We start from the raw sequence: 238095 nt of genomic DNA, 5'->3' as shown, positions 1-238095 counted from the left end.
GGGGTCTGAGAAGGAGGATATTGTGACCTGGGGCAGGGTATCAGGGTGCAGCATCTGGGAGGGGTATGGATGCAGGAGAGAATTCTGGTCAGGGGGAGAAGAGCAGGAGAGGGTGCATGGTCTAGGAGTGGGGGGAGCGTCAGAGGCAGATTCTGGCCAGGAGGCACTTACCTAAGTAGCTCCGAGCCAGCAGCACTCTCAGGCAGGCTTCATCACCTGCCAGCAGCCCCAGATTGCTCAAAGCAGCTGGCTGTTGTGATTAGGAAGGGAAGCATTTACAAGATCAGTATTTTGCTAGCAGAGAAAAAAGTAAAAGGATCAGGAATGCAACTGTCATCTTTGTTTAATTTTATTACATGAAAGGTCAGAGATTTTTCAAACCCAAATGTCAGGGGCCCTTCCCAATCACTGGGGTTTTGAAGAGAGCTGCATGGCCCTTGAATAAAAGTAGGAAAAGCAGTCAGGACTGCCTGATATTTTCAGGCAAGTGTCCTTTGGGGACTCCTGGAGGTAAAGGGCTGTATTGGTGACCCAAAGACACCAGTGTTCAACAGAGTGTGTGCACAGGAAAGGACAGGTTCTGACAATCCCTACAACCAGAAAAAGAGTAATTAAATGTTTGCGTAAGTCAGCAATCTAAACATGATGTTTTTCTAAAGAACTAATGGTTGTTCTATATATATTCTTCTTCTGTGCTGATAACCATAGTATCTTTTAGTAGAGCAATAAACAGCATGACTAATAACAGTCATGTGTATATTTTACAGCTCCTGGATATTTCTCTTAGTCAACAAATCCTTTATTATTACTCAATTTGTGAAGCAGAAACCATAAGCAGTTAAACTCAACAGGCAGCTGTTTAAGAACTTCAGAGACAAATGCAGCCTGTATGGATAAGAGAAAAAGGCTATTTTGGACCTTCAACTTTCGAAATTATCCCAATACTCAGCAAAATAAAGGTTCCTATCTCTCAACTTTAGTCTCAAAACCAGCACTACACTTACTAGACTTATCTTTAAAGCATTATCCTCCTGCACTAAAACAATAGATTTTGTGCAAAGTATCTGTTCCCGACCCCAAAATATAACTAAAATATCAACCAAAAGCACTTCAAAGTAGCACATCTTCAGCACAAAATACATCCGTCATGCTGATGAAATTGCTTTTTGCACTTTTTCTACATCTTTATGGAATACAGGAAACTGTAACATTGACCGATGGGAGAGAAGGCTGGTAGCTCCTGAAGCATCGTTGGCATGTTTACATTTATGGAGTGAGCCAGGTGGGCAGCTCAGATAGTGGAACCACCTGAAAACATTTGGGAATGTTCTTGCATACCTTCTATCACATTCCTTCGCATTTTCAAATAGTCTGAGAGTGAAGCTATAAAAGAAGCTGTGGTTCATTCAGCTGCTTACATTGAAATTTCTCTAGAGCCCTGCTTCACAGAGCAGCACTTCCATTCCCTCAGAGAGCAGAACTGAGTATGCTAGCAACACCCTGTCCCTCAGGGGCCAGCCCTCTCAGCACCCTCCATGCTGCGTGTGTGTGCAGCCGGTGGGCTCCTCCTCTCTCCAGCCCAGTGTCCACCACCCGGAGCAGCTCCTGATGAGGCCATGTACAATCCCCGCAAGTAGCTCCCCGCACAGTGCAGCAATGTGCAAAGTAACAGGACAGTAGCTGAGTGGGAGCTGGAGGGTTGGGGGGACCTGAACTTTGTTTTTGGAGGGGACCACTAACCCCCTGCCTGTGCCTCACCCAGCTGCTCTCTATTATTCAGCATATTTGAACATCCAGTAACCTCCCAGTCCCATGGTTACCGGATTTGAAAGAGTTTACTGTACTTTAATTTGCATAAATATAATTGTCAGTTATTTAATTACACAATTTATATTTGGTTTTGTTGAGCGGCTTCATGGTAGATCTGAAGATCAAAAGACCTAGTTTTCAGAGGTATACATTGTGTCAGGAAATGCTCTTGGCCTTGGATGCTCATGTCAGATATTTGGCATGTCTCTATGAAGGCCACAGTACTTTGAGATGTTCCATCTGCAGCATCTTCACTCTAAGACCACATACAAAGCACCTGAACGTACTACAACAGAATGCAAGTTCTCTGGCTTCAAGAGGATTTAACAGTAATATTGCCCATATCAGCTGCTTTTAAAGGATCAGTGTCATGGGGTTGTTGGATAGTTCAACAAGTGGGGGTGGATTGGTCTGTGGAGGTACAGGTGGACACCAGCACAGGGTCATTTTGTGATAGCAGACTGCCTGCCTGTGGTAGTATCAGGAGCAGGATGGGTACTTGAAGCAGGAATGGGAGTAGTCTGGAAACACCACAAATTGGAGGGAGAGTGTTCCCAGCCCAAGTAATGTGGTTGGATAGACTGGATTGCTACTCTTCCTGTGGAATTAAATAGTTGTTTGAGTCACTAGCCCTCGTTCTCATTTATGGATTGGCTGCTGCAGCATGCCTGAAAGGTGAATCATCACTCCATCTGACTGGATGCAGGCTCTGGCTGAAGGTTTATCTGACAATCAAACTGAAAGATAAAAAGACTGCTGTTAGCTCAGAGTATAGTTAGCTCCAAGAAAATTATCTTCACAAGACTTCTATTTTCTGTTCTGACACTGAGATCTATGACTATGCACAGTTGATGTGGAAACCACCAATTCTGACATGAAAGTTCTAAATACTTCCTTGGCATTGGCCTCTGAGTGAAGAACTCAGCTGTAAGAAAAACCTTCAGATCCATCCACTTTGGTTTTGAAAAGCATAGCAGAAAATCAAAAAGCTCCTGTCAGCAGGACCAAATCATTCTGAAAAAAATTAATCAGATTTGGATCCATCAGCTTCACAATCTAAATTAAAACTAAGAATGTAATTCCCTATATAAATCTTCAAAGGCTGCATTGGAACTGAAGATAATTCAGGAACATATAGCACTTTCTTCATCACCAGTTCACTCTAGTCATTCTATTCCAAACTGTACCACTTAGCTTTGCAATTGAATTACATACTGGATCCACAGGACTCATCTAAAAGGGGACAGAGAGAACTCATTCAAATTATAATTCTCAGGTTTCCATTTTTGAAATATGAAAAACTTCAGATGAACTTTCTTGCTTTTCTCGAGACTTCTGTGTCTCTCCTGAAAATTCCTTTGAGCTCACCAAATAAACTGTTTTGCCTTTCACTGTCTGCATTTTCTGGGTCCCACTGTTTTTCCAGTCATATATTTCAGTTTGAAACCCTACCTCTACCCAACCTCCATCCCCCTTCCTTATTTAGAGATGCCTCTTCAAAGAGCATGTTAAAATCATATTTATCCATCCTGACAATAGGTGGGAACAATAGAAGAGATTTTAAAACAGTTCAGAATTCAGGCCTTCTGTTCGAGATATTTCCTGAAAGAAATGTGGAAGATTTAATCTGATATTGGATCTAAGGAAGTTCAACGCCATCAGGAAATCCTGTTTCTATATGCTAATGCCGGTGTTCATTGGATCTTTCTTTTCCATCTGTGACTGATTTGCATTTCTCTATATAATGGATTTTTATTTTCATATATTTAACAGACCAGAAGTACTTTATGGTGAGACAATACCATACAAAGTTTCCATACAAAATGCTTCCATTTGCTGTATCATCTGCCCCCACAAAGATTTTGTTGTTTTTATTGTTTTTGTTTTAACAAAGTAGTCCTCTGCAGTAGTGTCTCATATAAATGAGGGTATTTTCACTGAACCATGATCAGATAACAGGATCACATCATCATCACAGGATCTCTATAACAACATCACGTGATCCCTCTATGAGAGGTTAGGAGTCTTGACATATATGGAATAGTTCTTGCTTTGTCCTAATCAAATAACTCATTTCATGGGAGCAATTCCCAGTGCTCAGGCAGGGTTCTGTTTCTTACTAATAATAGAAGGTGGTCTGATAAAAGGTATTATCTCACCCATCTTATTTCACAAAAGAGGCTTCTCAGGCTTGCAACTTGCTAGAAGCAAACTTTAATGTTCTTTCTAGTGCTGACGGGCATAATGGCTTCAGACACCTGTCACACCATGTATTTGACTCAGGATGAAAGCTCTATAAGAATAACAAGTGGCAAATTACAGACAGTACAGACTATGTACTAAAAAGAAATTCTGGAGGAAACTGTGCCATATTTCACATGGTGGACTCAGAGTGCAAATTTCTAAAGGGAGTGTTGTGTGATCTTCCGTCTCCATCAGTAACATTTGCATCAGATTCTGCCAACAAGGGTTGGAGAGCACAATTTGACAGTCTAGCCATTTAAACACACTGGATCTTTGAAGAAACAGCATTCTAGACTTCAGAATCATCCATTTAGCTCTCAAGTCTTTTCTACCTCACATCTAGGAAAGAATGGAACAGGTTGCTGCAGACAATAGGATAGCAATATATTATCTTAAACAGGGAGGAGCACACTCTTTCCCACTGTTCAAAGCAATAGTTGAGTTATAGAACTGATGTATACAACAGATCGTTTACCCAATGGCCCTGAATTATGCTGGAAAAGACAATCTGGCAAATTAGCTAAACACATCTGCATGAATGTTCAATAAAGAAACTAATGACAGATGAGCTTTTCAGTCAAAGGAGATGTCTTTATTTACCATCAGATACAATACCAAGTGTCTCCATTTGTGTTTGTGAGAAGGTATGGACAGTCTCTTGATGTCAGATAGTTTTCTCCAGAATTGGGGAATGGACTTCTATAAACTTTCCATTAATTTGGAAGGTAGTAAGGAAAATAAAAAGCCAGATGAATCCAGACATCCTACAATTTTCAAAGGAGGTTTAAAGACTTCTTGCAGAGTTACCAGATTTGCTGCCTCAACAGAAGGGCAGGATTTACCACCCAGATTTCTACCACTGCACTTTACTGCCTAGGACAAAGTGGGACCAGACATGTAAAGTTTGCTCACCCCTGGGCTATGTAAGACTGTAATGGAAAAATCTTTCCCATTTGAAATGCAGCAGCTTATACTCAATTTTAACAAACTACCCCGCATCCAGTGTTCCCTCTAATTTCTTTCATCCACTGTGAATAGCTATGGGTGCTCTGCTAATCAGCTGGGTGGTACCTGAACCTTTCCTCGGCAGCCACCCAAGCTCTCAGCTTACATGGAACACTGCCTGCATCCCCTCTGTCTGTCTCCTAAACTCTGTTGACTAAAAAGTGCTGTAATTCCAAAAAAACTAAATTTGTGAAGTGGATACATGAAAAACCTGGGTCTGTTACAGGGGTCCTCAATATATATTGGGGTCAGGGACTGTAAAGTTACAACTTAAAACAAAATGCTGTATAGTGAGGAATTGCCCCACCATAAGAAATAATGTAAATAAAGGGGGATAGGAACCATAAGAGTGTAAATTTTGCCTGTGTGAGCATTTAAACCCTAACATACCACTTGCTTACTGTACCACACATTTAAAGCATTTTAAACATTGAAAGAAATGATCCTATCCCAAAATACACTTTAAAACCATTTTTATCCTATGTGCAGTGTTCTACTTGCCGTTACCATATACAAACGTAAAGCATTTCTAGCAACATTTAAAGAAATTATCCTAACCTAAAATATATTTTAAACCATTATTATCCTATGTGCAGTATGAGACAGAGGGTGCTGGGAGGGTATGCTAATTTTCTGTTTTCTAAGCAATGTAATGACTTAAGTGCAAGGCATGTTTATGTCATGTTCCTCAAAGTTTCAATGATGTAAGTGTGAAACAACTTATATCAGAGTGACTTAGGTTGAGGACTGGCTGTACTACCAATTCAATATATACGGGAGTATTTGATTAAATTACAACTTTTGGATCTGTATCCTCTTGAAGCCACCCTTGACATTTTCATTGGTAAGAAATCTCTCATTGTATGTAATATGGTTTAGAAATTGATGAAGGGTTTTGCTGATATGTATCCACAGGTAAAAGAATTAGTCCCATCAAGGGATTTTAGTTTAGTTCTCTGTTCCAATTGTCTATTAAAACTTCTTTTAATATAGCTATTGCACCTACTAGGCTAGTTAGTGAGCTGCATGCCTTCATTGCTGCAGGAAGTAAGAAAGTGGCCAGGAATTTAGATTTGCAGTTTAAGCAAATAATCCAGAATATATTCAATTAGTGGTAACAGAGTTTGATCCAGGTTTTCCATGTGTCACAAATTTAGTCAATTTTAAATTACAGCACATTTTAAAATCAACTGGGTTTGAAGGGTACGTGTGTGGGGAGATGCAGGATTGTTTAAGTACAACTTGGTGCACTTCAAATGAGAGATTTTTCCATTAAAGTCTCATAGCCAATACAGTCCATCTTTTACTATATTTCAAAAATGTATGAGTGTGCTTTGTCCTTTCTCCAAAGTAGTGTCTGAATTCCACATTAATCAAACGATAGAGGTACCAGTTTTCTTCTCTCAATCACAAGGGTGAATCAAGGTTGCTTACTTTAGATGCTAAGAGGATCCTCACCTATTGAGCAGAACTAAGGAATTTTGCATGTCCCTGAGAATTTCTTTATATCTTGTGCAGACTGTTGAAAGTCAAGCAGTCTCTTCACAAACAACATAAATTTGAATAAACATTTATACAGGGAAACTATATTTTGGCATCAAAACAAAAAAGCAGTCCAGTAGCACTTTAAAGACTAACAAAATAATTTATTAGGTGATGAGCTTTTGTGGGACAGACCCATTTCTTCAGATCCCAGCCATACCAAAACAGACTCAATATTTAAGGCACAGAGAACCAAAAACAGTAATCAAGGTTTGACTAGCATGGCTCTCTCTCTTTTACTATATTTTGGCATCTATTTCTCCTCTTCTTAGGGTTGCATCAATCCATTCTACTGCAACAATAGCTACCTTCACGGCATCCCTTACATATTTCCCAATCACTCAGAATTGTTACTTGGAGGTCAATAAATACATTCACTAAACATTACTCCTTTGAAAGAGTGTCTAGGGCAGATACTCAATTTCGTAGGGCAGTGCTTCTGTCCTTGTTTAATTATAATCTTGAGGTCCAACTCTTTATTGATGGGACAGTTTGCCAGATTATTTCATGACTATAATGAAGAGGACATTCAGACCGGATGTTTACTTACCCCTACCTAAAGTTCTTTTTAGATGGATTCTGCATATTTATACTCATGGGGTTGTGCCAGCCAGTTTAGTTTAGCTGGTGGAGTCTTCTAACAGCAATACCTGTGATCATGCATCTCTCCTATCATTTTCTTGAGGACAAGGGGACGTGGCACCTTCTGCATCCTCAGTTCCTTACATTGCTCCCTGAATCAAGATTAATATTTGAAGAAAGTCAGAAAGTGGCCAGGAATTTAAATAGGTGGTGTCCATCTCAAAGAACTCCAGTTCCAGCTAAGTAGTCTTTGTATGTGGTTAAGATTCTAGGGTTAGCTTTGGGGAGTTTAATGTCCTATTCTGCCACAGACTGACTGTGGATGAGCAAGTTGCTTAGGCCACACTCTACAACCATAAATTGTAGCACTTTACTATATAGCTACGTCTGCAATAGAGGGTTTTTGTCACCACAACCTGGGGAGTATCCAGATTCCCCAATTGACAGACTGCAGTACTTTTCCTGACAGTCTTATCCTGCTCCCCATGAAGCATAGCAGAAAGCCAGTCTGGATGTTCTGGGAGATCCTCTGTGGACAGATAGGCCTTCCAGGACCCTAGGCAACTCATCCAGTTGCCTTTGTCAGGAGAGCACCCAGGCAGTTTGGATGCTCTGTCAACAGAGCAGATTACTCTTGTGAACCACTGGGCAATTTGGCTGCTATCTATCTACAGAAGTTTTGTCAAAAGATATCTAACAACAAAAACTACTTTCAGCAATTCCTGTAATCTGTACACAGGCAACACTACAATTCCCTGCTGCTTCTCACCGTGGAGTTTGCTGTAGCTGTGCACAGATACACTATATTAATGTGGCTATTTTGTATGGGGTAAAACAATCGCCTACACTCTAAATTGTCTTTAAATCAGTTAGATGAATCTGCAGGAGGGCATGTGCAACATCCCACCGCAAGGTCCTTCACTCCTCCCGCCCCCCGTTGCTGCTGAGCCGCCGCGCAGCTGAAGTCCCACTTGTCACTGTGCCTGTGCCAGGGCAGCTTCACTAACGGCAGCGAAGCACCAGTTACCCCCATGCGAGCGGCGTACGAGACAGGACCGCAGTGACGGGCTAAGCGCTTGCAGGGGGCTCCGCGCCACCCCAGGCAGCGCAACATACGCAATGCCCGGCTGTTCCCGGCCAGGCAGCGGCTCCCCGCAGCCTCCGAGGTGCGCGAGGCGGCGGCGACGGCGCTGGGAGCGGCCCGGGGCGCAGAGCGGGGCAGTCCCTGAGCCGGGCTGACAGCTCGGCCCGGGCTCGCGGTGACTGCGCTCGGGCCCCGCCGCTGCGGTGAGTCCGGCCCCGCTGGGAGCTACGGCTCTGGGCAGGGTGATGTAACTGCCTGGGGGCTCGCCCCGCGGCCCCGGCCTCTGTAGGGGCTCCAGCCCGCGGAGCACGGCGAGAAAGGCGCCATTTTCTCCTCCCAAGCGGGGTGATCTGAGGTCAGGGAGCCGGGTCCCGCGGCGCAGGCGGAGAGTGCGTAGCCACTCCCGGCGCGGCGGGAGGGAGGCGCTAGAGTGGAGCCGTGGGCGGGTGCGCATGCCCAGCAGCGGCGAAAGAGACTCGGGCTCGGCCGCGGCTGCCTGGCGTGTGCAGACGCACGCGCACTGCGGCGGGGCTTAGCCGGTGTGGTGACGGCTGTTGCCGGTAGGCCCTGGCGGCGCATGCGTAGTGTCGGCAGCGAGGGAATCACAGGCCTGGCTGCTGCTGGAGGAGGACCCGGGCTGTCGGCGGGGTTGGGAGTGAGCGCAGGAAGCAGTTTCGCGCACTCCGAGCAGCCCGGGGCGGCCAGGCGGCGTGCGGAGCCGGGTAAGGGGCGCGCCGCTGGGACAGGCAGGGCCGTCTGTGGCCGGGCGGGGTCCCCCAGATCCCGGCGGGGGCTCGGGGAGCCATTAAAGTTTGACAGCCCTGGCGGGGTCCCGTCTCCAGGGCGGCGGGCGGGGGTAGCAGGGCAGCGGCTGCCCGAGGGGCCGGACGCAGCCGGGGGCCGGGGGTGCCCGTGGGGCCGGGCCGGGCAGGGGCTGTTTCATAAGGGACCCGCTAGGCCTTGTGACCCACTTTACTCCTGTCACAACTCCCAGCACGTTTGGAGCCCTGCCCGGCTGGCCCGGTGCCCGGCTGGGCCCCGCCCGCTGCCGCCTCTCGCCGCCCCCAGGCCGGGGGCGGGACCCTGCGCGCCGCCAGCTCCCCACCTGGCCGGCCGGGCTGCGCTGGGATCCGGCTTGTTTTCCTTCTCGCGGCGGGAGCCGTAGGCGGCGCTTCTTGCTGTCCGGGCTGCCGGGAGCGGCGCTCCCTGCCTGCAGCGCCCAGGCTCTCGGCCGGGCTCTCCGGGCTGCTCGAGTGCCTGCGCCGCTCTCCTCGGGGCACCCTGCCGGCTGGGTAGCCGAGCCTGTCAGCCGCTGCCCTAGCGCTGCGGGCACTCCTTGCCGCGGTACTCGGTGGACAATAAACCTGGGCGGCGGGCTGCTGGGGACAGCCCATGGCCGGTCTTGGGCAGGGCAGGGATGTTCGCAGTGTCACTGGTAAATGGAAATGAAATTCAGTGGCGGGAGAAGTTATATGACAAGTGACGTTTGCAACTCGTGGATCTAGTTGTGGACACCAATAACTAGAAGAAGAGCTAGTGGCCTGCGGGAAGGTTTATATACTGAACACGGTCCTTTCTGAGGGCCCCAAGGTAGCCACTTGCTTGGATCAGCTTGCAGGATCTATCTTTAAATCCCAAAATCATTCACGTAATTAGTATTTATAATATTTAATGCTCATGCAGCGATTTGAATATAGAAAAAATTGCTTAAATACTGCTAAATGCAGTGCCTTGTGTGGTGACAAATATCAGGAGGTAGCCATGTTAGCCTGTATCTTCAAGAACAAGAAGTTCTGTGGCACCTAGCAGACTTCTTGTTATTTTGCTTAAATACTGTTATAGCAGAGAGTTTCAAGTTAAAGTTCCAGTAAGAAACTAAAAATCTTCAGTAAAGGCATTTTACTTTATTTTTGTTTTACTGTAACACTTTTTCAGCATGGTGCCTAAGCAGTGTTTACTAAATAAATGAAACTATTAAAAGTGAAAATTATTCCCCAGTCCTGCAGGCCCTTACGTGCATGCTTAGCTTCCAGCATGTAAACAGCTTCACTAGTTTTAGTACAATGGGATGTAGACATACAATTAAGCATGTGCATTATAGAATTGGTACTTAAATTACTTGGCAATTCTCTCACCTTGGCAATTGAAACTCAGTGAAGTTTATAGTTCATTTCATTTTCAGATTCTCTGTGTGTACACGCATCCCTCATTTAACGAGTACTTTATTTATGAGTACTCGCTTAAACAAGGGATGCATTTACTGACCTTTTGTTCCCTGGACAGGTGAACTCTCCCAGCTAATACGAAACTTACCACCTCCCCGTGGCTCCAACCCACCGTAGCCTGACCCCCCCACAGACCCAAACTGCAGCAATTTAACCCCCCCCCGCCAACCCCCATACCTCGAACTGCCAACAGCTAAACCCCGTGCTAACCCCGTGCACCCAAAGTGCCGAAACTTAAACCTCCTGCTGGCCCCCGCACGCTTGAACTGCCACAACTTAAGCCTCCTGCTGACCACCGCATGCCTGAACCGCCTCAACTTGAACCACACCACCAGCACCCACACACCTGAACCGCTGCAACTTAAACCGCCCCCCCGCCAGCCCCCACACGCCTGAACTGCCTCAGCTTAAACCCTCCCACCGGCCTCCAAGTGCCCAAACTGCTGAAACCTAACACCCCCCGCCGGTGCCCCTACATCCAAACTGCTGAAACTTAAATCCCCCACCAGCCCATGCGCCCGAACTGCTTCAGCCTAACCCTGCTGACCCCTCAGACCAAAACTGTTGCAGACTTAACCCCCGCCCCGGCCTCACAGACCCAGCCTGCAGCAGCTTGAACCTCACTCCCTCTCCATCTTTTAACCCTCCCTCCCACTCATGTCCCCAGACTGCCCCCAGCCTTTAACCCCCCGCAACCCTAGGTTCACTTACCTTTCAAAAGCAGCACCATCTGCTGCCACTCTGAGCACTTGGAACCAATCAGAGACTGTTACACATATCTTCACAGGAATTTAGTGTCCCTCTTACAAGTTTTCACCTACCAGCAAAAGGTTAGGAACCAGTTGTGCTCGTATAGCGAGGGATGAGTGTACTTATTTGAGGTTTAAATACCACAAACAGAACATACTTATTTGAAGCCTGTTTTGATTTGAGATTTTTTTTGTTAAACAGATGAAACATTTTGTTTTCCTGAGCTCTTTTAGCATTATGGAGATTCCTGGAAAAATAATATATAGTATTTATTCTAAAATACCAGATGTTTTTGTTAAAATGTCAGTACAGGTTGAACCTTTTTAGCCCACAACACTCAGGTCTGGCAACATCCATGGTTCAGCATGATTTTAGTTAGCTGGATGTTCTCTTAGCATGGGTGTGGGCAAGTTTCCTGTGATCCCATGAAATTTGTTTGCAGCCTGGCTCTGAGGATTCTGTGCTGCTATTTAGCTCTAATTAACCCCTAAATGTCTTCTAAAAGCTTAGTAAGCAGTGAAAGTGTTGATAATACTGCTAGACATTATTGGCCTCCTATGGTGCTGCAAATTCTCTGGTTCAGCACAGATCAGGTCCCAAATGTGCCAGACTAGAGAGGTTCAACTTGTCTTGGACTTGGCCTTAAACTATTGAGAACCTTACAGATAAATAGCAGTCATGGATCACCTTAGAGAGTAACAGATTTATTAGGTCGTGAACTGTTACGGTTAAGATCCAGTTCTTCAGAGAAACCATAATGCTCCCTAATAGCACAATATTTTCCTGAAAAAATTGTTTTGATTTATTACAGAAAAGGATGAACAAAAAATGAATTTTTCAGGCTCGTGTTTAACAACCAGGCTCAAACATTATACAATTTCTTACTTTATTGCTAATTTCAACTTCTTTATGTGTAAAGGAGGATGAATGCTTTTCTTTTAAGATCTCTCATTTTATGTGCATTTGTGTTTCACTTTTTGTAAATTGTTGTATATTTTTAGAACTGCTTAAACTCCCTCTGGTGGTTAATTTAATATCTGTGTTCTAATAATTTAAGGCCGTCAAAGGGTAGTTAAATGAAACTTTGCAAGGCTGATCTCTGTGTATAGTGCCTCATTAACCTCCATATAAGGGTCCGCCCAGGAGTAATAAATTAACGGTAGAACTCATTTGGGAGATTCTATTGTTAATTGGTGATTATTGTAATTACAATGTTTGAGGCTCCAGTGATTGTGAGGATCTCCAGATTTCACCTGATCTAGCTGTCACATTTGGATGTCATGTGCTTGTTTCTGGATTTTTGTGAACCAAGATTCTTCTTTCTGGTTATATAGTACAGGTTGAAGCTCTCTAGTCCGTCACCCTCGGGACCTGACTGGTGCTGAACAACAGAATTTGCTGGACTGTGGGAGATCAATATTGTCTAGCAGCATTACCAACACTTACACTGCTTACTGAGCTTTTAGAACACATTTAGGGGTAAATTAGAGCTAGGTAACAACACAGAACACTGAGAGTCAGGACTGGTGGCTGTAAACAAACTTTGTGGGATCACAGACTAACTAAAATCATGCTGGAAGATGGACGTTACTGGACGAAAGAATGTCAAATAAGAGAGGTTTAACCTGTATTAATGTATATTTTTCTAATGTATAATTTTTTCATTTTGTTTTTTTTCCTTATATTCTGTGCTTAAATAAACAGAATGTTGATATTGCCGTGTGCCAGGGAATATCTTTGGAGAATTTGCGCATGCAAACTGAATAGAGCTTGTGTGTGCCCCTTCATTTCTAGTTTGATTCTAAAGCAAGGAGCATTGGTCTGTTAATAAATAAATAATTGAACTTTAATATTCTGAGCACGGCATCTAACAGTGAGAACAGATTTACTATCCCCATTCCTGAAACTGGAAATACCAAAGGCCAAAATTGTCTTTGCCAATAGGTTTTGTCCAAGCCAGGATGACCTATGGTTTTTTGTAATTTTTTAGGAGTATAAATGATATGGGCCACGATCCTATTTGTGACTGGATACTTGAACAAAATGTGAGACCCAATCCTTCATGAATCTTCTCCGCCCCCATATAAAACATTTTATACATGGCTCATTTAGGTTTTAAAGTATGTGTGAAGATTGGGTAATCAGTTCATTCAATGTATTCAAGATTTTTAGTGTCTCGAGACTTGGTCTGTTTTGTCACTTATTATACTACCAATGCTCTTGTTAAAGCTGACCATGCTCCTAAACATATGTTTTTAACCTCTTTCCTCCCCACCCTCTTGTGCATTCCCAAATAATATGTGAAGATTAAATACCTCTATGCATCACTTGTTAACGTTTCCCAGCCAAAATTGAAACTTTTTTGAAAACAAATACCTTTACTACTTCATTAGCTGTCATATTTTGGGAAGCCTTTGAAACCTTTACCAAAGGCCACAATCTCTTATTTACAAATAAATAGAGAGAACATAGAATTGATACTCTTGCAAAGGAAATTAAGGCCTTCGATGTAGACTACACTTCTAACACTTCTCCAAAGAACTCTTGCTTATCAGTCTCAGATATGAAATCAATAAACTTCTATCCCAAAAGGCTAGGTTTACTTTATTATTTTTGAAGCAAAACTACTGGGGATCTGGCAAGAGAGACTGCCTCAAGCAAAAGGTTAACATAAATAAGATTTCTGTTATTTGTAATGGCCATAATAAATTAAATGCATCAGTCAGATATTAATAAACAGTTTTATTCAAAACTATATTTAGCTGAATTGGGAATCAATAAAGATGCCCCAGATAAGCTTTTTTAGCGGATTGTCTCTCCAACAGATGTAACTTTCAGCCAGAAATTTTAGATGCCCATTTGGAAATTGCATATAGCTGACTCAGGTTATAAAAATGTGAAGGTCAGAGAAAGACTTCCGGTGCAGATGGGTTCCCTGTTAAATTTGACAAAAAGTTCTCTAAACTTTAACACCTAGATTACTGAATATGTTCAGTGAGAACAAGAATGAGCAAACTCTTTTGCCTAGTCTATGAGTAGCTGTAATTTCAGTTATTACTAAACCTGGGAAAGACCTTGAACTACGTAGTAATTATAGGGCAATTTTTGTAGTTGTGGTTGCTAGGATTTTTATTAAAGCTCTTGCTTTGGACAAAGTTCTCTGTCACATTCTACACACAGATCAGGTAGGCTCCCTTCATAACAGGCATAGTTCAGATAATATGTGTCAACTGATAATATTGCCATTTTGAAAGATTCTTAAAGAACACTGAGCTACTGTTTCTTTAGATGCTGTTAAAGTCTTAGTTCCGGGATATTGGGGAAATTTTTTTCATGTGTTAGCACAGTTTGGATTTGGTAAACAGTGTGTTGCTTGACTTAAGCTCTATACTTCAAATACCCTGGAAGTCAGGGTGTTATTTCCACCTCATTTCCCCTACAAAGGAGGATAAGATAAGGCTGTTACCTTTCTCCTCTTCTGTTGGATTTAGCTCTAGAACCTTTAGATATTGCCTTATGAGCAAAGAAAGATATGTGTTATTAGCGTGGCCCAAACAGAGTGAAAAATTGTATTCTATGCAGGTGATGAGCTTGTGTTTATATATCTGTTCCAGTTTATAGTTCTGAACCTTCTAATGACTGCTAAGAGGTGCCCAAACTCATTAGGATATAAAATTAATTGGGCTAAGTCAGATTTCTGTCTCAGAGAGAGAGAAACTAAAATGGATATCTGCAAAAATAAGGAGGAGCAGTGACAGGGTGCAGTCACAGAAGACCCCTTGGGATGTTCCTCAGTGTGCTGAGCAGGCCACTGACACTTGCCTTCTTGCTGTCTACCCTGTCCTGCTGAACCAGATCCTCTGGTCTCGCATAGCTGAGGCATGGAGTTGTAAGTAACTGACCACCTTCAGAGCAATGCATACACTGTGTATCCAAGCTCTGGGAAAGTGCCGTTCTCCAGCAGAGCACCAGGGAGCTCAACCCTCAGAATGGATCAAAACCAAAAATAAATCCATCTCTCTCTGAGCAAAAGATTTGCACAGTGAGAGCTCATTAGGTAAGCCTCCTTTGTTAGTGGAAGTCAGATCACAGTGAATTGCCAAATTAAAACAAATGAAAACACAAAGCTGCAGGTTAAACCTCTGTAATCCAGAACGCTGTCGCCCAGCAACATCCATAATCCGTCATGATTTCAGTTAGCCAGCTGACCAGTTATCAGGGGTGTGGTTAAGTTTCTGGTGGTCCCATAAAGTTTGTTTACAGCCACGAGTCCTGGCTTTCAGTGTTCTGGGCTGCTGTTTAGCTGTAATTTTACCCCTGAATGTCTTCTAAGGTCCCAGTAAGCATTGGAAGTGTTGGTAATGCTGCTATACAGTATTGACCTCCCATAGTCTGGCAAATTTTTTCAGGACCTGAGGGTATCAGATGAGCTCTAGTCCATGAAGAAACTAGTTACTTGTGACTTTTTAAACCTAATAATGTATAGCCTTTATATCAGGTAAAAACTCCAAGTTAGAAAACATCTTATGCTGACCTGGGTCTCCAGTAAACTGTAAACCACTTTTGTTCTCCTTAAGGTGTCAGGCAATTTCCAAGGCAGGCTGAAGACAAAGGAGATAAAAGATTCCTATTGCTTAAATAGGCTTTCACCAGGGTGGGAATCCCTTTTTTTAAAACCATCTCCCCACCCCCTCTGGAGAAAAATGAACTTCAAAATGGAGGCCTGTACCAGGTGATACGGTCACATGTCTTTCTAGACTAACCACCTCCCAGACCCACAGGACAAATACTCTTTTACAAGCCCATCTGGTTGATTGCTCAGTCATTAGGGTAGATAATGCAGTCCTTTGGGTTGTTCTAGGAGTATCAGTAATGGTTGTCATTAGCACCTTTAAACTATAAACAGGCATATGCTTCATATTTCCAACTGCACTTAAAAGAATGATACATGCACAAAAATGATACAGTAAACCACCGACTTATGCGTAGCTTGCGTTCTGGGCAACCATGTGTAAGTCTAGTTTCATGCAAGTCAGAAGAGCCGGGAAACTGACCGGTGGTGCTGTGCTGGTCAGTTTTGTGGCTCCTGGACTGGTGGGAAGCTACAAACAGAGTGGCAGCCTGGCTCCCAGCTTGCTGTACTGGCAGGGAACTGCGAACCAGGCAGCAGCCTGGCTCCCAGCTCCCCTCCTTTCAGGAGCTAACAAACTGACCAGTGCTGTTGCGCTGGTCAGTTTCCTGGCTCTTGAGACTTGTGGAGAGCCAGGAACCAGGCAGCAGTTTGGCTCCTGGTTCTTCTTCGCTTGTGGGAGCCAGGAGCCACCTGGTTCCTGTCTCCCCACCACTCACGATTTCAGCTCATGTTAATCCAGGTAACATGCAAGTCGAAATTGCGTAAATAGAGGTTTTACTATGTACAAATTCAGCAGATTATAATATCTGAGTTATGAGCATTTATATTATAACTTTATGTTAGTATTTATAACCTTAGAGATTAATTGATTTATTAGGGCATAAACTTTTGTGGGTAAACTCTATTCATCAGATGAATTGGAGTGGAAATTACAGAGGCAGGCGTGTCTATAAGAACGACAAAAGTAGTTCTTGTCAAATGTAGGACCAGTGTTACTGTGTCTAATGAAGTCAGTCTGGATGTGTCTGATTCACAGCATTTGTTGTGGAGATGTGACTATCAAGAAAAGGGAAGTTGCTTCTGTCATGTGTTAACAAGTTAAGATCCTTATTCAGTCCTAAATTGATTTGTATTAAATTTGCAAATGGACTCCAGTTCATCTGTCTTCCTTTTGTAATCTAGTTTTAAGCTCTTTTATAGAGGGATGGCTACTTTTAAATCTATTACCAAATGTCTGGGGGAGGTTTAAGTGTTCCCTTGCAGGTTTGTATGTGTGAACCTGTCCTGATGTCTGATTTGTGTCCACTTATTCTTTGGCTCAGAGACTGACTGGGTTTGGCTCGTATACTCAGCAGAGGGGCATGTATAAAGATATTGCTCAAGTGGCTAACTATTTGTGGAGATGGAGCTTAATGCTCACTTTTAGTATATTACTAAAATTGGTATACTGAACATCATGTTCTTCCGGGAATATTCTATGCCCTGAGCAATCTGTTTATTTCTACTTGTCAAATTCATTTAAGAAATTGAGTAATATTTTCTCATCATTCCTTGCGGTACAACTAAGAAACCTCGACTGCCTCTGAACAAATTACAGCTCCTCATATCTTCCCAATTTGGAAAAACTATCTTATCTCCTTTATTTATTTATTTATTTATTTATTTATTTTTTAAAGCCAGGCATCTTTGCCGCTTGGTGGATGTGACCACACAGACTCCACCCTGATTTAGATTGAAGGATAAGTGGTGTATCTTCTCCCCCTTTCAGATGTTGTCAGATAAATATGGATTTGATGGCTCCAGAGTTGTCCCAGTGATGGTTATTATAAAAGTTTGGTCAAACCTGGGGAAGAAATTCTGCTTCCCTACATTCCTCCTTGTAGAAGTGATCCTGTGGAACAATCTTATTCTAAAAATCAGTGGCAAAACTTCAATGGGGATGAGGCCAGTGATGAGCGGCCCAGGGCTGGGACAGAGGGTTGTGGTGCTAGTGCTCTGGGTTTGAGGGGTTTGGGCTCAGCAGGGAATTTCAGGCTCCAGGGTGGGGTGGGGGGGTGATGGTTTTGGAATACTGGAGTGGGAGACAGATTTGCCAGACTGTCTGTCTGTTTCCCCACTGGTTGTGGGAGCTTTAGGGCTTGGGGATTGGCATCTTTCTCTGCTGTAGCCCTGAACCCCTGCACACTATTTATTTTGGAGGAAGCTTCCTGGATTTACTGACTTTATGGAATACAATTCAGTCTAGTGTTAAAACAGCTGTAGAGCTGACACTGTGACTTATTGGTAAAAAGACACTTTCTCAGATATACTGGCCACAGAATAAGGTAATGGACCTCACACATCCTATTGGAAAAGTAACTTAGTGCCATATCGAGTGCTGCTGTATCAAGAATTTCTCGTATGAGGCCAGTCAAAGGACCGACCAGTTTGATGTTTCATGCTAAATTGGTGCCTAAATTTAGTTTTTGGATATATTCCTGAGACCTGGAGATTACCCTGTAACAAGGCAGCTTGGTTCCAGCCTGCAGCTTTTGTTGCTAAAGTATTAATCCTGCAAAAAATGGAAAAGTTGATTCTCTCTCACCACATGGTGATGCCTGCTCAGTGATACGGCTATGCCACAAAAAGGGAATGCCCAAATGTTTTAGAGCTCACTTTTGAGGTGACTTTTGAGAGGTCTATGATTATAGTGAGGGAATCATAGAGATTGGCATTTTGAGGCAGAGAATGAGAAAAAATGGGAAAGGAGATGTGTAGGTAAGTGCAGACCTTGGCAAGCAAGGATGAAGGAAGAGGGATTTGAAGGAGGAGAGCGAGGAGGCTTGACAGGAAGTGGGATGTCATTTCAGATGTAGGACACATCGTTGAATAACTTGGATGAGGAGAAGAAGCTACGCAGTGAGAAATGGAGAAGTGGTGCAAAAGCTGTTGACAGGAAAAAGGGCTAAGGGCTTGTGCACATTGTAGTGGTGCCAACCAACTAAGGTGTATATTCTAGCATGCATCAACATGTTGCATGCTCGTTGGCTTAATTGAGTCTTGCTAGCATGCACTAAAAGCTTATTTATGCATGTTCCACTGTACTGTTTGAAACCACTACATAACATGCATTAGGGGACCTTTTCTGTACATCAGCAGGGTCCGCATGCACCAATTACTGTGTGACACACCGGTGCATACTAGGATTTACATCCCGGCTGGTGTGCATTAATGCGTCATGTAGACAGGCCCTTGGAAGTGGGCTGAAGAGTTTGGCCTTCATTCAAAGGGATTTGTGGACATGCTGATATGGCCAGCATGGTAAGAGATTGGGCATAAGTTAGAAAGCATTAGGATTGTTTTGAGACTTTGGAAATTTCATATGAGGCAATAATAAAATAAATTCAAGAACAGTAAACTACTCAAACGAATATTCAGTTATAGCTTCAAATGTCAATTGTAAGTCTGTCTTCGTATCCATCTAATCATCCCCATGAGCCTGAGACCTTTTCCTAATGTGTCCTGCTCCGTGTGTATTTTAATGTTGTTAAATAATGGACATATACTTGCTTAAATATAAGTGATTCATATTTCTGTAAAATTACTGAATTACTACCAACTCCTCTTCTGTTATAGCTTCAGAGCTGGTTTCAATGAAATGGGGTTTTCAGTTGGTTTCAACTGCCACTTACACTTGTGTGTCACTTTCAATTGCTTTAATCTGAGAAGCAAATTTCTAGACATATGCCAAGGACCTTGATCTTGATTCTCTACTGGAGAGTGTCTCAACTGCAAAGGTTTACCTGCATAGCTCTTGTGGTAGCATTTGTGTCACAGTCCTCAGTAAACCCTCAGCTCCTGCCATATGCCCCAGAAATCATTGTCTTGGACCCAGGAAATTTTTTTGTGTTTGTTTTTTTAAGCACATGAGCATACCAGTGATGTTGTTAATGGACTTCTTAAAAAAGTTGACATTGGTCCTCTACTGTAAATAGAAGTTGTTGAAGTAGTAGTTGCTTTTTGGCTTTCATTTTTTCCCATTACTGGCAATGTGAGGGACTTGGTTTCAGAAGCGTTGGGCACCCACAGTTCCCTTTGACTTGTGCTGTAGTTTTGGGTGCTTCTGAAAAATCATAGGCTCATAAGTAGTGTCCAGTGTATAAAGATTAAAGATGAGATGCCAACTTGCTGGAATAGTGACAAAGAATCTTCTGTATGAGAGTAACTCAATAGCAATCTTAACACTTGTGTTTCCTGGATCAGTTTTACTCAAGCATGTAAGTGAGCTGTTTGAACTCTCAAAGGACATTAATTGCTCTGTGTATGTATTATCACCATTTTCCAGCTCATGGGTGGAGTGCCATCAAGAGCCTTATTCAGTCAGAGAATTGATGCTCTTGGAAACATCTTTGTAACGGGAGGTAGAAAGGGTTAAAAGATGTATTAGAGAATTACTCCAGAATGGAGAATTGTGGAATACATGAAAAACTCTTCTGAATCACTGCTAAGAGAGGTTAAGCATCTGTGCTTGAATAGTTATGATGGTACAGGAGGCAAAGAGGTTTTGCTTGTTGAGTTGTTTTCTTCATTTTAAAAATAAACTGTATGCTAGTCAAATATCAGTAGAGATTAGCGTTTTTAAAGTAATGAATATATTGGTGTAAGTTTATTTAAAACCTTTTCAAGACCTGAGTTATGTGGATGTGTAAATACAATTATTAAACTTGAGCTGCAGTATTAACCATAATAAACAGTAAGTAATAAGTAGCAACCAAAAATAATGATGTATTTATTAAATAGTCACTAAGCTTTTGAGGTTTTGGGAGCTCAGAACCAGCAATAACAACTTGATTAATTGCATTCTTCAATAACATTCTCATTAAATGAGGTGGATTAATTTTTGAAAAAATGCTTCTTTGGTCTTTGCCGCTGCTCTTTGTTAAGCACTTACAACAAACCAGAGGCTTCCAGCAGGGATTTCAGAAAATCTTGTCAGCATCATTGCAGTCACTTGAGCTAACTTCCGTTTTAAAGACTGCTTTTGTTTTGGAGGTTGTATTGAGATTTTTTTTGTTTTTGTTTTTTGGGTTTTTTTTGGCTGCAGCTGAATACTGTAAAATGACAAGGTGATAACTAGTCAGCAATTTGTAAAATTAATTATATTAGATCTAAAATATGTAAGTACAGTAAAGTCCGAAAGTACATGAATCCAGAGTACACAATCCCACTTTTACACGGCTGCCCTCGATTCATACTTAAGCTTGTGACTTGTACTTACATGCGATGCATGGGGTGAGAAGCGAGTGTACAGTAATCCCTCACTTTCCGCGGCTTCATGGTGTGTGAAACTCCTTTTTAATGTGAGTTTTTTGCACAATGTGAAGCTGCTGGGCGCTCGGCCTGCCAATTCACCCCTGTTAAACCCCCTGCCAGCTCACCTTTCCTGCCCCCATGGCCCCAGACCACCACCCCCATGCACTCCAACTCACCTCCCCTAGTGGGAGGCTCTAGTCACACACTCGGGGCTCCCCTCCAGTGCCCCCAACCCCAGGGCCGCCGCCGCTCACCCCTTCCCGCGTGGCTGGCTCAGTGCGTGTGGGACTCCAACCGCGCTGCTCAAGCACTCCACCCTGGTGCACTCCCGCTCAATACTCTCCCTCCACCCCGGCGCAGCCCCAGCTCACCCCCCCCGCACATGGGGCTCCAGCTTCAACTCGTGTGTGGGGTTCTGGTTCCCAGCCCCTGGTGCACTGCGCAGGGCTCCAACCCCCTCTTCCACTCAACCACCCTGCTCTGGTGCATCCCACCCTTGTGTGTGGGACTCCAGCTGTCAGCCATCCCCGGTGTGCACAGGGGCTCTAACCGCACTGCCAGCTCAACCCACCCTGCCCTAGCTCACTCCCATTCAGTCCACCCAGCACATGCTGGGCTGTTAGCCACCAGCACGCATGGGGCTCCAGCTGTCAGCCGCTCTAGGCACACGAGGCTCTACCCACCCCAGCTAACCCTCCTGCCCCAGTTCACTCCGTTCAACCCCCTTCAATTCCCCACAGCCCCAACTCACACCCACCAGTACAGCACGCACGGCTCCCAACTCCCAGCATGCACACATAAACCTGGCTTGTTTTTATCAGACTTCTTGGGGCAGATAATTTTGGTAGAAGTAGAATGCTAATTTACTGAGGCCCAGTCAATACAATAAACTTGGGTTTGTTCAAGTTACTTGTGTCTGCATTCAGATTTGTTCCTGGGTGACATCAGTATCATATTAGTGAGGTGGAGTAAAACCGCATCCACCAACGGTGCAGGTCCTGTTTTGGGAAATAGAGTGGGAGTGTAGAAATGGCCCTGCCCTGTCAATCTGTGTTCTCTCTGATTGAAACTGATGCATAGTTTTATGCTAAAATTTCCCAAAGTTGAAGTCTCAATGAACAGTTCTCATTTCAAGTTTCTATGGTTGACAGCAGCTGGACGACTGCCTTGGTCCCACAAGGCCTCAGTGACAGTGACCATTCTGCTCACAACTGTAAACTTAGCTACCCAAGGATCACAAAGACTAGAAGCCAGCTGCCTTCCCCTTTAAAAACCTGGTGTGTGTTTTTGAAATGTCATTTACTGGTTGATCTCTGAAGTGAGCACACCTACCAGCTGACCTATATGTGCACCTGACCAACTGTGAGTCCATGCATGTAGAGAGGTGATAGATTCACTTCTGGCAGAAGCAGCCAAGAAGGATTAGATCCCATGGGCCTGTGGGGGGAAGAAGTTGTGCAAGGAGAAACATGCAACAGCTGTGGAAATGTGCCCATCTGTGAGTGGATTGTTTGGAAGACAGGTAAAAGAGTATGACGTGGCTAAACAGCAGTGCTGCGTGAAAGTGAAGACACTTTGCTAGGGACACTACCTGGCAAGGAAAGCAGCAAGAAATCTTGTGACGAACCAAAGACCTGCTACTTTTATAATGAACTCCATGCCATACTTGGAGGTGACCCACCAACACCCTGCAGACTACTGTAGATACCTCACAGGAGCCTGACATGGAGACCCTGCTCTCAACAGAAAGGTGGAGGGAAAGGAAATGAGATGGGGACGCCAACCAGATTGTAAGCCAGGATTTCTACAGGTTTCTATCTAGTTTTGCCAGGCAAGTGTGCATGAGCCCACTGATTGAAAGAGAAGGGAGGTTGGGTAAGTGTGTACTGCATTTTTCCTTACAATGTTTTAAGTGTTTTTTCCTTCCTTCTCTCTCTACCATTTACAAATGGCACCTGTCCCACCCCAAAATTGGATACAAAAATATTGACCTTTTTCATTGTTTTACTGGTATACAGTGAGAAATCAAAAAGTTGGGAAGTAATTTTTGAAATAAATTCCTGAACAATACCATGGTAGGCCCATTTCATAATCCACATCAATTAATTGCCCTGAGCTCAAGTAGAGGAGAGTTGGCATCTGCTTTTTTGTGGGGGGTTGGTGAGGGGTCATGTGATGCACCTCGTTTATATGAGTAGGGATTGTCTTCCTGGATATTCTCAAAGGCACTTTCATGGAGATAGTCTGTCAGTCAGAAACCTTAGGGAGAGGATTGCAAAGGATGGCAGTCTTGTTTCTTTCTTCATGTTCAATGCTTTCCCATACCACCGTATGATGTATCTGGTTGGTGCCATCACAGCAAACAGATGAGCAGCATGTGGCTTCAGAATGCCAGTAAGCAGCTCAGTCGCCTGTGCTTTGTGACACTCAGGAGCAAGAGAGGCAAAATTCATTGTGAAGGGCAGAGGGAGGGAGGGGTCAGTAGTAGCCATATACTTATACCTGTGGGCTCCGATTTTATAGATGCACACAACAGAAAATTTTCCCCACCCTCTTCCATGTCAAGCCATATTCACTATGGTTGCAGTGTGAGAGTGGTGCTATTCTGTGGTGCTCTAAAGCATCAATAAGCGTGTCCCTTTAGAAGTGTTTATGGAAATGAGGGAAGGCTGTTAGGAAAAGATAAGTTTCAAATATGTTGTGATTCTAAATCTAATGGTGCATCTTGTCTTCTTATCAGCAAATATTGACCTGTACCTGTGAGTCTGCAGTGCGTCTGACCCAGAGGAAGAGGGAAAGGGATGGGGAGAACATGTTCCATGAGAGCCTACAAACCACTGTTGCACCATGTTGTGAACAAAGAACTTGGAATGCCAATAAGACTGAGAGGATGGAGGAGGGATGAGAATATCAGAAAGTAAAAGGCCTGGGAGGCCCAGCGAGACAAGGAACAGAAAAGATACTAGCTCATAATTGGTCTTCTCAGGCATAGAGCACAAATACTGCAGATCCTAGTTGACCTACAGGTCCAGAAGTTCCAGTCTCCTCAGCTTTTGTAGTTCTTGGAGAACTCTGTGGTGGTTGTTCCCAACATACGTAACGGCGCATAGCATCCATACCCCTACAAGTCCATGCCAAGGAGCAAGGGAAACCACAGCTTTGCATATGCTCACCTGTGAAAACTAGATTGGTGTATGCATGGACTGTTTAAACATTTACTTATATTTGTTTGCGTCCTTTTCAGTAGGAATTTTGTATGTGTTTGTGCTTTGATTTTGTGCACTCAGTTTTTGTACTCAATAAAACTGTATTTTTGGAGAATCAATATATTTTATTAGGTCACAGCAGATATTAGAAAACGCATAGTGGCACTCAAGTAATCAAACAGTATTTATAAATCATGCACAAGTCACACAATTTGTAACAGCAGGCAGACCCCCAAGCCCTGAAGTATTTATAATTTGCAACAGGCACAACAGAATAACTACCAGCAGACAAAATAAAAAAATACATTATTTAAATTCTAGAAGACAGGCACTACCTGAGACCAGCAAGAGAGAATGCTACTTTGGCTGACGGTGGAAATGAACTTTTAAGCATCTCTCAAACACATAGCTCCACATTGTGCTGTTCTAAATAGCCGTGAAATCTGGCTGTTAAAATTTAGCAAACAGACACTCCAACTAACCCCTCCTCCCTGGTGGGCATATTCTCCCACTTTGTCTCACATCAATTTTGCAGCACATAACATGCAGCTATAGGTTTTGTGATGTCTTTCTCAGTGAGATCTAATCTAGTGAGTAAGCAGTGCCAGTGACCCTTCCCAGTCTACTGAAAGCACAGTCTATAGTCATCTCCACGTATTCAGCTGGTAGCTGAATCTTTCTTAGGTACTATCCAAAAGGCTTCCTGAGCAAGGGATGGACAGGGCACCTAAGAATCACTACTGGCATTTCCACATCACCTCCAGCCACTCAGTAAATGGGCAAAAATGTAACTTACTGAAAAAATAAAAGCTTAGGTCTGATACTAGTTGCTGGTAGTCTAGTTGGGAAGTTTTCTGTATGCTTTGGGTGTTATGGTTTTTTTCCCCACACTTTTGCAGCAGGAGAGCATTTACTACTTCCCGGCCTGGTCTGCGCTGTGGGGTGCTGTTGATCTAATTCAGCCATGCTATTTGTGTAGCTGAAGTTGACATACTTACCGCAGCATTTTAGGAAGGAACAATCAGTTGCATAAATCCAAAAGTGGAAATGACTGCCTAGGAAGGAGTATTGTGGAAGGACACCTGGCGGTCATAGTGGATCACAAGCTAAATATGAGTCAGCAATGTAACACTTGCAAAAAAAAAAAAAAAGCAAACGTAATCCTGGGACATATTACCAGGAGTATTGTAAGCAAGACATGAGAAGTAATTTTTCTGCTCTACTCCATGCTGATTAGGCCTCAACTGGAGTACAGTACAACCTTGATTATCTGACCTCTGGTTATCCAACATTCTGTTTCATCTGACAAGGTCTGCCATGCTGTAACCCATCCTGTTCCCCAAGCCTGACTCTACCAGTGGGCCCTGGGGCAGCTGGACGCTGGCCCATCCCACAGCAGCTCACCCTGGCCAGCTGGCCCTCATGTTATTCAACATTTCTGGTTATCTGACTGTCAGTCTTTTTTTGTCAGATATATCAGGTTCTGTTGTATTATGTCTGATTCTGGGCGTGATGTTTCAGGGAAAGATGGGGAGAAATTGGAGGAGGTCCAGAGAAGAGCAACAAAAATGATTAAAGGTCTAGAAAACATGATCTATGAAAAAATTGGTTCTGTTTTGGAGAAGAGAAAACTAAGAGGGGACAAGGTAATAGTTTTCAAGTACCTGAAAGGAGGTTGTTACAAGGAGGATGGTGAAAAATAGTGGTTCTTAACATCTGAGGATAAGACAACAAGCAGTGGACTTAAATTGCAGTAAGGATGGTTAAGGTTGAACCTTAGGAAAATCTTCCTAACAGGGCAGATGAGCAGTGGAATGAATTGCTCTGGCAAGTTGTAGAATCTTCATCACTGTAGATTTTTAAGAGCAGGTTAGAGAAATACCTGTCAGGAGTGGTACAGATTAGGAGTGGCCAGCCTGTGGCTCTTTGAGCAAGTAAATGCAAATGCTGTCCGCCACTCTGCACGCACACCCTAGCGCTCGATGGGAGAAGTGTGTTGCGGCAGCACCAGTGAGTCGCTGGAATTGCGTTTGAGCGGGAGACTGGTGCCTGGCACTGGGGGAGTGAGAGAGCATTGAGTTAGAGTGCAGGGAGCTTGGGTTGCTTGGCTCTGGAGAGGGCATCGAATTAGAGTGGGGGGGAGCTGGGGGTGCCTGGCTCTGGGGAAGGGGAGAGGGTATTGAGCCACATGGATAGTTAGATATATGTATAGGTAGATTCTCTCTCTCTCTCACACTCACACTGACACATGCATGCGCACACACACGCAGTATAATACATGGTTTTTTGCACTCTATCCATGTGGCTTAGTCCCTAATTGGTTGGCCACCCCGGTCTAGATAGTATTTAGCCCTGTCATGAATGCAAGGGAGTGGTCTAGATGAACATTAAACATTGATTAAATTAAAAAATAAAAATAAACAAATAAGTTGAAACCGTATGAAATGCTGGTTAAATGTTATTGGGAAAGTACTAGCCTGAGAAAAAATTTATTCCAACTTTGTTAAAGTAGTGAAAACCTAATTCTCAGCAGGCATGAAACATGCATCTGATGACGTGGGTCTTTGTCCTTGAAAGTTTATGCTCCAAAATATCTGTTAGTCTATAAGGTGCCACAGAACTTCTTGTTGTTTTTGAAGATATAGACTAACTGGGCTACTCCTCTGATACTTTACAACCAAAGAATCACAGAATTGTAGAACTGGAACGGCGTTTTCTGGTCTCTTGGCTGCTTGTCAGCAGTTCTGAAGAAGAGTTGAAACAGAGAACCGTTCGTGTTCATGTGCAATCAAACCTCAGTTACGAGAGTGTTAGAAATGGAGGTTGTTTGTAACTGAGCAAAATCTTATAGGAACAGTAACTTCATGCAGTTTTAAAACTTTATCATATGCTACTTTCCTCTTTTTAGTAGTTCATATTTGAATCAGTACTGTATTATATTTGTTGTTGTTTTTTTGTTGTCTCCTCTGCTTCCTGATTGTGTAATTCTGGTTCTAAATCATGGTGTTTACTGGTCAGCTCTCAACTCTGAGGTTCTACTGTGCAGCAAAGTTCTGTATTGGGACTTGTGTTAATTATTGTCAAGATAATTTTAGTCACTAAAAGGCTAATGAGAAGAAAAACAAAATAGCCAAAATTTTATATGAAAAATAAATGACAAACTACTGTAGTAAAATTGTTGTCCATGTAGCGATCATTACATTTTCTTGCTACAATAAACTTGAGATCTTTATTCTCACACAGAAGATAGGTTTGGTGTTACTACATATTCCTTATGTTTCAGTGCAGTAAGCTGTTCTTTAAATTATTTCATTTAGTGTTCCTGCTACCGTAAAGTAATGTTTTTATACAAGTCTAAATGGTTTATTAAAGTGATCAATATTATATTAAATGTGTGTTTACTTACGTACACTCCTACCAAGTGCCTGTTTGTGGTTTCAAATGTTATTTAGGGTACTGAATTTTACTTTTAAGTTACTTAAAAGCTTACTATAAGCCAGATTGTTAATTTGCTTCTGTACTAACCCATTATGACTGCATGGATGTAAAAGAACAATTTTGCTTTATTTATTTCAGGGCTACTTTCAGGACTGTAGGTTTGAATGTTTAGATGATAGACCAGGGATCAGCAAACTCTCCAATGTGGAGTGCTGAAATTTGATCTTTTGACCTCTGTGTACAGTCTGAGTGTCGCTGATGCTTTTTAAAGGCACCAATAGTTCTTCTTAAAACAGCTTTATTAATAAATTAAATTAAAATGCAGAGCTTTATAGTTTAGGTGGTGGTTGGTAGCGTTAGCTGGGCTTTTGTTAATCCAAAGGCTTTTGAGCAAGCTCCTGGCTGCATGGAGGGAGGTGGGGCGGGGCTGAGCTGCCGCTTCATGTATCAATGAAAATTGGCTTTTGTGCACTCTTGGCACCTGTGTTGGGGTTACTGACCTGTGATGTAGAATGTAAAAGCTTTATTAGTCTGCATATACGTGTGAATATACATATATAAAGAGTACCACATTTCAACCTTTTTAATGAGATGGATGAACCTGAGATCCAGCAGTAATGCAATCACTATCTTCCACAGGGCATGGGGAAATGTATTTCTATACAGTTGAATGCTTAGTTATAATTATTGGGATGGCTGTGCTGGTTATACTGAGGAGGAAATAAATTAATTCACAGTGTTTGTATTAGAGTTGTGGCCTGGAATGAGTTAAGTATGCTGTAAAATAAAATGACCTAATTTTAGCCATCAGAGACATTTTGGTACACAGTGTTTGTTGATTTATTGATACACTGTTAGAGCCATTTAATATTGTAATCCAGTGGTTACTGTTTGTAGTATTTTGTAACTTCAGCTATCAAAAGGAGAAATGAATTTTAAATATAGTAATGACACTGTATTAAATTCTGCTTTAACTATATAGCTAATCACCTGTTAATAATAAAGGTGTAGTTACATTGTTAATTCATGTAGCCAAGTACTGCTAATTTTGGAGCAATAAGTCTCCAGGATCACCTATTGTTTGCTTAATGACCTTAAACTGTCACCAGAAGCCTGGATTTATACAAAGTTATTATGGACCTGATGCTTTTTTTAATCTCATATGTGCCTGGATGCTTGATGAGGAGAGCTGCCAGGTGCAAGATTGAGATCTGAGGATACAAATTTTCAGGATACTGCTTTGGAGTGTAGGGTCAGAATTCAAAATGATCTGGACAAACTGAAGATATGATCTGAGGAAAATAGGATGGCGTTTAATAAGGACAGATGCAAAATACTCCCCTTAGGAAAGAACAGTCAGTTTCACACACACAGAATGGGAAGAGACTATCTAGGAGGGTCTACTGCAGAAAGGGATCTAGGGATCATAGTGAATAACAAACTAAATGGAGACAACAGTGACACTGTTGCAAAAATAGCAAACATGATTCTGGGATGCATTAACAGGAATGTTGTGAGCAAAACACAAGAAGTCATTCTTCGGCTCTACTCAGCACTGATTAGACCTCAGTTGGAGTATTGTCTCTCTTTCTGGGAACCACATTTCAAGACAGATGTGGAGAAATTGGAGAAGGTCCAGAGAAGAGGACCAAGAATGAGTAAAGGCCTAGAGAGCATGAGTTATGAAGGAGAATTGAAAAAATTGGACTTATTTAGTTGAGAAAATAGAAGACTGAGAAGGGACAAGGAGGAGGGAGGAAAAATCATTCTCCTTGGCCTCTGAGGATAGGACAAGGAGCAATGGGCTTAAACTGCAGCAAGGGAGGTATAGGCTGGACATTAGGGAAAACTTCCTAACTGTCAAGGTAGTTAAACACTGGAATAAATTGCCTAGGAAGGTTGTAGAATCTCCATCAGTGGAGATATTTAAAAGCAGGTTAGATAGACATCTATTGGGGATGGTCTAGACGGTGTTTGGTCCTGCCAGGAGGGCAGGGGACTAGATTTGATGACCTCTTAAGGTCCCTTCCAGTTCTAGTGTTCTATGACTATGAAATTGAGATAAAAGTGACATTGACTTGATAACTCTGAACTGATTGTTGTAAGTACTGTTTTCATCTACATAGCTCATCAACTCTACTATGAAATCTGATCTCAAAACTGCTATGATACTGGTCTTTAACCAATATTTTTTCTTTTTTCTTGATAAATATTAGTTTAGTTTTTAAGAATTGGTTTTAAGCATGTGTTTGGGGTACAATCATAGAACAGTAGACCTGGAAGAGACCTAAAAAAGCCATGAAGTCCAGCCCCCTGCCCTAGACAGGACCAAACCCATCAGATCAGCCCCGCCAGGACTTTGTCAAGGCGAGACTTAACCACCTCCAGGGATGGAGACTCCACTACTTCCCTGGGTAGACCATTCCAATGCTTCACCACCCTCCTAGTGAAGAAGTTTTTCCTAATGTTCAACCTGGACCTTCCCAACCGCAACTTGAGATTATTATTCTGTGTTCTGCCATCTGTGACGACTGTGAACAGCATCTCTGCAGCCTGTTTGCAACCTCCCTTCAGTAAGGTGAAGGCTGTTATCAAGTCCCCCTTCAGTCTTCTCTTCTGCAGACTAAACAGTCCCAGTTCCCTCAACCTTTTTTCATAGGTCATCTGCTCCAGCCCCCTAATTACTTTGGTCACCCTCTCCAGTGTATCCACATCCTTCCTATAACTGGGGGCCCAGAACTGGACACGGTACTCCAGATGCTGCCTCACCAAAGCCTAATAAAGAGGAATAATCACTTCTCTGGATCTACTGGCAATGCTTCTCTTGATGCAACCTAATATGCCATTAGCCTTCTTGGCTACAATGGCACACTGTTGACTCCTGTCCAGCTTCTCATCCACTACAACTCCCAGGTCCTTTTCTGCAGAACTGCTACCGAGCCAGTTGGACCCCAGTCTGTAACAATGCTTGGGATTCTTCTGGCCCAGGTGCAGGACTCTGCACTTGTCGTTATCGAACCTCCATCAGATTTCTTGCAGCCCAGTCTTCCAATTTGTCTAAGTCACTCTGGACCCTATCCCTACCCTCCAGCATATCCACCTCTCCCCCTAGCTTAGTGTCATCCGCAGACTTGCTGAGGGTGCAGTCCAACCCCTCATCCAGGTGATTGATAAATATGTTGAACAGAACAGGACCCAGAACCAAATCTTGGGGCACTCCACTAGAAACCGACCACCATCCTGACATCGAGTTGTTGATTACTACGCACTGGGCCTGACCTTCTAGCCAGCTTTCTATCCATCTTACCGTCCATTTATCCAATCCACATTCCTTTAACTTGCTGACAAGAATATTGTGGGAGACCATATCAAAAGCTTTGCTAAAGTCAAGATAAATCACATCCATTGATTTTCCCCCCCCCCACCCCCCGCCATCCACAGAGCCAGTTATCTCGTTGTAGAAACTAATCAGATTGGTCAGGCATGACTTGCCCTTCATGAATCCATGCTGAATATTCCTGATCACTTTCCCCTCCCCCAAGTGCCTCAAAATGACTTCCTTCAGGAGCCCCTCCCTGATTTTTCCAGGGACTGATGTAAGACTGACCAGCCTATACTTCCCTGGATCATCCTTCTTCCCCTTTTTCAAAGATGGGCATTTGCTTTTTTCCAGTCATCCGGGATCTCTCCCGATCTCCAGGACTTTTCAAAGATAATGGCCAAGGGCTCGTCAACGATATATGCCAACTCCCTCAGAACCCTCGGATTAATTAGGTCCTGGCCCATGGATTTATGTACGTTTTTAGCTTTTTTAGATAACTCCTAACCTGTTCTTTCCCCACCAAAGGCTGTCCACCTTCATCTGAAATATCCATTGAAGTAAACAAAGTTTCTGATTGTTTGGGATTGGTAGAGCTTTCTTATGTGACTGATTGATTAAGCCTTCAGTGATCCTCATGTCATTTGACTTACGTGTTTGGGGTGCTGGCCTAAAGCTGGGTTGCTTTAACAAGAATGTGTTATTGTCCTCTGGGTAACCAGTAAGATATCACAGAAGCTTTTTTTGGTGCTGTCTTAGTAAATCTTAGTATTAGAATAGCCACCAGCTCTGAGGAGTGGCCCCCGCATTCTTTGCAGTTTGGTTCTAGTTGAGTAACCTCAACTGGCTCCCCTGGGACCCTGGTCAGACACAATTTTTTGGAGCTGCTGAGCCCACCACAGTGAAGAGGAAGTAAAATTAGTTCAGTGTGTGTATATACTGGGATGTAAGAACCAAAAGACCAGAGAAAATAGCTTCCAAATTCCTAATCAGGATTAAAGGAACAAAAGAAGAAACTGGTTTCAAATAATCTATCCTAGTGTATGGTACTTTTCCTAGTGTACTACTAAGGGAGGTTAGGAAGACACCAGACGAACTATTCTCATTATCTGTGTCACTCCACCGAGTGCCATATCTGTTCAAACCTAAGCTGGTGTACACCTAGCTAGATTGACAGAAGAATTCTTCTATTGATCTGTGAATCTCTGCGCAGGGAGCAGACTGCTTACAGTGGTGGAAGAACTTCTTCCATCGCTGTAGGAAGCATCAGCAATATGGTGCTGCAGCATGGCCTAAAATGCATGAAAATAATGTGGCCAGAGACTTGTGTTTTTATGGATGAACACGATCCCTGGAGGAGTTGTTCTTGGCTGTTTCCTTAACCAGGGTTTCCTCTGCATGATCTTTCTGCATGTTCAGCTCCGGCCTGCGTCAGTTACCTCAGTAGTGTGTGTTGTGCTGAAGTAAAAGGGCCAGAACAAATGTTTAAAATTGCAAAATTGGATAGTTTTCTTGATGATTTACCACTGCTCCTTGGCAAATGTACAGATTAAAAACAAAAAAAAAAAAATACACAGTTCGCACTAATGCTTTGTGGTTATAAAAAAAAAAAAAAAAAGCAGTTCTGTAGCTCCTTAAAGACTAACAGTATAATTTATTAGGTGATGAGCTTTCATGGGACAGACCCATTTCATCAGATCTGGAGAATCTTTGCGGTTAGCTATTTCACAGTGGCATAAAATTCAAAGGGAACGTCTTTTATTTAATGCAAATAAAATTTCAGCTATATCTGAATTTCTAACATTAAGATAGACTTGCTGCCAAGCTGTGTGGATGATTTTTGCACTTAAATTCATCAAATACAGAAGAAAAGTTTTGAAAGAATAAAACATTGTTATATTTCTCTTTGTTAAATGTATGCATAGTCTTTAGTTTGGGACCTGTTCCTTGAAGTTCTTTGTCTTTTTTGCAGTTGCTGCAACTGAAAGGGATAGTGGAGCCTGTACCTGAAGTTTGCAGGAAACTTTTGGAAAATTACTGAAGTGTTGTAAATCAGAATCACAGTTTAATCTGGTGAGTCTCAATGGACATTTTGATTATCCTGACTGTATAAGGAGTATAAAGTGTTACACATGCTTTGGGATTTAGTCTTATAATTTACAACATTGAGACAAGAATCTATCATTTAACCACAAAAATCTTGTGATTTAATATAAAGGGATTTAATTCATTCCTTCTCTGCTAGATTTGTGTAGAGTATTTCTTCCATAGTTTAGCAAGAGCACAGAATAAAGTTGTCCTATTGGTTTCACGCTAGTGCTTCTATTCCCAGTAGTACCAATGGGGGGAACTGCTCTAGAATCCCTCCTAAAATATGGAGTACCCTCTAGTTCTATGCTCCACTCAGAGTACAAGGGTTTAAGTCAAGTAAGTTTTAGTCCTATGCTAAGCTGAAATCCCTGCATACTTTTATTTTAATTTACTTTGAATATATTTAGTGTTAGATTTTGAGACTAATTTATGGGACTGAATTTACCAAGACTAAAGAGAAACTTATTTACCTCAATGTGAGATGTTGGTATGAGCTCATAAGACTGTCATTCCTTTTTCTTCGTTTTGTTGCTCCAGTCAATGAATTATAAATTAAAATTGAAAAGATCTCTGATGCCTTAGCTGAATGTACCTGAAAAATTGTCAGTTTTTTTGCTGCCAGCATATGTCTCAGAGCTTTTTTTTTTTTTTTTTTTTTTTTTTTAAAAAAAAAAAAGGGAGATAGGGTGCATGGGTGTGTGTGTGCGTGTGCAAAAAAGTAGCAGTAAAGAAAATGGTTTGCATGGGAATTAAGAAGGGTCATCATATTTAGTGAAGTAAAGTGACAGAAAATGTGAAAAGACTGAGGAATGAAGATGCTGGAAGGTTGAGGGCAAAGATAAATGGCTGCAGTAGTAGTAGTGAGTATCCTAAATTTCTTGCCTAATATTTTTTTTCTTGCAGCAGTTTTCTGAAATAGCCTATCTCAGAGGGGCAGGCACAGCAATTGTGTGCTAGCCACCAGAGTATCATATACTAAAGTAAAGTTATCTCCACCATCTACAATACCTAATTTTCTTTGAAATACATGCTTAAAAAAGCAGCAATGACTATCTCAGTACACTCTTTTGCTGTGTCTACACTAGCGAGATCTTTTGGACTAGCAGGGGCTCCTTTGAATGATCCTGCAGAGTGTCTACACACAAAATGCATCTTTTTGAAAGGAATTCAAAAGAACGCAGCAATTCTTTTGGAGGCCCTCTTCGTCTACCAGATGAGGAAGAACACCTCTTTCCAAAAGACTGTATGTTTTGGACTGAGAGGGGGTGTGGGGTGGGTGAGTGTAGAGCCAGTTGAAGATGTCCCTGTGGCATCTGCAAGGCCCTGAAGATATATTTTGGGCGGGGTGGAGGTCTGGGGTCTGCGGCTGCAGAGCCAGTTGAAGAGGGCCTCATGGCATCTGCAAGGCCCCGCAAGTCTTAGCTGCTGTGGGGGGGAAATCCCCCCTGGATGGCAGCAAGCTCCTGAAAATCTTTCCTGCCCTTGGAGACCTCATTGTGCTAAAGCCAGGACATGGTGCTGCCTGGCAGCATGGTCCACACTGCACAGCAGGCACATCCTTTTACAGGGTCGGGGGCTAGCCAAGTGATGTGGTTGGGCATGGGAAAGACCCCAACTGCGTGGCCTCTGTGAGGGGGGGCGGTTCCTGCCATATGTAAAGCGCAGAAAAGTAGTTTCTTGGCCTCTCATACAAGCACAACCCCCCAGCAGCCTAGCTGTCATGTGAGGCAGTGGAGCGTGGGCTGGTGCCAGCACAGTGGAGGAAAAAGTGCTCAGCTAGCTGAGGCAGAGACAGAACCATAGCTGAACTAATAGCAAAGAAAGAAGTTTCTCAGCCTCTCACACAAGCACGACCCCACAGTCTTGGGCTTCCTGTTACCTGATTCCTGTGCACCTGGAGAGTAGTGGAGATAGAAACAGACAGAGTGGAGCATGTGGGGCATTGTGGGATACATATGGAACACCTCTGGAGGCTAGTGAATCCAATTCAAAGGCATGGTGCTTCCACACTGGCCTTTATTTGAACTTTTAAATTCGAACGTGACACCCAGACGGTTCTGATGATATCGATATTAGTGCTCCCTAATAGTGTTTACAATGAAGACAGTGATGTTTTAATATCGAGCTAACTGCCTTAAATTCAAATTTATCTCATAGTGTAGACACAGACCAAATTATTGCAGCAACCCCACCCCCACCATACTTGAGGCATTACATACTTGAAACTTCAGCATAAAGGAATAAGGGGGTGGTAGTTCCTGTATGAGTAACTCTGAGAGGCCATTATTAATTTTACTTACAGTTTTGGTATATTATTTTCTGGTCTAAAACCAAGAAACATTGTCGTTGTCTTTAAAATATGACATATATTTTCAGTCTAGAAGAAAAAAATTGAGACATTATTTAATTGATTTACATGCATTTTAAAGGTACCCATTACTATGGTATCAGGGCACACTGTGCATGGCTTCAAATCAAGTTAAGGTTTTCCAATATTAGGTACTGGAATAAAACACCCAGCCTTCTGCAGTTTAACTTAAAACCAGAACATTTAAAGAGATGACTAGTCAGTGGTCCCATAGCTTGCTATCTCTGTAATGCCTGGTGAAAGAGACATCTTGCAAATTGTTGTGGCCGCGGTTTTGCTTTAAATACATTTCCCATGGGAACAAATTCCTGATGTGGAAACTTGCACTGGAGCAATTTACAAGGGGGTTAAATAAAATTCAGAATATAATGTTCAGCTGTCCTGTCCCAATTGTAATAATTTTCACTTTTGTTTTGTGAAATCAGGAGGGGGCATGCTCTTGTTTGAGCCTTGCAGGTGCCAGAGAATCAAATTTTCTGCTCTTTAAGTTGTTTAATTAGGCCTGTTCCTGCAGAAAGTAGTGTATTGGGAAGGAAATGGAAGAATCCAATGACAGCCACCAGAGTTTTAGAAAAGAAAGGGTTTTCATTTTCTTTTCTTTTGTTTTGTTTTTGTTTTTTAAGTAGTAAGCGATAACTGGGCAAACACAGAAGTGTATTATAGAGTTACAGGGTTTTCGCTTCCCTAACTATACTGTAAATGTAGGTTTCCTGGAGTGTAGTTGGAAGTTACGTTTACGCTATGAGACGAATTCAGTTTTTGATAAATTTGATTTTTTTGACCTCATTCTTTTGAATTTGAATTTGTATCCACAAACCTTCTTGAAATTCGACCCATCGTTTTTCCATGTAAAGTTTCTGCATCCCCAGTGCTCTATGCAAGTTCAACAGTGTGAGCATTGCGTTGTGGGTACCTATCCCACAATGCCTTAGCCCCAGTTTCTTGTGGGTGTTTCATGTTAGAATCCCAGAATGCAAAGCACTGTCCCAGAAATCAAGAGTACCCAGTAACAGAATACGGACCTTCCCAAACCCACCTGGGTTGCCTGTGCCACTCATCCTTTGCGGATATTGGCCTAGTGGCCGGCAGCTGTCCTGTCAGCCTTGTGCCCCTCGCACAGTTCCGACAGACATGCATCTGGACCTTTTCTGCTTGCAGGCTTGGGTGCTGCAGAATTCAAATTGTAATTCAATCAAAAATTCATGGGCTTCCTGTGACCTTGTTCCTGCACATGTGGATGGAGAGCAGTGGAGAAGGACGTGGCCATACATGGAGGTTCACCGCATAGCTTTGTGAGATACATATGGGACACTTCTGGAAGCTAGTAAATTTGAATTAAAGACATGGCGCTTCCACACTAGTCTTTATTTGAAATTTGACATTAGAAATTGACACTATATCCATCCAGTAAATCGACATTTTATTATTGGTATAAGGGCTCACTAATGCAAGCTAATGGTATTTACAGTGAAGACAGTGACATTTGTATATCAAGCTAACTCCTTTAAATTCGATTTTTATCTCATAGTGTAGAGGCAGCCACAGTTCTCTCTTCCCCCTGCCCCCAGTCCTTCAGTTGATTGGAATGGTGTGAGGCTGTCTTGGATACTGCTACTTTGGATACCTTAATGTCCATGTCCCATTCAGGTGAGGCCAAATGCATTGTCTCTGGCTCTGTGGTAATAAAAAATGTTTGAGATGCAGCATTACACAGTGTAGCAGCTGTCAGAGAAAGGCAGAGTTAGCCCATCCAGGAGAAGGGCTGAGTTGCTGAAAGACATCCTTTTTTCCTTGCCCCCCACCCAACCTGAAGATTCGAGGAGGACTGATTCTAAAGAACTGAGGTTCTATAGAGATGATTTCCAGGGGCAGGGTGTTTATAAAAATGGAGTCTCGATTCAATTCCCTTTTCAAACTCTTTTAGGCTGAAGAGGAGTGCAAACTGTTCATGCTCTAAAAGCACTTAGGTAGGCACACCATTGTGTGTGACTGACCTGCATGCATAGAGTTAAGCATCAGATACAGTTTTAACAATATACAATCTTAGAGATAGCACGTTGATTTTAAAAACCTCAGCCACTGTAAAAAAAAAAAAAAAAAAAAAAAAAAAAAAAAAAAAAAAAAATCCCATTAACAGGCCTTTGTTTACATATGCTTGCATTTCCACAAATGGAATAATTAAGTCTTAGATCCCTTCAGTAGCACAGTCTAATTCTCTGCTTGAGTGATTCAAGGTGCATCTGCTCTATCATTCTGTTCTTGTAGAGTCCATTAGCTACATTTCAGGAATCTTACGAATTACGTTGCCAGAGTCATCCACTAGCCTTTGGATTTTATGCATCATTTCATCGTGTGTGTGTAGACCTTGGAGGTGTTTATGTAGATGAACACCATATATATATATTAAAATATTCAAAACTCAGACTGACCTGCTTCTGCATTGGCTCCTTATTGTGTTTAGAGTTCTGTTCAGGTGTGTGTCTTGATACTCACAGGCTTCTGAGATTGGCTCCAGTTACCTGATAGATGATTTCTCCCTCCACAAATATATGTTGTCCTGTTTGATTTGTTCCCTAAAATGATGAAATTATTAAACAGAGAAGAATCAATGGGGAACTGCTTACTTTCAGAGCTAAATACAAAACTCTCTTTTAAATCAATCTGGCTTTCCCTCAGTAGCTTTTTTTTTTAGTCCTCTTAGATCATTAGTAAAGTGCCTTATTGTATTAGGATTGGTGGTGTAGAGAATGGTAAGTGCTAAAATGTCAATGATCTGCCCCTGTTTTCAGACATACTTTCTAAACCTAACAAGTTGGAGAACTGAGACACATGCAGACATGCTGAATTTTGTTTGTTATGATCTTTCCTGGGTGAAATTCTTTGGCCTAATGTTCTGTAAAACTAAATGATTGCTTTTTATTTCTTTTTCCTGGCCTTAAAATCTATGGATTTTATGAAAAAAGCTGTTTGTTAAAACCAATGTCTCTGTATCTATATAATATTGTTTACAAAATAATGTTAAATAGTCACTGTCTCTTCAAAATATTTAGTGATATAGGAAAAACACTACATTGACTACCTTGGAAATATAAGTTCGTTGTCCGCACAACAGATACATAGGGTAGGTAGAAGAAGCACTGCAAGCTTCCCTATGCTACATCAGCAGTTTCTCAGTTCTGTCCTGAGGGGACTTGTGCTAGGAATGAAACAATTGCTGAACCTTCAGGCCTTGTTCATCTTTGAGCTCACTTCTGAGAATCAGTGGTACCAGTTTTGGTACCAGTTTTAGTACCAGTTGTGAGGGGTGCAGAACTCTACTGTGGTTACTAATTCCTTCCATACAGATATCTGACCTCACCCAAATATGGTAAAGACTTTCATTATAATCTTGGGCAGGATTCCAGCTGGTTCTTTAAAGACTCAGTATCTCATTTACTTTGGCCATGCAGGTATGTCTGCCGCCAAGTTGGAAGCGTGCCTCTTAGCCTGGGTAAACAGACACACTCTACCTCATTTAAAAATAGCAGCATGCACTTTGACACAGGTGGCAGCTGAGGCAAGTTGCCAAAGTACAAATCCATCCAACACTCTGAACCTGTACTCTGGTGGCTGGCCTGTACCACCGTCCATGCCACAATGTTGACATTGCTATTTTTACCCTGTTAGCTCAAGCAGAGTTGGCATGTCTCCATTTACCCAGGTTGGGAGGCATGTTTTGAATAGTTGTGTAGGTGTACCACTAATCACTCAACTGTCTACCTCTGCAGTTCAGCCTGGTGTGGTAGCAAGTGTTGTTGTCTGCTCTCATGATTTGGTGGAAGTCCCTCAGTGTAGTTTTTCTAAAAGCCCAAGGTGCTGAAATTGGGAGACTGCATGAAACTCTCAGATTTACTTAAAGTTTCTAGCCCTTATGATTTCAGGGAAGACTGTGACAATGGTACTTGAGTATATTCTAAAGGCTTCACATCTAGAAGGCAAATAAAAAAAACTAATATATTTTTTAAAATCTCATGATTTTTGGACTCTTTCACGACCTGTGAAATTTTTGGCGTGGCGGCCAGACTTTTCTGCTAGCTCTCACATGCACACTGTTTTCTGCTTATGGTTTTATTTTCAAAAACATGCCACCGTTTAACCTTGTTTCTTTCATTTAACCTTGCCCATGTTCAGTGACCCCTTTTTTGAAATAGTCAGAAGAGTTTTTTCCTCCTTTCTCCAAAGTCCCTCTTCAAAAATGCCTCTAACGTCCTTTTTACTGTACTCTTTTTAGCCATTGTGAAATGTGGCTCTCTACAGTTTAACCTCAGTGTATTATTTGCAATTGGAGATATCCTTCATGCACAGCTTGTACAGCTGTAAAATTTTCCTCATTTAGAGCTGTCAGAACTTGTGGAAGGGTTGGCAAAGCCTTATGCTCTGAGCAGTTTAAAAACATAGCGTTCATATTACAGTCTCTGTAATCTAGATTTCAACAGGTCCTTTGTGACTTAATGTTTACTCTTGTCAAACCGAACAAAACTGTTTAAATGTGAGATGAGAGTTTAACCACTTTATGAAAAAAGTAGGTCAATGGGCCAGCAGGTTAATAGGCCAGAGAAGAATGAGTGGGTTCACTGAGTCATGCTGTGTAGTTGTTTTTCTTCACTTGGCAGAAGCTCTGCTTTAATTTCGTGTTTTTTTTTTTTTTACCAATGTTTTTTTGTTTTTAACTAGTTAACTTCCAGCAGCAACCAGGAGAGGATCATTACCTTTAAATTAAACTAAAACGTACTACTAGCACTTTTTTAATTCCCTAAAAATAATAATTCTTAAGCCTTTAGCAAATAATACAGTTCAGTAGTTTTACAGGAATTCTGTGTTTAAGAGAAAATAATCTTTTTTTTTTTCCTCATAACCCAGAGTATATTATGGCTTTAAATGTAAGTCACTATAGTAAAAACTGCAGCAAATAGCGTCATACAATTGATTGTATGGTGAAAAAAAACATTCTGACAGTGTGGCCAATAGTTAAAGCAAACAAATTATGTATGGCAAGGGAGGAAAGGTGTGAGTTAGGTCACTCTGAAAAGAGATTCAAAGTGGCTTGGAGGGCCATTTTAGAGGGCAGGAACTGTAGTGGAGAATGCATTCAAACCGAAAATGATTGTATGAGGAGATTGAAAATCGGTAATGGCTGGATTAGTGTAGGTGAGTAGAGACTAGGTTTAGGAGGCAGGTTTGGAAGAAGTACTTTAAAAATACAGTGATTTTAGATTTTATTTTGGAAAGAGAAGGGGGAGCCAGTGGCAGTGTTTGAGGTGGATGAAGTGATGTGACTGATGAGTGAGCAGCATTCCGAATATTCTGGAGTCCAGAGAGCAGTGATTTGATGAAACCAGAGAGGAATTGAGGTAATCAGTTGGAAAAGGGATGTAGACGTGAATAAGACACAGTGGAGGAAATGGTGTAGACAGATGTTGTTTCAGGAATAACAGTAGATGGCTTTAGAGTACAGCCACACTTAACAGATTTTCTGGGGTCCAGTTTAGCGTGCCTGCTGAGGCTGCGCTAAATCGAACAAGCAGGGTTCCACTCTTGACCCTGGTACTCCTCACTGTTGCAAGGAGTAATGTAAGTCAATGGGAGAGTTTCTCCTGTCAATCTCCTGCTGTGGAGATGGTAGGAAAAATGGATTTATATGTTAACTCCAGCTATGGAATTTGTGTGGCTGGAGTTGCATATCTTAAATCCATTTTTTTCGCCATAGATTAGACCTGGCCTTAGAGACCTAGGTGGTGATGGAGATGGTGAGTTTGAGTCAAGGATGACTCCCTGGATGAAAGAGAGGAGTAAATAGGTTTTATTCTTAGTGAAGCCAGACAGATGAGGATTCAGAGTATTCCTCTTCTTGAAGAGAAGTGCTTCTGGTTTTGATACTTTTAGTTAAATATATGTGAGCGTATTTCTGTAATTTATCAGGTAGAATGTTACCTTTATAAATGAAGTATCGCAAGAGTACTTTACCAGAGTAAATGATGGTTATAAATACTGCATTTGAATACTCATGATGTGCGGAACTCCTGTCACTTCTAGTTACTCTAACTTTTCCTTTTTGATTTTTTACAGTGCACAGTTTCATGCTCTTCTGTAGAAGAGGATATATTTAAGCCCACATCCACCTGAATATCACGGTTTATCATCCCTAAAAGTATAAGAGGTAAATAAAGTATGGTTATAGTTATGAACTACAATGTTGTAATTTGACTCCTGTGATTTCATATTAACTACATTAGGGATCTGGTCCTGTTGTCATAGAAGTTATTGTACTTGATTCCAAAGCGGTATAGAGCTTTCTGTTCTCATAAGGCTTGATCTAAAGCCCATTTAAGTCACTGGGAGTCTCTTCATTGATTTCAGACCCATATCTCTCTGCTCTCGTTTCTGGCTGCTTTCCAGTTTTAGTCAGATCTGCTCCCTTTGTGGAACAGTAGCCTCAGGGCTGTTTCCCTGAGGATCTGGATCTTTGTTACTTACTGTGGCTTCCCTTCCCTATGACAGCCTTTATCAATCACCCTCTCTTTCACCTTTCATTTCCTGCCCTTTATAGGACCAAGCATAGTTCAGCCAGCTTCCTTAAATTGTCTGGACTGGGCTGTAGTGCTGTGACCCAAAGGAGATAGGACTGGTTCTGCTCACAGGGAGCAGGCATGATATTAAAACAAAAAAGCAGTCAATTAGCACTTCAAAGACTAACAAAATAATTAGGTGATGAGTTTTCGTGGGACAGACCCACTTCTTCCAATGTGAAGAATCTGAAGAAGTGGGTCCGTCCCATGAAAGCTGATCACCTAATAAAATATTTTGTTAGTCTTTAAAGTGCTACTTGACTGCTTTGTTGTTTTGGTAAAATGCAGACTAACATGGCTATCATTCTGTCACTAATCAGGCATGATGTTATAACGCTTTCTGCCTGTTCAGCTCTGAGATTAAAACTACTTTTTCAAACAAACACTCTCCTTCTCTGGCCCCTGTTTTTCCTTTACACAGTTCTATCTAGTGTCCCCTCTTTGGGCATTTACAAGACGTCTGTGAAGTTAGTAAAATCTGGATCCTGTCTCTTCAGTCTGAACACAGTCAGTCCAGCCATTGCCTCTATCTTGAGTATTCTAGGCATGTTCTCGGTGCCCAAATCCTCTGTTGAGCTCACCCCTTCTCGTAGGGTGAGAATTCAACTCCAAAATTCAACTGCCCCCGGCCGATTCAACAGCTACCCTGTAATATAAACACACCCTCTCAGAGCATTTCAGCTACAGGGGCATTCTGAGTCCACAGTGTACCTCTTCCGGGCCATGTGGTAGGTGGAATGCCTAAGAAATATAGGCAGATTTTACACAGGATTCTAAAACATCACTGCTCTTTTAGACCTCGAGAAATGAATTGATCTATTAAAAATAAACCCTATAAATATTTCCCTGTTTTATTACCACTCTGGAGTGTTCCTTAGGTTGTGGTCTAAGTTCTTTAGGGAAGTCCAAGAACCTTCTGCTGCTGCTCACTTGAGCCTCTCTCTTCCTCTTGCTCAGGCTGATGTCTCTGAGCTTGGTTGGTGCTGCAGCTAGCTCCCTTCTACCACCACTTTTGGGTTTTGAAACTTGACTGAGTCTTCTCATGCCCAACGCTTGTGTGGCTTCTAGAGCCTTTCCTTGGCCCACTGAACCTCTGTGGTTTTTAAAGGCAAGCTTAACACTTCACATTTTGTCCTGCATTTGGGAATGTTCTACTCTCTAAACACCAGCTTCGTGCAGAGGGATAGGAGAAAACTGGTTCTCCTGGCTTCAGCTAACCCTTTGTGCAAAAATGCACCCACCTGAATGCATGGTCATTGAGTGCTAATGACCCCTGACCTCCATTGTAGTGGGTTTTGGAGGGATATGACAGGTTTCATCAACAATAGTGGTAATCCCATACAAAGTTGTGCAATACAGTAGTTTTCATAGAACAACTTATGTCAATCAGAATTCAAAAGTGGTATGGAGAGGTTGCCTAAATTATCACATTCCCCATGTGGACTCCTCCTGAGGGTAGAAATAACAGTCTGGACCTATATATAGAATGCTTCCGCCGACGCACACAGGCAGAAATTGTGGAGAGACAGCATCATTTACCTCACAACCTCAATCGTGAGGAATGCAATGCCATCCACCGCCTCAGAAACAACCCTGACATTATAATCAAAGAGGCAGATAAAGGAGGAGCTACTGTCGTCATGAGCAGGTCTGACTACCGGAAGGAGGCTTCCAGACAACTCTCCAATACCAAATTTTACAGGCTACTTTCCTCAGATCCCACCGAGGAATACACTAAGAAACTACACCATCTGCTCAGGACACTCCCTACACAAGCACAAGAACAGATTTATACCAACACACCTCTAGAGCCCCGTCCGGAGCTATTCTACCTACTACCCAAGATCCACAAACCTGGAAATCCTGGACGCCCCATCATCTCGGGCATTGGCACTCTCACTGAAGGACTTTCTGGTTATGTGGACTCTCTCCTCAGACCCTATGCCACCCGCACTCCCAGCTATCTCCGAGAAACCACTGACTTCCTGAGAAAACTGCAATACATTGATGACCTACCAGAAAACACTATCCTAGCCACCATGGATGTAGAGGCTCTCTGTACCAACATCCCACACAAAGATGGAATAAATGCTGTCTGGAACAGTATCCCTGATGATGCTACAGCACATCTGATGGCTGAGCTCTGTAACTTTATCTGCACACACAATTATTTCAGATTTGGCGACGAGATATACCTTCAAATCAGCAGCACAGCTATGGGTACCCACATGGCCCCTCAATATGCCAATATTTTCATGGCTGACCTGGAACAGCACTTCCTTAGCTTTCGTCCACTAACACCCTGTCTCTACTTACGCTACATTGATGACATCTTCATCATCTGGACCCATGGGAAGGAGACTCTGGAGGAATTCCACGGGGACTTCAACAACTTTCACCCCAACATCAGCTTCAGCCTGGAACAGTCTACACAGGAGATCCACTTCCTGGACACCACGGTGCTAATACACGATGGCCACATCAATACCACCCTGTACCGGAAACCCACTGACCTCTACGCCTACCTTCATGCCTCCAGCTTCCATCCCAGACACACCACACGATCCATTGTCTACAGCCAAGCACTAAGATATAACCGCATTTGCTCCAACCCCTCCGACAGAGACAAACACCTACAGGATCTCTATCAAGCATTCTTGAAACTGCAATACCCACCTGAGGAAGTGAAAAAACAGATCAGCAGAGCCAGACGTGTGCCACAAAGCCTCTTACTACAGGACAAGCCCAAGAGAGAAACCAACAGAACACCACTAGCCATTACCTACAGTCCTCAGCTAAAACCTCTACAGCGTATCATCATGGATTTACAACCCATCCTGGACCATGATCCCCCACTTTCACAGGCCTTGGGAGGCAGACCAGTCCTTGCCCACAGACAACCTGCCAACCTGAAGCAAATCCTAACCAGCAACTATACACCGCACCACAGTCTCTCTAACTCAGGGACCCATCCATGCAACAAACCTCGTTGCCAGCTCTGCCCACATATCTACACGAGCAACACCATTACAGGACCTAACCAGATCAGCCACACCATCGTGGGTTCATTCAGCTGCACATCTACCAGTATAATTTATGCCATCATGTGCCAGCAATGCCCCTCTGCTATACACATCGGACAAACTGGACAGTCTCTACGTAAAAGAATAAACGCACACAAAACAGGTATCAGAAATGGCAATATACAAAAACCCATAGGAGAGCACTTCAATCTCCCAGGCCACACAGTAGCAGACTTAAAAGTAGCTATCCTACAGCAAAGAAATTTCAGGACCAGACTCCAAAGAGAAATTTCTGAGCTACAATTCATCTGCAAATTCAATGCCCTCAGCTCAGGCTTAAACAAAGACTGCGAATGGCTGGCTAAATACAGAAGCAGCTTCCCCTCCCTTGGTATTCACACCTCCAGATCAACTGCTGGTAGTAAGCCTCACCCTTGCTGACTGAGCTAACCTTGTTATCCCCACCCTTGCTCTGGCTTATTTATACCTGGCCCTGCAGATTTCCAAGACCAGCATCTGATGAAGTGAGTCTGTGCTCATGAAAGCTCATGCTGAAAACTTTTCTGTTATTCTATAAGGTGCCACAGGACCCTTCGTTGCTGTTACACATTCCCCAGCGGTTCCCAACCTTTTCCAAATGGGGACCTATTTTGACAATTCAGGAAGACTTGATGACCCAAGGCCGTTTAAAAATGGGTGGTGGTGGTGGTGAAACAGTGCCATAACTAGCTAAATTTGTGCCTCAGGCAAGAATATAAAATTGTGCCCCCTCATGTTTATATATTAATAGTTGTTCCTTAAAAAAGGGAAAATATGTCAATAAAATAATACTGTTCATTATTATAGTTAATCTGATTTGTGGTGGGGGAAAGACTCATCCTCAAACTGCTCCTCCCATCCGCTGGCTTAAACCCCACACTCTGAGGCTGGAGGGGCTGCGGGGAGTCATAAATGAAAAAAGGGAACACTGAGAAATCAGATACATAGAAGGGAAGAAGGGGCAAAAATTACTGCCAGAGACCATTAAGTGGCTTGCATAGGTTCACTACAAATATCAAAGATACAGAAGCGGTCTTTGTAACCTGTAAGGCAGGGGTGTCCAACTTTTTTTTCACTGGGGACCACATGGCAATTTTTTAAACGTTCTGGGGGCTGAACACAAAATGGCCCTAGGTGCTGCTGCTGCTGCCGCCGCTGACACCACCACCCCACCCCTGCCCCTGGCCTTAGGCTCGCCCCCCAGCAAGCCCAAACTGCCCTCAGCCTTAGAACCCCCCCAGCAGCCCCAAACTGCCCTCAGCCTTAGAACCCCCCCAGCAGCCCCAAACTGCCCCCAGTCGTAGAACTCCCCTGAAGCCCCAAATTACTCCTAGGCTTAAACCCCCCAGCAGCCTCAAATTGCCCCCAGTCTTAGCTCCCACCCCCAGCCTTAAACAGCCCCAGACTTAAACACTCACCTGCCCACCCCACAGCCTCTTCATTGGGGCTGCTAGGCTGGGTGGTTCCCCCAGCACACCTGCACCCAGCAGGTAACAGTTGTTAAAACCAATTAACTCAAGTGTTAAAGTTTTCAGCATGTAGGCATAAGATAGCTATCACTAGTAACAGAGATGACTGCCTGTGAGGGCAGCTATCTCTATTGATACGGGCAGTTATCTCTATTGATAGATAGCTGACGGAGGCGGCACTGTTAAGAAACTGCAAATGGCTTATTTAAGAGCCACATGCAGCTCAGAGCTGCCGAGCTGGCAACCTTTAACATATCTAATGGGTCACAACTGATAACTTGGGAATGCCTGCTCAAAGTGCTTGATCCTGCAGCATATAGTCAGGCAGATCAGTCCCTTGTGATTAGTAAATTAGGCCCTTGTTCCCACAATCAGATATACGAGGGTTGACACCTATGTGTTAGCATGGAATCCATGGGACTCCTCACAGACATTAGGTCTTCTGACATAGGCCCTGTGGGAGGCTTGAAAACTTAATCTTTCACAAATAATTTTGTCCTTTTGAAAACCAATGAAAGTACACTTTGTCTGTTCTATGGGAAGAAGAGAATACTACCTCAATATGTTTAATTCTTTATGTAACAGAAGCAAAATACAATTTGCATTTAAAAAATTTAGATATTTTTATCAATATCTGCAAAAATTATTTAGTGTCTGAAAAAAGTCTTATTTTGGCCTTCATTGAGCAAAATATTTGAACTGTGGAAACCTTCACACGCTGGCAATATTTTGATTGTAGTCTTTCATCCAGATTATTTATTCACATAACTATTTCTTTTTTAAAATTACTTTCAAATCAAGAAATGGTCATCAAAAATTGATTAATATAACTATAGGTATTACATTTCCCATGCTATTTACATAATATTTTAATGACTCGCCCATTTCTGTTGTTATTTCACATCACTAATATACCTAAATTACCCTCAAGGAAACTGTACATTTTAAAAAGCAATCATCTATTTAAATATTACTCCTTAGGTAAACCTTTGCATAAAGTTTACAAATACTGTGATTTTACTATATAGCTGCTTTATCACTGGTGAGGTAGGGCTGTTAAGCCCCTAGGAAGTAAGGGACTAAGGTGACTTGGCACTCCAGGTAAATCTCAGAACCCAGTACTCCAAGGCTGCATCTACACTGTCCCTCCCGTTCAGAAGGGGCATGTAAATGCATCAGATCAAAAATGCTAATGAGGTACTGATAGGACTTTTCAGTGCCTCATTTGCATAATGATGGTCACTAGCTGCGTTGAAAGTGCTGCTTTCAAAATGCAAAATAAATGCGTAGATGGGTACCTTCAAAAGGAAGCCCTGCTTCTGAAAGCACTCTTCTTCCTGAAAAAAATTGCTGTGGTTGTAAGTGGTGAAGGACAGGTAGAGCTTTGTCTCGGTTGTGTATTGATGGGATTTGAGTCCATGTGATTTGGCTAGTTTTCCCAGTGATTCCATGTGAATATTGAAAAGGACTGTGGAGGTGCTTGATCCTTGTGGAATCGTACAGGTGAAGGGTTTAGTGTTGGAGGCGGTCTCCCATCTTAGTCTTCAGGAGCTGCCTTCTGAGAAGGATTTGGACATTAGCACATTATTCTTGACTCTCCTATATTTCTCATTGTCGAGAGTGTGAGACATAGCAGAAAGGTCCCGGAGGATGAGAATAATTATGTTTTGATAATATGAGATCATCTACCAGTACCAGTACAGCAGTTTTCTCTCCTGCCCGTTTCTGGATCTGTCTTCCCCTTGGCTATCCTTCAGCGTCCTTTTTCCCTTGGGTGTTCTATTCCCTCCTCCTCTTTCTGCAATGAGCATGACTCGGTTTATATGGTCCCCAGAGCACTTCCTCTCCCAGCACATTCACACTGTCTCAGAAAATAAAGAGAACAGACAGAGGCAAAATAAATGTTAGAAGCACTTACTCTTGGGAGCCAGCAGAAGCTTCACAATTTGAGTGGGGAAAATAACATGTTCTATAAAAAGTAACATTTCTGTTTGTTTTCATTCTCATCCAGGCAGACGTACAAATGTCTACCACAAGACTAAAGTGTGACATGTTATGTTCTTTACCATAAGGACCCATAAAATGAGCTCCATTGCAGACAGGTATGTTATTAGATTATTTTTATTAAGTCATTTATAGGTAAACGTTTTCATAATGCATTCTTGTTTAAGATAAGCATGGAAGGACTCCCAAGTCAGACTTAAGTTCGGTGAGTTTTTGATTTTTGACAAAGTTAAAGTCTTTTAACTTCAGTTGTTTTTGTATAGCTATGTGACTATCGTGTGTGTGTGTGTGTGTGTGTGTGTACACACACATAACGTACATATACACACATACATGTGATGGCTACATAGCTATACAAAAACAACTGAAGTTTTTAGAGTGTGTGTGTGTGTGTGTGTGTGTGTGTAGAGAGAGATATATATATATATATATATATATATATAGTTTAAAAATGCATTACTTAAATGTTTTATATTTGGACCAACAGCTGCCTAACTGGAATTTTGTTTTGAAATTCATTTGTGTTCTTAGGATTTTGTTGTTGAAACGTGTCATCTGTGGACTTACTACAGAATCACTTCAGTTAGAGTTGGATTCATAGTAATCTATGGTCCTTTTTAGTTATAAAATTCTTTACTTTAAAGTTTTTAGAAAATGAAAAAATGTTTGCAAAAAGTGTAGAGAGCGTATTTCATTTGTTATAATCAGTGAGTCTATTGAGAAATTAGGTGCAGAATTTTCAAAAATGCCAAAATGACTTAGGTTCCCAGTCTCAAAAGTGACTAAGGCACTTAAGAAACTAAGTTTCATTGACTTTCAGTGAAACTTAGGCATTTAAAATCACTTTTGAAATGAGACTTAAGCATTTTTGAAAACCGTACTGTAGGACTTTCCTATACTACCTTATTAAGGAAAAGAAAAGACTAATCGTTCGCTTCATAACTGTATGTGCTTCCTCCTCCTCTTGTCAACTATGGATACTGTATTTTACAGTAGCAACAAATAATACCATTCTAGAGCTTGCATATGTCCATGATACTGTAGGGTGAGCATACATCCTATGTATGAGTGCCAGGGAGTTTTCCTTAGTGATTATCTGTAGGGGCATCCCAGCTCCTCATGCTTTGAATGGAGATGTGTAAAGGGATGTGCTGCCACATCCCTCCTTCTTTTCCTTCTTACCCTTGGGCCGTGTCTACGCTAGCCAAAAACTTCGAAATGGCCATGCAAATGGCCATTTCGAAGTTTACTAATGAAGTGCTGAAATGTGTATTCAGTGCCTCATTAGCATGCGGGCAGCCGCTTCGCTTCGAAATTGATGCGGCTTGCTGCCGTGTGGCTCGTTCAGACAGGGCTCCTTTTCAAAAGGACCCTGGCTACTTCGAAGTCCCCTTATTCCCATGAGCAGATAGGCAGGGTCCTTTCGAAAAGGAGCCCCGTCTGGATGAGCCACGCGGCGGCAAGCCACGTCAATTTTGAAGTGAAGCGGCCGCCCGCATGCTAATGAGACGCTGAATATGTATTTCAGCACTTCATTAGTAAACTTCGAAATGGCCATCTGCATGGCCATTTCGAAGTTTTTGGCTAGTGTAGACGTAGCCTTGGTGTAAGAGAGTTCTGTATTCTTCATGAGAGAACTTTTTCTGCTTTTATTCTTACTGGGGGTAATTCACCACTACATTTTTTCCACTTTCCCCTTCTCCTTTTCTTTTTAAATTTCCCAGTCATGTGGGCCCCCTTAACTGGGGCAGCCAAGTCCTCTGGGTTTCAAGTCTTGTTTGGGTTGCGAAAAGCCTGTATCTGTCAGTGAACCTTACTTGTGCTGCCTCAGGTGTTCGGATGAGGGCCACAAAAGAGGACAAGTGCTCTATTTGCAGTGATATAAAGACCACGGCAAAGAAATTGAGAGAGGAACACCTTCATTATATCCTTATGGAGGCTGCCCTCAGACCAGTTTCTTGAACCCTTGTGGTTGTTCAGTGGAAGATCTTTGACTCCTCCTTGCAGTGCTCTATTAGTTTTGCCTGGGAATAAGAGCTACAGGAGATTTCCATCATTGGGTCACTTGTCTCTGAGGCCAAAGACATTGGAGAAATTGTGGAGAAAGAAACACAAGAAGTCTGCATTAGACTCCTTGGAATTTTCTTGGTATTGACATGCATGTGACAAATCTTTGCCCATGAAAGTTTATGCTTCAAAAAGCCTGCTAGTCTATAAGGTGCCACAAGACTTTTTGTTTTTTGGAATCCATGATGCAGAATTCCTCCATTAGAAGGTCACTTCAGTATTGAAGATAGTGACATCTCTGATCGTGGTTTGGTGATATGTGCCAAAAATGCCAGAGGCCTGTGTGGTAGTGAGAGGTGTGTTATGCCTATCAGTGCCACTGTTGCCATTGGTTTGGGGCAGAGATTCTTTGTCAGCACCGGTGCAGGCTCTGAGATTGTCAGCTCTGGGCTATAATGTTAAGGTTACATCATCTAAGGGGCACAGGTACCATTAACTGGGAAGCCCTCTGTTTTCTGTAGTGTCACATTCCTGCCATAGGTCCAGCTCACAGTTGTTGAGGATGAGACCCAGTACAGTACCATTATGGCTCTTGGAATTCTCTGCTTCCTGTTCCGACTTCAGGATAGGTTTTTGAGTTTCTTACTATCAAAAATCCAAAGTGGCGTCCTGGTCCTTTTCTCTTGCTCATTAACTGTTCTGAGAAGAGTAGAACCAGGAACTGAGGTGGTTGGGCCAGTCACAGCTGGGGCCCATTACTATACCAGGCTCCTGGTTGACCTTACTGGTTACGCCCCACTGACTAGATCAACCTTGCAACTATCTCACAGAAACCCATCCCTTAGGAAAGACTCCTTTCTGACAGTATTAAGAGGCCTATGACAGTTAGTATCCATCAGCCTGCAGACTCTCCCTTACAGGATTTACCTCATCCTGCTTCAGACCCATAGCCTATAGGAGGGCATTTTCCCTTGCCTTCCCTTCATGCATGTTCATCCTCTGAGGAAGCCCTGATACTGGAATAATCTCTGATCCCAGATCATCATTAAGGTGCATGTTAAAGGAGCATGCCAGCTTGTTGAGGAGACTATCTACTATGTGAGTGGCCCTGTGCATCTGGCAATGACAGGAAAATAGTCCTGACTACAAAAGATGCCATTATGAAGGCTGTTGAAGACAACTATGGAAAAACCCTTCTTCCATTTCATGGTGGTGAAATTAATGAAATGTAAATACCAGGTTTCATCCCTGAGATTTGAGCAATTTAGTGGCAGGTCATCTCATTTCTCAATCAGCTCTGCAGGGTTCCTTCTGCCTGTCTGGAGACATCAGTGGGTTTCTGCGGACACAGAACAGATAAATGAGGCCCTTCCCTTTCAAGGCTGTCTTTGTTCTCATCCAGTACAGGTAAGTCTTTATGCACTCTTGAGAACTCTAGAGCAATTTTAATGTTTTTGGGCCTCGACACACCAGCTATGAAGAGGAGAAAATATCCTCAGTTCCACCCTAGATAAAAAGATCCCTTGCATTCATGCTGACCACTCCAAAAAAAAAAAAATCGAAGGTTTGAAATCGGGAAACCTCTGCCTTGTACTTACTCAGGTTCCTCATCCCAGCACCCACAGGCCGCAAAGCAGTCCAAGTGGTCACTGACAGCACCACAGCAGTGCTTTATGTGGACAAACACGGAGTGCCAAGTCAGACCGCTTCTGGCCGGAGGCAGATGAACTGTGGAATTTATACACATGAAGCTGAGTTGCTGGGCATCTCACTTGTCAAATGTCCTGGTGGATTTCCTGAGCAGATTCTTCAGTTGAGACCATGAGTCGTCTTGCAACACAGCCATTCTGACTTTGGAGCAGGGAGTTTTCTGATCTGTTTGCAACTTGGCAAACCAGGAAGTATCTCTATTTTTGTTCCACAGGAGGGCACAGCCCTCAATCAATCTCAGATGTTTTCCTGTTTCCATAGGATAAGGACCTGATGCATGTGTATACTCCAGATCTTCTGATTCTCAGCATTATTCTCAAGTTGAAACAAGACAGAATGATATTGCTCCAGCCTGCCCAAGGCAACCACGGTGTTGTGATTTATGCAAGCTGCTGTTGCCACTAACCACAACTATGGGAAGGTGTTGCACCCAGATCTTTGCATGTTGCACATCACAATATGGTTCATCGGTGGCCAAATACGGAATTCATCACTTAGTGTTCCCTGTAGCCTGAGCACTTGGGTGGCCACCCTGGAGAGATTCAGGTGCCACCCAGCTGATTAGCAGAGTGCCCCAGCCATCCACAACTGGCAGCATGTGTTCCTGTTGGTGGTGCGTATCTGCACATGCCTTCATGCACATAACAAAATTCTGTCTGTGGATATAACAAAGTTAGAGGGAACGCTGTTGGCGCTCCAGAATGTCCTTCTCCATAGCAGAAAGCCGTCTACAAGAACTGTTTGCCTGGGTCAGTGGAAGTGCTTCTCCATCTGGGCAGTCTCCTATGTGTTCCCAACTCAATCTAACATTCAACCAATTCTGTACTGTTTCTTACCTCTTCAGCAGTTGCGTTTCGCTCTCAGTTCCACGAGGGTACATCTCACCACTATCTCATTATGTCACTCTCAAATTAGTGGTAGAGCTGCTTTTATATATTCTATCACGCCCAGGTTCCTGAAAGGTCTAGATTGATTGTTCCCACTTATCTAGGAGCCAGTGCTAGTTTGGGATTTGAATTTTGTGTTACCTGCTCTTTTCTGGATCCTTCTTTTCAATCTTTATCTCCCTGCTCACTTCTACATATCAGATAAGGTAGTTTTCTTCTGACCACCAAAGTGACTGAGAGAGTACAGGAGTTAAATGCACTTGTCACTGACCTATCTTAATCCATTTTCTATGAATACAAGGCTCACCTTAGGCAGATGGCCTTCCCAAAGGTGTTATCTGCTTTCACTTCTACTCAGCTGGTTTGTTTCCAAAGACACACACTCGCAAAAATGAACAATGACTATTTGCTCTGAATGTGCACTGAGCACTGGCTTTTTATCTGGATAGGGCAAAGCGCTCGGGTTTCTTACCAGCTGTTCGCTCTGTGTAGCATATGTGAGCTTAACCAATTATAACACAGCAATTTTCAAAATGGATCACTAGCAGTATCACTCAGTTATGTTGCAAAATGTGTGAAGCCTCTGAACAGGTGACAGCATTTTCAACCAGAGCACATTCAGCCTCTGCAGATTTTGTGACGTATATCCATTTTGTGACTGTCTGAAAGTCAACAATGTGTTCTTCCATACATAGCTTCATCAGACAATACACGGTGGCCTGAGACAAGGGAAGATGCCAATGTAGGAAGAGTAGTCCTACAGTCACTCTTCCAAAGTGTCACTAGACCCTGCCTTTTGGGATTTGCTACTTGGGAATCATTTACGTCATAATGGATATATGCAAGAACTTGAAAAAAAGTTACCTTTTCATAACTTGTTCTTTGAAATGTGCTGCCTATGTCCATTCAGCATTATAGGATTATAGTCTACCATTTGGTTCCAGTGTGAAAGAACGGAAGGAGTTAAGGGTAGCCATACTCTCTAGACATTCTGCTCTGAACACGAGGAGCTGAGTAGATGTGGACAGTGGCCACCTCTATGGGCACTGCTAGGGAAAATTCTCCAGTATTAGTGCACAGAATATACACATACCTTACTTATACTGCAATAGATATTGCAACACACCTTGAAGAGCAATAGTTAGGAGATTGTGAATAACCATTTGTTTACTAGTGTTTACCATTCGTTATATCACAAATAACTTTTTACAGTGTGAGAGTCACAAATCAGAGCGAGAGAGAGAGATGAGTGCAAGGTAAGATTTCGAGGGAAAGTAATTTGATGTCTCAAAGGAAGGAAGAAAGTCACAGATTAATTTTCCTAACTCTCAGAAAAATTAAGGGGAGTCAAGAATTGGAAGACTCTACTAAGTGGACTTGGAAATTAGTAGAATAGAGGTAAGATGGAGAGAGTCAAAAATGGTGGCTTTGAAAACCTTAACCTGACTTCAAAATAAATACAGAAGAAGTGGTGTAAGGAATACAGTGCAGTATAGTCGTATCTAAGTGGAAGAGTATATTCTGACTTCTGATGTTTCGAGACTGAGTTAGGAACACCATAGAAAGAATCACAGTAGTTGAAATGAGGCATTGGGTAATTTTTAGAGTAATATTAAGAATATTTTTATAGCTATTTTGAAACTATATTGTAAAATAAAATAATGGAAAAGGGTTGTCAAATGGTTAAGTGATAAAAAGGAGGTTTACCAGTATGCTTACTGGTTAATTGTCCTTGCTGGTGAACTCCAGCAGTGGCCAGCTGTGCTGGGCCAGAGAGGCCCTGGCTGCGGAGGGGGTGACTTCATGACCACAAGGAGACCCCACAGACACAGCAGGAGTGCAGGACTGGTTAATCATTTAACATCCTTGTATTGGAATGAAATAAAGCACACTCCCCTTCCTTCTAATCTTAATAATGCATTACCCTACATGAAGGATGCTGTTTAAAAATAAAATATTATAATAACCCTGAAGTTAACAAAAAGACTTGAAAACAACCCACAAAGATCTTACAGCAGAAGTGGTGCTGTCCTCTCTTATGTTTGGAAGGACAGTAACAAAGTTACTGTTCAAAAAGATTGAAAACTAACACAGGATGTAGTAAGCTAAGTATGCAGAGAGATTTGTTTGTGATATATTAAACACTTGAAATATTCTGAAAATAACTTGAGGTAGATATCGGGAATGCCAGCTCTTTCAAAATACAGGGTTTTAGTGAACTATTGACTCTACAAGCAACAAATTAAAAAGCACTTGGATTCTTGGAAGCTGTTTGGGCTTATAAAATGTAGATCACAATAAAACAGTGCTCCTGTGTCTAGGATTAGTTGAACTATTGGATGAAGAGCTTTTATCGTTTGCCATTTTGCTTGTTCTTTCTCTTAGTGTTAGAAGTCTGTGAGAGACTGTTGTATCTAATATTGGTCTCTGTTTTCTCATGTAGAGATGATGGCAGTATTTTTGATGGGCTGGTGGAAGAAGATGACAAGGATAAAGCAAAAAGGTAGCCTTTTGAGTTGCCTAATGCTAAAATGTCCTATATTGAACTGCTTTGGTAAATTTATGTATATTAACAGAATAAAAATGTGATTGTTTGACCATACAATAAAACAGGACTTTCCTTAGTGTGTATTCATATATGCATTTATAATGTGGATGCTCTGCAGGTTTTGTCAACAAAACCCTCTAGTGTAGACCTAGCTTTTGACGTGTGGTTAAAGAACTCTTTGTGCCTCAAGTTCATTTGTGACTATCTGTGTATATGAAGACCCCCATTTCCAATAATTGGCAGATTGTGCCTTCCCTGTGACTATGGATGTCTTGCTTAGAGGATCTCTCTCAGACACAGCCTTCACTGTCATGATTCCAAGGGTATGTCTATACTGCATTTGGGAGGGAACCTCCCAGAACCCCACTCCTCACCCATGCTTGAGAGCCTGAGCAGTACTCTATAGATTAGAACCTCTTCCTGGATTACTAGCTTATGCCACTAATAAGTGTTGGGCTCTTGGGTTTCTTTCAGTGTGGTAAAAGAGTTTTGAGGCTCAAATTGACTTCATCTGGAACCTGAATTGTCGACACTCCTTCCTGCCTGTAGCTGGTTCAGAGAATGGCTGTGTCTTGGGTCCCACTGGATTTCTGCTCTGGCAGATGCTCCCTTGAAGGATGTGGGTACCCCCCGGCCCCAGTCTTCACCAATAGGCTTTAAGGCATACATGGGAAGCATCCCAGGATCCCAGGCATCACTGAAGTAGGCCCTTGATGGTTTGGAGAAGTTCTCAGTGACTAGAGTCAAGTACCTAGATTACACTGGTTCTCCCCTTCTTTCCCTGCTACTCACTTCAAGACAAGAAAGGAGGAGTGTAGGATGCTGAAAGTGACTTAGTTTCTGAAGTCTATTTAATATTCTTGTTCACTTGTCCCCTCTAATTTTCCCCGCCTCTGAGTGGAATGAATTTGGTTATGTGCACCAATATGGAGGTGGTATTTGACACATCACCTTCATATTGGTGTGCAAAAGAAAACTCATGTGGCCTGGGTGGGGCCAAGGGGTTTCTGAGTGTGGGAGTGGCTCAGGGCTAGGGTTAGAGAGCTGGGGTTCAGGAGCGTGAGGGTTTTGGCTGGAAGGGCAGGCTCTGGGAGGAGGCAGAATATGCAGCGAAGGGGTCTCTAGAGCTGGCCCACGGCATGAAAGCTCTGGGGCCAAGCCACTCTCGCCATGGTGAGGCAGTTCCAGAGACTGGGCTGCTTCAGTGGTGGGGGAATGCCAGAGAGACAACAGGAGAGACATAGAGCTGGGCCACCGAGGCCAGAGTTGCTTTGGAGCTGTGGGAGAAGTGCCTGGTTCAGGCTGTCTCTCCCCAGCCACAAGGCTGGAGGCTAGGCTAGGGGTAGAGCAGTCCTCCTGTCAGCCTTGCACGGGTGCCTTGAGTGCCTGTACAGTGCTAACTAGGTGACTGCACAGCCACGCGGCTTACAGGGAATTTAGGTGATCACGCACATAAGAGGACAGCGTAGTAGCCTCATTTTAAAATAAACTCTGAGGAATTTTTGTCCATGTCCCTAAGTCCTCCACATACTTACATCATATCCCCAAATGAATGGTTAAGTGTTTGGCTGCTAGTGTAACATTGAATTGATGGCTGCAGTTGCTACCATTGTCCAATTTTCTTCCATTTTAGTGTTAATCTGTAAGTAGCTGTTCATCGTTATATTCGCAAAATTTACATGATCAGTAATACACACCTCTGTAAGAGCTGGCTGCTCTAACTCATGTTCAAATGTGAAAATAGGATTAAAATCTGCCATCTGTGAAATACTATTATTATAGTTTACTTCTGTTTTTTATATCATGATTTCTGTTTTGTCTTTTTCAGGGTGTCTAGAAACAAGTCTGAAAAGAAACGTAGAGATCAGTTTAATGTTCTTATCAAAGAGCTTGGTTCCATGCTTCCGGGTAATGCCCGGAAGATGGATAAATCCACTGTACTGCAGAAAAGCATTGACTTTTTACGGAAGCACAAAGGTAATTTTGTGGTAAAACAGGACAGTTGAGAAACTGGAGTCTTTCAATTGGGTTTTGGACCAGGCATTTAATTCTCCCCAGTAACCCGCAAAACAGCCGCTCAGACCAAAGTTATGCTAGGGATATCTTTACAGATGAAGTATTTCCACATATATGGAACATGTGTAATCATACTCAATAAGTAACCAAGACAAGAGAGAGTAGTCTGATTAGATTAACATTGTATAAAGTGCACCAAAATTTTAGTTTATGTATTGTTAATTTTCCAAACTCTAAACGCTCCTGAAGCATCTCCACTCAATCTATGTATATGTCAATGTAGCACCAAAATAAATAAATAAGCACCAAATCCAAGAGCAATCCAAACCCAAAATTCAGGGCATTGAGTCTGAGTTTTGGGCCCAAATGTCCATGCCACAGTTTTTCAGTTCCACAGCATGAGCCAGAATCAGTCGACCCAGCCTCTGAGACGTGCTGCCCTGGTGTTTTAGATTGCTGTGGAGATGTGCCCGGTGCCTGTCTGGCAACGTCTACGCTATGGTGATCTTTTGAAAGAAGTTCTTCCAGAAGATCTCTTCCAAAAAATCATCTTTCGAAAGAGCGTAGCCACACACAAAAAAGAAGATTAAAAGATTGATCCGCTCTTCCGATAGTGTGTGTCTACACAGCCCCAGCTCTTTCAAAAGAACGGGCCAGGGATCAAAAAAATCCACTGTCATGAGGCCTGTTCCTTTGAAAAAAGGGCCCATGAAGTGCCTACACACCTTTTTTGAAAGAGGCTTTCAAAAGGAGGTGCTGTTCCTGATACCGGTGTAGAAGAGGGATTCCGGAAGAAGAGCTGTGTTCTTTTGATTTCGGATCAAAAGAGCGCATTTTGTGTGGACACGCTGCATGTTTTTTCGGAAAAGGGCTGTTTTTTCCCCAAAAACTTGCTAGTGTAGATGCAGCCTCTGTGTCCGTTTGGTTTATTCTCAAGATTATACTTTTTTAATCCCTTTCATATATAATAATTCAAAAGCTGCTACTTGGGCAGAATTCTGAAGGAAATGAGGGTTTTTATTTTTCATGTATCAGAGAGGTAGCCGAGTTAGTCTGTATCTTCAAAAACAACAAGAAGTCCTGTGGCACCTTATAGACCAACAGATATTTTGCAGCATAAGCTTTCGTGGGCAAAGACCACAAAGTCTATAAGGTGCCACAGGACTTATTGTTGTTTTTCACATAGTTTTAACTTCTTTGCTGGACTTTTGAGGTGCTAATGTATATTTCATGCTGCATAGTCAGTGGCCAGATTGGATCTAGAAATCTTTACTGTAGTATTTAGGGTAAGTCTCGTGGAACTTTGTATGCAGAAGTGTTCTTCAGGAGTTCTGGGAGAAGTGTGGGGGTTGTTTGTTGTTATTACCCTCACCATTTGCTACTAGATGTAAGAAGGCTATTTAGGGAGGCCTTTTGGAGCAAATATTTCTATCTGAGCACACTGAATATAAGCCCCTTTTCTACTCAGGGAGCATTAGTTCAGTATTCTGCCTGATTCCAGCAGTTTTTTCTTTCACCTGACCTGCTCACAGAAGATAAACCAAAATGTACTTCTGATTATACATGCTCATTATACTATATACTCTAAGTTACTTTCCAGACTCAGCAGCTGTGAGCTACTGCATGCTAGCCAAAAACAAGCAAACTGAAACAAAATAGTGACTGCTAGATAACACCAAGGGGATATGATGAAGAGAAATTGATTGGACAACTTCTAAGCAGAATATACCCTCTTTCCCAGGAGGAGATGAAGAAATGTAAATCTGCACATCATTTGGATTTTCAGTCTCACTCATTTGCATTCCCCTTCCAGGAAGAGAGTGCTGTGTAGACGCGGCTTACTATTCTTGGCTGTAGGGTTGCCTAAAACGCATTCATTTTTAAGAGCACTACATTTGCATCTCTTTTTTTAAAGTTCCTCTGAAGCTATCCACGTAAAACAAACTGTTCACTATTGTTCCTGAAATTTACACTGCTTGCAAATTACTATCATTTCGTTTTCCAGTGTTTATATTGAGTACACTTTAAGTGATTGGAAAATTGGGGCCACTTCATAATTGTGGCAACATGTGTCCATAGGAGTCTTTTGAATTAATGTGGCATCTGTTCTTGTGTTGCAAAGATTTGAACTCCAGTATAGGCATTCAGCTTATTGTATTTGTAAAGCCATTGTACTATGGAAACAAATTGACTTCATTATTATGTAATTGGAAGTTACTATATGCAGCTGAAACTCAGGGAATTTTAGTGTGCAGAATCAGAATTAGCAGAGTTGGCCAATATACAAGAGTTGTTATAGTCAGTCTTGAAGAGTGCCAAAAAATTGATCAGAACCTTTTGTTTATATTTCTCTTGGGGGAGGGGAGGGAAATGGTATCTGAAACAGTGCAGTGCCCCCAGCATGATGCAGCATTAGTCCAATAAGATCTTGAAGGGGCAGTGATAGTAATGATGTGATCAAATTCACCTCTGAAGCCGAGAGGTTTTTCTTGGAGTGCTCCTTACAAATTCTTATTCATCTTAACACTGTGTTATCTTGAGATCTGACAGTCATAGCACATGGTGATTTGACTGCAGCTGTGTAAATACAAGTTTCTGCTAGCATTGTTTTGCTACTGGCTAAGAGTAAATATTGTCATGCTTTGGGATAACTTTTTCTTCATCGGCCTTCCAGGAAGTGATGTGTGGACTGCAGAAAAAAATGGGAAAAAATGACTTTTTTCCTTCTTTAAATCACATCACATTAAAGAGCTTTTCCTTAATTCATATGAATTAGTGGTATACAATAATTGCTTCCCAGAGGAATGAATATTCCTATATATGTTTCTCATTACAGAAATCACTGCACAGTCAGATGCCAGTGAAATTCGACAGGACTGGAAACCTACATTCCTTAGTAACGAAGAGTTCACACAGTTAATGTTGGAGGTATGTTACTATTTCTTTCTTTGTGAAAAGAAAGAGTCTCCTTAACAAACCACCACTATGTGATGATAGAATCTTTTAACTTAACAGTATTCCTTTGCAAATCAATATATTTTAATTGCAAAAATATCCACCTAGAATCTTTAGTAGAATCTGTAAATAACCTTTGCAAATGTAATTTTAACTAACTGGACTGTAGGTACAAAAGTGTGCTATTAAGTTTATGAAAACTACTTCAAAGAGGAATAAAATATTTCAATGACTGAAAGGTAGAAATCATTTTTTAATAAGGCATAACTATTTATCTAGACAAAGACTAATTGTACCTTTGTGGCAAAATTAGCTTAGTTTTTTTTTATGCTTCAACTAAATGTTAGTTACCAAAACTGTTCAAAATGTTCTCCTCTTGATTGGAAACATGTCTATAACTTTTGAAAAGAGTATGCGTGATAAAAATATACTTTGTATCTGAAAATTACCCATAAAAAATCTGTTAAAAAGCAGATTATTAAGGTTGTAAAGTCAAGTGCTCAGCCGTTAAGAAAAGAATTAAGGTTACCTGTGTAACTTTAATTCAAGACATTGTGTATATGACATTATAATACCATCTTTAATTACATAATCACATACTATGTTTTGTCAATTAGCGAGCACTGCCTATTCTACACACTTTCACAAGCATATATTCAAGACTTTTTCCCCACCCTCTTCGGCTCTTCTACTGCATCTGCTGATAGGAATAAGGGGATTTCGAATTTCCTGGGGCCCTTTTGAAAAGGACCCCTATCTGGACGAGCCGCGCGGCAGCGAAAAGCAGCAATTTCAAAGAGCTGTGGCTGGCGGCAGCTAATGAGGTGCTGAATATGCATTTCAGCGCCTCATTAGTAATCTTTGAAATGGCCATTTGCGTGGCCGTTTCGAAGATTTGGGCTAATGTAGACATAACCCCTCAGGCACATATTTTTAGTGTGTAAGGATTGAAGTACTATCTGGTTGCTGCTGGAAGACTGAAGGTATCCTTTATGGTCTCCTATCAAAGCACTATCGCATGTGTGACAGGGTGCTGTCACAGAACACCCCTTGGGATTGTGCCACTGATGCCCCCCTCACAATCCCCCCGCCAACCTGCTCTCCAGAGTTTCACACCAACCTGTCTTGCTCAGCCAGATCCTCTTGTCTCCTTTAGACAAGGCACAGAGTTGGGGTTGACATCCTCTAGCAGAGCAATGCAGACACTGATTTACTTCATCTTGGCCACAGGACAAAGGAAAAGAAACTAACCCACAAAAGGGGATCAAAATCCCAAATCCATGTGTCTGTGTGCAGAAGTTTAGCATAGAGAAGGCTCATTAAGTAAGCCCCTTTTATTAATGAAAGGGGAATATGCACACTCGTGTGTCCCCCTAGGTAATGATGACTTAGACTGATCTTGAGCATAAACAAAAGTATTAAGCATAAACAGTAGGATTTAAGGGGCTTTCAGGGTAAATGAAGTTACTAAATTGAAATGAAAACAAAATGTATAGCTAGTTCTGACTTCCCTAAGCAATGTGCAGCACACAGATGCTTACTCTGAAGAGCTGTTCTCATGCCAGGTAAAATCTTCAGACCAGAACTGTTCTTTTCTCTCATTTGGGTCAACAGCCTTTCATAGTTCTTTGTTTCTTTTTAAGGTGTGTCAGGCAGATTCCAAAGCAGGCTGAAGACAAAGAATTAATAGCATCCCGTTGCTTAAATAGACTTTTCCATAAGGCAGGAAATTTTTGTTCTATAACATCTCTTCCCATGGAAAAACACTGGATCAAAACAGCTTTCAGTACGAGGTGATATGGTCACATATCTTTCTAGAACCAGTCACCTTTTATACTTCCAGGAGACAAAAGGCTGGTTTTAAGTTGTGAAGTTGATCGCACAGTCATTAGGGTTTGGGGCACAAGTAGCGGCTTTCATCAGCACATTTAAAACTATAAAGAGACTTATATTTCATTATTTAACTTCACATGAAAGAATGATACATGCACCAAAATAGAGTATACAGATCCAATAGATCGTAATACTAAAATTATTAGGCTCCATGAGGTATTTTGTCTAACACACCTGAGTTATGCGTGTTTATATCCATAAAGCAGAGGTAGAGCGGACTATCACAGCATGTGCTACTCGTTGGGAGACTCTGATTCATTTGCTGATATTTGGGGTATGTCTGAACAGACTGGCCTTTGGCCCAGCAAAGAGCAGCATTAGGTGCTTCTGAATCCCAAGAAGGCATTGGCCCCCCACCACTAGTGACTCTGCTCATCCTGTTCCCCTCTCTTCCTTCCTCTGCAGCATCCAGCAATCCTCTTTGTGTACAGAAAGTGGCACCCCTCTTGAGGCCAGCTGAGTGGGTGGACCTCACCTCTGAGCGTGGTGGGGCAGTTGAGGCAATGTGAGGAAACCAGGAAGAGGGCCCATCTCAGGGGATAACCACTCTTTCCCCTCTAGTCCTGAGCCCACTTGCTCCAACAGGTCCTGTCCTGTAGCCCTTGCCCACGCTGCCTACCCCTGCTCAGTAATACCAGTAGTGAGGCTTGGGTTGGGTTCTGGTAAAGGGGCAGTAAGTTCTGCAAACGCAAGTCATGGGCCCAGGACTGACATCTTAATCCACGGAAAGGGAGAAGGTTTCTAACATGTCAGCGGGTATTTCTAAACTTGCTTCCTCATACTGTCTGTTTCTGTTCCCCTTAAATGTTATCTTACCATGCAAAGATAAGGATTTCCACTGAAATCAATGGGACTGCTACTGTTCTTTTGGGTAGTCAGATACTGCCCAAAATAACAAGAGTGGTAGAATTCTGCTCTTAATTAGGAATGGTGGTGTTTACACAAATTTTAAAACACTATTTAATGTAGCCAGAGGTAAGTTTTATTAAAACCCATGGCTTCTCATTTCTTAATTTTAAACTCCTGTAGTGAATATATATATATTCAGAGTTTCTTTAGGAAGCATTAGAATTTTAAAGATTTTAATTATTGAAATCTGTCATTTCCTCCCCCTCCTTCTACCCTTCATCCTTTTCCTCTTCCCTCCCTCCAATTTACTGTATTATTATTTTGACCTTTCTTCAGTCTCCATTTTCCTTGTCATTCCATGTTATTTTTTTAAAGACTTGAATTCTAATAAACTCAGGACAGGAGAAGAGGGAACCAAACCTGACAAAAGCTAGATCTGTCTTCTAACAGAAGTTTTATAAATTATGGTAGGCTTTTTGAGAACAGAACATTGTGAAAAAAATTAGAATGGTAAAGCTGATATAGTACAAATGATAGTCAGTGGTCTCAGTGATGACACATGCTCTCATTGTTTTTAGAGTAAGTAAAATAAAGTTATTCTAGCCTTCAGTCTTATATAGATTTTTTTTGTCATGTGCATTGTGCAGTACTATGTTCCTTTTTCATTTAACTGTCCATTATGTTTAATTTCAGGCTCTTGATGGTTTTTTTTTAGCAATCATGACAGATGGAAGTATAATTTATGTGTCTGAAAGTGTAACTCCCTTACTTGAACATTTGCCAGTAAGTATGAACTGCTTCTAGTAAGATATCAGTTTGTCGATGTCTAGGTTTTGTTGTCTTCCGCCTCTCAAAACACTTGGAGCACAGACAATGTATGTTCTTTCCTGAAACCTCTGTTTTCCCTCTAAAACACCTCCCTCCGTGGTTACTTAATCTCCTCAGTTGGAAAAGTGGAGTACACGTTCTCCTCAGAGGCCACTGGTACTGTTATTCATTATTCATCATGTTTGGTACTCTTAAAACAACTCTCCACTTATTGTGTCATCCTGGTCACCTCCCAAACTCAGGACTCACCACGGACAAATATGAGGTTGCTGCTTGACTCGGTTGACACTTGTCTGTCTCAGGATCTGCATCTTATTCACCTTTATTTGTACTGTTAATCTCATTGATTTGGTTACTCTCTAGTCCATTCTAGAGTAGGCCTCACTTGGGAGAGTGACTCTTCTGCAAACCAAATGAATAGAATTTTAAAGCAAGAACAGTATTTACATAAAATTCTGAACTGATTATAAACCCAAAGGGGAAAAACAGTTGTCAGACTGAATCTGATAAATAAATATCTATAAAATGTATTCACACTGACTAGAAATTTCTTATCAATCATTCTGCAAGGCAAAAAAATTAACTTTGAATAAGTACTTGCCTTAAACCGAGAGGAAAGTAAATGACTCGGTATTTCAGATAAATAAAAATATTTCCTCAACTCCAAAAAGTTGATTCCAGAGCAACAACTTTCAAGTTAAAATTTTTATTTTTAAAACATATCTGTGGATGTTTTCTTTGGAAATTCTATTCCTGTATTTGTGTATATAAACAGTATAAATAGTACTTTATGTAAGTATATAGTACTTTATCTAAGAAGAGCTCTGTGAAGCTTGAAAGCTTGTACCTTCCAGCAAGGAAAGTGGTCCAATAAAAATAATACCTCACCTACTTTGCCTCACCTATGTTTTTGTTTTTCAAGATGAAGATTTTAAATCTTTGGTGCCACCAAAAGGCAAAACTCTGTACTGATATTTTAAATCAAGAGTACACAATTTGATTCAAGTACTACACAATTTGATTCAAGTACTTCACTATTTGAAATGATCAGATCCCAGGAAAAAAAACAGTAGGTTCTAATATGCTTTCACATATATGCGTCTGTGTTATGTTTACAGTAAAGGTTATTTCTTTTTCAAGGAGAGTCCTTGCTGATACTTCACTTCAGGTACACCTGTACCCTTGACTGGACATTTTTTGTACCAGTGCTTGCTGGACCCATTCATGAGTCCCACACATCCTCTTGTCCCATGCTGGCGCTATATGGTGCTGGGTGGTCCCTTCCAAGCTGCCTTTGGCCGGAGGTGGAGTCTGCTGTGTGATTGTTCACCCTAGCATTCTATGGTTAGTTACCATATAGTGTGTATATTTGTTGGAATAGCTGCTGCTTTTGTTTTTTTTTTCCTTTGACTAAGTAAATAATTTTAAAAGCATTTTAAAGTTAGATAGCAGGTAAAAGCTTTTCCCTTCTAGAGGTCATTTTTTTGTTACATTATTCAGAAATGCCAGGCTCTCCCGGATTAAAATGGTGCTTCTGCTGCTGTGAGGTGATCACCAGTCAGTGAATGGCATTCCCAGTGCCTCCATTGTTTGGGGGAGACACATATCCCCAGTAAACTCAAGGTCAGATTTAAACTTATGATGGGGAAGGAAGATCAGATCTGAGGCCAGAGGACCAACCTGTGAGGAGACCTTCTAGTACTGCTAGTGCCCTTACCACATCAAGGTCTTGATCGTTGGAAACCGCTAGAGATAGCACTAAGCACTAAGAGCTATAGCATTAAGTACAATCCTCCATAGAGATAGCCTTGCATGTGCCTCTAGGCAAGAAGATGTAAAGATTAAATTGCAAAGAAAATCTGTCAGTGCTCCATACAAAGACTGTAGAAACTTCAGGTCCCAAATGGCATTACATGGAAACTCCAAGAGATGCTAGTATTGCACAAGCAAAGAGAAATCTCTTCTTTAAAGTGGTGATGCTGTAGCCATGTTGGCTCCAGGTGAGCGCAGTAATATCTTTTATTGGACCTTTAGTTGGTGAGAGAGACAGGCTTTCAAGCTTAAACGGAGTTTTATTCTGTGCTGGGAAACTAACTCAAAGTGTGTCTGCTAAATGCACAATTTAAACCATTGTTTAGCATAAGTTGTTGATGCAGAGGCTGAATAGGCACACATTGGATTTATTATCCACTAACAACCCTGCCCTTTCCTGCCTGTGGTAGGAGGTGTGTTAGTAGGCAACTTTACCTTGTCTGGTCCCTCAAAACTGCTTGACAACTACTTATGCTAAACAATCTAGCAGTGACATTTTGTGCTAGTTCTCAGATTTGAAGAAGAGCTCTGTTTAAGATTGGGAGCTTGCTCTCTCACCAACAGAAGTTGATCCAATAAAAAAATATTACTGTACCTACCTTGTGTCTCAGTTATCTGTGAGTTGTGCCACGTTCAGGTGCCAGTACCCTGAGGAGCACCTGGTACTGGTAGCATGAAAATCAATGATATCAAGGCCTGTTTGGCTACCTACAGTGCTGATGGAATTAGATTCAGCTTATACCTATGCCAGACAGTCAGCACCAGTTGAATTGGTACTGAAGTCATCCTGCAAAAGTTCTTGCTTGACACCATCTTTGTTGTTGTCAATACCATAACTTAGGTACTCTAAAGATCTGCTAATATCTTCAGAACCGGAGTAGCCTCTGTTAATGAGTGGGCATGGAGTGGGGAGGTTGTTAATGTCAAAACTTTGTCATGGATCTCTCTAAGTAGAGTGCTATACTCTCCTCCAGCTACATTTCAAGTTGAATAGCTCTCTCTTCCATTGCAATGTACAGGAAATGGCTCTACGGACTCTCAAGTATTGGTGCAGGTTCTCTTGTCTAGTCTAGGACGCAGAATTCTCTTCCTACACTGATGCAATGAAGTAGGATGGACCTCAGTTAAAACCCAGATGGCAGGACCACAGATGGATGCTTCCAGCTGTGCCTTCTCACTGGCCTTGCTGGTACCCTTGGATGTTCTTTCAACAGCAATGTACAGTAAAGTCATACTATTAGAGGGAGCAGAAAAGGGCCCATAATCAATCTGCTCTATTATGTATGCCAGAGAAAGACCCTTTGAGGAGCAGGAAGCAATGGTGAGTATGAAGATGACTCCAATTACTAATATGTCCTCTTCATGACCTGATGAAGCTGTGATGTTTCCATTGCCCTCTATTGTATATGACTTCAGTTTCAAAAACTGATGAAGCAAATTGTAGACATCCTCTCCAATTTCTTTAAGTGGCTCAGGAGTCCAACAATAAACTCCTGGATATGCTGCACACTTTGACATCTACGAGGATCGCCAGTCCATTCAGAGTCCACCAAGACTATTTGGCAGTGTGGGAGCTGTGGTTTTCCAACCTGCGAAAGTGTTCATAAAAATATTACATCCCTGCCAGGGCATCAGAGTTTCAATTTTCTCATCCCAACTCCAGATTGCTTAGTAGTGGAAGCTGTTAATGAAAAAGGCAGACATCCCAGCTCAAAGTCCACCCTATGTAGTCCATAAGAGACTAGATCCTTTTGGTCGTAAACTGCACTTTTCAGCCACAGTTCCAAGTAGCAAACCATCAGGTGCTCCTGGCTAAATTCACCTAGTTACATTACAAATTTAATTTGTTTACTGAATACTTGCCAGAGGAACATCCTACCAGTTTAAGGCTATTGCAAAGGAAGACCAGTTCCTGACAAAGATATTAGATTGAGCCTTCTTGGATGCTGCAGATTTTTCATCATGGAATGGCCATGAGAAAAGCATCTTGGCTGCAGCTGTTGGTTTTCCCAAGAAAGGTCCAAAGTACCATTGATAACATACCTTCCTTTTGATGATGGCAAGCTCTTTGCAGTTTCTTTGTGGATACATCTCTCTATACTTTAAACGACTTAAGAGCCCTGCTGCTATCCTTAAGGATTTAGACTTTGAGCTGTGAGCTGTGTTCTTTATTAGATTTATCTGTGAAGACAGCCTTGTTGGTAGCTATCACTTCTGCCCAAACAGTTTGGGAATTGTGACCTTTAATGGCAGATCCCACATTTATGGTATTCATTAGAGACAAAGTGTCATTATGGGCCTATCCGAGATTTTTGCCTATGGTATCCTCATAAGTTCATATCAGTCAAACCATTAATCTCCCATTTTCCCCCAAAACAACAACATTGCACTGGTCAAAAAGCTATATTCCATACCCTGGATGTCAGATGGGCATGACTTTATCCTGAGAGGAAACCATTTAGAAGATCTCCTAGACTGTATGTATTCACTGTGGACAGAAGTGAGGGTTTGGTCATTTCTTTGAGGTTATCAGAATGACTCTGAATGTGTTCAAAATCTGTTATGACCCAACTCGCATTCAACCTCTTAGAGTGTAGCAATTGTTGGCCTTCTGTTTATGGTCTTTAATCAGCATGCTTTGGTTTCTATAATTAGATCAGACACTGCTATAGGCAAAGCAGTTCTCTTCTGTTTTGGGCTCTGCTCAAAATTTCCTGCCTCTTTTCGTGAAGCTATTGCTTGGAAGTCCTCTTGTGTGGAGCACCCATTAGGAACACTATCCAAAGGAGACATTACTCACCTTTTTTGAGTAACTGGAGTTCTTCAAGATGTGTCTTCTTTGGGTGCTCCACTGCCTGCCTTCCTTCCAGTGCTTCAGTGGGACTTTGACAGTGAGGGAGTTGAGAGTGATTCATCTGCACAGTCCCATGTACCTTTGGTGTGGGATATGAGGAACTGTGTGGCACATGCATGGTCTGAATGGGCAATGCTACCAAAAAACTTTCATCAAAGGCTGAGGGTGCAGGCAGAGCTGACGTGGAGCACCCACAGGAGGACACATGTCACAGTGTTCCAGTTAATGCATAAGATGAATAATCTCTCCAACAGTGTCAAAAACAGTGCAATCAAAAGGTGACCACTTATAAAATGGTATATTTTGTGCCTCAGAAGATGGTTTTGCTGACTCTCTGGTTTTCTGTTTTCTTTTTCTCATCCTTTTCTCATCCCTGACCTCTTAAATTGCTTGCATAAAGATGATGGGCTTTGAAAAGATGCCACCATGTCTTTCTTTAATAAAATATTTCTAAAATATTTTTTTCTTTTTCAGTCTGATCTTGTGGATCAGAGTGTATTTAATTTTATCCCAGAGGGGGAACATTCAGAGGTTTATAAAATACTGTCTACTCATCTGCTGGAAAGTGATTCATTGACCCAAGAATATTTAAAATGTAAGTTGTATTGTTAAAAATTCTGATAGATGTTGAAGTCTTATTATAGTCTTTTATATGAAAACTCCTTTTCAGAAGAAGTAAATGTATATGGGATTTCAGGGTGAAACTCGTATGTCTCAAAGGAAAAAAGATAACTCGTGTTCAGTTAATTCTCTGAAGTAAATCAACATTTTATTTTAAAATTCCAGTGACCAGAATAACACTGCATGTCATAAATGTTTCTAAAACAGGAAAAGTATTTGTTTATAATTTATTGTCACATAATCATAGCTGCTGGCAAGGATAAAGTCCTATTATATCATTTACCATTGGAATTGTACTTGCAGGCATTTCCCATTAGGCAGCTGTCCACGGAAACTTCCCTTAGTAAGAATTCCACTCTTCTGTAGATTCTTTGTAAATATTGAGAGTGAGTGCTGCTGAGCCTTCCCAAACCCATCTCCAATAGTTTTCTCTCCACTATGTTGGTTAATTCCATATGGGAAAAGTTATACCCATTTTTTATTCACTGCAACATTTATAGTAAATTCTTTATGAAATATTATGACTCGCAGTGGTGTTGTAACCATGTTGGTCCCCAGGTATGAGAGAGAAAGTTAGGTGAAGTAGTATCTTTCATTTAACTAACTTCTGTCAAGGGAATGTTCAAGATTTTGAACTGTAGCAACCTCTTCTTCTGGCCTAGCAAGGGAAATTAGAGTGTCTGAGTTGAATACAAGTTGGGACAGATTGCTAAGTATAATGGAAAGGGGATAAGGCATGTTGCAGGAAGCCACTTGAAAGGAAATCTGCAATTGTAGATTATATTGTTATGCAAAGGGGGGGTTGAAAAAGGTGATTGTGGTAACAGGCAGAAGGGTGTGATACACATTGTTGCAATGAGCTCTCTAAAATTAGTGTCCCTGTTGCACCCAGTTTTTGATGTCTAGCAGATATATGAATTTCAGTTCCCAGGCTCAGTTTTGCAGGTGCTATGCAGTGTAGTTGGGAGGATTTACTGCCATGGTGTCCTCACAGGTCTCTGGCTCCATTGATGGTGATAATCAGAAGGCTGCTTGCATGTGTGTTCAATGATGTGGGCCCAATGACCACAGCCAACCCTGAGAGGATCCCCAAGGACCACAGACCAGATAAGGATTGAAGGTGCCAGGCCAGGTTTATTGTTAGGCAAAGTACAGTTACAGTTCTCACAAGACGCTGCTGAACCACTGTGCATATCTTCTTGCCACAATGGAATGACTCAATCAGTGGGAAATTTCTATTGCTCCTTAGTTCATACAAAGGCAGTCCCCCCAAGACACCACTTTATACACAGGTACAGACAAATCACACCTCACTGCTGATGTATCAGGTTGCTACCCTCTTATCTAGTCGGGTTACCACCCATCACCCTGTACCTCAGTTTGATTAGATCATATCTAGCCATCATACTCTCATTTTAGATGCTTTCCTGAACCTGGGTCTATATCTCTGAGGAGTTGGTACCAAGGTCTTTTTTAATGAGCTGATGGTACCTTGTGATATCAACTTATGATCTGTACCAATTATTGTTCTACACCTGGGCCAATTACCAGTTAGTGGTTTGTACTCTCAGCCCTGTTTGTGCCAAGTTCTGTTGTCAGGGGCCTACCTCTTTTTCACAGTTTAGCTACGCTTTATGTTAGCCATGTTTGTCCATTGTTAGCTAGGCCTCAGATCAGGCCTGTGCTGCATGGGCTTAGGCCGTCATTTTATTACCTGCAGCGTTCGGCTGAAGATGGGTGTTAGGGTAACCAACTGTTCCATATTTGGGACACCAAAATGGCGTCCCTACTTATTTTTTTAAAAGGGACGAATTGTCCTGTATTTAGGCCTTCGGGGGCTGGGTGTGGGGAGTACCTGTGGCTGCCGCTTCCCTGGGGCTGGAGGGGTGGAGAGCACTGGGTCCCTGGGGCTTCGTGGAGCCAGGAGGAGCTGCCCCTCCTCTCCCCTCCCACTCACCCCCACATAGCTCCCTGTCCTGTATTTGGGACAGGGAGATATGGTCTTCCTAATGAGAATTGAAGATCAGATGGGAAGTAACTGCTTGGGAAAATTGTCTGCCCATAGGTGGTAATGGTACTTTTATAAGTACTGTTTTTCCGTGTGAATTCATAGGAGACCGTAGTGATACCTGGTTTCACCCACAAAGTTTTTATTGAGGCATTTGACGCACTAGATGAGGCACAGTATGTTGCAGTAACCATGTTTAGGACCCATGAATTTTGAAGGTTGTGTTGTGGGAGGTGTTGATCATTGTCAGAGTGATATATCTACATGTTTTATATCCTTTGTTCTTTCGATGTGGTGCTGGTTTGCAGTAGTATGAGCTGGTTTGTTGGGAGCCTGCTTCAAATTATGAGATTGGAAGGAATTATTTGAAGGTCAGGTTCAGGATATTGTTCCCATCAACTATAAATATATATTATAAATATATATATATATTTTATGGCACCCGTTATGGAGTCCCATGAGGGTGTGGGTAGGTGAGAGCTAAATGGGGGGTGGGGTGGGTCTGGTTGGTGTGTGTGTGTGTGTTTGGGGTTTTTTGCTCGGTTGAAGAAGGTTCTCTGGGAGGGATTTGGATGTCCCTTTCTCCATACTGTGATCTACTTCTCTGATGGTATATCCTTGTTTAACGAAGGTAGGTTTAAGTGTATTAAGCTGTGCATTCCATACTTCCTCTTCAGAGCAAGTTCTGTAGTATCTGAGTACCTGGCAGTAGATAACAATTTTTGGTGAGTCTGGGGTTGTGTCTAGATCTTTGGAGACATATGTAGTAATCTGTGGTTTCTTGTGGACAGCTATTTATAGGAGTCCATGTTGAATCTGATCCTGGTGTCCAGGAAGTTGATGTTGTATGGAAGTGTTCTAGAGATAGTTTGATCAATGGGTGGTTCTGGTTGAAAATGTAGAAATTTATGGGGGATTTAGGATCTTCTGTCCAGGGAATGAAAATACCATTGATGTATCTGTATCTCAGGAATATTGTTGGGTTTGTAGTGAATTTTTCCAGATATCCTTCTTCAAATGGCCCCATGAGAAGGGTGATATATTGGAGACCAATGTTAGCACCATCACTTTTCCCAAGGTGCTTGTTGTTAAATGTGAATCTGGCCTTATTGACATAGTCATATTTAAGGATTACAGCGCCTCCCTCTTCATCTGCTGGTTTGATGGCTGTCTAGCGGTTGCCCTTTTAGGGACAGTGTATCTGTCATTTTGGTGGTAGGATGACTGTGGTAATTGTACTGATTGTTGAGGATTTCATTGTATATTTTTCCATCACCCAATCAATATGATGATCCAGTGTTAGTTTCATTGAGGGAGGTTTAGGGGTGGTCCAGTCAAAAAAAATGTTTTTTGTTACGACGGTTAGTTGTTGTAGCTGTGAGTGGTGGTGCCTTTGTTGTTGAAATAATTCCTTGAGAAGACACTGGAGGAAGAAATCTTTCCTGAATCCCATCTTCTAGCCTTCAAAAACAACACTGCAACCTCATCAGAAGCAAGCCTCCTTCCCCTCCCGCCACAGACCAGGACACGTTAATGCAAAGCAGTGCCAGACCCTGTCAGAACAACTGATGCAAAACCTACAGATGTATCGCCACTTCTTTTACTATCAGTAGTTCCCATGACATGGTTTTTAAGATTCATGGGTGCTACACATGCCTGTCACAACTTGTGGTGTGTTCATCCAGCGCATCAAAGCCCCAATAACAACTGTTTGGGTGAAACAATCATTATGCTCTCAATAGTAACACTGATTTGTGGCTCATTAGAATAATTTGTGATACACTTACACCACACCCCTTATGTATTTAATCTAACCCTCAGCTTCACAATTATTTTTCAAGTGACTTCCTTGAGAATGCTTACCCATTATGCTTAACAATCTATCCCAACTTGTGTTTAGTTCAGAGATTCTGGTTTCCTCCCCTAAACCTGAAGAAGAGCTCTGTGTATTCCAGAAGGTTGTTACCTTCCAATAACAGAGGTTGGTTCAGTGACAGATAATCACTCATCTGTCTTGTCTCTTTTATATGAAATACGTATTTTAATTATTATTGCTATTCTCCAAATCTCTGATGCATGCATTCTTTCATAAGCTACCTTTTCATTTTATTGTTTCAGCAAAAAATCAACTAGAATTCTGTTGCCATATGCTGCGAGGAACAATAGATCCGAAGGAACCATCTACATATGAATATGTAAAATTTATAGGAAACTTCAAGTCTTTGAATAATGGTAAGACGTATTTCACTGTAACGTGGCCATAATTAAAGTCACTTTCCAAAGGCTTATAGATTAGGAATCATTTGTGAAAGTTTAATGACAATATTTTAAGTATTTTGGTGTTTATTTTGAAAGATACTAGGTCATGATACAGTTTGTACACTGTTGTTTATATTTAGCATTACAGAAAAATACTACTACTATATATTTGGTATTATATTCTGGACAGCAATAACATATGAGCAGATGAAAGTAAAATAAAAATAGTACACTGCAGCTTTCTAACTTCTTTCAATAAAGAGAGTTAATGTTTATAAAATACTTTAATAAACATTTTTCATCAGAAGAGACCTGGAGTAAAGAGAAATATAGGCCAGGGTGCTTAAGTGTCTAAATCTGTATTTAGGTATATTACTAATTAATTGTGATTTTGTTAGTTACTGAATACCTGCAGCTGTCATTGTCTTCCAGTGGGTTCAGAATTTGACCTCTCCACCTTAGTCTCAATCCTGGGCTTTAATTAACAATTATCTGCCATATAACACTCAGAACAAAATTTCAACACCTGGTATTTTGGCATATGGTATCCAGAGGAAAGGGGAATTTATTTCTTAGCTGCAGTGTTTTTTCTTCAGAATATGATTTCAGAAGAAGATAAATGATGAGGCTGCTTAAATTGCATAGGCTTTAAAGGAAATACATTACAAATATTTTGCATTTTGAAAACAATACAGGAGACAGAAAAGTCCCAAACCCCGTAGGACTTAGCAGATCTTCTTCAAGTGATTGCTCCTGTCAGTTCCAGTTAGGTATTTTCTGTCTGCGTGGTTTTCAGAAGAGTTTCCCTAGCTGCCACCTGTCAGGTCGGCTATGGAGTCCCCTGGAGTGGTGTTGGTATGGTGATCTATATATAGCCCTGCCAAGCCAGCCCATCCTCTCTTCCTCTTTACCACCTGATGACTGTTGTTGGACCTGTGGTTTGTTCTTTTCCCTAGCATTCTTTCTTTTGTTTATTTACTGTAGTTAGTCGTTTGCAGTTAGTTGTATTAGTTAATAGAATCTGGGGGGGGTGGGGGCAAAAGGGATTTCCCTCTCACCTGTCCCTTTTCTGAGACCTGGTCATGCCCAAGTCCCAGGGTTTCAAACTTTGCCGATCGTGTGCCTATGGCCAAGAGAAACCCCCAAAACTCCTGTCTTAGGTGTCTGGGCTCACCAGTCCGAATAGTGCAGGATCTGCAAGTGTCAAGCCTTACATGAGGAAGAAGCGGTACTTTACCTAAAACAATGCCTGATGGAGTCACCGCTCCATTCGCCACAAGCCAAGTCCTGGCACTAGGCCAGTGCCTTTCCTGCAGTCTTGGAAGTAACACTGAGGAGAAGACCTGGCTTGAGAACCGAAGGTTATGAGCCATATGTGCCAGGCTCACTCCCCAGCTAAGTGCAGTAAAACCTCTCAATGAGTGCTATTAGCCGCACAGCTTGCCTTGGCACCATCATCTCCAGCCCAGAGTGGTGCGGGCACTCACACTTCAGTACCTGGGCTGTCAAACTCCATGCAGCCTCAGGCTCTGAGCCCTATCCTTCTTGACTGTCGAAGGCTTGAGATGCATCTGATGAAGCGGGTCTTTGCCCACGAAAGCTTATGCTCCAAAATATCTGTTAGTCTATAAGGTGCCTCAGGACTTCATGGTGTTTTTGAAAACTGGGTGATGTTATCTCGAGCTGAGCGAAGCCTAGAAAAGAGAGCCTTACCTCGGGATTCAAGAGAAAAGGGGTACTGCAGTTACTTTTCTCGCAGCGTCACTGGGGGCTAAAAATGACAAAACCTGAGTAAAAAGTCAGAAATGTAGAACCATTTGCCAACAAGTACTCTAAAATAATCTGTCCAATTGCAATAGTTCATAGCTTTTGTTAGTTTCCTAAAGGCATCTGGTGTCCATTTAAGGAGATAGACTCTAACTTTAGTTGTCAGAGAAGTCCTTTGCTTGTTTTAATAATGTGGATATGACTAGTACTATTAAATCATATACCATGTGTATTTTTAAATATAACTTTGCTTATATTTCATAGTAAATGTATAGCATCTTATGTAGGTTAATGTTGTGAGGTTTGCCAATTTGATGCCTCCATGCTCGTTTTTGTAACTTAATGCTGTGTGTACAGTACCACTTAGGTTGATACAATTTGTGTTACTCCGGGGAGTAAGTATAAGTCACCTGCCTGAGCACCATAAATTACATGGACCTGAGTACAGGTGTAGACAGCACTGTCTGTGGCAGAGCTGTGCCTTCCAACGTAGCCACTGCTGCTCACTGGGGGTGGATTAATTAAATCAAAGGGAGAGCTCTCTCCCATTAGCCTAGAGCAGCTATGCTTAAGAGTTTACATCCATACCACTGTGCTGCTATCAGCTCTCCAATGTAGCCATAGCCTAACTTTTTCCCTTCTCCGTCTTTCCTCTCTCCCCTCATACTTCCTTCAGTCCCTAATTCAGCACACAACGGATATGAAGGAACTATACAGCGGTCCCATCGGCCTTCATACGAAGACAGAGTTTGCTTTGTAGCTACAGTTAGGTTAGCTACACCTCAGTTCATCAAGGTATGTTTGAAATTTTCATCAGCATAAGTAAAAACAAATGTTCACTACTCTTGGTAAATGCTTAAATGTGCTCCAATCATGAAACATTCAGTGTGAGTGATTGTACTGCTTTGGCTGTATTGCTACTGAAAGCAGTCATTAGCCATTTTATGTGAAATCGTACATTTTTGTCTTCAACATTTAACACAACATGAGTTGAAGTATTGAGCAACTTCATTTGAAATGTATGTGAATACTGAGTGTTTTGCAGAACTTACTGAATTCCCAATTTACCGTTAAAATGATTAAACTTTTGATTAGTACAGTATGTCTGCCAGGAGTTTCCTTTCTATAAGCAGAGTTGTAGAGGGACTTGTTCTATATATTATTTATTTGACTTACAAAGTAGTCTGTGTCACATATTTAAAAAGAGAAGTACAGCACTATTTTACTCAGCAAAATAGTGTGAAAGGTCACATTTTGATTCCTTTTGCATTGTGTATAATAAAGTATCCAAAAGTTAAGGTTTCTAATAAAAAGTGGTATGTTTTGTATGTCTTCTGATAATTTTGCTGCAATGTGATATTGGGTCAAATCCTTTAGGCCTTACATTTGATCTTAGCCAACTATTAGACATTCGCCAACTGACAGCCAGTTTTTTTCATTTATTCTAATGCTGATTGCCGGGGGAAAGAATTATTGTGTAAACATGAGACATTTTGCATAACTATTAATGCATGATGGAAGCTAGCTTTTAAGTCCAGAGTAGATTTTTTTTTTTATTGTACAGATTTTGCCAATTGCTGTCTGGTGCCATACCACCAGTTAAAATAACGACCAGTTTTATATGATTTATGGGTCAAGGACTGTGGAAGCAACTTTCGTAAAGAATTACAGTGGAACCTGGAAAACGAGTGGTTAACTTGTCCCGCATACAGAGTTCCCACAGTTTATTACGAGATGCATAGGATCAGTTGAGAGGACAGATGCACATTTACATACAAATCAGAGCAAGTAGTAGTATTCTTCAGTTACAAATAATAGAACTCTACAACTAAGTAGAAACAAACTTTCTGTCCAAAATAATTATAGACGTGGTTAATTCTTTCAGCTCTGAGTGTCATCAGTGTGAAGGACATTGTCAGAGAAGTATTTTGCAGTTCATTAAAGTTTGTAAAAGAATGCCAAAAGCCACTGATTTTTAGTTCATATTGCAGAGTCATGAGTATTGGGTTTGATTTTAACCTCACACCAGCATTCCTCATCAAAATCACTGAATTATGCCAGTTTTGAGCTAGTATTGCAATTGGTCTGGCTCAGAATGCTTCAAATACACATAAACAGTGAAACTACCCCTACAGGTAACTTTTAAAGATACCTTGTGTGTTTATCTGCCTCCTTTGGGTAAGTCTGAATTGCAGAGGAGCTTCTAGACCAGACTTGAGAGACTGTTTGTTTGTTTGTTTTTAGGAGATGTGTGCTGTTGAAGAACCTAATGAAGAATTCACATCTAGACATAGCTTAGAGTGGAAGTTCCTATTCTTGGATCACAGGTGCCATTCCTTATCAAAAAGTAGTACATATTAGTATTCTGTCTGTAATCTTTAGAATATAGTAACCAGCACTGACTATTCATAATTTGAGTTTGGATTTTATTTTGGAGTACATTTTGTAAATATGAACTAGAATGAGAAGATTTTATTTTTATATGTAAAATAAAGTAACATTAACTTCTGTGTTAATTAGGGCACCTCCAATAATAGGGTATTTACCCTTTGAAGTTCTGGGGACATCGGGCTACGATTACTATCATGTAGATGACCTAGAAAATCTGGCAAAATGTCATGAACACTGTAAGTAAATGTCAGAACTCTGCTACAACAAACATACTCAATTAGACAACTGTACATTATGTGAAAGTCTTGTTAATTATATTGAATTGTGTGAAGAGTGGGCAGGATATTTTCTGTAATCGTGTGTCAGTCAGGTGATAATTTGTATCAAGCCAACAGTTTTCTGCGGCAAAATGTTTATAGTTAATTTATATAAAGGAGCCTCAGGTGTGGTCTCATACCATAGCCATCTAATATGAAGAAATTACAAATTTGTGGCTGCTGTAGCTGAAAAAACTGTAATATAACTTATTGAAAACCCTTCCGTCCCAGTCTGTATAGTGTTTGGATCAGTAGATTCTCTTTTCCTTATCTTGATTTTAGTCATTGTCTTAATGTCCATCAGACTGAGGTGAAGACCTCTTAGTTTAGAGTTAGCAAATATATAAATAATTTGAATTACTAGTGCATCACAGAATTCACGTAACATGTGAAAGCAAAGAAGTCTTAATCTTTTTATCTTCTAGTAATGCAATACGGGAAAGGGAAGTCGTGTTATTACAGGTTCCTGACAAAGGGGCAGCAATGGATTTGGCTACAAACACATTACTATATTACTTATCATCAGTGGAATTCCAGGCCAGAATTTATTGTCTGTACACACACTGTAGTAAGGTAACAGTTGTTTTTTATTAATTTTACAGAAGCCCTCTTAATTGGCAACTGTATTGCTGATGTTTATAAAGCACTGTAAAGATTTAATAGTACCTCGCAAAGATAGTGTGAAGCCTCCTGAGTGTCTGTGTCCTTTATTTCATGAGCATAACAGCGTGTCTGAGGAGGTCACGCTTTAAGACATTATGGTAAACAGTGAGACAAGATATAACAAATGTGGTTTGTTCTTTTATAGTTATGCAGAAGTTCGAGCAGAAAGACGACGAGAACTTGGTATTGAAGAGTCTCTTCCAGAGATAGCTGCAAGCAAAGTGAGCATCCTAAATTTATTACATGGTGTCCCTGTGTATTACTGTGGTTGATTAGTTGGTTTTAATTCTGAAGGGAGGGCAGTTTTTGTCCTCTGCTGCTAGAGCTAGTTTGATGCGTTGTAACTATGAAATATTATCTCATACATAAGAAGGTATAGGAAAGATGATTGCTTCACAACAGACCACCTTGGAGTTCTTCTTTGTTTTTATGTTATGATGTGTGTTACAGTAGTGTATTGGGGCCTCTTTGTGTTAAAAGACTAATGCAGTCTCTCCCATCTGAAAAAACACAAGGAACAGATAAAGGAGGGGGAGGGGGGGAAATCTGCAGATGGAGACAGGAGTAGCCTCATCACATGGTTTCCACCTACCTCTCAGAAGCAGCAGAAGTCTGATTGGACTCTGAATGTGCTCTATGTGTTGGGCCTCGAGAGGGGTAAGTCAGGGACAGGCACACGTTGTGCTCCCATGGCAGTCTGGCAAATTTGCCAGGAGAAATCTGCTGTTTGTAGCACAACTATGTATTCCTGATCAGCTTCTCCAAAAAAGGAGCAGAGTATGCAGTGGTAGAAAGTGAATTTTATGTTCTTCTTCGAGTGGTCCCCGTGGGTGCTCCACAGTAGGTGTTGGGCTCGCCCTGGCGCCGCAGCTCGGAAATTCTTCAGCAGTCTCCGTCGGGTTGCGCATGCACCGATGCGCGTCGGCTCTTCGTGCGCTTACGGTCACGTGCCCAATCCGGTCCCCGCCAGTTCCTTCTCAACCACCAACGGCTGCAGACGGAATCCTCTCCAGCTCCAACGCCCGAGATAGATAAACACTATTTTACTCGTGTTAATAGTTATAATATTAATAGTTAGCAGTTATATAGTTATTATAGTGTTAGTTTACCCTGTTTATAGTTCGTTTTAGAAGTAAAGACTGTTTTAAGGATTGGAGTGGCCGCCTCCGGGCGGGCCCACTAGTTTTGTCAAGCCTTCAAAGGCCAACGGTTGCTATTGTTTGGCAAATAGACTGTTAAGTGTGCTGTTAACACTTAAGGGCTCAGACAGTTAAATTTTAACAATGTCGTCCCCCGGTTTTAAGAAGTGTGAATCTTGCCGGGAGGCCATGCCTGCTTCGGATGGCCAGAGCAGATGCATCCGGTGCCTAGGGGAGACCCACGTTCCCCAGAAGTGCTCCCATTGTTCTAAATTAACGAGTAGGGCTAGGAAAGATAGAGAGATGAGGTTGAAAGATAGAGAGATGAGGTTGAAAATGCTGCTCTTTGACAAAGCACTTCAACCTGCCTCATCAGAGAAGCCCCATAAGGAGGGCTCTTCAGGATTGCACAAGAGGAAGGCTGCCTTTTTGACCTCCTCTGTGCAGAAGAAGAGAAAAGCTTCTCCTGCTCGATCCCTGCCCATTACCTCTGGGAGCGGGACGAGCGAAACAAAGGGCCCGGGCACGCTGGCTTCTTCTGCTGGGAAAGCCGCGGCGCGTGTACCCGCCCAGGGGCCTACGGTTCCTAAGGAAATGGCACCGAGAGCCGTGCGGGCACTGGACAGACCAGCACCGGCTACTGCGGCACCGAGCATTTCGGCTCCGATGGCACCGGAGCAACGCTCGGCACGAAGCCCTACGGGGCCGAGCGAAGCACTCCGAGCGGCACCGGGGATGATGGCACCGGGAACGGGGGCAGCAGAAACTAGCATGGCACCTGCTACGGTGCCGAGCCCGCCGGCGCCGATAAGACCACCAGTGATGCCTGAAAGAGCAAAAGCTAAAGCAAAGACTCGGCACCGCAGTCCCTCCCCTGAGGTAATTGCGCTGCCATTATCGCTGCGATCCCCACCGGAGATTCGACGAGCAGCAACACCTTCAGCCTGCCACAGACGTCCATCTCCTTTTCTCCAAAGTCCATCTCATGAAGTTGCACGCTTCTCTCCATCATCTAGCAGAGACCCCTATGAGTATTCTCACAGAGGCTCTCCCCATACGTCGATGTCATCTCGACGGTCACGGCATTCGCTGCATCACCCTTACATCTTTGGGTCATGGTCCAGGTCCCCATCACCGGGTCCCTCTCCCTGTTGCTATGACTGCCACCATTATACGGGGCATCAACATAGGAGGTTGGCATCTCACCATAGATCTCCGTCTACTCCTCCTCAACGCCACAGTGCACAGCTTTCACATGGGGGAACACCGCAAGTTTCCCAATCAGAGGCTGGATCAAAAGATTTTGAGCCTCACCTCGAAGCTTCAAAAGGGCAACCATATCAATACAGCCAGGATCCCGAGGAATTGGAGGAAATATACCACAGTGATGCCTCCTCATCCTCTCCAGACGAAGCAGTGGTTCCTGGGGACATTTCCCCCCCAGATGACCTAAAACAATTTCAGGAGCTGTTCAAAAGGGTGGCTCAATCTCAGGACATTCAGGTGGCAGAAGTGCAGGAGAAGCACCACAAGCTTCTTAAAAACCTCAGGCCCCCGTCCTCTTCTAAAATAGCTATACCATTGGACGATGCAATCATGGAGGCAGACTAATATATGGCAGACTCCGGCTTCCGCTCCTCCTACCAACAAAAGGGCAGACAAAAAGTACTTTGTTCCTGCTAAAGGTATGGAATTCTTGTTTAGTCGTCCACAGCCAAATTCGCTAGTAGTCGAATCCTCTCAGCATAGATCCAAAACGTCCCAGTATAAATCCGGGGGACTGGACAAGGATATAAAGAAACTGGATCTCCTTGGTAGAAAGGCCTACTCATCATCTACCCTGTTGCTTCGCATGGCTAACTATGCTGCCCATTTGTCGAACCACAATTTTGACAACTACTCCGAACTTACCTCCCTCATGGACTTCTTCCCGGAGGATAAGAAGCCGATCCTTAAGGCAATTGTACAAGAAGGCTATGCGGCTTCTCGAGCAGGCGTCCAGATTGCATTAGATGTAGCGGACACAGCGGCCCGTGCCGTAGCCACTGCGGTTGTAATGTGCAGGGAGTCATGGCTTCACACCTCCGGCATTCCCAAGGAGCTACAAGTAAAAATAGCAGACCTTCCCTTTGACAAAATAAAATTATTTGCCGAATCAACCAACTAGTCTTACACTCTAGCAAAGACTCCAGAGCGACACTTCGGACTTTGGGGATATACACCCCACCATACAGAAGGAAGAAGTTTTATCCTCAACAACGCCGTTATGGTTACCAACCGCAACGTACCCACTTTCAATGGGGGTACGATCAGGGACGTCGTCAACAACCACATTACAAGGCCCCTAGACGTCGACCTCAACAAGGCAACGCCTCCTCAGGGCAAAATACAAGACAGCAGGTTTGACGGGTATGTCGAGGGTTGCGAAACCAAGACCGTATCTCAGTACCAATCTCAGTACATGTTCCATCACCGACTCAAGCCGTTCTACCCACAATGGAAAAACATCACTTCGGACAAGTGGGTATTGGAGATTGTAAACACAGGATACACGATCCCCTTCCAATCATTACCTCCACCAAATCCTCCCACCACACCCCTTCTGAGAGACCCCTCTTACCTACCGGAATTAAGGCGGGAGGTGGACCACCTCCTATTCATAGGGGCGGTGGAGAGAGTACCGGAGCAATTTCAAGGCAAAGGCTTCTACTCCAGGTACGTCCTGACAGAGAAGAAGACAAGAGGGTGGAGGCCCATTTTGGATCTACGGGCACTCAACCAATATCTTCGCAAACAGCGCTTCAAGATGACTACGATGGCTTCAATAATCACGGCACTGGACGACGGAGATTGGTTTGCAGCCCTCGACTTACAGGATGCGTATTTTCATATCGCAATTCATCCAGCGCACAGGCGCTTCCTCCGGTTTATTGTCGGCACAGATCATTTTCAGTACAGAGTCCTTCCATTCGGCCTCTCTTCAGCACCCAAAGTCTTCACCAAGACCTTAGCGGTTGTGTCAGCATACCTACACAAAGGCGTTTTCATCTTCCCGTACCTGGACGATTGCCTGCTAGAGGGAGCTTCCCAGGCAGAGGTATTATGGATGATACACATCACCACAAACACATTTACCTCACTGGGCCTCATTATCAACTTCTCAAAGTCAAAGACTGACCCCGCGCAAAATATAGAATTTATAGGGGCTCGGATAGACTCTGTCATGTCAAGGGTATATTTGCCCGATGCCCGTTTTCGTGCCATCGAGTCTCTAGTACAACTAATAACATACAGCCCCACTGTCTCAGTCCTAACGGCTTACAACTACTGGGGCATATGGCAACCACCATGTTTGTGGTGCAAAACGCCAGGCTGCACATGCGGGGATTGCAGCATTGGTTGGCAACCGTATACAAACCATCACTCCATACCGTTCACAAGATGGTGTCACTTACAACGAAGGCACGAAGGTCACTAACATGGTGGGTAGACCCCAATAATCTACTAACAGGGGGTGCCCTTCTGCCAACCACAAATTACTGTGTTCATTACAACAGATGCCTCCCATACGGGATGGGGGGCACACGTGGACAACAAAACCACTCAAGGTTTATGGTCCCCCGCAGAGAAGACACGGCACATAAACGTATTAGAACTCAGAGCAGTGTTCAATGCGTGCAGGCATTTTTGGAATTATCTGCGCAGAAAAATAGTCGGCGTAAATACCGACAACACCACCACCATGTTTTATATAAACCGGCAGGGGGGAGCCAGGTCTCGTACACTCTGTGCGGAAGCGGTCCGACTGTGGAACTGGTGCATTGCCAACAATATAACTATAAAAGCGTCATACTTACCGGGTGTCCACAACATCAAGGCGGACCAGCTCAGCAGACACTTTGCGCCCACACACGAGTGGCAGATCCATTCAGACCTGCTTCACCAAGTGTTCCGCAGATGGGGTTTTCCCCAAATCGACTTGTTCGCCATTCGCGACAACAAGAAATGTCCCCGATACTGCTTCAAACAGGCATGGGACACGGGTCTTTGGGGGATGCCTTCATGGTCCCATGGAAGGGCCCTCTACTTTATGTGTTCCCTCCCACAACACTTATACACAAGGTCTTGGAGAAGGCCAAAAGGGAGAGAGCACGCATGATACTCATAGTCCCAACCTGGGACCGGCAACAATGGTTCCCATTGCTTCTACGCATGGCACAGCATCGGCCGTTTCCCCTACCAACAGTACCGGACATTCTCGCACAGGCTCGGGGGTCAATACTGCACCCACACCCGCAAAGACTCCGGCTACAAGCATGGTTAATCCATGGCTTGGCGCCCTAAAGACTACACGCTCAGAGGGAGTGCAGCAAGTCCTTGATGTAGTCGGAGGACTTCCACCAGAAAGACTTATCAACACAAATGGTTGCGTTTTTCTGATTGGTGCTCTTCCAGGCAGCTGACACCCCGGGACGCCACTATACCTATGATTCTGGACTACCTGCTACAGCTCAAACAAAAGGGACTCTCTCTATCCTCTATAAAAGTTCATCTGGCGGCTATATCAGCTTTTCGGCATGAAGAGGATGGATCAACCATATTTGCCCATCCTGTTGTCTCACACTTCCTAAAGGGGTTGGTAAATCTGTACCCCCCTCGGAAACCAATACTGCCATCATGGAGTTTAGACCTAGTTTTACACACCCTCTTGGGACCACCCTTTGAACCATTGGCTACGGTCCCTCTTCGACTACTTACCATTAAAATAACCTTCCTCCTGGCAATCACATCAGCTCGCAGAGTGAGCGAGCTCGCAGCCGTAATGTCCACACCACCATGCACGATATTCTCAAAAGAGGTGGTGGTCTTACGTTTGCACCCAGCCTTCGTTCCAAAGGTCTCTTCAGATTTTCATATCAACGAACCAATAATGTTGCCCTCGTTCTATCCTAAGCCTCACAACTCGAGCGAAGAGGCACGGTTGCACTTACTGGACGTAAGAAGGGCACTGGCCTTCTACATCGATAGAACTAAACTTTTCCGGAAAACGGACAGACTCTTGGTGTCCATTGCATCCAGCTCAAAAGGGGAAGCGCTATCTTCGCAGAGGATTTCAAATCACATCGTGTCATGCATAAGACTGTGCTATGAGCTTTGCAAGATTCCTCTGCCAGTTCCGCCCAGGGCCCACTCCACTAGGGCGATGGCAGCGTCAACGGCCTTCTTCAAGGGAATCACGCTGAGAGACATCTGCAGAGCGGCGACGTGGTCTTCCTATGACACCTTCGCCAAGCACTACGCCATGCACAGGATGCTTGATGAGGATACACGTGTGTTGACAGCAGTCCTTTCATGGGCAAGCTGCGCATAAATCGGGTAGCCACCTCCTTTTTCGGTGGGGGTTTACTGCTGGGCAGTCACCTACTGTGGAGCACCCACGGGGACCACTCGAAGAAGAAAGAGAAGTTACTCACCTGTGTAGTAACGATGGTTCTTCGAGATGTGTCCCCGTGGGTGCTCCGCTACCCACCCGTTCCTCCCCACTTCGGAGCTCTGTTTCGTGTTTTTCAGAGACATCCGGAGCGGTTGATCAGGAACTGGCGGGGACCGGATCGCACACGTGACCGTAAGCGCGCGAAGAGCCGACACGCATCGGCGCATGCGTGACCCGACGGAGACTGCTGAAGAATTTCCGAGCTGCGGTGCCGGGGTGAGCCCGACACCTACTGTGGAGCACCCACGGGGACACATCTCTAAGAACCAGGTGAGTAACTTCTCTTTGCTGGAGGCAGAAGGAAGTCTTTGCAGTAGCACAGGACCCAGCAAATGCAGAATTTGCCTGCATATCTTTGAACTCTGGGTTTTCATGGCTTTGTCTCAGCTTTCTTTACATGGTACAACTTTTTCTGCAGACTTATGTGTCAGAGAGTTGATTGGCCCAGATGTTTGCTTAATTTGCTAAGCTGTGTTTGCCAACTGTGTTTGTGCTTACCCACCAAATAAAATCATCTTTATTTGCACCCCTTCAGAGTCAGGATTCTGGGTCTGAAAATCATATAAACACAGTCAGCCTTAAAGAAGCATTGGAAAGATTTGATCACAGTGGTACACCTTCTGCTTCTTCTAGGAGTTCAAGGAAATCGTCTCATACTGCAGTCTCAGATCCTTCATGTAAGTGCTAACCATTGAAATTGGAGTTGTTTTTTATGGGAGACTGGATCTGACCTTTTTGCCCTGTTTTATTGAAATACTGAATATTATTGAAAATATTTTATTAATATAAATATATCTAAATAAGCACTAACTTTAAAAATTTCCCCCTTAGTGCCTTAATTACAGTAGTGCTGCAGCCCAAGGGTACCAAGTTTATCCAGAGTTCTGTGTTTATATGTTGTCCAGTAGAGACCCACTTAAAACATCTGATATTGGTATGAAATAAAATTTTATTTTATGAGGCTTATGCAATTGATCAAAATGTACTTCTGAAAATTTTGCCTGAAGCATTCACTCAGGCAAAAACCCCTTTTTTTACTACTTAGTGCATGGAGTTACAGGATCAGGCTCATGATTAATATTATTAACAGTGTGTTTTCACCTTTACATTGATCATCAGCAGCAACACCAACAAAGATGACAGTGGACACTAGCACTCCTCCAAGACAAAACTTATCAGGTCATGAAAAGACTGCACCAAGGAGGTCATCGCTTAGTAGTCAGGTAAGGAGGAGAGAGTAGCTGTATAAAATCTATTTATTTCACTTGTAAATGAAAACATTTAACTCTATATCATAGACCCCCGACCCATGTGGGCATTGCATTCTTGTGCAATCCACGTAAGTCAAATTTCACGCAACTCGGGGGAGCCAGGAAACTGACCAGCGCAGCAGCACTGTCAGTTTCCTGTCTCCTGTGAGTGATGGGCAGCGGAGAGCCTGGCTCTGGGCTGCCTGCCATTCACAAGAGCCAGGAAACTGACCACTGCTGCGCTGGTCAGTTTCCTGTTCCTCTCTGGGCGGCAGCTGCTCCTGTCAGTGGCAAAAGCCTAGAGTCAGACTCTCAGCTGCTTCCACTGACAGGAGTGGGGAAACAGCAAGGGCAGCTCTGGTCAGTTTCCCAGCTCTGAAAGTGGAGGAGAGCAGGCCAGGCTGCCCTGCACTCACGGCAGCAAGGAAATGGACCGGGACTGCTGCCCTGGTCAGTTTGCCCGCTCCTGTCAGTTGAGGCCGCTGAGATCCTGACTCTCAGCTGCCCCCAATGACAGGAGCAGGGAAACTGACCAGGGCAGTGTATCTTGGGGGTCTATTGTACTAAACTACATGTTACCTTTTAAGCTTAGAATGTGAACTGGAAGTGAAAACATTTTCAGTCTGGCTACTTGATGCCAGGATCAAGGTTAGTTACCCAAGCAGTTACTTATGTGTTTAATTTTCCATGTCAAACGCAGTGTGACTGCTAACGTTCACTTACACAGTTAGGGCTCTACCAAGTTCAAGGTCCATTTCGGTAATTTCATGGTAACATGATTTTGAACAGTCAAATTCAGTTTCATATGTCTGTGTGGCATGTCATGGTGTTATAACCATGGATGTCCTGATGAAAAGGGAGGGGGCATGTTGGAGGAGATTGTGGGATTGCCACCCTTACTTCTGTGCTGCCTCTGGAAGGGGCACTGACTTCAGAGCCGGGCAGCAGCTGCCACCTGAGTACCTACCTCTAAACTGGTACTTTGCTCAGCAGAGGTGCAGAAATGAGGGTTACAAGGTATGGCGGGGTCATCACTTTTAGAGAGGACAGAGCCAGCCTTATGGGTGGGCACTCTGGTTCCCCCTTCTCTCTACCCCCAGCCAGCCCAACATCCCTTTATTGTCTTAGCAGTTTCAAGTATTAGTGAGGCTGAGAACTGGCAGGTTGAGGATGCCCCTACCAGGGTCTCCTATGATGTGCCAGTCTCCAGCTACTAGTTCTCTTGGGGCTGAGGAGGGATGGGACTCTTGCCATGCAGAGGCTGCTCTTGGGCTAGGTCAGACCCACCTCTAGGAGTGTGACACTCTTAGTTCTGCCTTTCCTTCAGATCTGGTCTCCACAGCTGCTGGCTGGGAGCTTCCTGCAGCCAGGGGAGATGACTGGAAGTGGTCTGACCCAACCTCAAGAGTAAGCCCGACGGGGAGAGGATCTACCAGTGTTTCCCAGTCAGCCAGGGCTAGCATCTGAAGCCTAGCACTTTGTAAGTGCTCCCCTTCCCTACAGTAGTCAGATTTCATGGCAGAGATCACAGGTTGTGGTCCATGATGCATTTTTCATAGCTGTAAATTTGTTCGGCCCTACATATAGTAAAGTGTGTGTGTCATTGGGTGTCCACCTCCCATAACCCCTTCAGGGGACCCTGAAATTGCCTCAGTGTCCTCCTTTCAGTGGGCTTCTTGAATAGCTCTCCAACACTTTTATCTGTTCATTCACATGCCTCCTTGAGGTCTGGTTTAATTAAATTAATGAACATTCAAAATAAAGTTCTCAAGTTCTTTCTTAAGTTTGTAAGTTACCATGTTTTCCAGTCACTTTCAGGCCTTTCTTACTTATTGCCTCAGTCCCCAATTTCCAGGTTTATTTGAAGCCTACTCGTTCCCAGCAAGCTCTGTACAACATTCTGCTCTCCCTGAGAATTCTTATCACCAGTTTCCTATTGCTTTTTTAAGCAAATCAGCTGATCTTTGCTCATGTGTTTCCGTACTAACTAGTGTTGACTGTCTCCAGATTTCTAGCCCTTGAAGGGCCAAGCCACTCTGTTACAAAATGCACACCTGTATTCAGGCTTGAGGCATAAATTTGTGCTTGCTTTCTCGTAAAAATTTTTAATATAGTAGGTATAACCAATCTAATAACAAAGTTACACAATAGTTTCATATAGTTCCTGAAATCCTGATACTGTTAGAAAATCCTATATGTGCCCTCTTTTGTGAGCTTTGAACTGACTGGGTTTGAGGTGGGTTTATTATTGGTTTTGAGATGATTTGAATAGAGGAATAAAAGGATGCTTCCAACTTAAAAATGTGTGAAAACAAACAAATATTTGACATATTACTAACAACACTTTTTGGATATTACTATTTTAAAATCCCCATTTCCCTTTTACTATTTATATTCTTTGTTTCTAACGTGTAACTTGAACTGAGATAACACACACAATCACTAATACCCACAAGTTCATAGCATTGTAGTATTTTAGTTTCTGATATCGCCAGGAACATTCACTTGCCTATAAACTGTTATCAGCTTGAAATAGTAAAATAAAAATAAATGTAAAAATAAAAAAGTAAAAATTGAAGTAAATGTAAAAAAGTTTCTGTTGGTCTTGTATTTTATGAAAGTGGGTTTTAACAAAATTAACTGTTGTGTCGTGTTGGAACTGAGTTTCTCTTACACCATTTAATTATGTTTAGGGCAAGACAGGTTCCATTGAATAATTATGGTATGTTTTTAAATTGTAGTCCTTAAATGCCCAGTCTGTTGGACAACCATTAGCACAGCCAATGATATCTCAGCCTGCAACTTTACAGATCCAAACAGGCATTCCCCAGGTATGGTTTAGATTTGTATATTTAATGACAGGCTCTTTTCAGTAACTAATTCCACTTATAATTATGGGCTTAATGACTTTCTCAATAACTGTACTTTGTGATGGAAGTGTAGTGTATGCAAAGTCATCTTTACTTGCATTCTCTTCTGCACATAATTAAAGTAAATGTCTCCCAGAACAAATGGAACAATTTTCCTATTTTTTTTTTAGCCAATTTGTTGGGTGCAAATAATTCTTGTTGCGGTTTATTTAGTACAAATTAACCTGATTTGCTGCTTGGTCCTTAAACGTCCAAATGACATAAATTGTCACTGTTCAAAATTAAAATCTCTATTGAAATCTGACCTAATTATAAAATCAGATTAATCTTGAATGTACGCTTTAGTGTGGTGGTGGGCAGCCTGTGCCCTGTTGGCTGAATGCAGCCCATTGGGGCTGCCAGATTCCATTGGCTTCTGTCCGTGTAGGTTTTTTTCGCCAACAGTGGGAGGGGAGGGCAAAGGAGGCAGTTGCTCTGGGGCTTGATGATTCAAAAGGGCCTGGGGCTGGCGGCCAGGTGCCCTGGGCCCTTTAAATTGCTGCTGGAGCACTGCGTGGCATGCTCCAGATGTTGCTCGTGGCTGGCTGCCCTCCAACCTCGCTTTTTCCATGTGAGGTCCCTGCCTGGGCCAGGCCTCCCCCTCCACTTTGCCCAGGTGCCCAGCAAGTCTGTCAGCTCCCTGTACCAAAACGACATACAAAAGCAAGGTCTTCTGAAGGGAGGTGTGTGCTGATTGCACACAACCTGGACTGTGAGAGCCATGCACGGCCTCTATACCCAACCAAAGCGCTGCTGTGCTTTAATCATCATACCTGCAAATTCTAGGCACCTAAGCACAGTTAGCAAAACTACCTATTCCAGGAAACGGTCTGGTTACAGCAATCTTGCCCTGCCCTGCCCTGCCCTGCCCTACCCTGCCTGCAGCCACAGCTCTGCTGCATTCCACCCCCCCCCAGGCTAGCTCTGTCCCCAGCTGCAGGTCTGCTCTGTACCCTGGTCTGCCCTAGCTCTGTCCTCATTCCACCTCTGTCCCCAGCCAAGCTCTGCCTCAAGCCCTAGCTCCTCTGCTACCTGCAGTTATGCCCCCACCATGCCAGACTTCTTTGGTGAGCCAGTTGGCTGGTAATGGAAGAGGCAGAGGCCTATTCCATTAATTGTAAAAGGGATGAAAGGAAAAGTTTTGGTACTCCTGTCCTAGAGATTATGGTAGATAATATTCCATAGCCTATTACTAGATAGGAATTGCTTCCCATTGCTACTGTGATGGGATGATTTACCTTTTGCTGATTTCTGATTCAAGCTCTTTTAACTATACATGGCTCTGCAGCCCATGTTCCAGTTTTCAGCCCAGTTGGGAGCCATGCAGCACCTAAAGGACCAGTTGGAGCAAAGAACACGAATGATAGAGGCAAATATTCACCGGCAGCAAGAAGAGTTGCGTAAGATTCAAGAACAGCTTCAAATGGTTCATGGTCAAGGGCTTCAGGTGAGATACAGTTGGATTAACACTGAGATTCTAGTTAAGGACATAAATGACTTTCTGTATGCTGAACTCCACAATCTAGTTAAAATGGGTAATATTGGAAAAGCCCTTCCTTAGAGATCATTGCTACAGATTGTCTATGTGCACAGAAAAAAGTATGTACAGTATTTGGATCTATCAGTTCTAAGACTTTTTCCCCATCATTGCTTTCATTTCAGTAAACTGCTGGAGATAATGGGAAAAGAAATGCAGTTTCCAATTAACACTGTTGTCTTTTTCAAAATTTTGTACAAATTATCTTTGCACTTCTCTTTAAATTAAATCTTAAGCTAAACATTTAGGGATCAAATTCTCTTCCCTCCAGAGTTACACTGCTGTTAAGTATTGAAGGGCGTTGATCCAGAACAAAAGTGGAGTAAGAAATAATTTTTAATTATGCATCATCCATTGCTTACAGGACACTTGTAAAGCCTCTGTTGCCTAAAATTAAACAGTTTTTCTGTCTTGAATTGTTTTCAAATTGTTTTAAGCCACCAGCCGCTTGTTTTAAAAGAACTAATTTGTGGATTTTCTTAAAGATGTTTTTGCAGCAATCAACTCCTGGAATAAACTTTGGTTCTGTGCAACTTACTTCTGGAAATTCTTCTAGCATTCAGCAGCTTGCACCAATAAACATGCAAGGTCAAGTTGTTCAGGCTAATCAGATTCAAGGTGGAATGAACACTGGGCATATTAGTACACAGCACATGATACAGCAACAGCCTTTGCAGAGTACAGCAACACAGGTAAAGTTTGTCATAAGTACCTGTGCTAGGTAATACCACATGGAACCAGAATTGAAACCTAGAACAGGCCTGCCTGATCCTGCAATGATTCTATATAGAGAGAATTTCCACTGAAGTCAATGGAAATTTTGAATGTTCAGGAAACAGGTTCATGTGCCACATATTTACGGATTAAATAGTGTTTTCTGTTTCAGGAAAAGGCTGAGATTTATACTCTTCTTACACCAGAAAAATTATCAAGTCTAAATGATGAGCAATGAATAACAACTAGCCCTTTTGAGCAGGGTTTAGCTAATCAGTCTTTCTTCACATGTGGCCTTTTTATTCAGCAGAGGAACATGTTTGTTAAAAATAGCAAAATATGACTGTAAAGCCATAGAGCTCAGTAAGAGACCTTAAGGGCAGGTGTAGTATGTGAGAATGCTTTAAGCTTATTTTTAACTCAGATTTCAAGTTAATGATGCCCCTTTAAAGTAATAATACTTTATCAGTAACATGCAACTTTATCTTTGGAACATTTGTCTTTGAATTTATAAAGAAATAGAACATTTTAGTCAAGAATCACTCCACCTTTAGCCCTAGCAAGCTGGAGATGTTTTCTGGAGCCCAAAGGATTTCCATCCCCTATCTATTCACATTGACAAGACCCAAGTTTTTTTCATTCCTCCTGTCCTCAAAACCCTGTTGTCATGGTGACCAGTGTTGCCTTCAGTCCAAGTAAAATGTCTTCACAGAGCTCACTAAAGCTGATTGATGCAAAATGATGTGCACTCTCTCTTCCCCAACTCCAACATTTCCAGGGACTGAGCACACTTACAACTGTAGGTCTGCCAGCTCCATCATTCCACCTCTCGTGCAGTTTTCCTAATGTTAAAAATATTTTGGAAGACGGGCTGGGAGTGAGGAACTCCTGCATCCCCCATCCTGGCAGAATACTCGCTGCGTGGCTGGGGATAAATCATTTAACTTTTGTTTGCTCATCTGTAAAAACTGGGTTAATGAGTAATAACTTGCAAAGGTGTCGTATGAGTGGATTAATTATTTTGTAAAGTGGTTTGAGTATAAAGCATATATAAGAACTTTTAGGAGGAGCAATAGTTAACTGTTAATGTAAAGCTTATTTCTTTATGCATGCAAAGCAAGCTGTGTTTTCTTTGTGTTTGACAGCAGTGGTTATTTTTACAGCTGTATTCAATTAGTTTTACATACTTTTCTTTCTTAGCATACGCAGCAAAATATACTTAGTGGGCACAATCAACAGACTTCTCTTACCAGTCAATCGCAGAATACACTTTCAGCCCCTTTATATAACACTATGGTGATTTCCCAGCCAACAACAGGAAATGTGGTCCAGATTCCATCTAGTTTACCACAAAACAATAACCAGAGTGCGGCAGTAACTACTTTCAGCCAGGACAGACAGATCAGGTAAATGTAAATGTGCAATGTTCATTCAGATGATTTTGCTAGAGCTCTGTGTGTGTTAGTAGACACCAGGTCTTATGGAAAAGGTGACAAAATTGAAACCAGCAATTTCATGCAGATTTATTTAGTGACATAAAACTGTGCACACGGTGTAGTCATGCATTCCAAATTTGCAAAGAGATGTCCCTGTGACTCCAGGAAAGCTTGTGTGTGGTGTTGAAGCACTGGAGGGGAGGTGGGCCTTTGAGAGCAATAAGTACCCATTGTATCTGAGTTTGTTTACTTTGTAGTGAGCAAAGGAAAAATTGGCTTATCTTGAATGACTGAGTGATAAACCCAGTCAAATCAGTGTACCAGAAACTTTTGTGTTTTTTTCTCAGACTAAGTTGATAGGAGCTTCTGATGTATTTTTCCTTTAACAGGTTTTCTCAAGGTCAGCAGCTTGTCACAAAATTAGTTACTGCCCCTGTAGCATGTGGAGCGGTAATGGTACCGAGCACTATGTTTATGGGGCAGGTGGTGACCGCCTACCCCACTTTTGCTGCGCAACAACCGCCGCCACAGGCATTATCAATAACGCAGCAGCAGCAGCAGCAACAGAGTCAACAAGAGCAGCAACAGCTCAGTACAATTCAGCAGTCAGCTCAAGCTCAGCTGGCACAGCACCCACAGCAGTTTTTACAGGTAATGCAGCACTGTTTAGAAATATGCCAAGTGGCACCAACTTTGATAGCAATGTAAGCAGGCTGGGCATAGACCACGAGTCAGGGGTCAGAGAACGTTGTTTAAATAAGCAGTCTTGTTAGTTTCAGAATTAGCTGTGTGCACTGGAGGAGTTCATGTCATAGAACTTATTTAAAGTCTGTTTCAGTCGTACTGCCAAGTTCGCAATTAAGAATTGCAATTTTAAAAAGACCTACGGGTCATCAGAGAGCACCAGGAATGGGACATAGAGAAAAGGAGAGAAACCGTGGGCACAGGGAAAATTGTTACCCTGGTCCACCTCCTCTTACTGCAGACATACTTGCCTGATTGCAGGGGCAGGCATCTCTTCATAAACATCTCACATTTCCTCCAGTTGCCATAGTGGCCCACAATGCAGCAAGGTATGAGAGCGGGCCCAGGAGGCTGCCTGCCAGCCTGTGTTTGGTTTTTTTTGTTTGGCTTTTTTTTTCCCCGCTTCTGTGTAACTGCCAAGAGCACAAGCTGCTTGTGCTACATGGACATACCAGAGAATGCCTGAGTGACAAGTAGCTTTTTCATGAGTGGGGAGAGAAGAGAGTGGATCAGAAGGGAGACGGGCAGGGAAGGAGGAACAGATTGAGAATAAAGAAAAGAGCAAAAATACCCACTAAAAATAAAAGAAATCCAAAAAAGACTGAAGAGGGAGAAAGCAGAGGTAGAATGGATTAATAAAATGAGAGAAAGTTGTTACCTTGCAGAGCTAGTGTGCTTGACTAGGGGTTTCAGGAATACCTAAAGAAGGGAACAAAGCCTATTAGAGGGTCAGTCTGCTACCAGAGAAATGTTAGGAACCATGGAGCTGGAGACATTAAACTACTTAGACCTGAAATTTTGTCTCATTTAAAAGGAAAATAATCCCTTACAACATCCTTAAATAGTTTGTCCACGTGCATGGGTAGCCCCTTGAAATAATGTGAAGATTGCAAATTAGGTTCTCGAAATACCAAATTAAATTTGCGCATCATTAGTGATATTCAGATCATTAGGGGTGTATGTTATAAAGCTTTCAATTACAGTTGCTGTACATCCCTGCCTCTTGCTATTGCCATAGTGCTCCTAGCCACTGTTATCACAGAGGTCCAGTAGCTGATTTGCATGTAGATGCTGATACTCTGTAGATAGGTCTTCTGCTCTGACTGCAGTTTCACTTTGTGCAATGGTAAGTGGAAGTAGTCTTGGTCCTTTTGATGTTTAACTTCATGTGAGCATTTTAAAATGTAATCAGACCTGCATTTTCTTAGTGTGGGCAGTAACTCCTTTTTCTGTATTCCTTTTTAGACATCCAGGCTACTTCATGGAAATCAATCAACTCAGCTTATTCTCTCTGCTGCCTTCCCACTACAACAAAGCACTTTTACGCAATCACACCATCAGCAGCACCAATCTCAGCAGCAGCAACTTTCACGACATAGAACTGACAGCATGAGTGATCCTTCCAAAGTTCAGCCACAGTAGCATGGGGATTCGCTTCTTCCAGAAGCAAAGAGCAGGGAGGGGCTACTTCATAAACAGTTGCACTGATGATATTAGAGGTAGAAGTCCAAGAGCTTTATTAAGTACAGTATTGAGGTCTGCTTCTAACTTCTGGGAATCTGTTTGTAGAAGAAACTACTACGGAATGTAGCTGAGGTACCTTAGGTACAAAACAGCAGACGATAATAGGGACATGGCTAATTTTGACAGTGTTTTAGTTGTCCCAATTTCTGTGTTCTAAAGGATGTGCTGCCACGTAATAACTTGTCCAGATCAAGTCTCAAACCTTCAGTGAACTGAAAGAGGGCACTAAAAATGTTGGTATTTTTAGCAGTCCTGTAAGTTTGTCAAGTGTGACCATCGACCTGTGGTTACTCGGGATAATACTACAAATACAGTCCAGAAGACAGTTAATTTTTTTCAGATGATTATGGGACAAGTAAATATTTTCAAAATGTTGTGTGGAATCAGATTCTGTATTGTACAGATGTTGTAAAATAATGTGTATATGTCTGGATAAAAGGAAAGAGAGCAAAAATATTTTATATGATGGTGCATGAAAATGTAATCTTGTTGTTTGTAGCTTTGAATATGTTTCCGTAAATTCTCACACCATGCTCAGACTAATATTTTTCATCTGTTTTTATCCTTTTGTTTACAACATGATGCATCATAATTTTCACCTTAAATGTGGGCACAAGTCTCTTGTTTGTGCTTTGTCTGCGATGTCATAGTTTGTTCAGTGAGGTATAGTGTGCTGGTTAGTGGATTTTTTGGGGGTTAAATTATTGATGAAACTGTTTGAACTGATGGTCATACGTCAAGGTTCAAGACATTCAGATATCAGAAATATCATCCATCATTTCACAATTGTTCATTATTTTTGATTGAAAAATAGGAATTTGCACTGCTTTATTGTGGATGGTTTGGAATTTTACTCCCCAAAGCTATCTTTTGATATAGATCATAGTTGGAAATATTTATGTAAAAGGCTTAAAAAAAAACTACATGAAAATAATTTTCAAGAATGTGTCAGTTATAGGAGTAATTTGCACAACAATCTATTTACACGTAATAACATTTTAGGCACTTTTTAACCACCTCTGTGGTGAGAATTGTAACTTGTTAAAATATGTTGGAATCTTTTTATTCTCCTTTTAAAAATTAGATCTTTCTTTAGTCTGAACTGATTCAGGGTCATTTTAAAACAAAAAATGAGAAACCCATAGTGCCTTGGTTTTAATTCAGGTGATAATGTTGAACATCTTGAATTATGTTGTCTTGAATCTGTTAGGATTTTACAATTTTGAAGTCTTAGTATAACAACCTCAACAAAAGATGTGTCTACTTCATAGCTATATCGCATTTGCATTCACATATACAAGTATTTTATCAATCGTCTGAGTAGAGATGCTGAGCATTTTTAAAAGGAGTGGCACCTCCCTCACACAGTAAAATGGAAACAGATATCTAACGATTTATCTGTAAAGTGTTCAGACAGGAGCAGTGCTCTTTAGTAATCTGATATTTTTAAATTAGATTTATTTAATTAGTAATTAAATAAATTACTTTTATTGATGGGAATTTAATGGGAAAACAGAGAGGGAGTTAGGACTGCATGTTTAACGCTCGATATTGACTTATAAGGGATAGCACTAAACTAAGACTTCAGAAGGCAACCTCACTTTATAAAGATAATAAAAAGTTCCAACAGAAATGATTTGCTATTTTTAAATGTTCAGTAGCTTTCTATGGTACTACTTCGTACAAACCACATCTGCAGAGCAAAATGAGTTAATACCAAGATAAACTATCAAAAGAGATTTGGTAGTTAAAAGAGAAAGTTAATTAAAATTAAGACTGAGGAGGGAATGTTTTTAGTCAAGAAGCTGATTTAAGTTAGCGTAGTAGGGAGGAGCTGCCTGAATGTAACCAAACTGGTGGAATATTAAATAATAGGAACAGTTTGATTGTATTATTGGGTGAAGAAACCTAAATAAACGCAGTGCTAAGTTAGTGAACGCTAGATGCATTTACCTTTTGAGGCTTCTTCCTAAAGTTAGACTTGGCCTCTCCACTTATCAGATTAGCCTCCACACCCCAAATCATAAAGCAGCAGGTCAACAGTGGATCCTGGGAGAATCACATTGGAAAAAGGAGGAGCACATAAAAAGCAAAGAACCAAAGAGAAGGGGATTGATTGGTTTCTGCTGCAGGAACCCGCTTGCAATAAAGAGCAGGAACAGGTACAAATACTAAACATATCCTGTATTTTTTCCATCTCTATGCTTTTTAAAGGGATCTCTGTCATTCCCTGTGCTAGTTCAATGGTCAGAAACATATTTTTTAAAACAAAAAGTAGTCAAGTAGCACTTTAAAGACTAGCAAAATAGTTTATTAGGTGCGCTTTCGTGGGACAGACCCACTTCTTCAGAAGAAGTGGGTCTGTCCCACGAAAGCGCACCTAATAAACTATTTTGCTAGTCTTTAAAGTGCTACTTGGCGGCTTTTTGTTTTGATAGTGTATAGACTAGCACGGCTTCCACTATATTTTTTTAAGTGTTAGAAAAGCAAAACTGCATTGACGTTTATCTTTATTTCAAATTGCCTTGCTAATCCTGCCATACCATTCCGCCTTTATCCAAAAGTTAAGCTCATTGACCAGAGGTCCATTCCATAAAAACTTTTAGTGGGAAATAGACCCATTAAAGAAAGACTTTCACCTAAGTACAATAAAATAGCACTAATGAAGAAAATTGGGAGAGCTTTAATATTACTCTTAGATGTATAATGTGATGGTAAAACCAGCTGATAAGCTGTAGTGTTGCAGCTACAGAAAATGGAGAGCATAACCAATAAATAGCTGAGTGTTTTATACATAAATTTCACTCAAGCCCCCTCTCTCAACAAGAAAAATAACACACACTGTGGTGTGCTGTTGAAGGTCAGACAATTTAAAACGCAGCCTAACCTAGGTGTGAGATTTTTTTTTTATTGACATACCTTATGGGAAAAGGACTAAGAGGAAATATTCTGTCCTTTGATCAAGAAGCTTTTCAATAAGCTCAGAGGGGGAAGCAATTCAGAAATGAAACTACACTTCACCTGCTGGCTGATAAAGAGAAAGGTCCAGGGGTGGGGGGCAAGGGGCAGTTATTAGATACATTTGAAAAGGTTCTGTCATGAATCAGGAAATGTTAAACGCAGAAAAGGCAGGCAGTATTTCACTGACTCTAATCAGTGTGGATGCTCTGTTTCTGTTTCACTGACTATTAAAGGATTTGTGTTCAAAAAAGGAGCATGCTTCTGCACCTATTAAAGTCAGTTGCAAAACTCCATCGACTTTACTGAGAAGAAAATGAGACCCAGTCTGTTTTCTCTTCTAATCAGTCTGCTGCTTCTGCCCAGCTTATTTGCAGGTGTGGCAAACCTGTTTGTGACATCCCAGTAGATATTACAGCAGCAAATGCTAGGATGTGTAATGTTACAGAATGACCCTGACGGGAGTGAGGATGTTAGCTAAGATGGAGAAAATGCTGTGTTATGGATAAATGCCTTGGTGACATGCAGTTAAGTAAAATATTATTCTGTATTTTCTTAAGAGTTTTGGTGAGAAAATTAGTAATTTTGCCTGGGTTGGGTGAGAACTCAAAGAAAAGCCTCAATTTCAGAAAGAAGAGAAATATAGCTATTTTTATATTATATTTAATATGTTATATTTGTATATAAATATGAAAAGATTATAGTAAGAATTCTCCATATGCCTTCCATTTTATCTAGACGTTTACCTCCTGGTGCGATGGCTCCAGTGTGTTACCATTTTTATAGGCATTATGCCTGCTGCCAACCAACATTAAACTTAATGATCCCATATCCTTACCGGAGATAGGCCCCAGCTCAGCAGTACGCCTAACTTGAAGCATGTAAGTTAGTCCAACGTAAGTCAATGCTGCCATACCTTGCTGAATAGGGCCCTTAGTTTTCAGCAGTGCCCATGCTGGCAATTTTTCATGGGAAAAGGAGAAACTCTTGCAAGACTCAAGTAGGGCTGGCTTTTTTTTTGTTTTTTTTTAAATGGTTTTTGAATAATGAGAAGCACTTTACTGAAAAGAACCATTTGGAAAACAGTTAATTTAGGCAATGAAACAGTTCAAAGGGAGCCCAAAGGAATCTGCATATAGAAAAATTGTCAAAAAGAAGCATTTCTAGAAAATGTTTCTGAAGGTGGTGATCCTTTGAGATGCTAAGTGCGAGATTAAACAGGCATCTACAATAGGTTGATTTTGTTTTAATATGGCCTTGGGAAAGGCTACAGCTACATAAATACTAGCTTCTTTTAGAGATTTCTTTGAAAGTTGCACAATTGCCTGAGAGAGGGAAATGATCAGGAGGCGTATTAGACTGTTCAATAATTCTAAACAGCCCTTGGGATTATAATTTGCATTAAAATATATGTAGAGGGTTTACGGATGTGGCCTTTAGTAGACTGTTGCAGTCACCAATTCTAGAATAACTAATATTCTTAGAGAGAGAACCAGATGCAGTTATGAGTGTTTTTAAATATCATGGCATCATGCAGTGTCAGCCCGTGCATGCTAGATTCATAAGTGTCTCCATTTGAAAGCATTCTTGAAGCAAGATACACACCAAGAAGGGCTGGGGAAATTTTATTATTTTTGGCTAAAAGGGAGAAAAAGACTGGCATAGTACTGAATCTTTTTTACTCAGCCCCAGTGGAAGAAGTTAAAAACAATTTGAAACTAATTGGGATAAAGAATTTTGTATGCTGTATATTTGAATGTTGAATGGCTCATAGTAAACAAGAGAGATTTTTAAATTAAATGTTTGTCCATGAGACCTTTTTTAATCTCCTGATTTTAACACTACATTCCTTGTTTGTTTTTTTCTTTAATAAACGAGTAATTTACAGGCTCTGTTTGCTTCATGCTTTGTCATCTGCATGGGTTTTGCCAGCATGGTATGCTATTATTCAGAGAAATTGTATCTATAAATAAAAAGACAAAAAAAAAACAAAAACAAAAACAAAACACTGTGTATGAACAAAATACTGTATTGCCTAATCTGGAGATCCCAGCCAACACTGAGGTGCTGCACTAATAGACAATCAAAATGGGTGACTATTTATGAGACTTTTGAGAATGGTCTTAAAAAGTAACTGCTTTGAAAGCAGCTGGGTTTTTTAACTGAGGAAAACTATTTATTTTAAAATATATCAATTGGATTAAATGTTGAGTTTTTAAGCAGTGTTGATATCACAGTGTCTTGGGTTTTGGTTTGGTTTTGTATTTTCTAACTGGCATTAGATTTGTATATGTAGAAATGGAGCACCGCTCATACTGACGTCAGGAAATGTAGATACGGTTCTCTGGTGTTCATGTGACCATTAATAACTGTCAATTTTTTAATTGAATAAATGTAACTCATTTGAAATTCTACTACTTGTAGCTTCTAAGGTTCTGGTAACTTTTTTTCTAATTTCACGTTTATATCCTAGAGGGTTACACGTTAAAGGTCTCTTAAATTCGAACAAATATAGCAAAGGCGCTTCCTTTTAATCTCTTCTATACCCAACACAGATACGGCAAATAGGATTGGGCTACATTAAAATTGTATATTGCACTTTTTCTTGCCCCTTTTCTGTATCGGTTCGTAAAATAATTGTCCTGACGGTTAGAAAGATGTCAGTGTTTCTTTTGTCTTGTGATGTTTTCAGCCCTCATGTAAAACAGATGGCAGTCTCTGTTTTAGTTAAAACAATCTGATGCTTTCAAAGAGTAGTATTACCTGCTCAGCCTATGCCCTTGGATATAGCTGTGTTTATTCTTCGTAATGCATAGGGGTAAAAAGAAGGCAGAATTTGATCTAATTTTTGTGTCTTTGTTACTTGAAACTGATCAAGGCTGTATTGTTTGAACATGTACTATTAGCAGCTAAAATGTTTTAATAATGAAGTGTAAACGTTTCACGTGTGCAGGTCATAATCTGATGCTGAGTACACATCAGGGCCTTCCTTATATCTGCATAAATAGGAGATCTGGGGCGGCATGTAATCTAATGCAGTGGTTTAATCAAACAGATTAGGTCAGGTCCTGTTCTCACACTAGAATAACTCCATTGACTTTTGGTTGGCTTTGATGGAATTACCCTGGAACGTGGAACTGAATCTGAAAGAGTGGGATTGCACTCTGTAACTGAAGATAATGGGAATATGGTAAATATGCTGAAAAGGTTTCTTCTTAAAAAAATTATCTGGGCAAACGATACCACTTATTAGGAGTGCAATTGTACTGATGCAATACCAATCTGCAGCTGTGGGTGTAAAGCAGATACCTGCAGATTTACAAGGTTCCAGATACAAAATTGGCATGTACATCCATATGTGTTTTAGTGCTGTGGCTCATCTTTGCAATGTGTGAAATTAATGTAGAACTAGCCGCATCAGTTCCGTAACTGGAAAAAACAAATCACCACCACAGGATGGTGTCTTGTTATAAAAAGACAATCAATTTATTTTCCCATAAATCTACCAAGCAGAAGAGCTGTTATTCAAACTTGCTGAAATAATTGAAGCAATGTTGTTCACTATCATTTCATTGTAGTTCACATTTGGGAACCAGCACTTCATTTAGACAAGACTCTCAACTGTTCAATATTTGTAAAGATTAAAAGTCCAGTTAACTCAGCTTTTTTTTTTGGTGGTGGGGGGGAGGGAGGCCTCAAATGGTTTGTGGGGAAAAAATGCTTCATTTTTGTAAATTTCCTACTCTTCACATCGAGTAGTTGCTGAAACATGAATAATTTTTCTCTTTTAATTACTGTGCTTTATACAGCTGGGTATGCACTGTTCTCTCCCCTACTGTCACTGCTGGTTCGGTTCTGGAATAGATCGGATCAAGGTAGTTAATTTGTGGAGAACTCATCCTAGTCTCATAGAGGAAACTAAAAAATGTGATACATGCTATATATAAATAATGACTTGAGTGAATGAAAAACTATTTTTCCTTTCCCAAGAACACAGATAGTGTTGAAAATGCTCTCTATGCTAGCCAGTTTCATAGCTGTCATTCACCACTGATTCTGGTGGGTAGCAGTGTTTAGAAGTGGTAATATAGACTGAGTTCTGGCATTTTGGTGGTGAAATGGGTTAGTGTAGGAAGGCCAAATAGAGCCCAGCACAAATACAAACTTTGTATCTGCATCAGCATCCATGATTGTAAAACTGAGCCGCAAATATCCACAGATGTGGATATAACGCAGATGCCCACCAATTTACAAGATTCTGGATAGAAAATTTGTAGCCACATCCATATCTGCAAAAATGAGCCATAGACATCCCGCCATCTACGCATATCCATGCAGATACCCACCGATAGCTGCAGATTTGCAGGGCTCTACCAATGACTTTAGTTTGTGCCTTCATGGCCCCAGACACATTGCGAATGACGGCACAGAACAGATTAAATTTCCCAGCATATCAACAGAGATTTTGGTTAGCATGAAACCTATGCAAGTTGAGTGGTCTAAGTCACAAAAGAACCAGTTTTACACCTTTACTCTGTGAAGCCAATGGGGCATAGCATGTGAATGTCTGAAGGATGGGATTACAATGGTTCTTTAATAGGAGGGGCTTCAGCTGGATTGATTACTGACATGAGTAAGGGTTTCAGGAACCAGGCCTCAACCGGCTGCTAAATCTAGCATAAGATCCACTTTGGACTAGACTGGGGGGGTACAGGTTAGTTTTCAGCTATAATCACAGGGCAGCTCAGGGAAACTTATGCAAGGGCAGTCTGTCTACACATCATTGGAAACTGTGCGGTCACTCTCACAATCACAAAATTTACATCTGAATGCCATTTAGTCATGTTTCAGATCTGTGTAAGCCCATTGCCAGGCTTTCTGGAATGTGTCCAACACATTTCTGTTGCTCTGTGTTTTAATAGTGTTGTAGATTGTATTTGTACTTTGTGTTGGCCTGGTTTCTACTGAAAACTTTACACTGGCAATGTATCAACTGATGTTCAAAAGTTGGAGACACCTTAATGCAGAGAAATTAAATGAGACAAAGAATTTTGTTTTACCAAGTTGTCTTTAATTATACTGATCTTTGTACAGCTTTAAAAAGATAAGCAAGTTTGTATTAATCCTTAATTCTTTTTCCCCTTTGAAATACAACTGATGTCTCCAGAATTATACTTCAAGCTAACAGTGCCAAGAAGCTTCAGTCTGAGTGTGGGTTATCTTCTTCCATTATTAAATCTTGGAAATAAAACGTACCTAATGTACATTTCCATGCGACTTACCTTTCACATTTGTTTTTGCCTTCACTGAAGCCTGTAGACATTGTTCACCACCTCAGCATTTTAGTAGAATGTTTTATGGGAAAATTAAGTGGGCTGCTTAGTTAGTGGTGCTGCTTCACTTTGGTTCACACTCAGTTGACCCCAATATTACATCTATACCTGTTTCTGAGGCGATCTTATTAACTTTTGTTTCTTAGAAACCTCTCCTCATTTATGTTCTTGAAGTAGCATTTATTATAAGCCAACACCAAGTTTATAGCTCATGCACAAAGTTCCAGAGGTTCTAGGTTGATTCCACCAACAGACCCTGCATTACAGGACAAATGGAACACCAAAGTTATCTCAAAGTGGGCTGCTGGGAAGCTTAATTTTCCACACATTGGTAGTGAGCATAGCTGCCTTCCAAGCTATTGATTCCCAGCCAATGAAGCCAGGCCCCTCAGGCCTTAAATGGAGTATTGTGTCCACTTCTGGGTGCCACGTTTCAGGAAAGATGTGGAGAAATTGGAGAAGGTTCAGAAAAGAGCAACAAATATATTAAAGGTTTAGAAAATATGACATATGGAAGATTGAAAGAACTGTGTTTGTTTAGTTTGGAAAAGACTGAAGGGACAAAACAGCTTTCAAGTACCTAAAAGGATATTATTACAAAGAGGAAGAAAAATTATTTCCCTTAGCATGTGATGACAGGACAAGAAGCAATGGGCTTAAATGGCAGCATGGAAGTTTTAGGTTGGACATTAGGCAAAACGCTGGAATAAATTGCCTTGGGTGGTTGTGGAATCTCCATCCCTGGAGATGTTTAAGAGCCGGTTTAACAAGCATCTGTCATGGATGATCTAGATGGTGCTTGGGCCTGCCATGAGTAAAGGGGACTGGACTTGCCCTCTCAAGGGCCCTACCAGTTCTAGTATGCTACGAGTCTATGATTTATGTGCCAGGCCCACAGGCCTTCTCCCATGCAGGTAACTGCTTATAAGAGCCATTCCATGAGGGAACCAGACTACAGAAATCTCATCTAGAACTCCATATTCGTATAATTGGCAGACAGAGGCAGAAGGCTGGACTAGTTAAAAGAAAACTTCACTTGCTCGTGCCTGGTGTTTCAGCTATCAATTGCCAAAGCCAAGAAACCAGCTTACTTGATATTATAGCTGCTTCTGGAGCCCCTCAATGGTACTCAGGATTTTGGCTACAGAGGAACCTTTGGGAGGGTCTTGTTTTCCATGCAAAGATGGTTCACTGCTTAGTTCCCACTGCTACAAACCTGGGTAAAAAGAGGAACTGGGTCCTTTTGGCTAAGGAGAACTACAACTGGCATTACTGAAACCTGTTGTGGTGACTCGTATGATTAAAATGTTAAAACCAGTTGTAACTGCTTATGAGGTAGCAGCCCGCCCACACCCTGACTCCAACTAACCAGGTTTAGAGTTAATGCAAGTGCAGCCTATGCTCCTACACCAATGCTCTAACAAAGCATGGGGGCCGGGGGGGGGGTGGTGGTGGTCACACAACCAGAGGAATTACTCCTTTAATCTAGGGCAAGAAACTATGGGGAAGTGGTTTCAATGAGGGGACTGGGGAATGGTTGGTGTATAAAAACCATTGACAAGTTTATAACAAGCTGTTGCATCTGCCCTTGGCCCTCAGGTTGGGTAACGATGAAATAATCCCTGTAAAGGATGCTTATCCAAGAACTTGCTCATGAATTGATTACATTCTGTGAGGGCTCTAAAGACCATCCCAAGCAGCCCTCTATATATGCTTAGGGGCGGGGGGGGGGTTTGGGAACTGTGCAAGAAGAGTTAGGCACAGCAGTTCTTACAGCTACAGCCTGCTGGGGCCTTAGGGAAGAAGGGAGTAGCAGCCTGCAACATTGCTCCTGTATGAACCCTGTTGGTGCTGGAGCTGCTACCAGCTGGGTTTGGGTCTGGCCCCCCTTCCACAGCCACCTGGAACACAACCCTGGAGAAGCAGGGAGCTGACGAGTTTCCCCACCTTCCCAGGGTGGGCCACATGATTCAGGCTGTAGGCATCAGTTTTGCTGTGGCAGGGCCACAGGCTCTGGCTACATAGCTGCTGGTGCCTGCCCTAGCTGCCCCTCACACAACTGCGGGCTCAGGCCCCAGCCCTTAGTGACTGGTAACAGGATTTCAGGTGCTGACCAGCTGATGTCATTCTGAAGGCCCCCTGGTGTCAACCCCCACCCCCCCCATCCATAGCCCCTAACTCCTGCTGCTGCTCTGAACCCCATCCAGGGGATTAAGCCCAAAGTGTGCTGGGGCTGAGTATGCTACTGTGAAAAATGAGCCTTGTCTGTTTGTAACCATCACATTTCACACCAGCCTTACTAGTTAGCACTGAGTGCATTGCAAGCACATAGCCACAGGTGCATATTTTTTGCAGCTACCCTAAGTGCTGCACTGATGACCCCCCCTGTGAGAATACCAAATATTTAGTCTTGCGGCTCTCTGCACCACACACCCTGGGGTGGGGGGGCAGCACACGCAGGGGCAAAGAAGGGATTAATGTCACTGCCCAGCCACATGTGCTACAGCTGTGCAGGTACAGTGATAGCACTTTACAGGAAGGGAGGTTCTGAGAAAGGGTTGTCAACAGGCAGCCAGCAACAGGGCAAAGCCACCTTTCTAAAGGCATTTAGGCACATTAGGTACTTCACTGAGAGATGCAAGGGAAAGGGCTGCTGGAGCGCTGGAGTTTCCATCATGAGTAGCCTGCTTCTGAAATCCGTTGCCCACACAAAGCCCCCATCCTTCTTCTCCATGAAACACTGCTGCATAGCCTATTGCCCAGGAAACAGGGTAATCGCTACCCCTGCAGCAAAGCTGCTTTCAAAGCCCAGTTCTGGCCCCTTTAGAACAGCTCTGCATCCCTCCCCTCTGCTGTTACCGAGTATTCACATACAAATGCCCCACTGCTAGCTCAGCTGTCATTTTGTGCAATGGCCCAGAGCTGTGGTCAGATCACAGTTCAGTAGACTGCTACTAGACCATGTGGGCACAGAAGCTAAGGAACAATCTGAAAGTCACATTTGGTTGAATGAGAGCTCACAGCTACTCCACTGTGGGGCAGCCTCAGGCCTTTTAAAGAGGCTTCAGGTACTTAGACCCTCAACTTCACCCTACACCTCTGTGCTAAAGTCAGGTGTTTGAGTAACACCACTTCTCAAGTAGCAACACAGATTGGGCGGCAGGCTCTAATGCAGCTTTTAGGAGCTAGGAGGCAAAAACCATCAATAGTTTGAGTCACTTTATTTCCATAACTTTCCACAGATGTTCAGAACAATGCTTCCTGTAAACTGTGTGCTTGTGTGGCCTCTCACGAGAGATTCAAATGAGACCCAGCTGATTAATAGACTGCCCCGCCTCATTTTTTGTTTCTACTGGCAAACATTTACACATACCTCCCTGCACACAGAAAAATTTATTCCACACAAGAATGGAAAAGAAATCCAGATGGAGTAGAAAGATTAGCAGAAACAGTGGTTCAGAACCCTTATGCAGTAAGCTATGCCAAATAAAATTTATGCCAAGGTTCAGTTTTCTGGAAAGCTGGACAGTGGTGTAAATACCCCCCTTTAACATTTGTTTTAGTGTATTTGTCCTTTATTCATTGTTCTACCAATCCTTCTAAGAGGCACTTTTCAGGGGTGCATGGTCGATAAAGGAACAGCTTTGAATAAGGATACAATGCTGCATGGGAAAGCTGCTGTTAGAGAGTTAAGGTACTGTTCCTTTTGTACATACACACTTCGAAGTAGTCTGCTACTGCATGGATCTCAGCTCACAACATTACATTACACCCCAGGTACCTGCTGTGAATTCAGAAGTCAACTCCCCCTTGTAAAAATGGCAGAGTGCTTACAAGTACATTTCAGTAACAAAACTGTGAAGTTGTTATGACAGCATCTTACTTTCACAGCCGTAATCAATGTGGCTGCCTTTTTCACAAATACCTGGCTAAAAGTGATCCTCTCCCTCAGTCCCTGAAAGCCTTGCTCTCTGCCAAAGGAATTAAATGAACCACTAAAAGAAATAAAGCTGAAAATAACTATTATGGAGATAGCACTGTTTTATGTATATTCTACTCCATTACACCATTGGAGAAAATATGGGCAAACAATCTGAAAGAAATGCATTATTGTTCAAGTTTGGGAATGCAGCACTGTCAAATATAATATACATCATAGTAATAAAATGGTCAATAAGTTTTTACCTTACTTCAAACAGGAACTGGTTAAGTAAAGAAATTCAGATCTAGACCGATTATTGAAAAGAGTTCATCGTGAGTCAGCCCTTTTGTTGACTTGATACCAAAACCCTTTGATTAAGATACCTTTTTAAACATGTTTCAGTCAGTGGCTCAGTCACTTGACGGCATGGGAGGTAACTTAGGCTACATGAGGGCATCCTGGAAGTGAAGTGTAAGAGTCAATTATATTCTCCCTAATATAAAATATCCCAATAGCCAATAACACAATAATGCCCATGGGCAGGATGGTTGCTTGCCAAATGAAATGGATAAGTTCTACAAACAGACAGCAGATCATGTGGAACAGAGAAAGGAAGCCTCATGTTTGTGGACGCAGATCTTCAAAACCCATCATCAGGTTCAGCAAGCAAAAAAGCCACTCAGTTCCTGTGAGGCACCCAACCACCAGCAAAATACACCTTGGAAATTGGACAGGAAGCAGATCTTCAAGGCACAGGGTCCATAAATGTGCCAAACTCACAACTCATTGCTACAGAAGTTGATTATCTCATTTTCAGTGCTCATTTAGCAATACCACCTGTACATTATATACAGCAACACTGAAGGGGAAGCTTGTTGTTGCCAACCCTTGTTCTTTCAAGACAATTGGAAAAAAAAAAAAAAGAACTTGTTAAAAACCAGATTCTGGGCTTATAAACAGTGCAGAGAATGCAAATGCCAAGAAAACAATGCCTCCTATGATTGTCACTGAAAGACAAGAAAAAAAAAGTTGGATGTTACACAGGAAAAATAGTTTTTTGCATGTTAAATGCACTTTTACCATGCCTGTTGGGACTCCATTTTCATGGACTTCCACTGCCAGCAGTTTAAGTAAACTCTGAACACAGAAGCTATTTCTGACTCATGCATTACCCTGCCAGGATATGTCCTTTGTTGTTCTACTGTCTAGGGGTGGGCAATAATTTTTGCTGGGAACCACTCCAAGGTTCTGGTAAGTGGTCAAGGGCCATGCTTTTCTATGGAGGGAGTGTGGGGTCTGGGAAAGAAGTTGAGTGCAGAAGGGAGCTCAGGGTAGAGGACAAGGGTGCAGGACAGGGTGAGTGGTCTGAGGGCAGTTTGGGTGAAGCAGTAGGTTGTAAGCTGGGGCAGGGGATTGGCCTGCAGGAGAGGATTCTGGCCTGGGGAGGAGTGTGGGGAGGAGCAGAGTCTGGGAGGGAGTTAGGGTGAGGTGTCAGAGGCAGGCTCTGGCCAGGAGGCACTTACCTAAACAGCTCCTGCTAGCAGCATTCTTGGGTAGCCCCCCCTGCCTGCCAGCAGCCCCAGCCCACTGGCTGTTCCATGTGGCTCTCTGCTCTCTGATGGTCAGCGGGGGAAGGCTGCCCTCACCCTCACCAAAATCTCTCACCTTCCACTGGCCAGTTTCAGGCCAACAGGAGGTGAGGGCAGCATGCAAAGCTCTCCCTGTGCCACAGAGAGCAGCCAGCTGCTTTGAGTGGCACTGATCCCTGCCACAGAGGCAGGTTGAGGGCTGGATTAAAAGGCTTTGTAGGCTGGACCTTTACCGACCCTATCTTCCCCACCCCGGTCTAACATCATGCTTGTAAAAAGTATACATTTTGATCCTTAAAATAAACTTGGTTTAAATTCTATTATATATTAACCAGAATAAAATACAGATGCTCCCCCAGAACTGAGCTCTTTTGGCTAACAAGAGTAATATAAAAATCCACCTTACACTACCTTAAGGCAAAGATGCAGACATAAAGAGCAAATGTTGATGAGTACTGCTAGCATAGCTCTCCAGGTTACCTGCACTGAACAGCTGACTTTAGAAACTCCACTTCCAGGGACCAGAGAAATTGTATCATGATGCTTCTCTGGCACATGTAAGTCACCACTTGCAGATAACATACTAGCAGCTCCTTGGCTAGCATGAACAGGGAACTATCCAAGTGTTCCAAGTAAACACTGTTTACTGAAATGTGTGCATTCTGTTGCTGCACACATGCATTTCATAATATGCCCTGTACGATTTCTAGGGGGCAAGAAAACTAAACTGATAATGCATCTGGAACAAACAATAGCCTGTGTCCAAGACAGGCATATCCCTGTTAGTCAAAATATTTTGTAAACACCCCGTGATGCCTCGCCGATATTTTGAAAAGAAGTTGCTCTCTCTGTATAGAGCAGCTCTAAAAAGATGTGATGCAACTGGGATTTTCTGACAGGCCTAACCCCTGCAGACCTGCTCCTTTGAAAGACCCAGTTTAAACTACTGGAGGGTGGAGGTTTGCCTGACAGTATATGTTGTGTTTCAAAGACACTTAAGATTTTCTTCTATCTCCACCCACCAAGGAGCTAAAATTTGTGCCTCATTATAACTTTCTTTTGAATGCTTGTTATCGGGATTCAGTATCCCCCGAAATGCAAATCACAGTAAGAAAAGACTGGCTACGTTACCAAACACAATTACAATTGAACTCCTGAACTAAGCTTCTCCATAGCACCACAAGCACAAAGTTGCAAGGAATGCATAATCTTAGTCTGGCTGGTTCTACGGGCAGTGGCACATAGGGTCTGAATAGCTAGCTACATGCTGCAGTGAAAATGAAGGCGGCATCCCCACTGTAGTTTAGAGCTCCATGTGTCGAGGACTGCCTCCCAGTTGCTGGAGTGCATGTGAAAATAGCGTAGGTGGGGGAGGCATGCTTAAATGAGCAGAGAAGTAGACAGCCATGCAGGGTACATACTACAGGCTCAAGCATGTTTTCACTCTGCTTGCCTACATCAGGCTTCACTATCTACAGTGCTATTTATTCCCTTTCTTGTGGGGAGAATAGGTGGTAAGCTTCATATGTATTCTACCTGCCAGTGGAAGGAGTGGGCATTATACATATATTTTGAGAGATGTCCTCTCTAGGAGGTGCCGTCACGTGAAAGGCAGAGGATCAAATCTTCACAGAAAGAGGATGAAGTGAGAAGTACTAAGAGCACTTTCAGAAATCTGATGGTTTTATAAGTGAGTTTAGCAGCCTTACAATCAAAGCATGGTAGGTTTAGCTTACTTTTTAAGCTCCTTTATATAATTCTTTAGCATTAAAAGCACATCCTTTAATTACACCCCAAGTATACATGCCATCGTTTTCATTCTGATGATCCCTGAAGTAAGCTACAGTTACATTAAGAATTTTTTTAGTTAGAATGAGATTTCACTTACCAGTCCTGACTGAGATTTTTTGTGCTATCATCCTTCCTCCAATAACTGCTAAGCCAGTGCACAGACAGTGTCCCACCGTTCCTCCCACCGCAACACCGTAGGGATCCTATGCAAACACACAAGATCAACATTAACACAGCTGAAAATCTACAGGGCTCAAACAGCAGTCTACCAGAAAAAAAAAATACACTTTCCTACTTTGCCCTGCCAAAGTAACCCTCAGGGAATATTGTCAAATAGGTTAGGAATTCTGCACGCTCAATAGCAGTTGTCTTCCATAACAATGTGAAATAGTCACAACAGAAAAAGACAATCAGGTAACTGAGGAGCTGCCTAACACGGCACATTTCCCCCATCTTTAAACGGTTTACCACAGACTTAGGATTCACTGTTAGCCCACCACTGAAAACCAGCCATCTTTAGTGATGAAGTCTGGCAGCTGGATAAAAACAAAGCAACACTACACAATTAGAAGTACACTCATTCAAAAGTTATGAAATGCGTAACTGAAATTCTAAAGAGTAACTCCTTGGTAGTCAGAGCACATTCTAGTTACCAGAAGGATTTTGTCCAGATTCCTGAGGCTAACGCACTTTCTCTGAAGAGACCACCCAAAGCACTATGAAATCAGAAGGGCTAAGATTGGCAATACGTACCAAATTTCAACCTAGATGGAAATTTACTTTAGTCTAGGTTTAGTGTCAATTGAAACTGTAGCATTATTGGATACGTAAATCCATTTGAAAACGCATCCAACATTTAAGTGGGTACCTAGGATTTATGTACAGACCCCTTTCCAAAATTGAAGGTGGTGTAACTTTTGTTAAAAGAAGTTACTACAAAGGTAACTAAAAAAATAAGACAATTACTCTGTTATACAGAACAAACCTGGCAGTAAGAGTTACACTCAGCTTCTAAGGTATAGTCTCCTGTCTTAGTTGGGATATAACAAACAATTTTAGGCTGTTTCAACACTAAAAGATGACAAAGAAATCTATAAAAGGCACAAACTTGGAGCTGGGTACCTGATTGTCATTAGTGCTTCTGAAAAAATCCCTTTAATTCTCCTCTAGCAAGGAAAGTTACTTGACTTTTCTTTCTCAATAGAAAGAAAAGAAAATGACGGTACTACTTCCCTACCAAAACCAAACAAGCATGGGGAGAGGGTGTTGCTAGAAAGCAGAGAGAAGAAAACGTATATACAGGGAAACAACAGACCCAGAAAGGGACTAAATTGAGACTGGCTGGGAAAGGAGACTGGGACTTGAACCAGTGAGGTTAAGGGGACAGAGAGGGAGAAATGAGCCTGGTTGGACAAGGACCCGGGAAAATGCAGAAAACAACTGATCAGACAAGGAGTCCAGAGGGGAGAAACAGGTACTGGCTATGCAAGGGAGAACTGGACTGGGATGAGGAGCCACAGAAACATAACAGACAAGACAGGGAAAGAATGGAAGGGAGAACACAAAAAGGGTGTCACAGAGAGAGGATATGAGCAATAAGGGACTGTGGCCTTCCCCCCGCCCCGCCATTTACAACAGGAATGGAACCCAGAATTCCTGAATCTCCCCAGTCCTCTGCTGTCAGTAAACCTGTGAAACCCTCTGACAAAATGTGCCTCCTATACAACTAGTTCTTGTTCCCAGAAGATGTCAACCTATACTGCTGTCCGTTATTCTGATGGCTCAAGTGGCGGAGGTGCATAGTATACAAAAGGTTCCTACCCTGATGATGACCCATGTGGGCATCAGTGTGATACTACATCACAAAACTTTTTTCCCCCATTTTTGTTTTTTAAAGTCAATTGGGGGGTTGAGGGGAAACACATTTACAACACATTAAGTTCTGGAGCTGAGGATTCAGGAGTTAAGACATCAAACTTCAGGTTGCCTGTGAGACATTAATTCCGCCTTCTAATGTGTATGTGTTATCATTATGTCACTAAACACAATCAATCTAACTATATGATCACATGCTACTTTTTCTACAGGAGAACTACCTATTCTTCTTCAAGTGTCCATTCCAAGCTGGGTGAGTGCGGGTACATGCCCAGTTGCCGGAAGCTTTTTGCCCTAGCCAGCAGCCATAGGGTCAGTGGCGCCAATATGGCGACCAATATATGTACCGCCCGACACCCCGCACCACCCAACACTCAGTTCCTTCTTGCCACACTGCTGGTTGGTTGTTGGAGCTCTTGCTTTCTCCTTTCTAATTAAGTAGCTAATAACCTGTTGCAGTGTAAATAGTTTTAGAGTTTAAATAGTTAGTCTTTAGATTCTTCACTAATAGCCAAGGCAGGGCTGTCAGTCTCCCTTGGCGCTGAGGAATGCCTGGCTCCCCAGGCTTTAAGATTCATACAAAGTGGGGAAAATGTATGCCCAAGAGCAACCCCTATTCAGCTTCTCTGATTTGCATAGGGGAAGGACACTTGCATGACCGCTGGTCAATTTGTAAGGCCTGTAAGCCCAGATCTTTACAAGATAGGGCCCAATACCTTAAAGTCCTGCTAATGGAGGCAGCTCTTAAACCTCAGGAATCCCCATCAGGAGCGCAGACTCCTCTGTGCAAAGTGCACCAGCACTGTCTACCATGGTGCCATCCAAGGACTCTCAGCACCATGAGCAGGCACAAGCACCGTCACCATCTCAGCACCATAGAGGTTAATCTCCAATAGTGAAGAAGAAGAGGTGGCATGAGAGGCATAGGTCGCCAATGTCCAAGCATGGCCGCATAAGTCCAAGGCTCCGGTGTGCACTGTCAAAGGGCAGAAGACACGCATACTGCAGCCAGTGTGGAGCAGGAGCCCACAGGCGCTGGACTTGCCCTCAACGCTGCAGGCATTTTGAGTGGCACAAGACCTTCTCCAAATGATGGTACCAGGTCCCTCCCCATTGGCAGAGGACTGGTGCCGTAGCATCGAGACTGAGCAGTCAGGACCTATGAACGTCACACCTGTGCCAACCCCTGTGCTCATGTTGATGCTGGCACCGACGCTGTACTCGGTGCCGAGCGCTCCAGTGCCAACCCATCAGGGAGCGACTGTGGGCCAGTTTCAGGTGCCTTTTGCTCTAGCACCACCACAGTCATCGGTGCGTTTGACTTCAGCGCCGACTCCAGTCACTGGCTTCTGAATTGGCATCAGAGTTGGATTCCTTATACTTGAGCTCTGGGCACAGTGGGAGCTCAAGAAGGTTGCGCCATAGCCATCGCAGGCACTGTAGTCATTCGGACGATTGGATTGGCCACCAGCTTCACGGGCGACACATCAATGGCCCCTCTGGACCCCGTGGGTGTTTCATGAAGCATGGAGACAGAGCGTGGGCATAACTTCAGTGATGCCAGGAGCTCTGCCAATCCCGCGTGCATCAAGGAGTGTTACAAGATTATGGGGGTTCCTCCCCCACCAGTTAGAGCACACGGCATGAGAGCACAGGCATCATCTGTGGCGTATTTGGCACAGGTGCCTATCCAGGACATCTGTAGGGCGGTCACCTGGTCCTCAATTCATAAGTTTGCAGCACATTACGCTTTGACACAGCATGCACGGGAAGACGCTGTGGTGGGAAGGGCTGTCCTGCAGCGTGTTTGGGACTCTGACCCCACCTTCTAGGCATTGGCTTGTGTTCACCCAACTTGGAATGGACATGAGCAATCACTCGAAGAAGGAAAGACACAGTTACCTGTTCTGTAACAGGTGTTCTTCAAGATGTGTTGCTCATGTTCATTCCAAAACCCTCCTGCCTTCCCCACTGTCGGAGTAGCTGGCAAGAAGGAACTGAGCTGGGGGCAGGGAGGGCAGTGCACATGGTTGCTGTATCGGCACCACTCCAGGAGACACCGCACCGACCCTAGGGTTACTAGCTAAGGCAAAAAGCTTCTGGCAGCTGGGTGGGCATCCACACACACCCAACTTGGAATGAAGATGAGCAACACATCTCAAAGAACACCAGTTACAGAACAGGTAACTATCTTTTTCACAGTACAGGAAAAACAGGATTCACTTAATGAGCAGCTACTCAACATTTTGTTTTGTCTTCACTGTTCAAATAACTACACACCATTTAAACCCAGGTCAGATGACAATTATTTTCTCATGAGCTTGTCTGTGGCAATCATTATGGAATCTGAGCCCTTCACAAACATTAATTGACTTGTCCTTGTAACACCCATGTGAGATGAGGAACTATGAAGCAGAGTTTAAAGTCAAAGTATCCACTAATTTGGGATCTCCAACTTGAGATGCCCCAAGACCTGATTTTTCAGAAAACTCAGCACTATACTGTGCTGTACGTATTCACAGCATAGCTCCCATTGACTTCATCAGTTGCAGTTTTGAGCAGTCAGAACTTATGCAAATCAGACAAGTGACCATCCGTGATAAGTTTTGTTTAGGCAACTTGCCCAGCATCACACAGGAAGTTTGTGGAAGAGGCAGGGAAAGAAATTTATTTTCCCAGGAAATCATTAAATTGCCTTAACCATGAGACCATCCTCTCTCTATTAGCAGTCCCTGCCTCATTCCTTATACATCTTCTGACTTCTGCAACAAATGAAGCCAGGATCCCAAATCAACAGCTTCCTCTACTACACGTGCTTGCAGGTCCTGGGAGTCTCAAATTGGACGCACACATTCATGGATACTTTTGATCTTAAACTTTCTAGCTCCTTGTCTCACATGAATACGGTAAATATACTGTTTGTGAAGTATCATCTGCAGGCCAGGTCCGTCCTGTAAACTGAATGACCAGGGTCCTGTGGAAAAATAGTATTTAAGTATATTACAACATACTATCATAATGCATACGCACAAAAAGACCAAACTCAAGTTGCACGTGCTTTGTTCTGGTATTTCCTACCTACCTACTGAATGCTAGACTGTGACAGAATGTTTCCATGCACAGTATATAATAGAAAAGAAAAAAAGCATTGTGTATGCATCTGGTTAGAAAAATACACCCCCCCATTTTTAAAAAGTCAGAAGCTTAAGTGAATTTCGCTTTTCACTGTCTTCCTGTCTTTAGCTGCACTGTTGATGTCAATAGATAGGAACAGTACTTCAATGCTTATTTTTCAGAGTAGTACATATTATAAAATAAATGCATTTTTGAAGTCAAAAAAAGTCAGGTTTTAATAGTTTTAAGGGTTGATCAAATACTTTCCTCTTTAAAGCTGTAGTAGTTTTAAGAGCCATATTTGTTTGGCAGAACATTTTCAAAAAAGGTTCTTAAATGATTGTCATGTTGTTCTATGCTATAACCACCTCCTATACTGTACAGCTGAAGAGAGAACAAGTTTTTTCCAGAGAGGTCACTTGCAATCTCAAACCATGCAGTAAATATAACTGAATCTTTAAAGAGTGACTGTAATGACAGTAACATTTCAGGTAACGAGGATGCACAGAAATAACCACACTGCCTTCAGACTCATGCCTCCACATGCTTCCATCATTAATAGGGTATATCTAATAAACCACAAAAAAGAAACAGAGCTTGATGTCTTGATGAAGGATATACCATCTGCTTTCTTCCTCAACTGCTGCCAATTATTTTTTTAAATGACAAAAGAACAGGGGTTGTTTTGTGTTGATCAGACTCACCTCTCTTGCTGCCAAGACTATTGTTGTCAATTGAGAGCGGTCACCCCATTCTGCTACAAATGTTAAAGTAAAAGCTTGAACAAATATAGGAGAAATAAAATGCAGCCACTTCTTCTGAGGTATATTTGTGCCTGTCCCTGTTTCCACATCTCCTGGTCCATTTAACAGCTTCGTTCTCTGGAACTGGAAACAAATAAGTTCATCAGAAGAACTGAAATATTATCCAAATAGCTCAGTGAAAATACTGCTTAGAAACGTAAGCCTAATTAATTTAACACCCAGGACAGTCAGTCTTGGAATGATAAACTTAGCTATTGAAAAGTTTAAAGTACTTCCTGCCATCAAGATTAGCTACAATTTATGTATCTAAATTTGCCCTCTTCCCTACAAGTTACTGTTTGCCTCAAAGCTATGGAACTGTACATTTAGGCAATCCAAATATGTAGCTCCTGCTACAAATGTGCGAAGTTGGCAAAAACATAAGACAAGCACTTTAGAGCAGGAAATGCAATTTTATTTTAGACAATATATACTGAATTGTTACGCTATTTTTAAAAATACTGAGAAGAACCTGACTGCATTATTATCATGCTAAACAATGGTGACTTGAGTTGGGAGGGGGATACAGTAAAAATAAGAATGCTAATAAATGAAATAAAACTAATGCTCCAGGGAAAAAGTAGTAACTGTATTCCTTACTTCTGCAGTATTTTGCTGAGCTTACGTTCACAAGGACACTTGCAGAAACACTAGCTTCAGTATTACTTTACCTAAACGTTATAAATAAAAGCACCAGCAATGGTAGATGTCAACATACTGGCTGATAAAGCCCCAGATGAAAGTGATACATATTTCAAGAGTGAATTCTGTGAAAAGGCAGTTCACTCCTCTTTCCCACCTCAAAATGAAGCCATATTGCAGAGAATTATAGCCAGCTGCTGGAACAGTCTCCAGAAAGAAGAGGGGGGTACTCTTATGTGGCCTCATGATGAGGAGAGGCATTTCTGCCTGTTTTACTGCTATTGTCAGCCACGCACTTGTTCAAACCCATTATCACACATATATACAGCTGAGCAACCCATACGCATGCTCTTCCTTCACTGTGCAACCTAACTGATCTAAGTGTTTCCTAATCATCACTTTGAGATATTTTATGACTTACTTCTTCATCTTTTCTCTTGATTTCCGCTTGAACTTCCTCCAGCTCCTCCTGACCCTCATCTGGGCTCATCTTCAAGCCTTCCCGAAGCATTCTGATGCCAAAAATTGCAAACAGTACAGTTGACACATAGTATGTGTACACTCGGGGGATAACTGTGGTGGCATACCCAAATAAAACTGGAAAAAAAAATTTTATGTTAAACTGTTAAATACATTGTATGTTAAATAATACCAGGATGACCCTGATTGTTACTGTTTGTAAATGCCGCATTGGGGGTACGTGAAATTGCTATGTGGCTGCCTTTGGAGCTGCTCTTACAGTGAGGGCAGTGCCAGCCTGGAATCCTAGAGATATCTAAAGCAACCTTCTCTCCTAAACTCTAGGTGCTTTTTCTACATACTGCACAGGAAAAGCACCACAGAACCTGGTCCGTATCTCATTTAAACCTGAATATCAGTGCATAAGTAAGAATCCAAGAGGGATCAATTCATATCAATATACATGTTATCTCTGAGTGCCCCATGTCTTCAGCTAATTAATGATATTATAAGAGCCCACTATTTTGAGAGGCACAAAATTTATATTAGAAGACACTACAAATAGCTAGTAGCTCTTAAAGTCATATAGTCTGCATACCTGTTGCATTAATTTTCACTTTGGTTAAGATTTAAAGTCAATAAATTAAACATGCATATGCGTCTGTACGAAATCAATGAATTCTGAGAAAGGCAGGAAAGAGCTCTAACCTGATAAGCATGTCATCAGTCCTAAGGCAAGCATGGCACCAGCCATTACAGTCAACCGATTATAACGCATTGCCATGATGGCTGCAATAAAGAAAGTCTTGTCCCCGAGCTCTGACACAATGATGACTGATATGGCAGCCACAAATGCATGAATAAACCCCAAATTAGTTTTATCAGCAGTGTCTTCACTGATCAGATGAATTGGAGCAACTGGAGTGGGCCACTTCTGTAAAAGTAAAAAAAAAAAATGATTGCTTAAGTTTGAACATTTAACTCCAAGGAAAATTCAGCTTTTGTTTTCTCCTACTGCAAACCATTATGGTCTAATACTTTTTATTAGAATATTTTCAAGCAGGATTGAGTTCTCTTTTTAACTACTTTCAATTACTATCATCTTCACTACTACTTACTGACATTAATCTGGGACTACAGAGATCAATCATGAACCCATGATACCCTGCTATTATTAATAAACTAATAATTTTGTACAGATTATATTACTTAGGTACAGCAATCACTATCACAGTAAATGGAAGGTACATTTTCAAATCACTGCATGAATGCAATTTACAATACATGGCTCTTTCTAATATTTTGGCAGATCAGTCAAGCAGTAACAGTTTCTGATTACTGTTATATCTTTTTGGTGACAAAACTCTTGATGGTGTTCACACTATAGTGAGACAAAAGTCACAAAAAGGCTGATTTTTGGTGACAAAAAATCTTCTACTGCCACAAGGGACTTTTTTCCTTCCCCCTCCATTTACTGTTGACAACCACGCAGTGTGTACCACAGGAGGCTTTTTTTAAAATTTTTTTCGGGTTGAGGGTGGGGGACATGTCTTTATTGCACTCAGGATGCTTCCCATAGTGCCCAAATAGCATCTGAACTCTGCTGGACTACAGGCAGGTAAACTGCAATCTGCTCCTCCCCCTTGCAAGCTCAGGGAAATTTAAATTCTACTTCCTGATGAATGGCTCAGCCTGGAGTGCTCTCATGGCAACTTTCCAGCTGACTATGGCTGGCTATTGCACCAAACACTTCCTGCATCGACCACCAAGGCGCTTTTGGATGTTATCAGTGTATGGGAAGAAGGGTCTATGCAATCCCAGCTGCGAATGACTCTGTAGAAACTGGGACATGCAGTCACATTTCTTTGAATTGTTCCGAAACCTAGAAAATTAATGTTGCAGAGACAAATAGTAGCGATACAGTGAACCCTCAAGATATGCACAACCAAGATACGCATGTCTTGGTTTAACATGACTGCTTCCCCTGACAGCAGCGGTTCCCTGTAGGGGTGGCAGCTGCAAATCAGGCTACTGGTCCTGACAGGAGTGGTTCTTCCTCACTCCTGTCAGTGACAGCAGCCTGACTCATGGCTGCCACACCTGGCAGCTACGAGTCAAGCTGCCACCCCAACAAAAGCAGTTTCCTGCTCCTTGGAGTGCCAGGGAGTCTGGTTCACAGTCTGGTTCCCAGCTCCCCAGTGCTTGCAGGACCCGGGAAACTGACCAGCTGGTCAGTTTACTGGGTCCCCCAAACGGCAAGGAGACGAGAGCTGGTGGGTTGGCCGGTCTCCCAGCTCCTGCAAGCCCTGGGGAGCTGGGAACGACGCTGTAGCCTGGTTCGCATCTCCCCTCAACTTGCATGAAAATTTGAGTTACGCAGGGGCTGCAAAAACGCAGCTCCCACATAATTCGAGAGTTTACTTGACAGTGTTAGATTCCCATTTCTGTATCCCAACTTGTTTCTTTTTTTTCAAACTCACGTATCTGATGAAGTGAGCTGCAACTCACGAAAGCTTATGCCATAATAAAAATATTAGTCTGTAAGGTGCCACAAAACTTCTTGTTGTTTTTTGCTGAAACAGACTAATATGGCTGCCTCTGAAACCTGTCGTGCCAGGCAAAGAAAAGTGAAGTTACCTAAAGAAGTTTGACTGTTACAACATTTAAATATGAATCCTAATTTTCAGAACAATTCAAAGATACTAAAACTAGTAATGTGTTCCAAGTGAAGGAAAAATGTGCTTTCCTTTTTTAAAATGTCAGGAAAACTTGAAGAAGTCAGTTTTAGTGGCATATAAACAAACACTGTCATTGTACTGTTGTCTTCCTTTTTGTGATCAAGTTTTGCGGTTCACTTTATCAAATGCCAAATTTCCTGCTTAATATTTCATATTTAGTAGACCACATTCTTGCAAATAACATTCTACCCTACATTTATTAGTTTTAAATTAAACAAATTTTATACAGATGTCAAAGACATCAAAATCAGTTGATTAGGCTATTGTATAATACCCAGTACTATAAATTAGGATATACTCACATACTAATCCAAAGGGCTGAAAGTGTCACAGAATTAGGAACGACATGTTCTAAAATGATCATCCTGAGCCTTTTTAAAAAAAATGAAACTTTTTTATTTTTATTTTTGAGGGGTAGGAAAGGACTTTTAAGAAGGGATTTTTCCACCTGCTATTTTATGCTTGGAAATAAAAGGAAGACCAACTCTGGTCTTAGTGGAAAATCTACTGAATATCTCAGAATTGTGTGTATTATCCCTCACGACTGAATCTCAGACATTCTAGACTCACTTCTTCAAAACACTAAATCAGTAACATTGCACAATATCAACAAGAGTTTTAACACTCTACTTAAACATCCCTTAGATTTTCCATTGCTTAACTTTCATACTCTTGGTTCTTGACTTCGGTAACATCATTTAACTGCCTCTGTAGTTACTAGTAAATCTTGTCTTTACTTATTTTCCTGAAAATTTATAAATGCTTCTGCCACTGTTGTACATCCACAGTTGGTAGCAACAGTGGGGGTGCTTCCTGAGACAGGTTGCCAGCAATTGCAAGTGTTTTTAATAGGGTGTCCTCTATCTGACAATCTGCCCTCTATCAGAAAATCTCTTTAGCAGGAAACACAGTTTTTAACAAAAAGCAAGGAGAAAAAAAAACACAAACTTTTACTGCCTTCTCATAAAGTAGCTACAACCCAATTTCCTGCCCCTCCCCGCAGCTTGCAGTCTCTTTTGTTGCACCCCAGGATCATCTATTGTTGAGTTCTATCTATCTGCCCACGACCTTATGAACACAGACTCAATATGCAAAAGAGCAGTTGTAGATCAACAGCTACACAAACAGAACATCGACATCGCTGCTCTCCAGGAAACCAGGCTGGCAGATGCTGTGTCAGTAAAAGAAAACAACTACACTTTTTTCTGGAAGGGCTTGAGTTCAGAGCAACACCTCCTCTGTGGAGTTGGATTTGCTGTTTGGAACAATCTGCTGAAATCTATCAATATGCCCAGAGCAGAAGCGGAACTTATAATATCCCTGAAGTTCCGCACCACGTCAGGATACGTCAACATCATCAGTGCTTATGCACCCACATTGGCGTCATGCGCTGAAGACAAGGACCACTTTTATTATAATCTTCAGAAAGTTATCTACTCCTTTCCAACGGGCGAACAACTGTACCTCCTTCGCAACTTCAACACTAGTGTTGGACACAACAATAAATCCTGGTCCGTCTGCCTCGGTTATCACAGTATTGGGAAAATGACCAAAAATGGTCAAAGTGTTCTTGAATTCTTGAGCTCTTAGAATCAGCTCTGCGTCACTAATACTTTCTTTAACTTGAAAGAGTGCCACACAGTTTCATAGTATCACTCCAGATCCAGTCACTGGCATCAACTTGACCTTCTACTGGTACACAGGAAACTTTTCAACACCGTCAAAATTGCACGCACATACCACAGAGCAGATTGTGACACTGATCACTCCCTGATCATCAGCAGAGTGAAAATCATCCCAAAGAAATTCTATAAGACAAAGAAATGCAATAAGCCAAAAATCAATACCTCAATAGCAGAGATGTGCTGAAATACTCTATCTTTGCAGATGATCTCACTTGCAAAATGGAACACAAACCTGACCAACAAACGGTTGATGAAACACGGTCCATGCTGAGAGATGCAATATACCAATGTGCCAAATCTGACTTTGGAACATTTAAATTCTCTAACAAAGACTGAATCTATGACAATGCTGACATTCTGAGGCCTCTTCTTGAAGAGAAGCACAAGGCACATCTGAACAACATAAAGAACCCATCTCAAAGCACAAGAGATCAACTTCGACACACAAGATCTGTTCTTCAGAGAGAATTCAGTCAGTGTCCGAACAAGTATTGGGCCGACCTATGTTCTAATATTCAAAAGGCATCTCTGATTCGGGCAACCTGAAAACCATGTTTGGTCCAAGTGCTTTCTTCAATTCATCATACATTACCAAAATCATCCCACTGAAGCATTTAAATGGACACATGATCACAGACAAAAATCTTCAGATGCCCAGATGAGTGGAACACTACTCAAACCTTTATTCCCACGAGCGTACAGTACAACCTGAATTTGACAACCTCATCTCAACCCTTTCAGAAATGTCTGAGCTAGATGCAAAGCCTATGGAGGAGGAACTTTCTCAAGGCATTCCGTTACTGAGCATCACGGGCAAAGCATTTGCCCGTGTCATTCTCAAACGCCTGCAAAAACTCACAGATCTAGTCTATCCAGAAACACAATGTAGCTTCAGGGCTGGCAGATCGACAATGGAGTTGATTTTCTCACTTCTACAACTACAGGAAAAAATGCAGAGAACAAGGAAAGCTGTTATTCATAGCATTTGTGGACTTAACGGCATTTGACACAGAGTCAGCAGCTCAGGACCATATAGAGTATTAAACAAGTTTGGCTGCCCACCAACCCTATGCAAGCTCATAACATCCTTTCACGAAAACATGAAAGCAACAGTACAATATGATGGATCTACATTGGAACCGTTTGCAATGAACAGCTGAGTCAAACAAGGGTGCGTTCTTGCCCCTACTTTCTTTGGCATATTCTTCTCAATTCTACTAAATTGCGCATTTCAAAACTCACACAGTGATGTATTTCTCAACACAAGATTAGATGGCTCTCTCTACAACCTGGCAAGACTCAAGGCCAAAACTAAGGTCAAGGAAGTCCTCATCAGGGAACTCCTCTTTGAAGACGATGCAGCTCTCATCACTCAGAATGAAGACACGCTACGGTCACTGATGGATTCTTTATCCAGAGCCTGCAAGTTGTTTTCCCTTGACATAAGCATGAAGAGAACAGTTGTATTCACTCAAGGTATATCTCAGCAACCCAATCTCAATTCTGGATAACAGCCCATTAGATAACAAAAAGTCTTGTCGCACCTTATAGACTAACAGATATTTTGGAGCATAAGCTTTTATCGTCAAAGACCCGCTTCATCAGATGCACGAGTGGAGGGGTCATTTCAGAAGGGTATTTAAAGAGTGGGATCCCAGTAAGAGGAAGGGCCAGAGCTGACAGCTTATGCTCCAAAATATCTGTTAGTTTATAAAGGTGCCACAAGACGACTTCTTGTTCTCGAAGCTACAGACTAACATGGCTACCTCTCCGATACTTTAGCCCATTAGATGTGGTTGAACAATTCTGTTACCTTGGATCTACTGTCACCACAAACTTATCCATGGATGAAGAACTGAACATCAGAATCGGGAAGGCAGCTGCTATTTTTGGCAGATTTAGGAAATGAGCACGGAACAATCCTAAACTGACAGTGAAAACAAAGATACTAATCTACCAGGCATGTGTATTGAATATCCTGATACATGGACCACCTTCTCAAACAAGGAGAAAAAACTGAACAGCTTCTGTCTTTGCTGCCTCCACAGAATTATGAATATCAACTGGCAAGATAAAATTTCAAATGCAGATGTCCTGTCAAGATCTGGCATACCCAGCCTCATAGTTAGCCTCAACAGCAGAAGACTATGACGGCTTGGTCATGTCAGAAGAATCGGTGATGAATGTCTTCCCCAAAAAAATCCTCTTCAGTAAACTGTCACGTGGATTGAGAACAAGAGGAATACCAAAGCTGAGATTCAAGGATACGTGCAAAAATGTCACAAAAAAAATTCAGCATCAGTCCAAAATCCTGGGAATCTACATCATCAGATCGAAATACCTGGCAACGAATGCTACAACAGGGGACATCATCCTTTGATAGCATATGTGCACACCATGCAAAAGAACTTCTCAGAAGGAAAAACTCTCAGACTCAAGAATTTGGAAACTGACATGCAGTTATTGCAATCAACTGTGCAAATCCAATATTGGACAGATAACCCATGAGAGAAGCTGCAGACTCAAACACTGCCCATAGATCCTCACCACTGCTGCTAGCCACCAGCTCTCGAGAAGAAAAGGAGACATATTCCATTAATGTGACCAGCTTCCCCCTCACATACCCCCACAGCTTCCGCTGCCTCCCCAGACCTCTGCTTCCTCTCCATTTGGCCTCTGCCAATCAGAATGTTCAGAGGCCCTGAGTCAAGCAGCAGGAGCAGCTGGCAAATTCCCAGCTCGGTAAGGTGGATGCACTGGTCCATGCAGACCATGTCACGCTGGCCCCCAGAAACCCTCCCGAGGTGCCAGCATGGAGCAAGTGCTGCTACTTGCAGTGGTGCAGGGCTGCCTGCAGTCTGGTGCCACTGCTGTCCATCAACACAGTGCAGTCTGGGGTCACCATCTCCCGCTCTATAGCAGCGCCAAGTTCAGTGGCCAGCAGCACAGCAAGGGCAATGCCTATAAGGTGGAGATGGTGATGCAGCTGAGCTCCAGGGGGCTTCCCTTTGAGACATATTCCGAGCACTGCTCCCTCTTAAGGGCACCCCTTGAGTCCCATCCCCTTCACGAACACCCCCACCACCAATTCCTTCCTGTGGTCCCCTCCCATGGGGGACAGGGCTAATTGCAGGGCCAAAAGTGGGGCCCAGAGTAAAAAGTGCTTAATCCTGCCTTAGCCTGTCAGGTCCACAGACAAATGAATATGAAGTCAACAATGGGAGTTGAAAACAAGGAGCTAAGTTAAACTTTACTGAAAGTAAGAAAAATGTTTACCAGTACCATATTTAGCCTTATTCAGACAGCTATAATGTCCAAAATACTAGACACTTGCTGAACATTGCCCTAACTTCTGCCCTCATGACAGTCTAATATAGAGTATTTAGGGAGAATTTCAGAGGCAGAAATGGGAGGTAGGTGCCTAGCTGCTGTGTGTGCCATGGAAAGTCTCCCGTCAGCAATAAATATTGACAAACTTAACAACTGATATCCCTGCACAGATGCAGGTGTTTCTTATGGATGGATTATGTTACAGAGGTGAAGTTATTCCTTTTTAGGCTCTAAGATTCCCATAAGAGTTGCTTTTAAAAAACCAAAACATTGCTGTTCAGACAAATGCAGATTATTAACCTATTTCTGAGAGCATTACTGTATAATCAGAACTTGATAAGTCTGCGAAAGGATAAGAGGACAGATGATTGTGATAACCCATGACCAGAAGTCTGGGTCTAAAGTGACTTCTCAGCTTTAGGTGAAATGTTCATCAGCTGTTGCAAACCTTTAGATAAAGGCCTCCTCTAGACTACCCAGCTTTTAGCAACACAGTGGTGTCACTAGAAGTTGGGCTGTTTGTTAGCATTTATGCCAACAAACTACTTCCAAAGTGGTGGAGGCGGGAGAGGCTTTCATTTTTTTTTTTTTTTTTAATATCTGTCATGGGGGAGGGGCTTAAGCACCTGCAAATGACAAAAGTTTTGTTGATCAACTGGCAGCGTATACAGAGTCAACGTAGTTGAAGCAGAAAGTTGACCTATTAGGTTAGGAATGCAGTCAAGACCATATTTCACCATTCATGTTTCGTCCATTAGCCCTTCTCCCAGTCTCTTCACCACAATCTACTTTGTTGAATCAGCTGGTCTCCTGCTGCAGTTTTGCCTTGATCCTTCCCTTCTGCTCTGCCTTTTAGCTTACACTGCTCATGTTCTCTCTGCTTCCCTCTTTCTTCTGCCCTCACAGCATCAAGTCTGAAAATACTAAGTCGTTATTACAGTTCCTAAAGCATAATAAGGTGGTAGCGTTGTAGTGGCGTTCCTGAACTGGGAACTCACTAAGGAGTACTGTGCTTAATTAACTGATATGTGATATTAATGATCCAGAAACACAGGCAGAAAAAACATGACACATTTCAATAATCAAAATATAAGATGCTAGTATTTTTACATGAATGACTTCCCCTTTCTTGTTCAGTTGGAAGCATTAAAGCTTGGCTTCAAGATACATGTCGGGATCTATTTAACAATACTACCCTTGGAAAGGTGAGCAAAAATTATTCTTGATTCAGAGGGGAATAAAAACCAGTTTTAATTCAGTTCGGTGCAGGAGGTATGAATTTGGAGATTGAAATTCCTCTCTATCCACTGGTGGACTCCCAACCACCCTCAATGGGAAGGCTGCAGAAAGACCAAGCAACTACAGCCTTCTTCGTGGCAATCAAGATTAATAACATGTTATTAGTTCAGCATAATATAAATCAAGGTTAACCTGGCAGTCCTACTCGGTAAGCACGTACAGATTAAAGCTGAGAAGCTGCAGAACCACCCTACGTGACTTAGGCGGGTCAGCAGGAGGGGGAGGCTCTAAGGCCACGCCAGTTTGAGACATCCGACAGCCCCCGCCTCCCGCCCGGACGGGGTGTCTACCCCCCGAAGGCACCCGCCCCGTGCCGGGAGCGGGACGACACGCGGCCCCGGCCAGCCCGGCCCTGACGCTGCTGTAGGGCTGCAGCCCCTGGTAGGGGGAGGGAAGGAACTGGGGACTCGTCACCTCACCTCGGCTCGGGCCGGCTCCAGTCCCTGCACCGCGGGCTGTGGCTGCTGCTGTTGTGGCGGCGCCGGCGGCTCCTTGTTCCTGCCGGTGTCTTCCTCCAGGGCGGCGCGCAGCCCGGCGGGCGCATCCAGGAGCAAGAGCAGCAGCAGGACCGCGGCGACGCGGCCGGTCGCTCGGCCCCCCGGCGCCTCGGGGCCCCGCCGGCAGGCCCCCGCCCCCATCCCGGCTTGGGACGCGCCGAGCAGTCCCGGCTCCACCCCGCAACGCAGACCTAACGGCACCCCGCCATGGTCACTCCCGGCCGAGGACGGGCCGAGCCCCGCAACGGTCCCCAGCACCCGCCGCCACCGAGTCCCACCGTGCGGGCGGACAGGAAGCGCTCGCACAGAAGCGCCAGCCTCCTCAGCGTGCGGAGCAACCGAACCCTGCCTCCGCGCCCCTGATTGGCTGCCGCTGCCGCCGCCGGCAAGACGTACGAGCCTGAGACGCCGCCACCGCCACCGCCAGCATGTTCGGCTGAGCCGCGCCGCTCTCCTTCTAGGCTAAGGGGAACTAGGCGCTGCCGGAGACATGCAACCTCGTGACACTCCGATGCTCCGCCCCCTTCCCCCAAAGCTTGCCTGGGACAGTTTGACGTGTCCTTTCTGGCCTGTTGCCCTGGCAACGCGCCTCCCCTCCCGCCTTACGGCCCGGGAGCGGCGGGGTCCCCGCCGTGAGTCACCCCAGTGGGCGGGCGGGCGGAGCGAGGAGGCTGCGGGGGAAGCTGCCTTCGTCGGGAGCGGTGGGAAGGGACCGAGAGCGCCCCGGTGCAGGCAGTTCATGGCCCCGCGGCAGGGGCTGCTCTACTCGGCCCGGCAGAGCTAACTCGGGGATGAGCCCACCGGCTTCCGAACCTGGGCTCCCAAGCACGAGCCCCCTTAGCATCAGCTTCTGGAGAAGGGGGGGCGGCTACTCGTCACTGTCTGCCCCTGATTGGGACCCTCGCTCGTCTTTCATTCGTTACCACACACACTGTTCCCCTGTTTGCTCGAGATCTGGGTACTGTATAAAAGAGACAGCAAAAAACACGAGGTCAGGCACAGCCCCTATGGATGAAACGAATCAGACAAGTCAGGGAGAAATGCCCACGCAGGAGACCATCGGTCACCCTAAAAAGCAGAATTGGTAGTGACCCCGGGGTGTTTACGGCTTTCACGGACGACGCTGCCTAATTTGAGTGCTTTAAAAGAAGGGAGTGTTTTTAGAAATGCATAAAGAAAAGCCGAAAATGCAGCCATCGGGGGCATGGAAGAATGGTTAGAAAACAAGTGGCTTGAGTGAAACATGAATTTCCTGAAGACGACATTTGGAATGCAGATGAAAGTAGAATTTATGTCGAGCTCTGTCCGATGGCACCTTTACCTTTAAATCTGACAATAAAAAAGGAGGAAAGAACTCGAGAGAATTACTGTTCTGTTCAGCTATTCCCAATTTATTTTGAGAAGGGTGCTTTTGAAACCGGGGCACCCTTTCAAAGGAACCCGAGCTACAAGACTACCTTTAGTTTGAAAACAGCATTTTCAACAGGCCGGTTGACTTATCATGCAAATGAGGCACTGAATATTCATATCAACCTCGTTTGCATTTTCAAACTGCCATAATTTACATGCCTTCTGCGAGACAGAGGTAGTGTAGCCACCATGGCCATGGTGTTTAAAAATGAGATTTGTTGTAGCTGCAACACTGCCCACAGATCTGATTGGATGACAGGGTAGCTACTGGGGGTAGGTTTTAGGTTTCTGCTTTCAAAGTCAGGGGGTTCCTTTTGAGAAGCCCCCATCTACACAGGTGGCAGCATTCCGAAAGCTGCACCTTCAAAGTGCGTGTGGCCACCATTATGCTAATTAGACACTGCATATTCATGTCCGTGTTTCAAAAGCATCTTCCAAAGTGCCTCATTAATATGTCCCCTCTGAAAGCAGGGGGCACATGTAGACACAGCTTTAAAGTCTAAATAATTTAATTATAATAAATGTCATGCTTCTAAACTGAATGAAAAAGCTAGTTTAAAACATGTCAGTTTAATCCATTCTTTGCAGTTCTGGATACAAGAATCAACCCTTATAAGAATCAAATTATCCAGGACAGATGTGCTTCCTATAAAAGGAGTGCATTGTGCCTTGGGACAGGTATGTTCTGATTTAATCATGTGCAACTGCACAACTGTTAAAACATCAAGGTGCTCACTTGGCCAGATTTGAAAACAATACAACAGGGAAAGGTATGGTACAATTCATGCATCAAATGAAGTCAATGTATAACCCTATAACATAATACTATAATGTAACATGTCTTACAGTTGGTCTCTATGCAGTATTAGAACTATTGAGTCCCCATGAATCTTTCCCTAAGATTTCTTTTTCAAAATTGATGATCATTAAGCTGAGAGACTATGTACTGTGTCTGCCTCAAAAGCCTTAGTGTTAGCCTTTGAGAGCTTTAGCACATTGAAACAGTTACCACACACCATTTCTTCCCTTCCATGAACTTACTAATAAAAGGTTATAGTCTGCAGGATTATGATGCACCCATTGAAAAAGCAGCTGGTGGTAATTTAGTCAAAAGGGCACACTTTGGAATTGGGAAATAATTTGAGTTTCCCATACCATGTGTTTACCCTGGCAAACAAATATTTTTGTTTTGTTTGAATTGCTGCATTGATACTTGACATATCAAACAAAATCCAAGTAAAAGGCCATTTTTTCCACAACTGCACAAACACTTGAACTACCTAAAGAAAGTTCACTATTGTAGGTGTTAATATGTTATTGAGGTGACAGAGTTCATAATCCCTCCCCAATTCAATTATACAGTAATCCCCTGGTATGCACGATTTCGATTTGTGCTTAACTCGCATTAACACAAATTAAGTGCAAATGGAAAGGGCTCCAGCACCTGGCTGCCCCAGCTGAGAGAAGCCCCACAGCAGTGACTGTCTGGCCACCCTGCTGTCCCCAGCTGGTGGAGCCTGGCAGGTAGACAGCCGGTGCAGCTCCACTACTTCTCCCTGCTGGGGAGAAACTGAGCTGCAGCAGCTGTCTGCCCACCTGACTCCCCCAGCTCGGGGAGCCCAGTGGTCAGAGGGCTGCGGCAGTGCTGTTTCCCCCAGCTGGGAGAAACTGCACCACTGTCTGTCTGCCCTGCTTTCCCAGCTGGCGAAGCTGGGGAGAAGCTGTGCCTGACTCCCACAAGCCCAGGGGAGTCAAGGGCCAGGCTATCGCCTGGTTCCCACCTACCTGCCCCCGACTTACACGAAATTTGAGTTATGCGAGGGTAGGTAGTAATGCAACCCTCACATAACTTGTGGGGACTACTGTATATTGTTTCAACTGATGCTGTGAAAGGACCAATATTTCATCAAAATTAATTATTAAAACACATGGAGATGTTCATCGCTCTTTTCTTTGTAAAAACATAATACTTCGTAAGTACTTAAATTTGTTGCATCACTCTTTTGTAAAATGTCTGTTGTAGAAAATAGCACACACACTGATGCTTCTCCATTAAAAATAATTTACTACAACAAAATATACTGTATACAAGCAATTTATTACATATAGTCAGATATCATACATATTGAAAAAGATGCACAAAAATAGAATTCTTATACCTGATCAGACCAGTTGATCAGTTATCTGATTCCGGCCAGTACCTGAGGCTGGTGCAAGAAAAGAATCCCTGAACCGGAGAATGAGGAATAACGTGTATCTGCCATTTAGAAGTAGGTCAATGTCCTATATAACTGTAAGTGTATTTACATGTATTATAATACTTTTTGGGGTGGGGAAAAATTTTTTTTCAACCTAATTAAACTGTAGATATTCTCCATGTCCGAGACACAGAGTAGAGCAGCTGCAATCCACCAGCTCTGCTCTTTTTAAATTCTTCCCTTTTTTCTCCCCACCTGCCTGCCCCCTGGTTATTTATAATAAAAGGCAGGGGCAGGTTGTAGGCATCTATGAATTTTTGTTTATTGTCAGTGACCAGTGTACCTCTATTTTTTTTCCATCTATGGGTAGAAAAAAAATTGTTATGTGCACCAAAGTGCACATAAGCACCATCAACAGAAACATGCTGCCCAGGGGTGACTGTGGGTGTTCTGCTTATCAGCTGGATGACACCTGAATCCTCCTGAGTAGCAGCCCTAGCACTCAGCTTACAGGGAATGCTGTCCGTGACCTGTCCCTGACTTTCTCTAAAAACAGAATCTTAACCTTATGGATGAGCTGTAGAAAATCTAATGTGATTGTCAGTAAGAGTTTGTAAGATTTATAGTTGGAAAATCTATCTTCCCTAAAAGCTAAGCAAATTTAAGTAGAATTGTGTGAGACAAAATGAATATGATACACCAGAAGGGCATTTGTATGGAAGCAACCCACTTAGAGCTCTGTTCTCCTCAGTTTGATAAAAGGATACAAGATAGGAGACTTCTCTTTTTCTAAGTTCATATAGCCCCCAACATAAGCAATTCTCACTCTACAGTTATGCACAAACTTAACAGAATAGGCTAACACAATTCTTTATATACTTTGCAGGGAATGCCTCAGAGTTCTACATGGTTTTCTGAGGCTGCCATAAAAATGCCAACATAACTGTCCATAGTAAAAGGAAACATGTTTTATGGATCACTAACTTTTATTGCCTAGAAAGTATTTTTATTTCTTCTACTAAGAAAGAGTGACAGTGGAATACCCATCCTTCCCATCAAAGAGGTTTCGCCAACTTTTATTGTATTTGGTATTTCTGAAAGATGCAACTTGAACAAATAAAAAAAATATATTAGCAAAAATGAAACCAAGTCATAGGTGGGAGGACCTTACCCTTATATACAAAATATCCTAACTTCCTCCCCAACATCTTGATATAATTTAATCCCACATGCACTCACCTCTAAAATTACCAACTGCTCTCACCTTATCAGCTGGAAAAAATTTAGAGGTAAAGCACTGTATCCCTAAACCACTCACTTCTTTGAACAGATGTAAAGGTAAGTGGCTGAGAGATGAGTATAGTTGTCTTTTTAAAATACTAGTTAAAAACATGAAATACAGTGGTTCCTCCCCACTTTGAGTGATATTATTTCCCTACATACATATGTTACACATAAAATACATGCAAACATTTTGGTTTGCTGCAAAGTTGCAAGGAAATTGTTTTAAATATGAATGTCAAATACACAAACGTTAAACATCAGCACAGCTTGCATTTTAACTGAGGTCTTTAATACCATGTACAGTTCAGGTTGTACATATGCAAGACACTTTCTAAAAGGTTCGTTTTGTATTACACATACTCCCAGACCCGCTGAGCAGGGGAGGAGGAAGAGGGAAGGCAAAGAGGACAGTTGCCCAAGGTCCTGCTGGTATTTTGGCAAGCTCCGATCCCTTTTGAAATGCCATGGCCTTGCTGTTGCACCTTTCTGCATGGCACTGAAGGAACGTGGAAGGGGAGGCTAGCACCACAATCCAAGCAACACAAAGGGCTGTCTGCCCTGGGCCCCCCTTCTTCCTGTGGCATGGAGCCAGACCACCCTCCCACCTTGCTCTGGGGCCCGCAGTATCTGTTGATCCTGCTGCACACTCCTGAGAACTTCAACCTTCCACTATCTTTTAGACAGATTTCATTAAAAGCATATTAAACAAAAATAAAGGTTCTAAAAAAGAAATGGTATAAATGCTTTTCGGTGGGTTGGGTAGCTGCTGAACTTAGTCACATAGAACTCATGGCACAGAACTGCAGCCAATGCCTGGCTAAACAACACATACATCACTACAATCCACCAGGTTAAGTTGTGAAATCCAAATGTTACGGCCATAGATATATATATTAAGAGTTCAGCAAAATAATGTGGGCAAGATACTCTTTCAAACCAGTCTCCAAAAGGAATGCTGTGGCTCAGGTTTACTACCTTTCCTGCAATTACAGAAATGAAAAAGTCAGTTGATGGAGCAAGTGTTAAAACAAGCATGGATTGAGTTAAAACCTGTGTGTAATTAAGGAGTAATGCTGAGCGTTTGCAGCTCCCACTCACTTCAATGGGATTTATGAGTGCGAAGCACTTCTGAAAAAGAACCCCCCATTTTTGTTATTTGCTTAAATATGGATTTAGGAGCCTAATTTTAGCCACTCACATCTGAAAATGGAGGCCTTAACTCAGTGATGGGCAACCTCGGCTAGCGAGTGGGCCACATCAGTGGCCCTCCTTCATGTCACTGGGCCACAAACTTGTAACCAAGACAATCTCCCACGATAGGATAGTTTTGCTAACTGTGTTTGCTTATCTAGAATTTGCATGGTGTGCCAACTGAACCGTACCAGCACTTTGACTGGCTACAGAGGGATCACACTACTTTCAAAATCAACAGTGCATGCAATCAGCACACCTTGCATGCCCTTGCTTTACATATGTGACGCTTTAATAATACCAGTAGAAAAAAAACTATGTGGACAGAAGCTAGTGTAATCTGGCAACCCTGCACATGGGGCACATGGATTCCAGTTCGGATGTCTCCCTTTGTAATCTGGTGTGTTGAAGTCTCTTTGTTTTAGGATACAGATACACATTAGCATTTGTTTAACTGAGTTTTTGGAAAATAAGAAGTGAAACGTCTCACCTGATTTATTTTTTCTAAGATTAGCTAGAATCACATGGCATCTGTGATGGTGAATAGAGGCCCAAATGTACATCACAATTCCTACAATGTGGTACCAGCAGATTTGCGTGCAGAGATCTTTTCCTGAATTAAACGAAAATAGTATACCTATAATACAAATTAGAAAAATGTCTTCATTAAATATTCACCAACACCATTTCAAAAAAGGTTGAGTCTTTGGCTATGGTTACACTGGCACAAAACTTCAAAACGGCCATGCAAATAGCCATTTAGAAGATTACTAATGAGGCGCTTAATATGCATTTCAGTGCCTCATTAGCATGCTGCCGGCCATGGCTATTCAAAATTGCTGCTTTTCACTGTAATCTTGGTGTAAGCAGCAGATAGGAATAAGGGGATTTCAAAGTTGGCAGGGTCATTTCTAAAGGGACCCCCATCTGGATGAGCTGTGAAGCAGCAAAAAGCAGCAATTTTGAAGAGCTGCGGCCAATAGCATGCTAATGAGGTGCTGAATATGCATTTTAGCGCTTCATTAGTAATCTTCTAAATGGCTATTTGCATGGCCATTTCAAAGTTTTGTGCTAGTGCAGACACAGCCTTTACGTATACATATCTTGCAGCTTTTCCCAATATACTCTCCTCTTCTTGAATACTTGGATAATGGTGAAAAGAGACTTCTAAACATAACTTGTGCAGAGGGCGAACCACGCCCTAGTTATGAATTGATGAAGGCCTTTACTCTTAACTACCTGCTACTGTAAATTATGAGAGGTGAGTTTGGGTTTTAATGAGTAGCTCTAGGAATAAGGAATGGTGCATATGACAAGCAGAAAGGGTCATCACTTTGTTCAAGCCTCTATAGTCTAACGTGTTTTTGACTGACAGCGTTTATAAAAATATATTCTGGTCACCCTGTTAGAAGATAGACCCATAGCTTATGTCAAGATATTACAGAATTGTGTTGCCTTATTTACACCAGCAATAAAAAGGTTTAGAACAGATTACTCAGATTTGTAAGAACTTTGCACTATGGATGGGCCCCAGGGCTTATGCCAATGAACCATCTCTGTGAAATGCCCTGATTAGGAAGGCAGAAAATGCATGCATACAGTACAACATTGTAAAGACTTTCTTTGCACCAAAATCATTCAGTGCTTAGTATCAGTGAAGAGGACAAAAGCTACCGCTAAAATAGCATGAAATGACAAGTTGCCAACCATGTCAGAAAAGTTAGGAGAAAAGCACACCAGGTAGTTTGGGCATTTTGGTTTATCAGATATAGGTGCAGCAGAGCAAACAACCAACCGCTCAACTGTAAGACTTAGCAAAGCATGTTGGCAAAACCAGAACACATTATTCAAAGAGCTACATGGAATTAGTGGATTCTTAATTGTCTTAAGTAGCAAACAGAAAGCAGACCACCTGATACTGGTAGGTGTTTGGAGGCAAAGAACTAAGCAGACAAAGGTGCTGGCCAAGACAGCATGGAGCTGGCTCATACTTAAAGAAAGGTCTATAGCAAAGAGACACATCAGCCCACAACAACCTCAGCTGTGCTGGCATCTAGTGGCAGGATCCTCATAAAGTGGAAGCCCTTCCTTGACAAAGACATGCTGTATTGGGCCTGGAAGTCTTAGAGACATGGTGAAATACTGCAAACGACATTGAGCAATAAAGCAAAACCACATGTAGAGCAGAACTAGGGTACATGCCACTGGCATGCAGGCCACCAATTACAGATTGATATTATGTGCTGGTTCGTAAGTCTGACTTTAAGTAAATACAGTAAGTACTTTTCTAGATCTCATCAGATACCTCTTATTTCACACACTCTTGATGGAATTTTCTTCAGCAGATAACAGCTAAAAAGGCATACTATTAATCTCTCGCTCACCGCCACTCCCATCCTCACCAAAGCATCTTGTGACATGAGAAACACAATAAGAAGAAGCTGCAACTACAGTTAGCAATAAAGCACCACTCACCATTGTTGACATTAGCTGGCACTTGACACAGCACAGTTAGGCCAACAATAACATAGTACACAAGTCCAAAGCAGTACTGTGCAATATGAAGGACACCACTGGAGAAAACACTGATGCAGAGGCACTCTATGAGCCTTCGAAAGCTGTGTAACCACAGGAGGATGAGAACAAGGAAGGCAGACAGGTGTTTGTCACCTACAAATCAAACACAAGTGACAATCTCAAAAACACTCTTCACAGACTGAGCTTCAAATTCCCTTAGAAAACAGTTTTCACTATAATTTAAATTTAAAATTACCCAGAGGGGCATCAGCTATTAAATCTGAACAACAGGAATAAGAGAAAAAAAATCATTGTCTATTTTCAAGATGACTGCCTTGAAAGATGAAAATTAAGTCTTTTTGGACAGAAAGGATGCTTCTCATTGTGCTGATGAGCACATTTAGCATGTCTTGTTATTGTTTCTAAAGAAACACAGACAACTTGAAGGATTTTAAATTTTTTTCAAATGTTTCTCTCCTCACTGGTGGTATGTGAAAGAGCCACACAAAATGAGGAAACAGACTACAGTGAAACTAAGTGCACACAAAATACCGTCCAATGCATGATGTAAACAAACTTTTTAAGAGAGATTTTTTAAATCACTTTCAGTTCCACAGAAAATCTCAAGTTTATCCAAAATGTGAAAACATTCATTAAAACTGGAATATTTATTTATTTTTTTATTCAGGCTATGACTTTTAACATTACATGATTTAGTGACAGTCATTTTAAGTGGAACCTGTAACAATTTTTAAGCAGAAGCTTCCCTCTACCTATTCCCATGCAGTTGACTGAATGTGCTAAAGGTGATTTATAAAGCAAAGCCCTCCTTTACGCTTTTATTGAATTTTGAATAAATAACATTTGGAGTACTTGCCCACGTCCTGGTTATGTGACGCTCCACCAAGAACACTGAGCAAATCCCGAAGCCATATTGGGAAAGGTCTTGCTAGGAACAACGCTTGAATAAGCAAGAGGAGCAGGTAGCCATTCCAGACCACAGAAATAATATAAAAGTGAAAAAACCACCTGTGGAAGAAAAAAGGAGCGGTATTAACCTTCTGGATTTTTTCAGTCTTTTCATTATTCTTCTCTTTGCTTCAGTCTTGTTATTCAGATCTATGGGGAAGGGCTCATTTTCAGTTGACCTAACCTCCTACAACAAGAGTTGACGGAGTCTTTTATGGAACTACCAGATGTCTACCACAGCCTCATTCTAACACTGTCTTTCTCAGTTACATGCTGCTCAGAACACTAATACCTCCTATTCACTATGATTTTAGAATCTTGAGATGGCTAGACAGGAAAACTAGAAGAAGGGTAAGTAGAGGCCATACAAAATAAGGCTTAAAATAAACAAACAAATAATACAAACCACTTAGCAATACATAAATGTGAAATGAAATTTTAAGACACAATGACATGTTTTAATACCCCAGCCATCGTGCCTGGCACATCTCCCGGCACATCAGCATGAGCATATGGACAGCAAAGTTGCAGCACTGGATAGCGCTGCCTCAAAGGCAGGCCTGAAAATCAGTAGATGTAAAACTAGAACTATGAGGGTCAACCACACCAAACAAGACAACATCACTTTAGGGGGAGAGACCCTCGAAGACGTCGAACAATTTACTTATCTTGGTCGTATTGTGAATAAAGATGGTGGCACTGACCTACACATCAAATCCAGGACAGGCAAAGCCACAGCAGCATTTCAAACTCTGTGGCCAGTATGGAGATCACACAACATCTCTGTTGAAACAAAAGCCGAGAATCTTCAATTCAAATGTAAGGTCTGTCCTGCTGTGTGCCTGTGAATCATGGCGCAGCACAAAGTCCTCAACACACAAACTGCAGACATTTTTGAATAGATGCCTGAGGTACATATTACAAATAAGATGGCAAGACAAAGTCACGAATGAACATCTGTGGACACGAACAGGCCAAGAGCCAGTGGGGATCCAAATAAAAAGGAGAAAATGGGGATGGCTGGGACATACTTTGAGGAAACCTCCATCCAGCATTGTTCAACATGCCCTAAAATGGAATCCTCAGGGGAAACGCAGCTGAGGAAGACCCCGAATAACATGGAAGCACAAGAACTGGGATATTCATGGGGACAGACTGAAGCCATTACCCAAGATAGAACCAGATGGAGGAGCCTTGTGGATGACCTATGCCCCACTTGGGGTTCACGGGTTTAACATCGTGCCTGGAATTATTTTCTGGATATTTCCACGCTGTTGACTCTAATAGCATTTTCAATTTTTTGACCTCTTCTATTCAAACAACTCAAAGCACAGAGAAATTACTACAGTTCTGAATTTGTCGTTTGTACAAAATCTCCCAGACACCATTACAGAGCTGGACAGTGTGACGTTTTTTCACCATTTCAATCCAGGAATCTTTAAACCTTCTTGCAGACCTATGGATTATTCATCTCTCTTGGTAGCTTCAAGACAAGGTAGGATGCCTTTTTGGAGCTGTAGATAAACAGGTTATTTGGCTCACTAATGGGAGGAAATGTAACAGCTTGTGCTACACAGTTGGTAATCCTAGATTAGTGGCGTACAACAGAAATGTAAGGATTGCCACAGTGCCCGCCTACCCCCCGCAGGCCGCCTTCCGCAGTTTTTACTAGTCTCAGCTGGCAACTTTAATTTCTCTGGACAGACAGGAGTCATCCAGGAGAGTATTGGGCTTGTATCCAATGCTGACACTATCATCTGGGTGCAGGGTATCAGCCTCTGATCATTTTCTCCACATCATTTTCTCTCACAGAGCAATCCAAAGTCACGCGCACAGATTCAGAGCTTCATTGCACACACAGGAAGCGTTTGTCCTCTTACAGCAGGTAGACCGAATAGGTACAGATTTAATTTATCTGAAAACATTCTTCTCAGTCCAGTTTCTGAACATAAGAATGGTCATACAGAGTCCATCTATCCCTGCATCCTGTCTTCCAATGGTGTCCAGAGGAATGACCAGAACAGGTAATCATCAAGTGATCCATCCCATCGCCCATTACCAGATTCTGACAAACAGCAGCTACGGACGCCATTGCTGGACCTATCCTCCATGAATTTGTCTAGCTCTTTTTTTTGATGTTAAAGTCCTGAGCTTCACAATATCCTCTGGCACGGAGTTCCACAGGTTGACTGTGCATTGTGCAAAGACCTCCTTTTTGTTTTAAACTTACTGCCTCTCCTTTTCATTTGGCGACACCTAGTTCTTGTGTTATGAGTAAATACCTCCTTATTTACTTCCTCCACACCACTCATGATTTTATAGACCTCTATTATATCCCCCTTTAGTTTTGCCTTTTCCAAGCTGAAAATTCCCAGTCTTATTATTCTCGCATTAAAACTCACTGTATTTCTCTAGCATAGTGGGAATGATTTTGAGGATGTGTTATCTAAAACTGTCTAGCAAGACAAGTAATGGCCTTCTCCACCATAATTTCTGAGTGCAATTAGCATACTTCAGTTATTCTTAAAATTTTCTGTAAGCTTAGAGGAAAATATATTTTTCATTGCCTGCACATGGCATGAATATATAGATTTACTGAAGCTTTATCATCTTACAACAAAAGAGATAAATCATGCATCAAAGTCATGGAACAAGCTACAGCTGGAATAGAAAAAAATGTATTCATAAATTCTTAAATGCGGGGCAGTGGAGTAAAGACATTCATCCCACGGTGCACACACACCCTATGGTGATCAAAACAGTCGATCCTCGGCAACATTAAAATCTATATGGCATAGCAGTGATCGCGCTATACTTATAGGGTGCGTCTCCATTAGCAAGTACATTCAAAATCCAGCTCAGAAGACCGAGTTCTTTCAAAAGAACCCATGGAGCGTCTACAGTCACACAGTGCTCTTTCAAAATTAACTTCGAAAGAACTCCCCCGTTCTTTCAAAGTTGGTCCTCCGTTCCCAGGATGGGAAGAGCGCCCTCCTTCGAAAGATAATTTTGAAAGAGGGCAAGTGTAGACACTCCGAGGCCTGCTCTTCCAAAAAAGGGAGTCCTACATGGTGGCAATCAGCTGACAGGCGGCAGCGCCACTCACAGCACAGACCAACCTCTATGGCCCCAATGTCCAGCCACGCTTAAGGATGCAGGCACTCTGAAGCCCTCGGGCAGCAGGGAGCCCACGCTGCTGCTCAGCCTGCTGCCAGCCACAACGCTTTGGGCAAAGCCTCAGCACCTCCGGCACCATGGCCAGCAACCAGGGCTCCTGCCCACCCCAGGGGCCATCCAGGGACCGGGAGAAGGCCTCCCAGGAGGGGAGCCAGGCACCCAAGCACCGGACCCCCTCCTGGACCAATGCCAAGCTCCAGGATCTCCTCACCCTGTGGGAAGACGAGGAGGTCCTGCATTAGATGGGGGTCCAGCACTGGAACGCTGCAGCATTCGAGCACCTGGCTAAGGGCCTCACTGGCCAGGGTCATCCCACCCGGACCCCAGACCAGGTGAGGTCCAAAGTTAAGAAGCTCCAGCAGGGCTACTGCCAGGCTCAGGACACAACCAGGTGGTCAGGGCAGAGCCCAACAGCTGCCCCTACTATCAAGAAATGGACCACCTCCTTAGGCCCAAGGAGGTGGGACCCCGTCTGTGGTCCTGGACACCGCCTACCGCCCCCGCCCTTGACCAAGCTGGAGGTGGAAGAGACGGAAACCAAGGGGAAGGAGCGACCGGAACCACCAGCCACCTGCAGGCACCCATCAAGGATCCTGGCCATCTGGCCTATCTAGCCTGGCCCCCTCCGACCGTGCCTTGCCTGAATTTCTGGACGCACCCACAGGTATGTGCCATGCACACCAGTAGCTGCAGGGAGGGGGTGTGCAGTCCTGCCTGGGGTGGCTGCAGCCCACGCACGGGGCCATCAGCCCCAGATGGCCCTGCTGCCCCAGTCTCAGCGGGCTGACGTGTGGCACTCAGCACCATGTGGGCTGGACAGTACCATGGGCTTCCAGGCCGCAGAGGGATGGAGGGAGGCAGAGGGGAACTAGCACTCCCACAACCCAGATGGGGAACCCCGGATGTGGTTCCTGCAAGGTCCCCGGGATGGGGTGGGGGATTCAAGGGGTCCCTCACTAGGACTAACGACCCATTCCTCTCCCCTTACGTCTCCACAGCTCCAGCAGCCGGACCAGCCCCACAATGGGCCCGGGGAGTCCAACCACAGAGGGCGAGGGGAGTAGCTCAGGCCCTGAATGGGGACAGGACGGGGCTGCCACCGCCACCAGAGAGGAGGAGGCGGTGGATGTGGCCACACCATGGGCCTGCAGGAGCTGACGGGCATGGTGCGGGAGTGGCTTGCCATAGACCAGCAGGCTTGGGACTGGGTGGCAGCCAACTTGGACTCCCTGACCCAGGCTGTGGTGGGCCACCTGGCCCCAGCCGCTGTTCCATCACGATTCACTCCTGCACCCACCCCCCTGTCGCCCCCCCACCATCCCCCATGTCCCCATCGCCTGCACATCTCCTCCTCTCCCGCCCAGCAGTTCTCCCCCATCCCAATCCCCCATCCCCAAGGAGACCGACCGCGAGGCCCTGCTCCCCCCGCCCCACCCCCGGGCCAGCCTCGTCTGCCTGACCCGCACCCTCCTGGCCAGGGACGACCAGCTGGAGGCTGAGCCCCCCCGCCCTCACTGTGCTGTGCCCAGCGTGGATGCGGGGACCGCGCCCAAGCAGAGCCCTTACCTCCCCATGCTGCTGGCCCCAGCCTAGCCCCGGTGGGGCCCCCGAACAAGGGGAGGAAGGGGCAGGCATGGGTGATGGGGATCCTGGCCATTGAGCCCCGTCGAGGGGTGAGGCCCCCCACCCCAAATGTGAACCCTCCTGCCCACCCAGGGCTGCTACACCCCCTGACAGGGTTCCCCCCAGCTCCCCATTCGTCCTCCTCCCTCCACCTGTAAATAGTTCCCCCAAGAATGGAGATGCACAGTTCTGTTACATAAGTAAATAGTTTACTGTTTTGTTCTATCCTGTGTCCCCTGTACATGTGTGGTGGTGGGTGTGCGTGGGTGTGCAGGGTGCAGGTGGTGTGTGTGTATGGGGGGGGTCACCGTGGCCCCTGTTCAAAAGCCTGGCACAGGGCCTCCCACACCTGCACCCCATCCTGCTGGGCCTGGCAGCACAGGGCAACAGGGGGCTGTTCATACCTGTACCCTGCCTCAGCGGCCCACCCCTGCATGTAGGGCTCGTGTTTCGCCTCCACCAAGTTATGCAGGGCGCAGGAGACCTCAACCACCACCAGGATGTTGGGGAGGCGCACCTCCAGCCTGGTGTGCATGCATCTAAAATATCCCTTAAGGCGGCCAAATGCCCGCTCCACTGTGTTCTGAGCCCAGTTCATCCTCTCATTAAAAAGTTCCTGGCTTGGCTGGGTGTGCCCCATGTATGGCTGCACGAGTCAGGCTGAGCTCACCATGATGCAGGGCGGCATCTTCATGTCCCCGATGGGGACCTGCTGCCAGGGGAGGAAGGTCCCCTCGGCCATGTGACGTCGTGGCTTTGAGTTCTGGAAGACACTCATGTCGTGTGCACAGCCGGACCAGCCCACTCAGATGTCCTGGAACCAGCCATTGGACTCGACCAGCGCCTGCAGGACCACCGAGTGGTAGCTCTTGCAATTCACAAAGGCCCTGCAGCTGTGCTCCGAGGCCCGGATGGCAATGTGGGTGTGTTATAATTATATGGGTTAGCCAGCAGTCTGGGAGTAAAAGGGTTAACCTCCTTAGCCAGGTGGGGTTGGCCTATAGAAATGTGGGTAAAAATTGAATTTTGGCTCCTCCCTCTTCTGTTCTCTGCTTTTTTTTTTTCTTTTCTTCTTCTTTCCAGCCATGAGGGAGAGAGAGACAGAATATCTCTCTCCAAAAACAGGCCCTCCACTCTTCTGTAAGTAGGGGAAAGTTTAAATAGAGCCGTTAGGCTTTATTATTTTATGGTTTGGGAAGTGGGATCTGATGTCTGTGCATTTTTTAAAAATGTTCTTTTACTCTCCTTGTAACTAAGTTCTAGGCCCATGGTGGAAACTCCCCAGGTGTTTTACTTTGTAACTCTTCCATCTAGTCGTGAGGCTTGCAACACAAATATTGTTGTAATAATAAAAGTTCTTTCTTTTTCTTTTTATTAACTTGGTATTAATTAATGTTTGTGTCCTGGTTTTTACTTCTGGGGCTAAGATTTCCCAAGTAGTCTCTCCCTGGTTTCCTTATTATTACTTGGGTGGTGGCAGCGAATTTTATCCCCAAAATCTATTTTTAGAATTTTTTGGGGGGAAGTTTATACCAAAACCTGGTAAATAATGTTTTGGAGGTACTTTTGCTGGCCCCCACTTCTGCATTTATCTTGCTAGAGTGGAGAAGAAGCCACGACATGGTGGCAGTGGTGTTAAGAATCCATAACAGGGTGCCATCCAGGGCCTTGAAGCAGTTTGGGAAGCCCAGCTCCTCGAAGCCCCAGATGGTGTCGTCCAGATCCCCAATGCGGACCAACTGCCACAAGAACACCTTGTTGATGGCCCAGATGACCTGCAGGGCATAGGGGGGTGCGCTCGTGAGCGTGGGGTGGGTGCAGCTTGCCTGCCCGTGCCCATCTCTGTCCCTGTCCCCAGTGTGCCTACCCATCCCCATCCCTGACCCATCCCTAGTGGGGGCTGCCCCCCCATTCTCCGACGCTGCCCCTTGCCAGGCTGCACCTCTGCTCCCCACATGCAGTTTAGGTGTGACATGGGCATGGCTTATCTCGTTGAGGACAGCCCCAACCGTGGCCTTGTTCACCCCGAACTGGTGGCCAATGGATTGGTGACTGTCCAGGGTGGCCAGCTTCCACAAGGTGATGGCCACCCTTTGCTGCAGTGGGAGAGCCGGCCTCAGGCGGGTGTCACGGTGCTGGAGGGCTGCAGCGAGCCAGTGAAACAGCTCCAGGAATGTCCCCTTGGTCATCCTGAAGTTCTGCAGCTACCAGTCATCACTCCAGTCCTCCAGCACCAGCCGGCCCCACCAGTCGCTACTTGTGGGGAAGCTCTACAAGTGGCAGATGACCTGGATCACTGGCTGGGGATCTTGCGCCCTGAGGATGGCGGCTATTGGGGTGGCCACCCGGAGCCACTGGAGCCGCAGTCAACTGTTAAGGATGTTTCACTAAAAACTGTTATTCAAAATGGAGTCCCCGTTGGGATCCATTTTACTATGGAGCCTGGAAAAATCACTGAGTCATCATCCCCCTCAGAAAGGGCGTGAACTAAAGGCGGAAAAAAAAAGGGCATCACGTGGTACAAATTGGCCTGGAGACAAGAAACTATAAGAGGAGGTGACCCAGCCTGCTTTGGGCTCTCTCTCTCTCCCTCTGCTGCCTGCCCAGCTCTGAGCTGAAGGACCGGAGGAGGAGGAGACACCCCTCCCTCCCCCAGTGGCTAGGGTGAAGCACTCTTCCTACGGAACAGGGAGTGTGGAGACCTTGTAGGCTGGGAGCCTTATTCAATTTTAATTTTAAGACTAAAACAAGGGAGCGTAGTGTCTACCCACATGCATACCATCATTTCTCTTAGGCATTGCTACACGCAGGACCACGAGTCAAGAATAGAAGGCAGAAAATAGAAGAGAAGAATCCCACCGGTTCGTGTACCTGGAAGAGAGCATCCAGGAGGCAGATTCCCTATTTACAACTATGACAACCAGAAGGTTTATTTAATTAATGCTTGTTTGTTAAATAAATCATTACTGTTTATTTTCTATATGTGAGGTGTCCAATACGCATGGTGACAGAAAAGTTAGGGGGTCCAGGCCTATAAAAGCAGAAACCTTCTCTGCATACTGTTCTCAGGGAACACCACAATGGAGGGGGGATGCTGCTTGGGGCCCAGGATGCCTCCTCTGCTCCTGCTCTGTGAATGCCTGGGGATGGGTCCTGGGCGTGTGCAAACCGAGGCCGGGGGAGGGGGGCCTTTAAAGGGATGGCGGGCAGCAGCCCCGGAAGGGCTCGTCTGCCATGCGACCCTGCCCATGGCACTTTCTGCCCCGTTCTTTTGAAAGAGTGCCCTGGTGTGTGTGAACGCTCTCTTTCAAAATTACTCTGGGGGCCTTTTGAAAGAACGGACCGAACCTTCGGTCCCTACTGGCGTGTGTGGACGTTACATTTTGAAAGGCCATCTTTTGATGTTCTGTTTCGAAAGATGTCCTTTCAAACCAGAGCTGTAGCGTAGACACACCCATAGGCGACATCTACACTACAGCGCCCTGTCGACAGAGTAGACAGTAACGTGCGTTGACAGGAACCCTGTCAATAGAAAACAGTCAAGTAACATAGTGTATAGACTAGCATGGCTCCTTCTCTGCTACTATCTGTCAATAGGGTGCACCCACACACAGAAGCAGATCGACAGAATGCTGACTTGAAGCTCTGCAAACAGGGCTGCCCGGTGAAGCGGAAGCCCTCTCTGTTTATGGAAATGTCTACACTGCACGGCACTTTTTGAGGGATAACGCTGTCAAGACAAAAGCAGCGTTCTGTTGAGACTCTGTCAACTGAAGGCTTTATGAGCGTAGATGCTCCTTGACTTCTGTCAACAGAAGGCCCCGTCTGTAGGCGGAACTCTCCAGAGTAGACACAGAACAGTGGGTTCAAGTCTATACACCTCTCCAGATAAAGAATGCACTGGCAGGCCCAGGTAACTTCTTGGCTGACGCCCATCCTGTGCTTTTGCAGGCTAGAACCAGTTCAGTCTCCGCTCCAGCTGCTGTCTTAGCATCTTTCATATCGAGACCTTAAAATTAGAATGAGTGATGCCAACTCTCCAGATTTTGAGAGGAGTCTCACGATGTTGCATGGGTTTTTAAAGATCCAGCTTCTGGAGTCATGGGATTACATTGTAACCTCAGATTTCTTTTTTTTTTTTTTTTTAAACCCTACATTTCAAATTCTCATGATTCCTGAGAAAAGCTGGAAACCGTTTTGAGCATACAATAAAGCCCAGAAACCAACCGATGACCCCAAAGAAACACAACCCAACATTAATCAAAACACAAACACATACAGCCGCGAGATTTTCAAAGCCAGTCTCCCGACTTTCCAAGGCCTGACTCATGATTTTTAAGCCGCTGACCTTGGCACCCCTGAGAACTGGCCCTGGATCCTGCAGACCGGGGCCGGGGAGCTGTTGTACCAGCACACCCCATTCACAGAGCTGAGCATTGCGGTGCACACGTCGGGCTCTGCATAGCCGGAGCCCGGGGTAAGAACCAATCCAGCAGAACCACTCCGCCCTAGAAGGAAGGGGAGAGTCCCTGCCGGAGCAGGCGGACGTCTATCGGCTAGGGAGGGGCCAGCAGAGCCGGCGCTCCCCAGGCAGGCAACCCCCACTCACCTCTTGGGCACATCGAAGAGCCGCAGCCAGGCTGCCCGCTGCCCGCTCTTGGTTTTCCCGTAGCGGATCAGATCCTGGAAGAGGTGGGAGCAGGCCCCCCCGCGCGAGGCCTGCAGCAGCAGCGCGACGAGGAAGCCGGCGGCCAGCAGCAGCCAGAGAGCGCAGACTACGGTCAGCATGGCTCGGGGTCCTCCCTGCGCACGAGCCAGCCACAGCCCGCGCCGCCCGGCGGCTCTGAGCACCGCCCCCTGTGCCCGCCCCAGCCGCGGGGCCGAGCGCGGGCCGGGGGCGGGGCTAGCGGTGGGGGAGCCCTGCCATGTCCCCGCCCTAGTGGGAGGTGCGAGGGGAGACGAGGATCCTCCCACCCCCTCACCGCTATTGTCAGCTGCGGGCCAGTGACCTGCTTGTGCACCCAGCGCCCGAGGCTTTCCCCTGTCCTCTCCCCCTGTGAGGGGGGCCCTGCTACACACAGCCACTGGTGTCTGCGGGGGAGGGGCTGTAGAGGAGCACCCCTTTAGCAATTACAGCTGGGGGCCGAGGGAGAGGGTGCAACTCCTGAGTGCTACCATCAGTCACCTCATGTCAGGGGTGCACAAAGTGGGGCGTGGGCCCCACCCCGGTAGCCTGAAATTTCCTGAGGCGAGTGCAGTACCATTGGCTGCTGGGTCTCAGGCTCATCTAGCTCATTAATGTTGAAATGTTACTATGTGTGTGTATTCACATGCATATACCAATTAATAAAGTTGTTGTATTCTACCTATGTATTTTCTTACATGTGGAAGGTTTTTTTTTATCCCCCACCCCATAGGAACATAACCAAAATTTCAGTTGGTTTGGATTACATTAGACAGGTTGGGAGGAGTAGGGCGCAGACTGCTAACTGGAAGGACAAAAAGTGGGGCCCGACATAAAAAGTGTGATCATCCTGAAACTATGCAAGTGTTTCTCACCCTTTTTTTTAATAAAGTGCCCCTTTCTCAAAAAAAAAATTAAATACCCCAGTACCCACAATTTTCAGATGTGCAATTTTTTTCTACCATTACAACACATTTGTTTAAACAACTTAATTTGAAGTTGGTGCGTGGAAGCAGGGAGGGATAGCTCTGTGGTTTGAGTATTGATCTGCTAAACTTGGGGTTATGAGCTCCATCATCCAGGCAGGCCTTTTAGGAATTGGCAGAAATACATGTCAGCAATAGTGTTTAGCCCTGCCAAAAAGGCAGGGGACTGAACTACATGACTTCCCAGGGTCCACTCCAGTTCTAGGAGATGTGTATCTCCATTTATGATTTATTAAGAAATTGCCTATAGGCAATAAACTTGCCATTGTACTTATGACTACAAAGATGATAAAAAAATTAGATGAACATAAAATAACTCCAATTACTTTATTCATACATATGTACATATTTTATGCAAACATCAATGGACAGTGATCCAAGAAATTACAGGAAAAATTATAATTAATGTGAAATTTGAGCTTGTTTGGATGAAATCAAATGTTCAAACCTAGGTTTCACACTGCTGAGGGCCACGACTAAATCACTGTTTCTCATATGGTTTCCTGCAAGCTACCTTCTTCCAAATCTGCACTTTTATTGTATTCACAAGGAATTGGTCCATTTAAAACCCTTTCCATTGCAATTATAAATACTAAACTAAAATTGTACAAATAGCAATTTTATCACTTGCTTCAGATAACAAGCATAATATTTCAAAGCCAGGCACTGCCAGCTCCCACTTTAACCCAATCCCCCTCCTCTCCTCCACAGCCAGCCAGCCCCAGCCCCCACCCACCCTCCACTTTAACCCAATACCTGCTCCTGCAGAGCCAAGCACACCCGCCCCCCGCTGCTGTATGCTGGTGTCTCACCAGAGCCACTGCTGCCACCATTGCCACTGCCATGCATTTCTACCTCCAAGTGCTAGAGAGGAATGCATGCGCAGAGTGGCACACAGCACTCTTGTGGCTCCAAGCAATTTATTGCTCAAAAAGCCGCATATGGCTCCAGCGCACGTACCCACCGAACTTCCCTTGTGTACTCCTAATGTACGCATACCACATGCTGAGAAACACTGTCCGATGGCACTGACCCTAGTGGGGCCATTCTGCTCCCTTGGCCTCTGCTCTCTCCCAGGCTTCGGTGTATCCTGTAAGGGACTTAGACACAACATTGCTGAAAAGGAAACAAGTGTCCTATAGGTTGACAAGGAAAGGCAGGTCTTGAGTCAGTTCCCACCTGCTTGCGCATTTGTGAGCAAACGGAGGAATGAGCTCCTCCACGCCTTAAAATCTATGCATTAGAAAAGGGGAGCAAATAAATGAAAACACCTCTAAGCCTCTTACACAGGAATCCTGGGGAATTAAAGGTACTTCCAAGACGACTTTAAAAATATGTTTCACTTCAGTATTAAAGGGACACGAACTATTTAAGTGTCATAATCATGATTTATTTTATCTAGTGCTGTGACATGTGCTATGGTCATCTATTATTATTATAAAAAAATTTCAATCTATTTACAGTTTGTTTTACGTTGTTGTGATGATCTGGACTTTATATACAGTTAACTGCATCGTTCCTTTTGCAAATTTAGTTATTTAGATTTTTGTTTCTCTGCCATAAAAAAGTACCAGTCCAGCATTCTGGATCCCTTGGCAATCATTTGAAACTTTACATATAAATAAACCTATCAGCTGCTCCAAGATCAAATCAGAAAATCCAGAAACACCATAAACTTAATAAAAAATAGCCCAGAGCATGGCAACCCTTCCCATCCCCTGCTACAGTGAGGGATAAAAGATAGTCTTTGTAGCATGCCTTGAAAATGAATGAAGCCAAGATGATAATGACTAAGAGAGAGAAATGGGGTTTGGAGGAGAATGTCCTGCTCACTTCCCCCATTCTTTTACACTAGTGAGGATTCAGCTCACATGGAAGCAAAGATTTTATTATATTATATTAAGTCTAAGGCATAATTTAGTAGCCTCGATGAAGGTATGTTGAATGGATTTTCAAACTTAGGAACAGCACACATGCAGAAGTTAATAGGTTAGCTAATGAATCCACAGGGAAACATGCAAATATTAGCATAATGTTTTGTAATATAGTGGAACAGTGGATTTTATTAACATCCGCAAAGCCATCCAAATCTTCCTAAAATCAGGAATCTTCTAATTAAGAGCTGCAGGAGAAAAGGGAACCAGCTTCACCAAGGTCAGGCAGTGCATTATGACCTGAAGCCAGATCCACATGCAGTTTTTGTTCCCATAGCACCACTCTGGTTAATGGTGTAATTGTTCACTAATATAGTTGTGCTACTACAATCCTTAGTTATACCATTGTTAAAATGTTGCAGCTTTTTCCTCTTTCTATATGGGATTAAGCTATACCGTTGTAAGCAATAGTGTATCAGCATAATGAGGTGCATACTAGGTAGGCCGAAATATCATATAGTACTTTGTTGTGCAAACAAGGCTTGTGCTTTATAAATAGATATAAGTACTTTGCTAAACTAGGGTGTAGTAGGTAATTCACCAGTGTTTTGTAGAGTCACACACCTACAACATTGTCAGACTTGCAGCATAAAATTTCTGGAGGCCATTTTAGACCATATCCACAGCAGGAAATTTTACTCCAAAATTTCTAGCAGTGCCCCTAGTTCAGCTATGCCAATGTTACCTGCTGCAGTTTTAACTGGTGTGACAGAAAAAATTATAGATGCTCCTGGATCCTTGAACCATTTATAGCACCAATGACCATATTTTGGTAACATTTGCTAGGCATAACTTTCTCTGCTAATTTATATACCAAAAGCTTAATTGGCATAGCTGCATAATGTGTTACAATAATCATCAGAGCTTGTACTCGTGTCCATGCAACTTTTTGCCACAACATTTATGAAGCTCCATCCAGTTAACTGTGAATTCAGGTTGAAGAATCATACATGAATGTGGACTCTATTAGGGCTAATTCCTGCTGTGATTCCTACCTGTTTGCTGTTGAAATACTGGAGTCTTGAGTCAAAAGTCTAAATTATGTTTGACTTTTTTGTCCTGTTGTTGGTGCTTCACAACGTCAATTCAAGTGATATTTACCTGTGTAAGATATAAAATAATTATGTAACATTTCCTTATCAGTTATTTTATATTGCTGGGGATAGAGAAAGGAGCTTTTTAGCTTGTTTTTCTAATTTAGGACCTGGTCCTACAAAGACACACATAATTAACTTTGACCACAGGCATAAAATTAAGTACATGGTAATTGGTACCAGAACAATGGTCTTATTCATGTTAACATTTGTATAATTCCTTTTATATTTTTACGAAGCTCTTAGATACTACTGTGATAACTGCTTTTTAAAGGCATAAGCTAGTGAGACAGTTACTGGTAGTTGCAATTTATTTTTAAAAAAATAATTATAAGGTTCTAGATCAGGTGTCAGCGACTCCCAGCATGGGTGCCAAGAGTGGCACCCAAGCCAAATTTTCATCAGCACACAAGGCAGGAGCACAGCCCCGTCCCTCCTCCCCCATGCAGTCGGGAGCCTGTGGATTAACAAAAGACCAGCTAATGCTACCAATCACCACCTAAACGGTAAAGCTCTGCATCTTTCTTTATTTGTTAATGATGCTGTTGTAAGTCGGACTATTAGTAACTTTAAAAACTACCAGTGGCACTTGGACCATACATAGAGGTCAAAAGGTCAAATTCTGGTACTCTGCCTCTGAAAGGTTGCTGACCCCTCTTCTAAATGATAGCTAATGGGGAGGGGGAGAGACTTCTACAGCAGATTATATTTGCGTGAACACACTTCCTGAGTTTAGATACCTAGCACAAACAGCGTTACTCTAAGTGAACAAACTTCAATTGATGTTGGGTTACAAATCACTTTACTACTGAGTGCAGGGATGTTGAAATGCTGTTTTCATGTTATTTCATTATTGTATGACTATAGGAAAGCAAGACCATGCTTAACCGGTCCCGAGTGAGGGAGTAACCCTCAGCTGAAAGGACCTTGTTAAATCAGGAGCTGGAATGCCAGAGTCCCGTGGAAGTAGAGATGCAGGTACAGGTGTTCCAGTCAGTATGTGTGGCTGGTTCCCATAAGAGTTCACTCTGGAGGGGTTTAACCCACCCAGGCCTCCACTGCAGTTCAAAGGAAGAGCTAAACAGACATCCTTAGGAGCCTTTTTGTTATGTTAAATATTCAATCTGAGCTGAAATCAGATCTGGTCAGACTGTTTTTCTGTCCTCCCTGCTAGAAGCTAAACTCCACTGAAAGCTGAAATCACTTGTGCTGGGTCAGTGTTTATACCCAGCCTGCAAGGAACTGAGAATTAATAAGAGACTGATGTTATGAGGTCACAGCAGAAGGCCAGGAAGCAGCATAAGTTAACTGACAGTTAGCTAGCGAATGAGTGGCCGGTTGAAGCAGAGAAAAGCAGCAGCAGGGTGACTGGTGGATACATGGGGTGGATGAGGAGGTGATTGACAGGCTCAGCCAGTGAGTGGCCAGCAGATTGGTTGGCAGAAGTTTGGTGAGCAAGTGCCCAAGCAGTGCAGTGAGCAAGGTTTCTCTCTATTGCCCTCCCACCCCAGGACGGGAGGCGAACTCTGGGTTTGCACTGACCAAGGACAGCAAACCCAGAGTGGAGTACAGAGGAAGGTCGGGCACATGAAGGGAGTTTTGAGTTGCTCTGCTTTAGAACCTGCGAATCCTCCCAAATACTTCTGATATGATACTTACAAGAAATTAGCCAACATAAATACCTAGACTAGGAGGCAACTGGAGTATTTTGATATTTAGTTATTAGCTTTTAAATACAGCAAATGTAAATCTTCAGGTCACAAGGGCCTGATGAAATGCATCATAGAATGCTCAAGGAGCTGATGGAGGAGGTATCAGAGTCACTAACTCTCATCTTTGAAAAGTCATGGAAGACAGGAGAGATTCCAAAAGACTAGAAAAGGGCAGATATAGTGCCCATCTATAAAAAAAAGGGAAACAAGGACCACCCAGGAAATCACAGACCAGTCAGTTTAATTTCCGTGCCAGGGCAGATAATGCAGCAAATAATTAACGAATCCATCTGCAAACATCTGGAGGATAATAAGGTGATAGGTAACAGTCAGCATGGATTTGTCAGGAATAAATCACATCAAATCAACCCCGTAGCTTTTTTGTTTCTTTTTTTTTTTGTTTCGTTTTGTTTTGTTTTTTGTTTTCGATAAGATAACAAGACTTGTGGCTAAAGGGGAAGTGGAAGGTATGGTATACCTTGACTTTAGTAAAGTGTTTGATACAGCACCGCGTGATCTTTTCTCAGTAAACTGCAGAAATGCAACATAGATAAGGCTACTATCATGTAGGTACATAACTGATTGGATGATCATTCACAGAGGGTAGTTATTGAAGGTTCACAATCAGGCTGGAAGGGAATAACAAGTGAGGTTCTGCAGGGATGAGTTTGGGGCCAGTTCTGTTCAATATTTTCATAAATGTTTAGATAATGGCCTAAAGAGTACACTTATCAAGTTTGCAGCTGATACCAAATTGTAAGGGTTTGCAACTGCTTTGGAGGATGGAGTCAGAGTTCAGAAAAGCTCTGGACAAACCGGAGAAATAGTCTAAGGCAAATAGGATGAAGTTCAATAAGGACAAAACCAAAATACTCCACTTAGGGAAGGACAATCCATTTCATACCTATAAAATGGGAAGGGACTCCCTAGCAAGGAGTACTGCAGAAAGGGATCTAGGGGTCATGGTGGACCACAAAGCTGAGTATGAGTCAACAGTGTGACACTATTGCCAAAAAAAGCAAACATGATTCTGGGATGCATTAACAGGAGTGTGCTGAGCACGACACAAGAAGTCATTCTTTTCTTCTGCTCTGCACTGAGTAGGCCTCAACTGGAGTACTGTGTCCAGTTCTGGGCCCCACATTTTAGGAAAGATGTGGAGAAATTAGAAAGGGTCAGAAGAAGAGTAACTAAAATGATTAAATGTCTAGAAAATCTTGTCTAATAAAACTAAGATTAAAAGAATTGGATTTGTTGAGTCAGGAAAAGAGAGAGCTGAGAAAGAACATGATATTAGTTTTCAACTGCCTAAAAGGGTGTTACAAAGAGGAGGGAGAAAAATTGTTCTCCTTAGCCTCTGAATATAGGACAAGACACAATGGGCTTAAATTGCAGCAAGGACGGTTTAGACTGGACAGTAGGAAAAATTTCCTGTCACAGTGGTTACTTACTGAAATAAATTGTCTAGGGTGGTTGTAGAATGTGCATCATTGGAAGTATTTAAGAACAGGTTAGATAAATATCTAACAGGGATGATATAGATGGTGCTTAGTCCTGCCATGAGGGCAGGGGACTGGACTTGATGACCTCTTGAGGTCCCTCACAGTTCTAGTATTCTATGATTCTATATGTCCGCTTGCTTCCCTGTACCCATCTTTGTATGGTGCTTGTCTTTTAGAACTGTAAACTCTTCAGGCAGAGACTGTGTCCACCTTTATTTCTCTGATCCTGCAAAGATTTAAGCAAATACATAATTTTATCTATGCAAGCAGGTCAATATGTGTGTAAGTCATGGTGTTTATTAAGCATGCAAAGTTATGGATCTCTTAGACTGTATCTAGACTAGCCCCCACCTTCAAAGGGGGCACCATAATTAGGTAATTTTGAGGAGTAAAGGGACTTTGAAGTAGCGTGGGCACTTCAAAGTACCTGTGACTGATCCGTGGCTTCACGCGGTTTCACACTTTGAAGTTGCTGTGGGAGAGATTTAGCCTCATGCAGTGCTGCATATGCACTGTATCACTTCATTAATCTCTCAACACCCTAATTACCATGCCCCCTTCGAAACTGGGGGCTAGTTCAGACACAGCCTTAGTGTATGCAAAATATGCCTCAGGTATTGTGTAACCAGACTCCATCACCAAATTGGTCTGCTGGTTGGATCATTAGCTTCTCCATCCTGGGGTGGGTGCTGACAGGTTGTGCGACAGGATGATCCATGCTTCGTTCCCCCTCTTTCCCCCATACTTATGGACTAACTTTGCAGGATCAGGGCCTGTGTTTATACAGCATTCAGCACAGCAGGATTTAGATTCCAATCAGGGCCTTAATATAAGTAGTTCTACCTTAATATAAATAATATATACAGTTAAAGAAAATCATGAGTTGATTTATAAAGTTTGTCATAAGTATAAGGAAAAATTCATAATTAGGCTATATGATTTTTTTTTGAATAATCTGTGGCAATGCCTGGTTGTTACTGAATTAAAATTAAGTAACTGGGTTTCACTCGTATTATGCTTTAATTTCATCATGGTCATTAAGTGCCTCAGGTGCAGATGCATGTCAACACTGAAGTCAGTGCTAGTTCCAATATATCAAATATGCTTCCTTTACAGAGTGGAAGAGGAAGTGTATACACCCCTTCCATAATAATGTATGTACATGATGTTGCCATTCTGTGCTTATGAATCAGATTCCAGTTCACAGGCTCTAAAAAATATGGGACAAATCTTTCTCCACCACCATGTAGAGATAGAAAGGGAACGGAACAAGTGTCCTGTTATGGTGTAGGGAGTCAACATGGTGGGGGAAGGAGTGAGGTGGGCATTTGTTTAAAGTTGTACTTTGTGGTGGTTCTGCCACATTGGTTTGTTCTGAGCCCTGGTAAAGCCAAAGGAAAATCTGACTGGATCTGTGACTGTGGATCTAATGTGGAAATCCCTCCCTGCCCTGCCATCAGCCAGGCCAAAGGCTGTGATGCAAAAACCTGGGGGGAACACTCCAAAACCGCATGGAGAACACCTGGACAACCTTTGTTTTCTTGGGCTTTCCATAGTGGCAGAGGTCTTGTCTTTTTCAATTTAAGATTAGTGACATCCTCTTAAGATTCCACAGACTGACATAAATGACAAAACAACCAAACGAACTAAAAACACTGCACTCCGGGGTTGACTTATCAGCCTCAGTTGGTGCAGCTGATGAAGGGGGGAAGAAAGATAGCCGTGCGAACATTACCAGGAGTGGGGCCAGCTGGGTGTCAGTTCAGTTCCTAGAACACCTTAAAGCAGACAAAGGGCTGCTTGAAGTTGCCCTGCCTGGTAACAGTCCCACAGTGGACAATTCTGCGAGTTGGAATTCACTAGATGTTGTCACACTCCAGCCCTGCCATTTTCCCAGGCTCTGTCTTCACTATTCCCTGTATGCCAGAGAAATCTCCAACGGGTCTGTTGGTCTGACCTTCTACCTGCGTCCTACTGTCAGAACCAAGTAGGGGGGTCAGAAGCCCAATCTCAGCAGTTACTTTCACCTTCAGTCTTTGTCAATAGGCTTTTGAAAAGGGCATTGCTATTGCAGTGGCGGGGAATTTTTCAAGGCAGAGGGGAATTTGTGGTGGATAGTTACAAACTGTAGTACTCTATGTTACAGCAAGAACAGGGATAGTAACAGAGAGAAAGCCATGCTAGTCTATATACTATCAAAACAAAAAAGGAGTCCAGTAGCACCGGACTGACAAAGTATCTGACAAAGTATCCAGTAGCAAGGATAAGGATATGCACCTTGTTATCACCTCTATAAATCTAGACAACTAAATTGAATTATAGCATCTCATTGTCAGCACTGTCAGTTTTGTACAGCAATAAGAACGTTTAGGAAATACTCCTTTAGAATTTCCTTTTAGATTCGAAGCTCTTTGTGTCAGGGATTCTGTTCTCTGCGTTTCACGTATAATTTAATCGTCAGTTGTGAACCCTGACTGCCCATAAAAGTTTTAAAACCTTTTATATAAAAGCCTACCTCTAGATGGCACCCAAACTCTTTGATTCCTAAAAAAACCAACCCATTCTCCTGAATTGCTTGTGGTTTCCTGGCTTGTAGTCAGCAAGTCTGAAATGTTGCTGACCACAATTGGACCAGAAGCTCCCCCTTCACAGATATTCCCCAAGTTAAATCTCTTGAATAGAATTGTAGAATCTACAGTTAACATTTCTAAGATTTTTAAAATTACAAGTGCTCATGACTAAGTATTATCGTTTCAGGGTTAGTATTTGCTACCAATTCCATAGCATTGTTCATAGTTTAAAGTGTGGGCCACGTAAGATTCACAGGCTTGCCACAAGCTATACCTGAATCTCAAAAGATTCTATATGAAAGTTTGCATGATTTTCTGAATGTATCTAAAGCCCATGGTCTAGAATTGGATGTGGGAGTCTCATGAGAACAAGCATTCACAGGTTGGAAATAATCCTATTTCCTAGAAGTCTGTGATGAGTCGATGCGCTACTCAAGTAAGTAAACATAGGCTGTGTAAGATCAGGTACTATAGTGCTGCTTTGCCAGCCACAGGCAGGCCAGGTGAGAAAGGGGGTTGCCTTGGGCCACTCACCTTCAGGGCTCCATGCTCCTGTTGAATATAACAAGAAGTCCTGTGGCACCTTATAGACTAACAGATATTTTGGAGCATAAGCTTTCGTGGGTAGATACCCATATCTGACGAAGTGAGTCTTTATGCACAAAAGCTTATGCTCCAAAATATCTGTTAGTCTATAAGGTGCCACAGGACTTCTTGTTGTTCTCGAAGATACAGACTAACATGGCTACCTCTCGGATACTATTGAATATAGCATCCACTGCCCACCAGTGGAGTCCCACTGTCTGCATGCTGCCTTGCCCACCCAGCCAGACCCCCACTGAGCCAGCTCTGACCACAGGGCAGGAATGGCCAAAGGGATTAAATAGTAGCAGAGAGATAGCCATGTTAGTCTATATACTATCAAAACAAAAAAGCAGTCCAGTAGCACTTTAAAGACTAACAAAATAGTTTATTAGGTGGTGAGCTTTCCTGGGATAGACCCACTTCTTCAGACCATAGCCGTACAAGAAGTGGGTCTAGCCCATGAAAGCTCACCACCTAATAAACTATTTTGTTAGTCTTTAAGGTGTTACTGGACTGCTTTTTTGTTTTCAAAGGGATTGAGTGAGAGTTGCAAAGAATCATGAGTTGCCTCCAATACAGGTGGGCACAGAAGTGTCCAATAGCAATAAAACTGGCCTGGACATTAGCAGGGAGAGTGTTGTAGGTCTATTTGATGAGACGCACATAAAAAATGCCATAGAGAAAGAGCTGAGACCTGGGAAAAGTGCAATGCTCCTGAACATCCCTGATGTTAGGCCTCAATTGTCTGTTGCTCTGATCAAAGGTCTGTGATGAATAGGGAGGGGAGGGCTTGCATAGGAGCTTTTCAACTACAGTCTTGCAGTTCAAAGGACGTTATCTTTGCCAGAAAAGCAAGCACAGTTTACTTTACCAGCCGCACTGGAGCTGGTTGATTTGCAATCTCTGGAGCTTCACAAACTTAACAGCTGCTGCTGCAAGATATGGTTTGATTTGATTTTAATATGGAGAATAGACTGCAGCCAAATAGCTTAAAGGCAGTTATATTGGCCAGAAGGACTTTCGTTTGCCAACCAACCCTGAAAAGACTTCCTAGTAAAATAACTGCAAACTGATTTCTTCCTGATTTTTGCAAGACACAGTTCCATTTGATTCCTGGAAACACTTATGGGCATGTTTAAAGCCAAGCGCGTGCTTCTGTGTTTGTAAAAATCAGTGCCTTAGCTGTTACAGCCAAGATTGGGCAATGTACTTAGTAAAGTAGTTCTTGTTTTACACTTTATTTTAAACATAATTATATGAAAACACAGTGTTGTCTGATTTCTGGGATGGGGGGAACCCTGAAAAATGTCTGGAACATATCAAGCTGCGCTATTGGGTTTTGGGGGTTACATGTTGCATACCAAACTATTCTGAATTAATATAAGATAGATAATACTGAAGGCTCTCAGCCATAAAAATATGAAGTATCCTGGCACAAAAGAATACGCTAAAGAATGTGAGAAACTTAAATGCACTTTCTGAAATTCCTGGATAACTAAATATCCATGAAGTTCATCTTAGAAAGTTTAAATGCTTGAAATAGCTGCCAGAGAGCATGAGATGAGTGAGCAACTATACCACTTTGTTCACAAGTTTCAATTGCTAGATTATTAGTTCAACTGCAAAATGAAATGATCCAAAAAATGTGCCACTTCAATACTACTTACAGTTGTTAAAATTACCTAAGTTTTAGAGATTTTTAAATGTTCTTCAACATGCAAGTCAATTTGTCCTTTATTTAGGACCAAGTTACAGTAATGCAGAAAAAGACGTGGATTTAATGGAGGCACTTTCAAGGTGGTTTAGATAAATGAAAAACATACAGCAAGTTAGTTTGTTGTGCTGTCCGTGGACAGGCTTGCAGGTGACACCAGTCAGCGTACATCAGATTTATACAGAATAGGAAGACTCGACCTCTTCGCTGACCCAGTAGATCTGGAATCTAGGACAGCTGATACTATCACATGAGGAATAAAAACAGCTTTATGACTCATGAGAGAGGGGAAAGTAAAGATGAAAGAACGCAAATCAAAATTAGCTAGCCTGAATTTATATGGTGTTGCAGTGAGCATGGACTGTTCAGGCCTTGCTTCAGCAAGATATTCCTCATGTTGTTGTGTACTGCGCCATGCTGCGAATTTGAGCTTTTAGTTTAGATCTCCCAAAAGACTACCCTTATCTTCAAACATTTGGGCTGTATCTATACTAGAGAGTTCTGTTGACATAACACGGGGAGCATCTACACACATAAAGCGTTCTGTCGACAGAGTCTCGACAGAACTCTGCATTTGTCTTGACAGGGTTATCCCTCAAAAATTTGAGGAATAACGCTTCTGTCAACAGAAGTGCAGTGTAGACAGTTCTGTTGACAGAGAGGGCTTCCTGTTCATCACACAGCCCTGTTTGAGGAGCTTCCCATCAGCGGTTCTGTCAACAGAACGGATTGCTCTGTTGATCTGCTTTTGTGTGTAGGTACGTTCAGTTGACAGAGTTTCTGTTGACACAACTCTGTTGACAGACATTGCTGTTGACAGATGCTTCTAGTGTAGATGTAGCCTTGAAAGGCAGGAAAAATCTCTAAATCTAACACCTCTGGGCTCCAAAGTAGAATTGTTTTAATCATTCAAGATGTACAAAATGGCTTAATGTGAAATAACTGTTATGAAAGTTATAATTGGGTGATTTGCTGTGATTAATTAAATAGCAGGTGGTGCTGTTCCATGGTAAACAAGCAGCCCTGTAGCACTTCAAAGACTAACAAATTTATTTATTAGGCAACGAGCTTTTGTGGGTAAGACCAGCTTCCACAGTAGTTACAGATACCTCACAAATGCCATCTTTTGTTCAGTGTTTGTACATCCCCTTTCACAATGGGTTCTGGCCCAGGACTACTGCTGATAGAAATGAGGGGATTTCGAAGTTGGCAGGGTCCTTTCAGAAAGGAGCCCTGTTTGGACGAGCTGCGCGGGAGCGAAAAGCGGCAATTTTGTAGCGCTGCGGCAGGCGGCATGCTAATGAGGCGCTGAATATGTATTTCAGCGCCTCATTAGTAGTCTTTGAAATGGCCATTTGCATGGCCATTTCAAAGATTTGGGCTAGTGTAGATGTAGCCAATAGTTGCATAAAGTAAAAAGTGGAGTAAATGAAAGTGTTAGGTACTCATGATTTATTTAGGTCAGTGGAGCAAATATTGATCTTTACAGAATCACTGAATAGAACTGCTGTGTGTTCTTAGTTTCTTAGTCACAGAGAGGTAGCCATGTTAGTCTGTAACTCCACAAAAACAAAAAAGCAGTCGTGTAGCACTTTGAAGACTAACAAAGTAATTTATTAGGGTATTTTCCAGATCTGAAGAAGTGGGTCTGCCCCATGAAAGCTCATCACCTAATAAATTATTTTGTAAGTCTTTAAAGTGCATCAGGACTGTTTTTATGTTCTTAGGCTCCTGTTGTTGGGAGACAGTTTGTATTTAGATTTGGTTTGGGAAGAAAACGCTTTTTCAGAAACTATTGCTATAACCTGTTGTTTGTAACAAAAGAATTTCAAGCATCAAAGGCTACCGTGTCCCACAGGAGAAAGGCCCATAGAAGTGGAAGCAGTTTAGGGTGGTTATTTTTAACATGGCTGTCAGCTGAAGGGTAAAAGGTACAGGTAAACTTGGCAGGCAACAAGAAAGATTATATTAAATGCTACAACCCTAAACTGGAGAAGGTTCAAAATCTCTTCAGGAAACAAAGGGCCTCTGTACATCTCTTCATACACTTCATGGAAAGGGATGGGATCAGTGGCCCTTAACTGCCCCTGCTGGGCCCTTCTAAATCAAATATGTACTGCAGTACTGGAAATCCTTTCATAAAGCTCATCTGTGTAACTCAAGGGGAATTCCAGATACACAGGGTATAACTCAACGGCAGCATGGTCCAGGTCATGGTGGGAGCAGTTCTGGCGGGGTGGGAGAGATGTGGAGGGCTCTTAAATGTAAGCCTGACACAGAATGTTTTGGTGCAGGGTATTGTCTAATAGTTCTGATACGCAGTTCAAGGATTGTCCCAACACAAAAAACACAGCAAAACCTGCTTTCGATCTGTGGAGAAAACATGTCACAGGAGCCAATATCTAGGCCCTCTGAAATTTCCTTTCTGGGTTGTTTTAGAATATTCTTTACCACAAAAAGGGTCTGTCTCATGTAGGTTCTACAATTAAAACTGCTTAACTTCAGAGCTTTCTTCTCCCGTGAAGGAGAGAGAATAAAACCCCAGGAGTATGAGGTGCCTTGATAGGGATGGATTTGAGCTGTGAACTTGGATCTGATCCAGAAGCAATGCTTTTCCTGTGGCAGTATGTAGCGGTATGGCATACTGGCACCTCTGCTAAAATAAATCAGTGTCCCCACCCGCGGCTGGGGATGCTGTGGCTCTGGCTGCCAGCAGGGCTGTGTGTACCAGCTCCTAGCCAAGGGGCTGCAGGGTCCTTCCCTGCCACCCCCCGCCCAGCCCCTGCTGAAGGTTAGTACCAGCACCTCTTTTTTTTTTTTTTTTTTTTTTAAAAAAAAGCACTGTCTGGGGGTTATTGTTCTGGCCTAACTCTACCAAGAAAAACATGAGGAACACGTTGAGAGTTGAGAGTGCATGTTCTCTTGTAGGACTCAGGGTGCATGTTTTCTTGTTGCATTGAATCCTTTGGGTGCATAGCTCTGAAGATCTTGGCTGCTGGGAAGGGAAGGCCCTTCTCACTTCAGACTCTGTATCAGAGGGATAGATGGGAATGCGAACCCACTGGTAAAGATCACCCCCAGATAACATGGCATAAGGGAAGTTCCACTGATGCAGGACTATGTTGCAGCTTACAGGATATTGAAAAGTCATCGACCATTGTAATAGATAGGCACCAACATAATCCTGTAGTATGGGTCAGAGCTTAATAGTTAAAGACAAGTAGTACTTAGAACCCATACAACCCATTTTGCACTTCCAGGTTTGTGAGCACAAATAATTGTGTATTCAGCTGATGTTATTTAGATAGCTAAGCTATCCAATCTACAGACACCGTCCTCTAGTGAGAGATCTAAATGATATCAGTTTCATACAATAGAATTTATGTGCAAAAAATAATTTATGCACATATGCTGATATATTGCTAAATATTAGGGCCACCTCTTTCAAACCAGCATGACTAAATTTAGATACCTACAACAGGCAGCTTGATACATTGCCTGATTTTCAGAGATGATTACCAGTTGTAGTTTCCAATGAAGTTAGTTGCAGTTGTGTCTTCTTATCACATCTGAAAATTAGACCACGATTAAAGTGTTTAAATATATATTTAGGTGCCTAAAATGTTAGTCTCCCTCTTTTCCTGGTGGAATTCTGTCACTGCACATGTGCAAATTTCATGTCTCTCAAAGATTTCTTTGTAGGAAAAATGAATTCTGATGGGGAAGCAAAGAGAAGCCTCAAGAATGGTCATGTGTCTGTTCCTGTGGGCACAGGCAAGTCAGTTTGGGTGCCTGGAGTAGCTGCTGGTAAATCACTCTGGTTGGGAGTGGTCTGGGAAGTCATACACGAGCAACAGAGAGGCTCCCTGTGACTCTCACTTGCTATTGCTTGGTATGGAGAAGGAGGGCATTGGTGTTTCTGGGGACATTGGCATGGGACAGGCTCTGTCTTCTTAGGCAGAACAGAATGTAGCAGCCTGCCTGCTTCGTGCATTGTTCCCATAGTCTTTGTGACTTCCTCCAAGAGTATAAAACAGGAGTAAAAAATTTTAAGCTTACTATATATTTCCAGTGTGCGGTACATGTCATTATGTCCTTAAAATGCTTATGGTGCTTTAGTGATCAGAACTGAGCTGAATTTTTGGACTGAAAAAAATTCTCAGCAAAATGTGCTCTATGCATTGTTTGTTACTGACCTATTGGCAGATGGTCAGTAGCCAATATAAACAGTGAGTTGATTCTCTAGCCCTTACTTTCTTATCAGTTTTCTATACTCAGTATATGGCTGTATATATTTGTTGACTTATAGCTAGAAATAAAGGGTTAAATGTAGCTACATTACTATTAAGTAATGAATTTGGGGATTTTCTGCAATTCTCCCCATTCCCATAATCTTCATTCATTGTATTGTAGTTTAAATAACCAAAATAATTGAAACTAGTGTAATTATATTGTATTATTTTGATAAAAATGCAGAATTGTCCAGAATTTAAAAATACTGTGCACAGAAAATTTTATTTTATTTTATTTTTTTGGCACAGAACTCCTTCCAAGAGTATCCAGATTTATTCTATAATATAATTATCCCCTCTCCTGCTCCTCCCCCACAAGTATAATCAATATCTTTTAAATTATCCAGGGTACATTAATACATGGACTTTGTTCATATATCCGTGACTAAAAGAAAACCTTTTATTTAATTACTAAATGCTGTTTTGCAGCACACTATCTCTCACTTACAAAAAGAACTATAAAAATCACTGTAGTTCATAAACATCAATGTATCAAACTGGGAAATGGTGGTTGTTTGAGCATTAAATTTGATGTACTGTTGGTTTATAAATAGACTGGAAAATGAATTCTTAAAAAGGTTAACTCATCCAGTGAAGTTTACTGAAGGTGGCTGTTGTTCAATACTTTTGTTTTCTTATTAATAGTTATTCTTATATTTATAAAACAAAGGACACAATATGTCCCCTGTCCTGTAGTTAATGCATAGGAATCTGTGCTAAGTATGTTGCAAAGAATATAACTACTGTCAATGCAGTTACTGTGTAGTCTCCATAGCAAAACATGATCCTGATGATATTTCAAGTCACACTTTCAGATAGACAATGCAGATATGAAGTTAGGCAATCCTGTTTCACCGGTGAGACTTTTCAAAAGGCCTTTAAAATACTTCTAAATGCGTGAGACCCTTTTCAAATGAATATGACTTGTTCTGCAGTTACTATCTGTCCCAATCCTGTTCCCATTGAAATCAGCAGGAGCTTTGCCATTGGCTTTAATGGGAACAGAATCAGGCCCACTGCAGAAGCTGATAACTTTCAATCCATTAGACATTATTTATTTCAGTAGATTCCTATCTTTCCTCTTGTATCTATTCAGTCTTGCATTTGCTTTCTCTTTATTTGATGCTCTGTGTCCATTTCACATACAACACTTTGTAACCTTTTGTGACTTGGGGTGCCTACGGAAGCCCTCATTGGAAATGCCAGGGTCAGGCAAGCTGCAAAGGAGAGAATTGATACTCCCAAGTCTGATGGGTAACCCCAACATTAAATTTCCCGACCAATCACAAACCGTGCTTGTGATTCCTGTCATGGTTATTGAGAAGCAAAAAAATTAAAAAAGAATCACACAGTCATGCAGCCCCCTTATTGCATTCCAGTTTTCTGGCTCCCAGTTGGCACCTAAATCCAGTGCAGTGAGAAGCTATTTTAAAACTCTGCTCTCATATCCAAAATGTTCTTTGGATCCCACAGGGCCAACCACATAACCAGGTGAATACAGGTATGGATCTTACCCAAAATAGCACACTGCCCGCCAATCATTTCACTTCCAAAACTAAAGGTTTATTATAAATTAAAAAAATAAAAGAATAAAAGGAGACACGTCAAGAGGTAAAGCCGTCACACACATCCAAAGACATCCATATATCAGAGTTTCTGCAGTATTGGTGAATTTGCTGACTTGTAAGTCCTTCAGGCACTTAGCTACAGCGTGGATGGGACATTCAAGGCTTTTGTTCAGGCTTCATTTGTAGAAAAGTTACTCCAGAGGTAAGAGAAGGGGTATTGAAGACAAAAAGCAGGACTGAAGACACAGTTCAGTGCCTTTTATAGTCTTTTGCCATGCACCTTGTATCTCCTTCCTTTGTTTCAAACACAAGCAGCCCCAGCACATGGCCTGGAAGCTTTAGAGTTCTCTCCATAGGCATGGCCCTACATACCTTGATGATTCATAAGGAGACTTGCATGGTTCCTTTTAATGGATTCATTGTTCAGTTGATGTCCATTGATAGGTCACCAAGCAGGCTCAATGCTGATGTTAGTCTGTCTGGGGGTGTTACCCACTAACACAGCACAAGTCTGGAAATACAGATATACTCTACATAGGGCCATATTTAATTCACAGTCTGTGTTGTCAATTTCACAGTCATAGGATTTTAAAAGTAACAAAGAGGAAGCCGTGCTAGTCTATGCACTATCAAAACAAAAAGCAGTCAAGTAGCACTTTAAAGACTAGCAAAATGGTTTATTAGGTGAGCTTTCGTGGGACAGACCCACTTCTTCAGACCATAGCCAGACCAGAACAGACTCAATATTTAAGTCACAGAGAACCAAAAACAGTAAGCAAGGAGGACAAATCAGGAAAAGATAATCAAGGTGAGCAATTCTATTAATGACCTAAAGGTATGTGTGTTACTGAAAAAGAACTTTCGCACCGTTCTTCAAAGGGAAGTAGCCGAGCTGGCTTTTATATTCAAATTTGGCACATTAACACACGGTTTAAATCGGGACAGGAACTTTCTGAGTCACTATAGGGGCTCGTCTGCATACTTGGCTTAATCTAATTCTTGATCTCCCCCGTCACCCTTCCACTCTCTGATTTGCTCACACTGATTACCTTTTTCTGATTTGTCCTCCTTGCTTACTGTTCTCGGGTCAGCTGGACAGTGGTGGCTGCTGGCCAGGAGCCCAGCTCTGAAGGCAAAACTGCCACCAGCAGCAGTGCAGAAGTAAGGATGGCATGGTATGGTACTGCCACCCTTCTGAGATGCTGCCTGTAGACCTGGGCCCTCAGTCAGCTGCTTCTCTCTGGCAGATGTAAGGATGGCATGCATCAACTGAACAATGAATCCATTGAAAATAACCATGGAAGACTTCTTATGACTTAGAAAGATACGTAGGGCCATGTCTATGGAGAGAACTCTAAGGCTTCCAGGGTACGTTCTGGGGCTGCTTGTGTTTGAAACAAAGGAAGGAAATACAAGCTGCAGAACAAAAGACTATAAAAGGCACTGCATCGTGTCTTCAGTCCTGATTCTTGTCTTCAATCCTCCATTTCTTATCTCTGGAATAACTTTTCCACTGCTGCTGGTGTGGCACTGCCTTGAGAGCTGGGTGTCTGTCCAACAGCCACTGGTTTCTGGCTGCCAAGCTCTGAAAACAGCACAGAAGAAAATAAGTAAGAAGTAATATTGTGACCTCCCTAAAATAACCTCATGAAGCTACCACTCTTCCCTGCTAAAGGAAAAAAAAAACCCTCCTTTTTGGGTTAGTACCTCCAATTCGAAAAACACTGGTCTCCCCCATGAAATCTCTATAGTATAGGATAAAAATGTACAAAAGACACAGATTTCATGGGAGAGGCTAGATTTCTTGGTATAGATGAATTTTTCATGGTTGTGAATTTGTGGGGCCTAACTACATGTATCTACAACCATATAATACATATATCCAAGATCACACTTGGCAAATCATAACATTTCCACAGATATTGTACATGCATCTCTGGCCAGATTCTTTGCAATTTTACCATACTGGTTTTCATAATATCCTAAAGTATCCCCCAGATCCTATACAGCACCACACCTTTGTTATTCTCCTTCTCCCACTTTTAAGCATTATTTTCTGCAGCTGATCATCAAATGTGCTGCAAACTGCAGCTCATACTCCAAGTCGTACTTCCCTTGTTGACACATGGTTCATTTTTTTTCTGCACCTTTTTTCTGACTCTTTGGTTAATTTTTGTTTCAGGCTGCTTTTTTTGGTTTGTTTTTGTAGTAGTATATTTTTTGCAAGAAAAAATGTCAATGTGCTTCCTGTCCGAAATTTTTTAGTAAATATTTATCAGGAAAGTGTTATGTTATGAAATATTTGTCAGAGGCTTAGAAATACTAATCCCCAAAGAGTTATGGTAAATATTGACTCCAAGCAAAAGAGAACACTCTCTGAGAGATACACGACACGTTTCAAGTGTCAGGGCACAGATAAGCTGAGATAGACTCTTACTTTGGAATTAAGTGGTAGTTGGTAGTTATGTGCTAGGGACCTGATCTCTACCTGTCCTTAGTGGATTTGATTAGAATACTCCTGTGATTAAGGGGTTAAGAGACTGGCCCCTGAGATTAGGCTACAAAATTAAGCGACAGATTCTCGGCTGGTGTAAATGGGCATAGCTGAAGTCAATGGGGCTATGCCAATTTAAATCAATTGAGAATCTGCCCCATGGTGTTTTTACTGTTTGAGAGCACAGTATGTAAGTGGTTATTTACCGTAAGAGATGATACCCACAGGAAATGAGTTTCTAAACATACCTTGTTTAGCATTCTTTTTGGCATCACCCTTAGCATGATGGATTATGGATCCCATGTGAATGCATCCAGAGTACCACTGTGTTTGTGTTTTTTAAAAATAAACACCTGATTTTCCACTCCTGAAAAGCCTCTTATACAGCCACGTACCATGCATTTTTCACTGGGTGCACGTGTGTAATTCACACTAGTTGATGAGTGAGATGGACATCTCAGCTGAAGGAGATAGACAGCCTTCAAAATTTACTATTCATCTTCAATCTCACCTTCTGGATTTATTTTTAAAAATGTTACAGTTTCCACTGGTACAAAATATTTCCCTGAATGTTGTAAGCCTGAAACACATTAGGAATGATGTATTTTACATAGCTTGATAGGAACATAACTATGAATCTTATGGTTTAGTACAAAAATTAAAAAAAGATTTAACAGTGATGATACAAATCAAAGGTCATATGTAAGTTAAACACATTTAAGGCCTTACCTAAAGGTTTGCAAAGGCAAGAAAAATAAATCATTATGAAGCAGTAGATCTGGTGGGGGGAATGCAAGGTCTCTGATAATAAATAATCTGGACCTTTGTGCTCAGATACTGAAAGGGGCTTCAGCTAACACCACATCTCACTTGCCAAACTTGAGCAGGACTCAGCAATGAAAGTGCCCTGGATAGCATTTAATAAATATCCATACTGTCCTGATTCAAAACAAAGGCTATATTCATCTAGAGTTGGCACAGTTACCTGCCAAAAAACAGTGAACAATGTTCTCCAAAATTATTATTTCTTCACTGTAATCACCAGATAGTTACAGTGCAACCCATGGAGATAACGTGATGTCTACCTTCAAAATAGGTTTTGAAAGACTGCGACAAGGGCAAATGAACTTAGATTTGCAGCCTGTTATGTTTGGATGTTAGAAGCAGTTTGTGTTCTCTTTGATTCCTTTTCTCCTTTTTTTCACATAAGGAATGGATAGTAACATAACTATGAAAAGTCAGAGCTCAGGCTGATTCACCAGCCTGGACTCACTTCATTATGCCTGGATGTGGCAGAAAGATTTTATCAGCATACAACATTACGTACTGTACCTTGTGGGCTATGACACAGGATGTACTGAGAATGGACTAGCAGCCTAAAGCTATGTTTATACTACAGATCTTACAGCAGTACAGCTGTGCCACTGTGAGGTGTCGTCTGCAGTCATTCTATGCTGACGAGAAAGAGCTTTGCCACCCACAGAACTAAACTACTCCCAACAAGTAGTGGTGGCTATGTTACTGGAAATCATCTCCTGATGATGTACCGCTGTCCACACTGGTACTTGTGTTGGTTGGGGAGTGGTTTTTCACATCCTCTCACAATGCTTTGCTAGTGACAAGCATCAAACACCTCCAGGCTCTGTGATTACTCAACAAAACAGTATGTGAAGACCCACATCCAGCTAGATTGCATGAATGCTCCCAGAGCTACTCCTGAACCACTCAGAGAATGGCTCCAGCCCAACTCCCTGCACCTGTCAGCCTGGTAATTCAGTAATATCCAATTTTGCACTGCTCAAGATGAACAATGCAAATTTATTAATTAGTTCACCGCTTCAGGAATGGAGAGTGGATATGCACCAGCCTTGGTAAAAAACCTAAGCAAATTTGTTGCACTTCACACAAACTCACTTGCAAAGATAAATAATAAAGCCAACGTATTGATTACAAAAGTTAGATTTTAAGTGACTGTTAAGTAATAGGCAAAAATAGAGTTAGTTACCAAAAGGAATAAAATATAAGCACGCAGTCTAAACGGCTAACAACTCAATAAAGCAGTTTTCCTCACCCTGCCAGATACAACTGTTCATAGTGCATAGGTTTCATTTTTGAAACCTGGGCCAGTCTTCTCTCTTGGAGGCTTCAGTCTTGTGTGTGTGTCCTGGTTTCTGGCAGCATAGGAAGGGGCAGGAGACAGGTGAAACATGGGGTTCCTGTGTTTTGTTTTATACAGTTAGTCCCTCTGCCTGGAGAACGCAAGTCCAGGCAGGTCTGATGTGCATTACTGAGTCCTCAGGTGAGGTTAAGCAATTCTCCTGGTGAGTTGTTGTGCAGGTGAGTGATTGAATTGTAGCTCCCTTACTGGTCAATGGCTCTCGATGGTTGTTTGACACCTGTTTGCATGTTGGTTTCTCACTTCGCTGTTATCTTTGGGGAGCTAATATCTGGCTGATTCCCCAACTTGCAGTATGTTTCAGTGAGAGCCATACAACACAATCTCATAACTTCATACACACTAAAGATACACATTGAGATAGAACAGTAGGTTTACGCAGTTCAAGACCTTTTCTGACACCTCACCAGGCAGGCTTTATCACAGTTCTATACAGGCAATATCACAGTTCTATACAGATGAAGAATATAGAGGTTACAGAGAACTACCCTAAGAGCTAGAATGTTCCAGTAAGTAGGACTGATAATCATTCTGGGCCAGTCTCCAGGCCCCTGCATAGGATGGGGCTGGCACCAAGAAGACCATGACTGAAACGCTCATTTTTACATTCTCAGGAACCCAAACCGTTCCAGTGGGGTTACGAGGCCATGGCTTTGTCCCCTCTGAATTGACGCATAGAGCTCTTTGGCCATACAGAGAGAAGCACTTAGCTCTTCACAGAGAAACAGTGTTGTATGTAGATGTAACACATTGTTCAGTGTGTGTTGTGTGTCCCTGTCAGTGCCCAGTTGATGAGGGCTATGGGTCTGTTACAACACTTAGCTGGAGAACCTGGCTTGTTAGCTCTAGGTGTAGAGGCCCAGAGCTTTGGAATGGAGAATCATCAATTCAACAGGTCGTGCCTCAGACAAGATGGCAGCCACCTCCATGTATGCTAGTGAGAGCAAGCTGGGATTGCGCCATTGGTGAGAAATGTAGCTCTTCACCAGTCCCCAAGCACGATACTAAGTGCCACAATGCACTCCTTCATCTAGCCTGTGATCACTACAATTTCAACAGGGAAATCCAGGCTGTGCAGGACATTCATAGGCCCTGATGTGATTTTGGATTTCACCTTCATGTCATTATATTTTGTCACACATGCCAATATACTGTCACAGGACCATAAGTGTGACTTTTCTGCAGGATAAGCAACTGCGGGTGAAAACCATAGGTAAGGACTTTCACTGTGCCAGTCAAAGTCAGCTACATTGCTTCTGATTTTGGCCACAATTTATTTGTACATCACCATTTAACAAGGGATTTAATACATACTCTGTTGCTTGGCTAGAGAGTGATGGATTTAAGCCTGTCCTCCACTGCTTTCCTAAAGTGGGCCCTTCATAGTATTTGTCAATATGATAGTTACAAGTGTGATTGTGGTTGGTGATGTCTGTGAGACACTCATTTGGCCAGCCCTTTGACTGATGGTTCCTGAATTTTGACTCAACAACTTGTGGACTTGTGGGAAAAACATACAACTCATCTTGTGGACAATGGCTTTTGTACAGTTCCTTCACCAGAGGGTGTTAGAAAAATATCTCCTCTACTAGCTGGGGCTTCATTATCAGAGAAGAAGATGAAAATTTCAGCACCTTGGAAGCTGCTCTGGGGCTAGATTTTTCAAACCGTTTAGCCCCCATTGAGATCAGTGAGCTCTTTTGAAAATCTGGACACTCACTTTGGGGGCTTACATGGGTGTTGTTGGGCACTCGGCCCTTTTGAAAACTGTGTGAAAGGCAACACACACATCTAATTTTCCATTTCTGAATTTCATCCTCTTGCACATTGGTTTAACCTTTCATACTACCGCTCATTCATCAGAATGGAGTAAACAGCATGCTTTGAAGTCCAATCATCCTACACCATTAGGAAAGCTGGGGTTCATTTCCAACTCTTAATAGTCAATTGATCAGCAGAGTTTTAGGGCAGCATGTTATAGGGCAAGGAACTCTCCCTTCATCTATTTTCACCACTTCTCAAAGTACCATACTAATAGACATTTTGCTTTGTTCACATTTTTCCTTTCATCTGCCCATTGGGGCTTGCTTTCCCATACATCTGAAGATTAAGCAAGTTGACTACATGAACAATGTCTGAAAAAAGAGGCTACTCTGGAGACAAATGAAAATGACACTTCAGTTGTTCTCTTCACAGTGTTTCTCAACCTTTTAAAATAAAGTACCCTTTTAAAAAATTGTAAGTATCCATACCTACAATTTTCAGACACGCAAGTTTTTTTTTCTACCATTGCAACACATTTGTTTAACCCACTTAATCGTAAGTGGTTGGTTGGAAGAAATTGCCTATAGGTAATAAACTTTCCATCAAACTTATGACTGTGCCAAAAGGATAAATAAAAAAAATAGATGAACATATAATAAGTCCAAATTATTATTTATGAAAAGGTTGAGAAACTGAGTTAATGTACCCTCTGGAAAAGCTCTGCATACCCCCAGGGGTACATGTACCCCTGGTTGAGACCCACTATTCTACAACCACTTAGTAACTTGTGTCTTAGAGCATTGTGCCATTACACATAACACATGTACTAATTCATCATATTATAGGGCTATTGAAGGGTCAGTAAGAATTAAAGTACCTTGAGCAACCTGTTTTTCCTGGAACTTTGTAACTTTTGTCATTACTTTAGTATACCGGCACGAGAACATTTGTGTTAATACTGCTTCTGTGGCAAGCTTGTCTGCTGTGAAAACAGGATCTGGCCCATTGTTATACAGGTATATAGACCTGAGTTTTAGTCATACTAAAGCACCTATATATCACTTTGGGGCTGTGTCTACACTACAGCATTCTATCAACAGAAGTCACTGTCGACAGATATTTCCCAACAGTACCTCTGTCGACAGAATGTATCCACAAGAGGGCCCGCCATTGTCAATGCCCTCTGTTGACAAAAGCCGTGTCTACACGTGCACGTTACTTCGAAGTAGCGGCACTAACTTCGAAATAGTGCCCGTCACGGCTACACGTGGCGAGTGCTATTTCGAAGTTGAAATCGACGTTAGGCGGCGAGACGTCGAAGCTGCTAACCCCATGAGGGGATAGGAATAGTGCCCTACTTCGACGTTCAACGTGTAGACAATCCGTGTAGACGATCCGCGTCCCGCAACATCAAAAGAGTGGGGTCCGCCATGGCGGCCATCAGCTGAGGGGTTGAGAGACGCTCTCTCTCCAGCCCCTGCGGGGCTCTATGGTCACCGTGTGCAGCAGCCCTTAGCCCAGGGCTTCTGGCTGCTGCTGCGGCAGCTGGGGATCCATGCTGCATGCACAGGGTCTGCAACCAGTTGTCGGCTCTGTGGATCTTGTGTTGTATACTGCAACTGTGTCTGGGAGGGGCCCTTTAAGGGAGCGGCTTGCTGTTGAGTCCGCCCTGTGACCCTGTCTGCAGCTGTTCCTGGCACCCTTATTTCGATGTGTGCTACTTTGGCGTGTAGACGTTCCCTCACAGCGCCTATTTCGATGTGGTGCTGCCCAACGTCGATGTTGAACGTCGACGTTGCCAGCCCTGGAGGATGTGTAGACGTTATTCATCGAAATAGACTATTTCGATGTCACTATATCGAAATAAGCTATTTCGATGTAGCATGCATGCGTAGACGTAGCCAAAGAGTGCCCAGACTGCCCAGCCCTCTGTCAACAGAACAGCCAACCGGAAGCTCTGCAAACAGGGCTGCCTGGTGAACCAGAAGCGCTCTCTGTTGACAGAGGGTCCCCTGGAGCATCTACAATATTTTTTTTTTGACAGAATCTGTCGACAGGGGGTGCTATGCCTCGAACGGTCACAACAGAAATCTGCTGAGAAAACCGCTGTGTCCTGTCGACAAATTCTCGACAGAACACATTTGTAGGGTAGACACTTCTTGTGTCTTGCTGAAAAAAGTCTGTGGTGTAGACACAGCCTGGTAGTGTAGAGGCACTTTAGTGTGAAAGAGACTTAGGCCACATAGTTGCAGTACGTTATTTTCATCACCTCCAATTTTAACTTAGTTTTTCCTGCTACAGAAAAACAAAACAAAACAAAACAAAACAAAACAAAACACATTTATAACTCAGAGAGACTGGGGCTACTTTGGGCCAGATCCTTAGCTGCCGTAAGTTAGCATATTTCCACTGACTCCAATGGAACTATGCTACTAGCTACTAGCTGAGGATCTGACCCAGTTAAGTTATTGCATCTATTTTTTTCTTGCTGAACTTTTGTCCTCCTTCTTTTCATGTCCAAAAAGTCTCTCTCTTAAAAAAAAAAAGTACACAGGAAATGTTTTGCTGGGAGAGGCAAGCAACTTAAGTCTGGAATTTTTATGTACACCACAAATCTCAATGTGTGGTTCAAGCTGATAGGGAATCTTGCCACACCTCTTTCTGTTTTCTTTCTAGACGTCTCAGAAATATCTGGTTTGGAACTTAGGTTTGTGTTGTAAAGAAAAAGAAATTCTAGACCCTGGAAACATGCAAAGATACATCACAGAAAGTGAACCCAGAAGGATTTCAGTTCTTTAAATACAAACTTTTAAATGTTTCCCAGTGAAACTAATTCTAATGCAAAAAAGCAAAACACAGCCAAATTTATTTAGTCAGCTTTAAAGGGGCTATTGAATGATGAGTGATACTGCATGTAAAAATTCAAAAGCTGCATTTTAAGACATAAATACACATTGTACAGATAGAGTCCATTACTGCCTTTCTGGCCCCATCAAAATCTCATTGATCCCAGTGGGAATTTTGCATGTGGGTAGATCTCAGGATGTAGCCTTTATGTAGCATTCCCAATAGTGGTTGGAGCAAATCTTCAAAAGTTTATATACACTGTGACTACATTGAGCTTGCACAACCAGAGCAGGTCAGGGATTTTTCCAATGGAATGTTTTGCTATTGGAAATCATCAGGTCATTGAAAGGAAAACATTTAATAGAAACATGTAGATGTCAACAAAATTTCAGTCTGAAAAAAAAATTGGACCAGATTATTGATTTTCCATTTCAAAATGACTTTTCTTTTCTTTTAAAATATATTTTCCAATACATAATTTTATAAGTAGTCAAAATAAGAATAAAATATTTTGATTTTAATCAAGACAAAATATTTTGATTGACACTGAACAATTGTTTTAACAATTTCTTCTCCCAGGAAAGCTAACATGATTTTGTTTTCATTAAAAATCATGGAAATGCCCATGAAATGGAAAATCTGGTTCTGATACAGTTTTAGATGCAGCTTCTGATCTATGCCTCTCACCTGGAATATGCATAGCCATTTTGATATGTGTGGATGACTACAACCCCCAACTTGTATTTGCACCTCAGAGGTTTTTCTTATTTAAGACAGTTGTGTTTGGGCCTGATTCAATGACTGTTAGTCAACAGAGGGACTCCAACTGTCTTCGGTAGGGTTTGGCTTAAATCCTATAGACACTTCTGAAATTTGGCCCTTGTTTTCCTGGCATTTAGGTTTGTGCTTTTGTTTGATGACAGCTGGAAATTGGAATTACAGGAAGTGAAGATTTATGTAAGGTGGCGTCTCAAATATTTTTGAAAAAATTCAGTCTAAGTCTGGCTTTTGTTATGTACATAGTCCCACAGAAGTGAATGAGACAACCCATCTGAATAAATTGAGCAGGATTTGGCCTCAGTTATTGTGACCAGGAAGCTTAGTGTAGTAATAACAGTATCTGGAGTCTTATACAAATTGGTCACTGATGTAGTCACATAGATTTTATCTAGGTCAATCTGAAACGATTATTTACCATGCGATAGTTATTTGGGGTCCTTTGTGAAATGGTGACGTACAATCACAAAACCACAGTCACAAGTGGCAGTAGTAGGCACTTTTACTGTAGGTGAGGTAGACAGACCAAGGATTTTGTGCCATGGAGACGGAATTATACTTTTAACCCCATTAGGATGTCTCTTCAGGTTAGGACTGAAGCCTTTTGGGACTGGCCAGGGGAGAATGCCCCTGACTGTGTAGTAACTGCTCTGTGGACAAGTAACATTATAATCTTTGAGACTGTGGGTCTGGTCTTTTCAAGAGCACTAAATTCACTTCAAAGAAATTCAGATTTCGATACTTCTGTAAACAGATTATCCTAAACCCTAAGAAATGAGATTGCCATGAAACAGTATGTAACTCTGAACCCCCACCTCTAGCCAATGCAAACCTGCAAGAGCATTACCTCATCTGAATGGTGATCCACTTAAAGCCTTAAAATGTCCATGGATCTGTAATTTTGTCATGCACACATAGTAAACATGTCTAAACATAGCTACTGGGAAAGTCTAAAAGTTAAGAGTTAAGATACTACAGTGTAAGAAGTTGTCTATTATCTACAGTACAATTAGGCTTAAGAAATATGTTTTCACAGACAAATTTAGTGTTCTGGCTAATAGATAACTATTAATTACATTTGTTATACTAAAGACTGCATAAAATAAACAGTTCATAAAATTTCATATTTTAATTCAGCACAACACAATTAATTGATTCAACAGCATAAGCAGAAACTGTTATGAAAATAAAACAGTAGAAACTTACTGATGTTCATTATTTTGTTAATAAACAAAGCATATATGTGATGCAATAACACTATTACAAAATAGGAATATTGCTAGTTACGATTTATTATGGAGCATTTAGATGTTTCCCACTTTAACAATGATTTCCCATTAACACTGTGATGTTGACAGAAAAAGACCAAAGAAACCCTTGTGACTTTGCCAGACTGTCATAACAAAATAAAGGCTTAACCTGTTTCTGAAGGATTGACTTTCAAGCAGGAAACTGAGTTATTTTGGAAACAGCTAATGACACTGTTATTATTTCTTCTGAGTGATAAGGTTGATGGATATATACCACTTGTATTTAGCTTAATCCTTTCTCACCCATGCTCTGGGTCCATCACTTACATTATAGCACTGATCAGCCAGTGGGATTTAATAGCCGTTAAAATGAAAATATAAATAAAACATTCTCTTGTTCTTCTATTTTGATATTTGACTTCATTGTGGGTGAACAACCTAACGCAAAATATTAATTTTTTATGACAGTAGGTAATATTTGCCTTTCCTATGCTGAGTCAATAGATAATGTGGGATTTTCCAAGGAGCATAGGGGAGTTAGGTATCCAACTCACTGAAATTCATTGGGATCTGGGTGCCTAAGTCTCTGAGGCACATTGGAAATTCTGGCCAAAGAAAACAAGTGAGATCTAATTCTGATCATTCTTATACAGCAGTATGTCACCACATAGCTAGTAGGACAATATGGGTTTGTGTAAGAAGTTAAAATTTTAAGAGTCAAATACAGACTTAAGAAAATATAAGAGAGAGAACCAATGGTAATGATTACATGTGTTCAGAGTTACAATTTATATGGCTGCCCATTCTGAAACTGAAGTTAGACCTACACCATGAGTTATTATTACCCAGAACATTGTGCTCTGATTAATGCACTGATTACAAAACACTACAATAATTGTTACTTGACCACCTTATATGCTTTTGTAAGATATATTTTAACAGATGGTAAAAAGGTTCTTGTTAAAGAGAAGAAACGTGCAGTAACAACATTTTACCAACACTTCTTGAAGGTCAAAAGGGCAGATAAACAACTTCCTGCAGCTGTGGCTACATCTGGCACACGACTGCTGCAGAAGGCGTGCTTTGGAAAGATAAACATATCAGGTTGTATCTACTTGGTCTCCTACGCTTTTGGATAAGGACTAGGGACTGAACTTGACCCTACAGCACCATCGGTAATTAATATAAAAACTTCTTTTACACTAATTAATCAAGAGTGGGCTGTGGTTGAGCATATTCAAAATCATCTGGCCCCAATGGTGTATTTTTCCTTGATGCTCTTCTGTCTGGCCATGATTTCATACTACTCCTATGCATTCCAGCCTTCTGGTGATCTTCTCATCTCCTGTGGATAGTTAACATCAGCTTTGCTCTGTCTCTATCAATGAGTCATTTTAGGGGTTCCAGGCCCAGAGTGCAGATATGAGCTGTGGATCTGAACTTTATTCTGCAGCTAGTCAGTAACCAGTCTGGTGACAGTTAATGAGACACTGGAGCAGACTTAACCAACTCACCAACTCTCCCATCTGGTTCCTGGGCTCACAAGCGTATCCATGTCCTTCAAACTGCAGCAGCAGAGACTGAAAAACAGAAGTGTCCTGTGGTGTATGGAGCAGCTGCTGTGTGAGGAGACCTGAACTGACCCTTCCCCATCACCGAGTCAATAGAAGCTGTGGTGATTGTTTTGGACTACAGTTTCAATTTGCATATCTTACATCTAACACACTGTGCTGGTGCTTGTTAATGAAAGTCTCAGACAATTGTTTTTTTTTCCAACCATTATGATATTGGTGTCTCTCTTCACACCAACTGATCCAGACTAAAAGGAAATGTATTTCTATTTATATATTATAAAAGTATTTAAAATATGCCCATTTACAATTCAAGACATATGTACAAACAACATTTGTTTCTATCACTTATCCCCACACCCTGCTGCCTACCCTTGCTGGCCCAGCCAGCGAATCCTGGGAAAGCAATGAACTTTGCAACATTTGATGATGGTTAATAAATTCTGGTTACGGTGGAACATTGGGGCGGCTGGTAGAGAGCACATTTCGGTCAAGAACTCTTCACTTAAATGTACTGCCACCAGGAGCATCCCATTTCAACCTGGAAATGATTAGCTCACAGGCCCCAGTTGGTCTGTCCTAGTTTTACAGCCATCTGGATGTGAGGCTGCAACACAGATAGGCATACCTGAACCAGCTTGCTAAACATAGCTGTGAAACCCTCCAAAGGGTCCTGGGTAGGCTTGTATTCAGGACGCTAACCTGTGCCATCACCTGTGCTGCTGCAGGTTCACTGTTGTTTTTAGCCAGCTTGTTCACAGATCCACAGACTCCAAGGCCAGATAGAACCAAGAGACCATCTAGTCTGTCCTCCTGTACAGAGCTTCCCTAAAATAGTTCCCAGAACTGATCTTTTAGAAGAAAACACCAAATCACGATTTAAAAATTGCCAGAGAGAAACGACCACGCCTGTTGGTGCAGTGTTCCAAGGCTGATTTCCCTAATTGTTGCCAATGTTATTTCCAGGCTGAATTTATCTTGCTCCAACTTCCAGTCCATGGATTATGTGACACTTGTCTTTGACAGACTGAAATGCACTCTAGCCCACGTATGGTTCCATATGCTGCTCCTGATTGCTGTGTAGCTGAGTGTTCCCTAAGATGACTAGGATTTATACAAGGGCTCAGCAATGGCCTTTACTAATCCATACTGATAGTTAGAATTGCCCCTGCACACAAATCAGGAGTCAGGACACTTAAGTAGCATGAGTCTTATAGGAAGCACCAAGACCACACAGGGTGAGCTGATGTTTCCAGTTGGTCTTCAGTAGCTTGAAGCAGAACCTATTGCTGCCATTTAATGGGCGGGGGGAATGTGAGGGAGGACAAAATCTGAAAAAAACCCCTCCTGATGTTCTTGCTGCCTGCAAGGTCAATCCAGCTGCTCAGGGCCACCAACTCTAAGTCCAAGAGCCTGATTTACCTGCTATTACAGCCAATGGCCAAACTGTGATTTGGGATCAAGCCCAAGTTTCTCATGATGTACCAATGAGAGGAAACTGCCTGGTGTGCAGGAGACTCATGAACATTAGAAAGGGCAAATAACAGCTATCATCATCTCCCCAAATACGTTAATTTACAAACTGAAATTTTTATAGCTTGGGCTCCTTGCAGTCATAATGGCTTGTGCAGGTCTCTTACACCAACTCTCTGAAGTCCTGTTCATGCTAGAGGCCTAGGCACCCTCCCAATTCAACCTCCATAAGACATACGCTGTAGCTTTTCAATAGTTTTTCTTTTTTCTAATTCCTTTTTTTTATTGACTTCCCACCAACATCCAGAATGAGCCGCATATTTCAAACACGCAGCTGTTAGGAAATGGCTCCCTACCAATAGCAATCAAGTAAAAGCATTCTGAATGGTGTCCCCTATCAGCCTTTCTTCTCTTTTCCTCTTCCGGCTAGATGCTGCCAGGGGCTCAGGGGTAGTGGTACCATGTGGACAGGACCAGTAAGTGCTGCACACAGTAAGGTACGCTGCAGGAGCAGGTCCCGAGGTGAGCCCACTGTAGAGATCTACTTGTACATGCATACCAGATAGCAGAGAGAGTCTGCCTGTATGCAACTCCACCGGAGCGTGCAGAGGGCAGAAGAGATCTGGTGATGGAGGTAGTCAGCATGTGGCACCACATTTCCTGTGAGCATGTTATCTGGGAGGTGGTGTATTGCCTGGAAGATGCTCCCTCCACCCTCCATATTCTGCTACTCCTACTCCATATGGATGTGTGTGGAGGCGGGAGGGGCAGGCCAAGAACTGCAGGGACCCACGAGCACCCTGGCATTGGACACTGGCAGCCCTGCTGGAGATTAAGGGTGGTCTGCCCATGATGGCCTGCCCTCAGTCAATTGGTCAGTGAGGCTGGACAATACCTCCCTCCCTGTGCTTTTGTTAAGCCATGTGCTCATCTAAGGTGTGTGCACCTTCCCTCATCAGGGCCTGGCCTCTGCCACGAGGTTGGGTTGTGCATCACGCCCTGATCTCCAGGGTGCTCAGTGCACTGGTGCAGGTTTCTGCATGCTCAGGGGTGTATGAGCTCCAAAAGACTGATCATTGACGACAATGGAAAAAAAGCATCATTAACGGCTCTGGGGTAAGACTGACCCCTAATTTCAGTTCCTCTTTATTTATGCACAGCTGTACATGGACAGTAGCATCGCAGGCTTTTGCACAATATGTTTGTTAAAGGATTGCAAAGACATGACCCCTGACTTGAGTTTATAATGTAAATCCTAGCTCCTGGAATCAGATCTTTGCGGGAAGATATTTACACCAATGTGAAGTTCACTCACATGGAGCTAGTTAGAGGCTTAGGGCCTAAGATGACAAGTGGATATAGGTGGTGTGGGAAGGAGAAGCAGATGCAATATATACAATATTCTCTCTGTCACATATATACACACACACGCACTTTTTTGTGTATCTGACAACTCAGTGTTATTGGGCCAGCTCCTCAGCTGGTAAAAATAAGTGTAGCTCCATCCACCTCAGTTGGTTTACAGTAGCTGAGGATCTGACTCATATTATGATTATTTTTACTAACAGACAACTTGCCAGATCTCTGTCTTCCCTTCAGTGTGGCCCTCATTAAGGGTTTCACTATGAATCCCACTGATATGAATGGAACTGAAAAATCTGGCCCTGTAAAATGAAAACTGTGCTCTGCCTAGTGAAATCAGGTCTTAACCTTTCGTTCAATGGCATTTTGCTGTTTAAAGACGTGCCTGTTTGTGTTCAACATGACAACTTTAGAATGCCAAAATTTCTGGGAATATTCTCATCAAGAGGTGACACCCTAATGATTTTTGGAGAAAATGAGAAAATACGTAATAAAGGGAAATGACATGGGTTCTCCTGGTCCATGATAGAGCCAGCAGCTTCTACCAAGTTTGCAATTGTCTGTAGATCAAAGAATCTTGATGCCAGCCAGTAACATCTTCCAATCAAGCAACATGCTCCATTTCAGCATTGCCCAACTTACTAGTATAGTTCAACATGTTGTCACCCTAAATAACTTACTTTGAAGACAAAACTTAGATAAATAAGAATGGCAGAGTGGGTGGTAGGAATTGGTGGACATGCAGAGCCTCTGGACCCTGGGGGGAAAGGGAGGACCCTGGTATGGAAGGGAGGAGGAAGGGGGGATACACAGAGCCTCTGGCAATTGCTGGGGGAGAAAGGCAGACAATGGGGTGTGGGCTTCAGGGAGTCCCTAAAATGAAGGATGATGAGATGGGAGCAAGCAAGAAACTAGTGGAGAGGAATGGAGGATTATAAGGAGCCCGGTGTGTGCTATGAGCTCAGCCCACAGTAGCAATACTTTGCAAACTTCTAGAGAGTTGTCTTTTGTGGCTCCGGTCAAATAGTGTCTGAATGCCTCCCAATAGTTCATGTATTTAGCGTCACAACACCCCTAGAGGTAGGAAGATACTCTCACCCCATTTTATGGATGCAGACTCTGGCATAGAAGGCCTGCGTGACTTTTCCAAGGTCACACAAGATGTCCATGATGGAGCAGGGCAGTGAACTCCAGGTCCCCACCTAGTGCCCACCCTTCCTTTCTATGCACAAGAAATTGGAAACTTGGACCACTTTCTCAGAGACCTCTGAACAGCTGTGGAATAATGACTACCATTAGCCACTACCAGTCTCAGTCAGCTGTGAACCAGAGCTGAAAGGCTTGGCACAGCATGACCAATTTTTGCCTTGACTTTGATCAAACTTCCTTTAACATTCTGGGGTAGAATTTTCAAAGTTGCCTACTGGCTGCCCAATTCCTATGAAAAAGAATGGGAAGTGGGTGTTCAAATTGTATGTGTCTTGGAAAATCTCAGCCCCAGTGGTTTGGTAGCGCTGTATCCTAGGGACTAGACTGATAGACGGACGTACAGCAGAAGCTGGCACAGGGTGGTACACACTTTGCATTCATAGCTCTCTGTACCAGCCTTGAGCTGTGGGAGGGATTCATTCTGAAGGAGAGCATTTTGCATTGCTCCTACACTGGAGGCAAGTGTAGGTGTGCAAAGGGGAGGTATGGGAGTGGAGGGTGTGTGTTGCTGACTGCCATGCCTGCTGTTCTCTAGGGGCTCCTTTTCCAGCCCAGCTGCTGACCCTGTGCACAGGGGCTCAGCCACCAGCCCTGGGTCCCACTTGGCTGCTGGCATTGCCACCAAACCCATCATGCTGGCTCCCACCTGGCTGCTAGGCCTGAGGTCATGTCCACTGGCCACATATGTGAGGTCCCCGCTGCCAGCCCCAGAGCTGAGAGGCTGTGAGGGGCATGGCCAAGTAACGGAGGGTGCTGCTCGGCACCCCTACTCCAAAAATTGTCCCCGTGTCACTGGAGGCAAGTTTCAGTGGTAGGCGTCCCATTGGCAGGAGTCACTCAGGCCGTCACAAATTCCCCTAGGTTGCTGCCTTTTTTGGACAGTGCTGGCTCTAAAGAGCCTTCTGGCAAAGGGGGGCTTGTGCCACTTTCTGCCACTGACACATAGACTACATTATGCTTTTAGGATTTGGAACCTGGGTTTATACTGGCTGAAGCTCTCATAGCTTTGGACTGAATTTACCCATACATATGCAGCCCACCAGTGGAGGGTGGGGGTGATGGGGATAGATGCCCTGGTGAGTCAGAGGCTGGGGCTCTGACTGACCCTGAAGCTGAAGGAGCAGTGGCAGCAGCTGGAGCCCGGGGGCCTTTAAATTGCTGTGTGGCTCTCAGAGCAGTGCTAAGGACTGGGAGGGCACACTGCACTCCAGTTAGCACAGAGGGCTAGCTGCCCTGGGCCCCACCCCTTCTGTCCTGGGCTCTGCTCCTTCTGCCCTGGGTCCCCCCCTTCTATGAGTGCAAAGCTGGGGTCCCCTTGCACTTTGCCTGGGGGCCCAGGGAGGCTGTGGGCACTGCTGTATGCATGTGTTTGAAATTTTCAAGGTAAACTCTGGAGAAGCAAAAACTGAAATCATCAGCTTACTTTCCAAACTGATTCACACCCCTGTTTTGTTGCAGGTCAGATTAAATCAGTGCTTTTTCACATCTTGGTTGTAATAATACCAGCTCAAATGCATCAGGAGTCCCTGTTGCAGCTGACACTGCAAAAGTAATTTGCTCTGGCTTATTTCCCTCCTACTTCCTGACTGATGAACACTGGAAGCCATACAGAGACTAACGTTTACATTGTGGTGTTCCGGCCAAATTGCTGACTGAACACTTTGCAAGATCACAGAAAGTTCCATATCTTCTGATTAGCATTTAGAGAACGTAGGCCACTGGGAGGCAACCACAGGAGACCAGTAGGCTGCCGGCCACAAGGGCTAAGAGAGGAAAGAGTCAATCAGTGGCTGATAAGACTTAGCAATGATAAATCACAAACACGACTCCAGGCTCAGAAATTCACAGCACAATCTGTCATTACATCCCCCGCTCTGATATCTGATCAGCTAGCCTTTTGCATTTTAAATGATCAGTTGGAGCATCAGTAAGAAACCAGGAGCTACTGTGCAGTGCCTGGCAATTGTAACAGTTAGCAGTGTGCAGATATAGCTACATCTAGAATTGGCTGAAGTTGGTCACAGCTGGAGGAACTGCGAACTCAGAAGTGTGTTAGCTCAGGGCTGCCAAGTCTTGCCAGAAAGAAGGAGCTTTTAAAACATAAGCTTCCCAGGTTTCCATTGAAACATACTGCAGAATACTTCTTCCAGGGGACCAGATAGCAAATATAGAAAATTGGGGAGGAAGTAGTGGTAACAGGCAACTATGTAAGACACAGTCTTGACTATTGGGATTGTCTCTATAATCAGGATGTCTCGTATCCTATCTTCATCCCAGCATGAAGACACTTTCAAAACTGCCTTAAAATCAAGAGGGAGCATTCCTCCAAATGGGTAAGACCTGACTTCCATTGTAGGAAATTCAGTCTGGGCCGGGGACTTGTACCTCTGTACAAATGCAGCATATGCAGCTGCCAAGTGTGTTTATAAATTCTGCCCTACAGATCTGTGAGAAAAGTGAAAACCATATAAGGGCCAATGTGTTTGGTAACACAGAAGAAGTAGTGTTGCAGAAGCCAGCTCTGCAATTTCTATTAGTGCCCTGGTTGTTATATTTTATCTGAAATAAACCTAAGAACTCAGCAATTAGAACTGATTGGATTTTTATGGACCAGTGTGGGGCTGTGATTATTAAAGGTCTGATTTTTGGCTCCCTTATTCCTGTCACCTATCTTACCTCTCTTATTACAAAGCAAGATATTTCACACATATCTTCACATATAGGTTTGACATACGCAATCAACCTGTGGAACTCTTTGCCAGAGGTTACCATGAAGGCCAAGGCTAAAACTGGTGGATTTAAAAAAGAACTATGTAATTTGATCAGGGATGGTGTTCTGAGCCTTCATTTGCCAAAAACTGGGAATTGGTGGCAGGAGAAGGATCACCTGTTATATTCATCGCCTCTGAGGCACCTGGAATCGGCCATTGTCAGAAGACAGGATACAGGGTCCTTTGGTCTGACCCAGTATGACCATTCTTATGTAATCACTGTAGGGTTACCATATTTGACCTTTCAAAAAAGAGGACACTGCTGAGCGGGAGTGTATCTGTATCAGTATCTGCCAACTCATGTTGTATTAATGTACTATATATATATACTCTAGCACATTAATACAACTTGAGTTGGTAGATACTGATACAGATATACTCCATCGCAGGAGTGTCCTCTCTTTTGAAAGGTCAGATGTGGTAATCCTGGTATTGTGAGCAAGGAGATCCTAACGGAGTGTTTTCCCTACTTATTGTACCCTAATCGTCCATCTCTTATTGTTGTGGACATACCACTCAGGTGCAATGCAGTTAAATCTGTGGTATAAGTCTGGCCTAGAAGAACTTCACCCTAGAAAAATCCCACGCTGTTTATGGGTAGATTGGGAGCCCCTTAGTCACACAGGTGATCAGACAAGGAATCCTAGTGCCTTGGGTGTCACCAGTGGGGAAGGGAGCTCTCTATTATGGTCTTAAAACACTATTTCCTCCTGAAAAATTCAAGGAAAGTGTTTTTAAAGCTCTGTGTTCCCAGGAGCGTAAAATCTGAGAAGTGCATAAAATGCTGCTTGGATATTGAGTCAATTTTGAATACTAGATGGCAAATTTTTAGAGGAAATAACAACATACTATTTATTTTTTCCTTAGCTTCTTCAGCTTTCACAAAATGCTTCACAGCTGGTTACAGATGGCAGACAACAGTCAATAGGTTCATGAACCAAATCATGCAGTGCTGTAGGACATAGTAAGAAATATTTTTATCCAAGAATATTAATGAATGTTTCAAACATCTGCTCATGTAATCCTTATAAAAGAAAAATGATCTTCAACATTAGGGCCTGATCCTATTCTCACTGAAGTATGTAAGAGTTAGACTGAGCCTTAGGTTTTTAATATGTATGGGATTTTGCACTGCAAATATATAAAACAATATGCAATGAAATAACAAGCCAGTCTCATCTCTGAAGGACTGGGTCCTGCAAGTCAGAGCTGAAAGTATTAAGCTTATAAGAAGCACAAGCAATTCTTACTACACACTATCCCTACATGTGATATATTTCTACACTTGAAGAATTATACTGTTTTGTATTAAATTCCCCAATCTGCATTTTAGGGGTATGCTGAGTATGGCATTTTTTTAAAAACTAGGACATTTGTATAATATTATTCTAACTGCTTTATCATACATATCACTGTATGGTAAGTTCAAAGCTGTAAAATTGCTTTGTACTTATACTTCTGTCACTGATTTTTTTTTAAAAAAAGAGTTCTTTTCTTTGTAGTCACCTAAAGGCCAACATTTGCATCGATGTGAGCATTTGCTGTGAGGGTGACACCAGAAAGTAGGAAGCCATTTATCTGGCTTCCTTATGGGTGGAAGCAAAAATTGACAAGACAATGCTGTTTGCAAAGCTCATGACTCTGGGTCAGATTTCCCCTCATTTATGCAATTAGTTCCACCAATCTCAATAGTACTATGATTTATGACATAACAAGAACTAAATTCTGCCCTGGTTTGCAATCCTAACCAGGGTGTAAATGATGTGATACCCAACATTTAAATTTTGCTATCTATACATAAAGAAAAAAATCCAGTGTGTTCTGCAAAAGAGACTCTTCTGAAACATTGTTGAAAACAACTGTCACGTCAGAGAGAATTTTCTTTATGTATGTAATAAAGAAAGAGAACCTCATCTCCCAAACATAACCCTGCAGTGTAGAATAGCATATTTATTTATTAGAGTAGTTGCTTCCTCTCACTTATACCTACTTATTAGTTAATAGGGATTTAGCTCTTTGTAACTTAGCAAACAATTTGTCTATACCTCCCAGAGACTCTGGCTGCATCTACACTAGCAAGTTCTTTTTTCAGAAAAGCCAGGCCTATTTTGAAAAAGCCCACAAAGCATCTGCACACAAAATTCACTCTTTGGATCTGAAATTGAAAGAACATTGTTCTTCTTCTAGCAGTCCTCTTCCTCTCCTAGATGACATCCTGGGGGCCCTTTTTTGAAAGAGTGCTCCTAATGACACTGGATTTTTGATCCCTGACCTGTTCTTTCAAAAGAATGGGGGCTGTGTGGGTGCTCTCTGTTGAAAGAGAGGATTAATCTTTCAATCTGTTTTTTTTAATGTGTGGACATGCTCTTTCAAAATAAGTTTTTTCAAAAGAGAGCTTCCGGAAGAACTTCTCTTGAAGGATTGCTGTACTGTAGATGTAGCCTCTGACACTGGGAAACTAATTTTTAGAGGATTTGTTATTTCCACTTTGTTATTACTCAGAAATGGTTTAAGAGGGAAAAGAAGGCAGAGCTTTCCTCTTCCACCCACCTTGGTGAACAGAAAGCCTCAGGAAACCCTCCAGGCACCAGCAGAACCTGTAATGAGGTACAAAGAACTGTTGTGTACAGTGTCTTCCAGGTGAACGACTATTTTAACATACTGAGACTCTGCCTACACGAAAAGATAAATTCAAATTTATTAATATCGATTTTGTAATTCTGGATTTTATAAGTTTGAATTTGACCATCCTCACCTCCCCATGTGCTCCTCACAAAGTTGACTTGTTGCTGCCACACTCAACTGGCAAATATTGACTGTTGCAGTAGTGCATTGTGGGAGCCTATCCCACAGTTTCCTCACCCCCATACCATCCTGGGCATGCTTGCTGGTCTTCAAGATCATCTTCCCCCATTCCATTTTCCTCATTGCTCTCCAGTAGTAAGCAAACATTCATTTTTCTCATTGGAAGGAAGGGAAAGTAGGGCATCCACAGAGATGGCAAAAAAGTTTACAGAAATGTCTTTCTTCTGTGGCTGAATTCTCAACTGGCCATCCACTGAGTGTCCGCGCTCCCGTGATGGCATTCTCTCCCTGGAAATAATATAGGGACCCGGACTGTATTCTCAAAGTTAGAAGCAAGAGGATAGAATAGTCTAGGAAAAAGAAAATTGACTTTCCTCTTCATTACACAGGCTTTGCCAACACGGGTAATGGCAGTAAAATATCTGTGAAAAGCTTGAAGAATGAGAAGATAGGAAAGGTTTAACAAAAAGAGAGTTGCTGAGGGGAGAGTCTTTGGCTTTCTGGTGCACTATAAGACGTCTGTGCAATGCCTGTGTTCTCAGCTGGCCATCCACTGAGTGGGCCCTCTCCCATCATCGGATCTGATCCCTGAAAATAATACAGGGGCCCGGACTGTATTCTCAAAATTAGAAGAAAGAGGACTGAAAAGTCTAGGAAATTTTTTTTGACTTTCCCCTTCACTACAAAGATATTGCCAACACAGGTGTCTGCAAGCTCCCTAAAAGATTTGTGTTGAGGTGTGTGGGGGGTGCTGTGGTCTGAGGCTGCGGAGCTGCTTGGAATGTTGAAGTAGCTGAAGTAATCCCCCCAGCTATCTTAGCCGTGGGGGGAAAATTTTCCCTGGTGGCAGCAAGCCCCAGTGGGCCCATGCTATGAGTGTGGGGGAGTTCAATGGGGGGGGCAGTTGAAGTGGTTCCCCCAACTATCTTAGCCACTGGGCGAGACTTCCCCCCAGCGTCTGCAAGCCCCAAATATCTTTCCCGCCCTTGAAGCCCTAAATGTGTGCAAACCAGGACATGGTGCTGCCTGGCAGCATGGTCAGCACCGAATGGCAGGCGCGTCCTTTTATTGGGTCAGGGGCTACCCACGTGATGTGGCTGAGCGTGGGAAAGACCCTGACTGCATGGCACCTGTGGGGGAAGGAGTGGGGTTTGCGCACAAATGGAAACCACTGAGAAGTTTCTGGACATCTTATGCAAGCATGACCCCCACAACAGCCTTGTTGCCACGTGGTGCAGGGGGGCAGGGGCTGGGGCTGGTCAGTACATGGGAAAACAACAAGTGTAGAGACCGAACCACGAACTCCCTGCCGGGACTATTTATAGGGGGTAGCTGCGCTCACAGCGCTAGTTACAAAGAAAGAGAGACATTTCTCAGGCTCTCATACAAACATGAGCCCACAGTCACAAGCTTGCTGCTCCCACTGGAAAATTCATGGTCTCCCTGTTACCTAATTCCTGCGCACCTGGAGAGCAGCAGCCCAGGCAGAGCACTGGGGAGCATTGTGGGTTACATGAAGAATGCCTTTAGAGGCTAATAAATTTGATTTTGAGATGTGGTGCTTCCACACGGGCCTTTAGTCAAACTTCTGAAATCAAGCATGACACTATACCTGTCAGGTAACTGTGATATCGTAATCTCAATATTAGTGCTCCCTAAATTGAGCTAATGGTATTTAAAGTGAAGACAATCACACAGTAATATCTAGCTAACTGTCTTAAATCCAAATTTATCTTGTAGTGTAGACACAGCCTGAGACTCAGGATATCTCTACACTACAGAGTTATTCCAGAATATCTTATTCTGTAGTTATTTATTCCAAAATAAATGCACCTATATTACAGGGAAGCCCCCACTCAAGAGCAAAACTTATTCTAAAATAGCATTTCCACACACACTAGAACCTATTTCCAGGGGCTCTAATCCAAAATACTGTGTCTAAACAGCAGCACTATTTCAGAATAAGCTACTCCAGAACAGCTTATTTCAAAATAGACCCTATTCCCTGTCTCCACAGCCCCTATTTTGAAATAACGATTGCATTGTGTAGACCCTCGCAATTTTATTTCAGAATACCAGCCACTATTCTGAAATAACTGCTGTGTAGATACACGCTCAGTGAGGTTCTTCTTCATTATGTTTATTAAGACTTATTTTAGTAAGAGGGGACCACACCACATGAGCTTGAATTTTGAAGAAGAAAGAAAATCTGTGCGTGGTAACTAAGGCTATGTCTACACAACAGCAATCTTTTGAAAGAAGTTTTTCCTGAAGATCTCTTCTGAAAAAAACTTTCAAAAGAGCATGGCCACACAAAAAAGCAGATCAAAAGATCAAGCTGCTCTTTTGATAGAGGGTCTCCACCACCCCTACTCTTTTGAAAGAACGGGCCAGAGATTGACAAATCTGGGGCCAGGAGGATGGCTTTTTTGAAAAAAGTGCCCATGGAGAATCTACACACCCTTTTTTTCAAAAGAAGCTTTTGAAAAGAGGTGCTTTTCCTGGTCCAGGAGCAGAACAGGGCTCCTGGAAGAAGAGTCATATTCTATTGATTTTAGATTGAAAGAGCGCATTTTGTGTGTAGACACTCTGTGTGTTTTTTGGAAAAGGGATGGATTTTCTGAAAGATCTTGCTAATGTAGACACGGCCTAAGTGGGCAAATTCAGGGCTTGGAGTCTTAGATTTGATTTTTAAAAACATGCTTTGTAGAGAAATAAATAATGTTATTTGTTTCCTGACCTCGTACACCAATACCATCTCTGTTGCAATTGAAAGGCCTACAGTGGCTTGTTTTTCTTGAAGAACTGAAGTGATTAATTAAGGAAAAATGTGTCCACAGGAATGAATTTTCTAAGGTATAATTTATGTTGTTTTTATTACACAGTGTTATACTTTGAAAAAAATCTATTGTTTTGTGTTATCATGAATTTCAATAGGACTTCCCTAAAGAAATGTACAATTGGCTCAATAAAAGGCTTCTCCTTTAAACCATTGCCATAGAAATAGCTGTAGATGAGATAAGATGGGGTGAAGAGGAAACAATAAAATGTGTCAAAAATGTACTGAAATGATTGTGCTGAGTTCATATTATTTTTTCATTTCCTTTTTTGCCCCCTCCTGTATTGTCATACCAAGACAAACCTTTATATTTTTGGCCAGATTAAGGGAGTTGCTTCAAAGCTCAGTAGGATTTTCATTTCTTCCATGCACTGTACCCACAGAAACCTGTTAGCGATGGCAAGCATTTTGTACAACAGAGTAATTCATCTTAATGATGTGGCATTTTGGGGACCAGGTATGGATACAATGCAAGAGCAAGTAGTGGCTGGCTGGGGCTAGACAGCACGGCATTCCTGGGAGGTTCTTGCTAATGACCAACCTCGAATCTGCAAATGGCTGCTCATTAGCATGGTCCCGTGGCTCATTAGCATAGCATTGCAGTTTTGAGGCTGCTTATTAGCATGGACCTCCCGGGAAAGCCGGGCTGTGTAAACCCAGCCTCTTACTGAGAGGGAGTGATCCTTGCTTCAGTAATCAGTATCATAGATGAACTGTATTCTTACCCTTTTGGCTCAGGTGTTTAGCCAGTCTTTGGGATCTTGTAGGAGGCTGTGTCCAAAAGGAGAAGAAAACTGATGATGAGGGTTGGTATTTCTTTGCTGCATCCTGCTTATTTCCAAAGCAAGTACACAGTGTTGTTTCAAGGGACTCAGGAGGAATTAAACAGCAGTTTCTTTGAGCAAAATTCAAAGGTTTTTTTCAGCCAGCACTTTGCCCAAAAGCTCTTTCACATAGGTTCCCCCCACCCAGGGTAAAAGTGCAAGAACTTTTCCTTGCTGCTTTCTCTGTCTGCATAGTCTCCTGCATAGAACCCTCTCAAATAAAACTCAGCCCCTTACATTTGCATCCAGTCCCCAGTCAAACCACTCAGGCTGAGTGGCCCATTTCCTACTCTAGCTTTACATGTGCCCTGTGACTCCTGCTTTCAGTTAGCTATTCCATAAACTTGCTTAATTTCTTCTTACATGAAACCTGAATGAAAGGCAGCTGTTGTTCCTGCAGCTTCACTGGCTGTTACCCACCCTCCCCTGCCCCACACCACCACCATTGTAACAATATTGTAGGAAAGCAGTTCTCAGACTCTGTGTTGGGACTCCAAAGTTGGTTGCAAGCTCATTTTGATAGGATCACCTGGGCTGGTGTTAGAGTGACTAGGGCCTGGAGCTGAAGCTGAAGCCTGGTCACACCACCCAGAGCTAAACCTGAAGCCTGAGCCACGCTCACATAGGGTTTATGGCTCATCTTCAGCCTGGGGTGGTGGGGTCAGGTTACAGACCCCCTGCCTGAGGATGAAGCCTTTTGGCTTTGATGCTTCTGCCAAAGGGCTGGTGGAGCTCAGGCTTCATCTTTGTGTTCCTCCCTACTTCTCTGAGGCAGCAGGGTTTGGTAGTATGCGCTCAGGATTCAGTCCCCCTCCCAGGGTCATGTAGTAATTTTTGTCGTCAGAAGGGGATCGCAGTGCAGTGAAGTCTGAGAGACCCTGGTGTAGGAAGTGCTGCTATAGTTAAGACAGCGGAAGAGTTTCTATTATAACCTATTATTTTGATATACTCATGACTTCCTCAAACGTTCACCTTTTGGGCTGAAATTTTCTATGCTTGGTTTCTGCTCAAAGGAGAATTTCTTCACACCCACGCCCCTTAAAGTTTAAACCCAAACACAAGTAATAACACCTGCAGCATAAATGTGAACACATGGCAAAATTCCTTGAGAGGTTTTTATGAGATATTGTTAGATATGCACCCAGGTGTACACACACACACACTCCAGCATAGCATTTACTCTTTGACTTTCTCCAGGGTAAAAAGCATTCTAGGCCTCCCTGTTGTATTTGAACTTGTGCCTTCTCCACTTAGAGCAATGACACCTTAATCACTTTACTGTGGTGGGCAGGAGTTTTAGCACCCTGTTATTAAAGTTGCCTGACACTTCCCACCAGAAGACTCTATATTCAGTGGTTCACAGCTTTGTTATACTTAATCATTTGGGCTGAATTGTTCATGCCACTTGTCTACCTCAGGCTAAGTGTTTTTGGAAAGTTTAAGCCCACATGGTTCAGCTCTTGTGTCTAGAGAAAATACACATTGTTCTGCAGTGTTAGAGACATTTTGGCAACCTTTTATATGAGAACCTCTAGTGCCTCCATGCTTTGGAGAAGAGCCTGGAAATTTGGCAGGAGGTGGCTGTTGGCCAGGAACATGCCTTTTTCTACCCCTGTGAAAATCCACCCAAATTTGTCCACATTAAAAGCCTTCAGAAAATCTTAGTTTGCACATGCTCAGTGGCTTCTTGGACCTTCTCTGCCAAAAATGCTAAAGAGTCCATCCCTGCTAAATATGCACTCACTAGTGCTAAGCAGACTGCGTACGCTCCAGCTCACCACGGCTCCTCTACCCGTGATGGGATTGCACATATGCCATCCCTACAGGGCTGGGCGCTAGAAGGAACAGTAGGAATCCTATCACACCTGTGCTCTCAGCGACCTTTGCTGGCACACAAGCGTTCTGGAGGAGGAAGTCCCCTCATATGCATGCAGAGAGGACAACAGGAAGCCAACTGAGTAGTGTGAGGAATGGGAGAAGCTTCAGAAAAGAACCTAGTAAAACTGGGACTTCAGAAAGGGAAAGAGAGAAGCTGTGACTAGAAGTTCAGGACTGGGGGAAGGGAAGCTGGCACTGGTTGGAGAAGGAGACTGGGACTCTTAGAGGTGGTAGTAGGGATGGCTGACATTGTGTGGGCAAGAAGGCTGGGGCTGGGAACTGGGGGCGTGGAGAAAGGCTAGGTGGACAAAGAAGCTTGCAACCTTAATACTTTCTTTTAACAGAGTTTTTTTTACATGTCTGTATAGTCAATCACATTACAGGGACATATTAGGGTTAACTGGGCCATTAACATGACAACGCTGTGCAGTCCTTTCTTCATAGAAAAAAAGATGCCAGAATTCAAGACCCAAACCGTGACCCCCCCCCAAACCAAAGTCTTAACTCCCCCTCCTGCAGCCCCAAACCACCCCCAGGCTTAACCCCCCGCCACACGCACTCCCAGCCCCTCTCCCTGCTCTAAATGAATTCCCTCCCCCTCCTGCAGAGCCAGGCACCTCCAGCACCAGGCAATCCCAGCCCGTCCCACCCCTGTAATTCAACCCAACTCACCAGAGCTGCTGATGGAGCTGGGGATGACGGTGTTGCCCGGGTCTGTGGGGCTGCGCTGGGCCTCTTGCGCCGGGCCGAGCTGCAGGTGCCACGCTGGACCCAAGCGCAGGTCCTGAGGCAGCACGTGCTGCGTCGGGTCACAGATGCTGGGGCAATGTTGGGCAGAAGGTATCACATGGCTCCCAGCTAGAGCCGCAGAAGCCACACCGGGGAAATGGGGACAGGAGCCGCCTCCTCCACTGCCACGGAGCGGCAGGAAGGGCACCATACGTGTGTGGCTCTTCTGAGATGCATTCACCACACCTCTCTGCCATATTGGAGAATGCAGCCGCCATATGTGGCTCGGAGCCGCCCAGCTACCTTCCAAAATGGCGGCACTGGGAAAAAAGGTGCCAGAACGCTGTGCTATGGCATTCTGGCAGAAGAAAGCCCAGGCCCTGAGCAAGATACAAAGTGAGCTGTACCATCAGAACATAAGGTCAGACCAAAGGTCCATCTAGCCCGGTATTCTGTCTTCCAACAGAGGCCAATGCCTGATGCTCCAACATTTAGGGGAAGCCTTCAGAGGCATTTTAATGTGGGTACAGTGGAAAAATGGGAGCAAACACATGCCTGTAATTAAGTGGCAGGCTGCAATTTTTATTAAGTTTAACCCAAGGAAGGGATGTTATCTGCCCATATCCCAGGCTCTCCTGTACCAGGCCTGGGAGATGGGCAGCTAATTGAGGGGTAGTATGGCTCCTTAGCCTAGAATCCATAACATGGGGTATGTTCTCCTCAGCCTTCCCTCCCACCCACCCACGCATCCGGGATTAGGCTGCCTGAGTCCTAGCATCCTCCTTTCCTGAAGGGGAACAGATGGTACAACAGCCAACAGGATGAGGACCTTGGGGTGTGAGGGCCACAAGTTCTGCCCTCAGCTCACAAAGCCCATGAGCTCCGACTGCTTCACACGAGCCCAAGACCTCTCACCAAAATCCCAGGTCATCTGCATCTGGGAACCTTCATTTTAGTATGGTAGTACAGGTAATAGTAACAATAAAAATAAATTATGACATTGTCCCCAAGTCAACTCAGCTGCTCTGGCTCCTGTAGTATGTGCCAAGCACATCCCTTTCTAAATCAGACTATCCCCTGCCCCGGGGACGAATAGAGAAGCCTTCTCCTCTTTCCCCTGGATTCCACGCTAAGCTAGAAGAGGAGGAGCACAATAGAGTTAACACCAACTTCATGTACAACAATTCTGGTGTGGAGCCCCACAGGGGAGAAATTATTCACAAAACCTAGCCATGCCCCTCACTTCACCGCTGTTCCTCCCAGTGCCTCAAGCCCTGTGAAGAGTTTAGTTTGGTGTTTGGGGGAAGGAAAAGAGAACTGGCACACAGAGATTTACTATTTATTTATTTGATCACAGTTAGACCACCTGATCACAAGATCAGGATGCAGGGAGAGGAGAATTTCTCATTGTGCTGTGGTATCACAAGAAAATGAATATTCCTTCTACAGAGTGTGCTTTTTTTCTATGTAAAGCACTTCTCTGCTCTTGGAAGATTCCTATTCTCAGCACTGAATGCAGCTTTACCTTTGAGATCTAATAATGCTGCTTTATTATTAGGTTCGAATGGCTTTTGCATCTGTGGGTGTGTGTGTGTTGCAAAAATGAAACTAGAAAAAGTATAAATAGGAAGGTGAAAGGTCATTGAAAGAAACAACTTTTTAAAAAAGCATGTTTTTCTTTCAGAAACTGCACTTTTGACTTGATCGCTCAAAGTTTAATTTCACTTGCTGGTGTATTAAGTAGCTTTGGTTTCACGGTCAAAGAGGGCTTCCTTTGGATGTGGCAGTGATATCAGAACAAGCCAAGGTACTGTCTGCAGCAACAACTTTTTTAAACAAAGCTTAAAAATGGTATCTAAGATACAAAATGTACTATGCCTAATAAGAGGGAGAAAATGGGAGTCCAACCAGAATATATGGTGAAGTATAACAAAGGTCAACTTATTTAAGAGGAAACAGAAAAAACAGGAAGGGAAATAAATTCACTTTCATTGGAAGAGAGGTGGAACGTCACCTGTAATCCTATCTTTTCTTCCTGTGTTTGTGTAACTAATAGATTCCATATAGGCAAACAGCCTAAGGGATACTGTTCTTTTAGGGTGTTTTTTGGTAAGCTTTTTTTCTGTTAAGTACACAACTTTAATGCTAAGTGAGTCCACCTTAGATGACCAGAAAGATTTCATCAAGCTGGGTGTCATCAGCAGATTTCCAAATCATGCAATGTGAAACCACAAAAGTCAGCGAGGTATTTTTAGCATTGGATCTTTGAGCATTAGCTTGTCATCAGTTTGATAACTGCAAATGTCAAATCATAGGCCACTTCTGACACCTGAGCTGAGCTTAATTGTTTCTCAGATTATGCCTGTAATATATCATTCCACATCCCTCACCTAGAGGCACACAGCCTTTCCCACAGTCTTAATGTCTGAATTATGGGTCAGCTGCATAAGACAGTGTAGCTCTATTGAAATCACTGGACCTATGGCGATTCACATAAGCTGGAGATCAGGCTGTGAGTTTCACAGGGACATTCCAGTGCATAGCATTCCATGAGGACATTTTTATATGCTCTAATGCTAGAAAGTACTTTTAAAAGTATGAGCAGTGACAGCCCAAGTAATGAGTCTGTCATAGGAATAACAGAAGCAAAGCAAACTGCTTATGAAAGGCTCTTCCACAAAGTCTGGGAACCCCCTCACTAATTTGATTGCTCTGTATATGTTGGCCAAGAAGTAGGGGGACTAATATTCAGAGCCTCTGGACAAATAGAAATTTCAGATTTTATCCTAAATTAAATTGTTCAAGTTCTCACAATGATATTGATTTACGTACTTTCCTGCCTCAACGGGAAGAGGTGAGGATGAATTAGGGTATGTTCATATGGTACTTAGAACAAAGATGGCTTAATATCTGAATATAAAGACTGAATGAAATCTTATTTAGGAACCTCCATTCAAAGGACTGTCAAAACTGAGTGTCTTCATTGATATGATCTTATATTAAGGGAGAAGAGAATTATACGGGTTGAACATCTCTAATCCAGCACCCTCAGGACCTGACTGGTGCTGGGTGAGACAATTTGCCACGCCATGGGAGGTCAATATTTTCTAGCACATTACCAACACTTCCACTGATTACTGAGCTCTTAGAAGACATTTAGGGGTAAATTAAAACTAAATAACAGCACAGAACACTGACAGCCGGGACTTGTGGCTGTAAACAAACTCGATAGGACCATGGAAAACTTGGCCACACTCATGATAAGTGGTCGTCCAGCTAACTAGAAACACGCTGGATTACAGATGTTGCCAGATGAGAGCATTCCAGACCCGAGAGGTTCAACCTGTATTCAGCATTTTCAGGGATATTCTCTAGGCTGGAGTTTTTAATACAGCAGGTTGCTTAAAAATGGGCAGGACTAATTGCATTACCGGTATTTATTATTATATACATTATATATCAAGAGTTAGTGTTCACAGCCACTTGTGTGTGGGTCTGCATATCCCAACAAGATCCTTCAGCTGCTAACAGAGCTGCAAAACAAGATGTTTGTCTCAGTAAGAGCAGGACCAAACCCTGTGTTTCCTGCGATACTAATTTTCCCTTTGTTGCGAAAAATGACTGGAAACTAGAGCAAAGGCAAACTGGGACTTCGTGAAGAAGGCCTCTGATCCCATTGTAAGCAACTGCTTCCCTTTTGTTAACAGCTTAGGATCAGGGTCTCGTCCCACAGTGTACGTATGTGCCCTGAAATCATGGCCCAAAATTCACTTTCCAGTTTGAAATGCAAGTAGAATGTATTAATGTGCTAATTTGTAACCCTGTTACATCTGCCAGAAATGTGTCCTTAGGTAACTTTAACCATTTCATAAGTTACTACCTTCAACTCTGTACCGTGGGACAAATTCTCTCTTAGTGAAACGTACTTGTTTTCAGTGGTATCCTGACTTCAGGAGGGCATGGCATAATAAAGGCCTACTTCATCCTTGCCCTCTTGCACCCACCAGTTACATGCCTTTCTTGCAGCCCCTTGATAACTTACATGACCTTAGATTCCATCACCTCTAGCTCCCAGCATGAAGTTCATACCTTCTTTTATGTCATGGCTAAATCTAGCTTACAGATTCATTGCATAGACAGTCTTGAACTGCATCCCTAGGCCTGGGAGAAGCACCATCATAACTTTAAAAAGAATCCGTCAGATTACGGCATTCTTCATTGGCTACCCAATAATAAAGTGATGATAGCAGGGCTTGGTATGATCATTAGAACTTGTTCCAGTTTCTGGAAGACCAGACCATTCAGAATCTTCTCCCTATGCCAGATAATTATTACAGGAATCAAGATGGTGCCTTACAGAATTAGCATCTTACCACAGCAGGAAGTTTGAGGTATTCTCAAGGAAGGAGGATTCCTTATAGGAGGATCTTCATTTTCACACTCCCCATCTCCACGATGAGGCATAACTTTAAATTCCAAGGAAGCTCTTAAATTCAGGTTCATCCTTCTCACTTGCTTTAAGAAGCTTTTGGATTTTTGCACTCTCCTTTTCATACTGTTCTGCAGTAAATTGTGAAGGTTTAAGCTGAGGTAACTTCTTCATTTCTGAGCAGTACTTTGGTAATCACCGTAGATGAATGATGTCTGCCAATCAAAATTTTTTGTTATATATTGTTTCTTTGTATTCATATTGTTTCTTTGTATTCATAAGTCATATTATATGTGTGTGTATTTATATGTATCATAGAATCATGGAATTCTAGGGCTGGAAGGGACCTCAGAAGGTCATATAGTCCAGGCCCACTGCCCAAAGCAGGATCAGCCCCAGCTAAATCATCCCAGCCAGGACCTTGTCAAGCCAGGACTTAAAAACCTCTAGGGATAGAGATTCCACCACCTCTGTCGGTAATGCATTCCAGTGCTTCACGACGCTCCTGGTGAAACAGTTTTTCCTCATATCCAACCTACACCTCCCCCTCTGTAACGTCAGACCATTGCTCCTTGTTCTGCCATCTGTTACCACTGTGAACAATCTGCCTCCATCCTCTTTAGACCTCCCTTTCAGGAAGTTGAAGGCCTCTATCAAATTGACCCTCAGTCTTCTCTTCTGCAAACTAAATAAGCCTAAATCCCTCAGCTTCTTCTCTTAGGTCATGTGCTCCAGCCCCCTAATCATTTTCATTGCCCTCCGCTGCACCCGCTCCAATGCATCCACATCCTTTCTATACTGGAGTATGCAGAACTGGATGCAATACTCTAGATGTGGCCTCACCAGTGCCAAAGAGAGGGGAATAACAGCTTCTCTAGATCTGCTGGAAATGCTTCTTCTTATGCACCCCAATATGCCATTAGCCTTCTTGGCTACAAGGGCACACTGTTGACTCATATCCAGCATCTCATCCACTGTAATCCCCAGATCCTTTTCTGTTGCACTGCTACTTAGCCAGTCGGTCCCCAGACTGTAACAATGCTTGGGATTCTTCCGTCTCATGTGCAGGCCTCTGCACTTCTCCTTGTTGAACCTCATCAGATTTCTTGTTGGCCCAATCCTCAAATTTGTCTAGGTTACTCTGGACCTTATCCCTACCCACCAATGTATCTACCACACTGCTGGTGTCGAGCATGAGTCAGGTTACGACTTTATTAAAATGTACTTGACAGTGCTATTCCCTTAAGTGTGAGTTTCTGGATTCTCTCATATGCCACATTTTTTTAGTGCTCAAAGCAAATTTATCTCTGTTGTGCAAAATCCAGTCAACTTTCTCCTATTTCCAGAAATTTACACACTGCACGGTACCAATATTAAGTGAATGACAACCAGCATGAAGGGAATCTTCCTCAAACATGGAATTCCAGGAGAAGTCTTTTAATGATAATGGCCACAATTTTCCAGTGCAGATTCTAGGCAATTTGCCATGGCTAATGAGGTTGTTTGGACTTGCTGTTTTGTGATGAAAATCCCAATCAAATGGACTTGTGGAAAGGTCTTTATGGACAGTAAAGAACCTTATGAAAAAGACTTCTAACAGTGAAGGTGATTTGTATAAAGCGTTACTGACTTATCAAGATACACTCCATAACCATGGCTTGTCTCCAGCTCAGCAGTTAATGGAAGAAAGAACAGATTATATCTAATTTACCAATTACTGATAACCTGCTGAAACCTCATAACAAGGAAACCATATGGAAGATGGCAGAAGATCAGAAGCAGAAGCAGAAAAATTTCTTTGACAAATAGGGCCCATGATTTTCCATCTCTTAACCCAGGAGATACAGGGTGTGCCTGAGGAATGACACCACTAAATACTTGGGGCCAAAGAACAACTGTGTCCAAGGTCTTATGAAGGACAGACCATTTTGATGTAATTGAAGGGGTCTATGAGTAATCCCAGAAAGTTCCAACATGTTGACAGTAGATGTGGACTCTGGTATCTTCCATCTGACTGCTCCTTTATCATCAACGCAGGAAGGAGAAACTGCTAAGGAGCAAGAGAACAACTCAGACTCCAATGAAAGACTGATATGAGAAGATCAGAGTAGGAGATTAAACAGCTTGGAAGACACATAGATCCTGACAAACCTTGAGTGAATGGTGAAGACTCACTCTAGAGTGATGTACTGGTAACCTCTCTTCTGTGTGTAGTTGACACTTAGGGTTTAAGGAAATCTACTAAATGGGCTGAAAATTGAATGCATGTGTGGCTAGAGAGTTGTTACATATTTTATAAGAGTTATTTTGTTTTTCTTTCAGGAGAAAAACATAGAGAGGTTTGTAGAAGACTATTATTTGGAGGTGCTGTATCATAAGGGACAGTACTGTGAACATAGAAATTTGGAGCTGTACCTTGTGCATGGTTGGGTGCAGCAATTCGCCAAAAACGCTCTCCGGGTTGTTTGATTAAAGTTTTATCCTTTCTCATTCACTGGTTTGTTAGTTAATGAACCCCCAAATTAATCTGTTACGTAAAATAGATTGCTCATTATAGATTAAAAAATTAAAAAGTGCTCTGTAGACAAACATTAAACAAACATCCTATATGAAGCACTGATATTGCAGGAAACAGCTGATAATGAGCAACAAGGAAGCCAGAGACCAGGATCCAGAGTGTCAGAGATTTCTTGCAAGAAGTACAAAATAAAGGAAGACTGTCCACTGAAAAGACTGGGCAGAACTAGTGATTTTTTAAAACTCTTTTATTCTTGTTGTATTGTATCAATACGTTTTTTATGAACTCACCATAAAAAGACAAATAGTGCTGAAAATGCATGGCCTATAGTTTTTTGCTATTACAATGAGATTTTGACAAAGTAAATGGCCTGTTGGCCTGTTAAAAATTAATTCCTTAATATGACTTTAATCATGCTGGAGCTACCATTTCAGCATAATACTCCTGGGAATATACTACTATATCACAATAGCCTGCCACTTAGTGGCCATACAGAGGAATGTATTTTAGAACAAAAAGCAGTCAAGTATCACTTTAAAGACTGGCAAAATAATTTATTAGGTGAGCTTTTGTGGGACAGACCCACTTCTTCAAACCCTAGGGTCTGAAGAAGTGGGTCTGTCCCACGAAAGCTCACCTAATAAATTATTTTGCCAGTCTTTAAAGTGATACTTGACTGCTTTTTGTTTTGATAGTATACAGACTAGCACGGCTCCCTCTCTGTTACTATTTTAGAACAGAATTACATGCATTAAAATACTGTCTTCCTAATATAATCTCTTAAAATAAAACATTATTCCAATGAGAATAGGAATGGAGTTAACTAGGCTTCTAGCACAGTGATCTTCAACCTGTGCTGTGGTCGGCAGTGTTTGTCTAAGAATTCCCAGAGGAAGCTAAATTTTTTAGGTGCCCTCAAATGAAAAACGGTTGAAAACCACTCATCTAAAACATTTATATTTTGTTTAAGTGAGAAATTTCATAATTTAGTTCTGAAACCCAGTGCATATATGACAAGAACCATTTTGGTAGGGAAAAAAGATTTTTGTGTTATTGGGAAACCAAAGTAGCTATATAAGACGCTTTCTTGTTGAGTGATGTTGCTTCTTGAGGGAGACTTGAGCTCCGGAGCCATCTGATTATTAAAGGTAAGGCCCACATGGAATGGGCATACGTCCTTCTTGCTTTAGTATAGAAACATATATAATTCTGTAGCTAAAATAATGCAAATAAGATTTGAACAAATAGTGTACCTCACTGCCTAGCGCAAAATGCCCTAATTTATGAATATATTAAGTGCAGAGCTTGTGTTCAGGTACTGCAAAGCCAATGTTGTGGCGTCATTTTGGACCTAAGGGAGCTAAGGACAAAATTGAATCTCAGCTTTCACTGTAAATTTCTTAACTTGTTTCCCTTTGAGGGTACCCAGGAAAATGTAAACTAAAAGAAATCACGGACTTTTACTAAATATTCTTTTATAAACCTTCCCAGCAGCACAGGAGAACTTTCATGGTCAGGGTCATAGCTGAAATCACCGGTTACAGCATCACTGAAATCAAAACTGGGGTTTGAGATCAGGCGGACTTCTAAGTCAAACAGCTAGAATTTTAAATTAGTCCACTGCTTCCACCTAGCCCTGGATTTATGCAAACCCTTTTTTTCCATTGAGACTGAAAATTATTTAACTAAAACTCTCTTGAAAAGTAAAACAGGCTTTTCAGCATCACAATAATCTTCCTTGGCTTTCTCTCGTCACTGGCATTCTCTGCTACACCCATTGCCTGAACAGCTGAGCACCCACGATGCCAGGTAAAGTCAATGGGAGATCAGATTGCTCAGCATCTTTAAAAATCAGTCTCTCTCTATCTATACAAAGCCAGGGTCTGTGTGATACCGTCCAAGCTATAAATGTTAATGTAGGAGTTTAAAGCCTGTCCTTGAATCTATTTTTCCCTTTAATGTTTGGCTCTTGATGGAGGTTTACTGCAGGAAGTTATAGACTAATCAGACTGTAAAACTCTGGCCTCGGGGGGAGACGGTGATTCCAGCCGCAGACTGTAGCAGATAATAGCCTGTGCCTCACTTGACAGAAAGATAAAAGAATGCATTTTGTTCCTCATTATGTAACTGATTTTGAGGGGTGTGGGGTTTTTTTCTTCCTTTTTTGCTGGTCAAGTTACATAAACGATGTGAAGTGTCATGACAAGAGTGGAAAACTGTCGGTGCAGTCCTGTAATTAGAAAATTTCCACACCTGGAACAAAAGGGGCGCCTTCTTACCACTTCCTGACCCACTCAACCATAGATCAGAAGGCCCAGAAAGGTACAGATAACAAAACACCCAGGAAATGAAACTTGCTTTATATTGTTAATGCTGCCTGCCTTGTCGTGTGGGGTTGACTGGTGTAGCACTTCCCATTGTAAATGCCATTACAGCATCTGTAAATGTAAATGGAAAGTGTGACTGAGGGGAACTTCTCTAGTGTTTTCATAGCTAAGTAGTTTGACTTCCTGAGCCAGATTTCCCTGTCAGCTAGTGTGAATGAGTGTTGACAATAGCAGAGTTACGCTGGTGGTAAGAGTAGAATCAGGCTCTCTGACTTCTAGTCAAATAAAAGAATAATTAACAGATTTACATCAGTGGGATGAATTGATAACTCAGTGCCTCAGATCCTTACCTGGTGTAAATTGCCGTAGCTCTTTTGGCTTTCATTTACCTTGCTGAGAATCTGGCCCATAACTCTTGTTTTAAAATGTAGCTTTTCTCTCTATGGTAATTACATTTCCTCTTGCACATACTGTGCTGTTCTCCACAGGGCTGAATGCTCTAATTTAGTTGTTAAAAAATAGTCCGGATTCCAAACTCAGCTACAGAGGTGATAGCTCCATGGTCATCGCTATGGGGCTACTGTACATGTGTAAAAGCTGATGAATTGGCTCATGTTTTTAATGTCAATATAATGTCTTGTGTTAGCTAACTCTATAAAGCAATTAGGAGCCAGCTGTCTGACAGACACATGTAAGAACAAACAAGTGGATCTTACCACAAAAGCTTATTACCTTATAAATAAAAGAGCTAGTCTTTAGGGTGCTACAGGACTGCTTGTATTTTGAAAAGCAGTTTGCAAAATTGGGCTTGTGCTCTGAAAGATGAAGATGAGGCTAAAATAGCCAATAAATGTCCCATCAAGCTAGGAACTTGTTTCTTTTTTTCCTCCAAATATGATCTACGTTTAACCCAAAGAATGTTGGGCTTACATTCATAACAATACAACATGCACCACATGAAACATTAGCCATGTTAATTGAATTTATATGCTAAATTATCTGATTGCTGGGATAACCTCATTACAGGCTCACCTTGATTTATTCCAGGGTCATATATAACGTCTTAGTCCTGCCTGTGTCATTACAATGCAAACATGGACCACGCAATCTAAAACAGCAGGCAGCAACACAGAGCAGCCGTATTTTCCACAGTGTTTAAAGGTAAAGTATTTCAAAGTGTATTACAACTGGAATATGTAGGTGCCTGCTCAAATCCAATGTGGCTTATTCCAGCTGTTTGAAAGGACACTGGAGCAAAAGGCCAGGAACTAAAGAGTATCATATCCAACTCAAACTGCAGGGGGAGTTCTAGGTGGGAGGAGACTATTTACTTGCTCTGGAATTTGACAATGTTGTGGAAGTTAACACCCTTATTCTTGTGCTAAGTGGCATGCATTCTTTCCTGGCAGCCAGTGGTCAGGACTTTGGTCTTACAACTCCTATGCAGCATAAATCCCTCATTGGTGTGTGTGCCTGTGCATGCACCAAGCTTTCATAAACATGAATGTTAAGATTGTGCATCAAGTCTCGACCCTGTAAGGTGCTGAAAATGCTGGCCCAGACTCAGCAGTCCACATAGGCCCATGCTTAATTTTAAACACACAAGAAGTCTTTATAGTAACAGAGAGGAAGCCGTGCTAGTCTATACACTATCAAAACAAAAAGCAGTCAAGTAGCACTTTAAAGACTAGCAAAATGGTTTATTAGGTGAGCTTTCGTGGGACAGACCCACTTCTTCAGACCATAGCCAGAACAGAACAGACTTAATATTTAAGGCACAGAGAACCAAATATTGAGTCTGTTCTGGTCTGGCTATGGTCTGAAGAAGTGGGTCTGTCCCATGAAAGCTCACCTAATACACTGTTTTGCTAGTCTTTAAAGTGCTAATTGACTGCTTTTTGTTTTTACAATAAGTCTTTGTGAAGTCAGCGATGTGCTTAGTAAATTGCTGGCTGAAGGACTGGGGTGCTCAGTATTTTGAGTGATCAAGCCCCAAGCAGGAACATCTTCACTTCTATATAAATCTGTTGGCAACTAGTTCTTATAACCAGCTGAATAGTAACAGGGAGATAGCCGTGCTAGTCTATATACTGTCAAAACAAAAAAGCAGTCCAGTAGCACTTTAAAGGCTAACAAAATAATGTATTAGGTGATGAGCTTTTGTGGGACAGACCCACTTGTCTGAAGAAGTGGGTCTGTCCCACGAAAGCTCATCACCTAATAAGTGATTTTGTTAGTCTTTAAAGTGCTACTGGACTGCCTTTTTGTTTTTATAACCAGCTGGCCTCTTTACAATATGATCCTTTCCTTTTTGTTCTGGCCTGCCTTAATTGTGCTCTATAATTAGATATTCGCCACTCTTCAATGTGAATATGGTTTGCCAAAAAAGTGAGCTGTGTTCAGTGGTTTCTGTTTCACTTATCTGCTGAGCTGGCCCTAGAAGTGGACAGTGCTGAAAAAAGACGACACTCCAGATTTCAACTGTTTATAATGAAGATAATATCTACAAGAGTCTGCACAGTTGACCCTCTCCTTTTATCCCCAATCTTCCATTATCTAAATGGAGGTCATGTCCCGTAATGACCAGCATTTACATGCAAAACTCTTATTGTTATCTAAACCCACATTTAACTGAATAAATTCCATATCTCCCATCTCAGTCAGATAAACCAGGTTATTGTGTACACAGGACATAACAGACTGGACAACACCCCTCAAAACTTGTTACTCTGCCTTGTAGCTGGATGGGAGCAAACAAACAAATGTTTACAATTCTTACCATTGACATGGAAGTGGGAATGTTGGTGTCCTGTGCTTTTTTGAAGGCTTGTGTCATTTACCTTCTCAGGCAGGAGAGTCCCAGACCTAATGGGCCCACCCTGAGATATCTGCATCTCTGTGGTATGTCCATTGTTTCACCAGTGAATAGCTCTGTGGCTGAAATGGGGTTTTTAAGAGCAGTTGCTTTTTAGACCTGGGACTCTATTTGTTTTCACTGAAGTTTTTAAGGGGTGACTCATCCATACCTGGCTTTCCCAACCTCTTGTATAATCTTGTGTGTCTTCATTTTTTTGAACACCAGGCTGAGACTCATGGTCTTCCTTCCGTCCGTCCATCCATCCATCCATCCCCCATTTATATTGAGAAGATGAATACTGTTTCCTTTCCCACCCCACACTGATAGTATAAGAAACTATTACAAACAGGGATTATGTGACTGATGAACAGTGATTCGTGACCATATTCTCTTGGCCCAAAGTAACTTTGATTCAGGAAAATGTTCTCGTTATTACCTTGACCTCTGGCCCCATGACTCTTTTCTGTGAATGTGTTAGATGAATATTGTTGGATAAATGCAAAAACTCCATTTGATCATACTATGTATCTATAGTTCTCTCCCTCCAACCCTGGTTGCTAATACAGATAGCCGGAATATTAATGACAGCTTTTCTGGCAAAATTTATTACAACGCTTTCTAACTACGTAGGGTTAAATACCAGGCAGGGAAAGGTTCATTATCAGAGGGCTCCAAGTTCAAAAGCTGAAGAAATCCATGCAGACTGATGTTACAAGGCTTATATTGCAATGAACTGAGCCCACTTTCTTCAAAAAGGTTTTCTTTGAACGGACAACAAGTAGAAATTCAGGAACTCCTGTAAGTCACTAGGAAGCCAAGGAACAATAGCCCTTTCCTGCAAGTGTTGGTAAAATGCCTGACTAGATGCTTAAACACCCATAGTGAGACAGCAAGCCAAGTGAAATTACATGTCACACAAGGAAGGTAAGAAAGACAGATTAAATATGTCATTGTGTTGTGCTTTTTTAAGGCAAACTCTGGTGCAGCTGTACAAAGCCCAAGCAATGCTGAGCAGGGTTTCCTCTATTTTTTTCCATCCATTGGTGGTATAAATTGTGTTATGTGTGCCAAGGCATGTGTGGAAGTACACCACCACCACGCTGCCCAGGTGGCAGGCGCTCTCCTAGTCAGCTGGGCGGCACCTAGATCTCTCTTGGGTGGCCACCCAAGCACTCAGCTTACAGGAAACACGGCTGCTGAGTAGCCATGGGGATGGAGCACTGTTTGGGTGTAGTGATAAAGTCTATCCCCAAAACGTGAGCCTGCTGCACTGCAGCTTCACTGTTATGTACCAGCCTAAAGCTTGGACTGCCCCTCACAGCCCTTCTGTATGAGCTGTTGGGGCTACTGGATCGTGTTAATACAGACACCATGGACACTTGTTTGTACTGCCTTGGCCCATTCCCCGCGTGACCTTCTACACCAGCCTACGAGGGACGGTCAGAAACACTTTCCATAGAGCACAGGAAGTACTCAGGTGCTTCTGTCCTGCCATTCCACTTGTATTCTTCTTCACGGGCTTAAGTGATGCGAAGGGCTGTGTGTGCGCTGGCTCCCTGAACTCAGGCGAATGCAGAAGCATCCTGAGCATTGACTCAGTTACAATGCACGAGGATTACAGTGAGGCATGCCTGGAGAATATCAGCTTGTGAAGTGACTTATAAGCCTATGCAAAATCTTGAAGGTTTCTTTCTCACCAGGTGGAAACAGATATGAACAGTTGCCATTGTGAATGCAGCACTGTTCTGTGTCTTCTGCAAAAAGCGAGACTCAAGGACCTGAGAGCATTTTGCAAGTGTGGAAAAAGGTCTCAGGAAGTTAGGACTCAGCAACAAAAGGAACTCAGGAGTGCAGTGTTTTGGTACAAGTGGCATTTTTCAAAAACAGCCCGATAGGAGCGTGGGGAAATCATGTTTACCAGTTGTTTTGGTTTTAAATCGAACATTTCCCAGGCCAGTGGGACTAATGTAATCATTTAATTTTATTAAGTAAATTTAGTTTAAGTCACAGGAGAGCCAAATAAGTGCTATTTCAAGAGCACAAAAGTTGCAGTATTCCACATATGAAGACTGAAGTCTCTGTGGTTGTGGAACTTGTTCTGTGAATATTTAATCAGTCCAGGTCTCTTCTCTTTACCATCTCTACTCTGACTTCTTTTACTCCTGGGCAATTTTGAAAAAGATGAAATTCAACTTACTTTTTCTGAGCCCAGTGTTACTTTAAATTTGAGCAGGATGAATCATTTATAACAAAGTATCAGAGGGGTAGGTGAGTCGGTCTGTATCATCAAAAACAACAAGAAGTCCTGTGGCACCTTATAGACTAACAGATATTTTGGAGCATAAGCTTCTGTGGGCAAAGACCCGTCTTTATAACAAAGGATTTTTTTTAAATGAATTTGGCTGTTTTATTACAGACATGCAGAGCCTGATTTTTTTTTTAAATATTAGCCTAACCATTTCTGCAAATAACTCTTTGTCAGAGTCTTGGTTCTTCTGTGAATTCTTGTGCTTATAAAAATCACATTCACTTTCTGCAAATGTTCCTCAATAGAGGGTTCGATATAATATTCTGACCCTGATTGAAAAAAGTGTTCTTTTCCCACCACGCACTTCTATGATTCCATGTACTTAACTTTAAGTATGTAAGTAATATTCCTACTGAAGTCAGTCCAAAGGTAATTTGAGTTAATGTAGAACAATTCAGTAAAATCACTTGAGCAGTTTTCAAGTAATATGATCATGCAAAAAGCGTCTCTTTTTTATCTTTGAATAATGTATAAATGGGTTCATTTTTTAAACTTGACAGTTGCCATAGAGCAAAATCTCAAAGGGGGCAAATGCCTTTATGTTTATAGAAAGTGGCTTCATAAATGTTGGTGTTTAAAGTTACTGGAAATTACCTGCTGGCCATACACAATGTTAACATTTTTGTTACCATCTTAAATGCACATTAATGGTAAAAATCTATTCTCTGAGGGAGAGCTCAGTACTTCTGAAGAAACTGCTGTGTTAAATATCAGAGGGGTAGCCAAGTTAGTCTGTATCTTCGAAAACAACAAGAAGTCCTGTGACACATTATAGACTAACATATTTTGGACTATAAGTGGGTCTTTGTCCATGAAAGCTTATGCTCCAAAATATCTGTTAGTCTATAAGGTACCACAACACTTCTTGTTACTGTGTTAAAATAAGTGGGATTTTTTCCCCTTTATCTCCTCCCTCTCTACTATCTGAACAGGGGAACAGCAGAGGCAAACCTATCCCAGGACAATAGTCAGACTATGAAACTGCATAGGAAGTATCTGCAAATGTTTTTGACAAGCATTTTCACAAATGGCTAAGGCTTAATCACTGATTTGGGTGGAATATGTGGCCCTCTGTACTGTTCTGTTTTTAAAGTCTGAAAAACCAATAAAGAGAAAAATTCAAAGTTTCCTCTCTGATACTGTATGGGCATAAAGAAGGAGCAGTATATCAGAGTCAATAGCACCTTTAAGGAATTTTTCTTTTAGATAGCATTCCATCCTTACAGGCTGTTGCTAATTTTTACACCGAATTTACACTGATGTATATGATATCAGAATCAATCCTCAGGTCTCCACTGCCACTCCCCATTGCTACTCCAACATCTGATTAGGATAAGCTTATAAACTAAACAGGCATTATGAAAATATCTGAGACAATAAGGCAAGATACACCATTTGAATGGCTATCTCCCATATCTCCAGATCTGAAGAAGTGGCTTTGCCCCACAAAAGCTAATTACCTAATAAATAAATTACTTTGCTAGTCTTTAAAGTGCTACCTGACTGCTTGTTTGTTTTGCTAGAATACAGACTAACACAGCTGCCACTCTGTTACTGTCTCCCATCTGATGCTCTCTCCTCCCTCCACATTCTCCGCCATCATCATTTCCACCTTCTTGTGCTTTCCAGCCAACATTGCCCTTGTCTCTCACGGCTTCACAGTCTCTTTTTCTTCAATGTTTACCTTGTAACCAGAACTCGACTGTAAGCCTCTTGAGTTAGAACAGAACCTGGACTCCACTTGTCAGCAAAATATGTCCTCCGCCCACTCCTTGGCCTGAACATAATAGCACTTCTGTTCCTGGGCCCAGTGAAGTTAGTGGCAAAATTCCAGTTGCCTTCATTTGGACTAGGATTTGCCTCAGCAAGTGCTGAAGTGGATCTGAGTGCAAAATTTGCTACAAATACAGCTCTCCGTGTGTGCCAATAGAGCTCCTCCTCCTGCAGCTCCATACATGATATGTATGTCACAGAGTAGCATGTATTCCAAATTTAAACCAGTAGGGTGAGGGGATGAAGAATAATCCCGCTGGCTCCCAGATGCTCTCAACCTCCCTCTGGCTGCTGTTGCTCCATTGCCTACCCCGAACTCAGAGCTGATCGCATCCTGTCATCTTTCCGCCTTGCTTGTGCCATCAGTAAATGGGATGTATCTTGATTTTAGGAAGACTTTTGACACCGTCGCACCTTACATTCCCATAAGAAAACTAGGTGAAATTACAGCAGGTGGGCGCATAACTGGTTGAAAAACTGTATTCAGAGAGTCATTATCAAGGGCTCACTGTCAAACTGGGAGGACATATCTAGTGGGGTCCCACAGAAGTCTACCATAGTCCCAACAGTGCTGGACATTTTTGGTAATGACTTGGACGGTAGATTGGAGTGTGCTTACAAAGTATGCAGGTAGCACCACAATGCGTGGGATTGCTACCACTTTGGAGGGGAGGATTATAATTCAAAATGAGCTTGACAAAGGGGAGAATTGGTCTGAATTCAGCAAAATTAAATTCAGTAAGGACAAGTGCAAAGTATTTCAGTAAGGAAGGGGAAAAAACCAAAACGAATGCACAGTTACAAAATGGGGAACAACTGGCTAGCCGGTAGTACTGAGGAAAAGGATCTATAGATGATCACAAATGGAACATGAATCAACAATGTGATGCAGTTGCAAAAAAGGTCAATAGCATTTTTATAGTGGTGTTGTATGTAAGACACAGGACATAATTGTCACATTGTACGTGTCACTGATGAGTCCTCAGCTGGTGTTGTGTCCAGTTTTGGTTATCACGCTTCAAGAAAGATGTGGACAAACCAATGAGAGTTGAGAGGAGAGCCACTAAAATAATAAAAGTTGTAGAAAACCTGACCTAGGAGGGATGGTTTGAAAAAATGAAAGGTTTTACTTTGGTCAAAAGAAGACTGAGAGGAGACCTGATAATGGTCTTCAGGTATGTTCAGGGCTATTATAAAGAGAACCATAATCAGTTGTTAGGATAAGCAGGATTGAGCTAGACCTCTAACAAAGGAGATTTAGATGAGCTATTAGGAAAAACTTTCTAACCATATGATAAACGTTGTGGAACGGGGTACCAAGGGAGGCAGTGGGATCCTCAACCCTGGAGATTTTGCAGTACAGGAGGGACAAACACCAGTCAAAGATGATCTAGGGTTACTTGGTCCTTGCTTAATACATGGGTCTGGACAAGATAACCTCCTGAGGTCCCTTCTGCTCCAGGGTAGGACTGGTATCTCAAGAGACTATGGTGGAGCAGATTCAGCAGCCCCTTGAAAATGTGCTGTCCATGGAGCCAGTGCCTAAAGAAGATTGCTACAGGAGGAGAAGAATGGGAGATACAACTGTTACCCCAAATTAGTGGCACCTTCACTCCTCTTCATCTTTCCTTTTCTTTCCTTAACCCTTGTCTGGAGCTGAGTAGGTAAAGGTAAAGACAAACTCCTGCATCACCAATGCTCCCCACAACCCCACTGCTTCATCTAGTCCAGTGGTTCCCAAACTTTTCAGCTTCACATCCCCTTTCTGACTTTTGAGAAACCCTCACATCCCGCACCTCTTCTTTACCATCATCCAACCTTCCTTTTAACGAAAAAAATCAGTTGGTACTTTAAAATTTAAAATAAACACAAAAACTTGGCATACATTTTATTTAAAATTAAAAATAAGCACAGTTTTTCTTGGCCCAAAAGTTTAATATGGCAGTGGTCGCCAATCATTTTACACCCAAGATCACTTTTTAAATGTTATGGCAAGCTCCAAGACCCCACCCCTTTTTGAGGCCCCACCCTCTCCATTCCCCTCCTCTTCATCTTTTGCTGTCCCCAGCCCTTACTCACCCTCACTGGGGTGAGACAGGAGGTATGGGCTCTGAGGTGGGAATGATGGATTTTGGGGTGGGAAGGGGTGAAAGGGGCAAGCTCTGGGAGGGAATGTGGGTGCAGGAAGAGGTGGAGAAGGGTCTGCTGGCTCAGGAACGGGGCTCTGGGACAGAGCGTTGGGGTCAGGTGGAGTGCTGAGGTGCTGAGCAAACCACAGGCTTGTGGATGTGAGGGTGTGGAGTTCAGGTTAGGCTGTATGAAGGGCTCAGGGCAGGGGGTTGGGTGTGTGATGGGCTTAGGACACAGATTTGCAGTGTGTGGATTGTGCAGTAGTGTTGTGGCAGAAGATTGGGGATGTGAGAGACTCAGGACATGGGGTTCCAGTGTATGATAGGCTAAGGACTGAGGTGTGTGTGGGGATGCAGGGGAATTATGATGCTGTGGCCAGATGGGGGCTTGACCCCGACTGGGGACTTGTTGGCCAGGCTTCATGTCTAAATAAAATATGTCCAACACAAACGTTCCAGCATTGTCTATGTTTACGGGAGGGATGGGGAACCTGTACTCGTGGGGGTCTGGGCAAGGGGAAGGGAAAGCTCAGCTGGTACCTGAGGGTCGGGGGTCTAAGGAAGCGCATGCGCTTCATCCCTTCCCCGAAACAGCCAGCGCATTTCCTGAAAAGCTGGGTCTGCTACCTGCCAGTAATTCCCTTCTGCTTGCTGCCTTCCTGCGGGGGGTGGGAGTGGAAGTCCCAGGTCCGTGCCCACTCCAACTGCTCTGGCAGTGTGCCCTGTTCCTTGCTCTCCATAGCAGCCGTGCACTGCCTGAGCAGTTGTAGCTGGTGCGGATCTGGGACTCCCACTCCCCTCTGCCCCCTGCGCAGGAAGGCATCAGGAGGAAGGAAGTCACTGGCGGGCAACAGACCCAGCTCTTCTGGAAACACGCTGGCTGTCTGGGGAAGGGAAGCAGTGTACGTGCTTCCTGAGATGCCGGTTCTGGAGTACAGCTGTGGGACTTCCCCCCACACTGTAGGAAGCTGGGACTACCTCCATTTTTGCAGGCAGCAATGCTAGCACAGTCTCTTTCTTGGGGTCGGGGGGGATTGACAGGGCAGGGAGGCTGCGTCACCTTGCACCCTCCCTGCAATTTCTTCATGGCCCCCCTGCCCCAGTTTGGGAACCTTTGATCTAGTCCCTATCCCACCTGCAACACCCCTCCCACTTCAAAAGCCAGTCCCCCAGTTCCAGAACCCCAAATCTCCCATGACTTCTGGCCATGCACAAATCTCGACCTGTGGTCATTATTTGGGGTTGCACCCAAAAAGGTTAAGAACTTTGAGAACTTGGATGCAACAAACAACCAACCACAATCCACAAAAATAAATAAGGCACGAGTTTATAAGGAGTAAATATTTTAAAACCCTGCAATAACACATTGAAGACACACAGGCTCTATTATAAACATATTCGCAGTGCTGTTCCAACAGCATTTTCTTCCTTTAAAACAGTGTCACACCATGTAGGAGCTATTTTTTTCCCGTGAAATCAAATGCAACATTATCAGCTTGCATTTGGAAAAAAAAATGGTGAAAGCATAAAATGGTTCTAAAGAAGGCTGTGGTTTTCAGTTGGAGACCATAACATGATAAATAAAATCTAAGCTGCAGGGTGCTTAAAGGTTATCAACATTCAGATGGCTAACATTTCTAGAACCTTATGTACAGGCTTTGCATCCAGTCTTCTAAAATGAACAAACCATACACTTGATTCAGAAATGTCTCTTGATTTGTAGAATACCTCACTGATCTTCCACATACCTATGACAAAGGAGTGAGTGGTTAAAACAGGAAATAGAAAGTAACCTGAGTTCTGGTCCCAGCACCTCAGATGACTTGATGTAAGAATCATATGGTCCACTCCGCTGTGACATATGTTACCGACCTGTACGTTTGTTGTTTCTATTATGGTATAATTAACTATACTAATAGATTCTAACACAACCTCATGGGGTGTTATGCAGCATGGATAATTGATGTATAAAGTCCTGTGAGATGAATAAATGGTGCTGTAACTGTATAATTGCCAAATATTTTATTATAACTCTGTCCCTGATCTCTGCACTGTTCCAAATCTAACCTCATATCTAGAAATCTCTCCTTTCCTCCTCCCAGGACATTGAGGGCCAGATCCACAGCTGATAGAAATCAGTGGTGATTCATTGACTGTGCAGAAGCTACACTGACTTACTTTGTTGCTCAGGACTTCATCACAGTCACTCCTTGGCTACGTCTACACGTGAAGCCTACATTGAAGTAGCCTATTTCGATGTGGCGACATCGAAATAGGCTATTTCGATGAATAACGTCTACACGTCCTCCAGGGATGGCAACGTCGATGTTCAACATCGACATTGCGCAGCACCACATCGAAATAGGCTCAGCGAGGGAACGTCTACATGCCACAGTAGCACACATCGAAATAAGGGTGCCAGGCACAGCTGCAGACAGGGTCACAGGGTGGACTCAACAGCCAGCCGCTCCCTTAAAGAGCCCCTCCCAGACACACTTGCACTAAACAGCACAAGATACACAGAGCCGACAACGAGTTGCAGACCCTGTGCATGCAGCATGAATCCCCCGCTTCAGCAGCAGCAGCCAGAAGCCCTGGGCTAAGGGCTGCTGCACACGGTGACCATAGAGCCCCGCACGGGCTGGAGAGACAGCGTCTCTCAACCCCCCAGCTGATGGCTGCCATGGAGGACCCCACAATTTCGACGTTGTGGGACGCAGATCGTCTACATGGTCCCTACTTCGATGTTGAACGTCGAAGTAGGGCGCTATTCCGATCCCCTCATGAGGTTAGCGACTTCGACGTCTCGCCGCCTAACGTCGAAGTTAACTTCGAAATAGCGCCAGACGCGTGTAGCCGCGACGGGCGCTATTTCGAAGTTAGTGCCGCTACTTCGAAGTAGCGTGCACGTGTAGACACAGCTCTTCTCTTTCAATGTCATCCTAAAGCCTCCTTTTTCTACCGACCTTACCATTAATACTCCCTGGAAGGCATTTTGTGATGTGTACATAACATGCTGTTAAATAACACATTTTATTTCATTGCATCAGATTTGAGACACAGATTTTATTTGATTACTCACATATATGCTGAGAAATGTGTGTATCTGTCGATTACAGTGAATAATTTCTATTGGTTGGCATTTCGGAGCTGTCACAATCAACGCACTCTTCGTTTTTGTGATTGGCCACAGCAAATGAGCTGTTAATGCGTTTACCTTGTGAGAATGAGCTTGCCTACTAGGTCAGGTCTCACAGAGAGAGGGGCTGCTTTTCCTGCTTCTCCCAGTTATGGATTGTGCTGGGCCTGGAGGTGAGGCACGAGGTAGATGTCTCAGTGTGAGGGTTGCAGGGGCAGCAGGGCTTTATGGCCAAAGAATGAAACTTACGCACCCAGGGAACTTTCACAGCAAACATTTAGTTACTGAGTGAGTTTAGGTCTTTTAGGCGCTAGGCCGCAGCCAAGTGGGGGTTTTGCTAATCACAGTGTTACCTAAAACTGGGACTTTGGTGCCTCAGTACCTTTGTGGATCTGAACCTCACAGCCAGACTAGGGGCTCCTGTGCCACCTTCCTTCCTTATTGCTAACACAGGAAACTGCGCAGAGCAAAGGGGTGTGGTCAATGGTTACCTACATCCCACTGATCCCCAGCTGGCTCTGGCAACAGGTCTGGTTTAGAACAGCCTGTTACAATGGGGTAGGGAGAGACAGCCTGACCAGGACTGAGGGACTGCCAAAAGGAGATTCTCCTTAGCTTCACAAAGTGCAACCTGTGTGCTTGTTAGTTGGACCAAAGGATCTGGCCCATGGACTTCCATCTAAGGTATAACTGACCTCACCTCAGCCTGGGAGGATGTACGAGGTGACCTACCCAGGTCCCGTCCAGCCCTATGCTTCTATCATCATCATCCAGATTGTAGGTTTGACCCTAGCCCTTGTTGGGCATGTCTGGATGTCATTGCTGTTTGATGGATATTTGTCAATCTCCCTTTCCAGTCCTGAGAGAACAGATACCCACACTGGAAAATCTGCTATTGAAACCACTGGCAGTAACTGATGCCTTCTTGGCATATTCAGGCTAGGAACTGTACTGAAATTTCTTCTCATACCTAGAAGTCCTTCCCTCCAGGCAGGAAATGAAAATGCTGGTGGTTCAGTTTTGGAGAGCTGACTCTTCTCTTGCTTTTGTACCTTTCCTGTGACTAATCAGAGGGCATTAAACTCCAAGGCTGTCAGTCCGTCACCTTGTACAAATGCTAGCTTCCCTAATGAGTACATGCAAGTGATACAGTCCTTGCACGCCTGTCACACACACAACCCTGCAGCCTGCAACCATAATCATGGCTAATCCCATCTGAAACTTAAGGCCTCACAGTTGTTTTTATGTCACCCTTTGATTGGATAATTTGTCACAGCTTCATTTCCTCGGGAGTCACGAATGGACCGAGCAGAGTCCCTCATACTAGGTACTGCTGCTTGATGCTGAAGGGACCAGGCGGGGAGAGAGAGCTTGAACAGAAGCGTTCAAATCTTAAAGAAGCTGTAATGTAAAGAAAGGACTGTTCATAGTTTCTCAACAGCACTTTTATCTTATCTGCACACATTGCTCCTTCCAAATAAAGAGTGGCCTTTCCATTATTATAAGCATCTGGAGATGTGGAAGAGTATTCCCCAAGGTAAGAGGCAATGATAGAGCTAAAGCAATGTGCAGGGGAGGCATATGTGAAGGTTAGAGCTGCATTAATCACTATTTCATATATATTCCAGGTTGAGGTGCACAACTGAACTCCCCACAAAATAACACGTAGACTAGTAGTCAATTCACTGCTGTCCAGGGAGACTTTATATTGGCGTGACAAGCAATACAAGTCTCAACTCTCTGGTCGCACTCAGGCTGGCTAAGGGGCCGCTGTTAGGTGTTCTGGTCCGGATACTTCAAAGCATTTAGGTTCTAATCATGTGCAGAATCCCACACTGGATGGAAATCAGTGAGGCTCCACACATGCTTGAGATTAAGCATCTATTTAAGGGCTTTGCAGGACCAAGGCCAGACTACTCAGCCTGAAGAGGCTGCTGGGCCTCAATGCGCAATAGTATTTAGCTGTTTAACTCCCATTGATATCAAAGTGAGACCCCCTCAATACTTTTGAGTATCTGGGGCTTGACAATTAGCCTTTCACAGGAGCACAGCACAGACACAGACTCTACAGAGTAATTACTACCACAACGCTATGACCCAAATTTGAAGGTAAATCCGTTAGTGGTCTGACATGAAAATTGGTGGCATTTGACAATTGACACTTCTGCCCCACATAATTGCACTCAGGTAGATAAAGTTTATCGTGCCTGGTCAGGGCTCTCAAGTGTTTATATGTCAGTATTCCTGCTATTTTCACCAACGTGCCTGAGTAGCTTGTATTTAACTCACTATGCAGGTGACAGTGGTCAAAGTGCACCACACAACACAGGATAAGAGCCTTCAAATCATCCCTGAAGCTGCATGTGTCTTTCAAAAAGTTCTCAGTCAGTCCTTATAAAATTGCTGATGTCACCTCATTTTCATTTCAAAGGACAGGAGTCCCAGGCAGCTTCCTTCCCATCCTGCTCTTGCTTTGCCCAGATAGGTTCTCAAAGATCTGTTAAAAATTGTATGGTTTGAATGGGATCTAATGTCAATCCCTTCAAATGATACATTTATCAGGATTTGTGATTGGGACACAGGAGTCGGTGTTCACAATTTCATCAGAATTGCCAGGTGTTTCTGGAGCTTGAAAATTAAGACAATTTTTTGAATGCCACTTACTTATTTGGAAAATCAAAAAAAAAAAAAAAAAGCCTGACATTCTGAAGTTAGTGCTGGTTTCCACCAGCTTCTGGCTAGACAGTCCTGGAGTCAAACCCCATATCCACAAAAAAGGTACACTGGGTAGGGAATAAATACAACTCAGTCCTTGGCAACTCTTATAAATCTGATGAGACAGCTGCTAATTAGTGCCAGATTTTGGAAGGTGGACAGGGGAAGTTACTGGCTGGTATAGGTGTCTTTTTGTCTGCATGGGTTCTGAAGTGGCATTTCCTGGCACATAATTGACACAGGTAACGGAGAGAAAGCCGTGCTAGTCTATATACTATCAAAACAAAAAAGTGGTCAAGTAGCACTTTAAAGACTAACATTTGACAGACTTCAAACTCTCTTAGACAAAGAGTTAATGGGCACAAAACAGATACAAAAACACTCCTGATCCACAAACCTGTTAGCCAGCATTTTAATGGAGTGGGCCATTCTGTTCATGACTTAAAAGTCTGCGTCTTACTGAAGAGGAATTTTCACAACAGTCTTGAAAGAGAGGCTGCTGAACTCTCTTTTATATTCAAATTCGACCCATTAACATATGGTTTAAACTGGGATGTGAATTTTCTGGGTCATTATAGGGGCTTGTTTGCATACTTGGCTTAATCTAATTCTTGACTCCCCCCACCCCCACCCTTCTGCCCCTCTACTCTCTGATTTGCTCATCTTGGTAATTTTTTTCTGATTTGTCAACCTTGATTACTATTTTTTATTCTCTGTGCCTTAAATATTGAGTGTTTTCTGGTCTGGCTATGGTCTGAAGAAGTGGGTCTGTCCCACGAAAGCTCACCTAATAAATTATTTTGTTAGTCTTTAAAGTGCGACTTGACTGCTTTTTTGTTATAACTGACACTGGTGTTGCAGGGCTCCAGAGAGTTGGGCTCATAGGGGACTGTGTTGTTGGTGCCAAGGGTTGGTTCTGAGAGGGGAATGCTTGCAGCAAACCCTGCTGTGAAGGTCCAGAATGGAGGAATTGCTCCTGGTGCCAGTACTCAGTGTTGTGCAGAGGCTTAAGGACACGGCTGTGTCTCAGATTACAGGACTCCAGGGACCACTGGCCAAGCAGGAATGGGTTTTGGAGGACAGCATTCCAGCTCAGGGTAACATCCATGAGTAGCCTCTCTATCTCCCTGTCTTTTTTCATGCTATGCTTGGCCTGAGTCACCCTGTCCCTGGCCAGTGTGACGCTTTTCTTGGCCAGTGCCAATCTCCTGGGACGGCTGCATTTCCTTCTCCCTCTGGGTCTTCGTCTGCAGCCTCCACCTCTCAGTCAGTTTGGTCTTCCTCTGGGACTCTGCCCTAAATTCTCCACACATCTGAACCTCAGACTTTCTTTTTTGCCTCCCCAGGCTGGCTAGCCTCTCTGCCCTACATATTTATTAGGTAATGAGCTTTCAATGAAGTAGCCCATTGCCCTTGTTATTCTTTGTGGTGCTACAGGAATGATGGTTTCTTTTTGTCCCTCATTTCAGTGGCCAGTAAACCCTTGCTTTACATGACGCAAAACTTGCTTTAATGTGAGTTTTGCACCACATGAAGTTGCTGGACTCCCAGCCTGTCTAGCTTCCCACAGCTGCAGGCAGCTAGGCAGGCTGAGAGCCCCCTCTCCTGCCTTCCTGGGGCAGCAGTAGGCAGCCAGGCGGGCTAAAACCTCCTTCCCACTGCTCCCCAGAGCTCCACTGCTGGTTCATCCCCCTTAAAGACTCCGCCAGCTCAACCTCCCCAACTCCCCATGTGTCCTCAGCTTACCCTCCCATGTGCCCCAGCTCACCTCCCCCAGTGGGGGGCTCCAGCTACATGCCGGGGGGGGGCTCCCATCCAATCCCCCAACACCTGGCCCCAACCACTGTTCAGCCCTAGCTCGCACCCCCGTGTGGCTGGCTCAGTATGTGTGGCTTCAACCCCTGCCCCTAGAACTCCATCTCGGTGCACCCCCATTCAACCCCTTTCCCGTTGGGCTCAATTCCCCCACCCATGGCCCCAGCTCACACCCCTGAGCGTGGGACTCCAGATTCAAGCCGTGCACATACGGGGCTCCAGCTCCTAGCCCCCAGTGCACTGTGTGGGCCTCCAACTTCCCCCCACATTCAACCACCTGTCCAGCTCAACTCCTCCCGCCTCATGTGGGGCTCCGGCTGTCAGGATAGTTGACATCTTGTAGACCTGGGTACTAAATATCATGGACCTTTGCTAACAAAATTGCCATTGACTTCAACAGTAGCATGATGAGAACCACCCTCCATCCCATACATCAATGGTAGGTAGGTGACATTTAATTGGTGTATTGGGGACAGTCTATGAAGAATCCAATATGTTGCACATCTTGTGTACTTTACGCCTCGGGCTCCACCGTAAAGCTTTGTTACATTTTCACTTAATTAGTACATTAATAATTAACTGCCAGCTGGCCAATGGTGACAGGGAAAAATGGACTACAAATAAAAAACCTAAGCGCCTGGCTCCCATAGATGCTTCTTACTTCATGGAGCACTTTGGTAACTTCAAAGAATTCACTACAGGTTTTTGGTTGTTATCCATCTGGCTTGCTTAGTCATTCATTTTGCAAGCCATGTCTGCTCTTATTGAGCAAAATGCAGGTGGATAATGGGAAACATTTATAATGCATTTCAATGGGGTTGGGGTGTAAAGCAGCATCATAATTTGGAGGCATGGTAATATGTGTGGTAAATGGATCTTCTGGTGTGAAATCATCATTTGGTTTCTAGATACTTTACATCCTCATCATTGTAATCTTTCCTCCCCTCAGCACCTTTGTCAGCTCTGCTGAAATTCAGGTTCAATTCCACTGAATTATCTTCTTATTTTTAAGAAGAGTTCAGGAAACAAAGTAAAACAGAAATACTGGCAGATAAGCAGAAGGATGTAAGAACTCTTTGTTAGGAGATTCCTTTTATGTGTGAAAAGTTTATTAGGCCTTGCCTATTCCCTGTTGAAGGGCTATCTGAACTTGTGGGCCTAAGGAGAAACCTGAAGGGGAGGAAAGAGAATGTTTACAGTTAAAAAGGTGCTTAATCTCCAAAAGTGACAGGAAAAGATTAAGCGAGCTGCAGATAAACCATCTTATCGTTGAAAAGTATACATTCTGAATGCAATGTAAAATAAATACACGGCTGTCCTTTAAATGCTTTATGCATCAAAGCCTGTTGATATGTTGTCTAGCGACAGCACTGTGTTGAGGTGTATGGCTGTGTATCCTACAAGTCTGGGGAGAACTTAAGGTACAGCTGAATAGCTGAAGTTGGTCTAAGGTTCTTGGGGTTCATAAATCTTGTGGCTGTTTTGAACTTGGAGCTTTCCCTTGTTGAATATTTGATATACCAGAAATGCATAATATGAAGGATAGATTCGAGAAGATGTCTGAAATATACAGTTGCTCTTTGGAATGTCCCCTGGAGGCTTATGAATGAGTTGATTATTCTGTTGGAAAGCACATTGGTAGGGTTGGTTGACAGAGTGTCCTGGTACTATATTGTGCTGCTGGATCTAGTTTATGTTGGTTTCATTGCTGATTGAATTCAGTGGTCCTTGCTTGGTCAAGGAACAGAGTAAAACCCTGATCATGGAAATGCTCACTCATACCAGTAGTCCCACAGCTGATGGCTATGAATTTCAGCTTGTTATAATAGTAAGGCTATTTGATTCCAGTCATCATCACAAAAAGAAGAAAATGAAATCAAGCAATCAAAAAGAAAACCCCACTTGCTGCCAACAGTGGCTTTACTTAGGGAATTTTGCTCAGATGAGTTGAACAAGTAAATAAACTGTCTTCATCAGTAATGGCCCAGATCAGCTCCCATTAATTTCAATGGAAGTTTTGCCACTGACCTCATGGAAACTGTATCTGACCCTAACTCTTGATCTTGACCCTGGTCACTGGTTGAATAGTTGGAAAACCAAACGGCTTTTGGCACATTTCGAGATCACTAGCTTTTTCATTGGCGTATAGCATGTGAGAGAACTCAGTTGGAAAAAACAAATTTTGACAAGCACACTGATGTATAAAGTTTTTGTCGTAAGGATGATGGCAGAAGCAGTTTCTTTTTAACTAAATTATTCAACAGCTCATTTAACTATTTAACTGTTTCATTATGTACCTACCACATTCTTTTCTCCCACATAAAAGAACTTTATTGAATCTCCAAAGAACAGACTGCTAATAAATCTAAACCGAGTAGGTATTTCAGAACTTCAAAAAAAGTTAGGTTTTGTAAGGCCGTTTCCTGCAGGCCTGCCATTGAGATTAAAGCTCTTCCATACACAAAGTATGATATTCTGTCTGGGACTTAAAACAGGGCTGGGAAAAAATATGCCTGTGGGCCAGATCCGGCCTCTGGCTTACTTGGATATAGTCTGTGGTGAGGCTTTGGGCTCCCCCCTACAGAGTGAGCTGGCTCTGACACTCCAGCCCCACAGCAAATCTCTAAGCCTTGGCACCTCCCCCTATCCACCCCCCACTCCCCCACAGGGCTGGACATTGTTGGGAGCCAGATCAATAAGGGTTTTTTGGGGGTTTTGTTGCTTCTGATTTTTCTATGGACCCATGGCCCTGATCAAAAAATGTTCCCCACCTTTACCTGGAAGGTGTATTTTGAAACTATTGTGTGACTGTCATTAAAGTCTAAAGGAGTAAATTGACTAAAACCCAGGTTAAAACTGTGCCAAATGATTATTGCTCAAATTCCAAACCATTTTTTTTGTGTGTGTGTTGGAAACTCATTTGACTCTATCAGTCAGAGTTTGGTGGAGGGTATGTCTTATCATACGTCGGGCGCATACTTGTGTTTTCAGTTATGATGGCAGGAAGTTTTCCCGCTCTAAATAGCCATTGGTGCTGCATAAAGGAGAAAACTATTAAAAGTGGCATATTTAAATTCCTCGCTGCATCACAGTTGATGAAGATAAGTGCTTCAGATGGATCCTAGATTTAGGGCTATCATTAAAAACAGAATCTAACCTGTACAAACCCTGGTCACTCAGTTATATCATTGTAAGCCTGAAGTAACTCCATCGCAGCATATAGAATTATTATATATTTATGCTGATGTAACAAAGATCAGAATCTAGTCCACCGTCCTTAACAGCTCAACCCTTTGCTTTTCTCCCTCTTTATAATCGCCATGGACATATGCCTGCCACACATACATTGTGATAGCTGGATGCTAATGTTTCCCTTCACATTGGCACCTATTTGAAGATTTATCTGCTGCCTGCCAAAGAGGCAGAATATTTTTACTAACCTGAAGTTAATGGCTGGGAGTTATATGGGCTGATGGTGCCCCAGCCCCATGAATATTCAGGGATGGGTGCTCAGCTCTAGCAATGTCAGAGACCCAGGTCTCTGAGGAGGCTTCTTCATGCAGAGTTACAAAGGACTTGCAAATGAGCAGTGCCTGAGGCAGCAGGCTCACAGCAGGTGATCCCTGGCTTTTCTACCTATGTGGCAAGAGGGAGGAAGGAAGGAGGATGTGATATGATTGACAGGCCCTCCTCTCCTAGCCCACCCCCCCGGAGTGATGATGGGGGGCTTCCTGTAGAACCAGAGGAGAGGACAGATCTTGCACCTGACCAGCTCCCTGAGGTGGCTTCTTGGATGAGTGTATTGCACAGGGCTGGCCTGAGGAAAAATGCCACCCTGGGCAAATTTCCATGTAGGTGCCCCTGGCCTCTGTGGTCATGGTGGTACCATTGACCCTGGTCCTCCATAAACTCCCTAGGCTCCTCACGTTCTCCTCCTCTCAACCCTCGCACTATATTCTCTTTGCCCCCAGTGCCTGCACCTCCCTCCGGTGCATCTAACCCCTGCACTGTGCCCTCCACACAGTGCCCCGTCACTCCTACCCCCTGCATCTCCTGCATTCCTAACTCCTGCACCCCTGCCTGCAACTCCTTGGAGAAACTGACCTACCCGGGTGCACAAAGCAGCGGGTATTGCTGCTCACGCCCACACTGGACTGCTGAGACTTCACCTCAAGCAGCCCAGAGGGGGCACAAGGAAAGGAAGGAGAACATTGCCGCTGTTGTCTCAGCTCAGCCCAAGTTGGGAAGGGACCTGAGCGTAGGGAGCCCTGATGCTGTGTACTGCGGGGGAGGGAGAGGGACTCTTTCCAGTCCATATTTACATTATTGTAAAAATATATGTATCAGCTTACAAGGTACGTGAGAGGAGGCAGGGTTTGGAATCATTCTGGGCACCACCAAAAATTACGCAGACCTGCTGCCCCTGATGGCAGCCTCCCTGTGGGCTATGGACACAGCCATCAGTGGTGCATGATGGTGATGAAGAACTATTTGATGGGTCTTGATGAATGTCAGCGATCCGAATTCATCATTCTCACCAATGAAATAACACCGGGAATCAATGTAAATCTGGGCCAGCATTCTTCACTGGCAATTGGAAACAAAAAAACAAAAAACATTTTTTTAAAATACTAGTGATTTGTTGATGTGTCTTTTAAGCCGCGTCTATGCGTGCCGGCTACTTTGAAGTAGCCGCGCCAACTTCGAAATAGCGCCCGCCACGTCTACACGTGGCGAGCGCTATTTCGAAGTTGAAATCAACGTAAGGCGGCGAGATGTCGAAGTCGCTATCCCCATCAGGAGATAGGAATAGCGCCCTACTTCGATGTTGAACGTCGAAGTAGGGCACGTGTAGCCGATCCGCGTCCCGCAACATCGAAATAGTGGGGTCCGCCGTGGCGGCCATCAGCTGAGGGGTTGAGAGATGCTCTCTCCAGCCCCTGCGCGGCCCTATGGTCACCGTGTGCAGCAGCCCTTAGCCCAGGGCTTCTGGATGCTGCTGCTGCAGCTGGGGATCCATGCTGCATGCACAGGGTCTGCAACCAGTTGTCAGCTCTGTGGATCTTGTGCTGTTTAGTGCAAGTGTGTCTGGGAGGGGCCCTTTAAGGGAGCGGCTTGCTGTTGCCCGGGAAGTGCTAGTCCGCCCTGTGACCCTGTCTGCAGCTGTTCCTGGCACCCTTATTTCGATGTGGGCCGCTTTGGTGTGTAGACGCTCCCCTGCAGCGCCTACTTCGATGTCATGCTGCCCAACGTCGAAGTTGAACGTTGACGGCACCAGCCCTGGAGGACGTGTAGACACTATTCATCAAAATAGCTTATTTCGATTTCGCTACATCAAAATAAGGTATTTCGATGTAGCATACACATGTAGACGTAGCTCTAGTGTTGACAAGAAACATGGACAACATGGATAACACAGATTATAAATAGGGCTTGATTCTTCTCTGTGTACAGCTAGTGTAAACCATTCAGGGAAGGGCATGCGGCCTCCCGATTTATATCAGTGCAACGGGGACCAGCTTTGGGTCACAAAGTAATTCTTCCAAAAGTGTTGAAATTCTTTACTGAGGTGATTTTCAGTAGGCTGTGATATGTGATGGGTAAATTTCAAAAGGGACGGCAGTTCCAAGGCATGTCTGCACACATTAAAGACTGCCTAGTTGTGAAAAATTCTCCCATGAGTGGATTCTCTCCTCAATGTTTCTTTTGCTTCCTGCTTTGAAATAAGGTTTAGAGACCTTTCATCATGTAAACCAACATTTCTAGTCCTACTCACTTCCAATTATGGCAGATATCCAATTAGAATCAGTGGGAATAGAGTCAGCTCTGTCAAATAGGGAAAAATCCACTGATAACGGACATGCAGACCAGTGAGAAATCAGAAAGGACTTCACTTATAATTTAGATAGCAAACTATCAGACACCAACTGAATTTGGACTATTGGTGAAAGAAAAGGTGACCCGCCACTGTCTTGATAGAATGGCCAACCAGAAGCACAGCAGACAGGGCTGCCCAGTGACTCAGAAGGCCTGTCTGTTGGCAAGAGGCCCCCTTTGCTCTTTTGTCGACACACTCTGTTGAGAAAGGCATTCTGCCTTAAGGGAGAGAGGCAGAAGGCAGTTGACAACAATGCTGAGTTCTGTTGACAGTACATCAACAGAACGCATTTTTAATGTAGACGCTCTGCAGATTTTGTCGACAAAACCCCAGTTTTGTTGACAAAACCCTCCACTATAGACATAGCCTAAGTGTGCTCAGTAATTTGGGGCAAATGTTTTCTTCTCTTAGTCTGTTCTTCTTTCAGGGTAGTTTGTTTCTCCACCTGGCTATAGACAGAACATTTTTGAAGGCTTTGCCTCTGAGCACAAGGTCTCATTTGAACTGCTGGGTAATTTACTCAAATCGGTCCAAGCACAATGACAGCCCAAGCACAGGCAGACAAAGGCTGAGGTTTGCCAGCTGTCAGCCCCTAAAACAGTGTGGCTATTTCTAGATGGAGCTGTGCTGTCAGCTGTGCGATACAAAGGAGGGGTCTCAAAAATGCAGATTGCCACTCCTTTGCATATTCGTGTGGCTAATTTGCATAGTCACGCAAGATCGCTCTGCCAGCAGAGGCTACTGCTGGCAGAAAACAAGCCCTGCAGATGTGATTCTGATGGCAAAAGCCCCCTTTGTCCACAGCTCCTTATCTCTGATATTTTTCCAGGTATAAGGGGCTGCCGACAAAGGGGGTTTTTGCTGGCGGAATCATGTCTACACAGCTTGTCTTCTGGCAGCAGCAGCCTCTGCCAGCAGGGTGATCTCACATGACTATGCAAATTGGCCACATGAATATGCAAAGGAGCGGCCATTTGCATTTTTGAGACCCCCTCCTTTACATCACACTGCTGGCAGCACAGCTCCATGTAGACCAGTGGTTCTCAACCTTTCTGAGACAGGGACCCATTTTGACAATTCACTAAGCCTTTGTGACCCAAGGCAATTCAAAACAGTCGGGAAAAATGCACCCCCTCACTCTCCAGCTTAAACCCCTGTCAGTCTCAAAATGCTGCCCCTGCACCTACCTCACATGAGCTCCGCACACTGCTGCTGCTGCTCCTTCACCAGGCTGCCACCGCCTTCTCTGTGTGGATCCACTCCAGACCTCCTCCTCCCTTCACCCACTGGCAGTTCCCTGCCCAATTAAACTGAGTTCTATTTAAGTGTGGCAGGGCAGGGACTGGGGAGCTGGAGGAGTGAGTGGTGGCAGCAGCAATGGCTCCTTAAAGAGCTATATGCAGCTCGGAGCCGCTCAGTGGGCGACTCTTAGAAAATCTAATGACGACCCATGCTTGGGTCCTGACCCATAGATTAGGAATCCCTGATGTAGACATAGCCTGAGAGAACCATGGTGAAACCTTTGTCCTGGACCACAGCTACTGCCATCCTCTTCAGTAGCAGTTGCTCTCATCTGTTTTATCAGTGTAATTAGAGTGGCTTAAAGAAGTAACACAAATCAGCGTTGCCAGCTCACATGATTTTATGAGTCTTATGATAATTATTGTTTTCCTTAAAGCCCCAGCTCCTGGAGTCAGTGGATATGAGATGATTGCAGCCTTCATTCTTAAGGAAAGAGTACATTTCTATCTCCCATGACTGTAGACAAAGTGTGACCACCTCTACACCCTACAGGCTCAAAATTCAGAGGGCAAATAAAAAGAATACCAACTATATTTTTTTTACATAATCAAATGATTTTAAAGCCAATCACGTTATTTTTAATGGGACTGAACCATGATTTTTGAACGTTTCAGCCTGGTAATACTGCGTCTACCTAGAAGCAGGAAATCTGTTGATCTCCGCCAAATCAGGCTGGAAATGCAGAGGTAAAGAGAAAAGAAGTTCTCTCAGCCATCATTTTTTCCCCCTCAATGAAAACACACTAAAATGTTAATATTAGCACCCTAAAACTTGTAAAAAAGCCAGGGAATTAGTTGACAACACCATTTATGTGTAATTCTGGTCACAATCCGTGCATACATAAGGGCTACAAGATTGGACTCAATAGTAGTAAACAGCAATGGATGCACCAGTTATTCTAAAAACTTTCTTTTTGCATCTGTAAAATAAAAAAAACCCTGCAAACTAGAGCTGATCTCCTTCCCAGAGGTCTGAAGAGAGACATGTTGTCCTCGCTTAGGGTAGGTATCATGGTGCCCACAATGTATACATGAGGGCATCACCATTGAGCCCTGTAGCCTACAAAGCAATATCTCCCTTAGAAGCACTGCAACAGGAAGTGACCTGAAAAACTGGAAATGCCAGCTGGAGAGCAGTGCTCAAGCATCATACCACAAGTATAGGTTGAACCTCTCTAGTTCAGCACGCTCTCACCCAACAGCATCCGTGGTCCAGCATGATTTTATTTAGCTGGATGAGCACTTCTCATAGGTGTGGCCATGTTTCCTGTGGTCCCATAAAATTTCTTTACAATCACCAGTCCTGGCTGTCAGTGTTCTGTGCTGTTATTTAGCTGAAATTTACCCTTAAATTTCTTCTAAGAGCCTCGTAAGCAGTGGAAGTGTTGGTAATGCTGTTAGACGATATTGACTTTCTGTGGCTTGGCAAATTGTCTCATCCAGCGCAGGTCCAGTCCCAAATGTGCTGGACTAGAGAGCTTCAACATGTACTATGATCAGTGCATTACGCTTTGCTAGGCAGCTGGTTCTGACCTTCCTGCTAGACATTGGTAGACAGATTTTGGTTTGGTCACATAGATTATTTCTAGTTATAATTATTTTTTAAAAAAAACAGTGCATTGGATAGTGAAATATAAGGGGTTTTGGACACAACATTTCAGTTACTCCCACTGCTAGAGAGAAGCAGAAGTGCAACAGTAATCTGGTTTTGTTCCTACAATATAAAGATGGTATGACATCAAGCATGTCCTGACCATGTAACTAGCATACAGGATAGTTTAATGAAAATAATGAATTCTGGACATGTGAAAGGTACAAGATGTCATTGTGTTAACAGATTTGATGTGCAGGTGGCAACCCTCCCAGCAGAAAAGCCAAGGGTCAGGAAACATGTGGTGTTAAAGGGGCGGAAAAGAAAGTGGTGAGCCCAGACCCACTTTTCCTGATGACATGCACAGCCAAAGGGAAGGGTAGAGACTTCAGAAAGTGACTTTCACTGTCTGCATCTTCAGAGTGTGATCAGCCTCCCAGACTTGTCCATGTATTCCAAAGAAAGAATGTGATGCTCATCTGCTTGGGACTGATTCAAGAAATCTGTGCTCAAACAGGTCCAAAATGGATTAAGGAAAAGAAATGGCATGCACAGCCTTTTTATCAACATATTTGTTTTTAATCAGCAATTGTCAGCTGCCCGTTAGAAACCCTAGACCTATATTTACCCACTTGTTTCCTATTATAACTGTACGTTCTCACTGCATATCAGTAAGCCTGTTATCCTCCAAACATATTTTCATATCCATGCTCTGTGTTGCTTGAAATATTTTTTCCGCAACTTCAGTCAAAGTATTTTCAGTTTTGCTTGAAAAACAATCTTGTTCACTGGTTAGAAAAGATGACTGGCTAGCAGGCTGCAACGCTGTCATTATCCGATGCTTAAAAAGAAAAGAGCGGCAATAATATAGGAGCAAGTCAGAAAGAGAAGACCAACAATATTAACAAGACATATGGTGAGAGCATAATATTGATTCTAGTTACCTTTTACAAAAGTAAAACAGAGGAGGAACACGGAACATAGGCTGTAGTAATATAATGGGGAACTCTTTCCTGGGAAACAGTGACGCTGAAAAAGATTTGCAGATTGTGGTGAATTATCTGCTGAATAGGAACTCCAAGGACATAGCTTCGGCCAATGGAGCTAACGTGATTGTGGGAAGCACAAACAAGTGATTGTTGAGTAAGAGTAGTGAGGTTATTTTATCTCTGTATTTGACACTGGTGTGACCATGACTGAAACAGTAACAGAGAGGAAGCCGTGCTAGTCTATACACTATCAAAACAAAAAGCAGTCAAGTAGCACTTTAAAGACTAACAAAATAGTTTATTAGGTGAGCTTGCGTGGGACAGACCCACTTCTTCAGACCATAGCCATACCAGAACAGACTCAATATTTAAGGCACAGAGAATCAAAAACAGTAATCAAGGAGGACAAATCAGAAAAAAATGATCAAGGTGAGCAAATCAGAGAGTGGAGGGGTGGGCATGGGGGGGAAGGTCAAGAATTAGATTAAGCCAAGTATGCAAACGAGCCCCTATAGTGACTCAGAAAGTTCCCATCCCAGTTTAAACCACGTGTTAATGTGCCGAATTTGAATATAAAAGCCAGCTCGGCTGTTTCTCTTTGAAGAACGGTGCGAAAGTTTTTTTTTCAGTAACACACATACCTTTAGGTCATTGGCAGAATGCCCCATTCCATTAAAATGTTGACTAACTGGTTTGTGGATCTGGAGTGTTTTGATGTCTGTTTTGTGCCCGTTATCCCTTTGTCTAAGGGAGTTAGAAGTCTGTCCAATATACAAAGCATCTGGGCATTGTTGGCACATGATGGCATATATGATGTTAGTAGAGGAGCATGAGAAAGCGCCCATGAGTCTGTGAATAACCTGGTTGGGTCCAGTGATGGTATTCCCAGAGAGGGTATGTGGACAAAGCTGGCAGCGGGCTTTGTTGCAAGGAAAGGTTCCAGGACTGGTATTCCTGGGGCATGGACTGTGGCTGTTCGTGAGGATCCTCATGAGGTTGGGAGGTTGTCTGTAGGAGAGAACAGGCATGTCACCCAGGGCCTTCTGGAGTGTGGCATCCTGATTAAGGATAGGTTGTAGGTCTTTAATAATTCGTTGCAGTGGTTTGAGTTGGGTCTGTAGGTGATGACCAGTAGTGTTCTGTTCTTGGCTTTTTTGGGCTGATCTTGGAGTAGTTGGTCTCTGGGTATTCGTCTGGCCCTGTCGATTTGTTTTTTTACTTCTCCTGGTGGGTAATTCAGGTTTATGAATATTTGGTAAAGATCTTGTAGTTTTTGGTCTCTGTCAGTTGGATCAGAGCAAATGTGATTGTATCTAAGAGCTTTTCTGTAAACAATGGATCTAGTCACGTGTGCAGGATGGAAGCTAGAAGGGTGTAGGTAAGTATAGCGATCAGTAGGTTTTCAGTACAGTGTGGTACTGATCAGGCCATCCTTGATTAGTACTGTAGTGTCCAGGAAATGTATCTCTTGCATGTTGTAATCAAGGCATAAGTTGATGGTGGGGTGTAGATTGTTAAAGTATCTGTGGAATTCTTCTAGAGCCTCTGTACCATGGGTCCAAATCATAAAGATGTCATCAATGTATCTTAAGCAGAGGAAGAGTAATAGGGGACGAGAGCTGAGGAATTGTTATTCCAGGTTAGCCATAAATGGGATGGGAACTTTCTGAGTCACTATAGGGGCTCGTCTGCATACTTGGCTTAATCTAATTCTTGACCTTCCCCCCGCCCACCCCTCCACTCTCTGATTTGCTCCCCTTGATCATTTTTTTCTGATTTGTCCTCCTTGATTACTGTTTTTGATTCTCTGTGCCTTAAATATTGAGTCTGTTCTGGTCTGGCTATGGTCTGAAGAAGTGGGTCTGTCCCACGAAAGCTCACCTAATAAACTGTTTTGCTAGTCTTTAAAGTGCTACTTGACTGCTTTTTGTTTCATTACTGAAATACTGTGTCCATTTCTAGTGTCTACACCTTTGGAAGGATGTTTATGAATGGCAAAGGGTTCAGCGAAGACCCATGAGAGAGATTAAAGAGTTAGAAAACATAACTTATTGTGACAGACTCAAAGAGCTCAATCTAATTAGCTTAACAAAGAGAAAGTTAAGGGGAGACTTGATTACAGTCTCCAAGTTCTTACCTGGGGAACAAATATTTAATAATGCAATATGCAATATTTCAGTCCAGCAGAGAAAGGTATAACGTGGTTCAATGGCTGGAAGGTGAAGCTAAACAAATTCAGGTGGAAAAATAAGGCATCATTTTAAGGGTGAGAGTACTTACCGATTGCAATTTAGAAAGGGTCACAGTGAATTCTCCATCACTGACAATTTTTAACTCAAGATCAGAATTTTAAAAAAATATAATTTCCGGGAATTATTTTGGGGGAGTTCTATGGCCTGCTTTGTAAAGTGGAACTTGAGGATGACAGTGATCTTTTCTGGTGTTGCAGTCTACGAATCTATGGAGAGAGCCAGTCTTACGTCCTAAGTCAGGGGTGGGGAACACCCAGACCCTGGTCCTGATCCGGACCATAGCTTGTCTGGATCTGGCCCCTGAGGCTCAGGGCTCCCCTCCCAAACACAAGAGAAGACGGGAGAAAAGCATCTCTGAGAGTGTCTCTCTTTGCTGCCATTTCCCCAGCTGGGAGAGAAGGCGGCAGCAGTGACACAGAGAGGAAAGAGTCCCCCACCAAGAACGAGACCCCAATCCTCTCCTACGAATCCCAGAACTAGAGGTCAGAATAATATTTTTTGAAACAATACATTTTGCACTTATAGCTTATTGAGAAAAACACATTGTAAGTCTGAACAGCCAATTATTAGCAAGTGCCGTATCTTGTTGCTATGCTTTGACGCTCTGCTTTCAAAAACAAGCTTCCTGAAATATAGTATGGTTTGTTAGCAGGTACACTCACCAGGGACATCCTGAGGGGGCAGGGCCCTCGGCAAACCCCCATTGACCACTCCCCTCCCCTGCTCTGCCCTCACCTCCCCCTAGCCCTTGCCCAACCAGTTTGGTCAGGGATTACCTGGGACAGGCCATGGCACCAGATGGCAACAGCAGCAGCAGCAGCAGCAGGGGGTCCTGTCCCACTGCCCACCCCTGCACTCACCACGTGGTGCAAGCGGCAGCCAGTTTCATCATGCCACACCCGCCCATCCTGCTGAGCTGCGTTTCTCTGAAGGCGGCTGGGAGCAGAGGCCGCTTCCCACTGCTGCAGAGAAGTGGGGCGCAGTGGGCCGGAGGCCGTGGTGGAGTAGAGCCTGGATGTTGCATGCACTGCATGATGAGGGTGGGGCGGGGGATGCAGTGCAAGGGGAAGGGAGGTAACCACCTGCTGTGGCCGCTTGCCTCCACCTCCAGTGCCCTGCCCTAGGTAATCATCCTGCCTCCCATCCATAGAATAGCTGGGGCCACCTCTGCGGGGCCCCCCAAAGCACAGGTCTAGGCCTAGGGCAGCCGCCCCACCTCATCTTATAGACGGGGCAGCTCTGACAAGGACTCAACCTCTTCCTTCCTTTAACTGTTCAAGTGTCTTTTTTGGCACATAAGAGTCAAGAGATTTCAAGGTTGAAAGAGGCCTGTAAGGTCAGTGCCTCAGTCTGGCACAACGGTTCCCAACCTTTTTGAGATGCCAAACCATTGTGACAATTCAGTAAGACATTGTGACCCAAGCCAATTCAAAACTGGGGGTGGTGGGTTGTTTCTTTCCTGGGAAATTTTTTATATAAATCTTGAGACCTCCATCCTGGTCTTTCCTCCCTCCCTGCTCCCAGTTTAAACCCCTTGCATCCCCAAAACACGTCCCCCTGCTCCCAGGTTTAAACCCCTTGCAACCCCAAAATGCCCCCTACTTACCTCACACAAGTGCCACGGCTTCCCCCTCCTGCTCCTTTGCTGGGCCACCACCACGTCCTCCATGTGGCTCCCCACCCAGCCCTTCTACTCCCTCCTCCCCACCTGCAGTGCGGACAGTTCCCTGCCCTGCCATGCTGAAATGGGGCTCAGTTTAATTGGTTTAATGGATGGATTCCTCCTGCTGGCTGTTAAACCACTTAAATTGAGCTCCATTTCAGTGCAGCAGGGCAGGGACTGGGAATTTGAGGAGGGAGCAGCGGCAGCTGCAAATGGCTCCTTAAAGAGCCACAAGTGGCTCAGAGCTGCCCAGCTGGCAACCCTGTGAAAATCTAATGGTGACCCACGTTTGGGTCTTGACTCATAAGCTGGGGATCCCTGGTCTGTAATAATACTTCCTGCAACAGAGATGCTAACTTTATGTTTATGCAGGGAAGTCAATGAAATCTATTTCCTATTACTTTGGGAACAAACAGAGGAATCAGAAATGAAGGCAAACTTGAAAGGTGTACAGTGCACATTCCATGTAGTTTGTTTTGTGTACAGGGAGAATGTTGGAAGTATATAAGAAGCCTTCAATCTGAAAGCAAAATGCTCCTTCACACCTCTTGGCTTCCACGGTTTACTTTCATGTGACTATGGCTGTGGGAGGAATTCTTTCCTATGCATTAAAGTCTGCTTAGCTGATGTTCCCATCCACTTTTACACGTATGAAATTTACATACTACATGTTTCCAAATACACATATGCCTTGGTCTTCTCTGCAGATATGGATTTGAAATCATTATGTCTCCTGCCCCCTAACAAGCAACTTGCCAATTGGAACTGGAACAAGTACAATTAGTGCAGAAAACAGGCACCTGATGGTTAATTTGGCGATACTTGACCAGGTTGTCTCCTAGATATCCAGTTTCCCAGTCTGTTGGACTTTGCACCCGCGATGCCCTGAGGACATCTAAGTCTGGAACATTTGAAATACAAGATGGAATTGGAAGGTGCCAGCAGGTGCATTCCTAGGCTGTCCTTAAGCTGTGCTGTAGTTTCCAGAAAATGGTGGGATCTCTCCTGTGACTAGAGAGTTGCTTCTTTGGCCTGCTGGGTACCTAGTCAGTCCTTTCTAGCTCTGGGTAGGGAGGAGCATCCATTCTTCTCAGTGGTCCCCCTCAGCCCAAGAGGGGAATGGTTGTTTTGTCTATTCTCCCACTGAGTTCATGGGGAGGTTGATGTATTGCTTGCAAACACTGTACCAGGACCAGGTTATTGTGAAGTGGACACTTTTTGGGGCACGTCTTTGTCCTGTCAGCAACATAGTTCATCCTGGGCTTGTTTCCTGGGAGTTTTAAGGGGATGCAAGTAATTTCGTGTGTGTGTGTGTAGAGGACAATGGTCTTTTAAAAGTTATGGTAACACAATGTTAAGATTGCATGGTTATCATTTGGGAGGACTCTCCTTTCAAACATACAGGTTTTTTAACTTCCTAATGACCTGCATGTGTATATTTGAAGGCAGGATAAAGCCACTAGTAAATATACCCTCCCCTTCAACCTCCTCCACCATCCTTTGAATAAAAAAAAAAAAACAAAGAGTTTGGTGTCAAAAGATTATCACTGATCTTCCAAATACAATTCCCTGCCTGGATCCCCATGTTACTTATACTCTGTGTTATACACGATATCAGATTGGATGAGCTAATGGGCATGTTCTGGTCATAAAACTCTGTGGATCTATGAATCTCATGCAGTGGTTGCTCTCAGACCTATGCCCTCTCCAGTAAACAAAGTGGAACATATTTTCAACCTTTGAATGGCCTCACAAGATACACAAGCCCAATGGGGAATTCAGTAACTGTACTGTCACTTCCTTTCCTGCTGAACCTGCAACTCTGGCAGCACCACTATCTCATTATCAGTTACTGAGTGTCCAGAGGAGATAATTCAGCTCTGGCAATAGCAGGAAGCAGTGAGAAGGTAATATACTATTAGCAATGATGTTCCTGCTAGGCTAAGGGATGGAGATTGGTCACATGTAAAAAAAGGTTGTTATAACTTGATTGATTAACAAAAATGTGCAGAAAACTCAGTGTTTCTTTCTAGTTAGGCTTCTGATTCTAAAAGCTCAGAGAATTCACTTAAATAGACTGAAAAATGACTCCACTCACCACAGTAAATCAAAGACTGCCTCTTCAATCTGATAAGCTAATTAGATAAGCCATCCTTCCTGAAATCTACCTCTGTTATTTTCCAAACTTCATCCATTTACCACCCTGAATAGGGTTGAACAGAAGCAGAACCTGTTTCTAGCGGGAAAAGTCTTTCTTTAGGAAGAAAAAGCGATCAGCAACTGGTCAGCTGAAGGGTGAAGGAAGAGGAAAGAAATGAACAGACAAATAACCCATTATTTTGATAAAGTTGTACATTTATTAACAAAAGGCTTATAGTTTTCAGTAAAGAATTTCATTAGCCAGCAGAAGTTGATTTCTCACTTGGCAGATCAATAGAAATGTTTAACTCCTTGAAAAGTATTGTTTCTCAGTGAATTTGAGGCTTGTAAATTAAAAGAGGTTCATCATACTTACAGTGTGAGCAATATAAATGTATTCTGATTATTTCATCCTTGTAGGAAGCCTTCATAAATACTGGGATCTTATTCACCAGTGGGAAGACCTGTGACATTCAGCTGGAGCCAGTCTCGTATCCAAAAAAACTTGAGGGGTTTCAGTATTTTTAAAAATGTTCAATATTATTGGACCTTAAATTTCTCTAGCTTCTTCTTGCTCTGCACATTTCAGGGCCCTGTCATGTCTCCTTTTTTGGTTTAGGAAGGCTGGGCAGGAGTTCTATCAAGGTCTGCTAGCACCACTGATTACTTGGCTGTTGAAATCATTGTAAAGGAAATTGTCTGAATGTTCCCCAAAGAGCAAATAGAATATTTTCTCTTGGTGGCAAAGGGCAAACATATGTGCTAGTCCCAGTGGTTTGATATTTGTTTACAGAACAGAGCTGTGCTCTTTGGAAATGAGAGTTTGTATCATTCCAAAGCATATTACTAACACAGGGCTTAACACATTTCAAGTCTCCAGAAGCCTTAGTCCTGTGGGATGTAGGCAGTTGCATGACATCTTAGAATGCTAGAATTACTATAGATACATATATGTTGGAGCCAGTGTTATCCCACTTATCCACCTTGCTGTCTGACTCCAGTTCCAGCGCACCATAACAGCTTATTAACTTCCCTGTGTTTACTGCTCTGAAAGTTGTGCTTCCCCTCCACTTCCTGGCCCACAAGGAAGGAGATGGCTGGAGGTCACAGCCTTTTCTTTTGTGCCACAGCCTGACAGAGATTACAGACACGTACTTCAGGATCTGGCTGGGTGAAGGGAATGCAGCTATTAAAACTGTAGAGGTGGAGGAATCAACAGTTCCAGGGAAGAAGGAAACTGGATGGAGCCCTGCAAGTATGGCTTGGCTTTGGGCCTTGAAAAACCTAAAGCTACATGTACTGCCATGGCCTACAGCCTGTAGGCAAGTAGTTAGGACATGAAGGGAATGGGTTTATGAGCTCAAAATCAGAAGTTAAACTTTTCAAACTCGACTGCCTGAAAGTCAGAGGCTCCTAAATCCCCAGTTAGGCAACTAAAGAAAGCGACCTGATTGGAAAAGGGGTTGCGCGGCCACACATCCCAATCAAGTCAGTGGGAATTTTTTGTGCTCAGCACCGCTGAAAATCAGACCAGTTTTCAGCAGGTAAAATGCGGATTTAGGGGCCTCACCTTAGGCATCCCGATGTGAGAATGGGTGGCCTAGGCACAGATCCTCAAGGTATATAGGTGAAATCAATGGGGGTGGGGTGTCTAAATACCTCTGAGGATGTGGACCCTAGTGCTTTGCAATATTTCTGTTCATGTGCAGTGCGTGTGCTGAAAGCCTTGTCTTCCAAGCTGCTGGCGCTACTGGACTGAAGTGGCCGAGTGGGAAGATATACACAGAAGCCATTTGTAAAGCTCCTGGGCGAAAGCAGCAAAGGCTGTGAACCTCAGCGCCAGTCCCTATCTCCCCCAGGGTGTTGTTTGGAATAATTAAGGAAACAAAAGGCTGCCTGTCTGCCCTGCTGCTGCTAGTTGTCCTGGCCAAGCTCCTAAAGTCAGGGTCCTGGCTGCCTGCGAGGTGCTGATGGCAGCTGTGGGGAGAGGAGTCGTGACTGTGTCAGAGGTGAGAGAGAAGGGGGAGGGATGTGGGGGGGTGGAAAGCTGCCAGTCCCTTCCGCGATCCTTTTCCGAGAGGCTTTACTGTTTCTTTGTGTCTTGTATTTAATGAGCTTTTGGCCACCAAAGAAGCAGATGCATAAACAAAAGCATGTTGGCCCCTGTTTAGCAAAGGGGAGACGTTCCACCCCACTCCTTTACACACGTCTTGCCTATTGATTGTTCTCAGAAAACAGGGTTTTCCTAGCTCAGAGGCTGAGGGAAAGAGAAGTCAATGTGTTAGATAAACCACTGCAGGGAAACAGGCTGATTCTCCTGGAAATAACGACAAAACTGAGGTGGTTTGTTGGGAGCCTCCCGTGCTTCCCCTCAAGGTATGGCAAATGCGTTTAAAGCTCAGATCTCATCTGTGCCACTGTATAAAGGGCCTTCTAGCCCCTGTGCTGGGGGGAAGCAGAATGAGACAATCTATGTCTATTTGATCCCTCTGGCTCTCACACAAAGAGCTAGATCCTTTGCTGTGGCCAAGATCCATTCAGTGTGGCAGTAGGGAGGGACTCAATAAGCCAGCTACAACCCCTGTTTCTCTGGCAGTT

The 238095-nt window shown here is 43.1% G+C and overlaps 3 protein-coding genes across 9 annotated transcripts; 1 reads left to right on the top strand and 2 right to left on the bottom strand.

Annotated features, from left to right (window-relative positions):
• Positions 1–8814: 8814 nt before the first annotated feature.
• On the top strand, positions 8815–98157 carry CLOCK (clock circadian regulator). Of its 6 annotated transcripts, XM_074992798.1 has the most exons (24): positions 8815–8988; positions 33102–33202; positions 37117–37235; positions 41694–41784; positions 48736–48826; positions 55776–55835; positions 57709–57857; positions 60733–60824; positions 64287–64376; positions 69562–69682; positions 73835–73948; positions 76419–76537; positions 77987–78069; positions 78263–78369; positions 78876–79023; positions 79259–79334; positions 86282–86423; positions 86866–86969; positions 89738–89827; positions 91194–91352; positions 91928–92134; positions 93357–93562; positions 93982–94243; positions 95582–98157. In XM_074992798.1, exons 5-24 carry the CDS (start codon positions 48780–48782, stop codon positions 95756–95758), a joined length of 2553 nt encoding a protein of 850 aa, XP_074848899.1. In that variant the 5' UTR covers positions 8815–8988; positions 33102–33202; positions 37117–37235; positions 41694–41784; positions 48736–48779; the 3' UTR covers positions 95759–98157. The 6 variants fall into 6 exon arrangements, with proteins under 6 accessions (XP_074848899.1, XP_074848902.1, XP_074848897.1 ...); XM_074992801.1 differs by lacking the exon at positions 37117–37235 and having other exon boundaries at positions 86869–86969; XM_074992796.1 differs by lacking the exon at positions 37117–37235.
• Positions 98158–107355: 9198 nt separating this feature from the next.
• On the bottom strand, positions 107356–128228 carry TMEM165 (transmembrane protein 165). The gene is made up of 6 exons (XM_074992795.1): positions 127818–128228; positions 119055–119280; positions 118309–118484; positions 117147–117329; positions 111551–111656; positions 107356–109080 (listed from the first exon to the last, which is right to left on the bottom strand). Exons 1-6 carry the CDS (start codon positions 128034–128036, stop codon positions 109004–109006), a joined length of 987 nt encoding a protein of 328 aa, XP_074848896.1. The 5' UTR covers positions 128037–128228; the 3' UTR covers positions 107356–109003.
• A 3130-nt stretch (positions 128229–131358) lies between these two features.
• Positions 131359–147150, bottom strand: SRD5A3 (steroid 5 alpha-reductase 3). Of its 2 annotated transcripts, none has more exons than XM_074991814.1 (5): positions 146874–147150; positions 137373–137524; positions 136454–136648; positions 134469–134615; positions 131359–133767 (listed from the first exon to the last, which is right to left on the bottom strand). In XM_074991814.1, exons 1-5 carry the CDS (start codon positions 147050–147052, stop codon positions 133508–133510), a joined length of 933 nt encoding a protein of 310 aa, XP_074847915.1. In that variant the 5' UTR covers positions 147053–147150; the 3' UTR covers positions 131359–133507. The 2 variants fall into 2 exon arrangements, with proteins under 2 accessions (XP_074847915.1, XP_074847916.1); XM_074991815.1 differs by having other exon boundaries at positions 134469–134591.
• Between the last annotated feature and the right edge of the window lie 90945 nt (positions 147151–238095).

The sequence above is a fragment of the Carettochelys insculpta genome, chromosome 4 (assembly GCF_033958435.1).
Source record: "Carettochelys insculpta isolate YL-2023 chromosome 4, ASM3395843v1, whole genome shotgun sequence".
NCBI lineage: Eukaryota > Metazoa > Chordata > Testudines > Carettochelyidae > Carettochelys > Carettochelys insculpta.
This window is presented reverse-complemented; position numbering and strand designations above follow the sequence as displayed.

Excerpts from the sequence above, each read along its gene's own strand:
- CLOCK (XM_074992796.1), top strand. The coding sequence starts at position 48,780 with ATGTTCTTTACCATAAGGACCCATAAAATGAGCTCCATTGCAGACAG. Across the intron at positions 64,377-69,561 it reads CCTTACTTGAACATTTGCCA|TCTGATCTTGTGGATCAGAG; the intron begins GTAAGTATGAAC and ends TTTCTTTTTCAG. Across the intron at positions 79,024-79,258 it reads TGTACACACACTGTAGTAAG|TTATGCAGAAGTTCGAGCAG; the intron begins GTAACAGTTGTT and ends GTTCTTTTATAG.
- TMEM165 (XM_074992795.1), bottom strand. The coding sequence starts at position 128,036 with ATGGGGGCGGGGGCCTGCCGGCGGGGCCCCGAGGCGCCGGGGGGCCGA. Across the intron at positions 119,281-127,817 it reads TGGAGCCGGCCCGAGCCGAG|AAGTGGCCCACTCCAGTTGC; the intron begins GTGAGGTGACGA and ends TTACTTTTACAG. Across the intron at positions 118,485-119,054 it reads ACTGATGACATGCTTATCAG|TTTTATTTGGGTATGCCACC; the intron begins GTTAGAGCTCTT and ends TTTTTTTTCCAG.
- SRD5A3 (XM_074991814.1), bottom strand. The coding sequence starts at position 147,052 with ATGCTGACCGTAGTCTGCGCTCTCTGGCTGCTGCTGGCCGCCGGCTTC. Across the intron at positions 137,525-146,873 it reads CTCTTCGATGTGCCCAAGAG|GTGGTTTTTTCACTTTTATA; the intron begins GTGAGTGGGGGT and ends TTTCTTCCACAG. Across the intron at positions 134,616-136,453 it reads GCCAGCTAATGTCAACAATG|GTATACTATTTTCGTTTAAT; the intron begins GTGAGTGGTGCT and ends TTTGTATTATAG.